The sequence below is a fragment of the Pinus tabuliformis genome, chromosome 6, assembly GCF_031772625.1.
Source record: "Pinus tabuliformis cultivar Carrire ecotype Pingquan chromosome 6, CPIR1, whole genome shotgun sequence".
Lineage (NCBI taxonomy): Eukaryota > Viridiplantae > Streptophyta > Pinopsida > Pinales > Pinaceae > Pinus > Pinus tabuliformis.
Genome location: NC_142292.1, coordinates 1015107648 through 1015396005, shown reverse-complemented (window position 1 = coordinate 1015396005; position 288358 = coordinate 1015107648). Strand labels below are relative to the sequence as shown.

At 39.2% G+C, this 288358-nt stretch overlaps 1 protein-coding gene across 1 annotated transcript; it reads left to right on the top strand.

Annotated features, from left to right (window-relative positions):
* Positions 1 to 66278: 66278 nt before the first annotated feature.
* On the top strand, positions 66279 to 231178 carry LOC149262434 (Radical SAM superfamily protein). The gene is made up of 8 exons (XM_089424563.1): positions 66279 to 66508; positions 66610 to 66760; positions 147075 to 147185; positions 147368 to 147502; positions 149769 to 149873; positions 228384 to 228553; positions 230532 to 230631; positions 230760 to 231178. The coding sequence occupies exons 1-8, from the start codon at positions 66408 to 66410 to the stop codon at positions 231027 to 231029; spliced, it is 1143 nt and encodes a 380-aa protein (XP_089280689.1). The 5' UTR covers positions 66279 to 66407; the 3' UTR covers positions 231030 to 231178.
* The last annotated feature ends 57180 nt before the right edge of the window (positions 231179 to 288358 follow it).

Below are 288358 nucleotides of genomic sequence, written 5' to 3'. Positions count from 1 at the left end.
TCATAGTTGCACAATCATACTCTCCCTGTGAATGGGTTGTAATGTGAATTTTTCCCCATGCGAAAATGATTTTTTCTTTCCTTATGCTTGTATGATGTGCCAATATATATCAAATTAATTTTTATCCACTACATCTAAGCAGCCCTTGTCAAGAATGTGACCAATTGTTTTGGCATGCATCGTTATTTCTTCTGTTATGTTTTTGAGGATTACCCCCCTACGCCTAGGCTTCCTTTAGTCTGTAACACAATTACAACATAATTCTTCTTGATAACAACATCATCATTTGATTAGTAATATGATCATGTTATAGTCAACAAGCATAATTTATGTAACCATGATAAACCTTTTACTAGTTTCATTAATGAACTACTCTCCTCATATGACTACTTGCTCTTTTTTGTGCAACATTCTTTTGACTGTAAGTGCTCCCCCTTAAATTATGCTCCAATCTAATGTCGAGTGCGGAATATTACCTCCATGGCTCAAAACATTATATGAGCTAATGATATGTAACCAACTTCATTGTTGTAATTAGATCCATGATTCCTTTTATATATAAGGGAGTGACTTAATTCCTCTGAAACATCCTTCTGAAAACTACTAGTTAAGGCCTCAATATTGTTATTCCTTATCTTTAACCTCACTAGATCAAATTTGTTCCAATTTTTTCATAAACTTTATCACGAGTGCAAATCTCTCCCCTTGAGCACATGTTGCATTTGTTGATCTTGTAGCTGCCCCTGAGTTGATGTTATATCCTGATTTTGAACTTCTATTATATAACTATCCTTGTCACAAGTGAATGTTACACAGTATTTTGTCACACTTCCCGTCCCGTATCCTAGAGCGTCAAAATGACGAAAGTTGTCACTATATTCACCATGAAACACATATAGAAGCTTCCCTGAAGAATAGAAGAAAACTTGCCCTGAAAGAGTTCCTGAGAAAACTTGTCAAAAACCTAGTTTTCAGGGTCAACGTGTTTTGCACCACAGGTGACATGTGCTGGTAACTTGTTGCACTCTTCTAACCTAGCGCTTCCAGTGCGACTTTTTATAGGAAAACCCACATTGAACCTCTTCAGACAGTTTTTCCTAAAGTGGAGGAGATTCTTCTCTTACTAGAAGCCTTGAGAATGACGAGCTAGTTACACGTGAATAAGGATTAGAGCGATATCTCACATTCTTGGTCCTTGATCCTACTCTAATGGATCTTCCCCTTGAGTTGTGGAACCTCTCCCTCCTTTTATGGATCCTTAACTCCCTCTCCCTCCCTATAAATGAAATTCTTATTATCCACAACTAGTTGGTCATTGCTTGGTTGCATTCCTATGCTGAAACTATGCCTAAATGTTGCTCAATTTGCTAAGGAGAAGGAGTGCTTGAAGGTCTTGGATAGGACTTGGAAACTCATCCAAAGGAAGCTTCCAACATCAAGTCTTAAGTGGTTGTATGCTTCCCTCATTTTCTATTAATAAATACATCATGTGTTTACTTTCCATAAGTGTGTAAATCATTATTCATTTAGTATGATACTCCTTGATCCGTCATATAGTTTATGTTAGAATGAATTATGTCATGTATGCATTTGTCATTTCTGTGTGATCTTCCTTGTAGGTACTCATCCACAAGAGTGTAAATAGGATTGAACTTGGAAGCAAGAAGATCGAGGACGAAATCAACGAGTGTTAGCATCAGAGTGAGGTAGGCCATCTATCTTACTTTGCATTTTCTAATATAAACTAGGAAAGTTTGCACATGTTTGTCTAGTTTGTTGCTAGATCCTCTTATAGGACTAGAGAGATCGCTTCTATACGCAAAAGGGATTGTTTGCACAACAAAATGGTGACTCCATTGGGGAGCCTATAGCCCTTCCAACCTCCTTTTTGTGTTTGGTCTTTTTTATCAGTTTGGCCAACCTCTTAGTAATCTGTAATTTAGATTCAATATGGGTCTGCATTTTGAGTAGTCAGTCCTTTGGAGTGTTAAGTCTAGACTTCTCTTTGAAATTATTTTTATTTTTCCAAGTCTTTCTTGTCCAACACATTTTATCCTGTAACAGTCGCGCTACCAGCATGTTTTTTCAAATTACAATTGTGTTGAAAGCCTTGTCAGCACGGATCTTGACTGATACAGTCGCGTTGATCCTTGAAACTTGAGAATTTTTAGGGTTTCTGTCAGAAAGGTCTAGTGTGTCTTGACCTCTGAGGTATCCTCCTACTTTGTGTGCTTTGGATCTGTCATTATTTTGGTTTATTTTCTTATTGATTTGTAAAATTCATCCCATTACTTTAAAGTAGTGGAAGTGAAGTCTGATTGAGTCCTTAGGCTTTTAGGTTAATTGGATTTACTGCTTGTGTGTGTGAAAGGAATAATGATTTCGTTGTTGTTTAAGAATTATTAGTTATTTTGGAAATCATAAAGAAACAACATTTGCATTTGTTTTAGCATTTATCTCAAGAGTTATGTTTTGAAATTGCATTAGGTTAAATTGCATTGGAAAGTCATTTTGGGATTATAATTGAATCTCATTTTACTTTTGTTGGGTGCATTGAAGTAGTGAAGGTGAAATATCTAGTTAGGAGGATTTGTTTGTTGCATACTTGATTGTTGTATCAGTGTGTGAACTTCTTCTCTATGTTATATAGCTTTCATTGAATTGAGAAGAATCATTTTTTCATGCCAGTTGCATCATAGGTGTTCAGGTGACATCGATCTTTGAACCTTAAAACCAAAACTTACTTGAATATCAACTTAAAATTTACCTCAATTAACCAAAGGATCATTTGTCATTAATGAAAACATTTAGAGGTCTAGGCTAGAGATGTGTTCCAGCATTGTTAAATGTAGGAGTTGTCATTATTTTCAAGCATTGTATCTCGGGGGTGAAATCTCGTTCCACGTACGGAAGTGTATAGGACTGTTCTCCAGTACTTTTGGGTATATCGGAGGCACTCCACGTGTGTTAAGTATATGGGAACGCTCTCATCGAACAGTTACGCATTAAAAAACACTACTATGGAGTTCACTCCCACGTATCGTCGTGTATATTTTGGGAGTCCCCAATAGGTTGATATCCATCCACAGGTAACCAAGTCTGTTACACCAAACACAACATTTGGGGAGATTGGTTGCTATACATTAAGTCCTTGGTTTTTCCAAGGTGTATATAGCAGTTCATGGTTGCTTGGTAAACCCTCATGCCTAGTTTACCCCTTTTTTATTTATTTATTTTTTGTTAATAAAATCAATCGACCACAGAATCACAAATTACCCATGAAATGAAAACTCCTTTTGTCCTCAATGTTAATGTTTAAGTGTAAAATTGGATTTAAGCCCAAAGCATTCACCAACACACATTTCTGTTTCATTTTCGGAAAAGACATCGTGGCAAAACCACCAAGAGTCCCAAATGAGACCCCAAATATCTATGGAGATATTGATGCACCTGATTCACCTAGAGTTGTAGGTTATGATACTATTGAGCCTGAATCCCTTGAAAACCAAGGAGTTGAACTTGGTCTTGTCCTAAGCATCCAACCCCTTGCTTCCCAACCACCTCCAGAGTTGGTAGGCTCATCCCAGGACTCTCCTCCGGCTAGTCCTCAACCTATTTCAGATTTCTTTGCTTTTTCCTCCTAATCCACTCTTTGAATCAAATTATCCTATGTATTTATCGCCTCCACATTCGTATAGTCCTTTTGATACTCCCAATATACCTTTGAGTCCTTCTCCCATAACGACTTGGGTTCCCAATCGAGAGTTGTTCCCAATCATGGCAACAGAAGGTGATAATCCACCTATAGGGTCAACACCCCAAGGTATTCCAGTGGAAACTTCTGGAACTCATATTCCCAGTACGGAGATTGATCCTTTGTTACTTCTTCCTCCTGAAGGCTTTCCTTATGTTTCTGCTCCCTACATGACGACGGGGCCAAGTACACCTCCTACTTATAGTACACCCTTGGTTCCACTGGGTTATAACTCTCTCAACGATGCTTTTTCAAACAATTATGGTGCAACTTCACTGTTTCACAATCCCATTTGGTCCTTTGGTGTCACTCCTACTACCAGCTCATTTGTTCCAAACATGTCGGTAACTGCACAAACCCCTACCCAACCTATAATGTCGGTAAGTGAAACACATGTTCCTCTTAATCTTTCTTCTCCTCCTACTGTAGCCATGGTAACTACGGTCCCCAATGTGAGTGGACAACCTACAAATTCATCTATTCCAATGTTTAGGGGGGAACTTCCTCCGCCCTACATACCTCCTGCTTCTAGTGGAAACTATCCACCCCCTCCTCCCATATCAAGGGAAAGTCAACCTATTGGTGTTGTTTCTAACCCAAGTGGAATGTTAATTCCATCTGTATCAGGTAACGTCATAGGGACCCCTTTACAAGGTCATCAAGTCCCTTTGACTCAACCTTCCTACTAGCAGCCTTATACTCCTATAGGCTCTCAACAGCTCCAAACTCCTTATTAGCAGGCAGGTCCTCAAACGCAATATGGTCTTCAAATGCAATAGACTTATGAGATTGGTAATCCTCCTCTGTGGCCACAAATTCCTATTCAACCACAATAGGGACCCTACCCGTAGCCATAGCCACAAGTTTTGCAGCCGCAGGTTTCCTACCAATCCCAATAGGGACCTTACCAACAACCACAACAACAAGTTCCTATTCAACCCCAGCAGGGACCTTACTCACAGCCACAACAACATATTTGCTACCAATCCCAATAGGGACCTTACCAACAATCGTTGTCACAGTCGCAGCAAATGCAACAGGGACCTTACCAACAGTAGTATGGTCAGTTTTCTTCGCAAACTCCATACGTCCAATATGGTCACTAGACTCAGTATGGTTAACCTCTTTATGGTCAACCTCCATATAGTCAACCTCCATATGGTCAACCTCCTTATGGTCAACCTCCATATGGTCAATCTCCATATGGTCAACCACCTTATGGACAAAACCCACCACAATGGGGGCAAACCCAAACTCAGCAAGGTTGGAATACTCAGTTTGGTACATACCAGAGACCTTATACTCCATACAATCCACAACTGCCATTTTTGGCAATGTTGGAATTGCCAGATGTGTCAAGGCTTACGAATGACCTAATACTTCACTCACTGTATTGGCCTCTGGTACCAACTAAAATACCTAGTGATTGCCCCAAATTCAAAGTTAAATTTGGAGAAGACCCCCAAGCGCACGTTATGACTTACCACCTTTGGTGTTCCTCTAACTCTTGGGTTGATGATTCTATCCCATTACATCTTTTCCAACGCACTCTAACGGGTGCTACCGGTAATTGGTACATTGAGTTCCCTCATGGTGCTTTCCAAGATTTCAATACTTTGGCCATGGCTTTCCTCACCCATTTCCAATTGCATGTCTGGTATGAGACTGGAACCCATCTCTTAATGTCTTTACAACAAATGACTTCTACTCATATCTCTGATCATATCCATGAATGGAGGCATAGGCGTCGTCTCATCAAATTTGATATCCCGGATCATCTTTTGACTGAATGGTTTACTAAATCATTCATCCCTCCTATTGCTAAAGACATAGCCATGGGTGGTTGTGTAACTGAGGAACAAGCCATCGCCCATGCCCAGTATTTGGATTTGGTTTATTCATAATCTGGCACATTATATGAACTCTTACCTAGTGCCTAATGACCTTCGATTGGCCCTGCATCTTCCAAACCCGAAGATTCACCATCTATCGATGGCATCATTGGATTTGTGGTTTAGCAGTCTAGTAGTACTCCGGCTACTTTGAAACCTAAATCTACTCTGGTCGTTGCAACTTCCAATATTGTTGATAATCTTAAGAATCATGGTAAAGCCTCAAAGGTAAATATTGTCCATTCTACCGCAGCAAAAAAATCTTCAAAAGGCGAGAAGAAGGGTAAAGGAAAATCTAAACAAGATACCCCTAAATAGGAATCCCCAAAATCGTCAACTGATGATTCTTTTAAGCGGAAGCCTAAGTATCGTTTCCTTATTTGTGATGAAGATCATGGGTTTCCCTTGATATTCCGAAGTCAGTCATCTTCTAAAAGGCACCACAAGGATGCCAGTTGTGCTGGAGGAACCTTTCCCATCTCAGCAGACACAATTGGTAGACCAACTTGATGCTCAAACCTTTGGAAGCTCTCAAGTGTTCATGAGTGGCTCAAAACAGATTTTCGTAGCCACGAGGTCAAAACATTATCCGCCTCCTGAGAAACCTATAGTCGAGAAAGAAATCGCTAATGTATCATCTTCCTCCACTTTACCCAATTTTGTTCCTTTCCATATTGAGAAACCTAGCACCTATTCCATAATCCGACCACCCACTAAAGGTGTTCGTCCGAAATCGTCCTATAATCTGAATGTGTGAGCTGCCCAACACTATAGTATTGTAGAAGACTTGGCTCAAGCACCCTTAGCGGCGTCGGCCTTGAAAGTCCTTCAAACGTGTCCATCACAACATAAGGCTTTGTTATCCGCTATTGGAGGAATTCATCCTACAGATTCCAGTTTGATTACTTTTCAACTTGAAAACCATGTTCCTCACCCACCACCTCAACTTGTGTTTCTCATACAAGTTGTTGTTATGGGAAAGATTATCCGCTTGACTGTTGTTGATGAAGGAGCCTCCACATGCATCATGTCCATATCATGTTGGAAAGCCATTGGTTCCCCTCCTCTCAACCAATCCACGAACACTTTAAAAGCTTTCGATGGTCAACGTTTCCGCCCATATGGTATTCTCAACTCCTTACCCATTCAGTTGGAAGGAAAGATGGTAAATTTATAAATAGAGGTTGTTGATTCTAATCTCTATTACAACCTTCTACTTGGTTGGATATGGACTCATGCAATGTTTTGTGTGGTTTCTTCCCTTTTATGTGTTCTTTGTTTTCCCCACCAAGGGAAAATTGTCACAGTTGATCAATTGGCCTTCTTTTCCTCTGACTCTTCAATAGGTAATGTGCCTTATGTTGGGAAAACCAACATTCCTTATGAAAATGTTGATGCAGGTCTTTTCAAAGACTCTGCCTTAATGGGAACTTTTTCCCTTCCTCCTCCCTCCAATGTTGCCTCAATTAACATGATCTCGTCTAATAATGACCCATGGATCATCCCTAGTCCTGACTAGATCGATAATTTTGGCGACACCATGCTGCTTAGCCCAGTTGAACAATATTATCAAATTGCCCTTTTGGCTTCCGCAGATGCATCTGAAACTCATGATCGATTGAGATTTGTTCTAGACTCGTATCTACAAACTCCTTGGCTTGGTTCTTCTGATTCTGAAGATCCTTTGAATGAGATGTTCCTTACTGATGAAAGCATCATTGAAGTCATGTCTCTTGAAGAAACCCCTTGGAATGATATTCATCATCGTTCCTCTTTTCTTCCTAGCCTTGGATCAATTCCTACTTGTCTAGGTACTTTACTTTCCCCTGAAACGACTACTCTGTTTCAGACACCCATCTTGGTTCACGAGGTGTTTTCTGAAGGAAATTTGGGGAACATTTCGGCAACCATGCCCATCGACATCTCGGTCAAACCTAGGATTGTCGAAAACATTCACATAGGGGCTTCTTGTTCTCCTGATGAGATTAAGATCTATACAACCCTATTCAAAGAATTTTGTGATGTCTTCGCCTGGACTTACAAAGAGATGCCTGGCATCGATCCAAGTATTGTGGTACATGAGATCCCTACCTACCTGGAGGCAAAACCTGTGCGACAACGTCTTCATTTGGTGCACCCAAGGAAGGCAGTTGCCATTAAGGCTGAAGTTGAAAAACTTCTCAAAGTTGGCTTTATTTACCCTATACCACTGACAAATTGGGTTTCCAATATTGTTCTAGTAACTAAAAAATAAGGAACCATACGAGTCTGTGTTGACTATCAAGATATTAATTGAGAATGTCCTAAGGATAATTACCCTACTCCTTTTATCGACAAGATTATTGACGAATGTGCAAGGAGTGAAATTTCTCCTTTATGGATGGATTCCCTGGATATAATCAGATTAATATCTTTCTCGTTGATCAACGCAAGACTGCCTTTATCTGTCCTTGGGGACTTTCGCCTCCAAAAATATTTCTTTTGGCCTGAAAAAAACATTGGTGCAACCTTCCGACGGGCCACGTCTTATGCTTTCCACGATATCAAAAATATTGTTCAACCATATCTTGACGATTTACCCGCACACTCGCTTAAACGTCAAGATCATCCATCTCGCCTTTGGGCGATTTTTCTTCATTGTTGTCACTACAATATCTAGTTGAATCCTCATAAATGTGTATTTTGCGTTGAATATGGTCGCCTCTTAGGCTTTATAGTCTCAAAAGAATGCATCTGCATTGATCCTATCAGAGTGGAGGCCATTGTCAATTTTCCATCTCCATCTTCCTTGCATCAACTTCAGAGTTTGCAAGGAAAGGCAAACTTTATTCATCGCTTCATCCCAAATTATGTTGAGCTTGCCAAGGGTTTTACTTGCCTTCTGAAGAAAGGAGTCTCATTCATTTGGGATGACATTTCTCATAAGTCCTTTGATGCTTTAAAGGCTGCACTCATTAGTGCACCTTTGTTGCATCCTCTGAATTACCATCGCGATTATCTCTTGTACTTGGCCACCGCTGACAATACCATTGGCGTGGTGTTGGTTCAAGATGATGACAACAAAGTGAGCATGTTATATACTACTTGAGCCGTAACCTCTTCGATATTGAAACTTTGTATGCTCATGTAGAGAAGTTGGCATTGGTAGTAGTTCATGCTATCCAATGTTTTCGTCACTATATTCTTTTACGCAAAACTGTAGTGATATACAATTGCAACCCCATGACTTATATTTTGTCTCGTCAGTTGCTTGGGGGAGAATACTCCAAATGGATTGTCATCTTGCAGGAGTTTGACTTAGATTTCACTAAAGCTAAGTCAAAGAAATCACTTGCTTTTTTCTGAATTAATTTCCCTCTGCAAACACCATTGTTGTATCAGATGAGTTGATTCCTGATTAATCTCTCTTCCCTATTAGCACACATGATCCATCGTAGAGATATCATCATATATATCCAAACTCAAACCTTTAGATCAGATCTATCTCGCTCTGAGCGACACCGAATCCGGTACCAGTCCTAACTCTATCGCATTATTAGGGATACCTTATATCGCCTTGGTGTGGATTCAATCCTTCGACAGTATTTGACACATGAGGAAGCTAAGAAAGATTTAAATGACTGCCACTCAGGAGCCTGTGGTGGTCATATGTCAGGATATTCCACCACTCAAAAGATCCTTCGCACTGGTTATTTTTGGCCCTATTGCATTCTTGCAGTTCAAAGTATCATGCTTGCCAGATCTATAACCGGAAACAATGACTCCACCTACTCTTTTACACCTAATTATCATCGTTGGTCCATTTTCCAAATGGGGCATTGCTTTTATGACTTTTAACCCTCACTCGGCGCAGGGGCATGGATACATCATCATAGTTGTAGATTATTCACAAAATGGGCAGAGGCGATGCCTACTTACAATGCTGACGGCGAAACTGTGGCTTTGTTTCTATTCAACCATGTTATAGATTGGTTCAGTGTATCGCAAGCCATAGTCACTGACCATGGATCACATTTCTGAAATCACATGATGATAGAACTCACTACTTAGTTGGGCTTATGTCACGATAGCTCAACTCTGTATTACCCACAAGCCAATGGCCAAGTTGAAGTTGTTAACAAATTTTTGGTCACGATGCTTCAACAAACCATTGGGATGCACAAAAAGAACTGGCATCTCATGCTTTTTTTGGCATTATGGTCATATCAAACCGCTGCTAAAACAACAACCAGATTCACAACTTTTCAATTGATTTATGGTCTGGAAGCCACCCTGCCTATCAAATGCGAAATCCCATCTTTAAAACTAGTTTTAGAATTACTTCATGGTATTTCACCCAAGGAAGAATGATTACTTTATTTAGAACATCTTGACAAGACTCGTTGAATTTCTGCATTGGTAACTGAGACTCAGAAAAGACAAGTTAAAGCTCAGTATGACAAAACTGTGACCCCTCGTGCATATGCAGAAGGTGACTTAGTCTTGTTATATGATCAAGCTAATGACAAATTAGGAGCCGAGAACCTATGTGGCATGGACCCTATATCATTAAACGTGTATTAAAAAAGGGTGCATACGAGTTAGTTGACTATGATGGAAATCAGTTGTCTGAGCCCTGCAATGGGCTCTACCTCAAAAAATATTATGCCTAGATTTTGCATAGATACCTTGTACATTAGTGTGTGTTTCATTAGTGTACAGTGTGAATTTTGCATTTTTGTGAACATGTTTTCCCTACCTACCGCGTGTTCCACTTGGTTTGCAGATGTTTACGAAGCTTCTTCCTCATGTCAGTTTCGCTGATGACACTTGCCGTAGTACACAGAATCTCTCTTCCGCAACGTGGGCACTCTATGCTTCCAATGGTGAGTTGGTGAGTTTACAGGGCATATCTCTAGATCATACAACTAACAATATTACTGAATATAGTGCATTTGTCGAACTATTGTCGAGAGTTATTACTCTTGGTATTAGGGCATTAGTTGTTAAACTTGACTCACAACTCATTGTATTACAGTTAAACGGGCATTGTTCCGTCAGAAACTCTAATATTTTAAGGATGTACTTGCATGTTCATCTCTTGGAAATAAATTTTAATTACATTACCTATCAACATATTTCGAGACATCTAAATACATTAATAGGCACATTAGAAAATCATGTTTTAGATAGACATTTTCGACGCATGTAAAAAGAAAATCATCACATAGTAGGAATAGTAGATACAATAGGTAAAACATATATATATATATATATATATATATATATAGATATATATATATATATATAGAGAGAGAGAGAGAGAGAGAGAGAGAGAGAGAGAGAATTTCCAAAATGTTTGTTACATCAAAAAATTAAAATCTGTGTTATGAGACACATGGCTTCTCGAGCCTACATAAGAGCAGAAAATAAAACTAGAGATATGGCTATCCGTCGACATGGTGCTCATGATAGCACGAAACAACTCTAATAACTCAGTTCAATAACCAACGTAGTCTGGCTGATACTCCTATGGTATGCCTCTGATACCGTAGTGGCACCTCATCAATAGTTGCATACTCTAGAATGCCTCTTGTTAAGGCTTCCAAGTTGTATTCCACCTCTACTATGGTATCAGCTCCATCCTCATAGGGTGCATCCTTAATATGTCGTGTCACCCTCCTAGCTATTGGAGAAACCCCTGTAGGTCTCTCTGGTCCAACATCTGCAAAAATCATAAGTCTCAATCTCAGTTCACATAAAACAAAAACATCAAAAAACTTTAAAAATAGTTTTTTACCTGAATCAGTCCACTATGTGCCAGGTGGAAGTGGGAGGTCAAGATCTCCCTAGAAATCTGTACTGGCATAGGCCCAATCATCTACCATGATGAGCTATTGTCCCAACCATCCAAAGAACACTGGAGGAAAAGACAAGGCATCAGCGCACCCCACCTCAGCAGTCATCGATCCCTAGGTCCTAGATCCTCTACCCATTGATACCTTAATAATGGTACACATTCTAGGAAGAACTTCACCAAGATTGATCCATAGCCAAATTGTTTCAATCTTCCTATCTTGCATTTAGTGAGTTGGTCTTTCATGTTGACCAACAACCCTTCGCACCAGTTAAATACTATGGGACTAAGACAGTCTACTACATACTGGAAGTGAGACTTGCTCACTTCGTGCAGGGCTTGAGCTCTAGTTATTCAAGCCATGGTATGAAGAATCGTTCTCAGCGATAGATTTGTGATAGTTTTTATATCTATTTTCCCACTCTTTGTTTTTCGAGTACTTGGGAAATGTCTAGCTATCAACATATATGTACTCTCTCCCCCAGTATGAGAACTAGACAACTGAACTTGTTGTCCCCTTCTGGACAAACCTATGATGAAATAGATGTCTGCAATATCTATCTCAAGTTCTTGGTCTCCTATGATAAACAGTTGGCAGTCTACATCCCACCATCCAACCAAATGTTGCAGTAATTCCATCTGGGTCCTAATCCTAGGGATATGGAAGAATTTGAGTAGTCCACATGCCCGAAGAGCCCTTATGCAATTTGGATCTTGTGCTGCTTGATGGTATTTTGTTTCATGACCTATTTCCTTCCACTCTATCACCATTTTTTTAGTGAATAACCTGTGAAACATCCATAAACAGAGTTTTTATTAGCTTCTATGGAAGAAAATTTGAAAAACAATCATTAATCTTAGAGGTTTTTTGAAAAAAATTATGTCATGGCATCAGCGCAACCGTTTCTAAATTTTTTCGCGCTTCCAGTGCGATGGTGATGTTGAGCTCAAGGAGAGCAGCGCGAGTCCAATGGGTAAAACCCGCACTGATCGCCCTCGACATAAAAAAAAATTCAAGCCCTCCTCACTATCTACTCCATGGATGAAATCACTTAAAAACACAATCAAAATGCAGAGGAAGGACAGATCTCTTACCTGCAACAAACAGATCGTCGAATGGTGTCCTAGATTGGTCACACTCCTCGCCTGAAGATCAAGGGAATTTGGGGTAAAAAGTGCTCTCCAAATTACCAAATGACAAATGGTAAATTTGTTTTTACTTTTTAAGTTTATATAAACTTTTAAAATATTTTTACCATTTAGGGCACATTTTTACTTATATTTTAATATTTTTCTCGAAACAGGTAACATGTGTTCACTTGTGCAGTGACAGGTCATAGATAAATGGTGATGGTGATTGATTTTGACTGAACTAGCGAGTTTTATTTTATCACTTTTTCGGACTCATAAAAAATAAACGCAAAAAGGAACCCCCCTGGAGTCATATTTTAGCTCTTTTTTTACTCTCGAAATATGAAAATATTGTTGAGTACTTGTCACTTCGAACTTGTTAAAGTAAATGAAATGACATCTACTCAGTATCAGTTTAACACTTTTATGGACTATCATAGACTATTGTACGAAAAAGGAATACTTTGGTCACAGGTGGCTAAGAGGTTCTCTTAAATATTGTTTTCTACCTTTTCAGATTCGAGAGACTATCTACGAAAAGGGACCTCTGGAGTTTCCTTTTTACCTCTTTTTCAAACTCTCTAAACATGAAAAAGATGTTGAGTTACCCCTTCGTCAGACTCATAAAACTTAAACGACGAAGGACTTGTCACCATGATGAGACCAAGCTACTCCTTCCTAGGGCTCATTAAACTTACTAGGATGGATTCATCTGGAAGATGAACTTATACGAAGAGAATATGTTACCCTCTTCAAGATTGCGATAAAAAATAATGAGGTACTCGCTAGAAATCGCGGGGTAAAATTGAAGTAAACATGTCTTGTATTTTGTGTAAAAGCAGCATGTCACTCTTGAACATGACATGTATCTATCGCACGTGTCGAGTTTGGGTTATCCTCACTTCATCACTTGCCTTCCTGCATTTTGGGAATCCATTTGCCTTTCATCTGGTTATACCCTATTGTCATCATGTCCTCTGATCTTATGATTGAGTCAAATGCTGCCAAACTCCAGAGTCGTGTTGTCGATATGTTCAAGAGAAGTCCCATCTGCAATTCTAACCTCTTATACCCTGTCTGACCTTTCTACAACAATCCTAAATCACTCTTACCAACTCTGATAAATCCTATGTTTCGTATTAATGATGTGGGAAACATTATGGCCCTCCTTCGAAGGATCATTTCCTGTCGACTTCAGCTCATTATCCAGGAATATGATCTAGAAACTCCCTTTCAATACCTTGAAGCATGCATGCCTCAATGGCAGGTTATTCACATTCGATGACAAGTTCACATCATTGGCCTTTGATTGGATGATTCTGCGAGTGTTCGACTTCAACTTCTTTGTTCAGAATTATGGATTGTGTTGTTGTACCTTGAGAACCATTGTCATTATTGGTGATTTCTCTCGTGCTTGTTAATGGTTTACATCATCGACCAGTAATCAAGTGGTTTCCTTGCCATGTTCGACTCTGACACGTCTATTCACATGGTAGGATTTGTACTTTGGGTGGGTCGCGACAGAGATGAAGACCTTGGGTTTCGTGTAATAAATCTAGGTTGTGTGGAGTTATTAGCTATTCATGATTGTACACATGATTCCTTGTATATAGATGGTTGTGTCCATGTCGTGGATCCATACACATGATCCCTTGTATTCGTATGGTTGTGTCCATGCCATGGATTCATGTATTAATAGATGCCTCCTCAGAGATGTATTATTATGCATACTTACATCAAAGATGTTAGATATTTTGTATCATGCTTGATTTGCAGGTCTCCTAAAGGTGTTTCTCAGGGTCCTTGCCTTGACCTATAAAGCAAACAATGTAAACCTTGAAACATGAACTGATATGATTACTCGTTTCGTTGAAGTAGCAAAAAATTCAACCGATTTTGAAAAGTGGTGATGTAGAATACTCTCATTTTTTTCTGAGCATATTTTTGACACTTTAGATTTTCTTATGTATCAAATATAGATATTTGTTTCCAAATGTTAGTGATTTTCATGTTGATTTTGAAACGTGTTGATGCAGTATCAACCCTTTTTTCTAGAGGGCTTATTTTTTACACTTTAAATTTTCCAATGTATTAAGTGTGGATATATTTTTTTTAAATGTTACATTTTTTTACACTTTAAATTTTTTTATGTCCAATTGTTTTTTAAATCATGATTACTTAACAAATTTTCTAGTTGTTTTATTTCTCTTTTTTTTTTTTAATTTTGATTACTTAAAAAAACCAATATAAAAATATATATAAAAAAGACAAAAAAAGAACAATCTTCTAAGACATTCTGTAAGGAAAGGAAACTACGCTACTAGGGTTTGTGCGAGCTTCACGACCTCCCCTCAATGCCTCTGGCTCTGGCCTTCGGGGCCCTGCCAACCATGGTGGATCCACTACAGCATCCTGGCACTCACTCCTTCAAGGATATGGTCTCTGGTCGGCAGCCAGACCACGCTTCATTCTTCACAAAGTTTGCCTCCAGCTCTACCTTTTGCACGCCACCAGGAGGAAGCTCTGACAAAGAAGAAATTACTCATCCACAACAAAATGAGCTGCCAAAAAGGAATGAAGACACAGTGAAAAGGTCAACCAAGGATACTCGAGCAGACAAGAGCAAGGCTGCAGACTTGCCCTTCCCTGCTAATTTCAATCCTTCAAAATCTCAGGAGCAGCCACAGGATCAGTCAAAAAAGACTAAGAATAACTATAACCCTAAAGCCAAGAAAATCCCAGAATTGGAAATCCAGGACCTCGGGGTAGCTGAATATAGAGAATACATGCAAAAATACGCAGTTATATGCAAGTTCATGGGAATATGGCCAACTGAAGGAGCCCTGAACTGGTGGATTCAGAGCAAATGGACACCTAAAGGGGAGATTAGACTTCAGTTGGGATCCAAAGTATTTTTCACGGTCATCTTTGACCTCCTAGAAGATAGAGACAAAATTTTGAAGGAGGACCCTATTTCTACAACTCAATTGGTTTATACATGAAATTCTAGAGGGACAACTTCACACCGGAAAAAGAGGATTTCACTAGGATTCCAGTCTGGGTACGCCTCTACTCATTACCAACTGATTATTGGGCTCCTTCAGTCTTAAAAAGAATAGGAGACCAGTTGGGGGAGTACATTAAAATGTCTGAAGGCACCATAACATGTCACTATGTTTCCTATGCCCGAATTTCATCTCTTGGAATATTAGGGGACTTAACAGCCCTGGGAAGAAATGCATCTTAAAAACCAAAATCTTGTCTTATCACCCTGACATCCTTCTTATTCAAGAAACTAAACTTGACTCGACTCACCCTCCCCTCCTTCTCAACTTGTGCTTCAAGCCTTACATCTCCTTGGCTAATACGGCTTCAGGTACGGTAGGGGGCTTAATGACTTTTTGGAAAAACTCTAAATTTGACCTTATTTCCTCTCTAGCCACTCACCATTCCATAACTGTAATCCTGAGAATCATAGGCACCAACGAGACCATTTTCATAACCAATATTTATGCCCCGCACAAGGTGACAGACCGTATCAAAATGCTCCAAACCTTATCCAATCTCCTTGACCCTCTGCACCATCCCCTCAAAATCATAGCTGGTGATTTTAATATGATAACTAACTTATCTAAAAAGAAAGGAGGAATCAGGAAGTTAGATAAAGACTCTGAGGCTTTCCTCACCACCATTGAAAACCTCAACCTCATTGACATTCCCACTAGCAATGGCTTATTCACCTGGAATAATAGAAGAGGAGGAGACTGTCAAATAGCCTCTCGTTTAGACCACTTCCTTCTATCTGAGGCCACTTATCTTACCTCCTGGGAAATGGAGGCGAGAATCCTTCTGCAAGCAGGCTCTGATCACTGGCCTATCTCTCTCAAGTTTCAAATTTCCAATGGTCCGAAAAATAAGCCTTTTAGATTCGAGGCCTTCTGGTTGGATCACCAGGATTTCATGGAAAAAATGAAACAATGGTGGACTTACTCTCCTATCAGAACTGGAAACAAAATGTATACTTTCCAACAAAAGTTAAAACACATCAAAGAGGAAATCAAAAAATGGAACAGAAATACATTTGGCAACATCATCATGGATAAAAAGAACTTGGAACACCAATTGGAACTTCTCCAAAAAAATATAATTGAAGAAGGGCTAAAAGAGGATAGTAAACAAGAGGAACAACAACTACAGCAAAGTTGGGATGAAAGAGCCATTCAGGAAGAAAAGTTGTGACATCAAAAATCTAGAATAAATTGGCTGAAATGTGGGGAAAGGAGCACAACTTTTTTCCATTAAAAAATGATACAACACAGGAGGAACAATAGAATTTTGGCTCTGAAGAATCAATAGGGTCATCTCACTCACTCTCAAGAGGAGTTGGAAACATAGCTCAACCACTATTTCAAATCTCTTCTCAAAGAGACAAGGAATGTTCAGGATCATGACATCAAAAAGATCACCAAGAATATCCCCAAAATACTCACGGAGGACCATAACAAAATGCTCCTAAGGAAATTCTCCCTCCATGAAGTGAGGGATGTGGTCATGGGAATGCCCAATGGAAAATCTCCAGGTCCGGATGGGTTCACCATTGATTTCTACAAAGCTTGCTGGCCTATCATAAAATTGGAAGTTCATTCCTTGGTTGAGGAATCTCGTATTCAGAAATATGTCCTTAAAGCCCTTAACTCTACTTTCCTAACTCTGATACCCAAGGGAATCTTTGCGAATTCCCCAGACAAATTTAGGCCCATATCCCTTTGCAATGTCATATACAAAATAATCTCCAAATTTTGGCCAATCAAATTAAATTTATCCTCCCTCTCCTCATCTCCCACCAACAGTCTGGCTATGTGGAAGGAAGACAAATCATGGATAGTATCATCCTCTCTCATGAGCTTATTCATTCTCTCAAATCACAAAAAAAACCAGGTATGATGATTCAGCTAGACATGTCCAAAGCCTTTGACAAAATTAGTTGGAACTATATGAGACAAGTCTTGGATGTGTTTGGGTTCCAGAAAGAAAGCATCAAGTGGATCATGGCTATGGTGTCGGGATCTTTCTTCTCCATCCTCATGAATGGATCACCTTCGCAACCCTTCAATCCTTCAAGGGGTATCAGGCAAGGGGATCCAATCACTCTTCCTCTTTGTTATAATGGCAGAAGGGCTAGGTCGCTCTATCTCTGCTGCCTTGCATGAAAATAAGCTCTCTGGTCTCCAGCCCCATGCCTCGCCCCCCCTACAACTCACCAGCAATTTGTAGATGATACCCTTCTCATGGGCCTCCCAACTATCAAAGAGGTTGCCTCTTTCACGTCCATCCTGACGGACTTCTCTGCTGCTTCTGGTACCTCCATCAACCCCTGAAATCCAAGTTGTTCTTCTTTAACACTTCACTGCCCATTTGTAGGAACATCACCAGACTCCTGACTATTCCCATTAGTACTCTACCCTCCACTTACCTTGGGGTTCCCCTAACAGATAGGCCTCTCTCCTGGGCCACTTGGGAGAACCTGATTAACAAAATGGAGAAAAGAATTGCCAACTGGACCTTTAGATCTCTCAATTTGGTTGGTCGTCTTATCCTAGTTAAATTTGTCCTTCAGGCCATCCCGCTTTACTTGTACTCGGCTCTGGCAGCCCCAAAAGTGATTTCCAACAAAATCATAAACCTTCAAAGGAACTTCTTATGGAGAGGTGCAGAGGTCAAATAAAAATGGGCTTTGGTAGCATGGGAAAAAATCTGCAAGCCCAAAAAATATGGTGGCCTTGGTCTTAGAGATATAGACCTCCTGGGAAAGGCCCTAGGAGCCAAAAACTTATACAGATGGTTTGCAAACCCCAACTCCCCTTGGGGAATCCTTTAGAAATCAAAGTACACCCCCTCCTTAACAGAAGAGCAAATCATCAAGCTCAATGGAAACATCAAAGGTTCAATCATCTGGAATCAAGCTTGGGAGAACAGGGACATCATTCAAAGACATAGCTTCTGGGAAATAAGCAGCGGGAACAAGGCTCTTTTCTGGGAGGATGCCTGATAGCAAAGGCCTGAACTTGATCAAGATCACTATCACCAAATCAAGGCTAAAATGAAAAACAGAGGGAAGATCAAAGTCAACCAGTACTGGGGAAAAAGTGAAGAAAATGACAGATGGAGAAATTGGATGAAACAAGAGGAATGGACTCCCCATATGGACCCTCAAATCTGGTCAGACCTTTCTTCAGAATTACAAAAAATACAAATTCTCCTTGAATTTGTTGAGGATAAACTCAGATGGGGGAAAAACTCAGCAAGACACTTCATATTAAGAGAAGCCTACAGATACATTGCAAAGCATGATCAACTCCAACCAGATCCGAAGTGGAATGCAATCTGGGACAGGAAGCACTGGCCGAAAATTTCTATCTTTCTTTGGTTAGTCATGCACAGAAAAGTTTTAACGTGGGACAATCTAAGAAGGAAAGGCTTTATTGGCCCTTCGAGATGCCCCCTCTGCCAACAAGAAGAAGAAACCCCCAATCATCTGTTAAATGTCTGCCCTTTCACTTCCAATTTATGGAATTGGATTTCTTTGGTCTTCAAAAGATCTGATCAGGACCCCTCTTCTATTCAAAATACCATCGCGAACTGGAGAACGGTCTTTTCCCCACATCCTCTGGTTAACCGCACATGGAATCTAATTCCTGGTTTGATCTACTGGGCTCTGTGGAAGGAACACAATGCAAGAATCTTTCGTGGCTTCTCCACCCAGGAGGAATTCATTATCTCGAAGATCAAAAGCGCGCTCCGGGAAACTATGACCTCTCTACCCACTCAGACTGTCAAAGCCCCTCCCACCTTCCTCGAAGTGAGCATTCTCTCAATGTTGGATCTCCTTCAAATCAAGGTCCGCGAAGTCACTCCCCTCCCCAGGCATGAAAATAAAAATAACACTTGGCGGTCGCCAAAGCAGGGGACCTTCAAGCTAAATTACGATGGCGCAATATGGATTTATGAGGGCAATATAGGTTCAGCCACAAACAATGTCGCAGAACTTCGTGCCCTGGAACATGGCATCACCATAGCACGCGACCTAAACCTCAATCCTCTGATAGTTGAAGAAACTCCACATTGGCCACTCAAATAGGCAAAAAACTTTAGCAGGGAATTGACGTGGACAAAATCTTGTAAAATTAGCGCCTAAACAAAATAATACGTCGAATCAAGCAGGGAATTGACAGCATGGCTCGCCTCCACTTTCAAGCAATCAGAACGAAGGGAAATAAACTCACGGACAGACTTGCGAATGAGGGTATGGTTGGTACCCTACACCTGAAGTCCTGAGCGTAGCAGGAATTGGAGGAAGGGGAACTTCGTCAACAATGTGCAACAATCAATGACGAAGACAACAACTCTACCGAAGATTAATTGTTTACATACCTTCCATCATTACAATGTCGATTCTCTGCTCAGTTGGAAGGACAGGTGGATGGCGTTTGAGTATGGTATCATCCTTGGCTCGCCTGATTCTAGTGCCCGCGATGCCACCTCCCCTCTCCCTTGTGTGACCACCACCTCTCAGTCACATCCTCTCAGCCCTGTCATTCCTCTACCACCCTCATCAGATCTTCACATGCTTCCCCTTCCCAACCCCTCTCCCCCATTTAGACCTCCCTCCTTCTCTCGAATTCTATAAATTCGCCCCTCCCCCTTCTCCCCCTCATTCAGCTCTCTGTCTTTTTCCCCCTCTCAGTTGGTCCCTTTCTCTCTGGTTCCCCCCGCTCTCCATTCCTTTTGCTTCTATCATGGCTGCAAGGAATTACTACACCCCCAGTCCTAGTTAGGGAGGTGCGCGTAGCCTCTCGCTAGAATTCCCTGGGCCCGCCCCCTACCACTCGCACGAAGACATCTGCTAGGCGCGCAACTCCGTGCTACGCGGCAGTTGTTAATCTGGAAACTCAGCAGCGAATTTTAGACTTAGAAGCCCAAGCAAATGTTCTCCGTAAAGAGGTCACCATTGAGGAGGTCGACATCGAATTTACCTATATTCTGGACCCTGCGTTCACCCGAGCATGCGAAAACCTCTACGCGCGTTCTATTGAAACATGGTGGCAAATGAAGACCATCATGGAGCTAGCTATGTAGGAACAAGACGAGTGCACCAAGGTTCTGGAAACAAAGATTGACCTGCTCATAGAGAAGTTTGTAATGTATGTCGAAGCTATCCACCACTACAGATTCATCACTCGGGACGCTCTGAATTATACTATCATCAAGAAAAAGTCGACAACGAAGGTCCATTCAATTCTTGAAGGATCCTCGAGCATTAAGAAAGAGGACGTTGGGGCCTCCACGAGTCGTCGGATCACCACCGCGCAGCAGGAGGGAAGCTCTCAGGAGAATCCCATTTGTCTAGAAGAGGACTGGGTCACCACCAACCCGGAGTGATGTCGTCAGTTTCTTTCCCTGTTCTTCTCTCTGTGTATGTTTTTCTTCCTCCGCGAAAGGATTTCTGTCGCGGAGGAAAACAAAATTTGTGTGGTCAGCCGCGATAAAGCTTCCTTCTCCTCTCTCGGCTTATAGACTCTCAATTTTGAGAATGTTGTAAAGAGGGCTCCGCGGTTCCCACTTTTGTACTCAGAACCCGCTTTTGCTATGACCAGCTCTAGTATTTTGGTTGGGTCTTGTGCCAGGTTCTCTTTCCCACACAACCCAAATTTTGTAATCTCTCAGTTTACCAAGTAATATATTTTATCTTATTTACCAAAAAAAATAAAAATAAAAATAAAAATTATCCGTAAACGATAAAAGAAATTGGGAAAAAAAAGAAAACAAACAAAAAAATTTTAAAGAAACTATAAAATTAAGTAAATAAAAATACAAAAATTTTAAAAAACCATTAACAAGAAACTAAAAAAAAATAATTAAAAGAAACTAGATTTAAAAAAAAAACAACAACAACAACTAGAAAATTAACCAAAAAAAAAAAATTAAACGTCTAGAATAATTTATAAACAAAATAAAAAAACAAACTCAAAAAAAAAAAAAACAAACAAACAAATAAATAAATTGTGCCCCCATGCAGCTCGGCCCAAAGCACGTGGGGGTGCAATTTTTTTTTTTTTATAAGTTTGAAAATTTATTTATTTTTTCATAATTTTTTGTGTTTTTCTAAATGTTTTTAATTTAATTTCAGTAGTTTTTTAATTTTTGTTTTTCGTTTTTTAATTTTGTTTATAAATTATTTAAGACATTTAATTTTTTTGGTTAGTTAATTTTCTAGTTTTTTTTTTTTTTTAAATCTAGGTGTTTTTTTTTTTTTAAGAAAATTGTATTTTTAGTTTTTTGTTAATGGTTTTTTAAATTTTTGTATTTTTATTTACTTGCTTCTATAGTTTTTTTTTTTTTTTTTGTTTCCAAATTTTTTAATCTATAAACTATTTTTTTTTACATTTTTTATGTTTTTTTTTGAAAATATGTTTTTGTATTATTTATTTCTTTATTTTTTTTAGTCTTTTAATTCTTATAGGTTAATGTTGTTTTTCTTTTTTTTAATTTTTAGGATTGATTTTTTTTTTCTTTATTTTTTATTTTTGTCGTCTTTTTTATATATTTGATTTTTTGTCTTTTTTTAATTTTATGTTTTGTTTTTAATATGTATTTTTATTTACGTTTTGTTAATTTATTTTTTTTTTACGTTTTTTTCATTGTTTTTATTTTTAAGTTTGTGTTTTCATTATCCGTTTGAAATTTTAATGTTTTTCGGAGTCATGATAAGATCTTTTACGCCATTATTTCAAAATGTTGAAAATCTATCTTGAAAAAAAAACAAACCTTATTTCATCAACACATGTTGAAAATTTACCCTAGAAAAAAAAGTGTTATTTCAGCATCAACACTTTTCGTTTTAGAGTGTTTTTTGCACAATTGTTACACAAAAAATTGGTTTTCACTGCCATTTTTAAAACATTTTGAAAATTTACCCTAGAAAAAAAGTGTTATTCCAGCATCAACATTTTTCGTTTTTAGCATTGTTTTTTATGTTATTTTAGGGTTTTTTTGCTAGATTTCTCGTTTTGAGTTTATAGTTCCTGTTTCAAAGTTTACATTGTTAGCATTTCACCCATCACTCATTGTTCTACCTTCATGCTTTAGGGGACATCTGCTACACAATTTTTTGTCACATTTCCCATCCCGTATCCTGGAGCGTCAAAATGATGAAAGTTGTCACTATATTCACCATGAAACATATATAGAAGCTTCCCTGAAGAATAGAAGAAAAGTTTCCCTGAAAGAGTTCCTGAGAAAACTTGTCAAAAACCTAGTTTTCAGGATCAATGCGTTTTGCACCACTGGTGACCCGTGCTAGTAACTTGTTGCACTCTTTTGACTTAGCGCTTCCAGCATGTCTTTTTATAGGAAAACCCACGCTAAACCTCTTCAGGCAGTTTTTCCTAAAGTGGAGGAGAAGCTTCTCTTACTAGAAGCCTCGAGAATGATGAGCTGGTCACAGGTGAATAAGGATTAGAGTGATATCTCCCATTCTTGGTCCTTGATCCTACTCTCATGGATCTTCCCATTGAGTCATGGAACCTCTTCCTCCTTTATTGATCCTTAACTCCCTCTCCTTCCCTATAAATGAAATCCCTACTGTCCACAACTCGTTGGTAATTGTTTGGTTGCATTCCTATGCTAAAACTATGCATAAATGTTTCCATTTTGCTAAGGAGAAGGAGTGCTTGAAGGTCTTGGCTAGGACTTGGAAACTCATCCAAAGGAGGCTTCCAACATCAAGGCTTAAGTGGTTGTATGCTTCCCTCATTTTCTATTAATAAATACATCATGTGTTTACTTTCCATAAGTGTGTAAATCATTATTCATTTATTATGATGCTCCTTGATCTATCATATAGTTTATGTTAGAATGAATTATGCCATGTATGCCTTCGACGTTTCTGTGTGATCTTCCTTGTAGGTACTCATCCACAACAGCGTAAAGAGGATTGCACTTGGAAGCAGAAGATCGAGGATGACATCAACGGGTGTTAGTATCAGAGTGAGGTAAGTCATCTATCTTACTTCATATTTTCTGATATAAACTAGGAAAGTTTGCACATGTTGGTCTAATTTGTTACTAGATCCTCTTATAAGACTAGAGAGATCGCTTTTGTCCGTAGAAGGGATTGTCTACACAACAGTGAACAACTACTCTCTTTCCTATTTAAGAAATCTAAGGAAGAGATGAGAAAGATATCATTCACAATATTTGTCTAAGAGATTCAAAAGGCTCTCTTGGAAGAGGCTTATTAAAGACGTTTGCAATCTGATACTTAATAGGTACATATTCCAACTTCACTATGTGACCAAATAATTGTTCTCTGAGAAAATAATATTTAATAAGAATGTGTTTGGTCTTGGAGTGCATTACAAGATTCTTTGATATATCAATTGCACTTGTGTTATCACAAAATATAAATATAGGTTGAGTGCAATCTACCTAGATGTCTTTAAGATTTTTCATCATCCATAACAATTGTGTACAACATGATGCAACTGAAATGTATTATGCTTCAACAATATAAGTTATTTTTCTTGTTGAGCTAGGAGACAAGACAATGTTCCAGAAAGAAAGCTCCACCACTGGTGCTTTTCCTGTCGTCAATACTACTTACCCAATCAACATCAGTAAAATATTGTAAAGTTTGTATCCTTTGGATACCACAAACCAAAGTCTAAAGTTCATTGTAGATATTTAAATATCCTCTTAACTGCCTTGAGATGAGTTTCCTTGTGATTTGACTAAAAACGTCCCACCAATCCAACTTCATGCATAATAGGTCTTGTAGTTGTGAGATAGAGTAGACTTCCAATCATTGATCTATAGACAAATTGATTGACTTCTGGGGATTTGTCATCCTTGTTGAGGTTGTAGCTTATTACCATGGGTGTACTTACAGGTTTACAGTCTTCCATCCCTAACTTAGAATTTCCTTGAGATACTTAGTTTAGAAAGAAAATTTCCTTTCCCTATTTGCTTAACTTGTATTCCAAGAAAGAAGGATAGTTCTCAAGGCATAGACATTTCAAATTCTTGTTACATCGTTACAGCAAATATTTGACTCATCAATTCAATATTACTGCCAAAAATTATATCATAAACATATACTACAACTAATAGCAAATTATTTCCTTCAACCTTGATGTAAATGTTGTTCTCAGATGTTCCTTTCTTAAAGCCTTATTGCTGCAAATATTTGTCTAACCTGTAATACTAAGCCTATGGTTCTTGCTTTAATCCATATAGAGGTTTCTTGAGTTTACATGCATAACCTTTGTTGTTTCTCAATAGAAAGCCTTGTGGTTGTGTTGTCACTACTACAACACCCTCCAAAAATTTCACTACATTCAAATTTTGGAGCCTACTTCATCGTCATATCAAGTCTTGCTTGTTTCATGTTTCTTTATATGTTATAATTGTTCTTGAATGTTCTCAATTGTCGTTGTATTAATTAGAACATCTCTGGATGCAGTTCACAATTGCAACATCTTTGTGCTATCAAACAACACTTTTGGGTCGCAGTCACACACACTTCACCAGTGGTACTTGGGGAACGTGTAAAAAGTTGCGTTTTATGTATATTCATTGTTGATCAATATTTTCTAAGTGTTATCGATGATTTAGTGTGTGTCACGCTTGGTTCTATGTCTAAACGCATCATATTTTCCCCTTACCTTATCACCCAGACTTAGACAATTTTTTGTTGCAAAGCGAGCCCATAAAGGCCAGGAGTGCACAAGCGCACTCTGAATCCTTGATGGGAGACCCTTCATTGTTTGGAAGTGTTCCTTGCGCCCTCCTTGAGAGTTGAGCACACTCCCAAAGCATGAATCCCCTTCCTTGTTCCTAACTATGCCCTCTAAAATGACTAAGTCTTCCTTGAGCGCACTCCTTCAACTTGAAGAAGTGTACCCTCCTTGAGCGCACTAGTGCACCTTGAAGACCCAAGGATCAATCCTTCGACCTTCCCCATTGCACCATGCACCCTCCTAAACTTCTTGAGTGCACCATGTGCCCTTCTTGGGGCCTCTTGAGCACATGAGTGCACCTCGAAGGCACCAAACCTCAACCTTCAGCTTTCAGTAGTGTGCCCTGCCTCTCTCCCTTGAGCGCACACAACACTTAGGAAGCCCGATGCCTTCCCCTTCACCCTTCGAAATTGTGACACACACTCTACTTTGATTGGTTTCTTCCCTTGAGCGGATGAGCGCATGTTGAAGCCCCGAAACTCCTCCTCTTCAGCCCTTTAGCCTTTCATAGTGCAACCATGTGTCCTGAATCACCTTTAACCCTTTTGAGTGTATAAAACATGGTAGAATAGGAGATTTTCAGGCTAATAGTTGCTCGTCATGAGTGATTGTAGAATGGTGTTCCAGGGACCTCACGGAAAGCATAGACAAGGAAGATCTAGTAATGAGGATAAAGGAAGGAAGCATGGAAAGAACTAAGAACACACCTGAAATTTGATGATCAACTCACCCCAAAGACTTCAAGGTCAAAGATCCTTTGGAAGGTGAAAGCGCCATGATCAGAAGATGGAAGAAGAGCAAATACAATAGCAACCATGTCAACGCTAGGGAAGCACCACGTCATCAGTAGCTATTGGCCCCGATCATCAAATATAGTGACATGTCAAGTATCATCATATGATGATGTGGAAGTCAATATGTATTATTGTAATCATTATGAAAGACAAATAAGTGGAAGGCCAAGTGTCATGGAACTCCAAAAGATATGTAATAACATTAGTCATATGTAATTCCAAAAGTCATTTGAAATTCCAAAGGTTGTATAAATCCAAAAGTCACTAGAAGTTAGAAAGTCAAGAGTCGTGAGGATGTGAAAGGTCATTCCTCAACTTATAAATAGATCCTCATTTCTCATGTAAATTACTTTTAACCTTGGCTTCTCCCATGAGGCATTAGAGAGACAGATTTAGTACTTTTGGGGAGCAAGTAGTGCCTCTAATGCTCCACTATTGGAGCTGGTGGTGATCATTGGATTTATGTATCTTGGGACATTCTCTTAATATTGAAGCCTTCCAAGGCCAACACGTTTTCACACTGGATTGTGAACATTTATAAGACTATTATTTGAATGTTTATGGTTCATGTTTGCTTTCATTAAGTACTGGATAAATTGAACTATTTTGATTAATTTGGTGTTCCTTGTTGGAAATGTGTTGATATGTTTATAACGACTGTCGCAACCTTGTGAACTGTTTCACTTGATGTTAGATGAACCTTTCTCTTTCATGTGTGTCTCCATTAGGGTAGTACTACTACTTCTCTCTTAGAGGATCACTTAATTTCCCTCCTACATTAGAAGAACTTGGATACATCGGCAATCAAACATACACAAGGCATACTAGCTTGCTCATTTGAAAGGACAATTGCACTTCTCTCTCATGCTGACAGCTAAAGCCAAGGCATATCTTTATATAAACGGCAGTCAGGTCGTATTCCGGATGGGACTCCTACACCAAACAGTGTGAGGTCTAGTTGGGACCTTATATTGGGGAGATCCCCTATATGTTGGCGGTATCCAACATCATCAACATGTTGCTCCACATAGACTTCCTCCTCTAGGTCACCATTTGAAAATGTTGAATTAACATCCATTTGATACACTTTGAATTTTCGATGGTAGGAAAATGCTAAAAGCATTCTAATGGCTTCTATTATTATAATAGGGTCAAATGTTTCTTCAAAATTTATTCCTTATTTTTAAGCATAACCCTTATAGAAAAGTCTTGCCTTGTTTCTAACAACATGTCCATCTCCATTTAACTTACTCTTGAAAACCCATTTAGTTCCTATCACATTTTTATTCTTGGGTCTTGGCACAAGGATCCATGTTTTATTTTTTTCTATTTGATCTGGTTCTTCATCCATTGCCTTAATCCATTATTCATCTTGGCTTGCTTATGCAAAATTGTGAGGTTCTGTCACAGAAACGATGCTAGGTTTGCATGACTAGATGTGCCCATAAAATTTCTTCTATATTGTGCCCCTATTTCTTTATCTCTAAGAATCTAACTCTTGAGATGATGTTTATGTACATACCTCGATGTAGTTTTTTTGTTGTAGAGATTCTTTTATATCTTCTTCCTCTAATTCTTTGCAGTCCTCTAGTTCCCGATAATCCTTAACCTCATTATTTGGTGGTTCATAGTTGATGGATTCATCGTATTGTGGTAGTATTCTAGTGAAAACATGTCCTTCATCAAATTTTACATCTATGCTTTCAACAATATTGCAGAGTCTCTTATTGTAACACTTGTAGCCTTTGTCTCTGGAAGAATAAACGAGCAGGATCCCTTCATCTACTCTTGACTCAAATTTGTTGAGATTATCCTCATTCCTTTTGATGAAACATTTCCTGCCAAAGACCCTAAAATGATTTACAAAGGTATATCTTCCATACCATAGTTCATAAGGTGTTTTATCACTATTTACTCTAACATGAGCCTTGCTAAGAATGTTAACACCTGTTTGAACAACTTCTCCATTGAAAGTGCGTGTCACTTTTGATTCATCGAGCATGGCTCGGGCCATTTCTTGGACTTTCTTGTTCATTCTTTCAACCACCTCATTCTGTTGAGGATTTTAAGTTATTGAGAATTGTCTCTTGATCCCATGTTGTTCACAAAACTAATAAAACTCATTAGATGTGTATTCTCCTTCTTTACTAAAGAAGATATTAACCACGAAAGTCTTAAATCCAGTGTATTCTCCTCCTTAGTATGATCTCATACACTTAACTTCAAGATCCACTTTGTTTTCCACTAGTGCTTTGAATATTTTTAATTTTTCAAAAGTTTCATCTTTAAATTTCAACAGACTAACCCAACACATCCTTGTGTAATCATCAATCAACAACATAAAATAATGCTTACCTCATGGATATCTCATTCTTGTGGCCCCACATATGTTTGTATCAATCAATTCCAGAGGCCTTTTTGTAGAATATTCCTTTGCTTTGAACTGAACTCTTGATTGTTTTCCAAATTGACATGACTTGTAGACATCATTTTCAAGTTTGGTGATTTTGGGCATGTCTCAGACATCACCATTTTTACCTAATTTAACTAACTGATGAAAACTGAGGTGCCCTAATATCCTATGCCACAACCAACTCTCATCAGTTTTTCCCAGATAATTGCTTTCTTTGTCTCCTTCTAGCACATATACATTACTTGAAGTTTTAACTACTTTAATTATAGTTTCTCATGTCCAACTCTTTGGCCACACAATCATTTGACCTAAAAGTTACCTCATGTCATTGGTCACACATTTGACTAACACTTAGAAGGTTATGCTTAAGACTGTCTACATACAACACATTTTGAGCTTTGGTTTTTCCATTTTCCAAGACAATTGTCCCATTACCCATTATTCTTGTTGGCACATTATTACCAATGATAAAATCTACTTTTGTCACTTGTCATGTGTTTTGAACATCCAAAAATTAATGTGCCATTGATTTATGTGATTCTTACCATATAAAACCAATCCACACTCTTTTGGATGTAGGGTCTTCTTCTTTTTCTAGATTTTGATAAATTCTTCCTTTCTGTCTTGCTAATAGGTAGACACCAACTTTCTTATGAATTCATTGTCCTTATGCCCAAATTTGTTGCAAATGGAACACTCAATTTCATCCATAAGTGGAGAAAATGCATTGTTGAATGATTTTCTAGTTCTTTTCATTTTCATGCAAATTTGGCTTAACCTTTGCATTTCTAGTGTTGATAGCTTTGTTTGTTGTGAAATGTATTGCTTTATCAACAAAATTATGAAATATAAAACAATGACCATAGAAAATGTATGGTACTTGGGAATGAAAAATCTTCTTGACAAGATTGGCCCTTGGTTGTTGATTGGATGGAACTTTGATTTGTGTTGCTTTCTTACTCCTCTGTTACTTGTGTGGCTAGATTGATTCTATTTCTATTGATCATCACTTCATCTGTTGGATTTTTTGGGTTGGCTACTTATTCCCTTAAGAGGGTTGACATATCCTTTTGAATCCTCAAATTTTGATGCTTTGGGGCTTGAATCTTCTTTGACTTGTTCTAGTGTTTCCTTGTACTCAAGTCCTATCTTAATTGACGAAGGTTGTTGAGTGTTAATAATATTAGCTAAAGTTTTTATCCCTTTACAAATTTTAAGTTTAGATCGAGTTGTGTGTTAGTCTTTTTGAGGTTTTCCTTCAAAGACATAATTTATAATTCCAATTTATCACAATATTTCTCCTTTTCTTAAACTTCTTCCGCTCATTTGGATTCTTATAATTGGACTCTTAAGAGTACCATTTCCTCACCTACATTCTTCTCTTATTCTTTGTAAGATTGGAACTCTTTTTTCTATTTTTTGTTTATTGTTTTGAGCCTATATATCTCCTCCAGTGCTCTTAGAAGTTTACTTTCCAAGTCAACAATTACTTCACATTCTTCTGAATCACTTTCCTCCAAACTAGACATTTGACTTTCAAGTTCCATAAGGAGCTTCTCATCAAGGTTTGTGTCAAATTCATAATCTACTTCATCTTCTAATGAACTGTAATTGTCTTCTTTTCAATATAAACTTTTCCTTTTAGCAAACTTCTTCTTGACATTTTTCTTAGATGTTTTCTTTCCTTTTTCTTCCTTTTCAACATTATCATTTTCTTTGTAAAGAGATTTGGAAGAAAAGTGCCTATTCTACCACATTGAAAGCATTTGAATGGTAGCATACCTTTATATTTTCCAATGCCTTTTTGTAGTCATTTGACAAAATTTGCTTCCTCTTTGTTTGAAATGTGGTTGGAGTAGTCTTGGTACTGATATTATTTTGACTTGCTCGATACTTTAAAAGTAGCTTTTTTGAGTTTTGTTTGATCCTTCTTTGTCCTCATATCATAGGAAGTAAGTATTCCATGAAGCTTCTCCATGGTTAGTTGATCTAATTCATGAATTTCTTCTATTTTTGAGATTTTAGCATCAAATACAGGGGTAAGTGATCTCAACACCTTTTGGACTATTATAACATCATCAATTTTATCATCTAGTCCTTTAATAGCATTTTCAATCTCATCTATTATGAGGGAGAAACTACCTATGCTTTCATCCTCATTCATTTCCAATTTTTGGTATTGTATCTCGTAGGTTTGTAGTTTTATATTTTTTACTTTCGTGTCCCCTTCATAATTATCTACTATTTTATCCCACATTTCCTTGGTTGTCTTGTATTGCATTACTTTAACAAATTCTAATGGTGCAGGTCCACCCAAAATTGCATTCATAGCATTAGCATTACTTTCAAACATTTTCTTACCAACCTCGTTAGTTGAAGTAGTTGCTTGTTTATGATAACCACTCACTACAATTTGCGAAATGTTTATGCCAAGTCACATCAAATAAGTCTTCATCCTAATTTCCCAAAAGGTAAAGTTTGTCTCAATGAATAGTGGAGGTCTTCTTGAGAAAACATCATCTTCACTTGTCATTTTGTGTAAGATCTCCCTTCCAACCATTAGGCTACTACTTAAGGAACTTGGCTCTGATACCAATTATTGAATACTAAAAGGGTGGGGAGGAGCGAATTAGTATTCTTGTTGCCAAAATAAACTTTCGATTAAATATTTATTCTTTATTTATTTATGAAATCAATAGAAAACCATCACATAATCAAATGAACGCAAAGGAAACCAAAGATTTAACATGGAACCCACAAAGGGACAAAACCACAAATAGTTCTTCTTTTCTTTAAATGATCATTATGGGCACCCACCTATAGTTACATAATTTTGAAAGCACCCACTTGCAGGAGATGTTATCCCCTTTCTAACTTTGTTGACTTCTACCAACCGAAGACACCTATCCCCTTTCTAATTTTGTAGGCTTTGACCCACTGGAGATGCCTATCCCCTCTCTATCTTTGATTTGAATGAAGTTTATGACAATCTGATGTGTTCTCTAATATGCTCCTTCTTTGTCTTACCATGTGTTCATTTCTGTAGTTATTGTTACTTGACAATCACCTTTGTTGCATACATATCATTCTTATTGTTTGTCGTACACATTCACAAATGTCTGACTATATGCATATGCTCAATCACTCTTCTTCTCTTTGTCTTCTGATCCCTCAGCCACCTTGTCTTTCTTTTCTTCAACAAATATATCTACCATTATTTTTTTGTTTTTATATCTTGATCCCTCTCATTAACATGGGTATAGGTCCATGGTTTTAACCATGGAAATCCTCCTTTAAATGTATCAACGCATAACGAATTTTCACCTCGAGCTCCTTTTCTTTTGGTTTTTTCTTAATCAGGCCCACTGCTTGTCGCTTTGGCTATGCACTAATGGCTTATGGTCAATGGTGCCACTTGTCATGCCACACCATCGGCACATCATTGCCACGTTACTGCCATGTGTCACTCGAAAAAGGGCAACTTGGCCACCCAATAGGGCCAAATCCACCTGCCACGTGTCGTCACTTTATTGTCCCACGTCATTGGCCCGCCACCTATCTCTTTGAAGTCACCCTGCCATGTCATCGAGGGTCCACCTAACCCATCGAAACCATGCCTCAACTCCATCACTTCAACCTTAGGTTTCTCTTCATTCCTAGAGAGTTAGGCTAAGTGCCATATACCACTGGAAAACTCTGTGAGATGGCTATCCGACCAAATACTTTTCATGTGTGTTTTGAACAAGTTACCTATGTATAAAATGCCTTCAAAGGTAGGCTACTATACAAACAACCAATTCATCATAAGCTTAGCACATTGTTAGTAGAAACAACCAAGTCATCAATAACATCAAAAGCATCATGCATGAAAACTCAACAAGATCCCCTTGATCTTGACAGTGTTTGACATCAATGACCACAATTGCCAACATACACAACAATGAGGCCTTAATTCAAATTTCATGGCCCTTTAGAGTGTAAGAAAAAGTAGGCGAGGTAGCTTATGCATTAGATACTCCCATAACATGTAGACTCCATGATGTCTTCTATGTCTCATTTTTAAAATAGAAGAAAGGAATCGAAATGATCACTAGAAATCTCCCTCATAGATGTGAGGGGCAAGCTAACAAGGGAACACGAGGACTTCCTCGAGGTGAATATTGAATTTTTTTTATGGAAGATAAATCATAAATTACATGATTAAATGTTGGGTGTCAACCTAAAGAAGAAGTGACTTGGGAGTCTACATTTCTATTGCAACACTTGAATTTGTGGATGTTGTAAGGTACCTCTTGGGTGGTCAATGAGTAAAAGACAAGAATCTTCCTTCTCTTTTCTTGTTTTAGACACAATAATATCTTTAGTAAAATTAATTAGACCTAATAATTTTTTTAAATAAATGGATTTTTGGTTCAAATCTTATTCTCTATTCTTTAAGTAACTTAGTTAGATTGCACTCATATTTTCTTTGCACACACTCCTACAAATCACTTAAAAGGCCAAAGGTGGGTTTTGTTATCAAATTTGAGAAATTTGATGCTTTATACAAAGGCATATTTTTATATCTTTCATTCTATTTTTTCATAATAATAAGAAGATTTTGTGTTAGAAAAGGCTACAGTTGAACTATGCAGTGGTTTAATGCAAAAGAGGAAAAAGGTGGTCATAATTAACTGACTGAAAAAGCATAATTCTTCACCCAAAATTTCCTAGTATAACCTATTGTTACCCAATATGAATATTCTTGGTGGATATACTACCATGCAAGTTGAAATAACAAACTATTACTCAACAAAATATTATAGCTATTAAGAGAGAAAGTTAAAACTAGACAATTTCCCCTTCCAAGTTTATTCAAGTCTCCATTTTTTAATTGTCCATGCACATTCAAACTTTAAATTTACCTATAGGGTTGAAAATTATTATTGAATCCTCCATGGCTAGGTCGGAAGGGCACTCTACATGTAGATCTTCATTATGAACATGGGAGAAACCACTGTGTGAGGGGTCCTCGATTGATGTAGAGGTCATGGAAGGAGGAGAGTGGACTACTTCCCAATGAATGTGTAGATATGCCACTATTCTATTTATTATAGATTTCAAGGATCCCAATTAAGCATATAATTATAGGTATGACAAATAAGTGACAAGCACGAAAGTAGATAAATCTTTCTATGTTTTGCTAAGCTTCAACAATTATGACATTGTCTCCATAGCACATTTATATCTAGCTTTGTTTTTGGCCCTTAAATTTTGGTCACATTCCTCTTGCTAGTTGTTGCATCTAATGATGGGATTCATAACATGATAATGTGCCTTGTTGAACTTTTTTCTAACATCTTTGGAGGCCATGTTGAATCTCCTACAAATCACACATAACATAAAATCTATGCTTGTAATGGTAGTGCCTTATTTTGGTAGGAGGAGGAGGCGAGCACTAAACCAAAGGAATTACCTCAAAGAACCACCAATATCTGACCATGACTGCATTGACCGAGGTTGCCCATACATATGTGCCTCTAATATACTATAGAAGCTAGGAGCGAAGAAAATATCCACATCAAAATGCTCTTCCAAAACTATTGACAAGATTAACCCACACACATTTTCCAATGGGCCTAGAGTATGACTCATTAATTCTAATGCTACTGCAAGAATAGTATTAGGTGATGTAGGCTACATATCTAACTCTCCTTAATTCCCAAAATACATGTTGAGACACTTATGATGAGATGATTCTTTGCTACTAATGCAGGTTATTTCATTTGAGGGGTTTAAAGGTGAACAACCCGCATTTACCATGACAAACCCTCACTTCATTACACTCTTAAGTTGGCATGGGCATTAACCGTTCTAATCTGTGATCTCAAAACCTATAAGAAGCATATTTTTTTCCAAAATATAGACCTAAAGAAATATTTCACTGCATCATGGGAGATAACTTATGGTTTTGCAATGGAAGCTATTGAAACAAGGATAAGATAATGATCAAGGAGTTGTCAATAGGTATCACCTAAGTCATGCCTTTCTTCATGAGCATGGTGATACCTTGAAAAACTACTAAATCCTTTACTGCGCTATTGGATGTTGTCCCTATTCCCCATGCATACTTTAATTCTTTTTGTCCTTTAAGGTTATAAATAATTCAAATTGTTGCCATAACTATAAGATCTAGTGTCCAATATTGATGATGATAAGAGTGTGGGATTTGATCCAATCATGTGTGCATGGTGAGTGCAACGCAAGTCTCACATGTTTGACAACTACCTATGGGTAAGCCCATGGAAAATTAGGGGCCTAGCGCTCATGAGAATTAAGCCTCGATCACTGATGAAAAAATCCTCATTTTGTAGTAGTGGATCCAACCTCTGTGGGCTTATCTTCTGAACTATTATCTAATTGGTTTTACAACATTATCATTTATTATTTGATTTTTTAACCTGAAGGATGAGGTGTTTAAAAGGGGGAGGGCATGTTGTTTTCTTAAAGCATTTTTACTAGGTATTAGACTCTATGTATGTGATATCTTTTATGTATGTTGATGATCTTGTAATAGTATTATTGTCCAAGGTCTTTATAATAATATAATATTTTAATAATTTACAAATGGTCACCTTCGTTTAATAATGGCCTTATCTTTTTTATTAATGACTTAAGCTCCTAGGTAGAGTTTTATCCTCCTATTAGTATCAATTGTTTCTATCTCCCATTTATACTCCAGGTACACTATAATTACAATCAATGAGTTTATTAATGTTAATTTGAGAAGTCTTCCTCCATTACTTGGATTAGCATGTGTAGTATGCCTCTTGGGTGTGTAGGTTCCCCACTATTTACTTTTCTTTTGGCTAATTATTTGTAATGCTCTAAGTTTTATGTTTCAATCACATAAATAACTATAATAAAAGCTACATTTTAATCATGAACACTACAATTATGTTGATAAAACTTAATCTTGCACCTGCATATATATAGTTATACCATGTGATTAGTAGACATATGTAGACATCCATTCACACAAGCATAAGCCATATTTAAAAATTAATAATAAATTAGTCTAGGTGGATACCAATGGCCACCACCTCTTCCATTGACTCATAATGGACATAAATGGTTCCCCGTCTTGGTAATTTTTCTCTTGTTTTTAGGTCCCAAATTTTCAACGCATTTTTAAGGACTTAAGCAACGTTTGTTAGCCCTATGACAAATAAGGGTTCTAATGGCACCCTCAAATCTTAGTCAATCTTTTCTCATTGTGATATTTACAATAGGCTATAGCATACCCCAATGGAGTTTGTAACCGGAAGTTGTGGCCTTGAAAAGTTGACGTATCAACTAAACTCCTTTAGGTGGGCATTCTTTCTTGCCACTTCATCTCTTAGATCAAGGTTTTGGATATTTAGTGTTTTGCCTCTTAAGTTTTAGTACTTTATGTTTAAAGGCAATCAGGGCTTCTTGCAGTGAGCAACTTGCAAATGAGCATAACTATCACCTCTCTCTTAAGAGATAAGTTACCACTGGTCTAGCTAGTTTGTATTACTTTTCACTTCATATTCTTTTATTATTTAATTTATTAACAGAATTTGGTTCCCACTATATTATTATGCCCTCTAAAATATTTTTATGTGCATATTCCCATTCATATTTTTGTCTTTCATTCACTCTATATGATTTGAAGTAGTAGTATCAAAGGAAGCTACTCTTTATTACTTCTTAGTGCATGTTCTTGATAAGGTCAAGGTATGAAGAGTTGGGTTTCAAACTAATTTTGCTTAGGGAAGAGCACTCTTGCCGCCATAAGTGACCTCCCATGTTGGATGAAAAGAGAGATGATAGAGCAAGAGATCCTATCAAGGTGTTACTCAAGGAAATCCTGATGTGAAAAATGAATAAGATGATGGAGGGGATTTCTTGTGAGATTGACCTCTTCCTTCTTTGCTTGAGTGAGCTCCTTCTTCACTTGAGTGAGAGGCCTTATATGCCTAATTATCTAGCCCAAACAATGAATTTTATGTGACTATGATATATGGATGTTATGACAGTAGGGAGACCCTCTCCTTTTCGCATGTGTGAGTGTGTTTAGCCCTAGAACAAACTTCCAAGGCTTGGTATTTCTTCCTCCTTCTTCGCTGCACTAGAGGCTCATTTTCTTCGCTTTCTCTTCACCCTTAACTCATCTTCCTTGCTCACTGATTTCAGAGGAGTGAATGCTTGACATTAGAGGAGTGGACAACCTCTATATATAAAGGTTTGTCCCTCCTTTAGGCTAAGTTGCTGATTGTGGGCTGACTTGTCTTCTTTGCTACAGATGGGTTCTTTCGATGGCGCCTTTTCTTGGAGGAGACTTGAATTTGCTTGGAGGTGTCTTATTTGACTCTAATACATAATTATACCTAGTGTAACATGCCCTTAAGGTCTTCAACATAATTCTTTTGAATCTTTGACTCACCTATAACTCTTTAACATGTGCTAGACTTATTTCAATGAGCAAAAACTCATTGACATATATAATAAAAATAATATTTATTTTCTTGAATAAATACAAATATCAAAAGTACATTTATGAAGACCGAACCTAGTTACATTTCCTTCAACACTCCCTCTTAACTAGGGAGGTATTCATACAACATTACAATGTGTTTGGCTATGTTTCAATCTTGAAGAATTCACATAAGAGAACTAGATCAACAATCCATCTTTTATAGCATCATAGTATCCAACATTGTTTCCACAGCAAGGCCTTGACTAACAACTCTATCTCTCAATAGATCAAAGCACAATGTTGGCGAGACCAATGACTTATAGACACCTTAGTCATTGTCTCTCAAGCTATATACCCACTCGGGTGTTCACTGAGTATGACCTTCAAGGACTATTCTTATCTTGGGTTCCCAACCCCCAAAGAATATCGGTCATGTTGCCTACTCTTGTCTTGAATGCCCTACACATCCTCAAAGAGTATCGAATACCAAATGATTACCCAATCCTCGAATTCTTTCTTCCCAAGTGAAGACAAGAAGATTGTGTGTATATCTTCCTCTCAATTGAGGAATACATGCCCAAGTATCCTGTGACAAGGTACTTGTCCAAGTTCCTTTGTAATTGGAAACTTTTTATAACTCCCTCTTAGCTAGGGACTTATCCATTCATCAAAAACTTCTTCTTCATGGGTCCTCCAGCTGCTTCATCTCCTTCTTTCCTTTGATGTCATGAAGTCTTTGTTCGAACTTCTTCTTGGTAAGGCACCATCCATCGATCACTTTCCTTCCTGGTTTGTCATGTTATTGCTTCCTTTGTGGAAAGTGGCCTTTTTTATATATATCAGGTTCTCTTGTCATCTGGCTACTCCTTGTCATCTTGTCTATGCTTCAAACTACTCTTCACATGGATGCTTCGTTGTACTTGCTTGTTTCCATACTTCGATCTAGTAGCCCCTCATGACTTCATCCTAATATTGCATCAACATTAAATGATACTTTTGTTGGATGACATCTTTGTAGAGTAGAATCAATTATTTGCACTTTTCATATCTCCAAGCCCTTCACAGGTGTCAAGGGCCCTTTGATATTTTTCTTCCACTGCCAGAGTTGTCCTGCCTTCTTTCGAGAGAGTATTCAATGGATCTTTTTCTGATAGTGATTCTTTGTGACGATGGTGTTCTTCTCATGCTTGATCTCTTTTTTCATTTGCTTCTTCTTGGATAGGTTGGTCAACTACTTTCTACTCCTTGTGGGAGCACTTCTTCATTGCCTGCTTCTTGGACTAGTCAACATTTCTTCTTGCTTCTTAGTCAACAATTTTATACTCCTTATGTGAGTATTTCCTTTTGTTTACCTTCATTGCATAGTAGTACATTCCTTCGAGCATGTCATTGGTGAAAGATATTTTCTCATACGTGATCATGCCATAGAACTATTCCCATGACTCAATAATATACATGACTTAACTTTGATGCATACATACCTCATATTGGTTCTCCTTTGATCATCTTAGCTTCATTTGTTTGTCCTTGGTGTGGCCCTTCTTGCTTCATCTTAGCTTGCTTGCATATCATCCTTTTCTTGAATCCCATGAATGGGACTCCCAATGAGACATATGTTTTTGTTTATGAATATTCTTTGGATATTCCATCAAAGGATCTTGAAGACCCTTACCCTGCAAATGTTTCTTTCTTTTTGATGATGGGGGTCTTCTAAGATTCTTAATCATGATCATTTTTCTTTTATTGTGGATGAGGTCCTATAATAAGCATGCTCCTTCTATATGAATATCTTGAGCTATATGTACACTATGCTCCTATATTCTGGAAGATATTTCTAACCATGCATTTTGTTCTATTTCTAAATGCTCCTTCTACATTAGTATTTTGAACTCTATGTACACCATGCTTCTAGATTCTAGAAGATGTTTCTAGCCATGCATTTTTATTCTATTCCTACTAACTCCTATATTACTCAAAACTTTGAAAGAAGAATTTAAGTAAAGAAATATACTTAGTCATAATAGAGATCTGGAGGATCTTCCTTCTTTTGCTTCTTTTCTTATTCTTTCACCTCTTGAGTCATGTGAGCTTCTTCCCTTTTTTATTTTTTTGTCATTGTCCTTCTTAAGTTTTGGACAATTCCTTTTGTAGTGTCCATATTCTTGGAATCCAAAGCATTGGATTTTGGACATATCTCTATTATTTGTTCTTCGTGGACCAAATTTGCCAAATTTTCCCTTTCTCTTAGCCATGGTAGCAAATGCTTGTTCTTTGATCCCACATCTTCATTTGCTTTGAGTCATGTTTCCTCTATCTTGCATAGAGACCACATTTCACTTAGTGGGGTGGCTTCCTTCTTGGCATATATGCTTGATGTGAAGTTGCCCCAATCCTCAAGTAGAGCATTAGGTACTACAATCATCATTTCTCTGTCAGACATGACTTCTCCTAGCTCTTGAAGTTGATCCCTCATCTCAGAGATCTTCATGAAGTATGGAGTTATTCCTTCCTTTGATATCTACCATTTCTAAGAGATATCACTTCTCCAACTGTGCTTATCGAGAATAACTCTATTAGCTTTTCATAGATTTCTTTTGATGTTTCAAGTTTGGAGACATAAGGGATAAGAGAGTCTTTGATGGATTCTATTAGAATCCTTTGAGCTCTTGTCTCATTCTTATTGTACTTGGCTAAGGCTTGACTTTGTTCCTTAGTAGGGATAGTGATATTCCCTTTGATGTGTTCTTGAAGTTCATTCTCCTTGAGAAGTAAATCAATCCTCTTCTTCCATGCAAGAAAGTTATTGGTCCCTTCCAATTTGTTGCTTTCCTTACAAAAAGACATTGATGCATATTTAGAAGGGGACATATACTTACTTGATATATTTTGAGATGTAGTGGACTTGCTTTCACCTTGAAGACTTGATGGCTTGCCTTCCTTAGATCTTGATGTTCTTCAAGTTGCTTTCTCCAAGTGGACTTGCTTGAGGATGAGATGTGCTTGATGGATTGTATATGATGTTGGTCCTTCTTTGATTTTCACTTCTTGTAGGTGCCTTTATATAAGGATCTTCTTCTTGCTTTGTAGTCTTCCTTGATGAATGATAGATGGTAGACCTTCTTGTCCTTGAAGTGATTGAGACTTCTTGGCTTGATGCTTTAACTTTGTAGATGTCCTTCCTTGATGAGTGTTATTGAGATGCCCTTTCCTTGATGTGTCACCTTAGCTCTGATACAATGTTGAAGAATATATGTCAATTAGGTGTAGTGTGATTCTTCTTGTTGTGATAACAATTTGTGAAGCTCTTTTTCAATTTATATTGTTAGCTTAATCTTCTTCTTTCTCCTTATGAATTCATGCGTGTTTACTTCATCAAAATGCTACCAAAAACATAAGAACAAGAACACAAAATATTGGCTCTTTGCCAGGGCCAAAACCTCTCTTCTCTTGAGAGGAAAACCCTTCGGTAAATTTCTCTTATTGATCAATGCCAAACCTAGACCCTTGACAAGAATATCCTGCAACCACAAGTCAAGTCCTTCCTCCTTTCTACACTTTGTTTCCCGACACTTCGTCTTCCTTCTTACGGCACTTCGTTCCCCGACGCTTTGTCCTCCTTCCTCTTCTGGAAACTGATGATTAACCTTGTTATGTGAGCTCTAGAAGAGATGTTTTATCCTTGATCCTTAGTACACATAAGGATACCTTTCTCTCTTGCCCAACCGAGCTCTTTATTGAGATATAGTTGCAAACTTGTTATTACAGTAATGCAGCCCTATTTCTTTGCACGTGTGAGGGGATTTCTTGTAAGATTGACCTCTTCCTTCTTCGCTTAAGTGAGAGGCCTTATAGGACTAATTATCTAGAACAAACAATGAAGTTTATGTGACTATGATAGAGGGCTGCTATGACAACAGGGAGACCCTCTCCTTTTCGCATGTGTCAGTGTATTTAGCCCTAGAACAAAATTCCAAGGTTCGATATTTCTTCCTCCTTCTTCATTGCACTAGAGGCTCCTTTTCTTCACTTTCTCTTCATCCTTAACTCGTCTTCCTTGCTCACTGATTTCATAGGAATGAATGCTTGACGTTAGAGGAGTGGACAATCTCTATATATAGAGGTTTGTCCCTCCTCTAGGCCGACTTGCTGACTATGGGGCGACTTGTCTTCTTTGCTACATATGGGTTATTTTGATGGTGCCTTTGCTTGGAGGAGACTTGACTTTGCTTGAAGGTGTCTTCTTTGACTCTAATACATAAGTATACCTAGTGTAACATGCCCGTAAGGTATTCAACATAATTCTTTTGACTCTTTGACTCACTTATAGCACTTTAACATGTGCTAGACCTATTTCAATGAGAAAGAAACTCATTGACATAAATAACAAAAATAATATTTCTTTTCTTGAATAAATAAAAATATAAAAATTACATTTATGAAGACTGAACCTAGTTACATTTCCTTCAACACCCCCAACTATACACCATACATTGGTTTGAGACATCTATGTCAACCACCAATGCCACTTGTCCTATGGCATAAAATCCTTCAAAGATGAAGTATTGTGTGATGTTTCCCCCCTTAAAGTTTGTGATGTTCTTTTAGGGAAACTCTATATGTGAAAACTCACACTATTTACAAGTCTAGGCCTCATAGAATCATTTTTATTTAGGAGGCCAACTCCACAAGGTACTGGAGGTAGTTTCAACTACTTCAGTTTCCTTGATCTTGGCAAAGTAATATCGAAAGTTAATCTCTCAGACTATAAAATATGTCCTCTTCATGGCTCGAATGGAAGGGGAACGTAAGGTCATGGCAACCACCATTGGCTCAACATGGAGCCTCTTTACACAACAGAAGCAAGTTGACACAATTGTAGAGGAATATAAAGATATCTTTGCTTAACATACAAGATTGCCTCTACACCAGCAAGTCAAACATTGAATTGATTCGATACATCGTTATCCTTTACCTAATGACCCAATATATAGATGCTTTCTTATGGAGAATGAGGAAATAAAACACCAATTTTGTGAGCTCATCTAGAAGGGCCACATTCAACCAAGGTCGTCACCTTGTGGGAGGCCAATAATATCGATACATAAGAAGGATAGAACATGGAAAATTTATATTGATTATGGAGCCCTAAACAAAATCACTATAAAAATAATGATACTTGATCCCTTAGAGTGATTATATTCTAGATCAACTTAAGGGTGTCAAGTTCTTTAGTGAGATTGAATTGAAGTCAGGCTACACTAGGTCTTGATTAATCAAACTAATGTATGAAAGATCATCTTCAATTCTAAAGGGGACCTTTTTTAGTGATTGGTCATACTTTTTAACTTGACTAATGCTTCAACAACATTGATGGGGATAATGGATGATATCTTTCGTCCTTTTGTAAACTTTTTCATGGTTATATATTTGGATGACAACCTTATCTTTACTAGAACTTGGACCTAATATTTGCAACACATTCAACAAATCCAAAGCATTCCACGACAACACAATTTATATACCAATATAGAGAAATGCTCATTTCGGTTGTAAAGGATTCAATATCTAAGAGATATTGTGGATGAACATGGAATGCATGCAGATCCAACCAAGATCAAAGTTATTTTCAATTGTCTAGCCCCAATGAATCTAACAGATCTCTATAGCTTCTTAGACATTGCCAATTTCTACTATAGGTTTGTATTGATGTTCTCTCACATTTCTTGTCCCTTAAGCCAAGGGACCAATGACAAAGCTTTAGTCAAGTGAAGAAGGATGGAGTTAAATCCATGATTTCCCGGTCTGAGTCACAATAACATTCTAGGATTTGGAATGTTGCCTCTGCTTGGCACTAGTCCTCACTTTGTCAGAGTTGTAATAGTTATTCAAGATTGGGAAAAATGCCTCCAACTATGCTATCAATATAGTCCTCACTCAACATGGACCTTCAATGGCCTATCACAATGAGACACTCTCTGGTGTTGTTCACAAGTATCCCACCTATGAGAAGGAGATTTACTCCATTGTGCATGCATGTTGATATTGGGAGCATTATATTTTGGGAAAGAAAACGATCATCCATGCTTATCACAAGTCCCTACAATTCATGCAAACATAGGGAAATATACAAAATGACTAACATCAAAAGAGGTCCACATACTTCCAAAAATTCCACTTAAACATTAAGTACAGGATGGGAAACTCGAGCCATGTTATATATTGCCTTAGTAAACCCTTGGTTGTGGTCTTAACCACAATGCTTAGGTCTTATGGGGACAATACCTTTAGGTGGCCCAATTGTATGAAAATGACCTTGATTTTGCTGCTATATATCAGACACTAGACTTATGGTAAACAAGTTCTAAACTTTCACTTGCAAAATGCACTTTTGTGCTATCTAAGCCATCTTTTTGTTCCTTCAAGCAAACATGCAAAACTAATTTGGAGGCACATTATAGTTGGCAAGTGGGGCACTCCAATTTGAAGAAGATAGTAGTAGTACTCCAAAAGTATTTATACTAGACAAAACTTCAACAAGATGTTAACATATATATCAAACCATTTATTTCTTGTGCCATCACTAAGCTTGCAATTAAGAGGCATGGGTTGTACACTCCTTTGCCTACCCTAGTGTTGTAGTGGCTACAACCACCCTCCAAAATTTTGCCTTAGCTTCATTTTGGAGCCTCCCTACCAACCATCCTTAGCAGCATGTCTTGCACTATCCAAGTACATAGGCTTCAGCTGAGTTTCAGTGGCTTACCAGCCTGTGTTGGTCAACTTGTTTGCCTCCCACCCGCAGGCTGACATTCTGGACTTAATCATTTTCTGGCTGAGGTGCTCACCTAGAAAATTGTGCAATTCTAGAGGGGAACCAGCCTTCCCTCCAGAAATTGTGTAATCCAGCTGGGCTGCCTGTTGGGCTCCAGAAATGCGCAATCCAGCTAGGCAACCTTCCCTCTGGAAAATGCGCAATTTAGCCCAACACTAGGCTTCAGCTCAGAAATTGTGCAATTCTGACTGACAGCCAAGGCTTCAGTCCAGAAATTGCGTAATGCATGAGGGACAACCAATCTTGCTCAGCCCAGAAATTGTGCAAATTTCATCCCCAGGCTTGCAGGTTGTTGCATGTGCTCCCAGGTTGACCAGTTCCCTCCAGAACTGAGCAATCTTGATTTGCATGCATAGGTTGCTTTTCCTAAAAAAAAAAAAAAAAAAAAACATCCCTATAATTTAGGGATATTTTTTTAGCAGCTGGAGGTTACATGCAAAAGACGTTTTAGAACCCTCTTGCCAAGTGTCGTTTTTTCCTAGATTTGTAGCATGTGCATCATAAGCCTCATCCTTATCAAACTTATTTATTCGACGCTGTAGATCTCATTCCTCACATCGATCATGGAGCTCTGACATCCCATATCGCATCTAGAAGCATTCGACACATTCAACTAAGCTTTTTCCGAGTAAGTCTACTTTTCATATCTTTTGCTGCTTTTCTGTCGCTTTTTGTATTTCACTTTGTGTGAATGTTGTTTGCTATGTTTCGTTGAATGCCTATTGTCATTTTAATGCATGTTAGCTTTTAGAAGCATTGTTTCAAGTTTTTCATTGCATCTCACCATTGCCGCATGCATGACACAGTTTCTGTAATAACGGTCGTTGTTGCGACGACTCACTTCACACACATCCTTGTTTTCCCGTTTTCTGAATCCTGCACTCATTGTTTTCATGCATGAACATTCACTCTTGTGTACACTTAGCTTCACCATGCATTCAAAACTTTTCATGTTTTCAGTCACCCATCGATAGGTCTAGGTTGCGTTGGCTCGGACCTTGCCTTGCCCGGCTAGCAATGTGCATTTTTTAGAGTGAAAGCTTAACTTTCCCTCCAGAAACTATGCAAAGCTGGTTCAGCACTAGCCTCTAGGTTTGCTTTGCACAATTCTGGGAGGCAGTGCCCTCCTGGCCCCAGAAATTGTGCAACGTAGTTTGTTGGGTTTGTATGTCATTGCTGAATGAAACTGCGCATTACGCAGTTTCAGTCCTCAGCAGGCCAAGCTGAACTGTGCATTGCACAATTTCAACAATCAGATAACCTCTTGACAACCCATACTGTGCCTTGTGTAGTTTTGGCAATCAGTCTCCCAGCCTCCCGGTGAAAATTACGCAATCTTCCCAGTCAGTCACCCGGGTATGTTGCATAATAGTCCTCAAAGTTGTTTTGGTTTTCAACTGACACACTTCTTGCCATGAGTGTTGCTATGTCTCCAAGTAGCATAGGTGTTCGTCCGTCTCTCAACACTCCGGGTACAATGGCTTCCAAGAGAGTAGGGTCAAAGGACACCATCAAGAGCACAACTCGAGATGCAACTGAAAAAGTGTCTATGAGCTTGCTTATCTACGAAGACACCAAGTTGTTCATAAACAAAGATATCAAGATGAAATCGCAGGACATCAATGATACATTCTTAGGAACATTTGAAGAAAATCTAGAAGACCATAGGGTCTATGTCAACATTCACAAGTCTGGATTGTACCAAATTGCATGCAAGTATCTCGTATTTCCATGCACGAACATGATCCACTAGATTGTCTCACATACTGATCTCGAGACAATGGTGTTGAGCAGTGCCAGTGGAACACATCTTGCTACCTTCAGGGCAAAGGACTTTCAGGAGATGTATCACTTGCTATAGTCGGTGATCACAATGGAGAAACCCTTTAGCAGACCCAACAACAATGCAAATTCAAGAGATGTTTTAAAGAGCTGGGCAAAAGAGCCAGCCAAGTTCAGGACAACACCTAGCCAGGTTTACAAGACAAAGATATTGCGAAAGGCATATCAGTACTTGGTCACCTTTGCATTCTTCTTATACGACCAAGAGAGCACAAAGACCTTCCCGTAGAGTAGGGTGATTGTGTTGGACCAACTAGCCAGCGAAGGAAAACCTTGCAACTGGTCCGACGTGTTGGCTCTCGGGTTGAAGGAATAGGTGACAGAAGCCCGACATCTGCCTAAGGGTCAGCAAGCAGAGATATACATGTTCACTTACATACTGGATGCAGTGTTTGCCCGTCAGTGGTTCCCAAGCTTGGGTTGGGTATGGAAACCTTCATAAACCTCTGTGCACACTTATTGCAGATTGTTCTCCGAATGCAGCTTCTGTGGAGTTAACATATAGTTGTTAGGACACTTTGTCACCTTGGTGTACAAAATGATATTTGAGCAGGATCCACCTTGCATGTCGCAGGCAACGATAGAGGCATTGATCGACATAGCAGATTGGTATGCCTCACCTCGTGGCACCTTCATACAGATGTAAAACGCGAGGAAGGCTTTGCATCTATTACCAAAGTTTGCAACAGACAAGCTCATCATGCAAGAGGTGTCATATCACATCTTGACAGGATTGTCACCGAGACTCCACAGGAAGAAGAAACCACCTTGGCTCACTCTTCCTTTACGGATCAGGTCGTATGAGATTCAAAATCTCAAGCATGCTGAGGTCGAGACGGAGGGTTCAAGAGATTCACCTTCAACACTAGAAGTTTCAATCAGTATGACCCGCATTGCTTGATAAAGGACCACTGGGCGAGAGTGCAATTTCCTTGGATCCACGGGGCGTGTCATTGGCTTGAGGAAGACCCATGTGGATCCTTTTATCACTTCTCCATGCTCAATGAACCAGTTGGCATAGTTATAGGGTGGTTAGCAAAGCAGAGTGAAGCAACATATCAGAGAGTAAAATCATCAGCAACAAGAGAGGGTAACAGACTTGCGTGTGACAAAGGCAAAAAGAAGGTTGTTGACAATATAGAGGCAAAACAAAGCTACAAGTTCAAAGTAGATCCACTGGTGTTGAAAGAAACTTTGGAGATTGAGGCTAAGAGGCGGCGACGCGATAAGAGGATTACGCAAAGTCTAAGAGAGAAACAAAGGGTGGAGGAAACATAAAAAGAGTTGTAGGAGTTGAAGCGACAACTCAGGGAAGAACAAGAGTTGCACAGCAAAGAGAAGGAAGCGCAACAGGAACATGTACAACAGGAGGTGAAACATGCACAGATTGATCAAACTGCGCCCATACAAGTTATAGACTCATCCGAGCAACTGACACAGAGCAGACAGGGTGAGCAGTCGCAAGAGCATGACTTGGCTCAAGAGATCGAACAGATGTTAGAGCAGATGGACATGGATATGGCCCAACCAGAGTCAGATCAAGATATTGACCTCATACCTCAGAACCAAGAGGTCACCCCACCGGCTTCACCAAATCCAGAAGCGGTGTAAGTCCCAAGTGATCAAGGAGACACATAATTCCTTGAAGACAATCCGGAGGCGGAGATGCAAAACATATCTTTCGACGAGTCACAACTCAGAGTTGTGCAGTCACGTAGAGTGCCTACTCCGGATATTGATCCGGATCTTGGGAGGAGGCCCCCAAGATCTAAAAGATTTAAATGGATCTTAGGGTAGAGAGATCCCCAAGACCTGAAAACTTGAAATGCTAGAAGAAAAAGAGGAGAATGCCCAAAAAGCAACACCACAAAGAAACTTTTTATTAAAACCGACTGATCTGGATTTAAACATGAATGCAACAAAATCCACAGGTAACCATAGAGACAGATATGCAGCGGAAATAATACTTCCTTTAATTAATGGAAAATATTAAAATATGCTTACAACTAGAAATGGAAATAAACCAGCTAGGGCGATGGTAGCTTATCTCTGAGAAGAGATGTGTGGCTACATGCCTCTGAACTGTAAAGGCTACATTGTGGCGGACAATCTATCCTTTTACAAAATGTGACTTGTTACTTATAGTATTTTTCTGTTACAATACCACGAGTCAATTCCATGGGTGAATGAATACCATGGGTGGATTTTACAATACCACGGGCGGATGCCATTTACAATACCATGGGTAAATTCCATGGGTCGATGAATAATATGGGTGGATAAGTACCATGGGTTGATGCCATTTTCCATTCAGATCATTCCTCCCTCCTTAAGAAGCAATGGTCCCCATTGCATAAAGTTCCCTCCAACAAAGCCTTTGTTGAATATGAAGAACCACTGAAGATAAGGGTTTTATGTGGTTAACCCAAAACCCTGATAAACGAAGATCCGAGGATAGAGATACCCTGTAATGCTTGTGACCAACTGTGATTCTGACAATGTGAGGCCTAGCAAATGGACTTCGATGACAAGGATTTTATGCAGTTGACCCATAACCATGATGTTGGTTGCTGATGAAGTAGCAGGTGCCTACATACCCTGGGGTGGGAGGGCACATCTCCAAATAACCCAAGTCGAATGCCGCTATGTTGAAACTGATGAATGTGAAGCAGGTGCCTACTAAAGTGGGGTGGGAGGGCACGTCTCCAATGGAAACCCACTCCGAATGCTGCTCCAAAGTTAAAATGGACATAACTCGGCCAATATAACTCAGAATATTTATTATAACTTGTTTTTAGAAGCAGAAGGATTATTTTACATCTTCCCACGAGTTGGAAATCCTTATCTGGACACTCTGAGATCTCAGATTCACGCTGCAACAGTTCCGTCGTCACAAAAATTCTGATAAAATAGCTGATTTTAAATCAGCGATATCTCCCACATCCAAACTCCAATTCGACCCATTTTTTTTTGAAATTGGGTGATTTTTCGAGAGGAGTCTAGATTTGGTATTTGTTTTTGTAAATTTTGTACCAAATGTTTCAGATATGATCTGCAAAGTCGCCGCCCAAAAAAATTCCTGCAAAAAAAATTGAGACTGAAATATGCATGAAACCCTCATTCCCATGGAATCGTAACCTGCTCCGATACCACTGATCCGGATCTTGGGAGGAGGCCCCCAAGATCTAAAAGATTTAAATGGATCTTGGGGTAGAGAGATCCCCAAGATCTGAAAACTTGAACTGCTAGAAGAAAAAGAGGAGAATGCCCAAAAAGCAACACCACAAAGAAACTTTTTATTAAAACTGACTGATCTGGATTTAAACATGAATGCAACAAAATCCAGAGGTAACCATAGAGACAGATATGCAGCGGAAATAATACTTCTTTTAATTAATGGAAAATATAAAAATATGCTTACAACCAGAAATGGAAATAAACCAGATAGGGCGATGGTAGCTTATCTCTGAGAAGAGATGTGTGGCTACATGCCTCTAAACTGTAAAGGCTACATTGTGGCAGACAATCTATCCTTTTACAAAATGTGACTTGTTACTTATAGTATTTTTCCGTTACAATACCACGAGTCAATTCCATGGGTGAATGAATACCATGGGTGGATTTTACAATACCACGGGCGGATGCCATTTACAGTACCATGGGTAAATTCCATGGGTCGATGAATAATATGGGTGGATAAGTACCATGGGTTGATGCCATTTTCCATTCAGATCAAATATCCACATATCTCCTACGTAGTTTAAAGAATGAGTGATAGTATCTGATGTGTGCAAGCATCCAACAACATTGGCCGATGCTACCAGAGGATATGCCAAAGCCACCAGCTTGAGTGTTCAATTCTTGATAGTTGAGAACGAGTGTATAGCTAAGGAGTTACAAGTAGCCAAGTAGGGAGGAGAACAAGTTACAACATCCGCTAGAGCAGAGTTGAAGAGAGTGATACTGGATGAAGTATCGTCTCTCAAGATAGTCATGCAAACGTTGTATTCCAGATTCGTCACTGTGCATAAGTCAGTTGTCCATCTCAATGGTTGGCAGCAGCGCTATGCTAGGAGAGCACGCATCTTGTCAAATCTGCATACTGTTTTCGATCGCATGCAAACATGGATAATGAGGTACAAAGGAGCCTCATTACACTTGCTAAATATTATGAAGCCAAAGGCGGTAGAGTTGAAGGCACGCATCCAAAGTCAGATCCAAAACTATGAGGAACTCTTGCAACTCATCACCAGTTTGCAGGCTTCACATGCACAGGTGTTCAGAAGCATGGATGTCATTATGCGCACACACGTGATCCCATCCATTGGCACACTCACTGAGGCAAAGTCAAAGAACCAAGTCTGACTAGAGCTGGACATGTACTTTGATGAGTTGATGCGCGTAGCCACCAGCACAAACTTGGAGATCAATGCAAACACTATGCATCAGTATGTTGCTGGTCTGGCTGCACTCAAGACTATGATGCGCATGTTATCAGACGAGTTGGACAGAGGTGCCAAATCAGTGTACCTGGATGCAACAGAGGCAAGAGTTCGCTTTCAACAGGATGTCACCATTGAGCACGCGGACACCATAACGGACTACCAAGCTTGGCATCAGTTCGCCACTGTCGATCATCGCGAGGATGTCGAAGAGTTGGTCTTCCCATAACTGTCTGAGTCTTAGTGATATCTTGCATGGCTTGCTCAAGCCTATTTTGTCTCACATGGGTACATGTGCAAATTGTAATGTAACATCTTGTAAAAGTGAAAGACCAAGTGTCGATAGTAGAATGTAACAATCATGTAGTAGTTGAAGAGTCATGAGGGTAGGTGAAGAGTCACAAAGGGGAATGTCAAGGGTCACCCCACCCTTTGCTATTTATAGAACCTCATAACTCATTGTACAAGATTTTGGGAGCCAAGCTTCTTATAGGTGTATCTTAGAGAAAGCTTGGAGTGTATTGTAACGAGCCTTGACTTCTCCATAGTGCAGAGCTAGTATATCTCTTTAGAGGAGCAGGGGGCAGTGACTGTAACGTTTTTTTGTCGGGACCAGTGGTTGGGCATAGTTGTATCTATGATTGGATCTTTCACTTTCTTAATATAACAGAGCCGACACATTTCATGCATATGTTGTTATTGTAGTTCAATTGTCTTGGTTACTCTACTGATATATGTAGTTGTTATTTACGCATGTATGTATGGAATTTTCTATATATGTTTGTATGAATCTTATCGAAGTGTGCTATTGGTATAACCATTAGTTTGGATTGTTGGCTAACCTGCTTTCCAGCTTGTGATGTTTTGTTGTTCGTGTGTTCCCTCGCAAGCTGCATGCTACTACAGGTTTCCAAGGGGCACACTCATTCCCTTGTTCTATGTGTTAGAGCCATTCATGCACCTTCATTGACTTGCTACACATGTCACACCCTTGCTACCAACAAGGACATCTTACTCACCTCTGCGCGCAACCGCGGTTAAGGTGATACTGTACGACCCCACTGTTGGGACTCCTACACCAAAGGGTTTGAGGTCTAGTTGGGACTTCTTACTGGGGAGATCCCCTGACATGTTGGCGGGTCCAACACTGTCAACATTTATGGCACTAGAAGGAGGGCTAGATGACAAGCTGAGTCCTCGCATCTTGTTTTGAATCTTCACACGTCTGTCATGGATATCGTTAGACTCCTCCCTCCTCGGTGTCTGTCCAATGCTGAACCTGTTGACATCATGAGGGATTTTTATGATCTCTTGTCGAAATTCACATACAATGGTGAAGGCGAAGTGCCCTCGCATGAGTACTTACACAAATTCCTTGCATTCCTTGAGGATGTAGATGAGTTCGATGAAGTCTAGGTCAACTTGTTGCGTTCACGCACACTTTGTGAATCCCCACAACGATGGTACCACAACCTGCCTCATGGTTGCGTGCACTCACTTAAGCAGTTATGTGATCTAATTGAATCTACTTTCCATCATTTTGATCCTAAACCTCTTGATCAAAAATTGTTAAAACAACAGAAGACTCTGCATGAATCGCTTATGGATTTTTGGCAGCGCTTCCGTGTACTTCAGTTTGAAGCTCCGAAAAACCAGATGAAATTCCAATATCTTTGGGACAGATTCGAATATTGCCTTCACAAATCATTCTATCCCAAGATGAAGTTGAAGTTCAAACCCCGCTCAGCATACTTCGGTGATGGATCTGCACAATCACAAGTGGACACAGTCACTGTCACAGGTGACTGTCTACCTTCCCCTCATCAAATAGCTCCACCACTGCAAAGTGATGTGGGAGAACACGCGCACACATATGTTCAACTATCATATCCTCCCAACATCACTTCTCTCAATTTTCGCGCAGATTTGGTTGCGAAGCCCATGGGTTGTCACATGCATTTGTTACCTCAACCTCCGTCTTCGCGTTTTGTTGATCTTCCGGATTGCACTATCTTGTGTTATTATGTTCTGGACTCTACACCTGTTGTGAACGAGGATCAAGCCACCGACGAAGTTGGTGTTGCACAACTAACCTACGCCGTCATTTATGATCAGTATGACTGGGAACCTAAACATCAACCTGCGGTGAAGGATGATCTCCTTCTGTCGCGCCTCCTCCACTTTTGCCTGACATCTTTGGTGATTTTTCTATCTATGATTTTCCTTTATGTAAATCCATCCACGAATGCATCCATTGTTGATCATTTGTAGAACACACCTGATGTTAGCCCATCATTCGACTGCGGAGAGGAAAAATTATTCATTGAAAATTCACTTGATTTTTCATCTGCATTTTTCGAAAACACAAACGGTGAACATTCTTGCTTCTCATCTACCCCTCTGTTTGACTTATCTAATCATGAGGATGTCGATGAAATCATTAATTAATTTTTTTATTTTTTTTTTAATCGTAGTTGTCGTGATCCTTTTACTCCCATATTAGATCACGATGATGATTCTATTGTTGTTGATTTTTCAAAGCCACCTGTTTATGATGATCTATCTGTCGACAAAGTCAAAACCCCACGGACTGTTGAGGCACTTCAGCGCGAGATGATGGTTATGTCAGGCCCTCGTTGTCCTAAGGTTGGTTTCACTTCCGATCAAGAAATTGTTGAAACACCCAAGGCTCCTCATCACTCATCTGTATGCATTGAAGATCAATCCCACACACAGATTTTGCTTCCTCCACTTGAACTACATGATCCCATCACTCATGCATTGGAGGAATCTTACACAACAAGCACACTTGCGCAACACAAGTTATCTATGTTCCTCGCATTTGCTTGCATGTCACAATCAAGAGAGTGCATATGCTTAACATCTGCACATAGTGTAGCACAACACCATGGCAAGTCTACAAAGTGCATGTCATGCGCTTTCACTTTTTTCTTTTTTGTGGACACATTTAAACTCGGAGTGTGTTTGTCTTGATTGTTATATCTTTCATGTTTCCCGGTTCTCCTGACTGTGATGTTCGCGAAATATGCCTTCACCAACATGGGTTGACCAATGTGCCGGTGGCTACATCAAAAATATCACTTCACGTGATCAGGCCCATGCATCGTTAGCTTAGGAGTAGGAGTAGTGTTTGCTCTTGTCTTGTTTGCTTGCATGCATGTTTGCTTCTTGCTTTGTGTGTTTGTTTGCTTGCTTGCTTGTTTTTCTTACTTGCTTTGCATTCACATTTGCTTTTGCTCTTTGTTTTGTTTGTTTGTTTGCCTGTTTACGTTCGCAGGTTAGTTTTGCATGAAGCCATGCGCGACTCTTGAAACAAGCAAGGTGAAACACAAGAGGACTTGTGTAGTTATAAATACTTGGTTATTTGTTGTCTGGTCTCTTTATGTAGAACTTGTTGTCTTCAGTCAATGATACACCAACGGAAAATACGTTTTGTTCAAAGTGAACCTCGATGGAAACACAACGCTTGCACACTAACTAGTATCATCTACTCTAGTCGGTTGTATTTGGGTTAACCCTTGTCAGCTCAGTCAAGTAGAGTAAGGTGAGGGGGAAAACCTTAACAAGTAAGTCAGAGGTATATAAAAAATACTTCTCTGAAGGAACAACCTCTTCTACTTTCAATAAGTCGTGATCCCTCTTCCGCCTCTGAAATAAATAAGTGCTATGCATAGTTATGAAAAATGAAAAAATGAAAATGTTTTTTTTTTTTTAAATAAATAAGGCAAAAGAAGAGAAAGGCTTCCTACGTAGAGAGGTGATGCAAGTAACTCCGCCGGGGTACTGACCAGGCTCACTGGCAGCAGAGCAATTCTTGTGTTCCTGCGTGACTCCGTCGGGGTATTGTCGAAGCTTGCTGGTAGCAAAGCAACACCAGAGATGAAACTTAAACTCTGACTATCATATTGCTTGTGTACCAATATACCCCTCATCCCCAATTGAAACAACTGTGTTTACTTGGCTTGAAATGTGTGTTGACTAACTAAGAGCATGGCAGGTGCTACATCTTTCAATCAAGCTAGTGTGGAAACCAAGATGATCTACGAATCGAACAATACTTTCGGAGGATTTAGACTTGCTTTTCACAAAACAAGTTCCATTCAAAGATTATGGAGTTCTACCAGTGTGTTGCTAAGTGTTGTAGTGGCTACAACCACCCTCCAAAATTTTGCCTTAGCCTCGTTTTGGAGCCTCCCTACCAACCATCCTTAGCAACATGTCTTGCACTATCCAAGTACATAGGCTTCAACTGAGTTTCAGTGGCTTACCGGCCTGTGTTAGTCAACTTGTTTGCCTCCCACCTGTAGGCTGATGTTCTGGACTTAACCATATTCTGGTTGAGGTGCTCGCCTAGGAAATTGCGCAATTCTGTAGGGGAACCAACCTTCCCTCCAGAAATTGTGCAATCCAACTGGGCTCCAAAAATGCACAATCCAGCTAGGGAACCTTCCCTCTAGAAAATGCACAATTTAGCACAACACTGGGCTTCAGCTTAGAAATTGCGCAATTCTGACTGACAGCCAAGGCTTTAGTCCAAAAATTGCGCAATGCATGAGGGACAACCAGTCTTGTTCAGCCCAGAAATTGCGTGAATTTCATCCCCAGGCTTGCAGACTGTTGCATGTGCTTCCAGGTTGACCAGTTCCCTCAAGGACTAAGTAATCTTGATTTGTATGCATAGGCTGCTTTTCCTGAAAAGCAAAAAAAACATCCCTAGATTTTAGGGATCTATTTTTAGCAGCTAGAGGTTACATGCAAAAGTCGTTTTAGAAACCTCCCGCCAAGTGTTGCTTTTTCCTAGATTTGTGGCATGCGCATCATAAGCCTCATCCTTATCAAGCTTATTTATTCGATGCTACAGAGCTCATTCCTCACATCAATCTTGGAGCTCTGACATCCCACATTGCATCTAGGAGCATCTGGCACATTCAACTTAGCTTTTTCTGGGTAAGTCTGCTTTTCATGTCTTTTGTTGCTTTTCTGTCGCTTTTTGTATTTCACTTTGTGTGAATTCTATTTGCTTAGTTTTGTTGAATGACTGTTGTCGTTTTAATGCATGTTAGCTGGAAGCATTGTTTCAAGTTTTTCATTGCATCTCACTGCTGTCGCATGCATGACATTGTTTCTGCACTAACGGTCGTCGTTGCAGTGACTCGCTTCACACACATGCTTGTTTTCCCGTTTTCTAAATCCTGCACTCACTATTTGCATGCATGATCATTCACTCTTGTTTACACTTAGCTTCACCATGCATTCAGAACTTTTCATGTTTTCAGTCGCCTGTCGGCGGGTCTGGGCTGCCTTGGCCTGGACCTTGCCTTGCCCAGCTAACAATGCACATTTCTTAGAGTGAAGGCTCAACCTTCCCTCCATACATTATGCAAATATGGCCCAGAACTGGCCTCCAGGCTTGCTTTGCACAATTTTGGGAGGCAATGCCCGACCGGCCCTAGAAATTGCGCAATGCAGTTCGCTGGGTTTGCATGTCATTGCTGACTGAAACTGCACAATGCACAGTTTCAGTCCTAGCAGGCCAAGCTGGACTGTGCATTGTGCAATTTCAGCAGTCAGTCAGCCTCTTGACGGCCTGGGCTGTGCCTTGCGCAATTTTGGCAGTCAGTCTCGCAGCCTCTCAGTGAAAATTGTGCAATCTTCTCAATCGGTCACCCGGGTATGTTGCATGACAATCCTCAAAGTTGTTTTGGTCTTCAATTGACAAAATTCTTGCCATGAGTGTTGCTATGTTTCCAGGTAGTGCAGGTGTTCGTTCGTCTCTCAGCACTTTGGGTACAATGGCCTCCAAGAGAGTAGGGTCAAAGGACACCGTCGAGAGCACAACTAGAGATGCAGTTGAACAAGTGTCTATGAGCTTGCCTATCTACGAAGACACCAAGCTATTCATAGACAAAGATATCAAGATGAAATGGAAGGACATCAATGATACATTCTCAGGCACATTTGAGGAAAATCTAGAAGACCGTAGGGTCTATGTCAACATTCACAAGTCTGGCTTGTACCGGATTGCATGCAGGTATCCCGCGTTTCCATGCGCGGACATGATCCACTGGATTGTCTCGCATACTGATCTCAAGACAATGGTGTTGAGCAGTGCCAGTGGAACACAACTTGCTACCTTCAGGGTGAAGGAATTTTAGGAGATGTATCACTTGCCACAGTCGGTTATCACAATGGAGAAACCTTTTAGTAGACCCAACAACAATGCAAACTCAAGAGATATCTTGAAGAGCTGGGCGAAAGAGCCATCCAAGTTCAAGAAAACACCTAGCTAGGTTTACAAGACGAAGATACTGCAGAAGGCATATCAGTACTTGGTCATCTTTGCATGCCGCTTATACAACCAAGAGAGTGCAGAGACCTTCCCACAGACTTGGGTGATCGCATTGGACCAACTGGCCAATGAAGGAAAACCTTGCAACTGGTCCGACATTTTGGCTCTCAGGTTGAAGGAACAGGTGACAAAAGCCTGACATCTACCCAAGGGTCAGCAAGCGAAGATATACATGTTCACTTACATACTGGATGCAGTCTTTGCCCGTCAGCGGTTCCTAAGCTTGGGTTGGGCATGGAAACCTTCAAGAACCTCTGTGCACACTTATTGCAAATTATTCTCCGAATGCAACTTCTATGGAGTTAACATATAGTTGTCAGACCACTTTGTCACCCCAGTGTACAAAATGATATTTGAGCAGGATCCACCTTGCATGTCACAAGCAGTGATGGAGGCATTGATCGACATAGTAGATTGGTATGCCTCACCCCTTGGCACCTTCATACAGATGTACAACTCAGAGAAGTTTTCGCATGTTTCACCAAAGTTTGCCATGGACAAGCTGGTTATGCAAGAGGTGTCATATCACATCTCGACAGGGTTGTCAACGAGACTGCATAGGAAGAAGAAGGCACCTTGGCCCACACTTCCTTTGCAGATTAGGTTGTATGAGATTCATAATCTCAAGCATGTTGAGGCCGAGGCGGAGGATTTCAAGAGATTCACCTTCGACACCAGAAGTTTCAATTCGTATGATCCGCATTGCCTGATAAATGACCATTGTGCGAGAGTGAAATTTCCTTGGATCCACGGGGCATGTCATTGGCTTGAGGAAGACCCATGGAGATACTACTATCACTTCTCTAAGCTTAATGAACCAGTCGACATAGCTATAGAGTGGTTAGCAAAGCAAAGGGATGCAACATCTCAGAGAGAAACATCATCAACAACAGCAAAGGGTAGCAGACCTGCGCGTGACAAAGGCAAGAGGAAGGTTGTTGGTAGCGCAGAGGCATAACAACGCTGCAAGTTCAATGCAGATTCACTGGTGTTGAAATCAGCTTTGGAGATTGAGGCTAAGAGGTGACAAGAGGATTGCGCAAAGGCTAAGAGAGAAATAAAGGATGGAGGAAACAAAAAAAGAGTTGCAGGAGTTGAAGCGACAACTCAGGGAAGAACATGAGCTACACAGAAGAGAGAAGGAAGCACAACAAGAACAGGTACAACAAGAGGTGCAACATGCATAGATTGATGAAACTGCGCCCATACAGGTTATAGACTCATCCGAGCAGCTGGCATAGAGCAGACAGGGTGAGCAGTCGCAGGAGCATGACTTAGCTCAAGAGATCGAATATATGCTAGAGCAGATGGACACGAATATGGTCTAGCCAGAGTGAGATCAGGATATTGACCTCATGCCTTAGAACCAAGAGGTCACCCCATTGACTTCACCAGATTCGGAAGCAGAGCAAGTCCCAAGCGATCAAGGAGACACATAAATCCTTGAAGACAATCCGGAGGCGAATATGCACAACATATCTTTTGACGAGCCACAACATAGAGTTGTGTAGTTGCGCAAAGTGCATACTCTGGATGTCCACATATCTCCTGCGCAGTTCGAAGAATGAGTGATCATATCCGATGTACGCAAGCATCCAACATCATTGACCGATGGTACTAGAGCATATGTCGAAGCCACCAGCTCGAGTGTTCTGTAGGTTTTAACCCCGTACAGAAATTACCTGCATACGAATTCTAAAACACATAAAATAAACAATGTGAGAGCATAACACATAAAACATATATACAAATATTTCCCCTGGATCCCAAAACCAGGACTACCAGCTTGATTTTTCATTATGTTCCTTTCAATGTTATAATACATATTTATACATGCCGAAGCATCCAATACCATGGACCAAAAACCATCGCGTCCAAAAACATGTGCGAAAATCATGCACAAAACCATAGGTGGGTCCGCCCAACCTAACATAGGGTCCAAAACCAAAATTTTCCGTAAAGTGGGGTTACGGGTACACCTCAAACCCCCTGTGACCCCCCCCGCTACACAATTAGGCAACGAAGGGGGGCTCCCCCCCCGCCAACCCCCCAGTTAACTACGTGGGCTAGTCGTGGAAAGAATATAACACAACCCAACATTCTCCCACTTGTTGTTTTCTTTCCACAGGGGGCCACAAGAGAGATTAGTCATTTTTCCAGCCCTGAAATGCCCATTGTCTCTCTACACCAAGAGAACTTCTTAGAGCTCATAGATTTTGTCAATGCATCTGCATTATTCTTTAAAGTGTCCACCTTTACCAGCAACACCTTTTTGTCTTCTATCATATCCCTCACAAAGTGATACTGAACATCAATGTGCTTTGTCTTTGAATGATATGCAGGGTTCTTTGCCAAGAAAATTGCACTTTGGCTGTCACAGTCTATCCTTATAGCTTCCTGTACTAACCCCATACTTGAACACAATCTCTGCAAACAAACTGCTTCCTTGCTTGCATGAGTGGCTGCCATGTATTCTACCTCTGTAGTTGATAGTGCCATTACAGACTGTTTCTTACTCATCCAACTGACTGCACCTCCAAATAGGTTAAACACATACCCACTTGTAGATCTTCTCTGATCTAGATCTCCAGCCCAGTCTGCATCAACAAAGCCACGAATATCCAACACTCTGTCCAATCCTGGTCTTCCTTGGTAGCACAAACCATAATCACTAGTGCCACGCAAATACCTGAAAACCCACTTCACTGCTGTCCAATGCTCCTTTCCTGGTTTTGACATAAACCTGCTCAATACTCCCACTGCATGTGCAATGTTTGGTCTAGTACAGACCATTGCATACATCAGGCTACCGACTGCACTTGCATATGGAACACGGGACATGTCCTCTTCCTCTTCTTGTGTCTTGGGACACTGTTCAATAGATAACCTCACACCTACAGGAATAGGAACCTTCACTGGTTTACTATCCTGCATATTAAACCTCTGCAGTATTGTCTCGACATACTTCCTCTAGTTTAACCAGAGCTTCCTCTTTGCCCGATCTCTTTTAATTTCCATGCCCAAAGTATAGCTTGCAGCACCAAGATCTTTCATGTCAAATTTGGAGGACAATTGGGTCTTCAAATCCTGGATAATTTCTTTGTCATTTCCAACCAACAACATATCATCCACGTACAAGACTAGATAAATAACACGGTCACCAATTAATTTAAAATACATAGAGTGATCTGCTTTGCTTCTGGTGAAGCCAAGTCCCCGTATAAATGTATCAAATTTCTGATACCACATCCTTGGTGATTGTTTTAACCCATACAAAGACTTCTTTAACTTGCATACCAGTTCTTTCTTACCCTTCACCGCAAAGCCTTCAGGTTGCTTCATGTAGATTTCCTCTTCTAGATCCCCGTGAAGAAATGTTGTCTTCACATCCATCTGTTCTACCTCAAAATCAAAAGTAGCAGCAACAGATAAAAGTAATCTAATGGAAGTTACCTTGGCAACAGGAGAAAATATATCACCAAAATCAATTCCCGGCACCTGGGAATAACCTTTTGCTACCAACTGAGCTTTGTATTTCTCCACCTTTCCTTCTGCATTTGTCTTCTTCTTGAACACCCATTTGCTGCCAATGGGTTTCCTTCCAGCCGACAACTCCACCAGATCCCAAGCCTCATTTATGTGCAAAGATGCCATTTCATCAACCATGGCCTCCTTCTAGAGTTTTCCATCCTCTGAATCTACTACTTCCTTCACAGTTCTGGGATCATCAGGAATAGATAAACTAAAATTTGACCAGAAAGTAGATGGACTATACCTTTCTGGCTGCCTTCTTTCTCGAACTGATCTTCTCACACCTGGAGTTTGTGGCTCTTCATCTTTTGATTCCTCCTCTACTGTAGAGTCTGATTCTTCCTCCTTTATCTCAAACTCTATCTTCTCAGGTTCCTTTGGTTGGACTTCATGTTTAATAACATCTTTCACCTCTCTGAACACCACATCTCGACTGTACACAACCTTCCTTGTGACTGGGTTCCAAATCTTATAACCCTTTAAACCATCCTTATACCCAATAAAGATGCACTTTTCAGATTTACTATCCAACTTGGTTCGTTTCTCCTTTGTAACATGTACATATGCATCACATCCAAATACCCTCAGATGTGAAAGAGAGGGTTTCTTACCAGTCCATACCTCTTGTGGAGTCTTATCCTCCAACGCTGATGAAGGTGATCTGTTGACCAAGTAACATGATGTCTCCACTGCCTCTGCCCATAATTCCTGTCCTAACCCAGCACCACTGAGCATGCTTCTTGCCCTTTCCATCAACGTCTTATTCATTCTTTCCGCAACTCCATTTTGCTGAGGTGTACATGGAGTAGTCTTCTACCGTGCTATACTACACTTCTTACAGAATTCTTCAAATTCCTTACTGCAAAACTCTCCACCGTTATCTATCCTCAACACCTTTATCTTCTTCTCTGTCTGGTTTTCCAGTAGAGCCCTAAATTCTTTAAACCTGTCGAAGACTTCAGATTTCTTCTTAAGGAAATATATCCATGTATTCCTTGAGAAGTCATCTATAAATGACACATAATACACAAACTTACACAGTGATGGAACCTTCACAGGTCCAAAAACATCACTATGCACAAGCTCTAATATTTGTTTCGCCCTCTTACTACTAGAGGGGAAACTCACCCGATTTTGCTTCCTGTATACACAATTTTCACAGAAATCAAAATCCAGAGAGCTATTACTCATACCTTCTACCATACCTTTACCATGAAGTATTCGAAGGCCCTTCTCTCCAATATGTCCAAGTCTTTGATGCCACAACATGGTCTTCTCTCCAGAGACCACTAGATTTTCAACTCCACTTTCAAGAACCACAGAACTGTTGCACCCATCAACAACAGTGCTACCTTGCAGCTTGTACAGAGTTCCAATCCGAACTCCCCGCATCAATGCCAGTGCTCCCCGAACCATTTTGCAGGTATCCTTCTCGAACACTGTTTTTACACCTGCATCATCCAACTTGCTTACACAAATTAGATTTATGGCCAATGCAGGAATATGCAGAACACCCAAAAGCGTTCTAACCCTTCCACCTTGCAACTTCAACTTTACTTTTCCGCGACCAACAATTCTAGCCTTTCTATCATCCTCTAAGAAGACATCACCACCATCGTATTTCTCATACTCGCAAAACCACTCTCTATGGGGAGTGAAGTGAAAGGATGCACCTGAGTCAATCAACCATGCCTCATGATCTACATGTGTACTTGAAGAAGCTAAGTACACATCCCCACCTTCATCTGAGGTGGTTTTCGCCTTTGCAGAAGGAGCATTATCAGATCCCTTTTCTTTATCAGGAGCTTTAGATTTACAGTCCCTTTTGTAGTGCCCTTCCTTTCCGCATTTCCAGCACACCACCTTTACAGGTTTTCCTGGAGATTTAGATCTCCCACTCGATGACTTATTTTTGTTTCTATTATGGGACCGTCCTTGTACAAACAAGGCATCACCATTCTGGCTCTCCATATTTTTCCGTCTCATCTCCTCCGTTAGCAAGGATGAGACTATTTCATCAAACTGCAAGGCAGTTGCATTGCTACCTATTGCAATAACCATACTATCCCACGAATCTGGTAGAGAACACAACAACCTGATGCACTTATCTTCGTCTGAAATTTTAATATCAACAAATGTTGACTTACCACAGTATTAAATGCATTTAGATGCTTTGTCACCGAGTCTCCATCTTTCATCCTCAAGTTATACAGCTTTTTCCACAGGAACAATTTATTCACCAGAGACTTAGATTGGTACAAAGTCCCTAACTTGTCCCACAAAGCCTTCGCCGTAGCTTCCCCTGATACATTCAACAATACTGAATCTGAGACACACAATCGTATTGTGATCTTTGCCTTCCGATCCAGCTTCTTCCATTCTTCATCGGACACTCCCGTTGGTTTAGTACCCAGATCTATCGCGATCCACTGATCTTTATCCACCAACAAATCCTCCATCTTGAGTTTCCACAACTCAAAACTCTGACCATTAAATTTCTCGATCTCTATCTTTCCACTGTTCGCCATCTTCTTTCACCACCAGAATCGATCTCCCACTGAACAGGGTCTACCACAGGCCCGAGCAAAACCCCTCAGCAAAAAAGGCATCCCCTTGAAGCCAAAAACAACTCCGATACCAAATGTAGGTTTTAACCCCGTACAAAAATTACTTGCATACGAATTCTAAAACACATAAAATAAACAATGCGAGAGCATAACACATAAAACACATATACACAGAGATTTTCCCCTGGATCCCAAAACTGGGACTACCAGCCTGATTTTTCATTATGTTCCTTTCAATGTTATAATACATATTTATACATGCCAAAGCATCCAATACCATGGACCAAAAACCATCGTGTCCAAAAACATGTGCAAAAATCATGCACAAAACCATAGGTGGGTTCGCCCAACCTAACATAGGGTCCAAAACCAAAATTTTCCATAAAGTGGGGTTATGGGTACACCTCAAACCCCCTGTGCCCCCCCCCCCCCCCCCCTCTCACCCCTCGGTTAACTACGTGGGCTAGTCGTGGAAAGAATATAACACAACCCAACATGTTCGATTCTTGATCGCTGAGAACAAGCATATGGCTAAGGAGTTACAAGCGGCTAAGCAGGGAGGAGAACATGTTACAACATCCTCCAGGGCAGAGTTGAAGAGAGCGATACTAGATGAAGTATCGTCTCTGGAGACAGTCATGCAGATGTTATATTCCAGATTCATCACCATGCATAAGTTAGCTGTCCATCTCAACGTTGGCAGCAACGCTGTGCTAGGAGAGCATGCATCTTGTCAAATCTGCATACTGCTGTCGATCACATGCAAACATGGACAATGAGGTACAAAGGAGCCCCATTGCACTTGCCAAAGATGATGAAGCCAAAGGCGGTAGAGTTGAAGGTATGCATCCAGAGTCATATCCGAAAATATGAGGAACTCTCGTAGCTCATCACCAGTTTGCAAGCTTCACATGCACGGGTGTTCAAAATCATGGATGTCATGGTGTGCACGCAAGCGATCCCATCCATTGGCACATTCACCGAGGTGAAGTCAAAGGACTAATTCCGACTGGAGCTTGACATGTACTTTGATGAGTTGATGCGCATAGCCACCAATGAAGACTTGGAGGTCAATGCAAACCCTATGCATTAGTATGTTGTTGGTCTGGCTACACTCAAGACTATGATGCACATGTTATCAGATGAGTTGGACAGAGGTGCCAAATCAGTGTACCCGGATGCAACGGAGGCAAGAGTTTGCTTTCAACAGGATGTCACCATTGAGCATGCGTCACCATAACAGAGTACGAAGCTTGGCATCAGTTCGCCACCTTCGATCATCGCGACGATGTCGAAGAGTTGGTCTTTTCGCAACTGTCCGAGTCTTAGGGATATCTTGCATGGCTTGCTGAAACCTATTTTGTCTCACATGGGTACTTGTGCAAATTGTAATGTAACATATTGTAAAAATGAAAGACCAAGTGTCGATAGTAGAATGTAACAATCATGTAGTAGTTGAAGAGTCATGAGGGTAGGTGAGGAGTCACAAAGGGGAATGTCAAGGGTCACCCCACCCTTTTCTATTTATAGAACCTCATAACTCATTATACAAGCTTTTGGGAGCCAAGCTTCCCATAGGTGTATCTTAGAGAAAGCTTGGAGTGTATTGTAATGAGCCTTGGCTTTGTCCACAGTGCAGAGCTAGTATATCTCTTTGGAGGAGCAGGTGACAATGACTGTAACGTTCTGTCATCGGGACTAGTGGTTAGCCATAGTTGTATGTATGATTGGATCTTTCACTTTCTTAATATAACAAAGCCAACACATTTCATGCATATGTTGTTATTGTAGTTCAACTGTCTTGGTTACTCTAATGATATATGTAGTTGTTGTTTACGCATGTATGTATGGAATTTTCTGTATATGTTTGTATGAATCTTATCGAAGTGTGTTGTTGGTATAACCATCACTTTGGATCATTAGCTAACCTGCTTTCCACCTTGTGATGTTTTGTTGTTTGTGTGTTCCCTCGCAAGTTGCGTGCTACCATAGGTTTCCAAGGGGTGCACTCATACCCTCGTTTCGTGTGTTAGAGCCATTCACACACCTTCCTTGACTTGTTGCACATGTCACACCCTTGCTACCGACAAGGACATCTTATTCACCTCTATGCGCAACCGCAGTCAAGGCGATACCATACTACCCCATTGCTGGGACTCCTACACCAAACGGTCTGAGGTCTAGTTGGGACTTCTTACCAGGGAGATCCCTTGACATGTTGGCGGGTCCAACACCGTCAACACCTAGACAAGTCCCGAGGGTCAGTTTCCATGGATTACATGTTAGGTTTCCCTTCACTAAGCATGGTAACAGTTTCATCTTTATGGTTGTTGGTTGATTCTCTAAGATGGTAATTTTGGCACTATGTAAGATGATTATCACAACAAAAGCCACTACTAAGGTTTCTTTTTAGCGTGTTTGGGTTCAATTTGGGCCACCACAGACTATTATTTTAAGTAGGGATAGTAAGTTTCTTAGTACATTATGGACCAACCCGTGGTCTTTGGTGGACACCAAGTTGATCGAATTGTCTGCCTTCCACCTCTAAACTATTGGCAAACAAAGGTGGTAAATGAGATGATTGTTCATATCTTGCATAATACGAATCTAAGCATCCATGTACAGGGGGTGAGAGCCTTCCATATGTTCAACATAACTACAATAAAGCTCTCCACAACTCTATTGGCCACAACCCTTTTCAAGTGTGCTTGGGGTTCCAACGATTGCCTCCCATTGATGTAGCTCTATCCATTGCATCTACACATGAAGAGCCCCTCATGCTTAAATCATGACAAATGAAATAGCCAAATTTGTTGAGTGGCTCCAAGAATCCAACAACATGTTCATGATATCTTGCAGAAAGCCAATGTCGAGTACAAGCAATGACATGACTAGCATCGATTTCCACTCAATTTTAAAGTTGGTGATAAGATGTAGTTGCATTTGCAAAAAGAAAGCCTCGTAGACACCCACACGAAGCTCATACCACTTAGATATGAGCCTTACACCATCACAAAGGTTGCGAGTGAGAATACTTTTGAATCGAGTATTCCCCCTCTCCTTGGTTGACACTAGGTATTTAATGCATAGTTGTTTTGACTATATTTTCCACCACTATTGGATACCTTAGAGGTAGTTGAACATTTGCCCCCTACAAAACTTAATCTTGATTGAATTGAGTAGGTCACGGTGGACCAGATTATGGACACCATGATGAAGGGCACCCGCTAGTAGAACACAAACTTTGTCAAATTATCATAGCGAAACAACTTTTTCACCCAAGTAAGTGACTCACTAAGTTCAATAAAACTAGAAACACTTAATGCAATAGAGACTATTGCTTCTTTAAAAAACATAAATAATTTGAATAACCATCCATAATCATCCACTCTTTCACCCCCTTCGGAAAACAATTTTGTTTCCATCATGATAATTTGCCCGTCCTAAGCTTTTCTAGACCCTAAACAACATTTTAAAATGCTATGAATAAAATTAATTTTAAGAAATTATCCGTAACTTATTGTCGAAATATTGCATTAAATTATACATTTTTTTCATAATCCTTTATAAGGATTACACTTTCTTTGAACTTACCACTGATGCACTTTAACGTATCATTTTAATTTATAATCCTTAACAGATTGACTACACTTTGTTTGATTTCCCAATGAAGGGTTAAACGTATTCTGAAGAGGAAAGGTTTGCGCGAAGAGCTGGGAAATCCATGGCTTCTTCGGCTCTTAACTCTGTATTCGACGAAGTAGCTCTGCATAACGAGTTTAAGACGCGAGGAATCAACATTCGTTTCATTCCCGTCATATGGAAGTAAGTTCAGCACACCATTCCTCAATATTTATATATATTTGAGACTCCGGGGTTTGATCGACCTATATACTTACCATTAACGGATGCGCATTCACATTCAGGTATTTACTATTAAACGAAGATGCAGAAGCAATTGAGGTCCCTGGGTTATCTAATGCAGCTTACCATGTGCTGCGTACAAAGTTCACAGCCATTACATCCACTGTTCAATCCCCGGATCAATCCACCACTAAATTGCTCATTCAGCTTAAGGTTTTAATCCAAGTTTTACAATTATTTATTGAGTTGCTTCCTCGAGTTAATTATCATGCCAAAACATTCTTGTTGGAATCTAATTTAAGCAATAACTCAGTGCCCTGCACCGATGTGGTAAAAGGATATCATAAATTATGCGACCATACCTGCATTGTCGAACTTACAACAATTTCCCTGCATAGTAGAAGATAGCCGACAACAGCCATGCATTGCCGCAAATACTCGCGGAGATAATTTTATCGAAGCAGAAAATTGTCCAAGAAAGAATCCTAGATGGGGTATGTATTCTGCCAAATTCGCCAAGGACTTACACCTGGCCCCAACTACTTGCATGGATGAAACAGCCTACGAGGGGGGAACATGTGTCAAGGGATTTAAACCTTGGCGGGGATATTGCCCCCCTACCCCACCCCCGAACTGACGATCGAACCAAAACCTAGTTGACGACATTGTTTATTTTTCCTTTGATTGAAACTGGGCATAGGTTGATATTCTAGAAAATCACAAAATCCACCAGCGTTGTAGATGTTTCTATGATCAGTTACAGTAAACATATAGGCTTGATTCCTATGATAGACAAAGAGTATAGAATTGAGATTAAGTATCGAATACATCCGTGGGTCAGTGCCGTGTCCTTTTGTGCCTCCAAACATATGAATTGGCTCAAAATGACAACATCCCGCGTCCATGTGATTCCTAGAAAAAGCTGTCCACTTTAGTGCCAGGGAATCCTTTCTAACAACATTTAGGTTAGAAATCATTTATGCTCATAATATTATCCAAATATTAAGTGTTGCAGCGTAGCCATGTAATCTTTAGGGACAACTCGATCCTAGGTAATGTCTGATGTTTAGCGTGTCCAACTAAATTTATAGCTCCTACTCAGTAATTAAAGTAGTACCATCTGAAAAATTAGGTAGTTACATAAGGTGTCAAATGTATGGAAGGGGTCCTTTCTCTATTTAAAGGTCCTCATTTCTCATGCAAAAGGCATGTCGGAATTGATTTGGAAATTGTGTTTCACTTCTTATGTAAAGGATATGCAGGGATCACATGTGAGTTTTTTTAAGTACTCATGTAAAGGACATTCTGGGATTGATCTGTAAGCTGGGATTTCTTCGTTTTATTTTTCCTTCTTCTGCCTCTTCTTATGTTTTAATGTGTTTCTAGAGAGCAAATCCCACTTCTTTTGCAACGAAGATAATATCTACTCATCTTTGGCCACCTCGATAGATGTTTGAGCAAGTTCTATGTCTGCCTGTTTGCTTGAAATCTTGCCACAACCCCATGTCATATAATTTTTGGTATAGTATCTAGATTGTCTTTTTCACCTACGCCACTACAATTGTTACAACTCTTATCTATATATCCCCTACATTAATTGTTCAACGATCGTTGTGATAGAATCAAGTTATTCCTTCTATAGTAATACTTCAACAACCCACTTTTCACCTTTATAACAAAATAGGCAGTTCAGATTTTAGTGGCACTTGATAAACTTGATGCCTAGCCATGGCATCTTGAGTCTTTCTTCTAGACCCAACAACTAATAGATGCACAAAACAGGACTGAGCCCGTACCTAGTGGTAATCACTTATTTGTAACCTAGTATCCAATAATCAACAAATAAGCTCACATTAGACTAATTTAAGACAATCAACAGAGAACACTTCTGCCTTCTTGGCTTCCATGAGAAGCTCACCAACAATAGTTGCTCTTTTTGTTAAACAATTGACCAATCTGTCTAACAATGCATCGATGAATTTAAGTAGAAATCTATTAACCCTGTACTCATCGATCCAAATGTGACGTTGAATATAAAGTGCATCCAGGGACTCTTATCCGCTATACAATGGAAAATGGACCTTGTGCAGATCATGTATGTTTTACAGAAAAATCAGTGTCACAGGAATCACAAATCAAACTCGCTGAACTGTATGTTTGACTTGGATTGGGCTAGAAATTTTTTTCCCGGCTTGGCCCAAGTCAAACTCAGGGCTGACCAAGTTTGAATTGCGATTAATCACAAGTTTAACTCTGCTTGCCCTTTTTTCCTGATTTGCCCCCCCTCTCCCCTCCTCTGTCGATTTTTACCAACTGGGTTTTGGTAATTTCATATTTCTTTATATTTTTGTATGTGTTTCTTTATATATTTGTACCTGCCGAGGTTTCCTTGAGTTTTTCTCGTTCTCAGTCAAACTCTTGGCTCTTCTGCCTCAGCGAGTTTTTCCCAATTTTGTGTTTGGTAATTTTGGTGTGGACCTTCTATTTTGTCTTGAAGTTTGAAAGAGGGTTGCAGAACGCATCACCAAAATCACATAATTTGATTTCTCTGGAACAGTCAAAGTTCTATAATTTGTCTTCATTTGCTCTGCTCTTGAAACACAACTTCGACTAAGTTTCTTTATAGAAATGTAATAAGCCAAATTACCTCTACTGCTGATTTCAATGGTTTAGTGGTGTTGACGACTTTCGTCAAACACTTTTTGTGAATCCTATGTGGAAGTATTTTTGCTTAGAACCTGCTCGCTGGCCTGTTGTACAAGTGCTCTTAAACCGCGAAAATAATCAGTCTACTCATCCCTCCGAATTGCATGTCAATTAACAGATTTTGTTTGAAATTTTGAGTTTGGCATTTTGTCAAACATTTTGTGGGTTTGCTGGTTTATGCTTGATTCGGTGGTTTTCTGGGATATAATCTCTTTATTTTGAACTTGAAGTGGAAAATGATTGCCTAGTACACCAAATGCAGCAATAACTCGATATCCAAGCAATTTAAGAGGAAGTAATACTGAATATCTTATTCAAAAACAATTATAATGATCTGATCTCTATTTAATCTTTACAAGCTTGCTGTAGATGCACATTTAGAATGTAAATGCACCCAGAGCTTGGAATGAAACTTAGTTTGACTTTCTGGAGTATTTTCCAGCCTCTATACAATTGTGGGTCACCTCTACAAGGAATACTTAACCAACGTCTGCACTCAGCAGTGAGGAAATGAGCTGAACCTGTAGCTTACTGTTAGCCACAACCTCAGGAATATGCTTGTAATCTCCAACTTTAAGAAAATTATGAGTTCTTAGTGTTGATTTTTGTAGCTTGGGAGGTACTCCAAGCCTGAAGGATCGAGGGTTTGGAAGAAGGAGCTCCACAAATGGCCTTGTGGGCTTGAAACCCAAGCTTGGGGTTTTGCACCCATCGATGTTGGGGACAAAACCATGCAGAGATGTCGACATGTGATGGATGAGGATGATAGTGCTCGTCGAGACAAATCCGACGCATCAATAATCATCCGATTCCGAGTTGTCGTTGAAGAGTTATGAATTTTTGAAGTTTGTGTGTGGGCTTATGGCCATAGTTTTAAAAACCGGCTGGTATGAACTCGAAACCGGTCAAACGGGCCGGTTCATTAGGCAACTGGGTCGAACTAGGGAAAAAACCTGGTTTAAGGGCTGACTTCGCCAAAAAATCACAAAAACTGGACCAAACCAGCCGGTTTAGGTAAAACTGGCTGGTTCCATCATAAACCAGCGAGTTTATTGCCAAAACAACTACAGACCCCAAAGAATGCAATTTTGTGAGTTTTGTAGCTGTTTTGAGGGAAATTTGGGGTTGTTTTCCTACAAAAATAACCTCTCCAAGAAAAGCATGCCTACCCTCTCATTTGCCTGACACATCTCAACCCTAGCAATGTTGGCAATTAATGGTAATGTTAAATTCTTAAAGTAAAATGATGAAAATAAAAAATAAAGGAAATGTCACATGAAAATGAAAAATAAAGGAAATGTCACTTTTACTTAAATTTGTAACATTACCATGAAATGACTCAGGATGTTTGAGAGTGGTTTCGACCTCATTGGATTTCATATGGAGAAACTAGAATTTTAGATTTCACTCAGAATTCAGCAGACTTAATGGTTTTTAGGATTTCATGGTTTGTGGGTTTGCAATGTTTCCATTTGATTCTATCATGCGTGAGGGTACGAGATTCACATTTGATCAAGAGCATGAATCCCTTTGAGAACCTTGATGTTGGTGGCATTGATTGTTGAACTTTGTTGATATTGGTGGTATTGATTGTTGAACTCCTCTACCGTGGCCTCAGCAAGAATGTACCCTTCACTCAAAGGAAAACAACTGGTTAGGCATGCTAATCTTTTTCTACCACATTATAAAGTTGAGGAGATGAACCCTTCACTCAAACCAAAATCATTGGTTAGTCATGTTAAACTTTTTCAATTTCCATCATGTTATAAAGTTGAGCAATCCAAGTCTGAAGACTTTGACCTAGATGATGTTTATGTATCTCTTGTTGATGATCCTATTTCTAGTAGCGCTAAATCAATGATGAGTTTCATGAGTGACCATGTTGATCAATGATTTGTAGTTTTGATGTCTATTTTTGCTGCTACTACTACTACTAAAGTTGTAGAGGAGTTTTAGGAGTCCTCAAACTCTGAGCCATATTACCTATGTAGCTCATGTTGATGATCCCTTGTCTAGTAGTGGTGATGAGTTTGATCATGATGATGAGTGATCATGTTGTTTATCATTGGTATGTAGACTTGTAGTAGGTCAGTGGTCCCATAGCTTAGAGCATTGTTTCCGGACTCTAGAGGCCATTTAGAGCCTCATTGGTTATGTATTTTGTTGCTGATATGTATTGCCCTTGGTGCAATTTTGACATATTCACCTTTACATGGTATATAGATGAGCAAACCTTGCATATTTTGCCTCTATTGGTTTGGAATCATGGTTTTAAATCTTAAAAATAGTTTTTTAATTAAAAACTAACTATTTCATTTATTTTTTTAAAGACGGTTCATTGAGATCTGACCAGTCTCGGTTTGAAACCCGGTTTATTAGGTGGACTAGTTTGGTCATTGGTTCCAGTTTTTAAAACTGTGCTTATGGAACAAGGTTAAGGTCAGCTTAGTGGTTAAGTGACCTTATGACAACCCACATAGTTAATTTGTTGGAGCCACTTGATGCCTATAAATATAGGTCAAGTGTGAGGGATTTAGACACATCTCAAGTGCATTGATCATCATAGAAGAGCTCTGAAATTGGCAGCGGTTGTGAGGCAAGGAAGAAGAAGGCAAGGATCCGAGTTTGGAGAAGTTTTATCTTTGTGATTAGGGTGCGAATTCCGTGAGAGAAAGCCGCAGGTCTGAGGCAACTCATGTGGAGGCCAGGAAGATTGTTTTGGGTATCCTTTCTCTTGTTTTTGGGTACGTCCTACTTGCCAGATAAGGCCGCAGGAGCGGAGGTAAGTGAGGTGAATTCTGTGCATGATTTGATGAGGTTTTAGTCTCTGTTTTGGGCCGCAGGTGTAGCTATAGCTACAACAAGTGTGAGAGGTCTGTCTTGTGGGCTGAGTGGGCTAGGAAGGCTCCTCTACCCTATCTGCAACCTCTCCAAGCACATCGCAGTTGGAACAGGGGTGTTAACCCTTGCTAGGAGGCAGTGACCCTAGTTGTAACAAGTATGTGGATTGCATGTAGCCTTGAGGAGGAGTCTCAAGCTCTACAACAGTGTATTGGATGCCTGGTGGGACAGCGAAGGTGGCAACAATATTGAGCAAGGTAACACAATGAGTTGGAGCAGGGTTAAGGGCTGTGAAGTGTGCCCTAACTAGAGCTCTAGGTTGCACAAAACACTAGAGCAAGAGATCAACAGTTGTATGCAGCCGATGGTCTTTTGGTGATGAGGATGCTAGGTGGATGGCAGTCCTAGTTTAGGACAGTTGGAGGACATCCTATGAGCAAATTATATCAGCAGTTGTTTGGGTGTCATGTCAAGAGGAGCCACAAAAGGTTGCAGGTATGTATGTCCTCTTGAGTTTATGGATGTCCTAGGAGAAGTTTGTTGGCAACCAAGAGGAGGGGCTTCCTAGATGATTGGATGCCTTAAGTTAACTGTTGAAAAGTGTAACTAGGTTCGGTCTTCATAATGACATGTAATTGTGACTTTTGTAAAATGATGTAAAGAAGAAAATGAAATTATTCTGTAATGCTTGCTTCATGGGTTTCATGAGCAAGAGATTTTATTTAGATGGCTCCCACTGAGAGCCTTAGGATTTGTCAGTAAAGTCAAAGAGTCAATGTCATGTATGAAAAACCCTTCTTGGGGATATGAAAAATGTATATGAGTCTATAAGTTTGTCTAGAAGCCCTCCAATGACAAGCGCAAGTCCTCCTCTTCGTGTTGGCTTCAAGATGTAGTAACAAACTCATGGCGGCTCACCATTTTGGAGACACACCTATTCATATATTCATGTCGGCTTAATATGACGGACATACTACTATATATAGGGATCTCAACCTATTCCACAGTTAGAGAATTTCAAGCATCTCTTTGAGGTTTTCGGTGGACAGAATAGAGATAAGTTTAGATCCCTAGCACAAAGGCTACAGTTCGGATCTCCTTGAAGGACGAGTGAGATTACAGTCAAGGAAACTCAGATCATTTTGAAATTCGGATGGACTATTGCAAGTCAATAGTTTGGATGGAATGCAGAAGACTATCTCAGTAACAGGGTTCGGTCAAGGGTACAAGCTGACAGAGATAAGCTCGGTCTAGTGAAGAGTCTCTCTGTCGTGGTGTCACATCAAGTGTAGAAAGATAGTATTGGTGACATAACAATTTGTTGCAACCACAATTTGTTGATGATACTATTATATTGAGGTACCATCTTAGTGATAAGGGCTCGCTGAAGGAAACAATGTTGTCAAGGATGAAGATCTTGGTATCAAGGCAGTGATGAAGATTTCAACGACAACAAGGTCTCGTTGCTAAGAAGGTCGAAGTGGAAGAGGAGTCAAGAAGAGGATTGGTTGTCAAGAGAACTTGTGTCTCGGCCTTGAAGTGGCTAATAGGTCAATGGTCTTGGTCTTGGCATTCGTCAATGGGAATCTCTATAAGAAGAATTTGTGCGAGTTTTCCTCAAAGAGTGAGAGGTTTTGGCCTTGGTTGATAGCCTACATTTTGTATCTCTTGTCTATTTATGTTCATGCATTGGTTACTGTTTGATGAAGAAGAACACCAATAATCTACGAAGAAGAAGATTCTATTCTAAAGAAGTAAAAAGCATTCACAAGCAATTACCAATAAAAAAGAAATCACCTAATTCATGATGCCCTAGATTTCTCAACATGGTATTAGAGGTAAGGTGACAGTTGAGGAAGGGCATCTAAGTGAAGAGACATTCAAGGATCGAGTTTCAAGAATAACATCAAAGCAAGTTGAAGGATATCAAAGTGAAGTCGAGATCTACATCGAAGTATCAAACCTTAGATCGAAGAAGAAGTATACTCCAACAAAACTTTTGGATCCTCTAATCATCATCAAAAGACGACAAAGACCCTCATCAAGTTGAAGAGATCTACAAAGCAAGGTAACCCAAAGCATACACATCTAAGAAAAGCAAAAAGATCACATCATCTTGAAGAAAGTCGGAACCTTAGAAGCATTTATGATTTGCACTCATTCACCACCAAAGAAGTCAAAGTATCTTGAAGGATAGTTATTCAAAGAAGGCTAAAGGCATTGTCATCATCTTCAAAAGGTTCCAAGGGATTCTCCCCTCATTGAAGCAAGGATCTCCTCCTTATCCTTAAAGAAGATCATCCAAGGAAGCATCAAGAGATCCTCATCAAATCAACATCATCAAAGGAGAGCTAGATCAAAGGTGTTGTCATCATAAAAAGGGGCAATCTCCTTTTATTGAAGAAGGGAGTTCATTTGGAAGAAGATCATTCAAAAGGGGTACTAATACATCTTCGTCAACCACCATCAAAAGTGATCAAGTTGAAGATTTCATCTCCACTTGTCAAGTAAGTATATTTCATTCTATAATCTAATATAGTAAAATCACTTCGTTTTGCAAGGAGATCTATAAGCTAGTTGGGTCATCGAACTTCCTTGCATGGAAAAGGAGGATAGACATAGTCCTCGAAGAAAGTGAAGTCATTTCAATGGAAAAGTCTCCAAACCATCTAAAGGTCAAACATTATCTGAATACATGGAAAGGGATCAAAAGGCTCAAGGGATTGTTATGAAATCAGTCAAAGGTCCCCTCATCCCTATATAGTAGGATTGGAGACATCAAAGGAGATATATGATAAGCTGGTAAAATTATTCTCTGAAGATGCTATAAAGAAGGTCACATCACTTAGATCTGATCTACACAAATTGAAGGTATCAAAGGATAAAGGGTTATCTTCATAAGATCTCAATTGCAAGATCTGGGAGAGATAATCCTCATTGTTCTAAATGCACTAACTGATGAACAAGGTAACAAATGTCTATAAGGAAAAGAAGGCTATCCCATTCAACAACTTGTGGTTTCTATGCAAGATAGAAGAAGATTGGTTGAGGGAAAAAAGTATTCAGACATTTGTCAAAAGGAGAGAAGATCATAGCTAAGACTCGATGCTATGAGCATTACAGGAAAGATTGTCCTAAGCTCAAAAGGGCAATAACAAGGAAGATAGAGAAGAAGTCCATTTCATCGAAGAAGTGGAGGAAGCTGTAAGAGGAAAAGCATTAGAAGCAAGATTTCGTGACATCACCATAAAGAAACATGAAGGACAACTGGAACAAAATCTATGGCAGTCAAATATGAAGGATATAGCTCTTAGGAACCTCATTGGAAACTTAAGGAAAGGGAGAAGCCATCCAGGACAAGTCTCATCATACATCAAGTTGAAAGGAAACATCTGCTACATAGGGATATGAAAGATCCTCAAGATTCTTTGATGGAATCCTCATCGATCTAGAGAGGAAGCAAGTGATTCATTAGGAACTCCAACTTGTGGAATTCATAAGATGATGGTATGATGACATAAGAGATGAAAAAAATCAAGGGGTTGAAGATCTTTTCAATCAAGGAAGCTGTTGAAAGAAGCCTAGATGACCTAAAGGTAAATGAGGTATGTATGCTTGTATTCAATATTATAGAGTCATGTTATATGGTTGCAGGTAACATGGATCACTGCTCTATCATGAGAAGCATGATCAAAGGAAATGAATCTCCTCCTATGAAAGGATTCCCGAAGGCATGAGTCACACTAGATGAAATCAACACAATATGTCCTCATATAAAGTATGAGGTGGTTGACTACAATTGAGGAACATTGATTGGAAGCTCCTGGACATGAAATGAAATGTGTGAAGAAAGGAAGGAAGAGATCGTGAGATATGCAACCATGGTAAAGGCAATCAACATCTGGAAGACCAAGAAGATTTGACTAGGAAATCTCTCGGAAAGATATGAAGACTTTGATGGAAGTCTGGAAAAGATGGAGACCCTTGACAATGGATATCTTTGGGAGATATGTCAACATGTATGCAGGATGCTGATGCACACTGGAAGATGTCATGATAAAAGACCATCACAAAGGTAATTTTTGATTTAAGTGTTCATTTCTTATTTTTGAACAATATCTGGATGGGCTTATGCAGGGCTACCAAAGGGAAGAACTGTGGATATATTCCAAGATAACCATGTAGAAGGATGCAATCTACTTTTGAAGAAGAAAGCATGATGAAGATAGCATAACATGAAGCAATGCTAGATGTAGACTAATAGATCACTTTTCGATGAGAGGAATGATGACATGAATGTTTCATGGATGAAAGTGATGGATGGTTCGTGCCGTATGAAGAAGCCCCCAAAAGATGAAGACTCTGAGACAAAGAAAATTCATGACATCGAAGGAAGGAGTTCTTCTAGCAGCTGGTTGTCCCATCATCTCCACCTGAGAAGCTGCTGTAAGTCCCTAATTAAGAGGGAGTCTGGAAACAAGTTTCTTACTTGGAAGAAACTTGAAAATTCCTAGGCCAAGAGGGAGCTTAGGTACATTCCTTTTGTAGGAATGCGTACATTCCTTTATTGGAATAGATATGTCCTCTCTAATTGAGAGGGAGAGATATACACATTCTTGTCTTCTCTTGGGAAGACAGAATAGAGGATTGGGTAATCATTTGGCATCCGATACTCTTTGAGGATGAGATAGGGCATCCAAGATAAGAGGAGTCGTGGAGGACTGATATTCCTTGAGGGTTGGGGAGTCCAAGTTAAGAATAGTCCTCATGGAACACACCCTGAGAACTCGAGTGGGGTATGTTTCAAGAGAGACAATGATGAGAGTGTCTATAAAGTATTGGTCTCGCCAGCATTGAGCTCAGATCTTGCGGAGAGATAGAGCTGTTAGTCAAGGCCTTGCTATATAAAAATGTTGGTTGATATGATGCTAAACAAATGGGTTACCAATCCGGTTCTTCTTATGTGAAATTCTTCAAATTGAGAATGACCAAGTGCCATTATGAATACCTCCCTAGTTAAGAGGGAGTGTTGAAAAGGGTAACTAGGTTCGGTCTTCATAATGACATGTAACTGTGACTTTTGTAAAATGATGTAAAGAAGAAAATAAAATTATTTTGTATTGCTTGCTTCATGGGTTTCATGAGCAAGAGATTTTATTTAGATGGCTCCCATTGAGAGCCTTAAGATTCAACGTGTCAATGTCATGTATGAAAAACCCTTCTCGGGGATATGAAAAATGTATATGAGTCTATAAGTTTGTCTAGAAGCCCTCCAACGACAAACACAAGTCCTCCTCTTCATGTCGACTTCAAGATGGAGTAACAAACTCATGTCGGCTCACCATTTTGGAGACACCAATTCATATATTCATGTTGGCTTAATATGACGAACATACTACTATATATAGGGACCTCGACCTATTCCACAGTTAGAGAATTTCGGGCATCTCTTTGAGATTTTCGGTGGATAGAACAAATATAAGTTCGGATGCCTAGCATAGAGGCTACAGTTTGGATCTCCTTGAAGGACAAGTGAGATTATAGTCAAGAGAAACTCGATCATTCTGAAATTCAGATGGAATATTGCAAGTCAACAGTTTAGATGGAATGCAAAAGCCTATCTCAGTAACAGGGTTCGGTTAAGGGTACAAGCTGACAAAGATAAGCTCGGTCCAGTGAAGAGTCTCTCTGTCTCGGCGTCACATCAAGTGTAGAAAGACAATATTGGTGACGTAACAATTCGTTACAACCACAGTTTGTTGATGATACTATTGTATTGAGGTACCATCTCAGTGATAAGGGCTCGGTGAAGGAAACAGTGTTGTCAAGGATGAAGATCTCGGTATCAAGGCAATGATGAAGATCTTGGTGACAACAAGGTCTTGTTGCTAAGAAGGTTGAAGTGGAAGAGGAGTCAAGAAGAGCATTGACTGTCAAGAGAACTTGTGTCATGGTCTTGAAGTGGCTAGTAGGTGAAGGGTCTTGGTCTTGGCATTTGTCAATTGGAATCTCTATAAGAAGAATTTGTGTGGGTTTTCCTCTCAAAGAGTGAGAGGTTTTGGCCCTAGCTAATAGCCTACATTCTATGTCTCTTGTTTATTTATGTTCATGCATTGGTTACTGTTTGATGAAGAAAAACACTAATAATCTAAGAAGAAGAAGATTCTAATCTAAAGAAGTAAAGAGCATTCACAAGCAATTACTAATAAAAGAGAAATCACCTAATTCATGATGCCCTAGACTTCTCAACACTAACTAGGAGCAGATGCTACATCAAGGATTGGTTACTCATGGTCCGTTGGAGGGCAACGTGAGAGTGGACCAAATGTGGACGTGGATTGGGCATTTATGGTCTGCTAGAGGACAACGTGATAGTGTTCAAGTTGGAACCCATTGTGCACCATCTTCATGGACCTAGGTGGTTGCTAGAGTGGCAATTGTTCAGCTCAAGGGTTAATGAGCCAAAGGAGCAGTTAAGCAGCCCTAGACTTGTTTGTGGAGAAGGACTTCTACAAGAGATGATGGGCAGTCCTCCTAGCTCGTGTTCATTGTGGGAGATGGACATCTTGTAGTGATAGGTGGTGGGGTGCACCATCTTCATGGACCTAGGTGGTTGCTAGAGTGGCAGTTGTTGAGCTCAAGGGTTGATAAGCCAGAGGAGCAATTAAGTAGCCCTAGACGTGTTTGTGGAGAAGGACTTCTACAACAGATGATGGGCAGTCCTCCTGTGCCATGTTCATTGTGGGAGATGGACATCTTGCAGTGATAGGTGGCAACCCTCCGTGCCCTATGTTGGTCTTTATTGGAGCAACGCAGGAAGACCATGGTGGGCTGAAGTCCCTAAGTAGCTGAGGGGTAGTGGGCAGATTGAGAGTTGTTCACAAGTGGAGTTGTGAAAAACTCGATAGTAGTCTCGATGTGTTGTGCCCTTGATGGACTAAGGCACAACTAGTGAGTAGATTGGACAGTCGAGGTTCAGTGACCAGATGGACTTAGAGCATTGATAGAGGCAAGTGCTGCAGATCGAGCGCCAAAGGACAGGGAAGGTACATGGTACGATCGAGAGAAGTTGAGAGAGTGCACTATAGCCAGATGGTCAAAGTATCTTGTTGAGGGTAGATTGGTTGTTGATGGACTGACACCAAGCCCTAGTTTTGTATTCTTGTACTAGTGGATGTATGAGGGCCATTATCCCTGGTATGGGAGCCCTAGACTGTTGTATTATATGTTGATTAATATAACGAAGTTGGGTTGAAAATTGTAAAAAGTTGTCCATATTTTGTGCACTAGTAGATTTATTGTTGTTTATATTCTGCTGTGCAAAGTAGTATCATTGTGATTCTTGGTTTGGTAGCATCAGAGATATAAGATTCTATCCCAGACACCAAGGTCGTGGAAAGACAACATGGTATCAGAGCGTATTTGAGCTACTTTGAGGGACAATGAATCAAAGTGTGCACAACGAAGCACCTCAGAGGGAGTTGTGGGTGTTTAGATCATGGAGCAAAAGGGTTTAGCTGAAGATATGGAGATGTGGTCTTGACTGGCTTGGCAACGAGATTGGATGGGAGTTCTAGTGGATTGGTGGTGAGCCTGGTGAACAATAGTTTGTTGTAGGGCAAGTTGCTGATCATGGACTTCCTTTGACTTGCCATGGATGGTTGGGATAGATCGAGGCTCTCTTTGGCTGCGAGGAGATCAGGTTGATCGAAATTGGTTCATGTGATGGACTACAGATTGGCAAGCTAGAGTCTTCATCGGATTGTGATGTTGCATATCCGAGATTAGAGGGATTTGCTCGAGTAGTATTTGATCCAGGAGGATGAGTGCTTATAGGATTGAGCCAATGAAGATTGTGTAGGCTCAGAGGGAGCAACCTTATGGAGGTTTGGGATCTTCAGGTTTAGATATGATGAGGCAGAGGCACTATAGAGATTGTTGGGTTAATTCTATGGAGTATGTTGCAGTGATGGATGCCAGATGGGTTAGTGTCGTCGGATGATGATGGTTACTTCCTAGTCTTGGAAGTACCTCCCTCGCTAAGAGGGAGTGTTGACTTTTGTAGCTTGGGAAGTACTCCAAGCTTGGAGGATCAAGGGTTTGGAGGAAGGAGCTCCACAAATGGCCTTGTGGGCTTGAAACCCAAGCTTGGGGTTTTGCATCCATCAATGTTGGGGACAAAACCATGGAGAGATTTCGATATGTGTTGGATGAGGATGATATTGCTCGTTGAGACAAATTCGATGCATTGAAAATCATCCGATTCTGAATTGACGTTGAAGAGTTATGAATTTTTGAAGTTTGTGTGTGGGCTTATGGCACAAAGTTGAGGTCGGCTTAATGGTCAAGTGACCTTATGACAACCCACATAGTTAATTCGTTGGAACCACCTGATGCCTATAAATATAGGTCAAGTGTGAGGCATTTAGACATCTCGAGTGCATTGATCATCATAGAAGAGCTCTGAAATTGGAAGCCGTTCTAAGGCAAGGATCTGAGTTTGGAGAAGTTTTATCTCTGTGATTAGGCTGCAGATTCCTTGAGAGAAAGCCACAGGTCTCGGGCAGCTCGTGTGGAGGCCAAGAGAACTGTTTTGGGCAGCCTTTCTCTTGTTTTTGGGTACATCCTACTTGCTAGATAAGTCGCAGGAGCAGAGGTAAGTTAGGTGAATTCTGTGCATGATTTGATGAGTGTTTAGTCTCTGTTCTAGGTCGTAGGTGTAGCTGTAGCTACAACAAGTGTGAGAGGTTTGTCTTGTGGGCCGAGTGGGCTAGGAAGGCTCCTTTACCCTAGCTGCAACCTCTCCAAGCACAACGCAGTTGGAACATGGGTGTTAACCCTTGCTAGGGGGATGTGACCCTAATTGTAACAGGTCCATGGATTGCAAGTAGCCTTGAGGAGGAGTCTCAGGCCCTGCAACAGTGTATTGGATGCCTGATGGGACAACGAATGTGGCAACAATATTGAGAAAGGTAACACAGTGAGTTGGAGCAGAGATCAACAACAATATGCAACAAATGGTCTTTTGGTGATGGGGATGCTAGGTGGATGGCAGTCCTAGTTTAGGACAGTTGGAGGACATCTTATGAGCAAATTATAGCAGCAGTTGTTTGGGTGTCATGTCAAGAGGAGCAGTAAAAGGTTGTAGGTATGTATGTCCTCTTGAGTTGATGGGTGTCCTAAGAGAAGTTTGTTGGCATCCAAGAGGATGGGTTTCCTAGATGATTGGATGCCCTAACTAGGAGTAGATGCTACAACAAGGATTGGTCACTCGTGGTCTGTTGGAGGGCAGCGTGAGAGTGGAACAAGTGTGGACGTGGATTGGGCATTTATGGTTTGTTGGAGGACAACGTGATAGTGTCGAAGTTGGAGCCCAGTGTGCACCATCTTCATGGACCTATGTGGTCGCTAGAGTGGTAGTTGTTGAGCTCAAGGGTTGACGAGCTAGAGGACAGTTAAGCAACCCTAGACTTGTGTGTGGAGAAGGACTTCTATAGCAGATGATGGGCAGTCCTCCTAGCCCGTGTTCATCGTGGGAGATGGACATCTTGCAGTGATAGATGGCAACCCTCTGTGCCCTATGTTGTTCTTCATTGGAGTAGTGTAGGAAGACTAGTGAGCAGATTGGACAATCGAGGTTCAGTAACTAGATGGACTTGGAGCATTGATAGAGGTAGGTGTTGCAGATCAGGAGTTGAAGGACTGGGCAGGTACATGGTACGACCGAGAGGAGCTGAGAGAGCGCGCTACAGCTAGGTGGTCAGAGTATCTTGTTGAGGGTAGATTGGCTGTCGATGGACTGACACAAAGCCCCAATTTTGTATTCTTGTACTAGTGGATGTATGAGAGCCATTATCCTTGGTATGGGAGCCCTAGACTGTTGTATTATATGTTGATTAATATAATGAAGTTGAGTTAAAAATTGTAAAAAATTGCCCAAATTTTGTGCACTAGTAGATTCACTGATGTTTATATTCCGCTATGCGAAGTAGTATTGTTGTGATTCTTGGTTTGGTAGCATCAGAGATATAAGATTCTATCCCAGACACCAAGGTTGTGGAAAAACAACACTTAGTGCGCTCTCACTCCTCCATACTAAGATGCTCTTTTGTGCAGTAGTGGAACGTCCCAAAGTTTGATTATAATTTATTATTGATGCAGCTACAAGGATGGAAATCCTAGCCAAAGGAAATGTGCCTAATCTCAGCCACGACCTCTGAAAAACGCAATAGTCAATAGGCAGTAAATCGACCTTCCATATAACTCATAGGTGCCCCTGAAATATGGTGAAAATCAGCCCCAATAACAGTGATATAGCTTGGATTTCGTTAGATGTAGAAATCTATGGGTGCGTCCTTCTAAATTGCTTCCAATTCTCCCTTGCCTTCATAAATTCGACCCATACTTTATTCTATCAACAAAAAATCACTACATCCAAGGGTTTGCACCTCCTCTCCTGTCATTTGATCCTTTGAGACCTGTAAGGATTTATCTAAACCAAATGCTTCTCTTGTGATGCCCTTTTCTCACTAAAGAGATTTATTATATATCCCTGCAAAATTGATCCATTTTTCTTGCCATACAAAATATATCCAATAGCTCTATATTTAATGAAATAAACTCAGAGATTTTACCTCCATATTTATGCCAATCTATTTTTTTTCTAACCTTTTCCATATAAATTTCACTCTGATGGTACAAGGGTTTGCTACAGATTTGATTAAATAACCGCTCGAGCGGCTACAAATTAAATCTCTATTATCTCCTAAAGCTCAAGTAGATCTTTGCCCTAAGATTGTAACACTCGATCTATCCCAAGACATGGCGATTCAACTTGATATTATATTGAATTCGGCTATGAATTGGCCCTTGAAACCAACGAACTCTGCAACTACGAATCGACCAATGGAGACCATGCACTTAGTCCTTTTCAACCCGCGATTTCGACCCCCTTTAAATAACTGCGATCCCTGAAAGGTATCATCAATTCAGCATTAGCAAATACGAAGTTGTTCTTCTGGATCAACTTCTGTAACCTCCAGATCAGCTGACAATACCAGAGTCGGATAGGGAGTGTCTTTCAACTCCGAAACTAGTATTGAAGCTAGTAATTAACAGGGTTTCCCCTTTTAACTTAGCAACTCCTCGAGCTTCTTAACAATCTCTGAATAATTCTTCCTTCAACATCCCCTTCAATCATCCTTCTCCCTTTTATAGTAATTCCTTCCTTTGAATACCACGGGCAATACCATGGGTGACTTTTACCCCCTTTTGTTAATTATTATTTTATTTTATGTTGGCCCCTTATTCTTCCTGTTATTAACCTATGGGATCTAGATAGGCTAAGACTCAATCTCCCTTTGCTTCTAGAAAGGGACATTACAATAGAAATAACCCAAATGACAAAAGTTTTGAAAAATATTATAATTATCACAAATCCACTACTCTTTGTAATAAATAACTCCTCGAAGAAATGTGGGCAAAGGTTTCGTCAAATATTGCTCAACAAAAGAGCAAAGAAGGAGAAGATCAATCAATAATAGTAAACAATCCAACAATGCAAATTTCCCTATTATTTCTTTTATCAATTTTGTCATATGTTCTCTTGCCACATCAATTGTATAAGGTTTTCCATCATGCCTTTCGAATGATCTTATGGAATCTTTGATTTCAAGGTTCAATGCTCTATTTATTGATTCTTCACACAATGTTTGGTACATGGATTGCAAAATTTCCATGAACGATCTGGTTTGTAATTCATAGTGACTTTTATGCACATAATTTTTTTTTCCCACGTAACCAAGCACCTCCCCATTGAGCTCGTGGGCAAGGCTAAGATATTCTTTAGGGCTCAAGGCCATCCAACGACAAGGCTTGAAGCCATTACAACAATATACTCAATATGAGCTCAACATATTACTTGTGAGTTGAATTTGAGTAGGGAGGATGTCAATCATTCCTCCCAACCACTCTGAGATAAACCCAATTTATAATTGTGTCCATATTTTATAACAACTTTCAACATCCTTTTCTATAGGCTAACACTTTCTTTGTTATTTCGCTTTTGGCTGCATATTATGTCCATAACTTTGCTATCACATAACAACTTGAAATCTTCATTAAATGATTTCCAAGGAACTCTTTATGGTGCTCATACCTAGTGTTCTTGAGCCTTGCATGGAAAATCTTTAGTAGATATGCCTCTTTGTCCTATTTCTTAGATATCCAATTTTTTCACAAATGTCAAATGCTTCACTGGTTCTTCACTTCCAACATCATTATAGGTGGGAAAATTTCTCCATTCAATAATTGATCTGGTTTGGATCATATATTATTTCTAATCCATTTTGATGCTTTTAGAGTTGAAAAATTGGAGGAATTAGCTCATAGCACCATTTTTATTTTTATCGGCAGGTCCGAGTTTGACGAATTGTGGTTTTAAACCTTCCGGAGGTAGTTTGAGGTATTTCTTGAACTTTTTTGGGGTCTAAAAACTCTCTCTTGTGCTAGACCCCCTAGTACTATTCTACACTTAGATACTTTTATAATGATGCAAGAAAAACCTCAAACAGAGTCCGTATGCAAAAGTTATGTCACCCGAAAGTTGACCTTTCGATTTTGACCACCCTGATTTGAGAGGATGCCAGGTCAGCCCCATTACTCATGGAAAATGGGCTGGCCATGTGATCATGATGAAGAAGACTCTAGAGGTGTCAATATTGTAGCTGTAGTTAAGAGTTGAAGGAGTCAAACTTAACTACTTGTAGGCTATCGTGCTGTGTTATAAGTAGTTCACTAGGAGGAAAAGGGGTTCGATTCTATTCGAGTGCGTTTTGTTCTGTAGATAAGCAAAGTAGCTGAGAGTGGATGGAGAGAGAGCAAATAGAGAGGGTTTGTATTTTGTAGCAGCCCATGGGACACATCTTAGTTCTTTGTACTTGCATCCATTTCCATTGAGAAAAAGAGAGAGCAAAGTAACCTCACCCAGTGTTGCATGATCCTTCCCTCGCCAAGGATCCAAAATCGGAACCATGTTCCTTACAGATCCTTGGGCGATCCTCCGGCGAAATCGCAGATCCAAAAATCAGATTCGCGGTTATGCTGTTTTGAGGTGATTCCTAGAAATTTGGAATCGCATGAGCTCGATCCGTGGTTTTGGATTCCCGATCTGCGGATTTGGAAAATGATCCGCTGCGGATCCGTGGAGGTTTAGGCACGGATCAACGCAAATCACAAATGGATCCAGAGGGAGATGGGCGGTTCCGCAAGTTTTTTTTTTTAATTTTTTCTTTGACTTAAGTTGGGTTGAGGCTTCCTAAACACTCCCAAGTTGCTCCCTTGATGCTCCTTTATCTTTCATTTTCATCCTTTTACTTAAATTTTTAAGTTTTAACATTACCATGAAATGACTCAGGATGTTTGAGAGTGGTTCCAGCCTCATTAGACTTCATATGGAGAAAATAAAATTTCATATCCTATTCAAAATTCAGTAGACTTAACAGTTTTGAGGAATTCAAGATCAATGAGATTGTGGCATTTCATTAGATTATATCATGTATGAGGGTATGTGATTGTTTAGTCAAAAGCACCAAGCCCTATATGTGCTTATGTACCCTAGTGTTGGTGGTGTTAATTGTTAAACTCCTTTGTCATGGTCTTAGCAAGTCTTAGCAAAAAATTACCTTTCAATCAAGTCAAAATCATTTATCAAGCATGTTAAGCTTTTTCCACCATATTTTAAGGCTTGGATTAGGTAGTTTGATCAAAATTGGGCAATGTTGACTAATATCCCTAGACAGTCGTGGTAGAGGCAAAGGCGAGACAAGAGGAGAAGAATTTAGATTCTAGATGGTTGATGCTCAAATAAATAATCATTGATGTACAATGGATGCCATATCTATCTTGATTTATGTACAAATATGCATGTTTTCATATCTTCTGCAACTAATTTGGTATTTTGGATGTGTATATATATATAGTAGACGCTTCCGAGATGCTTCACTTCCTAGATTTTTGGGAAATGAGGCTTCCATGTATCCGCTTCCAAAAAATGTCTTTGCTTCGTTCCCACTCCGTGCAACATTGACCTCACCTTTCAGTTGGGTTTTCTCCCGAAAGGGTTTCCCAGGTCATATCTTGTGTTATTGTGGTTTTGTGAGTGGTTGTTCTATTTGTTCTCTATTTTCTGTATATTTATATTTTGCATGCATACATAGTAAACAGTAACTTAATAATTCCATAAACCTAACGAAAAAATAACCCTCATAGTATAGATTTTGGTGTTCAGTAAATTTCTCTATTAGATCTATGGTGACGAACTGTCTAGTGGAATACCTACGGTAGTTTTACAAATCATATTGGTATCAGAGCAGGTTTTTTTGGGTATATTATGGGGAGTTGCAGGGGATTCACATCAGTTTAAGCAAAAGGTCGTAAAACCCTAGTCATGGTTGACAAATCTATTAATAACCCTTGAAATTCGACAGAGGAGAGGTTCTCAAGGTTGGAAGAGAAAGTTGCATAAATCAACCACAATATGAACCTCCTTATGGCAAGTCTGGGGAACAAAAGTGGAATTGGAGAAGATGGAGGTTCCAATACAAAGGTCAGATTAGAAGGAAAATCTGGGGATCGGGAAGAATTAAAGGAGTCCAGGAAATAACCTGAAAGAGAACAACCTAGTTTGAGTGCTATGAACCATTCATAGTCCCTGTTCAAGGTGGAAGCAAAGGTCAACATCAAGCCATATCAAGGTGAAATTGACACTTTGAAATTAAATCACTGGTTGCAGTAGTTAGAAGTTTATTTTAGCATTCATCACATAGAGGAAGAATAGAAAAATTATTTTTCCTATTTGAAACTAGAGGATCATGCCTTGACTTGGTGGGAAGGCCATACAAAAATCTTGAGGCTAAAGGGGGATCCTCCAGTGAGTAAGTGGGAGGATTTCAAAACTTTCATAAAATTCCAGTTCTACCCTATTGGGTATGTAGAGGACCAGTGAATCCTATGGCATTACTTTAGATAGAGACAAGGGTAGAGTGTACAAGAGTACACCACAGAATTAAGGAAGATGGCAATAATGATGGGTATCTCTCCCAAGAACCCAAACGTACTCATCAAGTATCTTGGAGGTCCACACAACCATTTGCAGAAGCAAGTGATGCTGTTCAAACCTAGAATGGTGAATGAGGCTTGTGTACAGGCACAATACTTGGAAAACATAGGCTGTAAGAAACAGAAAACAAGTGGGTTGAAGCAGAAGGAACATTAGGAAGCTTCCAAAGAAGGGAAGAAGAAATGGAAAGTGGGGGAGGACAAAAAGATAACAACCACAACACACTAGTGCAAAGATCTCAACAACCATTGCAACCACCATAACATTGATGGTCATATAGAGGAGAAGTGTTGGAAACTACATCCAGAACTCAACCCCAAGAACCAGAAGAAGGATGGGAAGAAGAAAAATTTCATGGTCACATATTCGAGTAATTAGGGGGAAAAGTATCACGAACGTGGATGAGAAGATTGTCTACACATAAATGTAGAAGGGGTTGAATCTAAGTAGCCTTCAACAACAAGAAGAGGAGATGACCAAACTCTTCCATATAAAGATTTATGTTTAAATTCGGCCAGACCGTGTTAAAATCGGGTGAGACGATCGACCTGGACCCCTAGCCGGGCCGGCTTAGTACAAAAATTGGTTCGATGGCCTGTCTATTACCAAACCGGCCAAGCCGGTCACCGACTCGGTCGAGTTCGACATAAATCGGCAGAGTCGGTCAAACACGGTCAACGACACGTTTTGGAGGGAATGCGGACCCCAAGCTTAGTTATTTTTTGGTTTTAGGTTTTCCCTTTACCCATCTAACCTCTCCAAAGCCTACGAAAGCTACCCAACCCCCTCACATTTCCTCACAAATATCTCATTGCATTTGTGTGAGAATTTGTGAGGAGTTTGTGAAGAGTTGTGGGTTGGTTTTTGGAGCAGTAGTGAGGAGTCTTGGGTAATCATTGGAGCAGCAGTGAGGAGCTTCTTAGGTAGCCATTGGAGCAACATTGAGAAGTTAGTTTGTTGGAGCAACGTTGAGGAGGCTAGAGCCTAGAGTTTTTTTTTTCACTTCTAAAATCTGCCTTTGCTTGTGTTTTTTTTTTTTTGTTGCAAATCTGGAAATTGAAAAGAGTAATTTTTGTAAAAGAAATGAACATTGAAGAGTTGTTTTTTTTTTTTCTTTTCATTTTCAGATTTGTTTCCTTTCATTTCCAAGTCCAAATATTAGAAAATGGCTCCTAGAATGAAAGATGCTGCTTGGGCATATGTTGAGATGATTGATAATCAAATTCATTGCAAATTTTGTCATAGAAAAATTAAGGACGGTGGAGGGGGCTGAAACAACACTTGGTTGGTATTAGAGCCAAATTGCTCCATGTGCAGCACCAACAGATCAAATTGGGGAGATTAGGAAGGAGTTGATAGAAAAATTTGAGAAGTTTGAGGAAGAAAAAGCTAGGCAAAAAGAAATAGAGGTTGAAATTGGGAGGAAGAGTATAAAACACATGATGTTTGCCAACCCCAATTTTGATTATGAGGGCTCTTCATCTATCCCTTGCACTGATGCATCCAACCCATTTCACTATGTTCCTCCCTCTTTGGAGTCTATTCAAGAAAATGGTAAAGGTAAAATGAAAAAGAAGGGTGATATCAAAAGTTATTTCACACCCTCCTCTCCCTCTGATAGTGCACATGGTCCTCAAGCTAATAGAGGTCAAATGCAACCCACTTTAGATGACCATTGGAAGAAAGAATTGAGAGAAACTGCTTGTGATTACATAGCTAGATGGTATGATGCTGATATCCCCTTCAATGCTTCGTTCACCATATTATGAACCTACGTTTGATGCCATTTTTGCTGCTGGAAAGGGCTTCAAAGGCCCTACTATGTATGAGTTAAGGGGATCTCTTTTGGAAAAAGAGGTTTTGTCAATTGATGAATATTTGAAAGATTTCAAAAGCTCATGGGCAAAAACAAGATGTACCATCGTGTTAGATGGATGGACTGATGAAAGGAATCGTACCATCATAAACTTTCTTATCTTTTGCCCACATGGAACGATGTTTCTAAAATCAGTTGATGCATTTGATAGGGTGAAAGATGCACACTTGTTGTTTCAGCTTTTGGATGAGGTTGTTGAAGAGGTGGGGGTGGCTAATGTTGTTCAAATCATCATAGATAATGCCTCTAACTATGTTCTTGCTGGTAAATGTTAGAGGAAAAACACAAAACCATCTTTTGGACTCCATGTGCTACAATTTGCATAGACCTCATGCTTGAGGATATTGGTAAAATAGATTGGTTCAAGAACAATGTAGAGCATGCCAAAAGCATAACAAAATATATCTACAATCACTCATGGATTTTGAACCTGATGAGGAAACACACAGAGGGTAGGGATATTATTAGGCCTGCCATCACTAGATTTGCAACTCATTTTTTGACATTACAATCTATGCTTTCCCAACATAGAAACTTGCAAAGGGTCTTTTCCAGTGATGAATGGAATCAATATGAATGGTCTCGCAAACAAGATGGCAAAGATGTGAGAAAGAAAGTTAATGAAGAAATATTTTGGAAAAAGGTAGTAGAGATTGTGAAGTTGTTGAGCCACTGGTTAAGGTGTTGTAGTTGGTGGATGGGGAAAGATTGGCTACGGGCTTCATTTATGAGGCTATGGATCAAGCAAAAGAGAAAATAAAGGCAACACACAAGGATATAGTGGCTAAGTATGGGCCCATTTGGGAAATCATTGATCAAAGATGGAACAATCAACTCCATCGCCCTATATATGCAGTTGGGTTTTTTCTGAACCCAAGGTATCATTATAAAGCTTTGGAGGCAGAAGCTTTGACTGGGGAGGTTAGAGATGCACTGATTGACTGCATTGACCGTATGGTCCCTGTTGACCACTACGTGTCAACGACCCATAGCAGTACACTCCCTTTTTTCGCAAAAAGGATAGCACCTGATCGATGTATCCGTGCTGTTTAGCTATCATCATCAACCTGATCATCATGTTATAATGTAAAACCATTTTGCATGTATATGATGTAAATAATCTCAACAAATCCGTGTCATGTATGTAATTGCCTAGGTGAACCTAATTTTCTGGTGACGATCTACATTCTGGGAGGTTTTTTGTCTCACCGATCCATTCTCGGATGGTCGACAGAGTTTTCCTTCAGTTTCACCCGAAAGCCGGAATATATTTTGTCACTAGGATCTTAGGCAAGTCCTAGTGTTCTAGATCGACTCTATGTAAAAGTGATTTGGGAATAATCCTAACTATTTGGTTAGATTATTTTATTACAAATTGCTTGGTTTACTGGACTATATTTGTGTCACAGAAATGGGTTGTCTGTGAGGGTCTTTTACAAATGGGTTTCCCCCCTTGAGATGTAAAAAATATGAAAATCATGATGTAAAGTGTCTTGAGGGCTGGAAAAATAATTTATCCCCTCATAGGATAATTAATTAATTTTTTTGGCAAAAAATGAATTAAAATCCTAAGCCAAATATTTAATTAATTCTAAGTCCTAGGTAAGTTTTAATTCTCCGAAGGCAAAATTCGTCGGTTCTTAAAAATTAAATTTTAAGAGGTCCAGGGGCTAAGGTAAGTTAATTATTTTGATAAATTTTAAGCCTTTGATCTCTGGGGTTAAGTCAGAGTCAAAATATTGAGGAAATTAATTCAAAAATTTAATTTTTGAATTAATTAAAATGCATTTAATTGAAAAATTCGAATTTCCTCAAAAATTTAATATTTTGACAGATGAGATTAAAAGAATTTTTAATCCTCATCAACTGTCGAGATTGCTTTGACGAGGATCACTCGAACTAGTCATTGTAGGATTTATCTTTAAATAGGAAGTCATTCGTTAGTCAATTCATCTGACCTTTGAGTCGTTTGCTAAGCAAAAAACTCGTGTAATTTTTTTTGGATAATAAATGAAGACTTTGGGGTTAAGTTTTGCTGGTGTTACTCTTCATGGAAATACTGTAAAATGTGTCGTTTTCATGCATAATTTTTTTTAGCCATTGATGATAGCTTCTGAAGAGTGATTTGAGTACAGGTATCTTGCTCAGTCGTTGGGGTTTAAGTGATAATTTAAATTTTGAATGTAATAGCAGGTATTTCTATTTATTTCAATTTTATTATCTTTTTTTTTTCGCTCTATTTTAATGGCTGGTTTGAGTTTTGTAGGAAAATCTTGATTTTTAGATCCTCGTGCATTAGGGGAAGTATTCAGTTGGACCAGCTAACTCCCGATCCGTGTTTTCTGAGGAGCCAAACAAAATTAATCCTGAGCTTATCATAAGATTTTTATTGGTGATGCATGAAGGGTTTTGAGCTATAAGCACCTCCTTTAAAATTTTAAAATTTATTTTTTTATGTGCGAAATTGATAAATCTGGTTGTTGAGAGCTTTAGATTATCAAATCTAGGAGCGGAGTTGAACTCACATTCCTCAGATCTGATAGATCTACCATCCTTGTACATAGATCTGTAAATTATTTTTGATTTTCTAACTTTGGTTTTTCTGTGTTTTGGTTTTATCATTATATATATCGTTGGGTGTTTCTTGTTGTCTTGCAGTTACAGATCCGAGGAAGAAATCTGAGTAGAGTCCATATCTAAGCCTTGGAGAGTAAGATCTGGATCTGTGGGGTTCATCAGCATCATTTTGCAGGAATATTATTCAGTGTTTTGCAGTCCAAGGGTTTAATATTTTTTTCAATCTAGAATTTTTTTTTAAGGGTTTCATTGATAAATCTGATGCAAAAGTATAACATTTTAATCAAAGATTTCTGGACATTTTTCTTGGGTCCTTTGGCTACCATTTTCTCTTGTCTGCTGCCTCGGGTTTCTCCTCACTCCTGCGATTTTCCATTTGCTGCCATACTCTTTCTTCTGCGTTTTTCTGCTGCATTGTTACAGCTCCTCAAATCCGTAGCCATTCCACCTCCCATCGCTGCTCCATTCACCCTCGTGCAGCTCTCTTCCGCTCCCTCTGCAGCTCCATCACAGCAAATCCGCTGCCTGTTCGTAACCCTCCATACTCGCCCTCCTCCCCGTCTGTGTATTGCATTCTCCCTTCAATGCCAACCTGCAACAACTCCTTCCTCCGCGCGTTCTGCTTGCAGCCCTCGACCCTTGCCCTCGCTGTCCTCCATTCCTAAGTCTCCCCGCAGTCATCCCCACGTCCTGCACATCCAGCTCCCTCTAAATTTCTCCTTGCCTACGTGCGCATCCAGCTTCACCTTCCAGTTGACTCGCACTTGCTGCCATTCCCCTCGCATTCCTTTGCCTCCTCCTGCAGCATCGTTCCTCTCGTTCTCCTTTGGCAGCGCCGCCAACTCTTCGACCTGCAGGTAAACAAAACATTACATTTTCGTTTTCTTTTACTTTGTTTTAGATTACCTTAGGTTTAGGTTTTGTTTTTTTTTAAACAAATTCGATTTTTGTTTGTTTTATTGTTTAATGTATGCATTAGGGTTAGCTTAATATATATATATATATATATATATATATATATATTTGAAATTCGATTTGGTTTTATTTTTTATTTCCTCATTTGGATTTATTTTAATTGATTTTTTGATTTGGTTTCATTAGATTCAATTTTGTTTTACTTTTAATTTTTAATATTTTGATTTGATTTGATTTCACTTTTTTAATTTTTAATTTATGATTTTGATTTTGAAAATCATAAAAAATTTAAAAAATTTCTAAAATCTAAAAAATCCTAAAAATTAAAAATCTAAAAATTTTAAAAGTTTAAAATTTTTAAAAAAAATCTAAAACATTTAAAAAATCTATTTTTTTTTTTTTTAATTCTGATGACTAAGAAATTAAATTAAAGAGGATTTGTGCTTTCACATTAAAAATTTTAATGTGCCCTATGGCCCATTAAAATTTCAATTTATTAATCATTTTTGATTTACTTTATCATATTAAAAATTTAATTTCTTCATCTACAACATTAAATTAATTTCCTAAGGAACAATTGAATTGATTACATAAATTTCCTTGTGTCATTTTGTGGTAAGATTTCTCTATTGTCAAGTGCGATTAATGTTTTAAAAAATTGTATTGGCAATAGGAGAAAATTAATTCTAGATCTGGGACAATAATGAAAACTATTTTAAATCTAGAATCTCTTACATATTGTAGTTTTGTGCATTTATATTGATCATTCATGATTGTCACTATTCGTCACATATTGGAAAACTGTTTTGGATAACTTGTTTTTACTTAATCTACAGTTAATTGAACATAAAGTCACTGGTCTATAATCATTTCTATCTTGTGGTTGTGTCTTGGTCGTGTTAGTGTTTGATCTATTCATCTGAGTTAATCAAGACTAATTTACATTCGTCAAGTTGTCCATCTTTAAGTCTCCTAGAGCATGTGTATCACAGGCTATTCTCGTTCATTCACCTTAGGGACTACCCCCCTTGACTTGTCTAGAAGAGAGTTTAAGTGGAGTAAGGATTAAAATGACAGCCCTTACTCTGAGCGTTGTCGCGGTGCCTAGACATTCTGTGCGACAACAATCCATAAGGAGAGTGAGCAGTTGGAGATACACCGACAGATCACTTGTTTCAGCAGAGCCACATGTACCTTTGGCAAGAACCTAGCAAGGATTGCAAGGAAGTAGATGAGCCAGGTAAACAAACAATTTCAATTTTCAAATTTGTATTTTGTTAAATTGTTTATAATTTGAAAGTTGGATATAATTTGTTGAGCTAACCCATTACACAACTATGTTTTTTGCAGCACAATGGTGGGACGCATTTGGTAGCCGTTGTCCTCAATTGCAGAAGTTTGCAATCCGTATTTTGATTCAAACTTGTAGTGGTATTGGGTGTGAGCGCAATTGTTTTGTCTTTGAGAGGATTCACATGAAGAAGAAAAACTGTTCGGAAAAAAATGGTTAAATGATCTGGTCTATGTCCAATACAACCTCCGGCTAAGACGCAACCAATTGTTGAACAAAATACTTGATACAGATCCCATTGTGTTGGAAGATATTGATCCAACATTAGATTGGGTAGTGGAGAGTCATCCAACAGAGTTTGATTCTGATGAGGATATTGATCTTGATTTGGATTTACAGATGGAGGCATTAGTTGAACATAATGTTCAGTTGAATGCAGATCCACTAGTACCAGGCCCAACCCCAAGTCCTCCAGTTGCAGGCACTTCCTCTACTCAGCCACAACAGAAGCACATATCTCATCTATCTTAGCGTGCAACTGCTATGCCTGCTAGTGCTACTACTTCTACAGTTGCAGTTGGAGATGGTGACGAGGAGGAGGAGGAGCCATGGGTTTCTTTGTCTGACTTTGATTCAGAGTTTGAGCCAGATGATGTTGGCTTCTCTAGTAGTAGCCAGTAGTACTAGTGACTAGTGACTAGTAATGTTTTACTTTTGTTGTAGGGGGCTAGAGGCCATTTAGAGTCTCCTTGGTTATGTGTTTTTGTTTTGATCTCTATATCTTGTATGTATTGGACAGTGCATTGGGTGCCATTTTGATATAATGGATATATTCATGAGCCTACTTTGATCATATGTTGTCTTCTCTCTATATTCGAATGCTTTGTGTTTGGAACATGAATGAAAATCTTTAAAATTATGTTTTTTATAAAAAAGATATTTAATGTATTTTTTGCAACTCCCGAGTCATTGAAATCAAACCGGCCGAGTCGGAGTCGACCCTCTGCTGGTTCTGAACTTGAGTCGGAGTCGACCCTCTGTCGGTTTTGAACCCGAGTCAAAGTTTTAAAACACTGATAAAGATACAGGTCAAAAAGGTGAAAATATATTTTTTGTTGAACTCAGGATCACAGGCGAATTTCATTGTAGCAGAGTTGGTCAACAAATTGGGATTCAAAGTTCATGATCTTCCAAGCCCACATCCATTGATATGGTTAAATAAGGAAGTGGAAATAAAGCTAACCAAATAGTGCAAAATCAGATTTGCTATCGGTGTTGATTTTATTGATTAAGTAGCACTGGATGTAATTCCACTTGATGTATGTAGAGTGGTGTTTTGATGTCCCTAAATGTACATGTAGGATGTGATCTTCACGCAGGGAGCCAACCAATACCACCTAATCAAGGATGGAAAATCCTTCAGCATCAATGTGCATAAGGGAAAGTCCAAAATTTCACGGGTAAGCGCCAATCAAGCTAAGGAACTGATTAGTTCTAGCAAGAAGTATGTTTTACCATTTTAAAGAGAAAATTAGTCTGTAAAAGAGTCGGTGAGAGCAACGCCATCCTTGGAGGGGTGTACTAAGGAACAAAAACAACAACTGGAAGAGTTGCTACAGGTATAGAGGCGTGTGTTACAAGAGCCTAAATGGCTACCACCCAAGAGGGAAGTGGAGCACGAGATCCAACTATTGCTGAACTTTCCATTTCCAAACAATGGGTTATGTATGCAGTCTGTTGTAGAAGCAAACGAGGTGATGAATGCTAGAACAAGCTATCATTCGACCAAGTAACTCAGCATGCGGGTCAACAATCATAATTGTGCCAAAGAAGGATGGGACTTGGTGGATGTGTATTGATTACATGGCATTAAACAAAATTAAGCTTAAGAATAGGTACCCCCTTCCGAGGATAGATGATTTGTTGGACCAGTTGTAGCAAACAAAATACTTCACCAAGCTTGACTTAAAGTCAAGGTATCACTAGGTTCAAGTATGAGAAGAAGATACGTGGAAGACTGCCTCCAACACCAAACAAGGTTTGTATGAATGGTTAGTTATGCTGCTTGGCCTATGCAATGCACTAGCTACGTTTATGAGATTAATGAATGATATACTGTGCCCTTTTATAGATTCATTTGTTATTGTTTATTTGGATGATATATTGGTATATAATGTTGCTTGGGAGGAGCACATTTCAAATTTGATGCAGGTGCTAGAGACATTGAAGAAGCAACAACTGTTGGAAAATCTAAAAAAAGTGAGTTTGGACAACTTTTGGTGTATTTAGGATATTGTGACTAGTGGAGGAGAGTTGAAGATAGATCCCTACCAAGACGAAGGCCATCATGAAGTGGCCAATGCTTACCAATGTTTCAGAGGTTAGGGTTTTGATTAGGGTAGCTCAGTACCTGAGGAAATTCATAGAATTATTTTCAATAGTAATAACACCACTCCATGCCATAACAGTGAGTGAAAGTGTTTCTAGTGGGGGAAGGGTCAACATAAGGCATTTTGAGGAGTTAAAGAGGAAAATCAATCAAACATTGATTCTTGTATTATTGAACTTGCAATATCCCTTTGAAGTGGAGACAAATGCAAGTGGGTATGCTATGGGAGTGGGGTGTTGATGCAGGGAGGAAGGGCAATATATTACGATTATGAGGAATTTCATGGGGCGATTCTTAACTACCATACCTATGGCAAGGAGCTTTCTGAAGTTGTGAAAAAGTGGAAATACTATCTGATGGGAAAGGAGATAGTAATCTACATGGATCACTAACCACTATAATACTTGTAGGCTTAGAGTAACTGATAACAGATTGGGCATTACAAGTGGATGGGGTTTTTACAACAGTTTCATTTAATGATTAGGTACAAGAAGGGCAACACAAAAAAGTTGGCCAACATACTTTCAAGGCCACCCACATCAAAGGTCACGATTTTGGGGACTTTGATGCACATGGAACCTTTCACCCATGATGCATATAGAGAAGCATATATAGAGGATGAGGACTTCAAGGAGGTGTTTCAACAGTTACAAAGTCACAGTCATGTGCATGATGATGACAACATAGTTGACTATTATCTCCAAAGGTTACTATTCAGGGTGGATAAGTTATGTGTTCCTAAAGGTGCACGACTATAGCTAATTAGAGAGGTTCACACTCCAAGGTTGTAGGGCATTTTGGTGTAGGGAAGACATTAACCAACTTGCAGAGGGATGTGTATTGACCCAGGATGCAAGATGTAGCTAGGTTCATAAGAGGATGTATGCTTTACTATACCAACAACCTAGTAATAAGAAACATGTTCTATACCATCCTTACTTGTACCCACTCGTCCTTGGGAAAGCATTTCCATGGACTTTGTGGGAAGTTTACCAACAACCAGGACGGTACATGACTACTTGTTTGTGGTAGTTGACAGGTTCCATAATAATGTGCATTCTTATGTCTTGTAAAAAGACCATTGACGGGCAAGAAGCAACATACGTGTTCTTTGAACAAGTCTGGGTGCACTTTGGAATCCCAAGGAGCATCATTTCATACAGGGATGCAAGATTTCTCAGTGCATTTGGACTACATTGTGGGAGAAGATGGATACAAAGTTGAAGAGCTCTACAACATTCCATCCACAAACGAATGGGTAAATAGAAGTAGTCAATAGGACCTTGGTACAACTTTTGAGGTGTTACAATTAGGAGTATTCGAAGACTTGCTATGAAAATTTTGCATATATGCAACACTCTTATAACAAAGCATTCCACACTTCTACTAGTAAGTCCCCATTTGAAACTTGTTTTGGATGTTTGCTACTTTCACCTTTGGATATTGCATATAGGCAACAAGGAGTGAGGGAGGATTTTACAGGGGATGCCTTAAGGGCAAAAAAATTTGTTGAGAAGATCAAATAGATCCATCTATAGGTATAGGAGACACTGCACAAAAAATACAAGGCCAAGCATCATCAACACAACAGAGAAGTCGTTCAAAGTGGGATACAAACTATGGTTACAGTTGAACAAGGATAGGCTACAGGGTCCTAGTAAGACAATCAAGGCTTTGTGATATGGTCCTTTTGAGATACTGGAAAAAGTGGGAGATAATTCCTATAGACTAGGTGTACCCCCATACATGTGCTTTTACTTAGTGGTTGTTGATTTGGGGTAGCAACGAATGTGCTCTAGGCATGAAAATTGGTGGAGAGGCTAAAGCGCATGAGATCTCCAAGACCCAGAAATGGTTTGGACAGATTGTACCCGGTTTGGGAGATATTAAAATAATTAATATTTTTAATGCAGTTCCTAAGTCTAAACTTAGGAAAAATAAAATATTAATGGGTATTAATATAAAACTGGGTTAGAAGGTTCCAAAAGTCATTGATCAAGCCAAATCTAATATTAGTCGTTGATTAGAGATTTAATTTTGGCTGTTGAAGGACCAAGGAGAAAAGTATAAGAGGAGGCTTGAGGGTCAGTTGGAAGATATACCAGAGTGATCAGTCATTCGATTTGCTAGAGTGGGGTTGCTAAGCAAAGTTGAATCAGTGATCAGCAGCGAGGGGCAGTGAGTACTGGACAGAGAGGCAGAGACAGTGCCAAGAGACCAGCGCAGAAGCAGAGAGCGAGAGCAGCAGCCAGAGCAGGCCACGCAGAGCCCAGCAGAGACAGCGCAGAGGCCTGAGGGACTGCATCATCCATGCAGAGAGCAGCTTGAGTGATGCAGAGGGTCCCAGAAGCTGGGCAGGGCCATAGAGGCTGTGTAGTGCCTCAGAGGGCTGACACAGAGCAGTAGGAAGCTGACACAGAGGCAAGAAGGGCCAGCGCATAGCTTCAAAGTCACTGGAGAGGGTTTCATGGGACAGGTTTTCTGAATACCTGTTTCCGAATAGAGAGGTATTGCTGCCGTGTATTTTTTCTCTGTCGGGTGAGACGGTTGGGTACCTAGTTGTGCTCAAGGAAGTACTGCATAATAATAAACCCTCAGAATAGCTGCACTGGTTTTCCCGCATTGGGTTTTTCCGGGGACATTTGTCCAAAAATAACGGTGTCACTTGTGTGTTTGTTTTCTTTCAGCTGATGATCTGTAGATGTTGAGACTGTATTGTGTTTATTTCGTTATTTATATGTTTTAAATAAATTGTTTAGAATTTACAAGTAGAAGAAATAAACCAGCAAAATACAGATTAATTTTCTAATGGATAGACTTAGAAAATTCAACATGGTATCAGAGGGTGGTTGCAAATCATAGGAAAGTTGAAGGCATCAGCTAAGCAAAGTATTTTTAGCAGAATCAGCTGTCCTGAGTGACAGAAAGCTGATCCTTGCAAAAGCGACAGAGGAAGGGTTGACGCAGAGGGATTGCGTCATCAGTCCAGGCTAGAGAGAGGCCAGCACAAAGGCTGAGGAGGGTAAAGAGAGGCTCACGCAAAGCCACACAGAGACTAGGAGGGTTGACGTAGTGGCTGAGGGAGTTGTTTTTACTAGTGCCGGGATTGCGCAGAGCCTAGAGGCTCATTCCTTCAGTTGCTGGGGCATAGGAAGCTATGGGCAGTTTGCGGGAGCGAAGTTGGTGGGGTACTGTGGTCAGAAAAATACCTAATAGGGCAAAACCAAGGTAGAGGAGTTGCTGCTGAGGCAGATTTCTAGCCAAGGAATTCGGATCAGTGTTGCAGGTGCATAGACGATCAGAGAGGGGCAACTTAACAATTGGCAGAAGGATTTCTAGGAGGGAAATCGGGACTCAGAGGGAGTCCAGCAGAGAACTTCTAGGTGGGAAGTAGAGAATCAGCAGGAGTTGAAAGGAGAACTTCCAGAGGGAAGTAGAGAGACTCGGAGGAGTCGACAGAAGAATAGTGAGATGGCCGTGAATGGACTGAGAGATCAAGACAAGCTGGATAGGGCATCCAACTTTGTAGTCTGGAAGGCCAAGATCTTGTCCATTCTAGATAGATATCGCATCAAGGGCTTCGCCTTGAGAGTAATGGCTATCCCAGTTGACCCGATAGCTAATGAGAAGTACGAGGAGGCAATGGCCAAGGGGCATCAATCCTTGATGGGGTCAAGGATCATGTGGTCCAACATAATGCTGAGAAGGAAACGACAAAGGAGATGTGGGACACCTTGAATACATTGTACCAGTATACTTCCGTGCAAAGGAAGATGTTACTTGAGAATCAGCTAAGGTCATACCAGATGCAGAAGGGGGAGTAGATAGATCACTTCCTCGGTTGGTTGAAGGAGATTCGGGACCAGCTGACTTCCATAGGAGCCACACCGGATGAAGAGTTGATAGTAAGGACTGCACTTAACGCAGTCTTCGAGGAGTGGGAGACATTTGTCCAGGGGATAATGGGCAGGGCGGAGCTTCCAGATTGGGAAGAATTGTGGGCGGCTCTTCGTCAAGAGGAGATTAGTCGATTCAGCAAGGTGGGAAGTAGCAACAAAGGGGTTAGGATCAAGAAGGAAGAGGAAGAGGATGCGGCTCTGGCATCTGCGGGAAAGCAAGAGAAGATGAAGAAGAAGGACCTCTCCAAGGTTAAGTGCTTCCACTGTGGGGAACTGGGTCATTATGCGAACTAGTTTCCGAGGAAGAAGAACAAGGGAGAGGCGTCTGACTCTAAGGCAGCACCAACAAAGGTAGAGAAAGAAGTTGAGGAGGATGACGATTGTGCCATGAATGCTCATGTACCTCTAGAGAAGAGGTGGGGAGACATCGAGCTGTAGTCAGGAGGACTACAAGTGATGAGGGCAGGATCCTTGAGGTACCCAACCTCTTGGATTATACCTTGCTACGGGAGCCCTGAAGAGGAGTAGCAGGATTGGCGGATGTCGGTAGAGACGGATGCGGATGAAGTGGCAGAGAGTGCTACAATGCAGGAATCCCCGGGCAGCGCAAGGCTAGCATGCTGCAACAGTGCGAGAGGCACGAGAGTGTTGCAACGGTGCAGGATGGCACAAAGAGGTTTGCAACGATGCGAGATGTAGGGAGTTGTTGCAGCAACGCAGAGGTCAATAGAGGGAGCACTTGTTAGCGGCAGAGGGAGCTTCAACATCGAGAGTGTTTCTAGTCTGACATGGATGTCAGAAGTTGGGTGGATCAGTTACTTCTCAGTGACTGAGTTGCAGTGCAGTAGCACGATGTAGCATGATGAGAGGGGGTTGTAGTGCAGATGCAGTGTTGGGAGAAAGGACCAGCAGCAGCACAGATGCAAAGGGAGCTGCTGTAAGGATGCAGTAGTGGTAGTGGCAGGCCATGGGCAGCAGTGCAGGATGCAATAGTGCAGAGGATGTTGGGTGGGGAGGTCTAGCATCAGCACAGTTACAGTGCCCTCTAATCAGAGTGATGCTCAGTGAGGAGTATTACTAGAGCACAATCCTCGCTAAGAGGGAGTGTTGATTTGGGGTAGCATCAGATGTGCTCTAACCATGAAAATTGGTGGAGAGGCTAAAGCACATGAGATCTCTAAGACCCAGAAATGGTTTGGACAGATTGTACTTGGTTTCGAAGATATTAAAATAATTAATATTTTTAATGGAGTTCCTAAGTCTAAACTTAGGAAAAATAAAATATTAATGGGTATTAATATAAAACTATGTTAGAAGGTTCCAAAAGTCATGGATCAAGCCAAATCTAATCTTTAGCCGTTGATTAGAGATTTAATTTCGACCGTTGAAGGACCAATGAAAAAAGTATAAGAGGAGGCTTGAGGGTGACTTGGAAGATACACTAGAGTGATCAGTGATTCGATTTGCTAGAGCGGGGTTGCTAAGCAAAGTTGAATCAGTGATCAATAGTGAGGGGCAGTGAGTATTGGATGGAGAGGCAAAGACAATGCCAAGAGACCAACACAGAAGCAGAGAATGAGAGCAACAACTAGAGCAAGCCACGTAGAGCCTAGTAGAGACAGCGCAGAGGCCTCAGGGACTGCGTCATCCACGCAAAGAGCAGATGGAGTGACGCAAAGGGTCCCAGAGGTTGCGCAGTGCCTCAGAGGGCTGGCGCAGAGAGGTTTGAGGCTGACGTAGAGTAGAAGGAGGCTGATGCAGAGGCCATAAGGGTCAGTGCAGAGCTTCAGAATTGCTGGAGAGGGTTTCGTGGGACAAGTTTTTTGAATACCTGTTGCGAATAGAGAGGTATTGCTGCCATGTATTTTTTCTCTGTTGGGTGAGCAGGTTAGGTACCTAGTTGTACTCAAGGAAATATTGCATAATAATAAACCCTCAGAATAGCTGCACCGGTTTTCCCGCATTGGGTTTTTCCGGGGACATTTGTCCAAAAATAACGGTGTCACTTGTGTGTTTGTTTTCTTTCAGCTGATGATCTGTAGATGTTGAGACTGTATTATGTTTATTTCGTTATTTATATGTTCTAAATAACTTGTTTAGAATTTACAAGTAGAAGAAATAAACCAACAGAATACAAATTAATTTTCTAAGGGATAGACTTAGAAAATTCAACAGTGGTGAATGTAGAAAATTTGAAACTCTATGAACCTTCCATGCTGGTTCAAGAAGAGGAATATGTCCTACGTTTTACAGATGCTCAGGCAGAGTTGACAGAGGATACAATTTTGTAGAAGAGGTCCAAAACTGCAAGACAAGGGCAACATGACCTTTGGCAAATTGGGTTGTGTTGACCACACTTTGTCAACAGTCCAAGAAGCAAAGTACAAAGTAGTGGACAAATTTTTTCAAAGATCATTGTCATCATTCAACATCAGTGTTATCATTGTAAACCTAATTTTGTAAATTTTGAAACGAAACGCGAATCAATCATAAAGCATATATGATACATTCTAATTTATTACATTATGATAAAATTGTCAAGTCAATGCATAGACTATAAGTATCTAAATTTATATCACATTTACTCATGAATAATCACATAATGAAAATAGAAATATCCAAAATCAGCACGAGAAATTTCTAATTGTCTCGTGTTGATTGGGAGTCTCCTCCTACATAGTCGAATGACCTTAGTGCTCTTGATTAAATACAAGTTGTACCCTACATTCTCTTGATTATTGGGAGTCTCCCCTGCATAGAGGGCTTTGTTCTCTCGATTAAATACAAGTTCCATACCCTAGTACATGATAAAATCCAATGGAAACATTGAGTAAGTCTGCTGGATTTTGAGTAAGATCTAAAATTCTACTTTCTCCATATGAAATCCAATGACGGCGAAACCACTCTCAAACATCCTGAGTCATTTCATGGTCACTTTTACTTTAAGAATTTAACATTACCATGAACTGCATATCAACACTAGGGCAAACAAATGTAAGAGATCTACATTAGTCAAATGAAACGTGGCCCGTACGGCCTGGAAACGCGTTTCCGGCCGTACGGCCACGTTTCAAACGTGGCCGTACGTGTACGGTACGTTTCGTTTCGTTTCTGGAGTAGGGCACGTTTCCTGCAACTTAGTTGTAAACCCAATTTCTGCAAAAAATACTGTAAATGGTTCTAGTATGACTATTAAGCCATGTAATAACACCTAGGTAAGCTTATGATTCTTCTCAAATGGTTTAATCCTAGGGAGTTTTTAAACCTTCCCGAATAATGTGTGTTTCTAAACACGGATAATCAACAAAGTTTTTCTCCTGGCTATAACCCCAAAGCTAGGGTGAAATTCTTTAACGAGGTCTTAGGTGAGTCCTAGTGTTTATCGAGTCTATGTATTTTTCATACTAGATCATATTGTGTCGCAGAATTGGGTAATGTCTTGAGGGTCTATGCTTGAGTGTGTATTTCCCCTTGTTAAACACATATGTGGCGGCAACAGAATATTAAAGATAAGCATGAGAGTATATCTATTATTAACAAATGATATACTTTTATAGTACATTCATATGACCTTTGGTTTCATATTCGAAGGTCTCTTGGACTTCCTTAGACTATTCAGCTTCCACACCAACCCTTAGAGGATTAGGTGTCCAACATTCTCCCCCCTTAATCCGAAGGGTTATGTATGAGTCCAAGAAGAGAGCCGTAATACAAAATGTGCAAAAATGCATGGCAACACTAGGTTTAATGTGCTCTCTGAAATGTTGGTATAAGGGAGGTGGTTTAAGGATGACCACCAACACTGGAATGCATAGTGCAGTTCCTAGAACTCTTCCAAGTCTGGCATGAAGCTCAGGTCTTCTGCTAGAGGAAGTGCTCCTGATGTTTTGAAGAGGGAAACTTTCAACCATGAAAGGGAGGTCTCACCTCGCATAGAAAGGGAGAACCTCAACCTGAAAAGGGAGGTCTCAACCTGTAATGGTTTAAGGATGACCAACAACTCTGGAATGCTTAGTGCAATTCCTAGAACTCTTCCAAAATTGGCAAGAAGCTGAAGTCTTCTGCTAGAGGAAGTGTCTCCAATTCTTTGAAGAGGCATCATCGACTGAAGGCATGCTTAGGGGCATATTTGTCTCTGGCTACAACTCTGAATCTGGTATGGCAGGTTGTGGCTCAGGCTCGCTTGATGTGGCTTTGAAGCTTGTAGATGACCATCACTTCCCCCCTGTCAGATACAAGGTGAGATGATGGAGAAAACTCAACTGCAAGACTGTTCAATACTCTAGAACAAGTTCGGACATATGACTGAAATATCTTCTTGGCTGTTGATGCCCATTGCCAAGAAGTGATCCATCCAAGATGAATCTTTGTTCTTGCAGGAGGTTTGTTTTTGAAGCATCTGTTTGAAGAATGACTGGTTTTATGACAGTGCTTACATGGATGAAGATCAAAACAATGATCTTTCATATGGCCAACTCAGTCACAGTGTTGGCATTTCACAATTTGTTGTTGTTGTTGTGGAAGAGGAGCAGAATCTGAAACAGCTGAAGGTGAACTGTCATGAAGGAATCCAACACTCTGAAACTGGATGGGCTTTGAGTAATCTGGAATATGAAAGGACATGTCCTTGTCATATCCAAGACCAGTTCTGTGCTTGTTGTGGACAAGCTCTTCCCAAGGTCTGTGACTAGCTTGGGAAGTGCAGACTGAACTTCTGCATCTGCATGTACAACTGCTGCTTCATTGGGTACTAAATCTAAATGAACTGCAACATTATTGACTTGCTGTTGATGGGTTGTTGTTTCAATGTTCTGAACAAAAACAGGTTCAGAATGATGTCTATTCTATTGTAACTCCTCTTGCTATAGCTTTGTCTCAAGCTACAAAAACTCAATATTCTCTTGTGCATTTTGCAGACACATTTTAATATTGGAAAGAGAGGTTTTGTTGATCTTAACCATCTCATCAACAGTGGAATGTATCAGAGTATTTAACAACTCTAATGCATTATCAAGTTTGGTCATTTTCTTCATTATCAAACTTACACTTTAAAGAAACCGATCACAACTATTAGCCAATGAGGAAGAAGCAACAATCACTCACAATTCAATGTTATTGCAATATCCTCTGTTCTAGAAAGTCGCATAATAGTTCTTACTGCTTTTGTGCTCTTACATCGATAACCTACCTCTACCTTTGTTCAACTGGATGGAAGTTGACTTTGTAATATCCTTCTTAGCCAAGGATAGAATCAACCAGAACAATTTGCTGCCCTCATTCGAGATATTCCTCCTGTACTGAACTGGAATAACACCAAAGAACAAGTGGACTCTTTCTTCAGGAGGTTGTACTCGAAAACTTATGAAGGATCTGTGATTGTCACTGACATAGCAGAGGTATTTGAAATTTCAGACAATCTTATCCTTCTCATTGATGTTCTTGCTAACAGTTTTCAGAGAGGCCAGAAATTATTTTCCTACTGTGTTGTGTATGGTTGAATGAAATATACTTTTGTACATTAGTGAAGGGGTCCACAAAATGTTCGGTTGAGTCTGGCTATTCAGAGATCCACAAATAGTGACGGAAAGTGGCATCTTTAGGAGTATTTCGTTCTAATGGACAGATCATTGCTGCTGCGGAATAGCGGAGATAACCGGGCCGTATCTTTGCACATTATCGTAGAGCTCAAACAATGGAACAACGAGTAGGTTCAGAATGCAACCAATGTGGCGGTGAAATGTGGTTGTATGCAACTACGCAGGGTAGATAGTTGAAAGAAGAAATTCATTTGACTTGTATGACCAGAATTCAAATAAAATTTAATCCTCTTTGATAACATATCGGGTCACAACAGGTCCGTTAACCCACACACATGTTTATGCGCGATTATCGTCCGATCAATCAACCAACGAACAGTCTTGATGGCCGGAACTCAACGAGGTTTTAATCCCATTGTATAAAACCTTATCGCGTCCATTTCTAACATTAACCTGTGCACACTTTCGGAAGCGATATGCGTCCGATCACCCATTCAACGAATGGTCCGATCACTCTAAACCTTAAACTCTTTTTAATAACCACATCATGTCCATTTAAAATGTTAACTTGCTTGCATGTTCTGATGCGATATGCGTCGATCTCCTCTTATCGGACGATCACCGCTTCCCCGCAATTTCCGTCAATTTTAGCAGTCTGCCAAATTTCTTTCTCATCCGCCACTTTTACCTTGACTCTCGCACTCTGCGGCCACAATACTCCTCTAGGTAGGTGATATTGATGGGGCAAAGGCTGTCTTTGATGCTGCTGTAGAGTGGTGGAGCAAAACGCTATTGGGACTCAAATGCGTGGGCGTGAAGATATGTGGATTCAAACTCAATAGTTGTAAAACATTTTGTCATTACTATCTGCCATGATTATAATACCCATATCCAAAATGACACTCGGATGCTTTCCACAACAGAGAATGCTTTCAGCTGGAGACAAATCACCATACAATGTAACTTTTGACAATGATGCAGCCTAAGCCGCACATACCCACAGTATGCATATAAAATGCATGTCATATACATGTCCCAGGAATTTTAAAATTCCATACTTAGTAAAACCTTCACAAGTCAAGGTTTAATGCTCCTTCAATAAACTCTATGCGGAAACATTTGATTTAACTATCCAAAGTCTGGACCTTTATAAACCTTTGAGCAGAACCTTATAAATCCTTCATAATCTTTGGTTAATTCTTATTACCCGCACATATTAACCATACCATGGATTTTAAACTTTGGTTAAAACTCAACTTAAACCGTAATACATTAATCCTGCTTATTTCCCATATAATAGAAATATTTTATAAACAAACCTTTGCACATATATCGATGCTCTCCTTAGCACATTAAATCTTCGCCGTCGATCTCATTCCTCAATCCGACGGTTATCGTGCAATAACTCGCGCCAACTAGCTTGAGCCAATCTCCACCGTTTATTTCTCCTACCTCAATCCAACGGTGATTACTTAATCTTGCATGAAATCTTGCATGATGCATAACAAGTCAAGAGCACGCGAGAAAAGTGGTTTTCTCTTTCCATCGTGTGCTATGTGTCAACCTCTCAGGTTAATCGCGTGAAATTGTAGAATACCATTTACAGCTTTTAGGGTGCGCGAGATACTGCTTACCGCCTACGAAGATCGCTCCATTATTCTGCACGTTTTCCACCCTTCTGTTGACACGTGCCTTGATGTGATCCGTCCATTTCTTAACTTAATCTCATGCGATAAGATCTCTGTTGCTCATCTTCCGTTAACCCTGTCCATTGATTCGATTGATCCAACGGTTACTGTGTACTGTTGCGTGATTTGCTGGACCTCGAGTTGGAAGGATTTCCAGCCTCTAGCAAAGTATCAATTTCGCCTGTTCAACTTCCTGGCTTGCTTAGGGGTTTCGGTCTTGGCTTCGAGCTTCTTGGGAGGTCACCTGTGGACGAGAAAGTCGCAGTCCATAGATCCTCTAATGTCGCATCAGGGGCAATGTTCATATAACTAGAAGGTGTATATACTAATATGATTCAAGGCAACCACAGTCACTGTGTACATGCAAACACAATTTCACTGACAAGGAGGTATTATGGTGGGGAGTCAGGAGTATTAACTGTGTAGAAGGAGAGGTGTTAACCAAGAAACGATCATGGTAATGCAGTGTTATGAACACAATAATACCGCATGACAATCACTCCATGTCAAGCAACACAATGTTCATCCAAAACGCAATCAACACATTACCATTCAACGCAGAATACCATGCAATGCAGAATATTTATCAGATATTTATGGCTGCAATACATACTTACTTCACTCATGGCACTCACTATGGTCATCTCAATCTTCCACGCAACACAGACTTTAAAGGTCGTTTGATTTTCTATCAAACGCAGAGCGTTCAGGTGCAGAGTCCAGGCGGGTGCGTTTTTGTTATTTGAGGCAGTGGATAGAGAACCCAACACAAATCTAGCTGAGAGAGGTCAATTGGACAGTGTGAAGCATGAAATAGGCATGCACACAATAATAGCAGTTCTATCCGCAGGAATGCAGAACTGACATGCACAGAGAGGCCACAACACAAGTGGCTCAAATTGGAGCAGGGCAGGAGTACGCCCGCTCTGATACCATGTTAAACACATACATGGCGACAACAGAATATTAAAGATAAGCATGAGAGTATATCTATTATTAACAAATGATATACATTTATAGTACATTCATATGACCTTTGGTTTCGTATTCCAAGGTCTCTTGGACTTCCTTAGACTATTCAACTTCCACACCAACCCTTAGAGGATTAGGTGTCCAACACCCCTTATAAGGGTTAATATTGTAATAATTTGATGTAAAAAATATTTTAGTGCATGATTCCTCATAGTTAGACACCATGGCTAAAATATTTTGAGGGTGGAAAAATAATTAATCCCCTCTAGAGTCAATTAATTTTTTTGTTGTTGGTAAAATTAAATAAAAATCCTAAGCTAGAAAATTAATTAAAGATGTAAAAATTAAATAAAATAACCTACAAGTGGAAATTCAGCAAAAAATTTGTGGGTCAAGGAAAAGTCAAATTTTGGAGCCCACCCATCAAAGGAAAATCATTATTTAAGAAGAATCGACCCCTGGGACCATGGAGGTACTCATTGAAATTTTTTGGATGATGTAATCTGTAACGCATGTAATGAGCCTTGCTCAACTGGAATTGTATTTCTCATAAAAGAAAGAGTTTGGGGTTTCAATTCATGGTGTTCTTCTATTCGCTGATTTGTGGTATGTGCTAGTAATTTTTTATGCTCTATATTATATGTGCTTTATAAATTGTTATTTCATTTGCTGCAAGACGAAACATCTATTGGTATAGGTATCCTGCCTTAGGTGTTGGGTTTAGTTCTATACCCATAGATCTAAATCTCTCATGATCTAACAATTTATCTTTTAAGTTTGAATAAAGATCTAGATTCTACAAGTACGTTAGCTCTTTGTCTCCAATTTCACAGACTATGGAGAAAAATCGACCGTGTTTGGATTCTGAGCTTTCATTTTGCAGGGTACTTTGCAAGAGGGTTTTGGCCGGTGATATATTTGCATACATTATTTATTTTAAAATCCCTAAAAATTCTAATCTTTTTCTCTTGTGCTATAAAGATTTAATTTGCTAATGAGAGCAATAGTTTTATTTTGTAAATATTGTAGATATTTGTAAAATATTTTGAATCTAACTCTTTTATTTTAATATAACCCATTTTTTAATTTTTTTTTATGGCATTTAGGGTTTGGGGTTTTAAATTTGGAATTTTTGTATATATTGGGTATTTGGGCTTTCCATTTTTTCATTTGTGTAGGTGATAGCTCAAGGGTTTGAAGAAACAATTAATTTTTGGGCTATTCATTCAAGAGTAGAAGATTGATCTGGGACCTAGAGGGTAAGATCTAGCCCTTTCCAGCTCCCAGCAACTCAACGTCCAGCTGAAGAAGGAAGCCGCTACCCCTTTTGGGCCTTTTGCATTGATTTGTGGAGGTAAAATTGGTGTTTTCAGGGGGCTGAAGTCATTTTTTTGGGTGCCGTGAGGGTTTCTAACCTCTTGGAGGCTAGCCACAACCCTTGTGGGCCCCTTCTACCCTAGCGGAAACCTCTAAGGCCTGGTCGCAAGCCTTTTTGGCCTATTTTGGGTAGGATGCAACCCTTATAGGGCTTGCCTTGCTAGGCTGCAACCCTTCTAGGGCTTCCTCCTCCCTGCTACAGGCCTTTTCTGGGTAGAGACAACCCTTAGTGGGCTTGAAACCCTAGGCCACTGGCTTCTTTGGGCCTTCATCCCTTCATTTCAGTGATTTTTGGGCTATTTTTTGAGTTTGGCACTAATATTATTGGTTACAGACCTAGGGTAAGTTTTGCAATTGTTTGTAATTGATTTCCATTATTTTGAGCCATAAATCTTGGGTTTTCCTTGCTAACTATTTGTTTTACAGACTTGCTAGCCTTTTTGACAAGGGTTTCAAGGCCTAAAGTAGCTCAACAATCCGTCAAAGCCCTAACCATTATCACAAGGGGGCTGATCTATCCTATTTCAAGCTAACAAATTGTGTAACAGGTGTTTGAAGAAGTTCTAGCCCATTGGAAAGTCAACTAGTCATCAAGTAAGGCCATAAGACCTAATGGTTTGCTCTCTAACCTTGTCTCTTCCTCACTCTTTCATGAATCATGTTAAATTATGGTATGTTCTATGCTGAGAGCAGTTTACTTATTTTTCTTCTTATTACCCACAGATTAGCAATCACATATACATAAAGTAAAGTGCAGATATAACATTAAATGATCGACAGAAAACAAGCCAAGACAAGAGACACACGATGTCGCGGCTAGCTAGGGACAAACCCCAATGTGGGGAAACCCTTTGATCAAATCTTCTTTTATCTTCAATAGTTCAGTAGAGAGAAATAGTACAAAATCAGAATTCTGTAATTTTATATCAGCAGCAGCAAACCCTAGATCAGCAAAGTCAAACTTGGTCAAATGAGTGGAAATTGACCTCCAATATGTTTGGTCAATTTCTGGTCAGCTAACCCTCGAACAGCCTGAAGAAACAGCGCTTGAACAACCCTGAAAATGCAGTCAAACTGTAGTTGATTGAAGTCAACTTGCTGCCCCAAACTAGGGCAGTCAACACCAGTCAAACTAGAGGTCAAATTGCCACGATTTTCGTGCCAAAATCTGCGGCTTGCCTAGGAGAGGCAGCCACACCAAATCCACACTCCTAGATGGTCAACGCTGGTCAAAGAGATGACCTGCAGCGCCTGCGTCTGCCTTGCCCTACTGCGTCTTCTTTTCTAGCCACACATGTGAGAGAGAGAGAGGCTCCTTTGATGCGTAGGAGAGAGAGAAGATGAGTGATTGAATGAGTTCCAAATGACTCAACCTCTCTTCTATTTATATGAAATGCTGGGCATGTGTGCCACACACTTCGCTGCTGGCCGACCTTGACAATTTGTCAAGTAATTAGAAATAAATTCATATCTCCATAAATACTTGTCGGAATCAGATGATCTTTAGATCAATCCTACACCTCTCGATGAGAGGAATCTAGGAAAAATATCAGCAGCCATAAATAAGGTGACCCACATGGAGTTTGGCCCTAGTTGCCAATTTTAACGCTCCCTCTCAACTAGGGAGAACTCCATGTGCAATCCATCTGACCGTCGCTACTATACTTCCATCAAATGCACTGCCCTGCACAGCTTGACCCCTACTCTGTTCTGCTCTGCTCGAACTATGAAGAAGAAGAAATGATCGAGGATGTATCATACCATCCTCCATTGACCCGAAGTCAGTCTCAGAGTGTGTACCACTCTCACTGATCCCAGATCAATGGAGGTCATCCTAGCATAGGGAGTACGATAGATACAACGATGCGTCCATCGATAGTACTACTATGGCCCCTAACCTCATTTCCTTGCTCATTGATCAGATGAGAGGTACTTCCTATGAGTCCCAGACTGCATGGGTAGGATGCCTCGACAGGAGAACTAATCATCTTGTCCACAGGAGAACGAATCATCCTGGCCCATAGGAGAACTAATCATCATGTTCCATAGTGGCCACAGAGAACGAATCATCCTGGCCCACAGGAGAACTAATCATCCTGTTCCACAGTCGCCACGGAGAATGAATCATCCTGGGCCATAGGAGAACTAATCATCCTGTTTCACAGTCGCCATGGAGAACTAATCATCTTGTCCCACAGGAGAACTAATCATCCTGTTCCACAGTCGCCACGGGGTGTCACAGAGGAAGGTTGAATCTTTTACCCTGTACATAGTGCACCACCAGTGGATAATGAGTCGCCCTGTGGTCACATGTCGCTCCAAGAAGTACCCTGCACCCCTCTGGAGCTCCCAGAGCTCAATACATCATACTCGACCCTCATAAGAGGGTCTCTGAACGACACCAAGTCGTTCTCGGAAAGTCAAGAATTTGACCTCTCCTAGGGGCTTTGTCAAAATGTCGGCGCCCTGTTCATCTGTACCGATATGTTGGAGCCTTATTGCTCCTCGCTGCAAAATGTCGGCACCCTGTTCATCTGTACCTGATATCGATATGCTTGGAGCAATCATGAAATACAGGATTCTCTGATAAACGAATCTCGCTTTGGTTGTCACACAGGATCACGGTGGTATCCAATGTAAATCCAAACAGCGCACTGAAGAGATTTTGCAACCAGACTGCTTCACAGGAAGCCATACTAGCAGCAATGTACTCTACCTTGGCGGTGCTCAAAGCCACCGACTTCTGCTTCCTGCTCATCCAGGATATCGAGGCAGATCCCAAAGAGAAACAACACCTTGAAGTGCTCTTTCAGTCCACCACATTGCCTGCCCAGTTAGCATCGGTATATCCAAGTAGTCTCACATCTCCGACAATGTATCTCAACCCATGAGTGATCGTGCCACAAAGATATCTCAACAGATTCTTGGCACCAATCCAATGAGGCTCAACCAAATATGAGATCACCATGCTAACTGCAAAACATATGTCCGGATGGAAGTTCACCAAGAACATCAACGCGAATGAGTTTATGAAACTCAGAGGCATTTCCCAATTCTGGTTCGACATCACTAATATATAACTTCTTAAAGTTAAGATCCTCGAGGTAGTCACAGGCTTGCAGTTTATCATTCCACATCCGGAATCCAACTCCCTCCTACTTCTGCAAATGAGAGGGTGTGCACTTGTCAGAAATAGGTCGTCCTCATAAGGTGCTGGTATGAGAGGTCTATCATCCACAACCTTCAAACAATGGTTTGGATTGGCTTCACTCTTAGTGAATCTCAGCTTCATTTGAAAGCTATCAATCCTCTCATACTACGCCCGAGGAGTTTTGCTTCAAGCCATACAGGGCTTTCTTCCACCTGCATACTTGAGATTCCTGATCATCAATCTCAAACCCCTCGGGTTGTTCCAAACCTGTGGACCTGCTACATGAGGGGAATGGTCCCCTTGTAAGATTTTCCTTCAGTACATCTCAGACATGTACTTTCATGCTCTTTTTGAATTTAGGCATCCCTGTCACCATTTGACTCACAGACCTCCGGTGCTATGTGTCAATGGACATGGTCCCCAATGGACTTCCTGCAACTTGATACAACCTTGAACTCAAAAACATTTTTGAAAATTCTATTTTCAAACACGTACCTTTCCATCAATGAGTGCCACCTCGTAACCTTTGACTTCCATTGCTGAAATGGACACCAGGTTCTTCTTGCGATCAGGGACATAAAAGAGATTCTGTAAATGAATCGAGTTACCCTCATCCAATTGAGGGGTAACATTCCCTACACCCTTTCCGGGATAGGTGGCATCGGCTCCAAGTATAATCCCACGATTGTTTCCATCTCCACCAAATTAGAGAGTGCACCCTTCTATCTGATGAAGTGCCTTGAAGCACTACAATCAATAAGCCAGATTCCTAAAGAATCTGAAGGAGAGGGCCAATACAAGATAACGCTTCTTTATCTTATCAAAAACAAAATTTGATTCTTCATACCTGGGGTTCCTTGCTTTCTTTGAAGAGTCGGCCATTTCCTTGATGATCTGCATTACCTGTCATTCCTTTGATCATTGAAGATGTCCCTGGAATGATTGTTATATTCATCAAGAGATGTGTCTCTGCCATTCGGACACTCCTTCGCATAATGGTCGAACTTATTACAACCAAGGCATTTGCCTTTCCTTCCACTCTTAGATTCGGACTTCCCATTGAAGTGATCTTTAGGTAGGCCATCATAAACTTTTGTGGCACCATTCCGATAATATTCTCTGCTTCAACTTCACCCTTGGTGAATTTGAAGAGGGATGAGGAATCCACTGATCCTTTTGTCCTTTCCCAACTGTCTTCGGTGATTGCTCTTTCACTCTTGCTTGGGCATTGTCTTCACCTTAGCTCTGGTACCATGTTAATTTTAGGTATGTTCTATGCTTAGAGCAGTTTACTTATTTTTCTCCTTATTACCCACAGATTAGCAATCACGTATACATAAAGTAAAATGCAGATAAAACATTAAATGATCGACAGAAAACAAACCAAGACAAGAGACACAAGATGTGGCGGCTAGCCAGGGACAAACAACAATGCGGGGAAACCCTTTGATCAAATCTTCTTTTATCTTCAATAGTTCAGTAGAGAGAAATAGTACAAAATCAGAATTCTGTAATTTTATATCAGTAGCAGCAAACCCTAGATCAGCGAAGTCAAACTTGGTCAAATGAGTGGAAATTGACCTCTAATATGTTTGGTCAATTTCTGGTCAGCTAACCCTCGAACAGCCTGAAGAAACAACCCTTGAACAACCCTGAAAATGCAGTCAAACTGTAGTTGACTGAAGTGAACTTGCTGCCCCAAACTAGGGCAGTCAACACCGATCAAACCAGAGGTCAGATTGCCTCGGTTTTCGTGCAAAAATCTGCAGCCTGCCTTGGAGAGGTAACCACACCAAATCTGCACTCCTAGATGGTCAACGCTGGTCAAAGAGATGACCTGCAGCCCCTGCGTCCTTCTTCCTGCGTCTGCCTTGCCCTACTGCGTCTTCTTTTCCAGCCACACGTGTGTGAGAGAGAGAGGCTCCTTTGATGCGTAGAAGAGAGAGATGAGTGATTGAATGAGTTCCAAATGACTCAACCTCTCTTCCATTTATATGAAATGCTGGGCATGTGTGCCACACACTTAGCTGCTGGCCGACCTTGACAATTTGTCAAGTAATTAGAAATAAATTCATATCTCCATAAATACTTGTTGGAATCGGATGATCTTTAGATCAATCCTACACCTCTCGATGAGAGGAATCTAGGAAAAATATCAGCAACCATACATAAGGTGACCCACATGGAGTTTGGCCCTAGTTGCCAATTTTAACAAATCAAGTCTGAAGTATGTTGTTTACAGTGGTATAAATCTGATCTAAACATCCTAAAGAAGCCCTAAATCATTCTCACTTGAGCTTATAACAACTGCACATTAATATCAATAGAATAATTAACTCATAGGTTTATCTTTTGTGCCTTTCTTAAGTGATTTTGAGGGTTTGGTATCTCTAATACAAGGTCTGATGTAAGCACTTTATATTCTGATCAGAAGCATGACAGTTATAAAGAAGACATTCAAAAGGATCCTAAACTGATAAGGACTCATTCCTAGCTCCTAAATCATTGTCATTATTGTCTAATGCTGTTGGAAATGTGAATGAAGTAGGCTGCTTCTAACTGTGATCTCTAAATATCCATATTGTCTTGCTGGTCATTTAATTGCATTTCCATTGTCTTTTGCATTGGAACATTGGAATAGCTTTGATTTGCATCTTAAAGACTTGCACATAACTCGTTGGTGTTTGCATTGCAATCTCATCTAATGTGCTTGTAAGAAATTGTTAATGTTCTAAAGTGGCCAATTGTGAATGCTATTGATATCACTTGTTTGCTAATGCTCTTGTAAAGTAATTATAATAGTTTTGTAACCTATTGCTTCTAATTGATAAGTGACATAAGAAATTGGTTGCTAATTGGATAAGAGCATTATCTTGTTTCATGGTTTAACAACATTTGTGATATTGTAATAATCTTGTGATATCAACTCCTTTGAGCATTAGTCATAAGCAATATTGTGATCTCAATTGAATAATCCTATTGCTAATCTTGAAGTGATTTGTATTGGGCATTCTAGTAATTTTATTTATTTGCACATTGCCTTAGTTGAGATTGTTTCTATAATTGCTCTCTTTTAAGTACTTATATATGCTCTTGTGTTGAACATCATAAGCATCGAAATTCAACTTAAAGTACTTAAGAGTCATCTAATAATCTCACTTAAGGCATTCACTCATAACTTTCACTTTCATCCTAGGATTAGTTGTGCATTAATTAATTTACCTCCAAGCATAAGCTTGGTTGAAAGAAGATAGGACCACCTTTCTCACCCAACTTGTGAAGTTTAGACCCTCACTTGTGGTTAACACAGTGACCTTGCAATCATTAGGGCCATAGTCCCTGCAACGTCGAAGGCATTCGGGTGGCTAGAACCCCAAGGTAGGTATCGTTAATAAAGCCATAGCTTTCTTCCCCTAGGTTTTTCTCCACAACCTACATTTGAGACTAACTTCAAAACAATTGAGAGAAAGGATTCACTTAGAATAGACATTTAACGTAAAATTAACCAAGAGTTTGCATTTCTCTTAGTTTTAGGTGTTGCATCTCATATAGGATAGTTTCTCATCCTAGTAGTCACTGTTCATCAGGTAACTTGGTTTCTTTTAGTTCATATTCCGTAAGTAAATTTGGCTCCTAAGGCATTGGTCTTTAATTAATAAATTCCATAAATTTAATCAATTTGTGCTTAAATAATTAAACTTTCCAGTCATCCTTAACCAGGATGCTAGGCCATTCAATTGTGTCTCTCGAACCCATCGTTTCATCCATAGGGACTACCCCCCTTAGCCCGCTGTAGGGAGACAACTTAAATGGAGAGGGTCGGGATTAGAGTGACAACCCCTGCCTTGAGCACTGTCACATTCACGTGTACAATTTGAGCGACAACATTTTTTGGTGACTTTGACGGGGAACAAACTCGGGTCACCCGCGTGACAGGCGAAAATACTCACCACTATACTATAATGACATTTTTTGGTGCCGTTGCTGGGGACCAACCTTGTGGTCCTTGGTTCTCACGATATCTTTTCACTCTATCATCTTCTCATTCTAATCTTCTTTAGCCCGTCAATCGACACATTTTTTGGCTCTTCGACATCTTCTCTCTTTTTCATCATCATTCTTGACCTGACATCGTCACAACATTTTCTGGCACCGGGGTATAATCTTTTCATCCTTAGTCTCACTCATATTTTTCATCTTCATCTATCTGCACATTCCTAGCAGTTGGACATTTGGGTTAGTTTCCTGTTTGGGTGGCGACTCCACTTATTCATCCTCTCATAAGAGCTTATACTAGAAGAAATCCTAGTAGCTTGGTTAACCCCACTCCTGATCCTAAAAAGGCTCTCAGAGCTTGGTTAAACAAATTACATTCTAGTAAGCAATAGCATCCATATTTTCTCGCACAGAAAGCCCTCCCTGATATTCATCTACTTTTCCCTAACCCATGGATAGAGATTTTTTGTTCCTGATTCTTAACTAACTTTTCGGTTTTTTCCTTTTGGATTTTGGAACTAGATTTATGTTCAAGTGGCAACTCCATTTCTTTAATTTCTTATAAGAATTTTTGCTAGAAGCCCCGTTCTTGTAGACTTTTTGTTTTTCTTGAACAAAGATCTCTCTCTACCATCCATTAGCTCCTTTTCCCTTTAAGCAAGTCATCATGAATGAATTGTTTACTCCTTGTTGTTTTACTAACATTTGATCATTTTCCTGTGTTTCAAGGTAATAATGCAATTAATGTTATTCATCATCTCAAGAAACTTAGCCTTTGTATGTTCAAATGGTGTAGCTCTGCATGTTATAACCATGAAGACATCAAAATGAGACTCTTTGTTCTTTCTTTAAAAGGTGATGCTATGGATTGGTTTCATGATTTTCCTAGCAATTCTTTTGATTCTCTGCAAGCTATCTTCAATGCTTTCAATAATAGATATGGAGATCAAAGGGATTCATCTTGTGCCATTTACAATGCAAAGAAAGATGAAATTGATCTTGTAAAAGACCTAACTATCGTAGAAAGGTTTCAAGAGAATGCGCCACATCATTCTTTGCCATATTGCAGACCTTGTGAGAATTTTCATGACGAATCCACTTGTACAGTTGCAAAAAGAATCCTCGAGTGGAAATGCAGGGAAGAATGATCAAAAGGAAAGTGATAAACAACTTATCAATGAATTGACTCAAATGATTAAAGACATGCAATTCAGTCAAGCATAGTTGATGAAAACCATGGAACTTAATCAAGAGAGATTAATAGCAGATCATGCTAAGGATATGAGATCCATGCATACCAGATTGTTAACCATAGAAGAAAAACATGTGGAGGAGTTGGAAACCATGGAAGCGAATCATGAGAAAGAGATGAGTTCTATTCAAGAAAATCATAACAAAATAATAAAGGACATGGAAGTCGGTCAGATCTCTCTTCGAGACAGGTTGTTGGCCATGGAGCAAAACCAAACACGATTAATAAAGACCATGGAAGAAAATCATGCCAGAGAAATCACTGCTATGAAGGTTGAGCATTTTAATCAGATGACTGCTATTCAGGATACACTGGATAAAATGGAAAGATCACAAGTACAAGCACTCCCATTCAGGCCAGAAGATGTAGGGGACAAGCATAAAGAGATTTTAATAGATTGCAAGCCTCCTAGTTCATTGAAGCAATTCCCATCTCATTGCAAGGAAGTCACTCATCCCATTGAGAAGGGCTTAGCTAGAAGAGGCATAATTGGAGAAGAGAAAAATCGGGTTATCGATGTCAATCTTAGTACTTGTGGGACTTATGTGTCACCTTTGACATAATATATTTGAAATAAAATTGGGCATGCTTCGTACTTCAAAATTTTCATCTGAGTATTTTCAAGATCAAGACAAAAATTCTACATTGGTCGTGTTATTAGCATCACACCCTACTGGGAAGAAAATTAGAAAGCAAAAAAGAAGGAAGAAGTTTGTTGCATTTGAAGGTCAGGAACAACATGATATTCAGATAAGTCAAAGTCCTCGCACTGCAGATGCTCAGTATGCACTTCGTCGAAGACATCTAATGCCATAGGGCGTCATCTGTATTGTATCTCTAACACTACTCTCTTAGATTTTATTTCCGTCATTAGATAGAATTTTATTTTTTGTTATTAGATAGTTTTCATTTCAACATTTATGTTTTATGTTTCATTGTTAGAATATGATTTCTATTCCAGAAGATGATTTCATGTTTGATGATGTATACATGATGATTTTGATCTAGAGCGGATAACTACCTGATGTTACTTTGTTTTCTTGGATACAGGATTCTGGATTCTTACATTCCTTCAATGAAGCAACGTGTCCCCAAGTAGAGCCAGATATTGACCACACTTTGTCAACAATCCCAGAAGCAAAGTACAAAGTAGTGGACAATTTTTTTCAAAGATCATTGCCATCATTCAACACCAGTTTTATCATTGTAAACCCAATTTCTGCAAAAATTATTGTAAATGATTCTAGTATGATTATTAAGCCATGTAATACCTAGGTAAGATTATGATTCTTCTCAAAGGGCTTCATCCTAGGGAGTTTTTTAACCTCCCCGAATTATGTGTGTTTCTAAACATGTATAATCGACAGAGTTTTTCTCCCAGCTATAACCCCAAAGCTAGGGTGAATTTTTTTGACGAGGTCTTAGGTGAGTCTTATTGTTTATCAAGTCTATGTATTTTTCATACTAGATCATATTGTGTCGCAAAATTGGGTAATGTCTTGAGGGTCTATGTCTGATTGTGTATTTCCCCTTCTAAGGGTTAATATTGCAATAATTTGATGTAAAAAATATTTTAGTGGATGGTCCCTCATAGTTAGACACCATGGCTAAAATATTTTGAGGGTGGAAAATAATTAATTCCCTCTAGAGTCAATTAATTAATTTTTTCTGGCAAAATTAAATAAAAATCCTAAGCCAAATAATTAATTAAAGGTGTCAAAATTAAATTAAATACCCTCAAAGTGTAAATTCATCAAAAAATTCGTGGGTTAAGGAAATGCCAAATTTTGGAGCTCACCCATCAAAGGAAAATTGATTTTTTAAGAAGAATCAACCCCTAGGACCATGGAGGTACTTATTGAAAATCTTTGGATGATGTAATCTATAATGCATGTATTGAGCCTTGCTCTGCTGGAATTGTATTTCTCATAATAGAAAGACTTTGGGGTTTCAATTCATGGTGTTCTTCTATCTGCTGATCTGTGGTATGTGCTAGTAATTTTTCATGCTCTATATTATATGCGCTTTATAAATTGTTATTTCATTTGCTGCAAGACAAAACATCTATTGGTATAGGTATCTTGCCTTAGGTGTTGGGTTTAGATCTATACCCGTAGATCTAAATCTCTCATGATCTAACAATTTATCTTTTAAGTTTGAATAGAGATCTACAAGTACGTTAGCCCTTGGTCTCCAAGTTCACAGACTGTGGAGAAGAATCGACTATGTTTGGATTCTGAGCTTTCATTTTGTAGGGTACTTTGCATGAGGATTTTGGCCAGTGATCCATTTACATACATCATTTATTTTAAAATCTCTCAAAAATTTAATTTCTTTCTCTTGTGCTATAAAGATTTAATTTGCTAATGAGAGCAATAATTGTATTTTGTAAATATTGTAGATATTTGTAAAATAATTTTGAATCTAACTCTTGTATTTTAAATCTAACCCATTTTTAAAATTTTGTATAGCATTTGGGGTTTTTAAATTTGGAATTTTTGTATATATTGGGTATTTGGGCTTTCTATTTTTTCATTTGTGTAGGTGATAGCTCAAAGGTTTGAAGCAACAATTAATTTATGGGCTATTCATTCAAGAGTAGAAGGCTGATCTAGGCTCGAGAGGGTAAGATCTAGCCCTTTCCAGCTCCCAACAATGTCCAGCTGAAGAAGGAAGTTGCTACCCCTTTTGGGCCTTTTGTAGTGATTTTTTGAGGTAAAATTAGTGTTTGTAGGGACCTGAAGTCATTTTTTTGGGTGTTGTGAGGGTTTCTAGCCTCTTGGAGGCTAGCTGTAGCGCTTGTGGGCCCCTTCTACCCTAGCGGCGCCCTCTAAGGCCTGGTTGCAGGCCTTTTTGGCCTATTTTGGGCAGGCCACAGCCATTTTAGGGCTTCCTCCCCCCTGTCGCAGGCATAGAAGGCCTTTCCTTGCTATTGACAACCCTTAGTGGGCTTGAAACCCTAGGCCGCAGGCCTTAGAGGGCCATTTGCCCTAGCTACTGGCCTCTTTGGGCCTTCATCACTTCATTTCGGTGATTTTTGGGCTATTTTCTGAGTTTGGCACTAATATTTGGAGTTGCAGGGGTAGGGTAAGTTTTGCAATTGATTTCTATCATTTTGAGCCATAAATCTTGGGTTTTCCTTGCTAACTATTTGTTTTGCAGACTTGCTAGCTTCTTTGACAAGGGTTTCAAGGCCTAAAGTAACTCAACAACCCATCAAAGCCTTAACCATTATCATAAGGTGGCCGATCTATCCTATTTCAAGCAAACAAATTGTGTTACAGGTGTTTGAAGAAGTTCTAACCCATTTGAAAGTCAACTAGTCATCAAGTAAGGCCATAAGGCCTAGGGGTTTGCTCTCTAACCTTGTTTCTTCCTTACTGTTTCATGAATCAGATCTGAAGTATGTTGTTTACGGTGGTATAAATCTGCTCTAAACATCCTAAGGAAGCCCTAAATCATTCTCACTTGAGCTTATAACAATTGCACATTATTCTTAAGAGAATAATTAACTCGTATGTTTATCTTTTGTGCCTTTCTTAAGTGATTTTGAGGGTCTGATATCTCTGATACAAGGTCTGATATAAGCACTTTATAGTCTGATCATAAGCATAACAGTGGTAAAGAAGACATTTAAAAGGATCCTAAACTCATAAGGACTCATTCCTAGCTCCTAAATCACTGTCATTATTGTCTAATGCTATTGGAAATGTGAATGAAGTGGGCTGCTCCTAACTCTGATCCCTAAATATCCATATTGTCTTGCTGGTCATTTAATTGCATTTCCATTGTCTTTTGCATTGTATCATTGACATAGCTTTGATTTGCATCTTAAAGACTTGAACATAACTCATTGGTGCTTGCATTGCGATCTCATCTAATGTGCTTGTAAGAAATTGCTAATGTTCTAAAGTGGCCAATTGTGAATACTATTGGTATCACTTGTTTGCTAATGCTCCTATAAAGTAATAGAATAGTTTTGTAACCTATTGCTTCTAATTGATAAGTGACATTAGAAATTGGTTGCTAATTGGATAAGAGCATTATCTTGTTTCATGATTTAACAACATTTGTGATATTGTAATAATCTTGTGATATGAACTCCTTTGAGCATCAGTCATAAGCCATATTGTGATCTCAATTGAATAATCCTATTGCTAAGCTTGCTTCATTGATATTGTTTCCTTTTGTTTGTAATTTGCATATCAAGTGTAAAGGATTCATTAATGTGGTGCTCTCTGCTTCCCATTAGTTATTCATTAATTTGAACACATGTCATTTTGAGATTGCTAATCTCGAAGTGATTTGTATTGGGCACTCTAGTAATTTTATTTATTTGCACGTTGCCTTAGTTGAGATTGTTTCTATAATTGCTCTCTTTAAGTACTTATTTATGCTTTTGTGTTGAACATCATAAGCGTTGAAATTCAACTTAAAGTACTTAAGAATCATCTAATAATCTCATCCTAGGATTAGTTGTGCATTGATTAATTTACCTCCAAGCATAAACTTGGTTGAAAGAAGATAGGACCACTTTTCTTACCCAGCTTGGGAAGTTTAGACTCTCACTTGTGGTTAACACGATGACCTTGTAGTCGCCAGGGTCACAGTCCTTGCAGCGCCAAAGGCATTCAGGTGGTTAGAACCCCAGGGTAGGTATCGTTAATAAAACCATAGCTTTCTTCGCTTGGGTTTCTCTCCACAACCTACATTTGAGACTAACTTCAAAACAATTGAGAGAAATGATTCACTTAGAATAAGCATTTGATCTAAAATTAACCAAGAGTTTGCATTTCACTTAGTTTTAGGTGTTGCATCTCATATAGGATAGTTTCTCATCCTAGGAGCGACTGTTCATCCGGTAACTTGGTTCATTTTATTCCATATTCCACAAGTAAATTTGACTCCTAAGGCATTGGTCTTTAATTAATACATTTCATAAATTTAATCAATTGGGGCTTAAATAATTAAACTTGTCAGTCATCCTTAGCCAAGTTGCTAGGCCATTTAGTTGTGTCTCCTAAACCCATCGCTTCATCCTAGGGACTACTCCCCTTGGCCAGCTGTAGGGAGACAAATTAAACGAAGAGGGCCAAGATCAGGGTGACAACTCTTGCCTTGAACGTTGCCGCATTCATGTGTACAATTTGAGCGACAATAGGTTGAAAGGATAACTTCCAAGCAAGGTGTAATGGTACTCTAGGGAGAAGGTAGAGGAAAAATTTCCTTGCCTCATTTAGTAAAAGATTTTGGGGATCAATCCCAAAATGGGGAGGTATGATAAGGATTGGATCATTATATTATTTGTCATCCATCTTGTTGCTTTTAGAGTGGAAAAATTGGAGGGATTAGTTTACAGGATCATTTTTACCAATTGGTCCATTTAGAAAATTAGGGTTTTAAACCCTTCCAGAGGCAGTTTGAGGCATTTTGTGAGGTTTTTTGGGGTCTGAAAACACTCACTTGTGCTAGACCCCCTTTGTCTACTGCTAGATGCATTTCCAACAATGGAGGAAAGACCTCAAATGAAGTCTGTTTGCTAAAGTTATGCTACCTAGAAGTTGACCATCCTATTTTGACCACCATGATTCAAAAGAATGGCACATTAGCCTCATTACTCATGGAAAACGGGCTAGCGATGTGAAAATGATGAATAAGACTCTATAATGGTCAATATTGTAACTCTAGTTAAGAGTTGAAGGAGTGAAACTTAACCAATGGTAGGCTATCATGTTGTGTTAGAATTGGGCCACTAGGAGGAAAAGGGGTTCCATTCTATTCGAGTGCATTTTGTTCCTTAGACGAGCATAGTAGCTGAGAGTGAATAGAGAGAGCAAACAAAGAGAGTTTGTGTGTTTTGTAGCAGCCCACGAGCGACAAGTCTCACTTGCATCCATTTCCATTTAGAGAAAGAGAGAGCAGAGCAACCTCACCTTGTTACTGGATTTTCTCTCAAAAGGGTTTCCCAAGTCATATATTGTTTTATTGTGGTTTTGTGAGTGATTGTTCTATTTGTTCTCTATTTTCTACAAATTTATATTTTGCATGCATATGTAGTAAAAAATAACTTAATAATTCCATAAATCTAAGGAAAAAAATAACCCTCATAGTATATATTTTGGATTTTAATAAATTTCTTTATCATATCTATTGTGATGAATTGTTCAGTGGAATATCCATGACAACTTAAGGAGAAATAATTGGGGCCATGCTACTTATCATTTAGGACCATCTTCTAACTTTCTCTCCTTGCTCTCAAACCTCCTCTCCGTTGCTTTTAGGTAAGAATGCACACCATTTAATCTCCACTTTTAGTAGATTTCGCCAAATGGAGCTACCTCCATCTTTGTGAGATCTTAGTCATTGGACTCAACGAACTCCAAGGTTAAAATTCAAAATTTGTCAAATTTCAAGAGAAATTGAACTAAATTATTTAGATTTGGTGAACTTGAAAACAAATGTTAAGGTGAATTCAACTTTGAATTAATTCAACACAAAATTTTGTGGAGTTTGAGTTGGAGTTCATTTTGGAGGGTTAAAAACTTATAAAAAAATGAACCATGTAGACTTTCACCTTATTTGGTGCCCCACTCCAAAGTCCAATCCTCAAGGCGAACAAGCAATATCATTTTGAAAGGCCGAAATTTGAGTTTTGAGTCCACATGGGATACATGGATAGGGTTAAGGATGAATGTTCATTTAGTGATAGAGTGCACTCAATTCCACGGGTTACCACTGAGAGCCCTGTTGCTCCAAAATCTAGTAGGCCTAGTGCAAATACCCACTTGGTAGAACTAGGCCTTAGTGCAACAAGTGAAACAATTGCCACTGTCACCACAACAACCTTTCACTTGTTCTTTAGTGGTGTTTGACCATAAGGGAGCCTTCCCTAAAGGCTCACTCAAAGATATTCAGTGCAAATGGCTCAAGGTGACTAATATAAGGTCTATAAATTGGGATATAGTACCGATGGAGCCTAGAGGGCCTAAATATTCTATGCCAAAACTCAAGTACTCTATTCCTAGACCAATTATAGGGTTGTTATAAGTTAGAATTTTGTAGATTTCCAATGATAAGGCATGTGATCTCATATACCAATCTAAAGAAAAGGTCTTTCAATGGTTAATCAACAAAGAGGGCAATACCTTCAAATAAATACCAATGATATAGGGTTTTTATTGGAGTTTTATGGCTGAAATCATGCATAAACAACAAATAATGGTGTCAACGAGAAGGCAGGGTTTAACATGCAACAATGCTAGATTTTGCTTTTATATAACTATTAAGTGCACTTCCTACTTTAAGAACCATAAAACATCAAACATAAGTCTACTTTTTAGCAATTTTCACATAAAACCCTACCCCTAACCATAGATATCTAGGAAAAGGAAAGAAGAAAGAGGAATTTAATAATATAGATGGTTGATCAAGACAACTATGACTAGTTCCTTGTCCTAAATGGGCTTAATTGAGTCTTCCAGGGTAAAGCTCAATGAGAACGATCTAGTTGTTGTAAGGGGGGATGATTAGAACATCCACTTCAAACCCTAGCAATTTCCTTGTGAAGGGAGATTTTATATTCAAGGGATGCACACTTGGAGTTCCCTTAAAGGTTTCTAGGAAAACAATTTTATGTACCATAGAGGAGTAAGATATCAAGATAGATTTAGCAATTATATGATGGCACAAAATAGAAATTTTACGACACAAATACACCATGCAAAATATAGAAAATATGCATTAAATTTACAAAATTTTCCAAGAGAAAAACTTCAATCAATCCGAGGAAAACATCTCCAAGCCAAAAACTATCTCAAAGGAAATTCACACCGTAAAAAGATTACATTTTTCCCAAGTGAAATAAAGCTACCTCTATTTATATGAGGTCTAACAAGTCTTATTTTCACTAATTTTACAAGCAAAGTGTCGAAGAGTGTAACTAGGTTCGGTCTTCATAATGACATGTGTAATCATGATTTTATGTAATTGATGTAAAGAAGAAAAATAAAATTATTTTTGTAATGCTTGAGTAATGGGTTTCATGCTCAAGGAATTTTATTTTTAGTTAAGGCTCCCATTGTGAGCCTTTAGGATTAGTCATCATGTCATAAAGTCTATAGAGTCAATGTCAAAGATGAAAGACCCATTTGGACATGTGATTTATTGTAAAAGAAAATTTGTGAACCCTCCAGGACCAAGTCACAAGGTCACCTTTGAAGTTGACCTTAAGATAATTCTAGAAAGGCATGTCGGCCCTGTCACTGGGAGATGTCGGCTCTTTTTTGATGATCAAACCACTATATATAGGCAACTCGACCTTCATTTGAGGACAAAATTTCGGTCAAGGATAAAAAGGCAAAAGGAAGTGTGAAGTTCATGAAGAAGGAAGCCTATAACCAAGTGAAGGAAGGAGGAACATAACCAAGGATATTTTCTAATCTGTTTTGGGTTGATCCACTCCACACGTTTGAGGAATAGATGCTGTCCACTACAAAAGAAGCCAAGGTATGACAATCGAACTTGAAGGTTTGATCAAGGTAAAAGATAAGGTGGATCTCAAGCCGAGTTGCCAAAGAAGAAGTCTCCATCTAGAGCGAAGATGAATCAAGGTTCAAAGTTGGTCAACCACACGTGCTAGGGTTTCTGAAGTAGGGTGAAAAGTTGTAGATCTGAAACAAGGGACCGAAATCTGAAGGATAACCGAGCTTATGAGAGGAGGAGGAAGTTTTACTATCGTTGACTCAAAGAGGAAAATGATAAATCAAGAAGGCTTGTGACTGGGTCTTGGAGAGGTTGTTGTGTCAAGGGTCTTTGTTGTGGTCTTGGTATTCGTCAATTGAAGTCTCTATAAGAAGAAGATTTCGTTTTTGGGTTTTCCTCTCAAGTGGGAGAGGTTTTGGCCCTGGCTGATTGCCTACATTTTGTGTCTCTTGTCTCTTTATTGTTTATACTATGGTAGTTGTTTGATGAAGAAGAACACTATAATAAATCTAAGTAAAGAAAAGATCTTAATTTAAAGAAGTAAAAAGCATTCACAAGCAGTTATCATTCAAGAAAAATCTCCTATCCCTATGCCTTAGATTTCTCAACATGGTATCAGAGCTAAGGTGACAAATCAAGGAAAGGGCATCTCATCAAGGGACACACAAGCACTCAAGGATCAAATTTCAAAGGACATCAAAGCAAAGTCAAGATCTACAAAGAAGTGTCAAAACCCTAGATCGAAGAAGAAGTCTACACCAAAAGAAGTCTTGGGATCCTCAAAAGACCACAAAGACCCTACTCAAGTTGCGGAGACCTACAAATCAAACTATCTTGAAGACTATTCATCCAAAAGAAGCAAGATCAAGGATGTTGTCATCATCTTCAAAGGAAATCTCCCTTTCGTTGAAGCAAGGTCCTTACCATTGAAGAAGATCATCCAAGAAGCATCAAGACATCATCAAGAAGTCATCATTGATCATCATCAACAAGGACATCGCCATCAAAGGATCTAAATTGATCTTCCTCTTTGTGGATTCAAGGATTGTTCGTGAAGAGAACAATCTTCATCAAGGAGAAGTTCTTTATTATCTATATCATCATCAAATTCGAGGAGGCAACAAGTGGAAGAAATATCTTCACAAGTAAGTATATTTATCTCTATATCTGAATCTGTCAAAATGTCTTTTTGCAAGGAAAGCAACAAATTGGTTGGGGCTTCAAACTTTCTTGCATGGAAGAAGAGGACAAATCTGAATCTCATTGAAAATGAGGTCATGGAACATGTCAAAGGCTCAATCACCAAACCATCGAAAGAAGATGCTCAAGCACTTGCAAATTTTATGAAAGGGGAAGTAAGGGCTTAAAGGATTCTCATAGAATTTATCAAGGATCCCCTCATCCCATATGTATCTAAACTCGAAACTTCAAAATAAATATATGACAAACTAGTAGAGTTGTTTTCCGTAAGCACTGCAAGAGAAGTTATCTCATTAAGGCAAGAACTCTACAAGCTAAGGATATCAAAAGAAGAAGGAATAGCCTCATACTTTATGAGGATATCTGAAATAAGGGATCAACTTCAAGATCTGGGAGAAATAATGTCTGACAAGGAGATGACCACCGTAGTACTAAATGCACTACCAGAGGAGTGGGGTAACTTTACTTCAAGCATTTATGGGAAGAAAGAAGCTACTCCATTCCAGGATCTATGGTCACTATGCAAGATTGAAGAAACCAAGCTGAAGGCAAAAACTGATGTAGGATCAAATGAGCAAACTCAAGCATATGCTGCTATGGCAAAGAGAAAAGGGAAGTTTGGGAAATTTGGTCCTCAGAAAAGAAAGAAGAACATGGCAAAGGTTCAATGCTATGGATGTCAAGAATATGGGCATTACAAGAGAGATTGTCCTAAGCTCAAGAAGGACAATAACAAAAGAGTAGAGAAGAAGCCCATATCACCGAAGAAGTGGAGGAAGCTGAAAGAAAGAAATCCAAGAAAGAGGAAGTAAAAGATCTCTACTATGACTAAAATAGTCTTCCTCACCTAGTTCTTTTCAAGTTTTTGTGTTGTAAGATATGGCTATCATGAGTCACTTAGAAAGAATGATAGGATGCATCATGGCATCATAGAAGCATTAAGAGCAAGAGCTCGTGACATCATCATAGAGAAGCATATAAGATAGCGGAAGTCTATGGCAGTCACTTATGGAAGGATATAGCTCTTGTTAACCTCATTAGAAGCATAAGTGGTACTTATGGAAAAAGAAAAGGTCATCTAGTACAAAGCTCATCATACATCAGTTAAGAGGAAACATTTGCTAGATGAGGATACTCAAGATCCTCTGTTGGAATCCTCATCGGAAGGTTCACCAATAAAAGGAAGCAAGTTGTTCATCAAGAATTCCAACTTGTAGGAACTCATGGAAGGATGGTATGATGACAAAAGAAGTGACGCAGATCAAGGAATTGAAGATCTTTCAATCAAGGAAGTTGCTAAAGGAAGTCTAGATGACTTAAAGGAAAAACAAAATGAGGTATATATGCTTGTATTTGATAATGTAGAGTCATGTCATATGGTTGTGGGTAACATGGGTAAATGTTCTATCTCGAGAGCATGATCAAAAGAAAGGATCTCCTCCTTTGAAAGGATGCAGAAAGGCATGGGTCAGACATTGACTAGATGAAATCAACATAATATGTCGTCATATGAACTATGAGGTGGTTGACAAAAATTGGAGGAAATTTGATTAGAAGTCGCTGGAAAAGAAATGTGTGAAGAGAGAAAGGAAGAGATCATGAAATATGCAACTATGGGAGGCAATCAACATCCAAGAACTGTAATATTTGACTATGATATCTCCATGAAAGTTATGAAGACTCTGATGAAGTTTGGAAAAGAAAGAGACCCTTAACAATATATATATTTTGGAGATGTGTCAATATGTATGTCGGATGCCGATGCTAATAGAAAGATGTCACAATGAAATACCATCACAAAGGTAATTTTGATTTAATGTTCATTTCTTATTTTTGAATGATATCTGGATGGGCTTATCCAGGGCTGCTAAGGGAAGAACTATGGAAGTCTTCTACAACTGAAAATCATGTGACAGGATGAAAGGTCGTTAAGGAAACATGATATGAAGAAGGCAACATGGCATGAAGGAAGACCAGATATGTACTAATGGATCACTTTTCAATGAAAGGAATAATGACATGACTGACTCATGGATGGCAGTGATGGATGGTCTATGCCCTACGAAGAAGTCCCAAAAGATGTAGACTCTATGACAAAGAAGAATTCATGACATCGAAGGAATGAGTTCTACAAGCAGCTAGTTGTCCCATGATCTCCACCTAAAGAGCTGCTGAAAGCAAGTCCTTGATCAAGCGGGAGCTTGGGTAAATTCCTTTATGGAATGTGTTGGTCATCCCTGGTTAAGAGGGAGTGACAGTTATGGTTCTCTACCTCATGTGTCATGCACTAGACCGAGACTAACAACCGTAAGTCTTAGTGAAGGCCATGAGGAGAGAGATAGACACATCATTCTTTTCTTCACTTGGGAAGACAAATGGAGGATTGGGTAAACATCTGGCATCCAATACTCTGAGGATGAGTTAGGGCATCCAAGATAAGAGTAGTCGCGAAGCACTGATATTCTTTGAGGGCTGGGAATCCAAGATAAGAATAGTCCTGGTGGAACACACTCTGAGAACCTGGGTAGGGTATGTTCCGAGAGAGACAATGATGAGGGTGTTTATACATCATTGGTCTCGCCAACATTGAGCTCTAATCTTGTGGAGAGATAGAGCTGTTAGTCAAGGCCTTGCTATGTGTCAATGTTGGTTGATATGATGCTAAACAGATGGGTTACCAATCTAACTCTTATGAGAATTCTTCAGATTGAGAATGTCAAAGTACCTTGTATGGCTTATGAATACCTCCCTAGTTAAGGAGTGTTGAAAAGTGTAACTAGGTTTGGTCTTCATAATGACATGTGTAATCATGACTTTATGTAATTGATGTAAAGAAGAAAAATAAAATTATTTTTGTAATGCTTGAGTCATGGGTTTCATGCTCAAGGAATTTTATTTTTAGTTAAGGCTCCCATTGCGAGTCTTTAGGATTAGTCATCATGTCATAAAGTCTATAGAGTCAATGTCAAAGATGAAGGACCCATTTGGGCATGTAATTTATTGTAAAAGAAAATTTGTGAACCCTCCAGGACCATGTCACAAGGTCACCTTGAAGTCGACCTTAAGATAATTCTTGGAAGGCATGTCGGCCCTGTCACTGGGAGATGTCGACTCTTTTTTGATGAGCAAACCACTATATATAGGCAGCTCAACCTTCATTCGAGGACAAAAATTTGGTCAAGGATAAAAACGCAGAAAAAAGTGCGAAGTTCATGAAGAAGGAAGCCTATAACCAAGCGAAGGAAGGAGGAACATAATCAAGGATATTTTCTGATTTGTTTTGGGTTGATCCACTCCACACGTGCGAGGAATAGATGTTGTCCACTGCAGAAGAAGCCGAGGTATGACAGTCAAACTTGAAGGTTAGATCAAGGTAAAAGATAAGGTGGATCTCAAGCCGAGTTGCCAAAGAAGAAGTCTCCATCTAGAGTGAAGATAAATCAAGGTTCAAAGTTGGTCAACCACACGTGCTAGGGTTTCTGAAGTAGGGCTAAAAGTTGCAGATCTGAAACAAGGGACCGAAATTTGAAGGATAGCCGAGCTTATGAGAGAAGGAAGAAGTTTGACTATCGTTGACTCAAGGAGGAAAAAGTTAAATCAAGAAGGCTTGTGACTTGGTCTTGGAGAGGTTGTTGTGTCAAGGGTCTTGGTCGTGGTCTTGGTATTCGTCAATTGAAGTCTCTATAAGAAGAAGAATTCGTTTTTGGGTTTTCCTCTCAAGTGGGAGAGGTTTTGGCCTTGGCTGATCGCCTACATTCTATGTCTCTTGTCTCTTTATTGTTCATACTATGCTAACTGTTGGATGAAGAAGAACACTATAATAATCTAAGTGAAGAAAATATCCTAATCTAAAGAAGTAAAAATCATTCACAAACAATTATCATTCAAGAGAAATCTCCTATCCCTATGCCCTAGATTTCTCAACACAAAGCCCTAAACCAAGTTTGCTTAAGAAGTGAGAGGTTGCAAGCTGACCTCAATATAACTCAAAAACTTAACAATAAATGCCAAAATAGTCCACATGTTGATGTCATCCTCCATAAATGCTCAATAAGCCACAAGTGACAAATGGATTATAAGTGCTCCATACTCCAAGCAAGACTCCAAGCGCAATGGTTATGCCTCCAAAACGACGATGTCATCACCGATGTGCCCTATGTCACCCTTCCATGGGAAAAAAGGAATGATGTGGCGCTCTCATGCTTAAGTCAAGTGATGTGCAAGCCCTCCCATGTCATCTCAAGGATAACTAATGATCATTTGGGCTTCAAAACAACCAATGGCCATCAAATAGTGTGAAGGTTAGCCTGGGGGTGTCCTGGGTGCATCTGGGCACATCGTCAATAAGTCCAACAACAAACCATTAGTGGCTCAACGTTTAACATTCAGGGGTGGACATGAGAGTCAAGTACCATGCATAACCATCTCATAGCCCAACGTTCATCTCTGGAGGGGCAATGTTGCATCATCAAAGTCAAAACTGCTCCTTGAATGGGGTTCAACGACCTCTGGGAGTGCTGCTGAATGGAATGAAGATCAACTCTCAAGGGGTTTCTACTTTTGTTATAACACCACCTGACAAACACCTCTCAAGATCAAGCGAAATCAACAATCATTAGAGACAATAACCATTAATGCATCATAGTGGACCGTATCTAATGCTAGGGGCACAAGAATACTTCACACAAAGCTCACCTTGAAATGTCTAACTAGATCAGGACGTGTAAATAAGTTGCCTCACTTATATTAAGGGTAGTAAAGTCAACAACCCTATTAGGTGTTTCTAGCCCCCAAGGAGAGTGACATGTCCCAAGTTAGCCCATCAATCCATAAGTGTGTGTCATAATGATCGTTGTAAAGTGGAAAAGACTTCAGGGTAGGTGCCATAGCCATGTGACCAGCTAATGGGGGTCCCACTTGCTGAGTGTATAAATGTGAGGAGGGAACAATCATGGAGGCATGAGTTACCCCTTTCCTTATCCTGCTTTTTCCACCTCTTTGGTGTGCTTTTTACTTTTTATGATTTGTTTTTATTAGATGCATAGCTTAGGATCCCAAACTTGCTTTTGAGATTTTTCATTACCCCTTTAGGATGAGGTAGTTTCTCATTCATTAGGTTTGGGACCTACAAGAGTTCCTTTCTTTAGATGAAGCGTTAAATGCTTGAGGAACTAGGTGATGGCTAATGCGGGTGGTAGAGCTTATGCTAGGCTTTTGCTTATGCACTAAATAATGTTCCAACCATCTTTTGCATTTTACATTTTTCTTTCATTGTGACTTTCTATGTTTTTATCTTTCTTTTAGTTGCATTAACCCTCAAGGCCAAAGTTGTTAGGCCCAAAGTCAAGGATGAGGATGAAGGGTGCCAATCCCAATGACCACTAGCTTGAAGAAAGGAGATGGATAAGGAGGGATAGATGGAAAATGGCATGTATGGATTACCTTAGACACATTACATCAATCAATGCTTCTTCAGGAGTGCCCTTTTTAGAATCTTATGGCCTCATAGGAGGACCCACTAGCCTAGAGTCAAAGACTAACTTCCTGTGTGAAGTAAGGGAACAAGAATACAATCAAGATCGATCAATTATCCAATTCCCCCCCATTATTCATATTAGTATTGCCATAACATTAAGTGAAAGCACATGATTGCAAAACTGGTTAAAGTATGTGCCAATGGATGACCCACCTTCCTTCAAGAGGGAATGCCAGACAGGAGAGAAGTTTGACTGGAGCAATGAGTGGAGAAGCATGCATAGTGTTATGTGCTGATCTTATAGGTTTGTTGGCTTGTTGGCTATCCAAAGTGGAGAATTATTTTCTCCTAGGAGTTACTCGCTTTTTGGTGGGTAACATCTAGTTCCAAGTTGGGGACATTTGTTCACCGTAGAGTGCATGATCCACGTGCTTGAACAAGGAGTGCATGAGAACCCCAACAATCCTTGGTGGTCTTAGACCTATTTCTTGTACACTTAGAACAACTTGTTGATAGCAACTGAGTAGGGTACTGATCGCCACCGTTTCAATATAGGATAAAATAATACTAAAATAGAATGTTAGCTAAAATATACATCATATCTAACTACCATGCATACACAACAATATGAACAATATCAAAAGAAGGATGCAAAAACACAAGTGCAACTCTAACCTGAGCTACCATGTAGTGCATCAACTAAGTATCGTCATATGGCCAATGAAGCCAACATGTTATTAGATCAATACCACACTTCTCACCCCTATACTTAATCATGAGATAGAACAAGGCGATATCATAATCAACAACAATTATCTCATAATAAGACCGAATCAGAGTAATAAGGGCGAGTGGTGGGAGAAATGCAATATGTTAACCATGGATGATCCTTGGTATCATGAAAAGGGATTGAGGATGAAAGGGATTTTTTTTTTTGCATTGCTTCAGCCTATCTTGCAACTTGTAGATGGAGTAATCAATGATAAATTTTAAGCATTCTTCCCAATAGCTATCTAATGCATACAATTCTCATTGATGTCACTAGGGTCATGCTAACAGTGACATGAGAGAGATGGTTGAAGGACAAGGTCTCGACAAACAAATTGCTCATCGCGAAAATCAAATTTAAAAGGGGCAACTAGAGTTGGTTGATCACGCTCATAATCCATGGAACCTAAATATGATTGAGGAATGATATAAAAAAGAAGTGAAGATGGCTTAAATAAATCAGTAATCATGCCTTTCTAATCATTATATGATGTGCAGGGCTCATTGTTAAGAAGACTCTCTTCATCACTACCATGATTTTCTTCATAGATAAAAAGATCATGATTTTCCTCAGGATTTTCTTTAATATTCTCTGCTTGATAATCAAGAAGGGTCTCCTCTTCTTGATCATTGTGATCTTGTCCATTAGCTTTCTCTTCAACATCTTTAGATGGATCTAAAAGGCCCTCCTTTTGGAGGGCCTCAACCAAATCTCGAAGGGTATCTCCATAGCTTTGAAATATTGTCCCCTAATACTCAGATTTTTTTTAGTAAACACATTAATAGAGGGTATGCTTTTTGGTTCCCAAGAATATTTAACCTACTTTGATCTTTCCCAAGAGAATTAATGAACAATCTCATGAGAGCCATCGTCATGAACCATATTGATCCCTGAAGCATACTTTAGGAATTTTACCACATGATCAATGATCGAAGAAGGTTCACCATCAAATTTGGAATGCCTATCATGCAACTTGTACCACAATGATTAGGATATCCAGAAATATCCTTAACATCTAGAGCATGGTACATTTCATGCAAATCCCAAGGAGCCACTGCTTTGAATTTTGCATAACAACTAACTGGGCAGTTGCTAGAGTGAACTTAAACATCGTAAAAGATGCTCGCTTCACCCTACAAGCATTGGGATCATTAAAGATTAATGAAGAACTAGAACTTCATTCTTCAAATGAAGTTTCTAGTTGAAAAGTTCTAATTTTGGCTTTGGGATATTCTCATCAATGGATCTTGAAGCATAGACTTCAGATTATGAGAAGGTTGATTCATCTCCTCCCCACAATGTCGCCAAAAATGTTGTCGCAAAATCTAGCAGGCCTAGTGTAAAGCTACACTAGGTAAAACCAGACTTCAGGGCACAAGAGAAACGGTTGCCACAATCACCTCGACAACCTTTCTCCTTCTCTTTAGTGGTGCTTTGTTAATTTTCTTGAAACTCTGCAACTATTTAGATGAATTACTTAAAACCAATGTCTTAAAACTCTGACTCGGGTTCGGAACCAGCCAAGGGTTGGCTTCGACTTCGACTCCAACTCCGACTCAGTGTTGACTCGCCTTGTTTGATTTCAATGATCCGGTCGTTGTAAAAAAGACATTAAATTTTTATTTATTTATGAAAAAACATAATTTTAAAGATTTTCATTCATGTTTCCAAACACAAAGCATTAGAATATAGAGAGAAGACAACATATGATCAAAGTAGGCTCATGAATATATCCATTATATCAAAATGGCACCCAGTGCACTGTCCAATACATACATGATATAGAGATCAAAACAAAAACACATAACCAAGGAGGCTCTAAATGGCCTCTACAACAAAAGTAAACTGTAAAACATCACTAGTCACCAATACTACTGGCTACTTCTAGAGAAGCCAACATCATCTGGCTTAGACTCTGAATCAGAGTTAGACACGGAAACCCATGGCTCCTCCTCCTCTCATCACCATCTCCAAGTGCAACTGTAGAAGTAGTAGTGCTAGCAGGCGCAACAGCTGCATGCTGAGATAGACGAGATATGCACTTTCGTCGTCGCTGAGTAGAGGAAGTACCTGCAACTGGAGGACATGGGGCTGGGCCTGGTACAAGTGGATGTGCATTCAACTGAACATTATGTTCAATTAATGCTTCCATCTATAAATCCAAATCAAGTCCAATATCCTCATCAGAATCAAACTCTGCTAGATGACTCTCCACTACCCAATCTGATGCTGGATCAATATCTTCCAACACAATGGGATCTGTATCAGGTCTTTTGTTCAACAATTGGTTGCGTCTTAGTCAGAGGTTGTATTGGACATAGACTAGATCATTTAACCGTTTTTGTTCCAAACGGTTTCTCTTCTTCGTGTGAATCCTCTCAAAGACAGACCAATTGTGCTCACACCCAGTAGCACTGCAAGTTTGACTCAAAATACGGATTGCAAACTTCTGCAATTGAGGACAATGGCTACCAAAAGCCTCCCACCATTGTGCTGCAAAAAACATAGTTGTGTAATGAGTTAGCTCAACAAATTATATCCAACTTTCAAATTATAAACAATTTAACAAAATAAGAATTTGAAAATTGAAATTTTTGTTTACCTGGCTCATCTGCTTCCCTTGCAATCCTTGCTAGGTTCTTGCCAAAGGTACCTGTGGCTCTGCTGAAACAAGTGATCTGTCGATGTATCTCCAGTTGATCACTCTCCTTAGGGACCATGCAGTCAATCTATCCATCTCTAACCTACCCAGTCAAAGCTTCTGCCTCCAAAGCTTTATAATGATACCTTGGGTTAAAAAAAACCCAACTGCATGTATAGGGTGATGGAGTTGATTGTTCCATCTTTGATCAATGATTTCCCAAATGGGCCCATACTTAGCCACTCTATCCTTGTATACTGCCTTTATTTGCTCCTTTGCTTGATCCATAGCCTCATAAATGAAGCCCATAGCCAATCTTTCCCCATCCACCAACCGCAACACCTTAACCAGTGGCTCAACAACCTTCACAATCTCTGCTGCCTTTTTCCAAAATATTTATTCATTAACTTTCTTTCTCACATCTTTGCCATCCTGTTTGTGAGACCATTGACATTCATTCCATTCATCATTGGAAAACAACCTTTGCAAGTTTCTATGTTGGGAAAACATAGATTGTAATGTCAAAAATTGAGTTGCAAATCTAGTGATGGCAGGCTTAATAATATCCCTGCCCCTTGTGTGTTTCCTCATCAGGCTCAAAATCCATGAGTGATTGCAGATATATTTTGTTATGCTTTTGGCATGCTCTACATTGTTCTAAAGTCAATCTATTTTGCCAATATCCTCAAGCATGAGGTCTATGTAATGTGCAACACATGGGGTCCAAAAGATGGTTTTGTGTTTTTCCTTTACCAGCAAGCACATAGCTAGAGGCATTATCTGTGATGATTTGAACAACATTAGCCACCCCCACCTCTTCAACAACCTCATCCAAAAATTGAAACAACAAGTGTGCATCTTTCACCCTATCAGATGCATCAACTGATTTTAGAAACATGGTTCCCTATGGTCAAAAGATAAGAAAGTTTATGATGGTACGGTTCCTTTGATCAGTCCATCCATCTGACATGATGGTACATCTTGTTTTTTCCCATGAGCTTTTGAAATCTTTCAAATATTCATCAATGGAGGAAACTTCTTTTTGCAAAAGAGATCCCCTTAACTCATGCATAGTAGGGCCTTTGAAGCCCTTTCCAACAACAAATATGGCATCAAACATAGGTTCATAATATGGTGAATGAGAAGCATTGAAGGGGATATTAGCATCATACCACCATCTAGCTATGTAATCACAGGTAGTCTCTCTCAATTCTTTCTTCCAATGGTCATCTAAAGTGGGTTGCATTTGACCTCTATTAGCTTGAGGACCATGTGCACTATCAGAGGGAGAGGAGGGTGTGAAATAACTTTTGATATCACCCTTCTTTTTCATTTTACCCTTACCTTTTCTTGAATAGACTCCAAAGAGGGAGGAACATAGTGAAATGGGTTGGATGCATCAGTGCAAGGGATAGATGAAGAGCCCTCATAATCAAAATTGGGGTTGGCAACCATCATTTGTTTTATACTCCTCTTCCTCCCAATTTCAGCCTCTATTTCTTTTTGCCTAGCTTTTTCTTCCTCAAACTTCTCAAATTTATCTAGCAACTCCTTCCTAATCTCCCCAATTTGTGCTGATGGTGCTTCACATGGAGTAATTTGGCCTCTAACACTAGCCAAGTGTTGTTTCAGCCTATGGATGCCCCCTCCACCCCCCTTAATTCTTATATGACAAAGTTTTCAATGCGTTTGATTATCAATCACTTCAGCATATGGCCAAGCAACATCTTTCATTCTAGGAGCCATTTTTTGATATTTGGACTTGGAAATGAAAGGAAAATTTGAAAATGAAAACAAAACAAAAAAGCAATGCTTCAATGTTCATTTCTTTTACAAAAATTACTCTTTTCAATTTCCAGATTTGCACAAAAAAGAAGCAAAAACAGATTTTAGAAGTGAAAAAAAATACCTCTAGGCACAAACCGCCTCCTCAATGCTGCTCCAACAAACCAACTCCTCAATGCTACTCCAATGGCTGCCCAAGAAGCTCCTCATTGCTGCTCCAATGATTGCCCAAGACTCTTCACTGCTGCTCCAAAAACAAACTCCACAACTCTTCACAAACTCCTCACAAATTCTCACACAAATGCAATGAGATAGCTGTGAGGAAATGTGAGGGGGTTGGGTAGCTTTTATAGGCTTGGGAGAGGTAGATGGCCTTAAAGAAAACCTAAAACCAAATTAGAATTATGTTTGGGGTCTGTTTTTCCCTCCAAAACATTTTGCTAGGCGTCTTTGGGTGTCACTGGCTGGTTCGGTCGGTTTAACTCAGACTCGGACTCGGCCCAGCCGACCGATTTGTTATTGAATCGGCCAAGTCGGTGACTGGCTCAAGTGGTTTGGTAACAAACTGGCCACTAGACTAGTTTTTCTGCTGAGCCAGATCGACTGGGGTATGGCTCGGTCAGCTTGGCCGAATTCGCGCCGGCTCGACCGTTTTTTAAAACAGTGCTTAAAACAAGGCACTTGAAAATTGAAACCAAATTTACTTTCACAATGATACAAAGTTTCTTAACAAACTATAAGTAGCGGAAAAACACCAGAGATAAAAACACATTCACACAAATTGACATGCTTGATTTACCCAAGAAACCCAAAAGGGAAAACGTGCTTTCTTTGTTGTGGTATTTTATTGATTTTTCCATAACAATTGGATCTATTACAATTCACGCTGCGTTTTGCGGCCAACAATCTGTCTCTGAGAACACAATTGTTCTCTTGCTAAATAGTCTTGACTTGCCCTGAGAATCCCTGATCCCTGCTCCTATTTCCTTGTGCACTGGAGCCCCTATTTCCTTGCACACTTCTCCTTTTTCCTAGCGCACAATTTGGCTTGTATTTTCTTGCACAAATCTCTTATTTCCTTGCGCACTTGTGGCCTCCTATTTTCTAGCACGCAAGCTTCTTAATTTTGCGCACCCGACACCCAAAGAATGATCTCACAAGAATAATAATCGATCTTGTGCCTTCGTCCTCCTCTTTATAGATAGAATTCAAGCATGCAAGAAGGCCTAGCTCAATTTAGAAGTTCGAGTTGTGATTGCGAGTTAATTGAGAGTTCTACTTGTTCTCTCTCCAATCAACACTGGAGTCTTAACTCGTTCTCTCTCCAATCAACACTGAAGACTTAACTCGTTCTAACTGAACTTGTAACTACCACCTCGTCCTGTAGTCAAACTGAAGAAGACTCCACATAACTGAAGCTCCAACACTACACATGCAACCTTGATGATCATTATAGTAAACTAGAAATAAACTCACCATAACTGAAGTCTACCTCATGAACTCGTACTTATGCTAGAGAAAGACAAATTCATGGTCTTCACTGGCTAAGGCACAAGCCAAAAGACCTTCCATCACTACATTTTCAACATGCTTGACCACAACGGAAGCTTCCTTAAAGGCTCCCCTAAAGATATTCAATGTAAATGGCCCAAGATGATTAATATTAGGTCTATAAATTGGGATATAGTATAGGCGGAGGTTAGAAGGCATAAAAATTGTATGATAAAGTTTAGGTACTCTATTTCTAAACCAATTATAGGGATGTTATAAGTTAGGGTTTTGAAGATTTTCAATGATAAGGCATGCGATGCCATATAACAGCCTAATGAAAAGGTGTTTCAATGGTTAATCAACAAAGGAGGCAAGACCTCCAAATAAATACCAAGGATTTAGGGTTTTAATTAGAGTTTTATGGCTGAGATCATATATAAAAAAACAAATATTTGGTGACGTCAACTGTAGAAGGTAGGGTTTAACATGCAACAATGCTAGATTTTGCTTTTATATAATCATTAAGTGCACTTCCTACTTTAAGAACCATAATACATCAAACATAAATTTACTTTTTATCAATTTTCACATAAAACCCTAGCCCTAAACCTAGGTATCTAGGAAGAAGAAAGAAGAAAGAGAAATTTAATATTAAAGATGGTTGATCAACACAACTATGAGTAGTGCCTTATCCTAAATGGGCTTCATGTAGTCTTCTAGGGTAAAGCTCAATGAGAATGACCTAGTTTTAGTAAGGGGGATGATTAGAACATCCACTTCAAACTCTAACGATTTCCTTGTGAGGGGAGATTTTAAATTCAAGCGATGCACACTCAGAGTTCCCTTAAAGGTTTATAGGAAAACAATTTTACATATCATAGAGGAGCAACATTTCAAGATAGATTTAGCAATTATATTATGGTAGAAAATAGAAACCCTACTACATAAATACAATATTCAAAATATAGAAAATATGCATTAAACTTACAAAATTTTCCAAGAGAAACACTTGAATCAATCCTAGGAAAACATCTCCAAGTCAAAAACCATCTCCAAAGGAAGTTCACACCATAAAAAGATCACATTTTTCCCAAGTCGAAACAAGGAGACTAATTTGTATTCTTTTGGAAGAGAAGAGCAGTGAAACACGACCCTTATAAGACCCTTCAAGACTCGTGGGTCTTGACAAGTTGTATGCCGAAATGAGCCACTCTCATAGAACCCGCACATAAGACCCTTAACCGCGCTGAGTCGCATAAGACAACGCATTGACTTGTTGACTCGCATACGACTCATATAAAACTTGTACGGACCTGTATAAGATGCTTCCCTGGCAGCAAAATTCGATTTTTTTTTTTTGTGAGATCAGGTGGAGGGAGAGGGAAAATTTATTTTGCCAAGTCTTATATGGGTCGTTCTCGATTCTTATGAGTCGCCGAGTCAATAGCCAGACGCGTCTTATACGAGTAGAAGTCATGCAACATTGGAGAAGAGTGATGAATGTGTGATGATGGAAGGTGAAATAAGGCTACCTCCATTTATATGAGGTCTAACGAGCCTTATTTTCACTAATTTACAAGCAAAGCCCTAAAACAAGTTTGCTTAAGTGTTCAACAAGCGAGAGATCGCATGCCAACCTCAATATAGCTCAAAAACATAGCAATAAATGCCAAAATAGCCCACACCTGTGGGAAATGACTTTGATGTCATCCTCCATAAATGCGCAATATGCCCCAAGTAAGTGTCAAATAGATTATGGGTACTCCATACTCCATGTAAAGCTCTAAGTGCAATGGGTATGCCTCAAAAAGTGCCTCCAAAACCATGATGTCATCACCAATGTGCCCTACATCACCCATCTATGGGAAAAAAGGAATGATGTGGCACCCTCATGCTCAAGCGTTGGGGTGTACAAGTGATGCACAAACCCTCCAATGTCATCTCAACGATAACAAATCATCATTTAGGGTTCGAAACAAGCAACACCCATCAAATAGTGTCAAGGCTAGCCTGGGGGCTTCTTGGGTCCATTTGGGCACTTCATCAATAAGTCCAACAACAAACCATCAATGACTCAACATTTCAACATTTGTGGGTACATTAGAGTCAAGTACCACGTGGAACCATCTCATAACCCAACACTCATCTCCGAAGGGGTACAAAGACCTACATCATTAAGGTCATAATTGCTCTTTGGATGGGGCACAACAACATTGGGAGTGTCGCTGAATGGGATGAAGATCAACTCTCAAACGGTTTATGCCGTTGTGATAACACCGCCTGACAAAACCTCTCAAGATCAAATGAAATCAACAGTCATTAGGGACAATAACCATTAATGCATCATAGTGGACCATACTTAATGTTAGGGGCACAAGAATACTTCACACAAAACTTACCTTTAAATGTCTAACTAGATCAGGACATGTAAACAAGTTACCTCACTTCTATTAGGGATGGTTAGGCCAACATTGCTATTAGGTTTTTCCAACGCCCAAGGGGAGTGACATGTACTAGGTTAGCCCATCAATCCATAAGCGTGGATGATAATGATGGTTGTGGAGTGGGAAAGACTTCAAGGCAGGTGTCAAAGTTAAGTGACTAGATAATGGGGATCCAACATCTTGAAAGTTGAGAGTATAAATGTAAGGAGAGAGCAATCGTGGAGGCATGAATTACCCCTTTCCTGGGCCAACTTTTTCCACCTCTCTGTTGTGCCTTTTACTTTTTATGATTTGTCTTTATTAGAGCATAGCTTAGGAACCCAAGCTTGCTTTTGAGATTTTTCATTACCCATTTAAGATGCGGCAGTGTCTCGCTCATCAGGGTTGGGACTTCTAAGAGTTCCTTTGTGTAGATGAAGCATTAAATTCTTGAGGAATTGGGTGATGGCTAATGAGGGGAGTAGAGCTCATGCTAGGCTTTTGCCCACGTGCTAAAGAATGTCCCAACCATCTTTTGCATTTTACAGTTTTCTTTCATTTTGGCTTTCTATGCTTTTATCTTTCTTTAACTACACCAACCTCCAAGGCCATAGTTTCCGGGCCCAGACTCAAGGATGATGTGGTTGAAGGGTGCCTATCCCTATGATTCATGACCACCAGCCCAAAGAATGGAGATGGATGGGAGGGAGAGATGGAAAATGGTATATGTTGAATACCTTAGACTTGCTATATCAATGAGTGCTTCCCTAGTAGTGCCCTTCCTAGAAACCTAATGCCTTAAAGGAAGTCCCACTTTACTAGAGTCAAAGACTAACCTCTCAAGTGAAGCAAGGGAACAAGAACACAGTCGAGTTTGATCAGTTATCCAACTTTGCCCGTGATTCATATTAGTATGCCTGTAACATTAAGTGAAAGCACATTATTGCAAAAATGGTTAAAGTACCTGTTGATAGATGACCCACCTTCTTTCAAAAGGGAATGTTGGATGGAAGAGAAATCTGACCAGAGTAATAGGTGGAGAAGCATGGCATAATGTTATGTGCTGATCATGTAGGGTTGCCGCTGGCTGGCTATCTAAAGAGGAGAGAAATTTTCTCCTAGGGGTTACTCACTTTTTGGTGGGTAACAAGCCTAGGGTTAAGGTTTGGTGGCAATCACGGCTCATTGGTTTCATTTGTATTTTATTCCTTTCATTGTCTAATTTCAAATTAGGAATATTTTATAATTTCGTCACATATTATTGACATTAAAATGTTTATATTTTATATTAGTAATGTATAATTTTATTACGTATATTAATATGTTTATATTTTATATCTTATTATTGGGTATATTTTATATTTATTTCCACATATATATCTTTTAATTTTTCAGTTACTTATATTTTTGAATTTTATTTTACTTTCAATTAATTTCCTAATTTCATTTCTATTTTCCTCTTATTGACATATTAGTTTCATATCTATCATATATGCATGTAATGTGTATTAAATTTTATGATATATATTTTTTTAATTTTCAAATTTTATAGCTTGTGGAACTTAATGTTGAATTTTATCATTAAATTATTTCCTGTCAATTTTTTTGTCGAATTTGAACTTGAACTCGAACCAGGTGACTTTGGGTGAGATCATGTCATTGATGCACTCCCCTTTTGTGCATGCTTTGAGGTTCAATCCAGAATATAAGTGTGTTGATGTTTGTAGCTCAAGCAGGTACTTTTGCATGGGTTTAAGTGTCTAGATGTGTGGAAGTCGCGTAGTTAACCAGTAACCTTAACAATTACTTTAAATATTAAAACAATTTTTTTATTATGAGAAAAGTGATTTTAATTTAATGAAATGCAAAGGTTATTTGCTTTAGTGAATTAGATGAATCTCAACCGTTGATCTCAAGTGAAGTTGAGATCTAATCGCAACCATCAATCACTTTGGAGATTAGGTTTTTGGATTGGGTCAACAACTCAACTTATAAAAAGGCCTCACCAACAGTGAGATCTCAGTGATTGGGTGGAGAAGGACATTCACTCAAGTGTGCAGCAGCCAGAGGAAGAAAACAAGGAGCAGCAAGAGAGAAATATTCAACAAGTGATTTTGTAGCAGAGGGGGGCACACATGTGTTCTGTAGATTGATCCCAGGAGGCTGTACAGTGCAGCAAGGGGCAAGAATTAGCGTGGGCAGGTCTCCAGCGACAGGAAATGTGTGATATGGAACACACATGTGCATCAGGGAGGCTGTACGAGTTTGTACAGACTCACATGTGCATGGACAGGCAGAGAAAACCGCTTAGAAATTCCCACACGTGCAGGGCAGGCTGTAACAGCACGCGGGCAGGTAGAAACAGGCTCAGGCAGCAGATTGTATAGTTGTGGGATTGAGGGCTGAAGAGAAATTTCTCAGCTGGAAGTTTCCAGGTTTTGCTGTGTGTGATTTTTCCTCAGTGGCCATTTATATTCCCTGTTGGAAAGGCATTTGTATGATGAAGAATTTACTTAATGAAACAACAGACTTGAAAGCCAATTTTTTATGTGTGTTTGTGCACAAAATTGGTTGTTTTGCTTCTGCTGAAAGCTAGTTTTAATTACCAGTTCAAATCTCAGTAGTGCATTTTGTTCAGCAAGCTGAAAACTTAATTAAAATCAGCAAGGAAATTTGCTAGGAAATAATTTGTCATTTCTTGGGGTTAGAAAATTAATAGTAGTTGCCAAGCTCATCAACTACTTATCACTCAGATTTCCCAATACATTCTCTACCACACTTGGTCTTCAACAACAATGGGTTGAGGTTGTAATTGTATCTATTGTGATGTCCTAACATCAACTTTGTGATCTTGGCATATGAAATATTATCATAACAAGAAAGGCAATAATCAAATTAAAATTAGATATGGAAACTCTTCAAGTTTGAAGTGCTGAGCACTAACCACCTATTGTGGGGAGGGCGCTTCCATACACTTCTTATAGGGGCGTGTGACAAATCGACTCAACTCAACAGCCATCATGATTTGATCCCATCGTGGTGGTGCCCCTGCCTACGATGGGAAAACATGCCACCTTTTCAAGGAATTGAACCCTAGTGGGGACAATTGCTGCTCCTCGCTTTCACCAATGTGGCTTGCCTATTGTGGCATTCAAACTAACAACAAAAAAATTATCACCATAACTCTTGAATGATCGATAGCATAGTTTTAAAACCAGGCTGGTCCAAATCGGATTCGGCCTAGGAGACAGAGCCAAACCTCCGCCTGGGTCGGCTCGGTAGAAAAACTGGTCTGATGGCCGGTTCATTACCGAACTAGCAGGTTCGGCCGCTGGGAAAAAAGACGGCAACTCAGACTTCAAACTCATATTTGTTTTGGTTTTTTTCTTTTTCTTAATGCCTCTACCCCTCTTCCAAGCCTATAAAAGTGACTCAACCCCCTCACATTTCCCCACAACTATCTCATTGCATTTGTGTGAGCATTTGTGAGGAGTTTGTGAAGAGTTGGAGTTGGTTTTTGGAGCAGCAGTGAGGAGGAGCCATGGGTTTCACTGCCTGACTCTGATTCAGAGTCTGAGCCAGATGATCTTGCCTTGTCTAGCAGTGGTGACTAGTGATGTTTTGTTGTAGAGGCCATTTAGAGCCTCCTTGGTTATGTGTTTTTGTTATGATCTCTATATATTACATGTATTGGACAGTGCATTGGGTGCCATTTTGATATAATAGATATATTCATGAGCATACTTTGATCATATGTTGTCTTCTTTCTATATTCTAATGCTTTGAGTTTGGAAACATGAATGAAAATCTTTAAAAATATGTGTTTTCATAAAAAAAATTATTTAATGTATTTTTTACAATGACCGAGTCATTGAAATCAACTAGGCCGAGTTGATACAGAGTTGGAGTCGGAATCGGAGTCAGAGTCGGAGTTGACCCTAGGCTGGTTCCGACTCCGAGCTCGAGTTTTAAAACTATGATTCATAGTCTCTAAGCCATGTCTAGTGTTTGTCAATCACGTTAAATTGACATGCAGCTAGTGTTGGATTAGGTAAGTGGATGTCTTGTCCTCTCAAATTGTTCGCCTCCTCAAGTCAAAGGGCCATCAAACAAACATTCTCACATCTCTACTTTGACACACTTTGCCTCTAGTCTCGAATCTTGTCCTCTCAAATTGTTCACCACCTCAAGTCAAAGAGCCATCAAACAGATATTCTCACATCTCTACTTTGACGCACTTTACCTCTGCCTGGCTGCTGTCTCCAATCAGGCAGGGTCATTCATGATCACTGAGAATGTTGTCACTAGCCAAAGAGGAAATTTGCTTTTGTCATATTCCAATCTCAACAATGGTACCTGTTGAGTAGGCAATCTAGCTGATGTTATGAAGTTGGATAATAGTAAGGTGGAGTTAATCAAGAAATAATGTCGGAACATGACTTCAATAAATAAGAGAAAGGAAAGAATCATCTTGAAGCTGTTATTATGTTATATAACTTGTAGTCTATTTACGTGAAGATGTACACATGCTCAATTGAAATGGAGGTGACATGTTATATACAATAAGAATGCTTCCACTCCTCATAACTCATACCTAGGGCCAATGATGAAATTGCCTAAGTTACTGAAGTATATATTATATATCTGGCCTTAATGAAATTTTCTGTTGATATCAGAATGGATCTTTTATTGAAGCTGTGATCATGAGCTATGATACAAGATTGGGAACCTATGCTGGACGTCCTAGGCCTGGAGGTCCAAGGGCAACTTTGTGCGTATCTTCACAGGTAATTTCGTGTTATCAATTGTGCATGATGTTATATGCTCTTAGTTACATACACCTTATGGGAACATAGTGTTTTAGATATTCATCTCACATAGTTAAAAGATTTCAGCTATATTCAAAAACATATTTAAATTGATTCTGCCTCAGATTGAAAATGTCACTCTATTATGATTGAAATGTCAGGTAGGCTGCAAAATGGGTTGCACTTTTTGTGCCACTGGAAGTATGGGATTTAAGAGCAATCTCTCAGCAGGAGAAATAGTGGAGCAGCTGGTTCATGCATCTCGCATATCACAAATTCGCAATGTTGTTTTTATGGTAAGGTTGTCTTTTAGTTTACTTTTCTTATGAAATAGTAAAATATTCAGATACTAGAAACAACCTGCCTGGTTATAACCTTAAAAAATATGAATTCTCCAGCAGTTCATCAGAACTAGTTCAAGCTTCAACCATGGCCTATATGCCAGTGGAAAATAGGTCAAAGAAGCTATGATTAAATAGTACCTCTAAAGTGACATATGAGATTCCTGCTTGTTACATCAACTTCAGCAATAATCACATACAGGAATCAATATCTCTATTCCATGCCTCTATTTTGCTCCAAACTAGCGTGCAGGGCACTGGCATAATGCCCATTTCTCAATTTAGACAAATAGCAAGTTAGCCTGATATGGAATATTGAACATGTGCAAGAGCGTAAAACAGTTGTGTGCTTGTAATGGCCTGAGGGAAATGATCTTGTCCTGCATAGCATGATCTCTTAACTCACACTCTTTTGGATATTGATGGATGCAATATAATATGATATAACTATCTACGAGAGTTAGCTCCCCCAGGGGAGCTCACTTGGCAAGCCTGTGAAAATGTAAATTAAATGTGAGTACAAGGTCCCATGTTCAAATCTCCCGGATCCTTACCTGCGGCTATGTGCTGGGGGCTGTGTGGATCCACCTAGGAGTTATAGTGGTAGTGGTTGGAATCGACCTCGTGTCATGTGAGTACGAAACTTGCTCAATTGTCAATTTCTCTAGTAGAAAAAATAAAAATCTATGAGAGTTTTATATTGAATAGAGCAAAGATAAAATATCAAAGTATAACGTATATATCTATTATCAACATAGATCAAAATTGCCATGGAACATGACATCAAGTTATGAACTGAATGGACAAAGTTCAATCTGTTCAATGCCAAGAGTCAAGTCTGAAAACATATGACAAAATATTATAATGCATATTAAATACAACAGCCTAGGAATGAGTGCCAACAGAAGGCCCTCCTGTCCCTTGCCCTAGGCCCCTACCTCAGCATTTTACTCTAAAAACCTTAATTCACCCTTTGAAAACAATGGCTCTTGTGAATCACAAATCCTGTCCTTGCTCAGCAGTCAACTTGAAGGTTGCATCAGCATTGGCCATGCCAATGGCAGTAAAATCAGTGCCGCCTAATATGTGAAACGAGTTATGACCTAGTTTTGACCCATCAAACCTAGCTAAGTAACTTGAAGGTTGCATCATCATTGTCCATGCCAATGGCAGTAAAATCAGTGCCACCTAATATGTGAAACGAGTTATGACCTGGCTTTGAACTTTGACCCATCAAATCTAGCTAAGTATTTTTAGAACTCATTGGATCAACCCAGGTCTGACCAGTTTGATTCGCCTGGTCCAGGTCTGGCTGATTTTGGACCAAACTGAGTTTCCTGATTAAACTGACTTGGTTTATAACTTTATTGATCTAGTCTAGTCAAACTTGGCAATTTCTAGTGAACTTGGCCTAGACTGGTAACTATGATTTGAACATGGTTGTGTTGCTGCTATTGTTATCTCAACAACATAGTGCCACTTTTCCAAAATATTATACTTGACAAGGACAATTGTCAACAATGACACACCAGCACAACAGGAAATGGTTTCAACAGTAATCTGATGAATCTTTATATTCAAAACGAATATCTTGACACCAAAATTGTGAAAAGCTTTCTTTGGATATAATAACACTGAGAAAAATTACTCTACAGAATGATTTCTTGTCTTCTTGGGTGCCCATTTATTCATGAGCTGAACACTACATCAGTTATATATGTAATTCAATCTAGGAATTTGCAGAATCATAAAATCTTTGGAGAAGAGCATTTGGCTTAGGGAGAATACTCTGGAACCTGATGTTATGCCCATTTATGAACTGGAGCTATGAAATTGTTCTGATTACAGGATACTGCACTTAGTGCAAGGTCCAAGGATGTGCTTTGTTTTTAGATGCCATTTCCAGCGTAACAAAGTCCAAGGATACTGCACTTAGTGCAAGGTCCAAGGATGTGCTTTGTTTTTAGATGCCGTTTCCAGTGTAACAAAGTCTAACAAATAGCTCTGGTTTCCTGCAGTTTCTGGTGTTTTCTTTATGAAATTTTCCAGTATAAGATAATTTTCAAATAATTTTATTCTTCTTGAGATGTAGAAAAGGGGCATTTGAGGGGTTTATATTACTTTCCCAGTTCTTCTTGTGATTGCTTTTTGTTAAATTGCAATGTTAGCTGTGCTAAAGTTCCATCAGTTGGTTATAGCTTTCTTGCTTTTGGTTGTACAGGGAATGGGAGAACCTCTAAATAATTACAAGTCAGTTGTAGAAGCTGTTCGGTCTATGACGGGACACTGTTTCCAGCTAGCCCCACGGCATATCACTATCTCAACAGTAGGTGTCGCTTACCTTTTGCAATGCAAATGGTGTTATTTTTAAAAATTTACCAACACCTTTTTTCTTAAGTGGCTGAAATATTATGTCCAGTTTTTTATTAGAACTGTTCATCTCATAATTGGTATGTGATGCACTTACAATCTGATGATTTGGTACGTCTGACATAAAGGAATATGCAAAGCTGGGTCAAAGCAAATGTAAAAACTTTCTGTTGCTGCTAAGGAGATTGCCAGTGTTAAAACTGAAAACATATAGTAGTGGACTTTATATAGGTTTCATCATTTCCATCTCATAGTTAATGAACTGTAAACATAATGTGCTTTTAGAAAAAATGCAAATGAGTTGTTTGACATCAGCGATATATGAGAAATGATGGAAGAATCTAACCAAGACGAACATTTGTGAATAGCCTGCAGGCTGCTTGTTTACATGTGATGTTGATCATTAGTGATACCAAATTTAGTTAGTGGCTCTTCAGGTGTATGGTTCCTAGAACACCAATGCCTAGTTTGATTTGCATGTGAATTGCAACAGAATCATTCACCACAGAAATTCAAGAGATAAGTGGAACTGGAGACAAATACTTCTGTTATTTTTTTTTTTTTTTTGGTAGATAAGCACCCATGGGGGATTTGAACCAGTGACCTATCGCAAGGAGTGCCTTAACAGTGCACCCATTCACCGTCAATCCAAAGCCCCATGGGCAACATTTTGTTAAAATTTTAATCCTGCATATATATATATATATATGTGAGTTGTAACTATTGATTTTTTGTAGAATTGGGAGGTATTCCCTCTGCTAAAGTGTCTCCAAGTCAGCCTAGAAAATTTATGTAAAGTTTAATTTTTGAAAAGTCAAGTCAGCCTAGGAAAGTCAAGTTGTCCTGCTCAGTGAAGGGTTGTGTCCCTTGGGGTGTCACACCCATTTCAATAAGTATAAGTAGAAGATATGATGTCTCATTTTTCTCCACCAACAAAGAAGCAAGTCTGATCTGATTTTTCTGAGGTTTATCTTCTCTCTTGGGCGCACATGTGAGGAAAAGAGGACGAGTTGACCAGTGTTGAACGGACTATTTGATCTCTGTTTTGACTGGTTTTGACTAGAGCAGACTGAGTTTGACTGGGCCGCACTGGACCACAGGGCCACAGGGCATTGACTGCAGAGATGCAGGTCGTTGACAGCAGGGATGCAGGTTGTTGACTGCAGAATTTGACCAGTTTAACGGGAGAATTCAGAAGTGATTTCTGACAGAATTGACCAGGGTTGACTAGTATGAGTTTTACCAGGTTTGACTAAGATTTGAATTGGATTATTGGCACAGATTTCTAGAAAAAATTGCTGATTTTGTAAACCTTGCTGAAGAATAATTTCTCCTAAAGAAAAGTTGCTGGGTTTTCTCCCAAGGTTGGGTTTCCCAGGGTAATAATATTGTCTTTATTGTGCATGGTTGTTTTTTAATGATCTTCACTGTTTCTGCTGCATTTACTATTGATATTTTGTGAAGTGTAATTGCTCAATGATATTAGTGGCATAAGAATATTGTGTGAAAATTATTAGGAAGTAATTATCTGACAAAAAATAGTGTTCTAGTATGCATCTTGTAGAAAAATTCAACATGGTATCAGAACTTTGTTGAAAGAACAGCCATTGAAGTCAGTGTAAGAGACAAGTGTTCAACAACTTGATTGGTTTTTGGATCTCTTGTCAAAATGGCACCAAGTCTCAGAGTTGAAGATAGGTTAGATGGTGCCATCAACTTCAGATCTTGGAAGATCAGGATACTCTTTATGTTGGAAGAGAATGAGCTTCAGGATCATGTGGAGAAAGTTATTTCAAAGCTAGGAGCTGAGGAGAAAGCCAAGTATAAGAAGAATGAAGCCAATGCTAAGAGAATCTTGGTAGATTCCATAAAGGACCACTTGATTCCTCATGTTGCAACTTGCTGCATTGAAGATTGCCAAGGAGGTATATGATGCTTTGGTAGGATTGTATGAGAGCAACAATAATAGTAGAAAGTTAACCTTGGGAAGTCACCTCCGTAGTGTCCTGATGACTAGATCAGATTTTGTTGTCTCGTATCTTATGAGTGTCTCCAAGATCAGAGATGAGCTTGTAGCCATTGTAGATACCATTGATGATGCATAATTTGGTACAGTGACTCTCAATGGATTCCCTTCCTCATGGGAGCTGTTTATTCAAGGAATTTGTGCACGAGAAAAACTGCCCAAGTTTGATAAGCTATGGATTGATTGTGTCCAAGAGGAGGTTAGGGTGTTGTTCAGGAATAACTTGCAGAATCCACAGGATGAAGAAACTCAAGCCCTTGCAGCTCATACAAGGAAAGGAAAAGGAAGAAGGAAATTTGGAAAGTTTGGTAAGAAGAATACAGGTAGAAGACCCATTCCTATTCAAGGTTAGAAGACGAAGGATATGTCAGAGGACAAGTGCTTCATTTGTCATGATTTTGGACACTATGCCTCCCAGTGTTTTGAGAAGAAGTCAAAGGATTTTTTCCTTTAGGAACTATTACTAGATGTAGTGATGATTGGACTGTTGTGCCTCTAGGCACATGACAGGTTTCCAAATTTCTCTTAAACAGATCTATTAGAGAGGGAGTTGACAATTTCCTACAACCTTCAACACTTTCTTCCTAAATCAAGAGATAAGTACTTCCAATCATATCTTTGTCCCTTGATTATTATTATTATTTTTATTTTTGGTCAGCATCTTGTCCTTGTATTTTTTGCTTGGTTATAATTTTTCTTCCATGGCCTCCTAAATGGAGTTTGTAGAAAGGAAGAATAGGTCCATTTTGGAGATTGACAAGGACATTCACACAGCAAATGGTAGCATAGAAGCGAGTTTTGTGGCAAGAGGGTTCTCCCAGAAAGAGGGAGTGGACTACGAGAAGATATTTTTTTTCCAATCACCAGATGGTTAGGTTCTTGTATGGCCAACAGGCTTAAGCATAGACTCAGCAAGAGTGATTGGTATTTGAGAGGGAAAATTGTACAGATTGTTAGGACATCTAGGATTGTGCCAAACAACTAGAAGAGCTTCCAGTTCTGTGGGAGAAGATAGTCAGGCATAGTGGAAGCAACAACCTTCCAAGAGGATGTCATGGGTTGAGTTTGTCAGATAAGATGCTCAAAGATAGGAGGTCTCTAGGAGCTTTATGCCTTCTATGAAAGGACCATGCCAGACAACCAAGTATGCTAGAGTGACAGAGGGAGCAACAATGGATGGAGGATTTGTTTCCGTGACAAAGGGAGCAGCTCAGATTGCCGCAAGAGGATTTGCTTGAGTGTCAGAGGGAGAAACTTGTCAAGGTAACCAGAAAGCAACTGTGGGGATGGATCCAGTGAAGGAAGTTGGTCAGTTTATGGTTGAGCTGGCATGCGACAAAACATGTGTTAAGGTACCTATTGTCGCACAGAATGTCTAGGCACCGCGACAATGACTCAGATCGGGGGCTATCACCCTGATCCCCAATCTCTCTGTTTAAATTGTCTCCCTACAACACACTAAGGGGGGTGGACCCTACAAAAATGGAATGAAGGAGGACTAGTTGGGAACCAACCAGTCTGGGAGACACAGTTGGGCGACCAAATACTTGTTTAGATCTAATAAGAAGACTTAAATGATCCGATTTATATAATTGATACCAGTGCTTTGTGGAGTCAACTATCTTGCTACGAAATTTAGGACAACTGCTGCTAAGAAAAATGTTATTATGACGAAAAGAGATGCAAGATGCAATTAGCAAGGGGATGAGTGAGTAGTCTTGAGGTAAGATTGTTTAAGACTCAAGTACTTAATATTGATTAACTTTATGATAAGAGTATTTAATGAAATGAAGAGACAATCTTATACAAGACAAAGTGCCAAATATCGCGAGTGCCAATAAGAAACACAAGATATATGCTCTTAAAGAAATATCACTAATACGTCAAATAATTATAATAGCCACAAGCCAATAATGATATTAATGTCAAGAAAGAGAACTAGAGCATTTATCCAATTTATGCTTCAATGACAATTACTTGAAAATTCCAAAATTGCTTGAGAGATATTCAGATAGCCCAAGTTTTCTATTAGATCCAAATTGAATGCAAGCCTTTTCAATGATACTTAGCTCAATAGATTTCAAAATATTTACCATTCACCAAACATGAAAACCTTTGGGAAATTTAAAATATTAGACTTCTCTATTCCAAGTGTGTGAAATGAATTTCCTTTAGGCAATGAGCTTGTGTGTATGTGATTCAAAAACTCAGAAAAAAGGCATTTAAACTTGGATTTTATTGCCAATAATTGTACCAAAAATTTGTTGACCTGAACTTATGCAAATAGTCATCCAAAAGCACTTATTTTCAAAGATTAGATTTAGGACAGCAGCAAATTCTCTAATGACAACAGTAAAATTAAAATGCCAAACTAAGCCAAACATGTCAAACAAATTCTGAATTGTGTTATGAACTCAAATCACTTGAAATTTCAGAATTTGATCTATGGCAGCCAATATGTTTCAGTGATAAAAAAGAGCAGCAAAAAAGACTTTATGACAGTAGGGAAATGCTTGCTGCAATCAAGAAGATCACCCTTCTAGATTCTTATGACAATTACTTCCACAACGATATTAAAACTCCTAACTTTCAGAGAATTGTTTTTTAGGACAGCAGTGAATTGTTTAGGACAACAACAAACAAATGTTATGACAACAACAATATGACAATGAAAACAGTAAGCTATCAATGCTATCTTTATACGAAAAATTTTCCAAAAATTTTTCAGACTTGCCCAAATGAATTATCAAAAAATTTCAGCTTGTTATGATGTGATTTCCAGAATTATATCAGATCTGATATACTTATTACAATCAACAATTAAAATATGAAATAGTCTTAATGGTGGATTCCCAACTCAAGAAATTAATTCCTTAAAGTATTAGACAACTTAGGAACTGATTTTAGGCTAACCCACATGAAATTTTGCCATCATTAGAAAGGTATATGATCGCTGTAGCAAACAGTGAGGAAAAGGAGGGTTTAAAGATCAAATCCTTAGGCTCTAGGCCTTGAAGATCACTTGCCCAAGTTGCCAAAAAAACTCCAATACCTGAAACACAAATTTTTACCAATATTTCTGCAAAAAATACCAATGATCAGCTTCAGAAAATTAAATATTCAGATCATAAATGGACCAAGGGGAATCTAGGGTCAATGAGGGCTAGCACTAGGCCCAATAGGGCTAGAGTTGGGCTAGGAGAAGGCAGATCTGGGCTTAAGAGCCCCAAAACTTGAAACTCTTTTTCTGAAAAAATTATTTTGCTTCAGATCTTCAAATTTGTTACAAAATCTTTAATGGCTTGCCCTGCAAAAATATTTGGACAAGATCTTGCCCTCCAGGGCCTAGATCTGTCTCAAAACCCCCAGATCTCCTTGAAAAAATCTCAGATCTGAAAATTTCCTTGGATGATTTCTCAGATTTATTCCTGCAAACAATCTTTGAGCCCAGATCTTGCCCCCCAAGGTCTAGATCTGGTTCAGATTTGAAGATTTCCTTGGCTGATTTCTCAAATCTATTCATGCACAAGTGAAAAGAAAAAAAACCCAATACCCAATATGTACAAAAATAGAGAAAATCCCAAAAACTCAAGTGTTAAAATTAAAAATTATGTTATAAAATTTCAGATCTACACAAGTAAATAACAAATCTATACAAATAATTTACAGATCTATACAAATAATTTACAGATCTATCAAATCTGAGGATTATGAGTCCAACTCCGCTCCCAGATATGATAATCTAAGGCTCCTAATAGCAAGATCTATCAAATTTTCCACATTTTTTTTTTTAAGGAGGTGCTAACTCGAAACCCTCTGTGTATCACTAACAAAATCTTATGATAAGCCCGAAGCTAATTTAGCTGGGCTCTTTAGAAAACACAGATCGAGAGTTGACTAGTCTAACTGAAAAATTCCCCTAACGTCCGAGGATCTAAAATCAAGATTTCCTTGCAAAACTCGATTTAGCCATAAAAAATAGAGCGAGAAAATAATAATAAAATTCAGACAAATAGAGATACCCGCTATTACGTTCAAAATTTAAATTATTATTCAAATCCCAACGACTGAGCAAGATACCTATACTCAAATCACTCTTCAGAAGCTATCATCAATGGCTTTAGAAAAAAACATGCATGAAATAAAAAGCATCTTACAGTATTCCCATGAAGAGTAACACCAGTAGAAATTAACCCCAAAGTCTTTCTTTATTATCCAGAAAAAAGATTACACTATCAAAGATCGGATGGATCAACTGACAAATGACTTCCTATTTAAAGATAAATCCTCCAACGACTAGTTCGAGTGATCCTTGTCAAAGCAATCTCGATCGTTGATGAAGATTAAAATTTCTTTTAATCTCATCCGTCAAAATATTTAAATATTTGGGGAAATTCGAAATTTTTAATTAAATGCATTTTAATTAACTCAAAAATAGAATTTTTGAGTTAATTTCCCCAAAAAATTGACTTTGACTTAATCCCCAGGGATCAAAGGTTTAAAATTTAGCAAAATAATTAATTTATCTTAGTTTCGGGACCTTTTAAATTTAATTTTTTAGGACCGACAGATTTTGCTTTTGGAGAATTTAAATTTATCTAGGACTTAGAATTAATTAAATTTTTGGCTTAGGATTTTAATTAGTTTTTGGTTAGAAAATTTAATTAATTAACCTATGAGGGGATAAATTATTTTTCCAACCTTCAAGACACTTTACATCATGATTTTCATATTTTTACATTATAAGGGGGAAAACCCATTTGTAATAGACCCTCACAGACCACCCATTTCTACGACACAAATATAATTCAGCAGACCAAACAATTTGTAATAAAATAACCTAACCAAATAGTTAGGATTATCCCGAAATCACTTTTACATAGACTCAATCTAGAACAGTGGGGCTCGCCTAAGATCCTAACGACAAAATCCATTCCAACTTTGGGGTAAGAGTGGAGGGGAAAACTCCGTGACCATCCGAGAATGCATTGGTGAGACAAAAAACCTCCCAGAATGGAGATCATCACTAGAATGGTAGGTTTACCTAGGTTGTTACATACATGACACTGTTTGCTGAGATTATTTACATCATATTTATGCAAAATGGGTTTACATTATAACATGATGATCATGCTGATGATAATAGCTGGACGACACAGACACATTGATCACGTGCTATCCCTTTTGCGAAAAAAGGGGATGTACTATTATGGGTCGTTGACATGTAGTGGTCAACATTTGGCTCTACTTGGGATACGTTGTTGCACCAGAGGAATGTGAGAATCTAGAATCTGCATCCACGCAACACACAATATAACATAACTAGCGTCCATCCAAAAATCATCATATAACATTACGTACATGAAAGATATAAGCTCTTCATTTATTAACTATTCTAATAACATGAAAAACATAAATCTAACTACAAAATGAAACACTGAAATAACTGGTTATAAGGTTAGAAATACAATACAAAGTTGCCCCATGGCATCAGATGTGTTCAATATAGTGCATACTGAGCATTTGCCTGCTTTCAGGCAAATCTGTTGGCTGTTTCTTAGATGTGCCATGTCCAATCCTGCACACGGTAGGACTTTTTCCTATTCGAAAATCAAGCTGCTTGCGGGCATCAGATGCATCAAACCGCTTTCTCATTCCCTTTGTCTTGCGTTTTTTCTGTGGCAGGCTGTATCACTGTTGATGTGGAACTCTCAGATGAAGTATGTAATATATGCATGACATGTCTTTCTTCATTCTGCATTTGCTCTGTCAAGAATGATGGATCCGTCTCACAGGTGTCATGAGTTATAACTTGATCTTTTTTAATTGCTTCTTTGATCATGTCATTCTTAGTTAAATCTTCGTTAATGGAGTTAGCCTCTTTCTTGGGATATTCACAACAATACAGGACCTGTGATTTCCTCTCTTCCAACCTCTTATGTAATGAACTCATTTCTATGGCATTTCTTATTATTAACTTCGCTTGATTGAGTTCAGTTTTCATGAATCTTTCTTGCAGAGTCACATGATTAGCTTGCATAGCCTTTATTAGATTCTAAATAATGGACGTCTAATTAGAATGATTAACTTCCATTATTTTTAATCTGTTTTCGATGATATCTATTCTCTTTGTATTTATGACACATGGTACCTGCTTTTCCTCTATGGCCAATAATCTATTCTGAAGAGATATTTGACCAACTTCTATGTCCTTTATAATTTTATCATTCTTTGTTTTCATGTCCATGAAGCAGTTTTGCACATAGTTTATCTGTTTCTTATGATTTGTTTGCATAGTAGCTAACTGATTATTATAATCGAATCTCATGATCGTCATTTCTTCATCCATAGTTGACATTCTGTTTTGAATCGAACTTATTTCTTCTTGATAACTTGCTTCCATGGCAGTCACTTGATTTGAATGATTGAATTCCATGATCGTCATCTTTTCTTCTAGGGCTAATAACTTGCTTTGCATAGAATTAATTTCCCTGGCATGATCAGCTGTTAATCTTGCTTGATTAAGTTCGATATCTTTAACAAGTTGAGCCTGATTAACTTCTACATTCTTGATTACTTGAGCCTGATTTAACTGTATGTCTTTAACCATTTGAATTAACTCCTTGAAATTATTTTCAACTTCTAAAGTTTCTTTTACTTCAGCTTTCGCTTTGACCTTTTCTTTATCTCCATATCTATCTTCAAAAGCATCAATGATTGATTGTAGAGAATCAAAAGTATTATTAGGGAACTTAATAAACCAATCTAAAGCATCTTCGGATAAGGTGAGAACGGAAATCTTCATCTTCACATCTTCATATCTTCATATTTAGAATGTGGGAGACACTTGCTTATATAGAGGCTGACATTCTGAAGGTGAGTTTCGACAATAAAAGCATTGTTACCTTGAAAAGGAGGAAATTCATCGATGGTTTCACCCATAACATAAGAATAACCATGCGGAGCTCCCTGAATGTTAGTAAAATCACAAGGAGCAACCAAGTCAAAATTCATGATGACCTGCTTAACAGGAAAAATATGGGCCAAATGGATATCAGAGAGAGAGAGATCCCTGCTCAAGAAAATCAAAACATCTACAAGAAGCAAGCTTCTAGCATAAATTCTTCTAAGAAATGGAAGAGGTGGAGTCGCCACTTGGGCAAGAATCTCTCACAAAGATTCGAAAGGCGAAACTGAAAATTTAGTGGATGGAGGCAGATGGATATTTAGGGAAGGTTCCTTGTCTGTGATTAAATGAATGAATAAGTGGAGTCTCCACCCAAACAGGAAACCAACCAGAATGTCGAGGTGCAAAAAGTGAAGATGAAAGGATTAGATGAGAGAGATGACGAGAGTTAGGATGGTGAGAAATGAAGAGACGAAATGACGCCAGAAAAATGAGATGAAATGCCATAAAGCCAAGGTCCAATAAATTGGTCCTTGGTGGCAATGCCAAGAAGTGTTGGCTTTGCTGACTCGAATGAGAGATGAGAAATGAGAAGAATGACGAGGAAATGTCTTTGAAATGCCGAGAATAAAATGTCCGCAGCAACGGCGCCAAAAAATGTTGTCGCACAGAATTTCCAGGCACTGCGACAACGGCTTAGATCGGGGGTTGTCACCCTGATCCGCAATCTCTTTGTCTAAATTGTCTCCCTACAATAGACTAAAGGGGGTGGACTCTACGAAAATGGAATGAAGGAGGACTAGTTGGGAACCAACCAGTGCGGGAGACACAGTTGAGCGACCAAATACTTGTTTAGATTTAACAAGACTTAAATGATTCGATTTATACAATTGATACCAGTGCTTTGTGGAGTCAACTATCTTGCTAAGAAATTTAGGACCAAGTACACGATGGACAATTGCTGTTAAGAAAAATGTTATTATGATGAAAAGAGTGTTAGGATATTCCGACACATAGGAAATAGTTAAGTACAACTTGGTCTAGTATAGAGTTAGGTAAAGTGTGTTTCTTTACTATGTACATTTTGTAACTTACAATCCGACGGTCACGATATGTAGTGATCCGACGGTTCTCCTCGGTATTACCGACACTTGATCCGTGGCTTAACACCCGATTGGTCCATGATCTCTATTTAAAGAGCATGGAGGGTCATTTGTAGGGTAATCCGTCTATGAGAGAAGCATATGTAAATTTTCATTCTTTTATTAATAAATTGCCTGAAGTGGCCGCGTTGGCTCAGGCCGTGGACTGTTTCCCTCTTTGAGGGTTTTAACCACGTCAAAATACTGGTGTATTGATCTGTGATCTTTTTGTGAGCGGTGTCCTTTGGTGTTCTGTCTGAGGAACTTACCCTGTAAATTCCTACATGGTATCAGAGCTATTTGAGGGCCGCGTCCGTTGGTGATCCAAATCTGAAGCCGGTAGAACTGCATCCGACTGCCGTTTCCTAGATCTACTGTTTCTGACTGCTTTCGGGCCGAGAGGACTGCTCTGTTGTGTTGGGAGCATCTGTTCTAGTGAGGAACCCCTTTCGTTTCACGCGAAAAGGTTTTCGGTAGCCCTAGCTGCGTCATTTTTAAGATCTGGAGGTATACAGTGTTTATTTGCAGTTTACAGTTATTTTCTCTTTGTTTATTTCGGTTTCGATTTATTTAGCTTTTTTTTATTACCGGATCTATACCTTTCATTTCTGCGTATGCTCTTTGCCCTGCGACTCTGTGCGATCTGGGCAAATCAGAAACAGAAAGGAAGGATTTTTCTCATGCGTATGCTCTTTTCCGCTGCGCCTTAGTGTGATTTCGGAAAATCAGAAACATTGAGGAAAATATTTAGTTTCTGGCTAAAGCTAACCTCGAGCCGTAAGGTTCGTTTTTGAAAATATTTAGTTTCCGGCTAAAGCTAACTTCGAGCTGCAAGGTTCGTTTTTTTTTGTATGTTCGTGTTGGGTTTTGTGTTTTTTGTTTTGTAGGGAAAAAGAGCTTTCTTAAAGCAAGCACGCAACCCAAAGCATCAACCCCCCCTCTCTCTCTCTCAAACTTTTTGTATCGCTCACTTGGTGCAAAGCTAATTTATGAGAGTAGAGGTCTTGGGTTCAAGTCTCCATTTTGTGGGGGCGGATTCATTTCCGCACATTCTCGCACTTCGTCGGCGACTTCGTTAATTTTTTTCAAAAAGCCATATCCGGAAGTCGTTTTTAGAACCTTTTTTTTTGAAACGGCCTAATTTTTCGAGATCTTTCCATTGGTACACTTAGTTTCAGCATTTACAGCTTCAGTTTCTGTTAAAAATGGAAAGTCCATGCCAAGTCATTCTTGATAGCACTAACTACTTCCAATGGTGGTCCTACATTGTGGATTTACTTAGAAGTAAAGGTCTTTACAGAATAGCCACAGGCCAAGAGACCAAACCGAAAGATGAAGGTAAGGCAGCTAAATGGGAAAATAGGCAAGACCAAGCACATGGGTTGATAGGGATGTCTATTTCTCCAGATCTTAGATTCCATATTGGAGAACTTGATACTCCTGATGAAGCACTACAACAAATTACTAAAGTTTTTGGAATTAAAAATGAACTTAAAGCCCATCAACTTGAAAATGAATTGCTTACATTGGACCCCAATAATTTTTCTTGCATTGAAGAGTTTTTGTCCAAGTTCAAGACCCTTAGACTTCTCTTGGAAGGTGTTAAGGTTAAGAAAGAAGATAGTAGCCTTATCTACTCCATTCTTACTAAGTTGGGACTAGCCTATTCTGTGTTTGTTTCCACCTTCCATTCTACAAGAGAAGCCTTCATTTCTCAAGGACAAACCTACAAGTCCCCTTCCTTTGATTCTTTTTGTGATTCTTTAATAAGAGAACAAGAAAAACTCTTACACCTTGGTCTTCTTCATCTTGGAAACTTTTCTAAGAAAGCGTTAGCCGCCCAGCAACAACCAAATCCAAAGAATCCTAAGAAGTTGTATCCTAAAAAGAATGGTCCTAAACCAAACAAGGGTCCTAAGCAATTTCAGCCTCAAAATGAAAAATCATTTCAACAAAATGATAAGACAAATAAAAACAAAGGGAAGAAGACTGATAGACATTGCAACTTTTGTAATTGAGATGGCCACTTAGAATCCAAATGCTTTAAGAAGATGGAAGCCTTGGAAGCAGCAATGAAGAAGCATAACATCCATTTGGAGCAATCTTCAACTTCAACTTCATCTTCAGGAATGACACTTTCTGCATGTGGTTGTCAAGCATCTCGGTTTGGCTATGCACTAAATGTATCTTCTTCTTCTCATTCTCATGAGTGGCTCATTGATTCTGGAGCTTCTTATCACATGGCCAAAAACAAAGCCATGTTTTCTTCTTTAAATGATTGTAACACCAAAAATATATATGTTGGTGATGATAGATCTCTTAGTGTTGTAGGGACTGGCACTGTTCATCTAGACAATGGTCAGTTTAATGATATATTATGTGTTCCAACCTTATCCTGCAACTTTCTATCTGTATATCAGATAACCCATTCAGGTGAAGGTAAAATCGTTGAATTTTCACCTCACGATGTTGTAATTAAGGACCTAAGAGATCCTAGACAGATTTTAGCTACTGGCATTGCAGAAGCTTCAGGCCATCCAGATTGGGAAGCAGCTATGAATGAAGAATATCATTCATTATTGGCAAATGATACATGGGATCTTGTTCCTCTACCAAAGGGACGAAAACTTGTTAGATGCAAATGGGTTTACAGAACCAAGTATGGACCAGATGGGAAAGTTGATAAACATAAAGCTCGTCTTGTTGCTAAGGGTTTTTCACAAGTTGAAGGCATTGACTATACTGAAACCTTCTCCCCTGTTGCCAAAATGAACTCTATCCGCCTTGTTCTTTCCCTTGCTGCCTCTTTCAAATGGGAAGTCCATCAGATGGATGTTAAATCCGCCTTCTTGCATGAAGAAATCTATATGGAACAACCTATTGGCTTTATACAAACAGACTCCAGCCTTGTATGTCGGCTTAAGAAATCCCTTTATGGTCTCAAGCAAGCTCCTCGAGCTTGGTATGCCAAAATGGATAACTTTCTTTTAGAATCTGGCTTCTCTAGGTGTCATTATGACAATACTGTCTATACCAAGAAAGTGGGCAAGTCTCTTATCATTCTTGTTCTTTATGTTGATGATCTTATCCTGACTGGTAGTGATCCCAACCTTATAAACCATGTGAAGTCTAGCCTTAAAAGGAAGTTTGAAATGATAGACTTAGGACACTTACATTGTTTTCTCGGTCTTCAAGTCTTGCAATCCAAGGAAGGTATTTCCGTTTCTCAGTCCAAGTATGCCTGTGATATTCTACGCCACTTTCACATGGAAGACTGTAAGCCAGCCCCTTCTCCCTTTCAGTCTGGAGTCAAACTTTCAGTCACTTGTACTTCTCCTGAAGTTGATGCTACCTTATACCGTCAACTTGTAGGAAAACTTTTGTATCTAACCCATACTCGTCTTGACCTTTCCTTTGTTGTTGGCCTTGTTGCTCGATTTATGCAAAACCCACGTGAAAGTCATTGGAAAGCAGCTAAAAGAATACTTCGTTATGTTCGAGGTACAGTTCAGTTTGGGATTCATTACAGTGCCGAAGCATATCCTCTATTGGTTGGTTTCACTGATTTCGATTGGGCTGGTGACCCTGATGATCGGAAGTCTACTGCAGGTTATGTGTTCACTCTTGGTTCAGGACCTATTACATGGGCTTGAAAGAAACAAGGTGCCATTTCTCTTTCTTCAGCAGAAGCAGAATATCGTGGTGCCGTAGAAGCTAGTAAGGAAGCCTTGTGGCTTCGTCAGATCCTGTCAGAGTTTGGCTTTCAGCAGCAGCATCCAACTACACTTTGGTGTGATAATCAAAGTGCCATTCAACTATGCAAAGATCCAGTCCAACATCAGCGCAACAAACACATTGAACTGCACATGCACTTCATCAGAAAGCTCATTCACGACCATTTTCTTGAAGTGCAATATTGTTCAACAGATGATCAAGTTGCAGACATCTTTACAAAGGCTCTCACAGAGGCGAAGTTCACTAAACTTCGATTTATGGTTGGAGTTCAGGAAGTTGTCACTAAGGGGGGATATGCACTAGTGTCTCCTTCCTTCTCCTATTGTGTCATATTTGTAAATCCTTCAATCCTATCCCAAGTTGTTCTTAAGGGGGGATGTTAGGATATTCCGACACACAGGAAATAGTTAAGTACAACTTGGTCTAGTATAGAGTTAGGTAAAGTGTGTTTCTTTACTATGTACATTTTGTAACTTACAATCCGACGGTCATGATATGTAGTGATCCGACGATTCATTCTCTCCTCGGTATTACCGACACTTGATCCGTGGCTTAACACCCGATTGGTCCATGATCTCTATTTAAAGAGCATGGAGGGTCATTTGTAGGGTAATCCGTCTATGAGAGAAGCATATGTAAAATTTCATTCTTTTATTAATAAATTGCCTGAAGTGGCCGCGTTGGCTCAGGCCGTGGACTGTTTCCCTCTTTGAGGGTTTTAACCACGTCAAAATACTGGTGTATTGATCTGTGATCTGTTTGTTAGCGGTGTCCTTTGGTGTTCTGTCTGAGGAACTTACCCTGTAAATTCCTACAAAGAGATGCAAGATGCGATTAGCAAAGGGACGAGTGAGTAGTCTTGAGGTAAGATCGTTTAAGACTTAAGTACTTAGTATTGATTAAATTTATGACAAGAGTACTTAATGAAATGAAAAGACAATATTCTACAAGACAAAGTGCTAAATATCTCGAGTGCCAATAAGATACACAAGATATATGCTCTTGAAGCAAGATCACTAATAAGGCAAAAAATTATAATAACCACAAGCCAATAATGATATTAATGTCAAGAAAAAGAACTAGAGCATTTATCCAATTTATGCTTCAGTGACAATTACTTGAAAATTCCAAAACTACTTAAGAGATATTCAGATAGCCCAAGTTTTCTATTAGATCCAAATCGAATAAGCCTTTTCAAAGATACTTAGCTCAATAGATTTCAAAATATTTACCATTCACCAAACAAGAAAACCTTTGGGCAATTTTAAATATTAGACTTATCTGTTCCAAGTATGTGAAATGAATTTCCTTTAGGCAATGAGTTGTGTGTATGTGATTCAGAAACTCAGAAAATAACTGTTTAAACTTGGATTTTATTGCCAATAATTGTACCAAAAATTTGTTGCCCTGAGCTTATGCCATCCAAAAGCACTTATTTTCAAATATTAGATTTAGGACAACAACAAATTTTCTAATGACAACAATAAAATTAAAATGCCAAACTAAGCCAAACATGTCAAACAAATTCTGAATTGTGTTATGAACTCAAATCACTTGAAATTTCAGAATTTGATCTATGGCACAGCCAATATGTTTCAGTGATCAAAAAGAGCAGCAAAAAAGACTTTATGACAATAGGGAAATGCTTGCTTCAATCAAGAAGATCACCTTTCTAGATTCTTATGGCAGTTACTTCCACAACGATATTAAAACTCCTAGCTTTCAGAGAATTGTTTTTTAGGACAACAATGAATTGTTTAGGACAGTAGCAAACAAATGTTATGATAGCAACAATATGAAAATGAAAACAATAGGCTATCAATGCTATCTTTATACCAAAAGTTTTCCGAAAATTTTCCAAACTTGCCCACATGAATTATCAAAAAATTTCAGCCTGTTGTGATGTGATTTTCAGAAATATATCAGATCTGATATACTTATTATAGTCAGCAATTAAAATATGAAATAGGCTTAATGATGGATTCCCAACTCAAGAAATTAATTCCTTTAATGTATTAGACAACTTAGGAACTGATTTTAGGCTAACTCACATGAAATTTTGCGACCATTAGAAAGGAATATGATTGCCGTAGCAAACAGTGAGGAAAACAAGGGTTTAGAGATCAACCCCTTAGGCCCTAAGCCTTGAACATCACTTACCCAAGTTGCCAAAAAAAATTCCAATACCTGAAACACACATTTTTACCAATTTTTATGCAAAAAATCAGCAAGGCCAACTTCAGAAAATTAAATATTCAGATCATAAATAGAGCAAGGGGAATCTAGTGCCAATGAGGGCTAGCACTAGGCCCAATAGGGCTAGAGTTGGGCTAGGAGAAGGCAAATCTGCGCTTAGGAGTCCCAAAACTTGAAATTCTTTTTCTGAAAAAAATATTTTGCTTCATATCTTCAAATTTGTTGCAAAATCTTTAATGGCTGGCCTTGCAAAAATATTTGGGACAAGATCTTTCTCTCGAAGGCCTAGATCTGTCTCAAAACCCCCAAATCTTCTTGAAAGAATCTCAAATCTGAAAATTTCCTTGGATGATCACTCAGATCTATTCATGCAAACAATCTTTGAGCCCAGATCTTGCCCCCCAAGGTTTAGATCTGGCTCAGATCTGAAGATTTCCTTGGCTGATTTCTCAGATCTATTCCTGCACAAGTGAAAAGAAAAAAAACCCAATACCAAATATGTACAAAAATAGAGAAAATCCCAAAAACTCAAGTGTTAAAATTAAAAATTATGTTATAAAATTTCAGATCTACACAAGTAAATAACGGATCTATACAAATAATTTAAGATCTATACAAATAACTTACAGATCTATCAGATCTGAGGAGTATGAGTCCAACTCCACTTCCAGATCTGATAATCTAAGGCTTTTAATACCCAAATCTATCAAATTTTCCACAAAAAAATAATTTTTTGAAATTTTAAAAGGAGGTGCTAACTCGAAACCTTCTATGTATCACCAACAAAATCTTATGATAAGCTCGGAGCTAATTTAGCTGGGCTCTTCAGAAAGCATAGATCAGGAGTTGGATGGTCCAACTGAAAACTTCTCTTGACACCTAAGAATCTAAAATCAAGATTTCACTGCAAAACTCGATCCAGCCATAAAAATAGAGCGAGAAAATACTAATAAAATTCAGACAATTAGAGATACTTGTTGTTACGTTCAAAATTTAAATTATTATTCAAACCCCAACGACTAAGCAAGATACCTGTACTCAAATCACTCTTCAAAAGCTATCATCAATGGCTTTAGAAAAAATATGCATGAAATAAAAAACATTTTACAGTATTCCCTTGAAGAGTAACACCAACAGAAATTAACTCCAAAGTCTTTCTTTATTATCCAGAAAAAGGATTACACCAGAGCTTCTTGCTAAGCACGTGATCAAATGTTCGGATGGATCAACTGACAAATGACTTCCTGTTTAAAGATAAATCCTCCAACGGCTAGTTCGAGTGATCCTTGTCAAAGCAATCTCGATCGTTGATGAAGATTAAAATTTCTTTTAATCTCATCCGTCGAAATATTTAAATATTTGGGGAAATTCAAAATTTTTAATTAAATGCATTTTAATTAACTCAAATAGAACTTTTGAGTTAATTTCCCCAAAAATTTGAGTTTGACTTAATTCCTAGGGATCAAAAGTTTAAAATTTAGCAAAATAATTAATTTACCTTAGTCCTAAGACTTTTTAAAATTTAATTTTTTAGGACCGACGAATTGTACCTTCGGAGAATTTAAATTTACCTAGGACTTAAAATTAATTAAATTTTTGGCTTAGAATTTTAATTAGTTTTTGGCCAGAAAATTTAATTAATTAACCTATGAGGGGATAAATGATTTTTCCAACACTCAAGAGACTTTACATCATGATTTTCATATTTTTTACATTATAAGGGGGAAAACCCATTTGTAATAGATCCTCACAGACCACCCATTTCTGCGACACAAATATAATCTAGCAGACCAAACAATTTGTAATAAAATAACCTAACCAAATAGCTAAGATTATTCCCAAATCACTTTTACATAGACTCGATCTAGAACACTAGGACTTGTTTAAGATCCTAGCGACAAAATCCGAGTGGAGGAGAAAACTCTGCGGACCATATGAGAATGGATCAGTGAGACAAAAAACCTCTCAGAATGGAGATCGTCACTAGAAAGGTAGGTTTACCTAGGTTGTTACATACATGACACGGTTTTGCTGAGATTATTTACATCATATACATGCAGAATGGGTTTACATTATAACATGATTATCAGGTTGATGATGATAGTTGGACGACACAGACACATTGATCAAGCACCATCCCTTTTGCAGAAAATAGGGGTGTACTGCTATGGGTTGTTGACACGTGGTGGTCAACAATACCAACATGGTACAGTTGGATATGGTTTGGGATATGTCTGTGGCGGTGAAGTGAGGCTGCAAGGATATAAAGATTTAGATTGAGCAGGGAGTGCAGAGGACAGAAAGAACATCTCAGTGTGCTGCTTCAGCTTGGGATCAACTATGATATTCTGGTTTAGTAGGAAGCAAACTTTTGTTGCACTTAGTACAACAGAGGATATCGCAGCCAGTGTCACAAGTCTTGAAGCAGTGTGGCTTTAATAACTTCTTGCAGGACTATTTGATCAAGTCACTTCATTTTAGACATGGTGTAACATGGAGCAGTGAAGCTCCAGTACATATCCACAGACGAGCAGGTTGCAAACATTCTCACCAAGCCTTCGTTTAGAGCGAAGTTTGTATACTTAAAAGACAAGCTTAGCATTATGTAGAATATCTCCCTTGTTGAGAGGGAGTGATGATGTCTTTGCAGGATTAGGCAGACCATCTCCTGAGAATCCATGAAGGACTTTGGCTAGGTCATGCTGATATGACTAGAGGAGATGGATACATTCACCTAAGAAGCCATAAAGGACTTTAGCTAGATCATGCTGATTTGACCTGGGGTGAATGGTCCAGGGCAATTGTAGGATTGGACAAATCTTCTATTGAGAAGACATGAAGGACTTTGGCTGGGTCATGCTGATTTGAGCTGAGGAGATTGTTGTAATTCACCTGAGAAGCCGTGAAGGACTTTGGCTAGGCTATGCTGATTTCGCCAAGGGTGAATGGTCCAGGGGTAAATACTCTCCTGAGAAGCCATTTTGATTTGGTTGGGTCATGTTGATTTGACTAGAGGAGATTGATACTTTTTCCTGAGAAGCCATGTTGATTTGGCCGGGCCATATTGATTTGGCCAGGGGTAAAGGGCCTAGGATACTCACAAAGCCTACTCTAGGATGGAGTGATTTATAGACGTGCATGTGAGGAATCACATTGCCTACTCCAAGATGGAGTGATCTATAGACAAGCATGTGAAAAGATACTACATCAACATAGAAAGCTCATGAACTTTTCTTGTAGAAGGGGAAATTTCAGCTAAGGAGAAATTTGTTTGTAGCTAAGGAGAATACCTCCCTCGCTAAGAGGGAGTGTTGATTTTTTGTAGCATCGGGACTAAAGGGCCTCCAAGTTTACTTAGAAAATTTAGGCAAAATTTAATTTTTGAAAAGTCAAGCTGGCCCAGGAAAGTCAAGTTGGCCTACTCAGTGAAGGGAAGTGTCCCTTGGGGTGTCACATCCATTTCGACAAGTATAAATAGAAGATATGATGTCTCATTTTCTCCTCTAATGAAGAAGCAAGTCTGATGCGATTTTTTCTGAGGTTTATCTTCTCTTGTGGGTGCACGTGTGAGGAGAAAGAGGAGTTGACCAGTGTTGACCGAACTATTTGATCTCTATTTTGATTGGTTTTGGCCAGAGCAGAACGAGTTTGACTGGGCCATAACAAACCGCACGGCGTTGGCCGCAGGCTTCGATTGCAGAATTTGACTAGTTTGACCGCATAATATAGAAGTGATTTTTGGCAGAATTGACCAGGGTTGACTAGTATGAGTTTGATTAGGTTTGACTAGTATTTGACTTGGATTATTGGCACATATTTCTAAACAAAATTGTTGATTTTGTAAACCTTGCTGAAGAATAATTTCTCCTAAAGAAAAATTGTTGGGTTTTCTCCCAAGGTTGCGTTTCCCAGGGTAAAAATATTGTCTCTATTGTGCATGTTTGTCTTTCTACGATCTTTACTGTTTTAGTTGCATTTACTAATTGATATTTTCCCAAGTGTAATTGCTCAATGATATCAGTGACATAAGAATACTGTGTGAAAATCATTACGAAGTAATCATCTGGTAGAAAAATGTATTCTCCTATGCATCTTCTAGAAAAATTCAATATTAACATCTCATAACTTAAAGATTTGGAATTTCAGCTTTCAGAGGGCTTGGCCTCTTATTTCTTTTGTCATTATTCTTGTACTCCTGAAGTGGATACTTCTATATCTCAAACATGGTTTGGTTCTCCCCTTGCCACTAATTAAGGTGGTCATCTTCTCCAGCCCCAATTGGATCAGGTCTTTCCTCTTTGAGGATGATGGTCCTCAACATCCTACCTATGAAATGAGGAATCTCATTTTGGACTTTCTTAATTGTACACCATTTTTTGCTGGTCATATCTGCCCATGTTATATCGTGATATTAATCATGCAAACTTTTCCTTGTTTTCTTTCTAGTTGCAAAATAATATCCTCATTAGGAGCTTTGTCGCTCTCTGAAATCAACTGTGAAATGGGATGCAATTTCACTTGGCCGTATCCATTATTGTAAGGATCAACCAAGACTCACAAGGCTTGTTGAGTCAACTTTGAAACAAGTACTTGCAGTGAAACTCGACATGCCTTGAATCTTGGTGATACTTGTCTGAAACTTGGCAAACTCATTGAACTTGTTGTAGACTTGCCCAAACTCATGAGTTTGATTGCAACATGGAAAATGTGGACCCCACACACTGCTTAAGTGGACAAAAGCAATGAAACATGAACAAGGTTTTGGGAAGAAAGAAAAAGGTCAAAAGACAATCCTAAAGCCATAACACATCTGATTTTCCTCTCATTGTCATTTTGGATTGGATTCTAGTGCCATGGGTGCTTGATGATTTAGATAGTGACTAGACTAAATTGATTAGGGTGTGTTTGAGGCTTTTGAGCCTCGAGGGTTTGCAACTTTACTTATGTTGGCACATTGTTTGAGCGTTTGAGGGTTTTCTTATTCTTTATCTTGTAGGCTCTAAGTGAATAACAATCATCACTGTTGGTGATTTTCTGTTTGTTAGAGATACTTGTTGTTTGACTTTAGAGATTATCTGTTGTTGGTGTACTTATATGCTGGAGACCGATTACAAGCCTTAAGGTGGAGAAGCAATCAATCAATGTGTTGGATCTTTGTTGTTCTGTTTCCAATATCCATTGCATTAGGACTTTGTAGAAGCTATGTTGATTTTAATCCTAATAAGATTTTTGATTTTTCGTTTACATTTTTTAATTTCAGGGATTATTTTTATCTATGTTCTAAGTTCCACCTAGATTTTGGTGAATGGCTTCTAAAGCCTCGAAAGTCTCTCGATTAAGCATAGGAACATATTGTTTGGGTGGATCCTATTGATGGCAAGAAAGCTATGTGAAAATACGGTGCAACAATTATTTTTGGAGGCACAAAGAGAGTGAAACACCACATAGCATGAATCCCATGCAAAGATGTTAGAAACACCTCCATGGGAATATATCTAGGACGAATTGTGACTTGTAGATAAGATATAAATTTATTAATGTCCAAAACATCACTGTAAAGTAGGTCAATGTGACCGTTGAACAATAATGAAACAAAGGGATCTGGAACAATAATGATATTGGGGTCTGTGGGAAGTAGGGATTGGCCCTTGGGCCCACACTAATCTACAATTGATAGCCACACAACTAATAGTTTGTCTCATGGTACCCTTAGCAGAGGGGAGCACTTGAAAGAAGGAAGTGGTTATTTGAGTGCATGCAGGACTAGAGAACGACCAAAGAGTTTGAGATTGGAGTCTTAGGGCCTCTTCTATGTATAAAGCCAGGTAGCGGTGATTGGAATGTTCATGACTCCCTAAATAGACAATGGACTTCCCTTGACTCCCATTATTGATGGGGCAAGGAAAGATGAAATGCTCCTCAATCTCAACCTATCGAAGATGACATGGCTAGTAGACCTTGCTTGATTGGCCGAGTTCATGCTTTGCTTCCACTTAAAGTTTATGTGCATCCACTTTGAACTGGACAAGGGAATGTAGAGAGCATGCATGTAGTGATGGCATATGTATGGGGGCCAAATAATGAGTCCTTTCCTCAACTTCTATAAAAGAGTGGTGGACTTGTTCACTTGTAGGTCAAAGAAGTTGAAGGGCATTGATGATAATGCACACATAATTTTTAAATATATATTTTTGTTTAAATATCTGTTTTGATAGTTAAGGAGATCAGTCTTTGGACATGCATTTTAGTGGATGATATTGGTAGATATTTGAAGAAGTTTGCTTAGTTTGTATACAATTTTTGTTTGCGAAATTTCCAAAAACAAAGTGGTAGGTCTATAAGGTATGTCAAGTGTGAGTCTTAGAAAGAGAGAGAGAAATAACCCCTATTAAAGCTCTAATTGATGTACTTAGAAAACAATTTTTTTATCCCATATTATGATGGAAGTTAATCAAAGGTTTAATGCTAAAAATATTACCACACGGCAATAGAGAATGTTTGTGATTTTGAATACAAGTGCACAAACAAAATTATCTTGGGAAAGGCGCTACAAAGTACAACAAATGAGGATGCTAAAACTGAGTATGATGCAATAAATTGGTAGGTTGTGATGTCGATCAAGCTCTTTGTGATTGACGATAAGTTGCATGAAGTGCAAAATGGTGATGACGTCTTCAAAATTTGGGATGTTTGAAAAGCATGTATGAGATCTCAGATATAGATAGAGCTCTTTCGTTGAACAATTTGTTATTGTTGAGAATTATAGCTTAGATGGGAACTTCTGCACATGTTCATTGTCAACATGTGAGAAGTAGTTCGAAATGTAATTCTAATTTTGGATAAATAATTCTATTTTGTAATTCACTTTAGTAAACAAAAGTGGGTCTTATTTTTAGCAGTTGAGTTTAAAATTGTACTTAGAGTAGGAGTAATCCTAAAAATAGATTCTCCACTAAAGATATAAAGGCAAGTAAAGGTATAGGGAAAAGACACATTGGTTCTTCACAAAAACAATTTCATCCAAAAGTGAAGAAAAAAGCAGAGGAAAGGAGAAAATAATGCATTAGTGAGAAGAGAAGGCCGACAATGGTTGCAGGTTGCAGATTTGTCCGCGCAGTGAAGTCCATACAATCTTACGGACAAAGTCGTACTTGTTGCCTCAAAATCTAATAGGTCTTATGACGGGAACTCACATGGTAAGAGCTAGACCTTGGGACACTAATATGGTGTGGCCCACTGTCACGACAACCATTACCTCATGCTCTTTTGTGGACTTTCACCACTAGGGAGGCTTCCCTATATTAGGTCACTTAAAGGATCTATCAAGTGCAAGGAATAAGGTGACAAGATAGGCTCTAAAAGGGATACCTTCTTAAGGACAAGGCTTAGCTACCATGATAAAGTAATGAACATACTCCAATAGGCCTAATTAGGGCATAGCCTGACCTAGGGCTTGAGAAATAGCAAGGTAAACAGATCAACCTAGGATCACAAGGCTAAGAAAAGGCTTCCAACAAATGTATACCTTCAATTTATGGAGCAAAAAGCCTTCAATAAGCCCCAAGTTGAAACATAGGGCAAACTAGGGCTTTTCTAGAGACTAGGGCTTCAATTTGAAACATAGGGCAAACTAGGGCTTTTCTAGAGCAAAATCTACCTAGGGCAAAGGACGTTTGCCCTAAAATGGAGAAATTAGCCACAAGGATGACTTGATTTTGAGGCAAATACCCCACCTCCACGTGTTGAATCCCTCTACCTAGGAATATGTTAAACCCTAGTTGAGGAAAGAGCCCAAGCCCTAACTAGTGACTTATGCTAATAGGCCGAAAATGAGGTTAAAGAAGGGAAAATTAGAATTTAAGGTAAGTTTTATAGATGATCAACCATGTAACAAAGCCTAGTTCCTTGACCTTGGGTGACAGAGTCTAGGGGATGGTTAAAGATTGCAAAACCTTGGCAAAGGAGTAAGGGAATGAGAAACCCTGGGTTTCAAACCCTAATTATCACTTTTGTGAGGGGGCAAGGTCAATGGGGAGAGCTAGTTTAAAGGTTCACCTATGAGATTGTCATTCATATTCTATAAGTGGGTAATGCATGCAATACTATCATCAAGAGTTCATAGAATGATTTCCAACCATATACTTGCACATAGAAACCCTAGATAATCAACCATTCCATACAATAATCACAAATATTTTTTTATTATCAAATACAAGGTACACTTACGAAATAGAATGCATGGACAAGTTCTTTATTGCTCCAAAATGACATCTCTAAAGCCAAGAAATAACTCCATTAGCAAAAATCCACCATGGATCACATCTCCACAAGATTCAAGTACACAATTTAGCGAGACCGAGTTTTTATATGAGGACCGAAAATGTCACAAGTGATGATGAGAAATGAGACAAGTCTATCCTCTATTTCTATGATGATTAGCACAACTAATTATGCCTACAAAGTCCCTAGAAACAAGTATGATCACTAAATGACCTTGGGTTACAAGCCAAACCATTAGCTAACATCAAAATAAGCCTAATTTTCCCACACGTGAGCTGTAGCCTCTAAAAAATTAACGTTATCCATCATAAGTGCTCCAAATGCCGTGTCCAAGGGTGATGAGGTGTCCAAGAAGGTGTAGATGCCTGGAAGACCCAAAATTTGAGGATTAGCCCTCAAATATACCTCAATATCTCATGTGGGGTCGCCAGATCTAGCTAGGGTGCCATAAAGTGGTCTCCATGGGTCTCCAACTACTAAATGAGGCCCCCTTTCCTCTAACATTAGGGCTTCCTTTGGTGCAAAAAGCTCTTCCTAATCTCTCAATGTGAGACCATCCTCATCTAGGCTATGAATTAGCTCCTTCCCTTCAAGTTATGTCAAGGCCAGCCTAGGGGCATACTAGGTCCAGTGCTGTCATCCCGAAGAATCCCCAAAACTAGGTCAATGGTGACCAACATCCTGGGCCCTGGAAGTGTTGTGGGACATGTGTCATTTGCTGGTGTTGCTAAGAGGCTCTAGTCTCTCAACGTTGCACTTTGACCAATGTACTTCTCTAAAGGGCTTGGGTTACTTGTGGAGTGGGTGCCCAAGTCCTGGGTTGTTGAACCACCTGACAAGAACACCATGGATTCTAGTGAAAGAAACCATTTATCAAAGACTAAGATCAATAATGCATCTAAGTGAACCAAACTTGAATGTTAAGGCCAATTTAATACTTGAAACAAGGATCCCTTTCCAAAATCAGGACCAATAAGGGGTCGCTGAAGGTTAACCCTATTTGATGCTTCCATCTCATAAGGGGAAGGAACAATTCCATGGTCCACCCTTCAATTGATAGGTATTGATAGGTGTTAGTGAATAATAATGTGGTAATGGAGGGGGAAATACTTCATGGTCAAGCCCCATGGTCAAAGGGACCAGCTGATGGGTGCATCCACATCATGAGTGTATAGATGTTGTGCAAATTCGGCCAAACCTGAATCCTATTGCAGCAACTGATGTTATTTCTTCTATTTGCTAATTTAATTAAACAATTATTTGCTGTGTGTTACGACAAATATCGAAACAAATACATTGCAACCTTCACAAAACAAATACCGCAGAAGAAATAAAACGCTGGAAGAAAGAGATGCACAAACAAATACACCTTTATTTTTGGACTAAGTCCCAGGAAAAACCCAACTCGGGAAAACCGAAGCAGCAGCTGAGGGTTTTAATATTATGCAGTAGTGAAAATTTGAGTACAAACTATGGATGCTTAAACTAGCAATCCAAATAGATAAATAATTGGCAATAATAATTAGTGAGAAAAATTTCTCACTCCACAAGCCATCCCACACTGACCTTAGCTTGAATTGAGCTGCTCCTTGCTCCCTCTGCGTAGTCACTGCGTCAGCCTACGCAGTTACTGTGTCCCACAAGCTCGGAACTGCGTCTCCTCTCACTGTCTCGTTAGCTGTTGTCTGGGAAACTGATACTCTTTGCCTCCGGACCCTCTGCCCAGCTTCTGGCTCAGAATCTCGACGTCTCCCCAGTAAAACGAAAATCTTGTCTAAACTACCTAGAAATTTAGGTGATATGATAATGAAAGACTTAGAAGTCCAAGGCAAAAAGATTCATCAAACTTACTGGATAGATCTCTTGTTTAGGTGTCAAGAAAAAGTCAAATATCTTTGTTGGCAGAAGAAAGCCCAAGATTTTTCTCCTGGTTTGAATATTTGTCGTTCTGTGTTACCATGGACACCTTTTAAAAAGAGAAAATCCAAGAGATACGGTAAGTTCCGACCCATGAGAGTTGCTAACCCCAGAAGACCTTTCAGAAAGTTCAAATATTTGAAAAAACGTCGACAACCAAAGAGAGACAATGCATGTTTTATATGCAAGCAGGAAGGTCACTTTACTCGAAAATGTCACAAAAGTTATTCAAACAAATTGAAAGCATGTATCGAAATTGAAGATTTTGTAGATAACTGGTCTATTGTTGATTCCCAAGATGAAGTGTCAGATGTATATATCTTAACTGATGCTTCCCTGTCCGATACTGAGTCTGTCCTAGATGTGAGTCAGAAAATGAATATTTGCTATTACAATAAAGATGTTTATAAATTGCTACTGATGTTTATAAATTTCCTCTGACTTCTGTTCTTAAACGCAAGTCTTTTTTGAAAGAGGTGGAAGTTACCATAAAAATTTCTGGTCCTTCTGTTCAAATCATTGCTCTGAATTTATTTTCTGATGATGAGATTAAGAAGTTTCGACAGTACGTTAAGGATAAAAAGTATTCCTATCTCCATTTTGGTGGAATAAGAATTGGTCTTGCTCCGTTATTCCGACATGGGATAAACACTCCTTGTATTGCTGAATTATTTGATACCCGTCATCAAACATATGATAGTGCACGAATAGGAACTATCATGGGAAATTTGTCCACTGGATGTCAATATGGAACCATATTTCCTGATTATTCTATCAGTTTGAATGATGCCCATCTAAAAGATTGTTGGAAACTTTTAACTGGAGTTCAAGGTCTCAATATGATAGAAGACAGTGAATACCTTTCTACTATAGTTCAAGCTTCTTTCCAATTAACAAATACTGCTCATCCAAAGTTGAAACAACCTGTTTTGAAAGATTGTGTTACAGTTGGTTTGTCAAATGCTCAAGTTGAAGGCGTTCTGTATGATCCTTCTGAATTACCAAACAACTGGTATTTCCAATATAAGTCACTGGCTGACGAAAAATCGCCTGAGTCTAAGCTTAAACGAGTATCTATTGATAATGGTCAAGTAAAGCTTATTCCTGCTAAACCCAGAATTCCTAAACCAATTACCAGGCCTCGTCGCTATGTGTTTCCAATAGCTCCAAATGAAGCTTCTTCTAGTAATAATGGTCTATCTACCGTTGAAGAAATTAATCCTGCAGAACCACAGTTGTCTCCAACTGATTTGTATATACCTGAGTCCAAGCCTTTTTTACCTGTAAATAAAATGCATCGTGTTCCTCATACTAGATATCCTCCTGTTGAAGAATGGCAATATGCCAACCATCGCTTTGTCAAAGGTGGTAAATGGCCTCCTAAAACCAAGTTCTGTACAACTTCTTCATCTTCCAAGCAGCCAGCCACACGAGCTGATTGTGCCCCTCTCATAGAGCATAATGCACAAAACACCACAGATTTAGATCAGACTTACCAAATTGGTAACTATCTTACAACATGGTGTGCACATGCAGAAGAAGTTCTAGATGATTTAGGTTGCCAGAGTGAGTTGATTTTGGCTAATCTCCAGCTGTTGCATGATGAACAGCAAGCAGATAAACATAGAAGAGAAGCCAAAGAAAAAAGAAAATGAGAAAAGAAAAGGAGAGAATCCCAAGCACCCAAATTTTCTAAATCAATGGATTGTCCAAACTATTGGGATAGAGATGAAGGAAGTGAAGCTGAGTCAAGTGCTCAAGCCGAACAGAGAATAGAACCAACCAAGCCAAATAAATTCCAAAAGGCTAAAAGTGAAATAGCCACTCTAGAGAATGCTGCTTCTAAATTTCCTTCATTTATATTACCGTCTCTCTAGAAAGCTAATGTTTTTAGTGAAGTAAAAAAATACCCAAGGGTAGAAGAAGATTTGTTTGCTGCAAACTCATCCGGATATGTGCTTGATTTAGACAAATCTACAGATCCAGCAGAATCCATTAGAATCTGGATTGGTGCCCTTTATCAGATGCAAGTTGTCTCAAAATTGGACAATATGTCTATATTTCTTTTAGCAGAAAAAAGAATGGCCGGAATTGTTCATGACTGGTGGATGGGGCCATCAGAAGAAGAAAGGTTAAATGTAGCTGCAGCAGGTCTAGCCACATTAGAATTGCTACTCCTAACTCAGTTTGTTCCTGAACCAGCTGATGAGAAAAAACAACTAATCACTGATCTAGCAAGAATGGAACTAAAAGATCTAAAGTTTTTAGATCAATTTGGAAATGAGTATATGGCAAAGGTCTACAAGGCTAATCTTACCAATGATGCAACTCAAAAGATTTCCTTTTTGTCTAAACTACCTGGAAATTTAGGTGATATGATAATGAAAGACTTAGAAGTCCAAGGCAAAAAGATTGATCAGACTTATTGGATAGATCTCTTGTTTACGTGTCAAGAAAAAGTCAAATATCTTTGTTGGCAGAAGAAAGCCCAAGATTTTTCTCCTGGTTTGAATATTTGTCGTTCTGTGTTACCATGGACACCTTTTAAAAAGAGAAAATCCAAGAGATACGGTAAGTTCCGACCCAAGAGAGTTGCTAACCCCAGAAGACCTTTCAGAAAGTTCAAATATTTGAAAAACGTCAACAACTAAAGAGAGCCAATGCATGTTTCATATGCAAGCAGGAAGGTCACTTTGCTCGAAAATGTCCCAAAAGTTCTTCAAACAAATTGAAAGCATGTATCGAAATTGAAGATTTTGTAGATAACTGGTCTATTGTTGATTCCCAAGATGAAGTGTCAGATGTATATATCTTAACTGATGCTTCCCTGTCCGATACTGAGTCTGTCCTAGATGTGAGTCAGAAAATGAATATTTGCTATTACAATTGTTTTGAATCAGAAGATGAACATGATCTGCACTATAGTGATGAATATAGCTCAGATGAATACACTGAAGAGACATCAGAAGAGTGCTCAGATGATACTGTCCCCTCTACAAGTCAAGGACCTGAGAATTCAAGCTCCGTTTTTATTTCCCAGCCTCCACAGTCCACTTTGAATTCTTTTTGTCCTTACCCAAAGACAGTTGCTTCTTCATCTTCACCTTTGTCCATCTCTTCCACTATTAGCCCTGATGAAAGCTCTTTCCTTAAAAAGATTGTCAAATCTAATAATCTCCTCTACATTCCTGTAGAAGTTCTTGTTAAAGGAGATTGGATCTCTGTTGATGCTTTCATTGATACAGGTGGTTCCAATAATTTGGCTCGACCGTCATTATTTAAAGGTTTGTGGAAACCTTTGCAGAATATTTTAGTTTCTGAGACCATTGGTGGCTCTGTCAATCTCACCCATTATGTTGATAATGTTTCTTTAAAAATTGGGGGGAGTATTGTAAAAATGTCAGTGATTCAACATTATGATGCCTCTGCAAGCTTGTTCCTTGGAATGCCATTTATCAATTCTGTATTGCCTGTGACTATTAGTGAAGATAAGATAATTTGTAATATCAAGAAAAAGGCAATAGCAGTCCCAAGATTGACTCTAGCTAATTCTGAAGCTAGAAAAGAAAATAGTCAAAAGAAAGCAGGCATCAATAAAAACAAAAATGAATCTCATGACTGGCAAGAAGTTTTGCAGATATATGAAAAAAGGAGTCAGCCAAAACAAAAAGCCAATAGAAATCCTGATTGGTCTCCCGAACAAATGAATCTTTGTGATGAATTGTTAAAATGTTGTTCTGAAAATCCTAAAGCATTCTGGAGTATAGAGAGTCCTCAACAAGATATAATTACTCTCCATGACAACGGGGTAACTGGAAAACTAATACCCTGTACTCCAGCAGATGAAAAAGAAATTAGAAAACAGATTGAAGAATTGTTGCATCTCCAGTTGATTGAACCCAGTGCTTCGCATTATTCTTGTTCTGCCTTTTTGGTCAGAAATCATTCTGAAATTGTCAGAGGAAAAGATAGAATGGTCATAAATTATAAACCTCTCAATGCTATAACTAAAGGTTTTAATTATCCTCTGCCCAGACAAGAAACAATAATGCAGAAAATTCAGAACAACAAGATTTTTAGAAAGTTCGACATGAAATTTGGTTATTATCAGATTCAAATCAAAGAAGAAGATCGCCATAAGACCGCGTTCACATGTCCCGCCGGTTTTTATCAATGGAGAGTTGTTCCATTTGGATTGAAGAATGCTCCCGCCTTCTTCCAGAGACGAATGGATCATATCTTTGGTAAATATGATTTCATTGTTGTATATATTGATGATATTTTGGTTCATAGTCCTGATCTTGAAACAAATTTGAAACACTTACAGATCTTTCTTGAGGAAGCAAAACAACATGGTCTTGTTTTGTCAGAAAAAAAAGATGATTCTATTTCAAGATAGTATTGATTTTTTAGGTATTCATGTTAGTAATGGGAAAATTCAGATGCAGCGCCATGTTCTAACCAAGTTGTCTGAATTCCCTGATCAATTGCATGATGTTAAAATGATTCAGCGTTTTCTAGGAATCTTGAACTATGTACATAAATATATTCCTAGACTCTCTGAAAAAACTGCCCCGATTCGTAAACATTTACATTCTGGTTGGTCACCTGAGGCCACAAAGGCAGTTCAATCGTTAAAAGTTGAATGTCATAATCTACCTGAGCTCAAACCACCAGGTAATGGCTTTCTCATCTTACAGACTGATGCCTCTGATAATTTTTGGGCAGCGGTCGTTTTTGAAAGAAAGGGAGAAGGAGAAGAAAAATAAGAGGTGTTATGTGCATATGCATCTGGCGAAATTTTAATTCACCAGAAGAATTATTTTCCAGCAGAAAAAGAAACCCTTGCCATATTCAATGGTATACAGAAATTCGAGCTTTACTTAGCTCCAACAAGATTTTTAATTAGAACAGATTCTATGAATTTTAAATACTTCTTGACAGCCAAGATTTCTAAACAGCTTGCACGAGGACGACTCTTGGCTTGGCAAATGTGGTTTCAGATGTATGATTTTGATGTTGAATGGGTTCCCGGTAACTCCAATTATTTAGCTGATGCTCTCACTAGAGAAATGAACAAAGCTCATGTTCATAGATATATTTTTGATCTTCTAGGTAAGACTCCTTCTGATGATAGCTTTGAGACCTTTGTTAAAAGATTCGAGATCCTTGATTTTGTCCTTAATGATGTTGTTAAAGAAATCAAAAAGGTCGTTGGTCTGAGACTTAGAAGAAATCAATGGATACAAAAATGCCAAGCATGGCAATCTAAAAATGTTGGTATTCTTTTAGGCTTAGATGAAGAATTAGAAAAGGTATATCCTTTACCCAATATGAAAGTAAAGCTGTATTTCAAGACTCTTGATGATTACTGGACCAAAAGCTATACTGATGACATGATCAGAGTTTTGCAGATTTTAAATTATTATCAGATAATTGGAGGAGTTGATTTTGCTTTTGCTGTATATACTACTGCCAAGATGTTAGATTTAGAAGAAATTAATATGAATGAGAAGGTTGAAAGATTCTTGAAATCTTTGAGAATTCCTGATCTTTTTGAAGAATTAGAAGCTACGTTTCTCCAAAGAAACGATGAGAACTTTGCAGGTACAGATTCCTTTCCCCAGTATGAGCTTTTTGCACCATTCGCAGATTGGGAAATCAGAAATGGGCAATGTCAGAAAAAGATGCAAACCAGAGCTTCTCAATGTGTTGAAAGATCGCTATAATACTTGAGAACTTTCTCTGCACCATGGGATTACCAAAGTATGGATTTCAGAACCCCTATAGTGCCAAATCCTTTTGCACAAGTATATGGTCCATGCAAAGTTGATGCATCCAAGATTGCCAATAATCAAGAAGAAATCCAGAAAATTACGCTATGGCTTAAAGAATTTCACACCCTGAAGCTACCAGAAAAATTATCGATGATTAGAACTTTGGATACGCTTCAAGGAAGATTTGGCATAATTAAATTGTTACTTAATCAAAAGACCTTCATTACGATTAGTGTAATGTCTGGAAATTGGACTGATGATGTAATTTCCCTGATAAATTTGCTATTATCAACCTCAGTTTGCTCCTCTATGATTTTTGAACTAGGGTGGCAACAACAAGAAAATATCAGTCACAACTGTAAGTTATGGGTCCAATATGCCATCGAATGATCAGTCAGTATGTTCTAGATCTTCAAGTGGGAACTATTAGATGGAGTGGAGTTGTCAGTTCAAACAATGCCCGAGTTCTGTAAAAGTAAAAAGGATTCTTTCCTTAACATAGAAATCGATCCCCTTGCCTATGTTAACAGATGGACTAAAGCTGACAATGAATATGTTTTTCCTCAAAAGAATCTTTATGTCACAACAGATACAATAAAGTTTGACACCGGACAAACTTCACGGACACCACTCAAAGGCGAATCTTCTACAGTAATAGCCAGCTCAAAAGGAAAAGAGAAGGAAACAATGTTCGTAGACATGTACCAAGATGCTCAAGAACAGCATGACCCACATGGGAGGACGAATATTTGAAGTGGCTGAACACCTCTTGGTTAAAGCAAAAGCTTCCGTGTCAATCATCCGAAGATCATGACCCCGGATCAGATTTTGATAGTGACCATAGTCCGAAAGGACCTTGGTAGCATCTTTTTAGTGCATTTTCTTTAAATTGTACTCGAGAATATTGGGTAAACACCGTCATGACTAAGTAATGTCAGACACGGACCCTCAATAATTCTCTTAGGTTATAAATAGAGGTTTCGTGTGTGTGTGTAATCATCGAGTGCGAGTGTGAGTGTGTGAGTGTAAGAGTGTTGTATTCTGAAGCTCTAAGAGACCAGAGACTAGAAAAGCTCTTCTCTTGAGGCTTAACTTGGTATGTAATATTTTGCTTGAATTGATACTGAAGCCTGCTGGGCCACCTGTCTGAGGACAGTTTGTTCCAAGATCATCTCAGAGTAGGAGATAGTAAAGCGTGTTGAAGAAGCGAAAGGGTCGCGTATGTCCGCGGATATCTCAGATTGATGTGAGGAAGTTCAGCTACAACATACTCTTCAGAGGTTCAAGTAAGTTACAGAGTCCATCATCTTTATTGGTATCGGAACCCTGTTCTAGTCCTGAGTTTACAAACTACAGACAAAGTCTAAAGAAAGCCAGGCAGCCTTCGAAAAGCTTTTGTTTTTGCAACTGCTGATTAGATAAACGCTTCTTTAGTCGATCTCTGGTCTAGTTTGTAAAACATGGCCAATCTCTTACGTTCTTTCTCTACTATTGATCGTAAAGTCATAACTGAAGTTTCTGCTCGTTCTCATGAATCTGAAGTTGAGAACACTGAAAGTCATGAAGTCATAGAAACTCCTGAAAATTGGAATCCTCCTGCCCTTCATGCTACTGATGTTTATAAATTGCCTCTGACTTTTGTTCTTAAACGCAAGTCTTTTTTGAAAGAGGTGGAAGTTACCATAAAAATTTCTGGTCCTTCTGTTCAAATCATTGCTCTGAATTTATTTTCTGATGATGAGATTAAGAAGTTTCGGCAGTACGTTAAGGATAAAAAGTATTCCTATCTCCATTTTGGTGGAATAAGAATTGGTCTTGCTCCGTTATTCCGACATGGGATAAACACTCCTTGTATTGCTGAATTATTTGATACCCGTCATCAAACATATGATAGTGCACGAATAGGAACTATTATGGGAAATTTGTCCACTCGATGTCAATATGGAACCATATTTCCTGATTATTCTATCAGTTTGAATGATGCCCATCTAAAAGATTGTTGGAAACTTTTAATTGGAGTTCAAGGTCTCAATATGATAGAAGACAGTGAATACATTTCTACTATAGTTCAAGCTTCTTTCCAATTAACAAACACTGCTCATCCAAAGTTGAAACAGCCTGTTTTGAAAGATTGTGTTACAGTTGGTTTGTCAAATGCTCAAGTTGAAGGCGTTCTGTATGATATTGGCATTATGATTCTGGTATGGCTCTATGTTACAGGTGTTGTACTTGATGGCGACTCTCTTAAGTGGCAATGCTCTATTCAGGCTCTCAAAATATGTTGGAAAATAAGAGGTACGCAGGTACACCGTACAAAAGCTGCGGACCCGCACGAATATCATAGATAAAGTGCGTACATACCCGCAGGTTACCCATTCATGAGGTGCGGACCCCCAGTTCACTCACTTCAAGGCAGAGAAGCGCGCTCACATGGGGTTTCTTATGTTTGGCCCGTGGTATTTAGCCCACCGTTCTTGATTCTATGGTTTTGGCCCGTGGTATAGGATCTAATTTAGCCCCGGTTTGGATCCCTTGTATTGGTTATTGATGGTTTTGTCCCATGGTGTGGATAAGGGCTTGACTATAAATAGGGAAGGAGATCACTTGGCCAAAGTATCTTTGCAAATTGTATATCTTAAGATCTGAAATATTGGGTTATCGGTTTAAAAGCTTGATCTATATAAAAGGGAAGTTGAAAGTGAATCTATGAAGTGTGATCTCTCGGGCGCATGATCAGATCTGGGCATTTGACTATCTGTGGCACACTGGTGGACTGCCAATTCGGCCCTAATCAGAGGTTCGCAGGTGATTAACGGTGCAAGTGCGGGGGTACGCACAGCAGAAGAAGGCGCAGTGCGTGGGTACGCACAGCAGAAGAAGAAACAGTGCGTGGGTACGCAGCGCGATAGAGGTTCAGGTGCGGAAGAACAGTAAAGGTACGCGGCGTGGCAGAGGTTCAGGTGCGGAGGCACAGTGAAAGTACGCGGCGCTACAGAAGCCGCAGGTGCGTAGATACGCTGCGCGATAACATCTGAGGGTGCGTGGCCACAGTAGTAGTACGCGGCGTGATTGAAGAAACAGTGCGTGGGTATGCGGTGCAGTGGAAGGCTCTCTGCGGGGATACGCAGAGACGCAGAAGGTGAAGTGCGAAGCCACGCAGTCCAAATAAAGAAAAATTGCGTATCTGTCCTAAAACATTTGTTGATCATCTTCTATTTATTGTTGCAGAGTTCTGGGTTTATATTTCTGGTACTATCTTTCTGTTTACAACATTCTGAGAAGTTGGGTAATTCTTGGTTGATTGTATAAGGAGTTTGGGTAATTTGCATGTACTTGATGTTTATTTGATATTCTTGGATCCAGTTTGAAAATTTATGAAGAGTGGTCCTTGAAAGAAAAGAAGTAGGGGGTTGTAACTCCCTTCCAGGAGAGACTGGAAAACGAGAGAGAGAGTTGTAGCTCTCTGTAGGTTGCAACCTGCGTACTGGTAAAAGACTGCACCAGTACAAAATCATTGTAAAAGGAGTTTCTAATTGAAAGAAGATAGAGACATATTGCAGCAGGTGGTTTTCACCCACATTGGGTTTCCATCTTATATCTGGTGTTCCTTGATGTGACTATCTGTTTTTCTTGTTCATGCTCATTGTTTTATGGTACTGATATACAAGAATAATTCAAAGTATAAATAAGGAAGATTTATTAAAAAGAACTTGATAACACTGATTCACCCCCCCTCTCAGTATTATTTCCAACAATTGGTATCAGAGCAGGTCCTTCAGAGAAGCTTGATCGCTTGAAGGAAGATCATTCATCATGAGCAACTACGAGAGGGAAGCATCAATCAGGCCACCAATTTTTGATGGGACAAACTTCAATTATTGGAAGGTAAGAGTTACTGCCTATCTTCAATTTCTTGGTACAGAAGTTTGGGATATCATAGATACAGGCTACACTTTTCCTTCAGCTACTCCTACAGATCCGGCTGAGAAGAAGAAATATGAAACAAATGCTAAAGCAGTCAATACTCTGCTGGGATGCTTATCTTAAACAGAATTCGTGAAGGTTATGCAATATAAATCCGCAAAGGAAATATGGGACAAGATTGTCTTGAGCTACGAAGGAGATGAACAGGTAAAGCGTGCTAAACTTCAAACCCTCAGGATTCAGTATGAGAATCTCAGAATGTATAATGATGAAAGTGTGGCTAACTATTTCCTTCGGGTAGACGAGATTGTTAATTGCATGAAAAACTTGGGTGAAGAAATAAAAGAGGCTATTGTGGTTGAAAAAGTTTTAAGATCATTGTCCCCCAAGTTTGAATCTAAAGTGTCTGCAATAGAAGAAAAGGAAAATCTACGAACTCTTACTATGTCTCAGCTACACGGAATTCTAACTGCTTATGAAATGAGAAAAGGAGGTCCATCAGACAGGAGAGAAGCTGCTTTCAAGGCTTCAGGGAAAGGAGACTACTATGAAGCAAGTCACGCGCCAGAAGAAGAAGAAGAATCAAATTTTGTCAGAAATCTTCAACGGGGTACTGGAAGGTTCAGAGGTAAGTTACCTTTTAAATGTTTTGCTTGTGGAAGAGTAGGTCATTATGCTGCGAAATGTCCTCATAAGGATAAGATTGACAAAGGAAAGGAACCTGCTAGATGGAACAAGAAACAGAATGCAAAAAGCTACTACACTCATGAAGATAGTGATGGTCTATCAAATAGTGATGAAGATGAACGAGGTAATGACTATAAACTTTTAATGGCATTTGAAGATGATGATTACATGGATGCTATAGATGTGGATAGCCTTTATGAAGAAATTTCTAGACTCAAGAGATGTATAGAAGAAAAGAATATGATCATTGATACTCTACAATTTCAAATTGATGAAAAGGAAAAATATCTTGAAAAATTAGAAGGTGAAATTATTGGTTTTAGAAAAGAGATTGAGAAAACAAAGGCTATTAATCTTAAGTTTGTCAAAGGATCTGAAACTCTAGATGAGATCATCAATGTACAGTGTTCTCCACTAAACAAGACAGGTCTGGGGTACAATGGAGAAACTTCTCAAGCATCCACCTCAAAGAGTTATCTTGATGCAGCAAGAAGGAATGAGCAAAAGCACAATGGAGATCACCAGGTAAAGCAGGGACGAATTACATCAAGAACAAACAAAGATTATTAGGTAAACCAGGGGCAATCCATCCTAAGGATGAACAAAAGCTACAACCAGCCACAGGTAAAATCCTCTCAATTTGCTTCAAGAATGGATGACAATAGAAATTACAATCATTTGGCCGGAAGATTTGATAACCGCAGAAGTTTCTTCAATGGACAATGCTTCTCTTGCCATAACTTTGGTCACAAAGCAGCTCAATGTGTTGCATATAAAACAATCATGACTAGAGAAGCTCAAAAACAAAGAAGTATGACCGGGATTATAAAAGGGACCTATAACAACTTTTCGGCTCTTGAAAATGAAGTTGAATGTTCTATTTGCAATAACTTTGGTCATGAAGATTCTGAATGCAGGAGCAGGTTTCAGCAGACAAAGGAACAAGCCTCAAGCACCAAAACATGGAGAATAAAGGAACCGCAAACAGAAAGATGTGGGATAGCATTTTATGCAGAGGGACATGAAAATCTATGGTACATTGACAGTGGATGTTCGAAGCATACGACAGGTGATAAAGAAAAACTTGAATCATATTCTGCTTTAGAAAAGGGAAAGAAAGTTTCTTTTGGAAATGATACTCCTGCAGCTATAAAAGGAAAAGGCACTGCTCAGTTAAAAGAAAAGGTCAAAGCTGGAAATGTTTTGTATGTTGATGGATTGAAGCATAATCTTCTGAGTGTCAGCCAGATGTGTGATCAAGGAACCGAGGTGATATTTAGATCAAATGGATGTCTTGTTCGTGATCTTGATACAGGTAAAACAATGATCAAAGGTGAAAGAACTCCAAATAATCTATACATATTTGAAGAAGGACAACAACAATGCTATCTAAGCAAGGATGATGAACACTGGTTATGGCACCGGAGGTTGGGGCATCTAAGCTTTTCACAAATAAGGAAAGCATGCAAATATCAGGCAGTTCGCGGTCTTCCAGATATCAAAATTCCAGACAACACCATATGCAAATCATGTCAGTTTGGAAAGCAAACCAGAACTAACTTTCCGGAGAAGGAAGGATCAGCTAGCATGCCTCTTGAGCTAGTACATACAGATGTATGTGGTTCATTCAGGAAAAGGACACCTCGAGGAGAAGAATACTTGATATTATTCATTGACGATTTCTCCAGGTTTGTCTGGTTAGGACTTAAGAAGCACAAAGATGAAGCAATCGAAAAATTCAAATCCTTTAAAGCCTTGGTTGAAAATGAATCAGGATACAAAATTAAGTGCTTCAGATCCGACAGAGGTGGGGAGTTTACCTCAAATGAATTTTTCGATTTCTGTGAAGAACATGGGATAAGAAGAGAATTCTCTACAGCTAGAACTCCTCAGCAAAATGGAGTGGTGGAAAGAATGAACAGAACAGTCCTACAAATGGCTCGTGCTATGCTTGATGAGTCTGGAACTCCCGCAACTTTCTGGGGTGAAGCTGCATATGCTGCGGTTGTTATTCTCAACAAAACAAATGTCCGGGTGAACAACACTCAAACCCCTCATGAGCTCTGGTATGGTGAGACTCCTTCGGTAAAGCACTTCAAAATCTTTGGGAGCAAATGCTATATTAAGAATACTGATGAGCAACTTGGCAAACTTGAACCTAGAGCAGATGAAGGCATTCTTCTTGGTTATTCTCCACACAGCAAAGCATACAAGTGCTACAATAAAAGACTTGGAAGAATTGTTGACAGCATTGATGTAGTGGTTGATGAGAAGGGATACATTCCTAGGCAAGTAAATCATGAAGATATCGAAGAAGATGAAGACTACCCTCAAAGACAGAATGATGAAGAAGAAGAACCTCAAGAAGAACCAGAGGAGCAGAGAAGGATAGAAGAGAAGACTCCATCCAGATATGTTCAGAAGAATCATCCAGAATCTCAGATTTTGGGGCAGAAAGAAGCAGGTGTACAAACAAGAAGAACAATTGCAGAAGCTTCAAGCTATTTGGCATTACTCTCTTCCACTGAACCACAAAATGTGAAAGAGGCATGCAAAGATGAATGTTGGGTCAAAGCAATGGATGAAGAACTTGAGCAGATCGAAAAGAACAACACTTGGGAGTTGGTTCCTAGACCAAAGGATAAGAATGTTATAGGGACAAAATGGGTCTTCAAAAATAAATTGAATGAAAATGGAGAAGTAATTAGAAACAAGGCCAGACTTGTTTGTAAAGGGTATGCGCAGCAAGAAGGAATAGATTTTGAAGAAACTTTTGCTCCTGTTGCAAGACTTGAGGCCATCCGAATGTTCCTTGCTCTCTCAAGCTTTCAAAACTTCAAAGTATTTCAAATGGACGTGAAATCAACCTTTCTGAATGGAGACTTGGAAGAAGAAGTATACATTGAGCAGCCAGATGGTTTCATTCTTGGAAATGATCCAAATCTTGTATGCAGATTGAAAAAGGCTCTCTATGGTCTCAAACAAGCTCCAAGGGCTTGGTACTATCGTTTGGACAAATATCTTCATCAACAAGGTTTTTCAAAAGGATCAGCGGATAGCAATCTTTATATAAAAGTTGAAAACGACAAATTGCTAATACTTGTTGTGTATGTAGATGACATTATCTTTGGCAGCAATGAAGAAGCTATGAGTCAAAGCTTTGCCTTGGTAATGCAGAAAGAATTCGAAATGTCCTTGCTGGGAGAACTGACATATTTTCTTGGTTTGCAAATCCAACAAAAAGGAGGAGGGATCTTTTTGTCTCAAACCAAGTATCTCAAGCAGATTTTGAAGAAATATGGCATGGAAGATGCAAAACCAGTATGTACACCCATGGTCACAGGATGTAGCCTCAGTGCAAATGATGAATCAGCAGCAGTGTATCAACCAACCTACAGATCTATGATTCGAAGTCTACTTTATTTGACAGGTACCCGACCAGACATAATGCATGCAGTAGGAATAGTTGGAAGATTTCTTGCAAATCCAAAGGAAACTCATCTTCAGGCAGTAAAGAGAATCTTCAAATATCTTCAAGGAACTCAAAACTATGGCTTATGGTATCCTAGAGATACAGATCTCACACTTCATGCTTATACAGATGCAGATTGGGCCGGAAGCGTGGATGACAGGAAGAGCACAAGTGGTGGTGCATTCTTTATGGGTTCCAGATTAGTATCTTGGTTCAGCAAGAAACAGAGTTCGATTGCCTTGTCTACAGCTGAAGCGGAATATGTTGCTGCTGCATCTTGCTGCACTCAACTCCTTTGGATGATGCAGACCTTGCAGGATTTTCAAATCACTTGTATACCACCCATCTCCATCTTATGTGATAATACAAGTGCAATCAGCATTTCAAAGAACCCAGTCATGCATTCAAAGACCAAGCACATACCGATCAAGTATCATTTTCTCCGGGAACAAGTACTTGAACAAAAGGTCAAGTTGGAGTATGTTCCTTCTAAGGAACAAGTTGCTGATATACTCACCAAACCATTGCCCAGGGAGACCTTTGAATACCTCAGGCAAAAGCTGGGGGTTGTTGATGCATCATCTTGTTGTTGAATCTCTTCTGATGGTTGGTTGTACGCAAGGCTCATCTGGGGTATATGCGTACATGTGCTGGGTTGCGGATTGATCGAAGATCGAATGGCACAGGTTTAGGGGGAGCATATAATGCATTGTTGGCATTATGGAGGAAGTACAGAAGGAGATCATGGATGCTGGTCTGAATATTGCTGCAATATGTCTCTATCTCTTTCATGGTCATTTATGGTGTTTGGTGGATTATGGTTCTTCTTTGCAGATCTGGTTTATAGTCAGGGGGAGCATGTTCTTAGGGGGAGCATAACCCTTTGCCCTTGATGTCAAAGGGGGAGAATGACGTTGAAGATCTTGAAGTTGCCATCAAGTCCAAAGGGGGAGATTGTTGGCATTATGATTCTGGTATGGCTCTATGTTACAGGTGTTGTACTTGATGGCAACTCTCTTAAGTGGCAATGCTCTGTTCAGGCTCTCAAAATATGTTGGAAAATAAGAGGTACGCAGGTACACCGTACAAAAGCTGCGGACCCGCAGGAATATCATAGATAAAGTGCGTACATACCCGCAGGTTACCCGTTCATGAGGTGCGGACCCCCAGTTCACTCACTTCAAGGCAGAGAAGCGCGCTCACGTGGGGTTTCTTATGTTTGGCCCGTGGTATTTAGCCCGCCGTTCTTGATTCTATGGTTTTGGCCCGTGGTATAGGATCTAATTTAGCCCCGGTTTGGATCCCTTGTATTGGTTATTGATGGTTTTGTCCCATGGTGTGGATAAGGGCTTGACTATAAATAGAGAAGGAGATCACTTGGCCAAAGTATCTTTGCAAATTGTATATCTTAAGATCTGAAATATTGGGTTATCAGTTTAAAAGCTTGATCTATATAAAAGGGAAGTTGAAAGTGAATCTATGAAGTGTGATCTCTCGGGCGCATGATCAGATCTGGGCATCTGACTATCTGTGGCACACTGGTGGACTGCCAATTCGGCCCTAATCAGAGGTTCGCAGGTGATTAACGGTGCAAGTGCGGGGGTACGCACAGCAGAAGAAGGCGCAGTGCGTGGGTACGCACAACAGAAGAAGAAACAGTGCGCGGGTACGCAGCGCGATAGAGGTTCAGGTGTGGAAGAACAGTAAAGGTACGCGGCGTGGCAGAGGTTCAGGTGCGGAGGCACAGTGAAAGTACGTGGCGCTACAGAAGCCGCGGGTGCGTAGATATGCAGCGCGATAGCATCTGAGGGTGCGTGGCCACAGTAGTAGTACGCAACGTGATTGAAGAAACAGTGCGTGGGTATGCGGTGCAGTGGAAGGCTCTCTGCGGGGATACGCAGAGACGCAGAAGGTGAAGTGCGAAGCCACGCAGTCCAGATAAAGAAAAATTGCGTATCTGTCCTAAAACATTTGTTGATCATCTTCTATTTATTGCTGCAGAGTTCTGGGTTTATATTTCTGGTACTATCTTTCTGTTTACAGCATTCTGAGAAGTTGGGTAATTCTTGGTTGATTGTATAAGGAGTTTGGGTAATTTGCATGTACTTGATGTTTATTTGATATTCTTGGATCCAGTTTGAAAATTTATGAAGAGTGGTCCTTGAAAGAAAAGAAGTAGGGGGTTGTAGCTCCCTTGCAGGAGAGACTGGAAAACGAGAGAGAGTCGTAGCTCTCTGCAGGTTGCAGCTTGCGTACTGGTAAAGGACTGCACCAGTACAAAATCATTGTAAAAGGAGTTTCTAATTGAAAGAAGATAGAGACATATTGCAGCAGGTGGTTTTCACCCACATTGGGTTTCCACCTTATATCTGGTGTTCCTTGATGTGACTATCTGTTTTTCTTGTTCATGCTCATTGTTTTATGGTACTGACATATAAGAATAATTCAAAGTATAAATAAGGAAGATTTATTAAAAAGAACTTGATAATACTGATTCACTCCCCCTTTCAGTATTATTTCCAACATATGATCCTTCTGAATTACCAAACAACTGGTATTTCCAATATAAGTCATTGGCTGACGAAAAATCGCCTGAGTCTAAGCTTAAACGAGTATCTATTGATAATGGTCAGGTAAAGCTTATTCCTGCTAAAACCAGAATTCCTAAACCAATTACCAGGCCTCGTCGCTATGTGTTTCCAATAGCTCCAAATGAAGCTTCTTCTAGTAATAATGGTCTATCTACCGTTGAAGAAATTAATTCTACAGAACCACAGTTGTCTTCGACTGATTTGTATATACCTGAGTCCAAGCCTTTTTTACCTGTAAATAAAATGCATCGTGTTCGTCATACTAGATATCCTCCTGTTGAAGAATGGCAATATGCCAACCATTGCTTTGTCAAAGGTAGTAAATGGCCTCCTAAAACCAAGTTCTGTACAACTTCTTCATCTTCCAAGCAGCCAGTCACACGAGCTGATTGTGCCCCTCTCATAGAGCATAATGCACAAAACACCACAGATTTAGATCAGACTTACGAAATTGGTAACTATCTTACAACATGGTGTGCACATGCAGAATAAGTTCTAGATGATTTAGGTTGCCAGAGTGAGTTGATTTTGGCTAATCTCCAGCTGTTGCATGATGAACAGCAAGCAGATAAACATAGAAGAGAAGCCAAAGAAAAAAGAAAACGAGAAAAGAAAAGGAGAGAATCCCAAGCACCCAAATTTTCTAAATCAATGGATAGTCCAAACTATTGGGATAGAGATGAAACCCAAGAAGGAAGTGAAGCTGAGTCAAGTGCTCAAGCTGAACAAAGAATAGAACCAACCAAGCCAATTAAATTCCAAAAGGCTAAAAGTGAAATAGCCACTCTAGAGAATGCTGCTTCTAAATTCCCTTCATTTATATTACCGTCTCTCCAGAAAGCTAATGTTTTTAGTGAAGTCAAAAAATACCCAAGGGTAGAAGAAGATTTGTTTGCTGCAAACTCATCCGGATATGTGCTTGATTTAGACAAATCTACAAATCCAGCAGAATCCATTAGAATCTGGATTGGTGCCCTTTATCAGATGCAAGTTGTCTCAAAATTGGACAATATGTCTATATTTCTTTTAGCAGAAAAAAGAATGGCCGGAATTGTTCATGACTGATGGATGGGGCCATCAGAAGAAGAAAGGTTAAATGTAGCTGCAGCAGGTCTAGCCACATTAGAATTGCTACTCCTAACTCATTTTGTTCCTGAACCAGCTGATGAGAAAAAACAACTCATCACTGATCTAGCAAGAATGGAACTAAAAGATCTAAAGTTTTTAGATCAATTTGGAAATGAGTATATGGCAAAGATCTACAAGGCTAATCTTACCAATGATGCAACTCAAAAGATTTCCTTTTTGTTTAAACTACCTGGAAATTTAGGTGATATGATAATGAAAGACTTAGAAGTCCAAGGCAAAAATATTGATCAAACTTACTGGATAGATCTCTTGTTTAGGTGTCAAGTAAAAGTCAAATATCTTTGTTGGCAGAAGAAAGCCCAAGATTTTTCTCCTGGTTTGAATATTTGTCGTTCTGTGTTACCATGGACACCTTTTAAAAAGAGAAAATCCAAGAGATACGGTAAGTTCCGACCCAAGAGAGTTGCTAACCCCAGAAGACCTTTCAGAAAGTTCAAATATTTGAAAAAACGTCGACAACCAAAGAGAGACAATGCATGTTTTATATGCAAGCAAGAAGGTCACTTTGCTCGAAAATGTCCCAAAAGTTCTTCAAACAAATTGAAAGCATGTATCGAAATTGAAGATTTTGTAGATAACTGGTCTATTGTTGATTCCCAAGATGAAGTGTCAGATGTATATATCTTAACTGATGCTTCCCTGTCTGATACTGAGTCTGTCCTAGATGTGAGTCAGAAAATGAATATTTGCTATTACAATTGTTTTGAATCAGAAGATGAACATGATTTGCAATATAGTGATGAATATAGCTCAGATGAAGACACTGAAGAGACATCAAAAGATTGCTCAGATGATACTGTCCCCTCTACAAGTCAAGGACCTGAGAATTCAAGCTCCGTTTCTATTTCCCAACCTCCAGAGTCCACTTTGAATTCTTTTTGTCCTTACCCAAAGACAGTTGCTTCTTCATCTTCACCTTTGTCCATCTCTTCCACTATTAGCCCTGATGAAAGCTCTTTCCTTAAAAAGGTTGTCAAATCTAATAATCTCCTCTACATTCCTGTAGAAGTTCTTGGTAAAGGAGATTGGATCTCTGTTGATGCTTTCATTGATACAGGTGGTTCCAATAATTTGGCTCGACCGTCCTTATTTAAAGGTTTGAGGAAACCTTTGCAAAATATTTTAGTTTCTGAGACCATTGGTGGCTCTGTCAATCTCACCCATTATGTTGATAATGTTTCTTTAAAAATTGGGGGGAGTATTATAAAAATGTCAGTGATTCAACATTATGATGCCTCTGCAAGCTTGTTCCTTGGAATCCCATTTATCAATTCTGTATTGCCTGTGACTATTAGTGAAGATAAGATAATTTGTAATATCAAGAAAAAGGCAATAGCAGTCCCAAGATTGACTCTAGCTAATTCTGAAGCTGGAAAAGAAAATAGTCAAAAGAAAGCAGGCATCAATAAAAACAAAAATGAATCTCATGACTGGCAATAAGTTTTGCAGATATATGAAAAAAGGAGTCAGCGAAACAAAAAGCCAATTGAAATCCTGATTGGTCTCCCGTACAAATGAATCTTTGTGATGAATTGTTAAAATGTTGTTCTGAAAATCCTAAAGCATTCTGGAGTATAGAGAGTCCTCAACAAGATATAATTACTCTCGATGACAACGGGGTAACTGGAAAACTAATACCCTGTACTCCAGCAGATGAAAAAGAAATTAGAAAACAGATTGAAGAATTGTTGATCTCCAGTTGATTGAACCCAGTGCTTCGCATTATTCTTGTTCTGCCTTTTTGGTCAGAAATCATTCTGAAATTGTCAGAGGAAAAGATAGAATGGTCATAAATTATAAACCTCTGAATGCTATAACTAAAGGTTTTAATTATCCCCTGCCCAGACAAGAAACAATAATGCAGAAAATTCAGAACAGCAAGATTTTTAGCAAGTTCGAAATGAAATCTGGTTATTATCAGATTCAAATCAAAGAAGAAGATCGCCATAAGACCGCGTTCACATGTCTCGCCGATTTTTATCAATGGAGAGTTGTTCCATTTGGATTGAAGAATGCTCCCTCCTTCTTCCAGAGACGAATGGATCATATCTTTGGTAAATATGATTTCATTGTTGTATATATTGATGATATTTTGGTTCATAGTCCTGATCTTGAAACACATTTGAAGCACTTACAGATCTTTCTTGAGGAAGCAAAACAACATGGTCTTGTTTTGTCAGAAAAAAGATGCTTCTATTTCAAGATAGTATTGATTTTTTAGGTATTCATGTTAGCAATGGGAAAATTCAGATGCAGCCCCATGTTCTAACCAAGTTGTCTGAATTCCCTGATCAATTGCATGATGTTAAAATGATTCAGCGTTTTCTAGGAATCTTGAACTATGTACATAAATATATTCCTAGACTCTCTGAAAAAACTGCCCCGATTCGTAAACATTTACATTCTGGTTGGTCACCTGAGGCCACAAAGGCAGTTCAATCGTTAAAAGCTGAATGTCAGAATCTCCCTGAGCTCAAACCACCAGGTAATGGTTTTCTCATCTTACAGACTGATGCCTCTGATAATTTTTGGGCAGCAGTCCTTTTTGAAAGAAAGGGAGAAGGAGAAGAAAAAGAAGAAGTGTTATGTGCATATGCATCTGGCGAATTTTTAATTCACCAGAAGAATTATTTTCCAGCAGAAAAAGAAACCCTTGCCATATTCAATGGTATACAGAAATTCGAGCTTTACTTAGCTCCAACAAGATTTTTAATCAGAACAGATTCTATGAATTTTAAATACTTCTTGACAGCCAAGATTTCTAAACAGCTTGCACGAGGACGACTCTTGGCATGGCAAATGTGGTTTCAGATGTATGATTTTGATGTTGAATGGGTTCCTGGTAACTCCAATTATTTAGCTGATGCTCTCACCAGAGAAATGAACAAAGCTCATGTTCATAGAGATATTTTTGATCTTCCAGGTAAGACTCCTTCTGATGACAGCTTTGAGACCTTTGTTAAAAGATTCCAGATCCTTGATTTTGTCCTTAATGATGTTGTTAAAGAAATCAAAAAGGTCGTTGGTCTGAGACTTAGAAGAAACCAATGGATACAGAAATGCCAAGCATGGCAATCTAAAAATGTTGGTATTCTTTTAGGCTTAGATGAAGAATTGGTGAAGGTATATCCTTTACCCAATATGAAAGTAAAGCTGTATTTCAAGACTCTTGATGATTACTGGACCAAAAGCTATACTGATGACATGATCAGAGTTTTGCAGATTTTAAATTATTATCAAATAATTGGAGGAGTTGATTTTGCTTTTGCTGTATATACTACTGCCAAGATGTTAGATTTAGAAGAAATTAATATGAATGAGAAGGTTGAAAGATTCTTGAAATCTTTGAGAATTCCTGATCTTTTTGAAGAATTAGAAGCTGCGTTTCTCCAAAGAAACGATGAGAACTTTGTAGGTACAGATTCCTTTCCCCAGTATGAGCTTTTTGCACCATTTGCAGATTGGGAAATCAGAAATGGGCAATGTCAGAAAAAGATGCAAACCAGAGCTTCTCAATGTGTTGAAAGATCGCTACAATACTTGAGAACTTTCTCTGCACCATGGGATTACCAAAGTATGGAATTCAGAACCTCTATAGTGCCAAATCCTTTTGCACAAGTATATGGTCCATGCAAAGTTGATGCATCCAAGATTGCCAATAATCAAGAAGAAATCAAGAAAATTACGCTATGGCTTAAAGAATTTCACACCCTGAAGCTACCAGAAAAATTGTCAATGATCAGAACTTTGGAGACGCTTCAAGGAAGATTTGGCGTAATTAAATTGTTAATTAATCAAAAGACCTTCATTACGATTAGTGTAATGTCTGGAAATTGGACTGATGATGTAATTTCCCTGATAAATTTGCTATTATCAACCTCAGTTTGCTCCTCTATGATTTTTGAACTAGGGTGGCAACAGCAAGAAAATATCAGTCACAACTGTAAGCTATGGGTCCAATATGCCATCGAACGATCGGTCAGTATGTTCCAGATCTTCAAGTGGGAACTATTAGATGGAGTGGAGTTGTCAGTTCAAACAATGCCCGAGTTTCGTAAAAGTAAAAAGGATTCTTTCCTTAACATAGAAATCGATCCCCTTGCCTATGTTAACAGGTGGACTAAAGCTGACAATGAATATGTTTTTCCTCAAAAGAATCTTTATGTCACAACAGATACAATAAAGTTTGACACCGGACAAACTTCACGGACACCACTCAAAGGCGAATCTTCTACAGTAATAGCCAGCTCAAAAGGAAAAGAGAAGGAAACAGTGTTCGTAGACATGTACCAAGATGCTCAAGAACAGCATGACCCCACATGGGAGGACGAATATTTGAAGTGGCTGAACACCTCTTGGTTAAAGCAAAAGCTTCCGTCTCAATCATCCAAAGATCATGACCCCGAATCAGATTTTGATAGTGACCATAGTCCGAAAGGACCTTGGTAGCATCTTTTTAGTGCATTTTCTTTAAATTGTACTCGAGAATATTGGGTAGACACCGTCATGACTAAGTAATGTAAGACAAGGACCCTCAATAATTCTTTTAGGTTATAAATAGAGGTTTCGTGTGTGTGTATAATCATCGAGTGCGAGTGTGAGTGTGTGAGTGTAAGAGTGTTGTATTCTGAAGCTTTAAGAGACCAGAGACTAGAAAAGCTCTTCTCTTGAGGCTTAACTTGGTATGTAATATTTTGCTTGAATTAATACTGAATCCTGCTGGGCCGCCTGTCTGAGGACAGTTTGTTCCAAGATCATCTCAGAGTAGGAGATAGTAAAGAACGTTGAAGAAGCGAATGGGTCGCGTATGTCCGCGGATATCTCAGATTGATGTGAGGAAGTTTTGCTACAGCATACTCTTCAGAGGTTCAAGTAAGTTACGGAGTCCAACATCTTTATTGGTATCAGAGCCCTGTTCTAGTCCTGAGTTTATAAACTACAGACAAATGTCAAATAAATACAAATGTCAAAATTCCATTTATGAAGACCGAACCTAGTTACACTTTCTTCAACATTTGGAAACCCTTTCCCAAGGATGGAGTGAAGAATGGAACTTGCTTGGTCTTTAAGTAAGGGACTTGGTCCTCCATGGGTAAGGGTTGAGGATTGTGGGGTTGAGGGAGAAGGAATAGGCTTATAGACGAGGTTCTCGATCCTTATAATCCTTGGGAAACTTGGATTCCCAAATGGTCCTTGACAAATAATCTTTATTGAGAAGTGGGACCCCAAGGGGCCAAGTCGACCCAGTCCAGGTTCAGGGATGGAATGTAGCAACCAATGATGTTCTTATCCTGGACAAGGTGAAAGGAACGAACCAAACAAGAATATTTACTTGAAAAGTTTGAATTGATCCTGTTTAGGTCTAGCCTTGGGGATGCGTAGGGAAAATTCGATCCTAGAGCCAGGGCTTGGGATTCTTGGAGGTTCCACCATTAGAATTGCTTCAAATTTGGAGGAGACGGTGGGGACCCACCAGCGCAGTAGCCTGTAGGAGATAAAAAAAATTTCCTTTTGTCAATTCCTGGGAAATTGATGCCTTAAGTGACCTAATGGCGCTAGACCTAGGGAAAAAGGGGAAAAAGGGTAAAAAGAGGGTTAAAATGATCACCTTTTTGAGGGACCAGTGCCTAATTCACTTGGGGATATGGAGTCAAGGATGATGATGAGTATGAACTTGGTTTCTTGATCAAGGAGGCCTGGAAAGTCAGCTTCATCCAATGTTGATAGAAAGAAAGGAAAAGTGACCTTCAAGCATTTATACTTCAAAGCAAATGATGCAGGATTATCGAGACAAATAATCTCTAGGACATTTCATTCATATAACATTGGCCCGTACATTAAATTAGCTAAAACATGCTTAATTCCACCTTTCAATTATGTAGCAACTGGCCCTACTTTTAGCAGTATATAGCAACAAGAATAATAATGTCAAAATTTACTTACAACATTATAAAATATATCCAACCAGTGTTTTGTTTGCAAGACAAAGCTCCAAGACAAGAAAAATAGTCCAAATCCATACGTCAAAATTCATCCATCTCCAAAAAATATCCTCCAAGGAAAAAATGTGAAGTTCTCTATGATTAGAGAGATCCCAAGTCAAGTGATGATCCAAATGAATGTATTCAACATCAATATATAGCCTCCTAAGGAATTCGAATTAGCCTATGGGCCTACATTAACCCCTAATGATAAAATAATGTGCAAATAAAACCTCTATTTGTGACAAGCCCACCAAACTAGCTTACAAGTGTAAAAATAAGCTTCACAAGGGGCCAAATAATAATATGTACATGTTGTGGGACCCTCCAAAGGACTAATAATGTCCTGAAGTGCCATACTGAGGAATAAATTCCTCGGAATATGATGGACAAGGGAGTGGCTCCTTGTTCTCCAAGTAGTAGCCCCGTGGTGCTCCCAATGGGTTTGAGGGCACATAAATGACCCCATGGGTCTCCCTATGAATTAAAGATGCTTGTAGATTCTCTGCAAGGGTCCGAGTGGTGGAATGAATGCTGCCAATACATTGTACAAGTCCTGGGACACCTGCCAAGAGTGTGGGGCTCCTGTGGGGGCCTATTGGGCATAATATACCAAGCATATCACCGTCATCCCAAAAGTGGATCACTAGTAGTCTTTGAGCGTCGATGAAGATCTGTGGAGGCCAATGGCTCTCTATGCACATCCTATATGTGCCAATGTAGGCCTCTGGGGTTAGGATCTCGTATATGGAAACGAAACCCAAATGGAAACCACCTGTAATCCTGCATAAGATCCAATGCATCCCCTAGGTTTCCAGTACAACCAATCATTAAAATAATCAGGTAAAAGTGTTTTCAAATCATAGATAACAAAGTGGGCACTTCATAATGGCATGCCCTTAAGTAGTGGGCTTTGGCATGTACTAGTGTTTCCAAGCTCCAAAGGTGGTTAACCAAGTACCTTATTAGGTGGTTTCAACCCTTAAAGGGGATAGTATGTCCAAGCTACATCCCTCTAATGGGGGTGGCAGGTGATGAATAAGTGGAATGGAATTGGGAATGAGAGGGGCAACCCTGGGCCACATATTGGGGCATAGGGGTAGTTGGATAAGGGGAAGCCCACTCCTTGATATATAATGTGTAGGAGGGAGCAATCGTGGTACGCGAGGTGCCCCGACCTTGATTTTTCCACCCTTCTTTATATGCCTTTTGCCTTTTATGAATTTTCTTTCATTAATTGCTTGGGGCTCAAAGGACAAGAGCATGATGTGTAAGATATAGCAGTGATTACCCCCTTTTAGGTAGGGCAGTTCATTGCCCTCTAGGGGTTGGGACAATCATGGGTTCCTAAATGATAAAGGAGGCTCATCTAGGGCCTATGGAACCAGGGTGATGACCATGGATTGGGGTAGAGCTCATGTATTGGCTTTTGCCCACGTGCTAATTATTTTTGCCCTGACCATCTTTTGCATTTTGTGATACAATTTCCTGTTAAATGTGGCCAATTATGCTTTTTTCTTTTTCTTTTAGCTTCTTCAGCCTCCGGGGCATCATTCTAGACTTGACCCAAGGTGGGGGCAAGGGGATACGGAGGTTGGCCCTATGTGGACCCAGGTGGGAGAAATGATGAATGGGTGGTATAGTGAGTGGAAAGGGAGTAATACATGCGGATAAAGGAGGGGGACCACGCACCCAAAGTCGGGTTTTCCCAAGTAGTACTACTGTTAAATTATGGTATGTTCTATGCTTAGAGCAATTTACTTCAATTTCTTCTTATTAGCCCAATGACAATTTACAGTTTAGCAATTACATTAACGTAAAGTAAAATGTTGATAGAACATAAATAAATCGACAGAAGACAAGCCAAGACAAGAAACACTAGATGTGGTGGCTAGCCAGGGACAAACCCTAATGTGGGAAAACCCTTTGATCAATTCTTCTATATTCTTCAATAATTCAGCAAAGAGAGAGAGATAGTACAATATCACAAATCTGTGATTTTATATCAGCAATAATATAACAGCAACTAGCAAAGTCAAAGCTAGTCAAATAGCTCCAATTTGACCTCAAGTCAACCTTGAAGAACCCGACCCTCAACAACAAACATCAGCAGCCCAAAACAATCCTCGGTCAATGGTCAAAACAGTAGTCAACAAATTAGCAGCCTGCGGTTAGCCCTAATCAGTCAACGCTGGTCAATGTTTTGGTCAACGCAGCACTCAAACAACAATTTGCAGATTAGATATGGTCACGCATTCCCCAACAACCCTGCACCTTGGTCAACGCAGCTCATAAAAGTCAATGTTGCCCAGAAAAATCAACTTTGCCCTAAAACAAAAAATTCGTCCTCCTAGCACGTGTGAGAGAAATTGCTCCTACGCTGGCCCAATAAGATCAGGAGAGAGAAGATGAAGAGATGAGTGATGGTGAAATGAGGCACAATGTCTCCTTCCTTTATATGCAAAGTTGAGGTTAAGTTGGGGGTGTGCCACACACTTTATCTTGCTGGCCGACCTTGACAAATTGTCAAGAAGTACAAATAAATTCATATCTCCATGCATACATGTCGGAATCAGATGATTGTTAGATCAATCCTACACCTCTGAACGAGAGGAATCCAAGAAAGATATCAGTTGCCATAAATAAGATGACCCACATGGAGTTTGGCCCTAGTTGCCAGTTTTGACACTCCCTCTCAACTAGGGAGAACTCCATTTGCTAATCCATTTGTTTGTCGGTACTATTTTTGCCATCAAATGCACTGCCCTGCACTGCTTGGTTCTGCTGAACTATGAAGAAGAAGAAATGATCGAGGATGTATCATACCATCCTCTACTGACCCGAAGTCAGTCCTAGATAAAAGAGAGTGCTCAATAGCGCTCTTACTGACTCGAAGTCAGTCCCAGATAAAAGAGAGTGCTCAATAGCGCTCTTACTGACACGAAGTCAGTCCCAGAGAGTGTCTCATACCACTCTTACTGATCCCAGATCTGTTCCAAAAGAGAGTGAGTTACATCACTCTTACTGATCCCAGATCAGTTCCAAAAGAGAGTGAGTTATATCACTCTTACTGACCTGAAGTCAGTTCTAATTGATCCCAGATCAATGTCATCCTATCATAGGGAGCACGGTAGATACGCGATGCATCCATCGGTACTACTATGGTCCCTATTCTCATTTCCCTTCTCGTTGGCCAAATGAGAGGTACTTCCCATGAGTCCTAGACTGCATGGGTAGGATGCCTCGGCAGGAGAAGGATGAACCACTCATCCTGCCTACAAGTTGCCACTGGGTATCACAGGGGAAGGCTGAACTATTCACCCTGTACACAGCGCACCACTAGGGGAGGGTGAGTCGCCCTATGGTCGCTCGTCGCTCCAAGAAGTACCCCAAGCCCCCCCGGAGCTCTTAGAGCTCAATGCATGCATCATACAGGACCCTCATAAGAGGGTCTCTCAACGACTCCTAGTTGCTCTCCGAAAGTCAAGAATTTGACCTTTCCCAGGGGCTTCGTTAGAATGTCAGCGACTTGCTCATTTGTACCGATATGATGGAGCCTTATTGCTCCTCGCTGTACCATACCCTGGATAAAGTGGTACCTAATATTGATATGCTTGGAACGATCATGAAATACGGGATTCTCGGATAAATGAATCCCACTCTGGTTGTTAGAAAGGATCACGGTAGTATTCAATGTATGTCCAAACAACACACTGAAGAGCTTCCTCAACCAGACAGCGTCACAGGAGGCCATACTTGTAGCAATGTACTTTGCCTCAACAGTGCTCAAGGCAACCGACTTCTGCTTCCTGCTCATCCAGGATATTGAGGTAGAACCCAAAGAGAAACATCACTCGGAAGTGCTCTTTCGATCCACCACATTGACTGCCCAATCAACATCGGAATATCCATGTAGCCTCACATCTCTAGCAGTATATCTCAACCTATGAGTGATTGTGCCCCGAAGATATCTCAGAAGATTCTTGTTACCAATCCAATGTGAGTGATGAGGCTCAACCATATATTGGCTCAACGTGTTGACTGCAAAACATATATCCCGATGGGAGTTCACCAAGAACATCAATGCTCCTATGAGTTGACGATACTCAGTGGCATTTCCCAAAGTAGGTCCGACAACACTACTGCATAACTTCTTGAAGTTAAGCTCCATCGGGGTAGTCACGGGCTTGCAGTCCACCATACCGAATTTCTCCAATATCTTCACCATGTATTTTCCTTGAGATAGGAAAATCTCTCCTGGCTTCTGCCAGACCTCCAGCCCTAGGAAATAGTGCATCAGTCCTAGGTCCTTCATCTCAAATTCAGAAGCCAACTCCCTCTTACTTTTGTGAATGAGAGGGTCTGCACCTTTCAGAAAGAGTTCGTCAACATACAACACCAGTATGAGAGGCTTATCATCATCAACTTTAAAGTAAAGGTTTGGATCGGCTTCACTCCTAGTGAATCCCAGCTTCATCAAGTAGCTATCGATCCTGTCATACCAAGCTCAGGGTGCTTGCTTCAACCCATAGAGGGATTTCTTCAACCTGCATACGTGAGATTCCCGATTATGAATCTCAAACCCCTCGGGTTGTTCCACATAGACTTCTTCTTTAATCGAATCATGCAAAAACGTGGTCTTGACATCCATCTGATGTAAGGTTCCATACTTACGAAGCAACAAGGGCATGATCGAGCGAATGGTGGTGTTTCGGGCAACAAGTGCAAATATTTCGTCATAATCTACACCTTCCTTTTGAGAGAAGCCTCGAGCAACAAAGTGAGCCTTATATTTTTCAGCACTCCCATCAGCTCCATGCTTTATTTTGTAAAGCCACTTTGCGGTGACAACTTTTTTGTCCTGGGGTCTGAGGACCACATCCCAGACATCATTCTTCATGATGGACTCGTATTCCTCATTCATAGCATCCTTCCATACTTGATGCTTCACGACTTCTTCGAACGGTGAAGGCTCATTTTGAATGATGGTGCTCATAATGGTCAAATATCCCTAACACTTGGTCGGCTTCTTACTTTCACGGAAAGTCCCTCTAGGTGCAATGTGTCCTTCAACATCATCAAGTGTCCCCCTAAGCCATGAGGGCCTCTTCCTAGAAGAGTAAGCCTCTTGCGAAGGGGGATCAATAGGATCCATAGGTTCTTCCACATCCGACATTGTCTCATCTTCCTTCTCATCTGGTTTCCTGGTGTTAACTTCTTTCGTTTTCCTTAGAATAGGAAGATTGTCAACCTTGCTAAGAACCATATCTTCGTCAAAGGTGACATCATGACTAATCTCGATTTCCCTTTGACCAACCACATAGATTCTATAGCACTTAGAATTTTTGCTATAGCCCACGAAGATTCCCTTCTTTCCAGATGCACCCTATTTACTCCTTTTCTCTTTCTGCACATGAAAATATACGAGACTTCCAAAAATTCTAAAATGAGAGACATTATGTTTCTTACCAGTGAACATCTCTTCGGGAGTTCTGGAATCCAATGCTTGATGAGGGCATCGGTTTTGAACATATACGGTGGTATTCGCAGCTTTAGCCCATAGAAACTTCGGAAGTCTTTGATCATGGAGCATAACACAAACAACTTCCACAATCGTACGATTCTTCCTTTCCGCCACAACATTCTGTTCAGGAGTGTATGGTGTTGTGGTCTCCTTCTTAATGCCATCCTCTTTTCAAAAGTCATGGAACTCATTGGATTCATACTCAGTCCCATTATCAGTGTTTAAGATCTTGATCTTCTTCTCGGTTTGATTCTCGATCAAGGTTTTGAAGTGACGGAACCAGGAGAACACTCCATCCTTCTTCTTCAAGAAGTATATCCAAGTCTTGCGAGAATAGTCATCTGTAAAAGTGAGATAATATAAATATCCTTCCAAAGAGTTTACAGCATCATACCTGATATGTCAGAGTGAACCAACGACAAAATGTCGGAGGTCTTGCTATGGCTTGAGGGGAACATTAGATTCATACCTGGAGTTCCTTGCCTTCTTGGAGGGTTGACCACTTCCTTGATTTCCGACATTCCTCTTTCCTTTGCCATTGAACCTGCCAATGTTACTTGGGAGCGGGAGCGAAAGCGAGGAGCGGGAGCGAAAACGGGAGCGGGAGCGACATTTTCAGAAGCTCCCGGTTTGGGAGCGAATCCCGGAGCATTTTTTATATAATATATATATTTTTTATATTTTGATACATATATGTCAACAAAAACATGTAGAATAATGAATTAGATATAAAAAACATAAAAAAACATAGATTGAACCATACAACAACAATCGTCTAGAAGTTATAATCTTCATCAACCACGTCCACAAGTTAGTAACATAGTAACATACAACATATTGAGTCTCATGATTCATCAATATTAAAGTTTCAAAATTCAATATATAACATTTATCATCATTGATCACCAAAGTTGTACTTGTAAGCTAAGTGTAACCATTACAACAAATAATATCTAACATGAAATGAAATGTTATAAAATGAAATGAAATGAAACAACTTTCAACTTTCATGAAGCATCATATTTATAATTCATTACTAATGAGTTATAATTGCCAACTTCAAACTTAAATTGTCATATATTGTTTAAAAAAATATCATAATAAATATGAAAGAGTCAATAGTTATAAAAGCTACTAGAAACTAGAAAAGAGAAGTAAATCTATTATCTATTTCTTATGCTTGGGCCTCTTGCCACCACGAGAAATGTCTAATTTTTTAGTCTTGTTGGAAAATCAGGATCTTTGTCATTAATATCACCCTCTAAGCATTAATATCCAGAGGTATCTTTGTCATTACCTCTGTATCTGTAGGGATCTTTGTCATTAATATCACCCTCTAAGCATTAACATAAGATAGAACAAGCATAGCATGTCAAGTCAAGATTTTGTTCGAGTGATGTGCACATTTTTAGGAGCGTCATGATAGAGGAGTTCGAAAAACAATGTCACTAACATCAAGGTACATAGAGGGATTGGTGTTCTTGATTAAATACGAGTTCCATACCCTAATACATGACAAAAGTCAATGGAAACATTGCAATCCCCCAATCCTGAAATCCTGAAAAAACTGATAAGTCTGCTTGATTTTGAATGAAATATAAAATTCTACTTTCTCCATATGAAACCCAATGAGGTCGAAACCACTCTCAAACATCTTGAGTCATTTCATGGTAATGTTAAAAATTTAAGTAAAAGTGACATTCTCCTTAATATTCATTTTCATCCTTTTACCCTTTTACTTTAAGAATTTAACATTACCATGAATAGCATATCAATACTAGGGCCTAGACTTGATCATTAAGCTGCCCCACTCACAAATTATTTGTTTCTTTAAAAAAGAAATTGCATTTCAAACATTACTACAAAAAAAAAATTGCAAAAAAGGCAAAATGCTCCGAAAAGGTAGGGAGCAATTTTTTTTTTAGGGAGCGTGCTCCCAACCCGCTCCCGAGTCGCTCCCGCCCGCAGCGCGGATTGGAAGCGGGATCTTGGGGGGGGGGGGGGGCGCTCCCCCGCAACATAGGAACCTGCTATTCCTTTGATTGTGGTTGGAATTGCCCCGGGAGTGATTTTGATCATCGTCATGAGATGTGTCCTTCCTATTTGGACATTCCCTCGCATAGTGGCCAAATTTATTGCGAGTGAAGCATCTTCCCTTCCTTCTACCTTTCGATCTGGCCTTTCATTTGAATTTAGACCCATAATTATTTCTCCTTTTAGCATGAGAGGAGAAAGCAGTGGGGTTGCTTTTAAATGAAGGCATTTCCTGCTCTTCCATCCTCGTCTCTTCTTGAATGCATCTCGCCATCAATTCCTCAAATCCCGAAATTCGATTATTATTGAGAAGAGTGGTACTAAATACATACCATTTGGATGGGAGCACTCCAAGAGTAGTGATAGTCAGTTCCCTGTTAGCAATGACTTCTCCAATTGATAGGAGGTCATTCTTGATCTCAGTGATCCTTGAGAAGTAGGATTGCATATCCTCGTCTTTGCCCTTCTTAATTTCCTTCACCTTATTCTTGAGGAACAAAACTTGATTTGCATCATTAACTTTAAACAAGCTTACCAGTCTATTGTAGATCTCCTTGGAGGTGTTCAGCTCGGAAACGTAGGCCACCAGGGGCTTGTCAATAGTGTCCCGGATGATTTTCTTCGTTTTGACTTCACCCTTAGTGTACTTGTTCCTTGTAGCAGCCGATGCATTTGATGGAGGCTTCGTAATTCTGCCTCTCACATAGTCCAACACTTTCTGCTCTTCCAATGTCAGAGCAAGAGACATCTTCCATCTGTGATAGTCAGACTTCTCACGGAGCTTGTCTTCGGGGGGCAAGTGTGATGAGGAACCCATAAGTCTTAAGACTTTTTCCAACAGTCTTTGATGATTGCTCTTGCTCTTGCTCTTGCTTGGGCTTTGTCTTCACCTCAGCTCTGATACCATGTTAAATTATGGTATGTTCTATATGCTTAGAGCAATTAACTTCAATTTCTTCTTATTAGCCCAATGACAATTCACAGTTTAGCAATCACATAAACATTAAGTAAAATGCTTGATAGAACATAAATAAATCGACAAAAGACAAGCCAAGACAAGAGACACCAGATGTGGTGGCTAGCTAGGGAAAAACCCCAGTGTGGGGAAACCCTTTGATCAATTCTTCTATATTCTTCAATAATTCAGTAGAGAGAGAGAGAGATAGTACAATATCACAAATCTGTGATTTTATATCAGCAATAATATAACAACAACTAGCAAAGTCAAAGCTAGTCAAACAACTCCAATTTGACCTCAAGTCAACCTTGAAGAACTTGGTCTTCAACAACAAACATCAATAGCCCGAAACAACCCTCAGCCAATGGTCAAAACAGCAGTCAACAAATCAGCAGCCTGCGGTCAGCCCTAACTAGTCAACGTTGGTCAACGCAACACCCAAATAGCAATGTGTAGATCAACGCTTGGTCAACACATTCCCTAGCAGCCCTGCACCTTGGTCAATGCAGCCCAGAAAAGTCAACGCTGCCCTAAAACAGAAAATGTTGCCCTACCAACAGTGCCACTCGTGTCCCTGCCAACGGTGCCAGAAATGTTGCCACTCAAACCAATAGGGGACCTAAAAGTGGTTCTTAAGAGGGCAACTGCTAGGTTAAGGGCAACGATGGAGGCTTTAGTCCACTGTCACCACAGATAAGTCTCCCTGCTCTTTACGGACTTTCACCGAAAGGAGGAGTCCCGGTGCTGTAGGGATCACTTGTAAAGTATATGTGAATGGATAGGTTGAAAGTGACCTTGGAAACCCTTTCCCAAGGATGGAGTGAAGAATGGAGCTTGCTTGCTCTTTAAGTAAGTGACTTGGTCCTCCAGGGGTAAGGGGTGAGGATTGTAGGGTTGAGAGAGAAGGAATAGGCTTATAGACGAGGTTCTCAATCCCTATAATCCTTGGGAAACTTGGATTCCCAAATGGTCCTTGACAAATAATCCTTATTGGGAAGTGGGACCACACAGGTCCAAGTGGACCCAGTCCAGGTTCGGGGATGGAATGTAGCAACCAATGATGTTCCTATGTTGGACAAGGTGAAAGGAAAGGACCAAACAAGAATATTTACTTGAAAAGGTTGAATTGATCCTGTTGAGGTCTACCCTTAGGGATGCCTAGGCAAAATTCGATCCTAGAGCTAGGGCTTGGGATTCCTGGAGATTCCACTGTTAGAATTGCCTCAAATTTGGAGGAGAGGGAGGGGACCCACCAACGCAGTAGCCTGTAGGAGATAAACAATTTTCCTTTGGCCAATTCCTTGGAAATTGATGCCCTAGGTGACCTAATGGTGCTAGACCTAGGGAAAAAGGGGAAAAGGTTAAAAAGAGGGTTAAAATGATCATCTTTTTGAGGGATCAGTGTCTAATTCACTTGGGGATATGGAGTCAAGTATGATGTTGAGTAAGAACTTGGTTTCTTGATCAAGGAGGCCCAGAAATTCAACTTCATCGAATGTGGAGAGAAAGAAAAGAAAAGTGACCTTCAAGCATTTATACTTCAAAGCAAATGATGCAAGATTATCGAGACAAATAATCTCTAGGACATTTCATTCATATAACATTGGACCATACATTAAATTAGCTAAAATATGCTTAATTCCACATTTCAATTATGCAGCAACAAGAATAGCAACATCAAAATTTACTTACAGCGTTATAGAATATATCCAACCAACATTTCGTTTGCAAGACAAAGCTCCAAGACAAGAAAAATAGCCCAAATCCATACATCAAAATTCATCCATCTCCAAAAAATATCCTCCAAGCTAAAAATGCGAAGTTCTCTATGATTAAAGAGATCCCAAGTCAAGTGATCATCCAAATGAATGTCTCTAACATCAATATATAGCCTCGTAAGGAGTTCAAATTTGCGTATGGGCATACATTAACCCTTAATGATAAAATAATGTGCAAATAAAACCCCTATTGGTGACAAGCCCACCAAACTAGCTTACAAGTGTAAAAATAAGCCTCACAAGGGGCCAAATAATAATATGTACATGTCATGGGGCCCTCCAAAGGCCTAATAATGTCTTGAAGTGCCATACTAAGGAATAAATGCCTCTAAATGTGATGGACAAGGGGGTGGCCCCTTGTTCTCCAAGTAGTAGACTTGTGGTGCTCCCAGTGGCTCTGAGGGCACATAAATGATCCCATGGGTCTCCTTATGAATCAAAGATGCCTGTAGATCCTCTGCAATGGTCTGAGTGGTGGAATGAATGCTTCTTATACATCGTACCAGTCCTGCGACACCTACCAAGAATGTGGGGCTCCTGTGGGGGCCTGCTGGGCATAATGTACCAAGCATATCACCATCATCCCAAAAGTAGATCACTAGTAGTCTCTGAGCATTGATGAAGATTCGTGGAGTGTTGTCTGCTATTGTGGAGGCCAATAGCTCTCTATGCACACCCTATATGTGCCAATGTAGACCTTTGGGGGGTTAGGATCCCGTATAGGGAGACCAAACCCAAATGGAAAACCACCTGTAATTTTGCATAAGATCCAATGCGTCCCCTAGGCTTCCAGTACAACCAGTCATTAAAATAATCGGGTAGAAGTGTTTACAAATCATGCATAACAAAGTGGGCACTTCATAATGGCATGGCCTTTCGTAGTGGGCTTTGGCATGTGCTAGTGTCTCCAAGCTCCAAAGGGGGTTAACCAAATACCTTATTAGGTGGTTTAAGCCCATAAAGGGGATAGTATGTCCAAGGTACATCCCTTTAATGGGGGTGGCTAGTGATAGATAAGTGGAATGGAATTGGGAATGAGAGGGGCAACCCTGGGCCACATATTGGGGCATAGGGGTAGTTGGATAAAGGGAAGCCCACACCTGGGTATGTAATGTGTAGGAGGGAGCAATTGTGGTACACGAGGTGCCCCGACCTTGATTTTTCCACCCTTCTTTATATGCCTTTTGCCTTTTATGAATTTTCTTTCATTAACTGCTTGGGGCTCAAAGGACAAGAGCATGATGTGTAAGATATAATAGTAATTACCCCCTTTTAGGTAGGGCGGTTCATTTCCTTCTAGGGGTTGGGACAATCATGGGTTCCTGAATGATAAAGGAGGCTCATCTAGGGCCTATGGAACCAGGGTGATGACCATGGATTGGGGTAGAGCTCATGTATTGACTTTTGCCCATGTGCTAATTATTTTTGCCCCGACCATCTTTTGCATTTTGTGGTACAATTTCTTGTTAAATGTGGCCAATTATGCTTTTTTCTTTTTCTTTTAGCTGCTTCAACCTCTGGGGCATCATTCTAGGCCTAACCCAAGGTGGGGGCAAGGGGATAGGGAGGCTTGCCCTATGTGGATCCAGAATGGAAATGTGGACCTAGGTGGGAGAAATGATGAATGGGGTTATAGTGAGTGGAAAGGGAGTAATATATGCCGATAAATGAGCGGGACCACTTACCCAAAGTCGGGTTTTCCCAAGTAGTACACCCTAGAACCAAATGGTTGATAAAGGAGATCTCACGGGACTAAGATCCAAGGGTAACATCCGAAAGAGATCAAGGGGACAAGAGCACAAACTAAGCCCACCCTTTCTGCCACATCGCCCCATCAATCCATACGCAAAAGTATCCATGAGAAGTAAACCCAATACTCAATTACCAAATGACAATACATACCTATAGATTCAGGAGGCCCACCTTCAAACATACAATCAATACAAGTGGGTGAGGGACCACATGGCTGGCTCTGGTGGCAGAGAAATGACACAACGAGCTTACAGGAGGCTGTTGGCCGTCGACTGAGGTCCATCATGGAGAAAACTTTCTCCTGGGGATATCACCCGCGGAGTGGTGGGTAACATCTGGGTTCAACTGGGACATGATCTCTCTCGAAGTGGACGAGGTTGCTCGAAAGGGAGGTCAGAAGAACTCCAACAATCTCTTGGTCACCGTAGACCTGTTATTTGCACATGTCAAAGATCAAAGCCATGGGGCAACATGTTTTTCACGGTGTCTTATGATCACCCATGCTTAATGTTAGCCCATAAACCAACAAGAAATAAAATATGCAATTTTTTTTTTTAAACCTAAATCTAATCTATCATGAGAAACATCATATGCGGTTAGTTCTAATGAGGAAAATCAGCATGCAATGCATCCTACCCTAACATGCATATAGTAATGTTAATACTAAGTGTAATCATAAAGCCAGTGCAACCAACATATCATCACATCAATATACATGTCTGCCAGTATGATTACTCATGTAGCAACCCCCAAATCGAATGAGGACATAGTCACATGGCGGATGAGGCGGGTGGGAGGTAGGAAAATATGATCTCCATTCGAGGTAGAGGGAGGTCCTAGGAGAAAGAAAACTGGTCATTCTAGAGGTCCAGGGCTCCCCTTTTAGGTACAAAATGGAGGAATGAATGCTCACTCTCGAGAACTCCTCATCACAATCACTGCTTGTAATATCATGCTTTGAGGATGTCACATGGTTGTGATGAGAGGGGAACGAAGGGTGAGAGAAAGGAGTGCAACAAATAGGTCTCTCAATGTGATGGTCACAACGGGGAGGGGAGGTCGCGGAGTGATCATAATCCTGATGATGGGTCAAAGGGGATAAAGTATATTCAATGAAGGGTTCCTCCTTGACACCATATTCAGAAAGGGGAAAGGGGCATTGTCACTGAAGGTCATATCAAAAGAGACGAGGAAATTACTTGAGGGAGACTCAAGGTGATGAACAAGAGGGGAAGGCAAAGGGGAGGGCGAAGTGTCATATTTGATGGGATTTCCTTCTCCACAATTTAGAGGCTCAAGTGATTTGAATACATAGCCATGAGGTGGGTAGGTGGGAGCCTCATTGCTTTCCTCATTATAAGCATCAAAGATTGGGCTTTCATTAAAAGGAGAATCAATCATTTCCAACTGTCCTTCTTCATGCAAGGGAAAATAATAATACTCTTTCCCAAAGGTATCGATGGATATGTCATTGCAAGTAATGTTCGGGATAAAGGAAGAACCAATCTCAATCTCATCTTCCCTGTCAGTATCATAAATTGGAGCACAATCAAATTGGGGCCCAACAATTTCCCACTTCTCCTTTTTAATGAGGAAATAATCTCCAATGTCACTTTCCAAGGAGCTTATGGGATCACCTTCCTCAAGGTTTTCAAAAGGGGATTCATCAAGAGTGATATCCTTGAGAAAGGTAAAGTCAGTCTCAACCCTACTTTCCGTAACTTCATTCTCCTCAACAAATGTACTCTCAAAATCATCCTGTCCATCCTGCAGCCCCGATGAGGACTCATCTTCCTGCTCATCACCGAGATCCTCAAGGTCATCTTCATCTTGGTTGGTCGATAAGCGGGACCTCTCTTCTTCTCTCTTCTCTTGAAGAACAATGGCTAAGGTATTTGTTACATGATTTTGGTAGTGTGCTTCTAGGAGGAGAGTGTTAGTAGGGTTCTCCTTATATTCACATTTCATCATATGAAGCTTTACTTCTTCATAATATAAGCAAGAGAAAACTTCATTAGAATTATATTCCCTTGCTACGTCCCTGCATGATCGACTATATTCATCCATTCTTTCTTGCATGACTTGGAGGCTCTTAGGATCCACCTCTTTGTCATCCCATAGGAGGTATTCCTGTTCATATTAATGAGGTTATCCAAAATATTCACGACACAAATTATGTGAGCAAGGTCAAGGAGATGACTAGGATCCTCTTCGTACGCACACCTTACTATGTCAAGTTGTACTTGTGACCTATAAAACCTGAGCATGAATTCCATATCCATGCTCTCCAACATATTTTGAAAAGTTCGTGCATGTTTGACAACTTTCTTTTGCAACTCTTGAATCTCTTGGTTATTGAGTTTTTCAAATATAGGACCAAGAGAAATCTCCATCCTCTATGATTTTTCATATTAAGATTATAATGGAGTCGCCAGGGTGAATTGAGGTGCCTTGATAGATGCTTGCTTCACCCTACAAGCATTAACTTCAAAACTCAATGAAGAACTAGGGCTTCGTTCTTCCAGTGGAGTTACCAATAATGATATGTCAATATGTCGTACGAGGAACAAAACACACGTATCATGTTCCTGACAACGATGCCAGAAATGTTACCACTCAAACCAGCAGGGGACCGAAAAGGGGTTCCTAAGGGGGCAACGGTGGAGGTTTAGCCCACTGTCACCATAGATAAGTCTCCCTGCTCTTTATGGACTTTCACCGATGGGAGGAGTCCCGGTAGTGTAGGGATCACTTGTAAAGTATATGTGAATGGATAGGTGGAAAGTGACCCTGGAAACCCTTTCCCAAGGATGGCGTAAAGAGTGGAACTTGCTTGCTCTTTAAGCAAGGGACTTGGTCCTCCAGGGGTAAGGGGTGAGGATTGGAGGGTTGAGGGAGAAGGAATATGCTTATAGACGAGGTTCTCAATCCCTATAATCCTTGGGAAACTTGGATTCACAAATGGTCCTTGACAAATAATCTTTATTGAGAAGTGGGACCACAGAGGGCCAAGTGAACCCAGTCCAGGTCCGGGGATGGAATGTAGCAACCAATGATGTTCCTATCCTGGACAAGGTGAAAGGAAAGGACCAGACAAGAATATTTACTTGAAAAGGTTGAATTGATCATGTTGAGGTCTAGCCTTGGGGATGCCTAGGCAAAATTCGATCGTAGAGCTAGGGTTTGGGATTCTCGGAGATTCCACAGTTAGAATTGCCTTAGTTTTGGAGGAGAGGGAGGGGACCCACCAACGCAGTAGCCTGTAGGAGATCGAAAATTTTCCTTGGGTCAATTCCCGGGAAATTGATGCCCTAGGTGACCTAATGGGGCTAGACCTAGGGAAAACGCTGAACAAGGTAAAAAGAGTGTTAAAATGATGACCTTTTTGAGTGATCAGTGCCTAATTCACTTGGGGATATGGAGTCAAGGATGATGGTGAGTAAGAACTTGGTTTCTTGATCAAGGAGGCCCAGAAAGTGAACTTCATCGAATGTGGAGAGAAAGGAAAAAAAGTGACGTTCAAACATTTATACTTCAAAGCAAATGATGCAAGATTATCGAGACAAATAATCTCTAGGACATTCCATTCATATAACATTGGCCCATACATTAAATTAGCTAAAACATGCTTAATTCCACATTTCAATTATGCAACAACTAGCCCTAATTTTAGTAGTATGCAGCAACAAGAATAGTAATGTCAAAATTTACTTACAACGTTATAGAATATATCCAACCAACATTTCGTTTGCAAGACAAAGCTCCAAGACAAGAAAAATAGCCCAAATCCATACGTCCAAATTCATCCATCTCCAAAAAATATCCTCCAAGGAAAAAAATTGAAGTTCTCTATGATTAGAGAGATCCCAAGTCAAGTGATCATCCAAATGAATGTATCTAACATCAATATATAGCCTCCTAAGTAGTTCGAATTAGCCTATGGGCCTACATTAGCCCCCAGTGATAAAATAATGTGCAAATAAAACCCCTATTGGTGACAAGCCCACCAAACTAGCTTACGAGTGTAAAAATAAGCCTCATAAGGGGCCAAATAATAATATGTACATGTCGTGAGGCCCTCCAAAGGCCTAATAATGTCCTGAAGTGCTATATTGAGGAATAAATTCGTCAGAATATGATCTACAAGGGGGTGGCTCCTTGTTCTCCAAGTAGTAGACCTGTGGTGCTCTTAGTGGGTTTGAGGGCACATAAATGACCCCATGGGTCTCCCTATGAATTAGAGATGCCTGTAGATCCTCTGCAAGGGTTCGAGTGGCGGAATGAATGCTGCCAATACATTGTACAAGTCCTGGGACACTTGCCAAGAGTATGGGGCTCTTGTGGGGACTTACTGGGCATAATGTACCAATCATATCACCATCATCCCAAAAGTGGATCGCTAGTAGTCTCTGAGCATCTATGAAGATCCGTGAAGTGTTGTCTGCTGCTGTGGAGGCCAATGACTCTCTATGCGCATCGTATATGTGCCAATGTAGACCTCTGGGGTTTAGGATCCTGTATAGGGAGACCAAACCCAAATGGAAACCACCTGTAATCCTGCATAAGATCCAATGCGTTCCCGAGGCTTCTAGTACAACCAATCATTAAAATAATCGGGTAAAAGAGTTTACAAATCATGGATAACAAAGTGGGCACTTCATAATGGCATGCCCTTCCGTAGTGGGCTTTGGCATGTGCTAGTGTTTCCAAGCTCCAAAGGGGGTTAACCAAGTACCTTGTTAGGTGGCTTCAGCCCTTTAAGGGGACAGTATGTCCAAGGTACATCCCTCTAATGGGGGCGACAAGCGATAAATAAGTGGAATGGAATAGGGAATAAGAGGGGCAACCCGGGGCCACATATTGGGGCATAGGGGTAGTTGGATAAGGGGAAGCCCACACCTGCGTATGTAATGTGTAGGAGGGAGCAATCGTGGTACACGAGGTGCCCCAACCTTGATTTTTCCACCCTTCTTTATATGCCTTTTGTCTTCTATGAATTTTCTTTCATTAATTGCTCGGGGCTCAAAGGACTAGAGCATGATGTGTGAGATATAGCAGTGGTTACCCCCTTTTAGGTAGGGCAGTTCATTGCTCTCCAAGGGTTGGGACAATCATGGGTTCTTGAATGATAAAGGAGGCTCATCTAGGCCCTATGGAACTAGGGTGATGACCATGGATTGGGGTAGGTTTCATGTATTGGCTTTTGCCCACATGCTAATTATTTTTGCCCCGACCATATTTTGCTTTTTGTGGTACAATTTCTTGTTAAATGTGGCCAATTATGCTTTTTTCTTATTCTTTTAGCTGCATCAACCTCCGGGGCATCATTTTAGGCCTGACCCAAGTGGGGGCAAGGGGATAGGGAGGTTGGCCCTATGTGGACCCAGGTGGGAGAAATGATGAATGAGGGTATAGTGAGTGGAAAGGGAGTAATATATGCAGATAAAGGAGCGGGACCACGCATTCAAAATTGAGTTTTACCAAGTAGTACCACCCTAGAACCCAATGGTCAATAAAGGAGATCCCACAGGACTAAGATCCAAGTGTAACATCCAAAAGAGATCAAGGGGACAATAGCACAAACTAAGCCCACCCTTTCCGCCAAATCCCCCCATCAATCCATACCCAGAAGTATCCATGAGAAGTAAATCCAATACTCAATTACCAAATGATAGGACATACCTTTAGATTCAGGAGGCCCACCTTCTAACATACAATCAATACAGGTGGGTGAGGGACCACATGGTTGGCTCAGATGGCAAAGAAATGGCACAACCAGCTAGCAAGAGAATGCTGGCTGCCGGTTGAGGTCCATCATGGAGAAAAATTTCTCCTTTGGATATCACCCTCAAAGTGGTGGGTAACAGGCCCAAAGAATAAAAAAATAATTTAAAACACCCCAAGGATAGCAAATGGAAAGGAAAACTTCAATTTGACTTCAAGGAAAGGAGCCATACTTAAAACTATTTTCTAAGCCCAAAAAATCAAAAACAAAAATTTAATTCCTAATTTTTTATTTTTGTTATTTTTTTAGAACTTAGAAAAAAAGTTAACACCCTTCAAAAACATTTTAGATTATCTTTTTTTTTAACTAAATTACTAAAATTGATCTTTTACTATAATCTTAGTTTCTTATTTGAATTAGTTTTGCTTAGCTTTTAAGTTAAATATCTCTAGATTTTAAGAAATTAGCTTGGAATTTTTTAAAGAATTTTGATAAACTTAGTGTTGTAATTTCACATGCTTTAATCTATTTTTTTTACATTGCATTTTGAGGACTTAGTTTATTTTGAATTTCACATTTGGGCTTGTCATTGAATTCAATTTAAGTGAAATGTCCCCAATTTTTGGATTGCCTTATGGTTAGATTAGGATGGATTTCCAAAGCTTATTTTAGCCAGGTTACCAGAGCAGGATTATATTATTGGTGGGCTTGAAGGGTTTTGAGGAGTTTTGTGGGGGCAGACTGGGACCTCTTGTCATGTTTCATCATCGGGATCAATGTCGCACAATTCGATCTTGGTTCAGCTGCATTCTGACGATTTCTGTAAAACAATGTTATTAACGGGCATATTTGAATAAATTACGCTTAAGGTGTTGTTTCGGGTTGATTACCTGGAGAAACACCTTACAATAATAGCTCATTGAAATTAGGGCAAAAAAATCTATAGGGCAAGATGATGGAAAGGAGCTTTGGGTGGCCAGTGTGATCATGGAGGTGAATTAAGCATTTTCCGAGGTTAAAAGTGGCTTTAATTAGTTAATAAAAGTCACTTTATTAAATGAATGAAGGAAAATGTTTTTATTATTTAATTAGAGGGAAAGATAAAACGAGTGGCAAAAGAGTCAAGTGAGTTATAAAAAAGGGAAATGAGGGGGGTCTCTCCTAATTCTTGGATTTGCTCACTTGAGGAAAAGAAATTTGAAGAACTCTCGAGGAAGAGTCTAGGGTTTATGAAAACTCTTAGTCTGGTTTACTACTTTTGGTGTTGAAACTATACACCCTAGCTAGTTTGGGAGCGGAATCACTTAGATTTTGCCATTGTGATTCAAAGAAGAAAAGATGGTAGAGCTGAAGTAAGTGTTTAAAGTGTTATTAGTGGATATCAAACTCTGATTTTGTGTATTCGATAAATCTTCTTTTAGGTGGAGTTACCAAACCAAATATGGGGCCTAGTTGTTGAGGAAAGGGGGACGACTTACCATTGTTAAAGTGGCCAAGTTATATTGAGTTTTGCTGTTTGAGTTACTTGATATTTGTGCCAAATTTCCCACTACTGAAGAGGCTGAATTGCTACTGTTAGACAGGCCGAGTTTCTCTTTATTTTCTGAGCTGGGACTATCATTTCAAGGGCTGAACGTGAGTCCTTGTTGAAGAATGTAACTAGTGTCGGTTTTCATAATTGAATTCGAGTCATGTATCTATCAAAAGAAAAGAAAAATTATTTTTTATTGACTTATTAAAGCATGGGTTTCATGCTTGGGTCAATGGTCAATAGGTCATAGCACCCATTGAGTGCTCTAGGATTTTTTGTCGAGTCAAAGTCAAATTTATATGTAAGAAACCCTTCTTGGTTTCATGATGTCAAAGAAAGAAATTTATTTTGTCATGTCAAACCTTCTATCTATTAAGTTGGGCGGCCTCAAGCTCTCCTCTAAATCTGCTACAACTTCATTTTTATAAGTCGGCTCAAAGTACAGTGGAAAACCAATATATATACCCAAGTAAACTCGACCAAATGGAAAAGTAGTAAAGAAGTTCAGACAAAATTGCAGGACAGCGAAGTTAGGAAATTTGGATCATCTACATGACTGAAATATTGGGCGACTACAGGACCGAGGTATCATAATACATATTATTGCAGGACAAAATTGCTATTGCAGAGTAGAGGTCGAATTGCAGAGAGGACTGTATTCATACTTGGTCAGCTTGATGGATGGAGGGGTAAAACTCTGTGTCAAAGGTCTTGGTTGTCTTACTTTGATATGAATCTACTAAGGAAGAGTTTGACTGGGTTTTCCCCTCCATAGGGCTTTTGCCCTCGCTGAGTGCCTACATTTGGTGTCTCTTTGTTTTTATGGTTTTGATAGCTGTTTGATGAACAAAGAAATAATAACTATAAGAAGAAGAAGAAGAATTTAATTAAGAAATCACAAGCATCTATCAAAATTAAAGAGAAATCAATATAATAGAAGACTTGATCTCATTGCCCTAGATTTCTCAACAGTCCTTTTGCTGGCCAAGTACATCTCTTCTTGCTGGCAGAGAGCTGATAACCAAGAGGAGGGTCAAGTACTGTTATTTCAGAGGGTCGAGCCCATTCTTACATGCTGGACGAGTGCTGGGGGATACCATGAACCTGTGACTGAGTTTCCCCACTAAATGTGCAGAGATTACCACTGTTGAAGAGACCACGAACTACCCAACTTGCTGGCTGAGTGAAGCCAAGTGCATTTACAGTCAATCTGGAGGCTGCATATGAAAGAGGAGGTCGATTTGTAGCTGGTTTAGAGGTTGGTACAAACAGTCTTTGCATGCATTGATATTTCTATGTGAAAGCGGATGAGCTACAGTCATCTTGAAGCCTATTTCTCTTAATATTGTATTGCTGGAACCACATCATAAAGCCCTTAATGTATTGAAGTTCACATTGCTAAGTTATTACCAGGTTCCTCTATTCCTTTTGGTTACTGTGTATTCTGGTGCCATGTTAGTGAAATGACAGTTTATGTTCAAGTTATGGTTATGCAGACTTGTATGGGCAATATATGAATTTATGGGTTTAGTTTTAAGCACATAATATTGTCCCAAAGAATTTCTTTGGCATGTGTTAGCCATTGTGTATGTCTATTTGAATTTAAAACCAAGAAAGTGCACCTACAACCAAGTACACACAAATTGTTTGACAAAATGCCACACTGAAAAACTTAGAATATGCTCAGAAAATTAAAGGGAAAATTTGAGATATTCCCAAGGGGTATCCTACAGTGGTATCAGAGCATTGTTTTGGACAACTGTGTGGTTTAAAGGGCATATTATAACAAGGAAAAATGCTTCCAATTCAAGTCTGTTTGCCCAAAATTTTGAAGATTATGACAAAACCTTCGCAAAGATTATAGAGCACATGGAAGCATGGGTATCATCAAAGGCAGCAAATGAAAAAAGGAGTAGCAGTTCCAAAGATGAAAAATTAGCTAAGGACCAGGAAGCAAGGATTGAAGGGAGCACAAAGGAGAATAATAGTTCAAATAAAGAATAAGAGAAGGGTATTAACTCATACAGAGGAGGAAACTCTTGTAGTTGAAGGTGAAGACCATGACCAAACCTCTCAGGATGAATTGGGAACAATCATACTTGTTGAAGGTGAAGCTCGCACAGATTCACTCCAACAGGTTGGTACAAGGGTTTGGGATGAAGGAGAGTAAAAAATTGCTACAGAATGTATGTCATCACTGAGTGAAATTTTGAGTTAGATGATGAATAGAAACAAAATCATGAGGCTACGACAATTGATGATGATTCCCAAGAGGTGTGCAAAGATGATAACACACAAGTAGTCAACGGTGCAAACCCAAACCCATTAGTAACTTCTTTTATGAAATAGATGTTGCTCATAAGCCTACTTGTGCCCACAACTTGGAAAACCAATTGAAGATTATGGCAGCCACGAGGCATTATGATGATACACAAGTATTGGTGGCAGATTATTGTTGGAGAAGTGCAGTGACACATGACAGTTTGGGAGGAGAGCCTTCACTTGCAGATTTTCAGACTCTCAGAAAGGCATTGGTAGAGATGAAATCTAACTACCTACACCTCCTTTCAGACAGAAATCACCTACTCATGCTTGTTGAGATATATCATGATGCGCTAGTAGGGAAAGACAAGGAAGTTGACAGGCTTACTCATGAGCTTGCGATTTCCTAGGAGTCCCTGAAGAGCACTTAGATGACACTTTAAGAAGCATAGTTGCAGGTTGAGCAGCGTTGTATGGAGTTGAGTTATGTGCGTTCTTCATCCTCCATAGTAGATAGTCAGTTAACTATGGCAACCATCACACAAGAGGATGTTAGGGGCACTCATGATTTGATAGAGTTGCCTTCTATGATAGTTGAGCACGAGGAGCACCCAAATGCACTGACACTTGTAGATAGGTATGTCCCAGAGGTTTATGATTATGCACCCATGGGATGTGGAGATAGGTATATTTCAGACAAGGATACATCCATCTGGGATCTAGGTTTAGTTGACACGATTGGAGTGGGTACTGCAAGCCGAAGTTAGCATTGGGATCCAGGTGGGGTTTTCCATCATATACCAGAGGTGCAGGATGACTATGGCATTGGTGGGATGGTTGACCTAGTGACCAAGCACACACATTCTTTAGGACAGTTCCAATCAACACTAGTGGCTAATTAGTTTATGAGTAGACTTAGGGAGACGTCTTGGCAGATTGTCTATGTGCAGGGTTGTAGGCAGGAGTCATTCAGATGGGAGGGCATTGGTATGCCACCAAGCAGGGCATTGTATGGAGATGATGCTCTTCCATTGATGTATTGGGCACAGGAGTCATCGAGGATCAACACAACGGTGAGATCTCCCTTAGCATGTGAGGAGTTATGTCGCTCAGGTCTACCGAGATAGATGAGGAGATACAACTCACATCATAATGGGTTCACTAGCAGAGTGGCAGATACATTAGCACATGTGGGATACCAGATGATACAAGGTGGTACGATAGTAGGCATTAGTATCTAGTGGTGCACAAAGATATGGTGCAGAGTACAGTGTTATGCAGAGGAGTGTGGGGATATGTGGCTATATGCAGTAGTGTATGCTATTGCACAATAGGAATTTGGAGTGTTGCCTCCAGAGAAATCTCTTGATAGAGACGTCAGGCATACCATTGGGTTTAGCTTATCCAGTATTGATGAGGGCACAAATGAGCATCTTTTGATCATACCCCTGGGGAATCACATGCCTATCTCTCCTCCTTATTTCTTACAGTCACAGAGGATTTGGTTGTTGTCCCTTGATGCTTTCGTCATTAGTAGCGGGACGCGGGACACAATGCATCAAGAGAGATATTGTTAAATAATGAATCCATACAGGTGAGGATAGTTTTAAATAGAGGAGGAATGACCTGTTATAGAGTTTTATGAACCCAACGTTTCAGACTACCAAGTGAGTCCATCATCAGGGGATGCGACAATAGATATTCTAGAGATATTCATCAAGAGAGATACTTCCTAGCTGTGGCATATGGTTAGGGCGTGAGTTGGCAGATGCAGGCTTGGGGATGGCCCAATCTACCGCAGAGATAGCATATGTTTTGACCCTGAGCTCACACATAGGGAGATGCATGACACATTTTTGGCAGGACATTCTGAGGTATTACATGAGCATGTGCAACCGGTAGTAGACCTCTCTTATAGGAGGGTGTTTAGACTCCATACAATATCGGGGTGCATCATCAGGAGATGGGATAATAGATTTATCTGCGTGATTTGGCAGGAGCAGGGAGGTTTAGCATGCACCTAGTTGATTATTGATACATGGCACTCATGTATTGGTTGCATACATGGATTAGAGATGAGGCATCGATGGGTTCCAACATCTCTCCGTACTACACAGCAACAACCAGTAGGTGTAGGGAGTTGTGAACACTCGATTTGGTTAGGGGATCTAGGGATCTAATTGATTGATGGATCAGTCCTCTTCTTGATGAGTAGGGTTATGATAGTGGGTGGTTTAGTTCATTCTTGGGTTGACACATTGAGGATTACAGAGGTCTTCAGTATGTGACAATACAAATTTTCCCTGTTGTTGCTCAGGATTAGGTCGAGTTATACATTGGTAGACTCTAACCTCGTTGAGATGCATTGGCAGGATGTGCTTCATGGTTGTGGTTTTGGACCTTCAGATGTTTTGTCACAAGGTTCTAGGTGAGGAGGATTCAATGTGAGTGCAGTGGGCAGTTATTTATGATCAAAGTGGTGTAGCAAAAACATGGCAGTCCCTTTTCAAGATTAGCATGGGACCCTATCATTACAGGCCTTGGCAGTTCAACCATTGTTATGGATGAGCTAGTTTTTGTAGGGGGACTTCACTCATATCTTCTATTGGGCCTCAGTTTTGCAGAAAGCATTTCACTTACTGATTCGTTGATATTTTGGAGCGCCTCACTAGTATGGTAGAGTGATCAACAGGAGGAGGTCATGGTTAGTTCATGTGGAGGAGGACCCTTCTCAGTAGGAGTTGGATTGTATCTTATCGAGTTCACTCTTGAGGTATATGAAATTGGTTTTCCGATAAAGCAACTTCTTGAGGAGATGGCTGGGATTTTGCATTTTCGAGGTGCTTTACTCATTGGTAGTATGCAGAGGGTCTCTTGTGTCCATGCCTTGTTGGGGAGTGAGTGGAGCGAGGAATGCTTCACGATGATCAAGATGGTTTGGGACCCTGGTATTAGTTTGGACTAGCTTGTGGAGTGGAAACATCCAATGACATTGCTTGAGGACAAGCAATTTTGGGGAGGGTAGACTGTAATGTCCCCAATTTTTGGATTGCATTATGGTGAGATTACGAGGGATTTCCAGAGCTTATGTTAGCCAAGTCGCAGGACCAGGATTATATTATTAGTGGGCCCGAAGAGTTTTGAGAAGTTTTATAGGGGGCGACTGGGATCGCTTGCCATTTTTCATCACCAAGATCAGTTTTACACATTTCGATTTTGGTTCCGCTGCATTCCAACAATTTCTGTAAAATGGATTTATTAATGGGCATATTTTAATTAATTACGCTTAAGGTGTTGTTTCGGGCTGATTACTTGGAGAAACACCTTAGTGTAATAGCTTGTTGGAATCGGGGTGAAAATATCTATAGGGTAGGATGATGAAAAGGGGCTTTGGGTGGCTGGTGTGATCATGGAGGTGAATTAAGCATTTTTCGGGGTTAAAAGTGGCTTTAATTAGTTAATAAAAGTCACTTTATTAAATAAAGGAAAAAAAAGTGCTTTTATTATTTAATTGGAGGGAAAAGGTAAAAAGGGTGGCAAAAGAGTCAAGTGAGTTATAAAAAATGGAAATGAGGGGGTCTCTCCTCATTCTTGCATTTGCTCACTTGAGAAAAAGAAATTTGGAGAACTCTTGAGGAAGAGTCTAGGGTTTTTGGAAACCCTCAATCTGGTTTGCTAGTTTCGGTGTTGAAACAATACACCCTAGCCAGTTTGGGAGAAGGATCACTCAAATTTCGCCATTGTGCTTCAAAAGAGAAAATATGGCAGAGTTGGAGTAAGACTGTAAGTCTTCAAAGTGTTATCAATTGATTTCAAGTTTTGATTTTGTGTATTACTGTATTCTAAATATCTTCTTTCAGGTGGAGTTGCCAAGCCAAATTTGGGGCTGAGTTGTTGAGCAAAGGGGTCTAAGTTACCATTATTAAAGTGGCCCAGTTATCCTGCGTTTTGCTGGCCGAGTTGCTTGATATTTGTGCCGAATTCCCCATTACTGAAGAGGTTGTGTTGCTACTGTTAGACAGGGCGAGTTTCTCTTTATTTTCCGAGCTAGGAGTGTCATTTCAAGGGCTGAACGTGAGTCCTCTTTCTGGCCGAGTACATATCTTCTTGCTGGCAGAGAGCTGATAACAAAAAGGAGGGTCAAGTATTGTGGTTTCAGAGGGCTGAGCCCATTCTTACATGCTGGACGAGTGCTGGGAGATACCACGAGCCTGTGACTGAGTTTGCCCACTGAATGTGCAGAGATTACCACTGTTGAAGAGACCACGAACTGCCCAACTTGCCGGCTGACTGAAAGCCAAGTGTGTTTACAGTCAATCTGGAGGCTGAATATGAAAGAGGAGGTCAATTTGTAGCTAGTTTAGAGGCTGCTACATACAGTCTTTGCATGGGCTGATATTTCTATGTGAAAGGGGATGAGCTACAGTCATCTTGAAGCCTATTTATCTTAATATTGTATTGTTGGAACCACGTCATAATTCCCTCAATGTGTTGAAGTTCACATTGCTGAGTTATTACCAGGTTCCTCTACTCCTTTTGCTCACTGTGTATTCTTGTGCCATGTTAATAAAATGACAATTTATGTTCAAGTTATGGGTATGCAGACTTGTATGGGTGATATATGAATTTCTTGGTTTAGTTCTAAGCACATAATATTGTTCTGAAGTATTTCTTTGGCATGTGTTACCCACTGTGCATGTTCATTTAAATTTAAAACCAAGAAAATGCACCTACAGCCAAGTACACACAAACTGTTTGACAAAATGCCACACTGAAAAACTCAGAATATACTCAGAAAATTAAAGGGAAAATTTGAGATATTCCTAATGGGTATCTTACACTAAATAATATATTTACTTCTCATGGATTAAATGGAATTTCATGTCATATAGCTTAGCATAATCTTATTCAAATATTTTGCATTTTATATGCTTGTTGTCCATTATTTTAATGAGTACTTTTTTGAATTTTATTATGGCTGAAATATGTTACTAAATGTTTTCTTTAGCATTTTTATAATTCTGATTTTATTGCAAAAATTTACTTTATTTTAGCATTAAAACAAATGAAAATCTGAAGTGTATATCTCTCTATTGCAATTTTCTTTCATGCACTTTAATTTCTGATTATTTATCTTTGCACATTTATTTACAATGCAAGTTGTGATGGATATGAATATTTCCCTGGGCAAGACTATTAGACAATTTTAGGCTAGAAGACGTTTTCTAACATCTCTAAATAAAATTGCTATCTGTCGTTGGGCATTTAAAACTGTGGTTTTGGAAACATACACGCAGGGATACTTGAGACTCAGGATGCTACTCATTGAACTTAAGGCTCAACTTGGGTTTCCAGGTAACCCCCTATTGGTACCCATCCAAACAATATTGCACTGAACAGACCTGAACATGGGCTTTACTTCCACATACTTTGAGTATATCAGAATTCCCCCTAGGTAACCTGAAACCATCCATTTGGCCATCGGGCTATTACAGTGCACTGAAAACAACGTTAGGGAAGATTAACTCTCTGGTATTGTGGTGATCGGGTAGTATGGCCAAGGCTATGGTCTATCCTCTTTGGTTGATGCTTTAAGAGATTGGACCAACTACTATTGTTTGAACCATGTCAGTGTTTTTGAGAGCTGTAGCACAAAGCACACCTTTCGATTGAAAGCCATTTTTTCCTGTTTTGTGTCTTGGCCAAGACACTTTCATTATACAAGTACTTGCATATGCATGACCTTGGAAACAATGCTTAAGGGTTAATATTTTTACTCATACATATTGAACTTTACCATTTGAGGCATTTGAATCAATGAATCTTTTGGTTAACCCCATTCATATAATCAAATCCTGGCCTCCTTCAATCACTTGTATTAAAGCATAGGCTTAGGATTTAGTTTAGGGAGTCCCCCCCCAAGTAGGAAGCCATCTTCCGAGACCTAGAAGTGAGAGGTAGGGCTGTCAAGGAGAGAGTAGGCAGCTTTCCTGCTGTGCCCTTAGGTCTTCCCCTTGAAGAGGTTGGGGCTTTTCCTCTAAGTGGAATCCAAGAGATAACACCTTGTAAAAGGCTTCAACTCTGCAAGATATACTTGCAAATTCAGTGCTAATAATTACAAAACCAAAAGAATTGGGAGAATAATAGAGGTTAATCACATTTGGGCTACATCTGTTATGTATATAACATAACATCATTTAATAAATATAATAAACCTAGAGGATAGAGCCTAGGACATTAGATTTAGATGTTATTATTATAAGGTGCAACAACTTTATGTTGTTGCCATGGGGCATATAAATGCCCAATTCATTCATGCTTGTAACCATCAATCATTCCTATTCATATATTTAATTCATATTGGAAAATTTCCTTTACATGCTCAATGTCTTTTCTTAGCTTCCGCTAAATTTCTAATTAGATTTAACTTTTTAAGATGATTCATATATTGCTGGACAATGTGTGAAACTACACAAGTAGGATGAAAATTAATTGAAAAGTACTTAAGAATCGAAGGGTTATTATCTATGTTTTGGCTGCCAAAAGAATTTATAGTTGGATGACTGTTTTCAGTCTCTTCAGTGTTTGTAGATGATGCACAGAGATTGATTGACTTTTAGGAGTGCATTGCATTTTATGCAAAGTGAAATTTTATTATAGATTTCTAAAAGCTGAGGAAGGTATCCTCTCTCTTGCGGGCATCTCTCCGGCTATTCTTTGGAAGGCTACTGTTGCTGGAAAACTTGTAACCGTAAAGACCTTTACTTTTGGTTGGTTGTAAACTATGGAATTATTTCTTTACCTCACATCTCTCATTAATATTTCCACGTTCTGCCTCTCTGACTTATCAAAGATTTAAGCTTTGGACAGATCACGGGAATTTGAACTTTTCTATTCACTTTGTACATTTTTTGGTTATTGCCCAGTTTCTTTTAAAGGCTCATCTCATAGTTTACTTGGATAGAAGTTTCTTGAATTTAATTGTGTGACAAGAGGGAAATATAACTAATACACTGTGTGTTGTTATCCTAAGATATCAATATCATCTTATCTTTAATGCTTCTGAAGGGAGTACCCTGATAGTTCTATAACCAAATTGAAAATATGTTTCCATGCAGGTGGGGGTTATTCACTGCATTAATAACTTAAAGAATGATTTGCCAAATGTAAATCTTGCGGTATCGCTTCATGCACCATTGCAAGAGGTCCGTTGTCAGATAATGCCAGCGGCACGTGCTTTTCCTCTTGGAAAGCTAATGGATGCACTACGTGCTTATCAAGAACACAGGTGAGTTTCATTTCAGTTTTGGGTATGTTAAAGACTGTCAAAATTTATCTTATCTATAGTGGTGGAGGGCACTGGCATGGGTCATCTGATTGATTGCTGTGATTCCTATTATTTTAGTTGTCCACATTCACATGAAACAGTAGAATGTTAAAGGTCTCTAGAATTCACTTTTCCACAGTTGAACCTGATTGCTTTGCATATTCCCTCATTCTGTAAGTATAAAACTGTAATGAGAGAAATTAGCAAGTACACAGTTTATTAGACTCTGCGATCTGAAAAAATTCATGATAAAATTTAGACTGCAAGAAACACACGATAAAACCTGAAATTTTGTACTAGGTACTATTTTTGTCAAAATTGTAACTAGGTTCGGTCTTCATAATTATGTTTTTGAGTCAAAATAAAATTTATTTTATGATTTATCATGTCCCATTTGGACATTTAAAAGAAAGAAAATTGAATTTTAAAAATTTGCTTTTATGTCTCCAAGTTGACCAAGTCAGCCCTCCAGAAGTCAAGTTAGCCTGCCCAAGAGACGTGCCCCTTCGCATAAACAAACAACTATAAATAGAGCCAATTCATCTCCATCAAACATAGACTTCGGATGATCTGATACGAGGCAGAAGTACAAGGATCCTGAGGCAGAAAGTGTGAGATTCCTGAGGCACTATTCTTCAAGGAAGAGCGAAGTTCTTGAGGCACATTTTCTGTGATTAAGCGAGCTATCAAGAGTACTATTCTTCTGTGGAAAGCAAAGTTCCTGAAGCACATTCTCTGTGGTAGAGCGAGCTACCTGAAGCACTATTCTTCTGTGATTATGCGAGCTCCCTGAGGCTATAATCTTCTATGTTTATGTGAGTTTCTGGAGCATATTCTTCTGTGGTTAAACAAGTTCCCGAGGCACTTTATTTCAGTGGTATATGGCATCCTAAGGACAGATTTATGGACAGTTTTGTGAACAATATTATGGGCAGTCTTGATGGAGGGCTGACTTGGCACTTGGGTAATTGGTCCACTGATCAGTTTGTCTATGCCTTGGATTCCTCTCTTGTTGACAAAGATTCTATAAGGAAAGGATTGCTGGGTTTTCCCCTTGTGGGTTTTGCCCTGCCCACTGGCCTAATTTCCGGTGTTTCTTGTCTCTTTGTGCACTGTGATCTCTACTCTCTTGAATAATTAAGTGTATAATTGCTTGATGAGATAATTGAATGAAGTAAATGCTAAAAGTAAACATATATAACAGTCACAAGTGATTATCTTGATTAGAAATTCTAGCTTGCAAACTAATTTCAACAATTTTGACTGATCAGTTTTTATGCCCTTGGCCTGCACATGGTATGGGATTGGACGTTGCCATTATTTATTTTTGTTAAACTTTAACCGAGTTCTTTTATTGCCATGTAAATAGGTGAGACATACAAAAGCTTTACATCCAAGGCATTTCTGTTGTTGAGAAGCATTGTAAACTCGTAACTGTAAAGTGGCTACTTGGGAAAATCACAACAAATTAACACCATGCCATAAAATAACAAGAAATGGCTGAATACGAGTTTTTATTAGTGACGTTCTTTTTGAATCAATGTTACATAGAAGGTATGCCCATGGGGCATAGAATAGACAGTGACAGGGTGTTCTGTTGAGACACTTTGTTGTGTAAAGGTCACTGGTTCGAAACTCTGTGGGCAAAAATCCAGTGATGCTGAGGGCTGGTGTGGTCCAGGCTGGGTGTGATCCCTTGGTGATTTTGATGGCTTAAATGCCCTTAGGTCACAGCTACTCAAACCACAGGTTAGATGTGCCAGTCATCTCAGAACTGACATAACCTAGTAAACAAAACAAAATATGTTACATAGAAGATATGAATGCTTGGAATATAAATTTAAATTTCCATGCATTTGCTTAGCAAGGAGAGGCAGATTATATATCTTGGAGTTCATATCTAACCAAGATTAATTTCCATATGCACTGTCTTTTGCAGTAAACGCAAAATTTTTATAGAGTACATTATGCTGGATGGAATTAATGATCAAGAACAACAAGCACATTTGTTAGGAAAGTTGCTAGAAGAGTATGACGTTGTGAGTATCCTTCTAAGAACTTTTTTCTCCTGTTTATATTTTACGTAGACTTTGATTTATGTCTTTAGTTATAAGTTATAACCGTTTTGGGGGTTCTTCATTTCTATTTTTGATCTGGTACTGTGCAGGTGGTAAATTTGATACCCTTTAATCCTATTGGCAGTATCAGCAAATATAGGACAAGTAAGAAGGAAAATGTAGAATTATTTCAAAAGATTCTTAGGGGTGTCTACAACATCAGGACAACAGTTCGTCAGGAAATGGGCCAGGACATTAGTGGTGCATGTGGTCAACTTGTCGTAAATCTTTCAGACAAGAAATTGCCTGTAAAGATGGAGTATAGTGAAAAGTCAGATGGAATCCCTGATATTGAAGATCTTTCCATTCTGAGGAGTTAACATGCTATGTGTCAATCTCATGGAGATGGAGCTCATCTTCTTGTGCTTTGCTCCTTTTTTCTGTTGTGGATTAATATTTGTTAATTGTTCTAATTTTATTTTGGTTACAATAAATGACATTGCTATTCTGTTTGCCCTCTTTTGCTCAATTTTTATATCACATGCAAGATGCATTCTATATTGTTTATCCTCGGACCTCAGTAGAGTCAACAAATATAATTTTTTCCAAGGGTCAGATAATAGAACAGAGAGCTATATGCACCAGGTAAAACTAATAAAGTCGTTTATTTTGAAGTTAAATTTCTTGCCAATGTGTGATGATATCATGTTAGGGATGGAGGTCTCCTGAAGCTGAAGTGAGAAAACTATGAATGATGAATGTTTAGAGAGTGGAATAAATCTATCGAGGGGTTTTTGTAACCCCCATCATTATGTCTAGTGTAAACGTTGAAGTTTTGATTGTAATAAATGATAGATGTTGATGGGAACCCAAGGCCAAAGTCATGTATGAGGGAAAGATAGGACAGACTTCGAGATGTAAACTCCACCGTGGGAAAATCTCAAGATTTTGAATGATGATTGTAAATAAATAATAAAAGTTATTGGATGTGGTGGTCCAAGTCCTGGGATACACATGTTCATGTGTCGGATCCAGATCTGGCCTGTGTCGGGGCCAGGTATGGCAGGGCATGGATCTGTATCTGGGAATGGTTAGATGAAGGTATCCAAATCTGAAATGATGGATAAGGACATGATGTATCCAACCAAAAAAGTGAAAAGAAGAGTAGTTAAAAAATTTCATGTGTATAAAGAAACCCTTGTGATTCATAACTAGACCAAAACACAACTGTTCCAGTTTCCTAGCTTTCCCTGGTTTAGCTTGTCAAGTTTTCAGATTTTCATAACAACATTAGTATTTTCTAGTTTTTGACTATAATTTGGTTCTCAGGATTCCTCATTTCAATTTGGTTTTCAAACACCAACACACACTACTTTCTAGGTTTAGTATACAAATCTGATCTGTACATATAATCTCTAGGAGGGAATTATATATGTGTGTAGGGCAACCTAAAAATTGGAGACATCTTCACCAAACAAAACTGGGTTTAGGAAACAAATCTGATCTGTACATATTTTTATCATATAAACTTTAGGGCATATTTTTTTTTTTTAATGCATTTGTGGCAAATTTTAATAGATTAGATACATCTTCATCAACCAAAACATGGCTGAGCAACCCACACTTAATGGATGTCTAGTGCATATTTGGCGAGGTCTCCTCAAGTCCAAAGCATCCATGCCTCATATTCAGTGGTGTCCTTTGGACAAGTGTTAAGTGATTCGTGGATTTGTAGCCTTTCCTCAAACAATCTCCAAGAAACCCATTCGTGGATTTGTAGCCTTTCCTCAAACAATCTCCAAGAAACAAGGGTTTCAGTCCTAAAACAATCACAAACAAGAGTATGAAGTGTTACATACAGTTTCCTATAGTGTTATATTTTTTTAATGAAGTGTCACATTTTTATATAACTTCCTTGTCTAGCACCACCCTTCAACCCTCTAACATAAAAAACAAAATAAAAACTTCTTGGGCTCTCGTACCAAGGACAATTACCCAATTACAATACCCAACAATCTCAACAAAGATATTGAGATTGAGATTGTTGGGTATTGTAATTGGGTAATTGTCCTTGGTACGAGAGCCCAAGAAGTTTTTATTTTGGTTTTTATGTTAGAGGGTTGCAAGGTGGTGCTAGACAAGGAAGTTGTCACTTCTTTCAGGAAGTTGTTGCCTCTTCCTAGTGGATGCTCGTAAACCAGGGGTTGTAGCTCCTCCCAGTAGCGGTTGGTAAATATCTTGGGGTTGTAGCTGGTAAACTGGAAGTTGTAGGTTCCCTTGTAATATAAATAAATTGTTCATATAATTCTTATGTACTTCTTGATGTAATGTTATTGGTTAATGCTTTTGATACTAAATTGTAAAGAAAAAGGAAATATTGATTCACCCTCCCCCCCTAGTATTTCCAACAACTTCTTGTATTTTAATGGTCCATGAAAATGCATATTTGGTTGAACCTACTAAATTACCACAAATAGGTAGTCATATCCTTTCTTGGTTATTGGCAAATGTCCCACAAAATCAATGGAAATGTTTTTCCAAGGATGAGTGGGTACATGTAATGTATGGTATAGACCTTTCTTCCTGTCACTATGTTTGTTGGTACAACAAAGTTTACTTACTCTAATATACTGTAGTGTGTTACATCTTTTTGCATCCTAGGGCAGTACACATGCCTTTGTAAGTTGCCAATTGTCTTCCCAATGCCAAAATGTCCTACAACCTTGGAGGTGCGAACCTCTTTGATAAATTGTGATTGTTTAGCCTTAGGAACAAAAAGATTGTCCAACTTGTAGAGTAACCCATTTGGAGACAATAGTCAAATTTGTTGTTGCCATCTTCCACATGTTTTTAGCCTTGTAGTTGCTAAAACACCTCCTTAAAGTCCTAATTTTTTTGTGTATGCCTCTTTATATGCATCATAGGTGAAAGGCTCCATGTGCATTAGAGTTAATAAAATAATTTTGGATGTGAGTGGCCTTGAAAGAATGTTTGTCAACCTATTTGTGCTACCCTTATTGTATTTGATGACTAGATGGAATTTCTTTAAAACACCCATCCAGTTGTAATAGGTTTGTTGTAGCTTACTCTGGCCCATCCAGTTGTAATAGGTTTGTTGTAGCTTACTCTGGCCTTGTAGGTATTGTAGCAGTTGGTGACCTGTGTGGATGATGATCTCCTCACCCATCAGATAATGCTTCCACTTTTTAATAGCATGTACTAGGGCATAGGGTTCTTTGTCATATGTAGGATAGTTGAGACCCACCCCATTATAACATACAAAGTTTTCTCCTTGCATTAAAACCACTCCCATGACATGCTCACTTGCAATTCATCAACTTCAAAAAAGTAGTTGGTGCATTACATAAACCAAATGGCATAACCAACCATCCATATAAACCTTTCCTTGTTGTTTTCAAGGCAATCTTCAAGGTGTCTTCTTCGTTGATGAGTACTTGGTGGTACTTCGATTTGAGGTCCAAGTTGGTGAATTGTTTTTCATGCTAAAATTGATATAACAAATTGATCCTAGATAGAGGGTATTGATTTTTGAATGTAATCTTGTTTAATGCTCTATAATTGATGCATATTTGCCAAGTCCCACCCTTCTTTGGTACAATTATGATGGGTGACCCACAAGGTAAGGTGCTTGCGAATCACACCTTGCTCCAACAATTTTTGCAACTCTTTTTCCACTTCATTTGACTCTAGAATGGTTTGTCTATACAACCCAATATTTAGCAATGGAGAGTTTGACAATAATTGTACTTAGTGCTCCACTTCCCTCTTGGGTGATAGTCATTTAAGAACCTGGAACAATAATTTGTATCTAGTAGTAACTCTTCCAACTGATGTTTATACTCTTTATTACACCCCTCCAAGGATCCCTTTACATTTAATGACTCATAATCTAATTGATTCTCTTCAAATAAAAGTAAAACATATTTCTTACTGGGACTAATTAACATCTTTGCTTGGTTGGCAATTACCAGTGAGATCTTCAACTTACATTGGTGTGCATTGATGACGTAGAATTTCCCATCCTTGACCAGGTGGTATTGATTGGCTCTTTACATGAATATTGCATCCTTCACATACACACAAGTGCTTTCAAATACTACTACACAAGCATCAAGGGGTACTACATTCAATTCTAGTTCCTTAATAAAATCAACACTTGCAGTAAATTTAATATTTTGTCGTTTCATTGTGTTGGTCATTGCATCCTTGTTACCCATCCCAATGGAATTGGATATGATGATTGTGAACCTCCATTCCAAGCTTGGTAACATGATATGTTAGTATGATATTAACATGTGAATCGAAGTTGAAAAGAGTGCCAATATTGCTCTTCTTGACTTGGATCTTTGTGGAAGAGTTTGGTCATCTCCTTTTCTTCTTGGTGATGAAGGATACTTAGATTTCCCTTCTTCACTGATGTGCAAACAATCTTCTCATCCATATTGGAGTTGCTTTCAACTTGATTACTAGTATATGTGGCTAAAAGATTTTTTTTCCTTTGAATCCATCTTGTAGTTCTTCAGGTTCAACTTCAGATGTAGTTTCCAACACTTGTCCTTATTATGACCATCAATATTACAATGATTACAATGCTTTCTAGGATCCTTAAACTAATGTGTAGTGGTTTTAATCTTCTTATCATTTTCCCCTTTCCACTTCTTCCTCTCCTTGAAAGCTTCCCGCTGCTCTTTTTTCTTAGAACCACCTGGCTACTCTTTTTTACGACCTTTGATTTCTAGATATTGTGCATGTGATAAGTTTTAAACCGTATATAGTAAGGACATGCATACACAAATTATTAACAAGCATAAAAGTAAAATAATGACAATCACATATTACACAATGATTTACCTCAGAAACCGAAAGTGGAAAAACCAACAAACTATTCAGAGCCACACCTCTAATTTTATCATCAATCAACTTCATTGTTTACAATACAATATATACGATCTCGTGGTATCCAAAACCATTAATCCATTAACCCAAATTAGATTACAACATTAATTCCTTAACTAGAATTAGAAACCATGGGGCACAAAACTGCGAAATTTGAAAACCAGGTGTCAAGAACCACAAAAAGTAAATTAAAAAACAATCCATTTTTTTCAATCACTTGGAATTCACTGTGATGCCCTTGGTATCCTTGAAACATAAGAATTTTGTGTGGCACTAGTTGTGCAAAGAATATAACACATACCCAACATTCTCCCACTTGTTTTCTTTGCATACAAGGGGTCACAAGAGTATATGATCAATAATTCAAGGTAGCAACGCCAATTGTTTCTCTACATCAAGATAACTTCATCGTGCTTATAGGATTTGTTAATGAATCCGCAACAATATTCATAGTGTCCACCTTTACTAGAATTACCTTCTTATCATCAACCATGTCTCTCACAAAGTGATACTGAACATCAATATACTTTGTCTTAAAATGATAAGCTAAATTCTTTGTTAGAAAGATTGCACTCTATCACAATCTAACCCTATAGCTTCCTGAATAATCCCATTACCTGAACACAATCTTTGTAACCATATAGCTTCCTTACTTGGATGAATGCTTGCCATGTATTCAAATTTTGTAGTTAAGTGTCACCACAAATTGTTTTTTGCTCATCCAACTGATTTCTCCTCCAAAAAGGTTAGACACATAACAACTTGCAGATATTCTATGATCCAAGTCAACATCAACAAAACAATGTATATCCAAAACTCTATTTTCTCTAATTATTCCTTGGTAAAAAATTCCATAATTTATAGTCCCACACATACTTGAAAACTCTCTTTACAACTATCCACTGATCCTTTCCTAGTTTTGACACATGCTCAAAACTCCCACTGCATGTGCAATGCCCAATTTAGTACAAACCATTGCATACACCACATTATCAACAAGAATGACATATGGAACACGAGGCATGTCCACTTCTTCTTATATATTGGGACACTAATCCGTTGATAGATTACACCTAGAGGAATAGGGAGCTTGATTGGTCTACATTCCTACATATTGAACATCTACAATATTGTCTCAGGATACTTCCTCCAATTCAACCAAATTTTCCTATTTTCTTGATCTCTTTTACTTTCCATGCCCAAAATAAGATTCGTAGCACCAATATCTTTACTGGCAAATTTAAAGGGCAATTGAGTTTTCACTTCCCTGACGATTTCCATATTTTTCCATGATCAACATATCATCCACATGCAATACCACATAAATCAAATGATCACGTACTAATTTGAAATACACATAGTGATCAACTTTGATCCCTATGAAACCAAGAATCAATATATATATCAAATTTTTGATACACATCCTTGGAGATTGCTTTAATCCATATAGTGAATTTTTCAACTTGCAAACCATCTCCTTATTAGCTTTCATTTTAAAACCTTCTAGCTATTTCATGTAGATTTATTCTTTTAGATCCCCGTTTAATAATGTTGTCTTCACATCCTTCTATTCTACTTCAATATCGAGAGCAACAACAATGGATAAAAGAAATATAACAAAATTTAACTTAGCAGAAAGAGAAATAAAATCTTCAAAACCAATTCCCTCTATTAATGAATAAGCTTTTGCTATTAACCAATATTTGTATACCTCCACTTTACCTTATACATTCAAATCCTTAAGCACCCATTTGCTACCAATTGATTCAAGCTGGATCATTATATTATTTATCATTTATCTTGATGCTTTCAAAGTGGAAAAATTAGAGGAACCATCTTGGTTGGTCTTTTTTATTGAAAAGTCTTAGTTTGGAGAATTGGAGTCTAAAATCCTTTGGGGACATTTTGAGGCATTAAACAAAGTCCTTTTGAGGTCCAAAATTTATTTCTTGTGCTTTATCCCTTGTTTTACAATGATGCAAGAAACACATCAATCATAGTTTATATATAAAACATATGCCTCCTCAAAGTTTACCTTCCAATTTGACAACCATGGTTCATGAGGATGCCACGTCAGCTCCTATTGCTCATGTAAAAAGGTTTAACCATGTATGGAATATGAAGAAGACTCTAGAAGGGTCAAAGTCGTAACTCTAGTTGAGAGTTGAGGGAGTAAAAGTTGATCCTTGGTTGTCTATCGGGCTATGTTAAAACCAATCTACTAGTAGGGGTTCCATTTTATGTTATTATATCTTGTTTCATAGTAAAACAAAGTAACTGGAACTGGGATTTAGAGGGAATAATAGAGAGGGTAAGTGTTGTGTAGCAACTTAACGTACCACAGGTTTAAGGTATCTCCACAGAGAGTTCCTTCTCCTTTGTTTTGTGTTATTTCCATACCAGAGAAAGAGAGAGTGGAGGAACCTCACCTTCCAGTTGGGTTTTCCCTTGTAAGAGTTTCCTGAAGCAAATATTTTTCTTCATTGTGGATGTTGTGCGGTTGTATTTTTTGTTATATATTTTTTGCATTTTATCTATTTCATGCATAAGCATAAAATCAATAATTAACAAATATGGAATCTCGAAGGATTTAATCTTGATAGAATATTTTCTAATTTATTTTGTTAGCTTTGTTGTGACAAACTATCTAGTGGAATATGAAAAACAATTTATAGATCATATTAGTATAAGGGAAAGCTTCTTTGAGGAATCTCGTGGGTAGTTGCAAGGGAAGCTTAGATAGAAAGTAGTAGAACCCTAGCCATGGATGATGAGTTTGTTCACAATAACGTTGATATAGTAGAAGAGAGATTAACAAGGCTAGAAGTGTAGGTCACTGACATCAGCTGCAATATGAACTTCCTCATGGTGGCCCTAACAAAAAAGCTTGGAATCAAAGAATATGGAGGATCTAACTTAGAGTTCAGATTAGAGGATCATGAAGACCTAAAAAATGAGTCAAGGAAGGAACCCAAGAAAGAGCAGTCAAGTTTGAGTCCCATTACCATTCATAATCACTATTAAATATGGAAGTGAAGGTTGACATATAGTCATAACAAGGTGAGATCAATGACTTAAAACTAAATCATTGGTTGTAGCAATTATTAGTGTATTTAGTGTAGATTTTCCTGTAGATTCAAAACTCATGTAATGTACTAAAACACAAGACAAGAATCTATTCTACTCACAACGGAAACCAATGATCGATGAAAACAATAATCGACAAGGGGAAGATAATCAAAGACACATAACAAAATTGTTTCTCTGGGGAAAGCCACTGCTCAAAACCCCGACTATCTATTGCATTAATCAGAAATCTGAGTGATAATACAAAGCTTGTTCTCACAAGAACAATTCCACACAAGTATGATCAACTCTCTGCCTCACAAGCCTGCACTAACCAACACTTAGCCAATTTTTGCTGCTTGCTGAGCCCCTGTTTCCTTGCGCAATTCTTGTGAGGATCAACCCATATTTAATTGGTAAATCCTTCCTCCATAACTGTGCAATCCAAATGTAGATCCTCTTCTGATTACATGCATGATCTGTACAACTCAGATCATTCTACAACTGATAGTACACTGTCCATGCACTCTAGTCTCATTTGAATCTTTCTCTGAATCGACATGTATGAGTTTCTCATGAGGGAATCTTCAGTTAGCTGGAGTAGCACTGAGGATGCACCACTGCACCAGCTCACTACTAGACCTCTACTAGTTCCACAAACAGTTAGAACTAGTTTAACTGTCCATCTCATTCAAACTGAGTTATCTAATTACAACTCAAATAAACTCATCTTGGACCCCTAAAATTTAGGAAGAACATATACATGACTACAGAAAGACTTCCAACTCGAAATTCCTAAGCTAATTAAGTTAATTAAACTTAAGTAACTATTTACAAGTTGCTATGAGAATAAAATTCGATTTTAATTTACATTTTAATTCAAGGACAAATTAAACTGAAATTTCTTGTTGCCATTTCTCAACACTCCTTCTCATCAAGAAAGGGATTATCATCTACCCCGATCATGTCTCTGTGAAACTCGAATTTACATCTTGACAATGCCTTTGTCAATATGTCAGCATTTTGCTCCTCTGTGGGAATGTACTCCAACAACATAATTTGCCTTAATATACAATCTCTAAAATACTGATATCGGATATCAATATGCTTGGACTGATCATGAAAAAATAGATTTTCAGAGAGTTTGATACAACTAAGAATCTCTGATGATAGCTACCTTGAACAAGAGAAATCTCATCTTCTCGAGGTTTTTAGAAAGAATGGTATAGCAAATCTCAAAGCCTCAAGGCCTTTCATAAGGCGTGCAAGGTGCCAAGAGTTAAACCTACTAGTATTGATCCTGTCTCTAAGGTTCATCTCCCGTATATCCAAGGAACCACGGATAGGATTGCCCATATCCTTAGGAGGATTAATGTCGCTTCCTTATTCAGACCTCTCCATACCATTAAGAATTCACTAGGATTTGTTAAAGACCCTATTGACCCTAAAGACATGAAGGGCGTCTACCTTGTTCCCTGCTCCTGTGGTATTCCCTATATTGGGGAAATAGGTAGGTCTATTAAGCAAAGAATCCATGAGCATGTTGCTGATATTAGACACAATCGATCCCGCTCATCAGCCCTAGCCAAGCATGTAGAGAAAACAAATCACCATGTCTGCATTGAAGAGTCCAAAGTCATTGCCAGGGTGGATCACTTCCACCATAGGAAGCTTAGGGAAGAAATTGAGATTGAAAGGCATGCCAAAAATCTTAATAGGGATGAAGATTGGAAATTAAGCAAGAGTTGGACTCCAGCCCTCACTTCTTGATTCCTCCCACTCCTCTCCTTGGTTATTTTATTTCTAGCTCTTCATTTTATTTGTTTTATTGTTTTCATGAATCTTTTTCTTTTTTCTTGTTTCCTCCTTTTCATTCATTTTATGTTTCTACCTTGTTTCCCCTCTTAATTTTCTGAATTTTATAAATTTTGAGTCTTTCTCTTACTTTTATTTTGAGCATTATTATTATTAGGTCTCTTAATATATCTAAGAAATGTATATAATTTTTATATTTAATTTTAATTAGTAAACCCTCCTCCCCCCCTTTTCATTTTTATATTTTGATCTCTTTAACTTGGGTTCTCTTCCTTGATCTTGGGTATATATTTGATTAAGGTAGCCCTGTAGATTGTTATAAACTAGTAATATCTAATTAATTACTAAAACATTAAAATAGAATATTGACTCAAGAGTAGATTTAAAGACTTTGATATGATGAATAAAGTATTTAAAACATTTGTAAATAAATATATATTAATTTAACACCTTAATTAATGTTTAAAATCAATATAATATTTATTTAGTCCTAACTGCTAGTTTTTAAACCAATATATAATATTTTAATTATTTATTTTTATTTTTATTCCTAACAACTAGTTTTTAGCCAAATATATTTTATTATTACCTTTTTAACTAATTTAACTAATTTACCAATAGCTAGTTTTCAAACAGCTAATTTTGGGCAATGATGCATCCATACTATTTATTCCTTAAGATCCACTGATTCTTCACCTTGTCCTGAGGATGGACCACATTAGTTGGTTCGAAACGTCGACCAAATCTTGATTATGTGATTAATTCGAAAGACATCTATCTACAACTCTGATTATCGCAATAAATCACAATTGGATCCATCTGCTGACCAAATAAACCAACCAGAATCTTCCTCATCCAGATGGCCTCACATGCTGCCTAACTTGCTGTTGTGTACTCTACCTTTGCCGAACTGAGTGTAACCAATCTTTGTTTCCTGATGTACCAAGAAACTGTTGTTGACCCAATACTAAAGATCCCTCCTGATGTGCTCTTCTTATCAGATGGACTCACTGCCCAATTTGCGTCAGTGAAGCCTTAAAGCTTCACTCCCTCTGTCTGTCTGTACCACAATCCATATTGAGTAGTGCCCTTGAGGTATCTCAACACATGCTTTGTTGCCTTCCAATACAACTTGGTAGGCCTAACCATCGCTTGACTAAGTTGGTTAACTACATAGCACATATCTGGTCGTGTGTTCACCAAATACATGAGTGAACCCACAAGCTTCCTATAAACAATAGCTTCCACTACTTCCCCTGAAGTAGCATCTTCCTTCCTCCAGTTACCTGCTAGAGGAGTCTCCATGGGTTTTCTTCTCTCCATGCAGAACCTCCTGAGTATCTCATTGGCATACTTGCCCTGAGACAAACAATTCCCCATCACCCTACCATACTTCCATGCCAAAAAAGTAATGCATGAGCCCCATGTCCTTCATCTCAAACTCTCTTGCAAGGTCCTCCTTGCAAGACTTGATCAGTTGATCATCACCTATCAAAATCAAATCATCGACATATAACACAATGATCAACAATTTACCTTCCACCACTATGTGGTATAGGTTTGCATCCGCTTCACTCTTGGTGAAGCCCAACCTGGTGAAGTAGCTATCGATCCTGGTGTATTAAGCACATGGTGCTTGTTTCAGCCCATACAACGCTCTCTTGAGTCGGCACACATGTGAGTCACATCAATTTGAGACACAAACAATGGTTTACTCAATGAGACAACCTTCCTTAATGGCTGCTCCACATCAATCTGAGGTTCCTCAAACTTAGGAGCTAAAAGCTCCTCAATTGCATGTAGCTCAAGAAATCGCATGGCCTTCTCCTCATCGAATCTGACATCCCTGCTAACCACTGTCATCTTGATAGTCGGCAAGTACACCCGATAGTTGTGAGGTGTATCAATGTACCCCACAAATGTCCCCAACTCTGTTGTCGGTTCAAGCTTCTTCCGTGCATCTTTGTTCACATGGAAATATACCAATGACCCAAAAATCCTGAAGTGACCAGAATTTGGCCTATTACCGGAATAAGCCTTCTCTAGTGTCTTAATCCCAAGTATTCGATGTGGGATACGGTTTTGCAAATAAACCGTTGTGTCACATGCCTTAGCCCGCAAGTGTAGTGGTAGGCTATGATTGTGCAACATCGCTCATGCTGTCCCTACAATGATTATGTTCTTCCTCTCAACCACCCCATTATATTGTGGGTTATGGGGTGTCGTCAAGTCCCTTTTAATCCCTTCTATTTCACAAAAGTTCTTAAACACATTTGAGGCACTCTCACCATCGTTATCACTCCTCAGAGCTTTAACCTTCTTGCCAAACTCTTTCTCAACCAATGCTTTAAATTCACGAAACTTTGTGAAAGTTTGATCCTTCTTCTACATGAAAATTATCCAGCATTTACGAGAAAAGTCGTCAACAAATATAAAATAATACTTGTGTTTGGTCGTGGATCCTGTCAAGAATGGTCCACACACATTTGAATGGACTCGCTCTAGAATTGCCTCTGCATCTCTATCTCTGTCCTAAAAGGAAGTCTTGCCATTTTTCCCAAAGTACACCCTTTGCATGTATCAACTTGCTCTAGTGTACCTTTGGGAAGACCAATATATATCTGTTGCATGATTTTCAAATCCCCATGATGCAAGTGGCCCAATCGCCTGTGCCACAACTCGCCAACGTCTCGGCTCTACACCTTCTCTGCTTTTGTGCTCAAAGCAACACAATCCTCTACCTTCTTCTTATAGAGATTCTTAACTCGAATCCTTATCTTCTTTACTTGACCCGTGCCTATGTGTCGAAGGAACGCCTTTCCTTTCGAGAAGATCACATCATAGCCTCTATCCTCAAGCATGGCAATCGATACTAAGTTCTTCTTCAACCCGAGCAAATACATAACATCCCGCAAGGTGAGAGGAGAACCCTACTCCCTCTGAAAAGTAACCGTGCCCAATCTAGTCGAACTATACCTCTCGTCGTTAACCATCTCAATGCATTTGGAGATATTTCTCCTCTAGGTCACTGAACAATTCCTTATCACCAATCATGTAGAATGAAGCTCCATTGTCCAGGGACCATACACTACCCATCATTGATGACACCATGCATGCAATGGGAGTAAAGTCCAATTCGAGTTGAGAGGCCAAGGCCTCACCCACCGCTCCCCGTGAGGACTTCTTCGTAGAATTCTTGAGTGAACAATTTATAGCAAATTGGCTCAACTCATGACAATGCAACTACTTAACTTTCGTCATGTCTTTCTTCTTATCTCCATGGCAAGAATCTGATTTGGAATGAGACACCTTCCTTTTCCATTTCCTTGCCTTACTCACTAAGTCATAGTTTTCCTCATCATTAGTCTTTGATGAGGAACCATCTTTGGTGTTCCTTATGATTTCCTCCAGCGTCAAATCCGACCACAGTTGTTCCCAATCTGGCATCTTTTCCCTCCCATTGAGTGAGTCTTGATAGCTGTTCCAACTCTTGGGAAGGCCTAGGAGAGCTAGGCTCACCATATCATCCTCAACAACGGTTATTCCAACACTTCCAAGCTCATCATGACAGTCAGTGAACTTGGTCAAGTATTTTGGAAAGGTCTCACCTTTCTCCATCTTGATTTTTCAAAGTTTGTCTTTCAGTGCCAACTTCCTATGGTCAATGTTGTTCTGGAATAGGTCCGTCAATGCTTTCCAAATAGCATATGTAGTTTCCTTCCCATGAAGTTTCAAGACAATGTGGTATCGAACTCCCTCAAGGATTATCCGCCTCACCTTTGCCACACACTTATTCCATTCGACTAGATTCTGTGCATTCGATGCTGCTAGCTTAGGAATATCTTGATCAACGAATTCCTTCAAGCCATTATCCTCTAGCACAACCTCCATTCTTTCCTTCCAGGTTATATAATTCAAGTTGCCTTCCAAGGCATACTCAAGCCACAAACCGTAGAATGCCATCTGCCAATCCTGAAGTATGTATTGCAAATTCGAATTTCACCTGTAACCCAAAAACTCAAAACTTCGAAATCTCCTCTAGCATACTGTCTTCAACTCCGATACCATGTAGATTTCCCTGTATATTCACAATTCACAACTCATGTAATGTACTAAAACACAAGGCAATAATCTACTCTACTCTTTAAACAACAGAAACTAATGATCGATGAAAACAATAATCTGCAAGAGGAAGATAATCAAAGACACATAACACAATTTTTTCTCTGGGGAAAGCCACTCCTGAAAACCCCAAATATCTATTGCATTAATAAGAAATTTAAGTGATAATACAAAGCTTGTTCTCACAAGAACAATTCCGCACAAGTATGATAAACTCTCTGCCTCATAAGCCCGCACTGACCAACACCTAACCAATTTCTGTTGCCTGTTGAGCCCCTATTTCCTTGCGCAATTCCTGTGAGGATAATCCCATATTTAATTAGGAAATCCTTCCTCCATAACTGTGCAATCCAAATCTAGGTCCTCTTCTGATTGCATGCATGATATGTACAACTCAAATCATTCTACAACTGATAGTACATTTTCCCTGCACTCTAGTCTCAACTGTGTCTTTCTCTGAATTGACATGCATGAGTTTCTCATGAGGGATTCTTTAGTTAGCTAGAGAAGCACCGAGGATGCACCAGTGCACCAACTCACTGCCAGACCTCTGTTAGTTCCATAAATAGTTAGAACTAGTTTAATTGTCTATAACTTAGTCAAACTGAGTTATCTAATTACAACTCAAATAAACTCATCCTGAACCTCTAAAATTTAGGAAGAACATATACATGACTACAAAAAGACTTCCAACTCGAAATTCCTAAGCTAATTAAGTTAATTAAACTTAATTAACTATTTACAAGTTGCTATGAGAATAGAATTCGATTTTAATTCACAGTTTAATTCAAGGAAAAATTAAACTGGAATTTCTTGTTTCCATTTCTCAACATTTAGTGTTCACCATATAGATGAGGAGCAAAAAATATCGTTTTCTAGATTAAAGTTAGAGGGCCATGCTCTAACCTGGTGGGAAAACCATATGGAGAAACTTAAGCTGGAGGGTGATCCCTAATAACTAAGTGGAGGAATTTACAACTCTCATAAAGTCCCAATTCTACCCCGTTTGGTATGTAGAGGACCAATGGATTCGATGACACTACTTTAGGCATAAGAAGGAGCAAAGTGTACATGATTACATCAGTGAGTTGAAGTAGATAGCCATCATGCTGGGTACCTCTCCCAGGAGCCCACACGTACTCCTCAAGTATAATGGGGGTATACAAAGCCATCTATGAAAGCAAGTGATGTTTTTCAAGCCAAGATCATGAACGCGGCTTGTTTATAGGTACAAAATTTGGAAAGCATAAGACAAAACAAAGGGAAACCAAGTGTTTGGAAGTAGAATTAACACTAAGAAGCTTCCAAGGAAGGGAAGAAGAAGTGGGAAGGGGTAAAGGATAAGAAGTAAACAACCACTACACATCAATGCATCCTAGTAATCATTGTAACCATTACAACATTGATGGTCACACAAAGGAGAAGTGATAGAAGTTGCATCTAGAGTATAACTTGGAAGAATTGAAACAACGATAGCAAGAAAAAGAATATTTTAGTCACATATTTGAGGAATCAAGTGGAAAGTAACTCTAGTGTGGACAAGAATATTATCAATACATAAGGAGGTGAATCTTAGTAGCCTTCATCACTAGGAATAGAAGGAGATGACCAAACTCTTCCATATAAATATCTAGGTCAATAAGACCAATATTGATGCCGAGTTCAACTTAGGTTCATATGTGAATCTCATATTAATGGATTTGGTCAACAAAATTCGATTGGAGGTTCATAATCATCTAAGCCCATATTGACTGGGATGGGTAAATAAGGATGCAAAGATCAAGGTAACAAAACAATGTAGAATAATATTTGTTGTAAAGTGATGATTATATTGATGAAGTGGAATTAGATGTAGTTCCACGTGATGCATGTGGAGTCATGCTTGGGAGTTCCTACATTTATATGTGGTATGCAATCTTCATGCAGAGAGCCATCTTTATGCAGAGAGCCAACCAATATTGCCTCATTAATGACATGAAATCATTCATAATAAGCAAGCACAAAGGCAAGTCCAAGATTTCACTAGTTAGTGCCAAGTTGCCAACCATGCCAAGAAGCTAACTAGTTCCAGTAAAAGGTATGATTTACTTATTTTAAGAGAAAATAACTCTAGTGATGAGTCTATAAGGGAAAAGGCATCCTTGGAGGGGTGTAACAAAGAACAAAAAAACCAACTCAAGAGGGAAGTGCATCATGAAATTCAATTATTTCCAAACTCTCCATGCCAAATGTTGGGTTATATAGACTGTCCATTTTGGAAGGAAATGAAGTGAAGAATTAGTTGCAATAGTTGTTGGAGCGAGGTGTGATTCAACTAGGTATCTCACTTTGTGGGTCACCCATCATAATTATGCTAAGGAAGGATGGGATTTGATGAATGCTCATCGATTATACAACATTAAAAAAGATTACAATCAAGAATAGGTTCCCCTACCTAAGATTGATGATCTACTAGATCAGTTGTGACATGCAATATATTTCACCAAGTTGGATTTAAAATCAGGGTATCACTAGGTTCAACTCGAAGAAGAAGACACTTAGAAAACTACCTTCAAAACTAGACAAGGTTTGTATGAATGGTTATTCATGATATTTGTTTTATGCAATGCGATGACTATGTTTCCGAGATGAATGCATGATGTACTTCACCCTTATCTAGATTTATTTGTTATTGTTTATTTGGATGAAATACTAGTTTAAAATACTACTTGGGAGGAACACATATCACAATTGATGTTGGTGTTAGATTTTTTGAAGAAGCACCAACTACTAGAAAATATCAAGAAATGTGTTTGCATAATAGTATTTGGTGTATTTAGACTATGTGAATCACAGAGGAGAACTTAAGATAGATCTTACAAATATGGATTTCATTATGAAGTGGCGGGTGCCTACAAATGTATTTAAAGCTAGGAGTTATTTTTTGGAAGCATAATACCTAAAAAATTTCAGATCTTCATTTTCAATACTAGATGCACCACTCCATGCCATAACAATGAGAGACAAGATTTTCTAGTGGGGAAGATTGAAAAAGAAGATCAATTAAACACAAGTTCTTGCATTATCAAACTTGTATAAGCCCTTTGAAGTGGAGAAGGGTGCAAATAGATATGCCATGCAAGTAGTATTAATAGAAGGAGGAAAGCATACATGCTACCATTATGAAGTGGATCATGGAGCATTTCTCAATTATCCTTCCTATGACAAGGAACTCTATGCCCTAGTACAAGCTGTCGAAAAGTGGGAACACTAATTGATGGGAAAAGGGACCATCATCTACATAGAACACCAACCACTACAATATTTGCAAGCCTTGAGTAAGCTACACTAGGCCAGAAAACAAGTGGATGGGGTTCTTACAAACATTTAATTTAGTCATTAAGTATAAGAAGGGTAGCACAAAGAAGTTGGCTAACATGCTTTTAACACCCAAACATAAAAAATACAGCTTGGGAACTCTGATGCACATGGGGTCTTTCACCCATGATGCATACAAAGAGGTAAATACAGAAGTTGGGGACTTCAAGGAGTTGTTTCAACAACTATAGGGCTAGAGTCATGTAGACAACAGTGACGACACAACTAACTATCATCTCTAGAATGGGTTACTCTACAAGATGGACAAGCTTTGTGTTCACAAAGGTGAACAACTTCAACTTATCATAGAAGCACACACCTCTAAGGTTGTAGGGAATCTTAGTTATGGGAAGAAATTTTCCAACTTATAGAGGTATGTGCTCTAGCCCATAATGGAAGAATATGCGGTAAGGTTGATTAGAGGATGTAAACTCAAATTGTAGGGTTCTATCTAAATATCATTGCATTCTGTTTCTAGAAGACCACAACCCAAAACAACATTACATTCAAGCCAATTTTTCACTACTGTCCAACAAACCTCCTTACCTTTATTAAGAGCCAATAGATATATACATGGAGCCAAAGCATGAACCATGGTGATTGAGTTGTATTATGTGCCCAAGATGACAGTTGAGTTGACGATACTTGTTTAATTTATATGAGATAGTCTATTAGTTCCCTAATTTTTAGATTGAGATATTTTAAAAGTTATGGCGTTAAAAATAGAGTGGTTTTATAAAAGTAGATATGCATTTGTCAAAAAACCTCCCCTAGTGCAAGGGAGTTCCTTTCATTATGTCTATGCCCAAACCAATTGTCTTGTTACTGACGGTGCTGAACCCACCAACATTCAGGGGATCTCCCCGGTATGAAGTCCCAACTAGACCTCACACTATTTGGTGTAGAAGTCCCTGTCAGACCAGGAGGTAACTCCTCAAATCAAATCATGATATTCATTTAGGTTGTTCATTATTATATACAAGAGGGAGTGACTGTTCAGTTCACCTCCAGATGACTCTCCATCTTCTCAATTATTTATTTACATTAATTACAGTTGTTCACCCAATCCCTATGATTAGGTGTCAACATTCCCCCCTTAATCTGAAGGGATGTTGGTGAGTCCAAGCATCGTTCTAAATCTTTCAATCTTTTCTCTTCCAAGTGCTTTGGTGAAGATGTTTGCAATTTTCTCATTAGTGGAACAATGGCGGAGATGGATTGTTTTGGCCTCAACATGATGTCGAATAAGATGATATTTAGTATTGATGTGCTTCATTTGATCATGGAACTTTGGGTTCTTGGCCAATTTTATTGCCGAGGTATTGTCAATCATGAGTGGAGTCAATTGTACTTGTTTTACCTGCAAATATTTAAGAATTTTCCTGAGCCACACAATTTCTTTTGTTGCCTCAACTGCTACCACATATTCTGCTTCTGTTGTGGAATCTGCTGGAACTGATTGTTTGCGTGATCTCCAAGACTCATAGCATAACCTGAAGTAGATACCCCAGTTTCTTTATCTCCATTGAAGTTTGAATCATAGTATCCAATCACGCTGAAGTCGCCCACCTGTGTATACTTGATTCCAAAGTCTTGAGTTCCCTTCAAGTACTTTAGAACTCTTTTTGCAGTAGACCAATGTCCTTCACAAGGCTTTTGCATAAACTTGGAGAGGATTCCAACAACAAACGAAATGTCTGGTCTGGTAGTAGTTAGGTAGTTGAGACTTCCTACGAGTTGTCTATACTTTGTTGCATCCTCAAATTCTTTTCCTTCAATGGATGTGAGCTTTAAGTTTTGTTCCATTGGAGTAGTCACATGATTGCATTTAGTCATGCCAAACCTGTTCAACAGATCTCCAATGTACTTCTTTTGAGAAAGGAATATGGACTTCGGATGTTGAGTTACTTCAATACCAAGATAGTAATGAGCATAGCCCAAATCAGTCATTTCAAAACCTTTCCTCAATTCCTTCTTTATGGATGCAATGTCGCTGTCATTGTTCGCTGTCATCAAAAGATCATCTACATATACAACAAGATATACAACTGTTTTGCCAACCTTCTTGACAAACAAAGTTGCATCATCAAGATCATAATGTTTGAAATTGAGTTTCAGAAGATGCTCAGTTAGTTTTTCATACCAGGCTCGCGGTGCTTGTTTGAGGCCATACAAGGATTTCACAAGTTTGGATACTTTATGTTCATGTCCTTTCACAAAAAATCCTTCAGGCTGGGACATAAAAACATTCTCTTTTAGATCTCCATTCAAGAAAGCAGTTTTTACATCCATTTGATGGACTTTCCAACCGTTCTGAGTTGCTAGGGCAAAGAGTGTCTGGATGGTAGCCCATTTTTCCGTGGGGGCAAAAGTATCCTCATAATCGACCCCTTCCTTCTGTGCAAAACCTTTTTCCACAAGCCTAGCTTTGTGCTTGTCAAGTTAGCCATCAACTTTATACTTGTTCTTGTATACCCACTTGTAGCCAATTGGTTTGGTTCCCAATGGAAGATCAACCAGCTTCCAAGTGCCATTCTTTATCAGGGCATCATACTCCTTTTACATCGCTTCTTTCCATTCATCATGAGAAGCATCTTCTTTGAAGGAAGTTGGTCCAAAATCTGTAGACAAATTCAATTCACAATCATAAGAAACATCCATATCAACCGGTGAATTAGAGTCATCTACATCACCTCCATTTTGCTGGTTTGAATTTCTAGTTCCTATCTTTCAAACCTCATTAGGATGAACACTTTCAAGTGTCTTTGTCAGCTACTTTGGGGGACCTGTCTGATTGAGTTGGGATTGAATCAAGATTGAGTCTCCCAATTCTATCAATCACATCACTCAAAGTATCATCTGTTGTTGGAGTTTCATGTAGGGGAGAGAGTGCTTCAGAAGAAGATTCCACAGGTTGATCTAGTATAGGAATCCCCCCTTCAAGATGTGGAATCTGATTATCAAATTATTGAAATGATTTTTCATTTGTGAATCTATCCAAGTGATCAAGTTTCCGCTCAACAACATTGTCAGTTTTGGATGATTCAAGAAAGATTACATCTCTAGATACAACAAAATTTTTATTGACTTCATCATAGAGACGGTATGCTTTGGAGGTGTTTGAATACCCCAGGAAGATACACTTACGACTTCTTGCACCTAGTTTGTTTCTATGTACCTTTGGTATTAAGGCATAACATGTGGAACCAAAGACCTGAGATGCTTTACCGAAGGAATGTGCCCATACCACATTTCATAAGAAGTCTTGTTTCTAATAGCATTAGATGGACATATATTCTTTACATATACAACACATAGAACTGCATCAGCCCAAAACATCAATTTTACATTTTTGAAAAATATCATGGAGCGTACCATATTTAAGATTGTCCTATTCATTCTTTCAGCTACTCCATTCTGTTGGGGATTATAAGGCACAGTTGTTTGATGTTTGATCCCATGTTGGCGAAGATAGTTTTCAAATTCATTTGAAGTGTATTCTTTTCCATTATCTGTGTGAAAAGAGCCAATATGAGATTGTGCACAATTGTCAATCCATGTGTGAAAGTTCTTGAATGTTTGAAATGCATTAGATTTGTTCTTCAATAAATAAACCGAACACATTTTGGTGTAGTCATAAATAAATGTCATCATATATTTATTTCCATTTGCAGAAGGAACAGACATTGGACCACATAAATTTGAATGAATGAGTTCAAGTTTTCTATGTGCTCTTGAATGTGAATCATGAAAAGACTATTTGCTATGCTTTCCTAGAATGCAAGCATCACATTGCTCAAGTTCCTAGGAATTGTAGGCAAACCAGTAACACCATTTTTCTTCAACAAGCGGAGGCTGTCATAGTTCAAGTGTCCAAATCTAGCATGCCATAATAAACTTGATGGAAATGTACCTTCTTCATAATGAGAATTGTATGAGAAGTTTTGTGCACGAGCAAAGGTACCTTGCAGCTTGAGAAGCCTTTCTTCTTCTATCCCCATCATGACAAGTGAGTGGTCTGAAGCTTTTCTCACCTCAAGCTTGCCATCAAACATATGAATGGAGTGTCCTTGCTGGCGGATGTGGACCAAGGACAACAAGTTTCTCCTCAGCTGTGGGAGATATAGAACATGATGCAGAAGAAAGTCTGGAAGACCAGGAAATTTAAACCTGATTGTGCTAGGCCTTGATGGCTTGAGTTTTGATTTGTCTGTAGAGTATATTGCTCCATCAACATTGTCAGTAAATTCTTCAAAAAAATCTCTTCTAAAAGTCATGTGGCAAGTTGCTCCTAAATCAAGCAACCAGTCATTTTTCCAAGAAGCAAGTGAAGCATTAAATAAGTCTTCATTTACTCCAATATTACAGTGTGCCACAACATACGGAGCAGATTCAGGTGCTTTACCTTTGTCTTTGTCATTAGTTCTACCTTTGGGTTGGTTTTTTTCCTGCTCAATTCTGTCCCAAGGTAACTTGCATGTGGATGCATCATGTGATCCATCTCTTTTGCAACGTATTCAGTGCAAATTTGAATTTTCTCCTTGAGAATGTCTGCCCCCCTGCCTCTGAAATTTCTTCCTCTTCCTCTTCAACCACCTCTTCCTCTAGAAGAATCTTGAGCAAGGCACACAACCTCTTTAGAAGACTCAGGAGCTATCTTCTTCCCAAAAGCTTTCTCTCTTTCAACAAAGTTTTTTACAAGGGAGTCAAAGGTAATATCTTTGAGGTTTCCATTTGCTTGCAATGACTCAAGATAATTTCAGTAAGTGGGATAAAGTGCCTTGAGAAAACCTATTAGAGGAATATCCAGTTCAACATTAGTGACTTTGAGATCATGCATTATAGATTTTACTTCTGATGCAAGAGCAAGAGGATCATTATTTTGTAATTCAAGGGTGAAGAGTTTAATCATGAGTTGAACAAATTCAAATGCAGAGTGCGAGTCATAGAGTTCCTTCAGTTTTTTTAAGCCTTTGAAAGCATTTGAAAATGGAGAAATATGTCGACTCACCTCTTCACTTACTGATGATGCAACCAATGCATAGGCCGTGCTGTTCTTATTTTCCCAAACGGCGAATTCCTTGTCTGAGGTAGGCTGTTTTGGCTCTTTGTCTCCGTTTCCAACACACACTGCTTTCCATAGCTCATTAAAAATGAGAGTGTGTTTGATTTCCATGACCATTCAGGATAATTCTCCTTCCCATTGAGAACCACTCCCACAATAGATATTATTGAATGCATTGTAAAATCTGTGTACTGTGGAAAAAAATACTTCTGCTGGAAAAAATTTGCACTTGCTGTGTAGATAAAAATGTAAAAATATTATTATGATATGTAAATATCAGAGGTATATATGGGAGAGGTATATATAGAGGAGAGGTGAACCGAGTTGTATGGCGGCCGACGCATGTATTAAAAGTGATGTATTAAAAAAAAACACAGTAGGGTATTAAAACGATAGTGGGAGCGGTGTATTAAAACACACAGATGTTAATCTATGGCGAGACTGTTACCTATTAAAATCACCTGACAACGCAGATGCATACCTTGCTCCAATTCTTCTAGTCTATAGACCAAAAGCTTTTATTCTACATGCTATACTCAGAGGGCTAGAAGATCGTTACTAGTACTGATTCACTGAAATATAGAGATACAATGTCGAACCTACAACTTGTTCTTGAAACGCAGGCTTTGAAGAATATTACCCCGCAACGGGTGGATATGAGAGTACCACTGTATTCTGCTAGCTGCGAGCGAAAGATCCGAAATGCTCTCTCCCATATAAAAGGGCTATACTCAATAGATGCAGACTTGGCAAATCAGAAGGTGACTGTTATTGGAATCATAAATTGGGAGGAAGTGCTTGCAGCAATCAGAACAAAAAGAAAAGATGCCCATTTCTTAAACGAAGAACTCTGCAGAATCGACAAAGTGTCTGATCCTTCACCTCAATATGTCAAGACCAGAACTAGCAATGGTACTTTACCGATTGAAGTCTCTAATTTAAGAGCTGCAACTACAAGTGCAATGAAATTTATCAAATGTTCGATTGTTAAGAAAATCTCTTTTAGGGGCCGCAGTTAAATTTTCGAAACTCACCGCTTGATTTGAGAGTAACGAAATTCTCTATTGGAAGAAATAAAGGACAAAAATGTAGGCTGCTGCAACGATCACATGGGTCGGAGGGCCGACTATTAGGAGGGAAGAGATATATCATTTCAGGCGAGGAGCAGGGCCAGATGTGTCAGTGCTACAAAGTAGGCAGAACGTAGGCAAAAAAATGAGTTACAAGGGCAGGAAAACTAAAAATAGAGCTGGCTCTCATACCATGTCAGACTAGGAGGTAGCTCCTCAAATCAAATCATGATATTCATTCAGGTTGTTCATTATTATATACAAGAGGGAGTGACTATTCAATTCATCTCCTGATGTCTCTCCATCTTCTCTATTATTTATTTACATTAATTACAGTTGTTCACCCAATCCATATGATTAGGTGTCAACAGTCGCATCCGGTACGATGGCCCGGTTTCCATTAGCTTAAAGATATGCCTTAGCTCTTGCTTGTTAGCACGTGCGAGTGGTTTGATTTGTCTTCGAACAACGAGGTTCGTGACCCTGGTGAGTGCTTAGTGCCGCTTGTGTCAAAGTTCTTTCACTGCAAAGGGAGAGGGTGGAAGTGAGTCTCAGGTTGAAAGGGAATAGTCCCAACTCTGCTAGAGACACACAACACAACATGACATGCGCAGCTTCCAATAGAATAGTCCACACGGATGCGGCAACCACAAATACAAAGTGAACAAATAGCACACACAACACCCAACAGAATAGTCCACATGAGTGCGATGAACGTTATAACAAGTTTATGAGAATGAATCTGTCGAGTGTCCGGTGGGACAACCCACACGGGTGAGACAACCTTAGCAAATGATACAACACATTTCCAACAACATATGTACTAAAACAATCGAAATAGTTCAACTGTCTTAATACAGGTTAAAGCAACATGCATTACAAGCGTCCAAAGAATAGTCTTACAAACGAATACTATACATGTGTGAAAACGTGTTGGCCTGTCGAGGGTGGCCTGGTCGACAGAGTTTCAACAAAATGACTAATTATGTGAACAAGTGACTTCGTACATGCATGACCTTGTGAACACACACTCACCATGACTTGGTGACAATGCACCTCGAACCATCAAGACAACATGCACTCAGTGTGACTGACCGATGGGCGCGAGCGATAAGCGCGACACTAGTGATAGATCATTGAACGACCGACGACACTTGCGCAACAATGCTTACATCATTGTGTGTGAGTGCGATAGATGTTCACATAGTGAGCACAACTCAAACATAACCTTCAACATCACCAAAATGAGGTTGCAAGCATGACATAGCAATTAACATGCCAGAGACGACAGTTGGTCGAACAAGTGAAAAGGAAGCAAGGCTTGTAGAAGAAACACATAAAATGACTTTTCGTGTTTGCGCACATGCATGTTACTGAGGACATGATTATATGATAATGACAAGAAGTCCTGCAAACTCAACGAAGAGGTGTACTTTGAAAGGTGTTCTTTACTTACCCTCAAGATGATCATGCATCCGACGAAGTTTGCATGTGGTCTTGATATTTTCCATTACTTGGTCCCTTGGTCCTTCTCCTCAACTCCTTGGAAGTGATTTCAGCATGTAACATTTTCTTGTAGTCACTGAGATGTAGATATGCGCAATTTCAACGGACAATGACTGCTGCTGGAATGAGGCCCTGGGAGGCTCATCTGAGCAGTTTTTGCGTGCAAGAAAGACAGGGCAGCTTGGACAACATTGCGCAGTTTTTAGGCACAGGACACTGCTACGGGATGGGGGTCCTGGGAGGACACCTCTATGCAATTTCTGAGTGCAGTGCAGCTGGAATGCTCTGTGCATTTCTGGAGAGCAATGCTCCCTGCTTGAGTGCTCTGTGCATTTTTGGAGAGCAGTGTTGGCTGGGGTCTCTGCGGGCTGTGAGGTTTCAGTAGGCAAGGGAGGTTGTGTCTCTGCACACTGTAGGGTTTCAGTGGGCAAGGGAGGAAGCTTGATGGTTGCAGAATCAAAGCACACAGTCTCGGGAAGTCATTGAAACATATGTAAACATTGATAGGACTTGACTGTGATCGCACACAAACCCTTAGTGACACAACATAGACCATCCAGAATACATAAGACATACTTTGCTTGATGCAACAACCTTCATGACAAGAGTGCGTGAAGTGAAAAAAATATTCCCTTTGCATGACATGCTTTCCCTTGAAGCAAAAAAATATTCCCTTTGCATGACAAACAATAGCCCCTATGCCCAAAAATGACACATGTTGCATAAAGATGAGAACGCGGACAAATCTTAGGATCAAGGAGGGGAGCTTGAAATCATCAGCTTACAAATAAGTGACCAAGGATGATTGATCGCAGGATCTAAGCTAGGCTCTGAAATTTTCATGCAAGCCAAAATTTTGGAGGGTGGTTTTAGCTGCTACAACATTTGGCGACACACTAGTAGAACTCCAGCTCTCTGTATGGACCTTGTTTTGTGAAAAGCAAGTCTAACCCATACGGAAATATTGTTTGATTATTTGATCATCATGGTTTCCACACTAGTTTGGTTGAAAGATGTAGTCCCTACCATTATCTTAATCGATCAACACACATTCCAAGCCAAGTCAACTTCGTTATTTCGATTGGGGATGAGGGGTATATTGGTGCACAAGTAATATAACTGTCAGAGTTTAAGTTTCATCTCTAGTGTTGCTCCACTGTCAGCAGGCCTAGACAGTACCCCGACAGAGTCATGCAGGAACACAAGCATTGCTCCACTGCTAGCGAGCCTGGTTAGTACCTTGGTGGAGTTACTTGCATCACCTCTCTGCGCAGGAGGCCTTTCTCTTCTTTCACCTTATTCATTTTTATTTTTTTCAAAGAACTGTGCATAGACACTTATTTCTTTCAGAGGCGGAAGAGGGATCCCGACTTATTGAGAGCATAAGAGGTTTTTCCTTCAGAGAAGTATGTTATGTATACCTCTAACATACTTCTTAAGGTTTTCCTCCTCACCTTACTCTACTTGACTGAGTTGACAAGAGTTAACCCAAAAGAATCGACTAGAGTATGTGGTACTAGTTAGAGTGTAAGCATCATGTTTTCACCAAGTCTCACTCTGAACAGACCATATTTTCCATCAAGGCATCATCAAATGAATACAAAAAATTCTTCATAAAAAGAGAGGAAAATAGATAAATAGATCTTGATAGTTGTACAAGTCCTCTTAGATTTGACCCGCTTGTCTCGAGAGCCAAACATGGTTTCACAAGAGGCTAACCTACGGGTACAAGAAAGCAAAGAAATAAAAAAACAAAAAGCAGAAGTAAGCGAGAGTAAAACAAGTAAGCAAAGTAAGAAAGCAAGAAAACCAAACCAAGTAAGCAAACAAACAAACATGCAAACCAGGAATCAAAGCAAAGCAAGAATCAAAGACTACTCATACTCCTACGCTAAAGAGTGCATGGGCCTACTCACGTGAAGTGATATTTCCAATGTAGCCACTAGTGCATTGGCTGGACCATGGGCATGGTTAACAAGAAATATATGCATGTAAACCAACGAACAAGAAAGATAGATCAACGAAGACCAACACTCTCTGAGTTCTAAAGCATCCATAGAATAGAAAAGAGTGAATACACAAAACAAACATTCTGTAGACGTACCATGGTGTTGCAACACACTACGTGCAGACGGTAAACATACACACTCTTTGGACTGCGACATATGAGTGAACATGAGAAATACCAACAGCTTATGCTTTGCAAGCGCGCTCGTTGTGTAAGATTCCTCCAAAGCTTTAGCAATGGGATCATGTGATTTGAGTGGAAGAAGTGAAATCTATGTGCTGGGTTGATCTTCAATGCGAAGTAGAGAGTGATGAGGAGCCTTGGGTGTTTCGAAAATTTTTGATCTACAGTGGAAATAACCTTAGGACAACGAGGACCTGACATAACCATCATCCCAGGCTGAAGTTCCTCGACAACCTGCAGGGTTTCCACTCCATCATTAGATAATCATCAGAGACCAGTGGCTTAGACAGATTAACGGCGTGTGAATCAACATCGTGATCAAATGAAGAAGTACAGAGATCACGACAACCAGGATCATAAAATTCGGGATGTTCGTCGGCATCCTCATGATTTAATGAATCGTGTAGAGGGGTAAATGAGAAACAAGGATGTTCACCCTCTGTATTTTCAGAAATGACAGATGACATATGGGACAAATTTTTAGAGGAAGATGTGTCCTCTCCGCAATGTAATGACAGGTTGACATATGGTGTGTCATGTGAACGATTAGAAGTATAAACATCCAGAAATGAGTTTTCATGGGGAGAATCAAAAGTGGCAGAATCACAAGGGATGTCAGGATAGAGTGGATGAGGTGCAATGGAAGGGAGTCATCCTTCACTATGGGTTCTTCTTTAGATTCCCACACACACTCATCATGACTGATAGTGTAGGTTGGCTGCACAACACCAACTCCGTCAACACTTTGATCCTCGTTCACAACAAGAACGAAAGAACACAAGATAGTACAATCCGGAGGATCAATGGAACGTGGGCATGGAGGTTGAGGGAACGAATCCATGTGACAACCAGCAGGCTTGCAAGCCAAATCTGCACAAATATCAAGATTAGGTGGGGTAGGAGGATGTGACAGTTCAATAAATGTGCACGCACCTTCTCCCACCTCGCACTACGGAGCTAGAGCTATTTGATGAGAATAGGACAAACAGTCACTTGTAACAATGACCTCATATGTCTTAGATTTGGTAGCTCTAAAACTGAGGTATGTTGGGAGGTGTTTGAATGATTATAAGAATTGCAGGTTGTCGAATATATAAAGAAAATACTTAAATATTCCATTGAGAAATTCTTAATCAATTTCATCTTCAGGAAATCAGTATGCAAGATTACAAAAGCGTGTGTGAAATTTTTCAACGGATTCATCAGGTGCTTTCCATAATTTAAGAATTTCTTTATTGAGCACTTGGTGGTCAAAATGATGGAAAGCTTCGCTTATCTCTTCGATCAACTTAGTGAGAGAGTGAATAGAGTTCTTAGGCAGCATGGCACACCAATGAAGTGGATGCCCTCAAAACGTGTGTGTGAACAGTGCGCACCTCATGTAATCTTCATGGATTTTATACTTTTGATATATAACTACTACGACCATTCTATGTTTAAGCCAGGAAATTCTGCCTCCACCTTCATACGTGTATCGTGACAAGAGATTCCAGAGCTTCTCCGATATTTCAAATTCATTCCCATAAGACATACACTCTAGAAGAGAAATTATGTGTTTAGTCATGATAAGTATGCAGAGATTCAAAACAAATTGTGAGGACTCAACTTGTCATCTGACCCTCCTTCTAGCGCTAGAAATGTTAATGGTGCTGGACCCGCCAACATTCATGGGATCTCCGCGGTATGAAGTCCTAACTAGACCTCACACTTTTTGGTGTAGGAGTCCCATATAGTACGATGGCTTGGTTACCATTATCTTAAAGATATGCCTTAGCTCTTTCTTGTTAGCACATGAGAGTGGTTTTCTTTGTCTTCGAACAACGAGGTTCACGTGCTTGGTGAGTGCTTAGTGCTGCTTGTGTCAAAGTTATTTCACTGCAAAGGGAAAGGGTGGAAGTGAGTCTCAGGTTAAAAGAGAATAGTCCCAACTCTGCTATAGACACACAACACAATAGGACATGCACAACTTCTGACGAAGTAGTCCACATAGATGCAACAATTACAAACACAAAGTGAACAGATACCACACACAACACCCAACGGAATAGTCCACATGAGTGCAATAGGTGTTATGACAATTTTATGAGAATGAATTTGTCGAGTGTTCGACAAGATAGCCCACACGGGCAAGACAATGTTAGCAACTGATACAACACATTTCCAACAACATATATACTAAAACAACCAAAATAGTTCACATGTCTTAATACAGGTTAAAGAAACTTGTATTACAAGCGTCCAAATAATAGTCTTACAAATGAATACAATACATGTGTGAAAACATGCTGGCTTGTTAACAGGCTTCTGAATTAAGCAAAAGTTCCAAGACACATCCGTACACCATTACATCACTAAGCTCGATAGTGGGGCGTTGGAGCCACTGCTTTCTCCTCAAAGAAAAGATTACAAACTCTCAAGGCTATGTGCGAGGAGCCAAGGTGAAAAGTCTGTTGCATGTACAAATGAGGGGTATATATAACCAAGGGTGAAACTGGCCCTTGTGACTGTTCGACTTCCCTCATGACTATTTGACTTACATGACTCTTCATATTTACATGTGGGTCTCTTGGACTTCCACGTTACATTACATTGATTACAACAGTATGGTCCATAGTAGTGATGTGGCTGAGATGACTCATGACATGACTTGACACGACAGTGCTGGTATGTTCATGTTGCTGCTAGTGTCCATGTCGAGCTGTAGTGCTGTTGAGTGATGAATGTGCTCTTGGTGTATCATAGCTTCACCTCCACATGGCAAGGTGTGTGAAGTCTTCGATGGTCTTGGTGTTCGCTTGATTTTTGACGTGTATCTCTCTCCTTTGCTTGTACTTTGCATGTTCCATGTGTTCATCCGTTCACGAACAAGTCTTCTAGCATGTGCTCCTTGTTCATCACGTTTGTTGTCATGCCATGTCTCATCCATGTACTTGTATTTGCAATCACTCATGATGAAATGACATCAAATATAGAAATATCCTAGTCTACCATGATGCATCATCTTCACTTTCGGATGTAGGTGAATAGTAGAGAGGACAAGGCTTTGAAACTGCGCAAGGCACATTTCGAACCGGGATGTGGGCTCCAAGAATTATTCATGAAAATCACATAGAGGTCACTGGGAGGCTGAGATGGGCAATGTGGATCAGTAATGACTATCTGCGGGATTTGGCTCGACTGGAGGGCAGATTTGTGCAATTTTTTCAGGGAGACAGTGCAGGCAACAGGGGGAGACTAGCAGTAAAAAATACTTAATTTCTGTGGGGAGCTGGCAGCAGGTTGTGGGAGGTTGTTGGAAACAAATGCGCAATTTCTCTGGGGAGATGGCATTGGGCTGCAGGAGGCTATTAGAAAAAACTTCACAGAGCTGGGAAGCTGGCCTGCTGGACATCCCTGCACAGTTTCTGAGCTTAGCAGGATGTTGAATAATTAGGATACTGGTCATGAAAACTACGCAGTTTTCAGGAGGAGAAGCAAGTCAGCTGACAGGGTGATTGGCAGGAAAAGAATGTGCAATTTTTTAGGGTAGTGCAGTGACAGGAAGCGAGTGTCTGTCTAGCATGTCTGTGTAGTTTCTTCTATCAGTGGAAGCGGGCATGCTTGGCAGCTTTTGTGCAATTTTTTGTGTTGGGTTATTTTATATTCTTTCCACGACTAGCCCACGTAGTTAACCGAAGGTTAGAGGGGGGGAGGTCACAAGGGGTTTGAGGTGTACCCGTAACCCCAAAGTGAAATTTTCTTGGTAAAGAACCCTGCATATCATTCAAAGACAAAGCACATTGATGTTCAGTATCACTTTGTGAGGGATATGATAGAAGACAAAAAGATGTTGCTGGTAAAGGTGGACACTTTGAAGAATACTGCAGATGCATTGAAAAAATCTGTGAGCTCTGAGAAGTTCTCTTGGTGTAGAGAAACAATGGGCGTTTCAGGGCTGGATAAATGACTAAGCTCTCTTGTGGCCCCTTGTGGAAAGAAAACAACAAGTGGGAGAATGTTGGGTTGTGTTATATTCTTTCCACGACTAGCCCACATAGTTAACTGGGGGTTAGAGGGGGGGAGGTCACAAGGGGTTTGAGGTGTACCCGTAACCCCACTTTATGGGGTCCGGGGTAGCGCCCTGGAAAATTTTGGTTTTGGACCCTATGTTAGGTTGGGTGGACCCACCTATGGTTTTGTGCATGATTTTCGCACATGTTTTTTGGATGTGATGGTTTTCGCTCCATGGTTTTGGACACGATGGTTTTCATTCCATGGTATTGGATGCTTCGGCATGTATAAATATGTATTCTAACATTGAAAGGAACATAATGAAAAATCAAGCTAGTAGTCCCGGTTTTGGGATCTAGGGGAAAATCTATGTATATATGTGTTTTATGTGTTATGCTCTCGCATTGTTTATTTTCTGTGTTTTAGAATTCATATGCAGGTAATTTTTGTACAGGGTTAAAACCTACATTTGGTATCAGAGCAGTTTTGGCTTCAAGGGGACGCCTTTGTTGCTGAGGGGTTTTTCTCGGGCCTGTGGTAGACCCTGTTCAGTGGGAGATCTGCGAGATCGATTCTGTTGGTGAAAGAAGATGGCGAGCAATGGAAAGATAGAGATCGAGAAATTTAATGGTCAAAGTTTTGAGTTGTGGAAACTCAATATGGAGGATCTGTTGGTGGATTAAGATCAGTGGATCGTGGTAGATCCGGGTACTAAACCAACGGGAGTGTCCAATGAAGAATGGAAGAAGTTGGATTGGAAGGCAAAGAGCACAATATGATTATGTGTCTTAGATTCAGTATTGCTGAATGTATCAGGGGAAGCTACGGTGAAGGCTTTGTGGGACAAGTTAGGGACTTTGTACCAATCTAAGTCTTTGGTGAATAAAATGTTCCTACGGAAAAAGCTGTATAACTTGAGGATGAAAGATGGAGACTCAGTGACAGAGCATATAAATGCATTTAATACTATGATAAGTCAGTTAGCATCTATTGATATTAAAATTTCATATGAAGATAAGTGCATCAGTTTGTTGTGTTCTCTACTAGATTCGTGGGATAGTCTGGTTATTGCAATAGGTAGCAATGCAACTGCCTTGCAGTTTTATGAAATAGTCTCAGCCTTGCTAACGGAGGAGATCAGACGGAAAAATACGGAGAGCCAGAATGGTGATGCCTTGTCTGTACAAGGACGGTCCTAGAATAGAAACAAAAATAAGTCATCGAGTGGGAGATCTAAATCTAGAGGGAGATCTAAATCTCCAGGAAAACCTGTAAAGTTGGTGTGCTGGAAATGTGGAAAGGAAGGCCACTACAAAAAGGGACTGTAAATCTAAAGCTCCTGACAAAGGAAAGGGATCTGATGAGGCTCATTTTGCAGAGGTGAAAACCACCTTAGATGAAGGTGGGGATGTGTACATGGCTTTTTCAAGTACACATGTAGATCATGAGGCATAGTTGATTGACTTAGGTGCATCCTTTCACTTCATTCCCCATAGAGAGTGGTTCTGCGAGTATGAGAAATACGATGGTGGTGATGTTTTCTTAGGGGTTGATAGGAAGGCTAGAATCGCTGGTCACGGAAAAGTAAAATTGAAGTTGCAAGGTGGAAGGGTTAGAACACTTCCAGGTGTTCTACATATCCCTGCATTGACTATAAATCTGATTTCTGTAAGCAAGCTGGATGATGCAGGTGTAAAAACAATGTTCGAGAAGGATACCTGCAAAATGACTCGGGGAGCACTGGTATTGATGCGGGGAGTTCGGATTGGAACTTTGTACAAGATTCAAGGTAGCATTGTTGTTGATGGGTGCAACAGTTCTATGGTTCCTGAAAGTGGAGCAGAAAATCTGGTGGTCTCTGGAGAGAAGACCATACTGTGGCATCAAAAGCTTGGACATATTGGAGAGAAGGGCCTTCAAATACTTCATGGTAAAGGTATGAGTGATAGCTCTCTAGATTTTGATTTTTGTGAAAATTGTGTATATGGGAAGCAGAATCGGGTGAGTTTCCCCTCTGGTAGTAAGAGGGTGAAACATATATTAGAGCTTGTGCACAGTGATGTGTTTGGACCTGTGAAGGTTCCATCACTGGGTAAGTCTATGTACTATGTATCATTTATAGATGACTTCTCAAGGAATACATGGATCCTTAAGAAGAAATCTTAAGCCTTTGACAGGTTTAAAGAATTTAAGGCTTTTGTGGAAAATCAGACAGAGAAGAAGATAAAGGTGCTGAGGATAGATAATGGTGGAGAGTTTTGCAGCAAGGAATTTGAAGAATTCTGTAAGAAGTGTGGTATAGAATGACAGAAGACTACTCCATATACACCTCAACAAAATGGAGTTGCAGAAAGAATGAATAAGACATTGATGGAAAGGGCAAGAAGCATGCTCAGTGGTGCCGGGTTAGGACAGGAATTCTGGGCAGAGGTGGTGGACACTGCATGTTACCTAGTCAACAGGTCACCTTCATCAGAGTTGGAGGATAAGACTCCACAAGAGGTATGGACTGGTAAGAAACCCTCTCTTTCACATCTGAGGGTATTTGGATGTGATGCATATGTACATGTTCCAAAGGAGAAACGAACCAAGTTGGATAGTAAATCTGAAAAGTGCATCTTTATTGGGTATAAGGATGGTTTAAATGGTTATAAGCTTTGGAACTAGTAACAAGGAAGGTTGTGTACAACCGAGATGTGGTGTTCAGAGAGGTGAAAGATGTTATTAAACATGAAGTCCAACCAAAGGAACTTGAGAAGATAGAGTTTGAGCTAAAGGAGGAAGAATCAGACTCTACAGCAGAGGAGGAATCAGAATATGAAGAGCCACAAACTCCGGCTATGAGAATATCAGTTCGAGAAAGAAGGCAGCCAGAAAGGTATAGTCCATCTGCTTTCTATTCAAATTTTGCTTTATCCATCACTGATGATGATCCTAGAACTGTGAAAGAAGCAGTAGATTCAGAGGATGGAAAACTCTGGAAAGAGGCCATGGTTGATGAAATGGCATCTTTGCACAAAAATGAGGCTTGGGATCTGGTGGAGTTGCCGGCTGGAAGGAAACCCATTGGAAGCAAATGGGTGTTCGAGAAGAAGATAAATGCAGAAGGAAAAGTGGAGAAATACAAATCTCGGTTGGTAGCAAAAGGTTATTCCTACGTGCCGGGAATTGATTTTGGTGATATTTTTTCTCCTGTTGCCAAGGTAACCTCTATTAGATTACTTTTATATGTTGTAGCTGCTTTTGATTTTGAGGTAGAATAGATGGATGTGAAGATAACATTTCTTCACGGGGATCTGGAATAGGAGATCTACATGAAGCAACCTGAAGGTTTTGCGGTGAAGGGTAAGAAAGAATTGGTATGAAAGTTAAAGAAGTCTCTGTATGGGTTAAAACAGTCACCAAGGATGTGGTATCAGAAATTTGATACATTTATACGGGGACTTGGCTTCACCAGAAGCAAAGCAGATCACTGTGTGTATTTTAAATTAATTGGTGACCATGTTATTTATCTGGTCTTGTATGTGGATGATATGTTGTTGGTTGGAAATGACAAAGAAATTATCCAGGATTTGAAGATCCAATTGTCCTCCAAATTCAACATGAAAGATCTTGGTGCTGCAAACTATATTTTGGGCATGGAAATTAAAAGAGATCGAGCAAAGAGGAAGCTCTGGTTAAATCAGAGGAAGTATGTCGAGACAATACTGCAGAGGTTTAATATGCAAGATAGTAAACCGATGAAGGTTCCTATTCCTGTAGGTGTGAGGTTATCTGCTGAACAGTGTCCCAAGACAAAGCAAGAGAAAGAGGACATGTTCCGTGTTCCATATGCAAGTGCAGTAGGTAGCCTAATGTATGCAATGGTCTATACTAGACTAGACATTGCACATGCAGTGGGAGTATTGAGCAGGTTTATGTCAAAACCAGGGAAGGAGCAATGGACAATAGTGAAGCGGGTTTTCAGGTATTTGCATGGCACTAGTGATTATGGTTTGTGCTACCAAGGAAGACCAAGATTGGACAGAATTTTGGATATTCATGGCTTTGTTGATGAAAACTAGACTGGAGATCTGGATCAGAGAAGATCTACAAGTGGGTATGTGTTTAAACTTTTTGGAGGTGCAGTCAGTTGGATGAGTAAGAAACAATCTGTAGTGGCACTATCAACTACAGAGGCATAATACATGGCAGCCACTCATGCAAGCAAGGAAGCAGTTTGGCTGTAGAGATTGTGTTCAAGTATGGGGTTAGTACAGTGAGCTATAAGGATAGACTGTGATAGCCAAAGTGCAATATTCTTGGCAAAGAACCCTGCATATCATTCAAAGACAAAGCACATTGATGTTCAGTATAACTTTGTGAGGGATATGATAGAAGAAAAAAGGTGTTGCTGGTAAAGGTGGACACTTTGAAGAATATTGCAGATGCATTGACAAAATCTGTGAGCTCTGAGAAGTTCTCTTGGTGTAGAGAAACAATGGGCATTTCAGGGCTGAATAATTGATTAAGCTCTCTTGTGGCCCCCTGTGGAAAGAAAACAACAAGTGGGAGAATGTTGGGTTGTGTTATATTCTTTCCACGACTAGCCCACATAGTTAACCGGGAGTTAGAGGGGGGGAAGTCACAGGGGGTTTGAGGTGTACCCGTAACCCCACTTTATGGGGTCCAGGGCAGCACCCCGAAAATTTTTGGTTTTGGACCCTATGTTATGTTGGGTGGACCCACCTATGGTTTTGTGCATGATTTTCGCACATGTTTTTTAGACGTGATGGTTTTCGGTCCATGGTTTTCGACACGATGGTTTTCAGTCCATGGTATTGGATGCTTCGGCATGTATAAATATGTATTGTAACATTGAAAGGAACATAATGAAAAATCAAGCTGGTAGTCCCAGTTTTGGGATCCAGGGGAAAATCTCTGTGTATATGTGTTTTATGTGTTATGCTCTCGCATTGTTTATTTTCTGTGTTTTAGAATTCGTATGCAGGTAATTTTTGTACGAGGTTAAAACCTGCATTTTGGAGGAGTGAGATCTGACGTAGTTGTCTAGTCAAACTCTTCGATTGACCAGCTGGAGGCTTGATGACTTTTCTTGTGGGCAGCGCAGATTGAGATGACTTGTTGAGCATATTTTGTGATGTTCTGGGTGATAGTCAGGTGGGTTGATTCTAGGATTGCACAGTGCAAACTGCCTAGGAGACAACCTCAAGCTCTGCGTAATTCTGGGTAGTAGTACATAATCACTGAGGGCTGAGACTGCACTGTGCATCTCAGTGGAGGTCTGGTTGTTGGAGGGTGGCCCAATCGACTGAGTTTTAGCAAAATGACTAGGTGTGTGAACGAGTGATTTCATTCATGCATGAACTTGCGAACAAACGCTCACCATGACTTGACAACATACACTCAGTGTGACTGATCGATTAGTGCAAGCGAAAAGCGCGACACCTTGATAGATCATTGAACTACCGCGATGACACTTGAGAGACAGTTTTTACAACATCTTGTGTGAATGAGATAGTTGTTTACATGGTAAGCACAACTCAAACACAACCTTCAACATCACCAGAACAAGGTCACAAGCATGACATAACAATCAACATGCTGAAGATGACAGTTGGTCAAACAAGTGAAAAGGAAGCAAGACATGTAGAAGAAACACATAAAATGACTTTTCGTGTTTTCGCACATGCATGTTACTGAGGACAGGATGATATGACAATGACAAGAAGTCTTGTAAACTCAACTAAGAGGTGTACTTTGAAAGGTGTTCTTTACTTACCATACTTACCCTCAAGATGATCATGCATCTGACGGAGTTTGCATGCGGTCCTAATATTTTCCATTACTTGGTCCCTTGGTCCTTCTCCTCAACTCCTTGGAAGCGATTTCAACATGTCACCTTTTCCTGTAGTCACTGAGAGGTAGATTTGCACAATTTCAATGGATAGCGACTACTGCTAGAATGAGGCCCTGGGAGGCTCATCTGCGTAGTTTCTACATGCAAGACAGACAAGGAAGTTTGGAAGACATTGTGCAGTTTTTCGGCACATGACATTGCTGCAGGATGGGGGTCCTGGGAGGACTCCTCTGCGCAATTTCTGAGTGCAGTGCAATTGGATTGCTTTGCACATTTCTAGAGAGCAGTGTTGGTTTTCTGACTGCTCTCCGCATTTTTGGAGAGCAGTGTTGGTTGTGGTCTCTGCGGGCTGCGGGGTTTCAGCAAGCAAGGGAGATTGGTGTCTCTGTGCACTGCGAGGTTTCAACGGGCAAGGGAGGAAGCTTGATGGTCGCAGAAGCAAAGCATACAGTTCTGGGAAGTTGGATGAGGCTAGGTTGCTCAGGGAAATGGCTAAGTGTGAGATCAGTGAAACATATGTAAACATTGATAGGACTTGACTGTGATCGCACATGGACACGTAGTGACTCAATGTAGACCATCTAGAATACATAATACATACTTTTCTTGATACAACAACCTTCGTGACAGGAGTGCATGAAGTGAGTGTGAAACATGTCTATGTGATGACAACCACTCATTCACACATGCTTTCCCTTGAAGCAAAAAAGCGTTCCCTTTGCATGAAAAACAACAACCCCTATGCCCAAAAATGACACATGTTGCATAAAGATGAGAACACGGACAACTCTTAGGATCAAGGAGGGGAGCTTGAAATCATCAACTTACCAATAAGTGACCAAGGATGATCTATCGCAGGATCCAAGCTAGGCTCTGAAGTTTGCATGCGACCCAAAATTTTGGAGGGTGGTTGTAGCTACTACAACACTTGTCTTTATTCGTATTCTTTGTTTCTTGTCCAATTTATATGTCTTTATGCTAATTTTCTGGTGCTAATTTAGATAAGCACAATTTTCTGCCACTGATAGTTACTTCCAATTATATACAATCTTACTTTAGCATATTTCAAACATAATTAAGCAATTACACTCTGAAAATTTAACTGTAAATGCAACAGAACAATAAATATCACAGTAGAACATCCATGCACAATAGACACTAAATTTTTTCATCGAGGAAACCCAAAATCAGTTCTAGGAGAAAATGTTCAATTCAACAAAAGTACAATCTGATTTTTCTAGTGAAATTTGTTCAAACAAACCACAAAATCTAATGCATGTCAAACCTGGTCAAATTGGCCTAATTTTTGCCTCATACAATTGCCTACAAATTTAGTTAACCCTAAGTCAAATAGGTCAAATTTCGGCCTCTTGTTACTACCCAGAAGCTCAGTCAATTACCTCATAAATTTGGTCAAACTGCGTTAGATAATTCCAGTGAAACATATTATAATTTTGGTCAAACTGAGGTCAAACAAAGTGCTTTTATTCGTTCAAACTTCCCATAAAGTATCGATCAAAATTTTCCCAAAATTTTGTCAAACGAATCAGGTCAACGTTGGTCAACTAGCTCCAAACGAGCTCGGTCAAACTTCAGAAGACTTCGGTCTTCTCCTTGTACTTTGCATGAGTGAACATAAAACATATGTTTTCAATGATGATCCAAATTAATGCCAAATGAAGTGGGTCGAATGTGAATATATAATGGTCAAAGGAGGTGGGTTTTGACCAAGGGTCACACCCATTTGCATGGTGGGGACGACCTGACTTTCTGGAGCCTACATGAGTTTAAAAATAATAATTTTCTTTCTTTTAATTTGGCTGATTTGAAAATCAACCCCAAATACCAAAATCAACACTCCCTCTTAGCTGGGGAGGTATTCACTTTAACTCCCTCATATGTCCTCTTTGTTGAATAATTTCTCCATTCCAAGAAAATATTGAATGAGATTTCTTTGTTAATGTATCCATCCACTTCATGTTCTATCCTAGAACCATGTGGAAAGCATCCTGCATTAGCATCATGCAAAGGAATTAGTTACCCACTAGTCCAATACCCTTTTCAAATTTATCTCTTCACCCACCAGCCAAATACTCTTTGGCGAGATGGTCAGGTACTCGCTGGCCGGAGTAAACACAAGACTAGTTTGGGTTCACTAACTATCAAATTCGTCACTTCGAACCAGGCTAGTATCCCTAACTAGTGGTGAAACCCTGGGCCAATTTACCATTCTTCATGTCATCACATGATATTTGAATGGTAAAACACTTGCCTGATGGTATGGGGTAGTCACTCTATCCACTAGCCAAGTAACCCTTCACAATATGGTCAGAACTTTCTGACGAGGGGAGCATTGTAGGCCTTGATGCTCTATGGCCCATTATCCCTAGCCACATCACATGGCTCTTGGTCAATACCATTGACTTAGGGAGAATGACATCGCTTGATGATACAACATCAACACTCCCTTTCAATGAGGGAGGCATTCTCAACCACTCCAAGCTTGTCCTTGAAGTAGAGAAAATGCATATGGGACAGAGGCTTTGTGAGAATGTCAACAACTTTCTCATATATAAAAATATGTTGGAGGTTCACTGCTCCCTTCTATACCATGTCTTTGACCTATAGTGGTACTTGATCTCAATATGCTTTGACCTATCATGGAAAAATGGATTTTTTGAAAGCTTCACAGAACTTTGATTGTCACAATATATTTGGTTGTCTCCAACACCTGATCAAACCAATGAGTAGCTTTTGAAGCCACACTGATTGACAACTCGCTAAACTAGCTACAATATGTTGGAAATAATACTGAGAGGGGGGTGGATTAGTATTAGCAAGTCAATAATTTTTCATTTCCATAATCAGATTCATATACGCTACTTCAGTTAATGAAACTTGCGTGTATACACAATTGTGTTTAAGGAAACTAGCATATATCATGTAGACTTAAGATTCAGTTAATTCTTCATATGTTGATCTTTAATCAGTGCATAAGAACCATATAAACAGTAACCAGGTGCAGTAAAAACAGAACAGACAATCACACACACGAACACAAGATATAAGGTGGAAACCCAATGTGGGTGAAAACTACCTGCTGCAGACGTCTCTATCTTCTTTTTAAATTAGAAACTTCTTTTTACAATTTTTGTACTGGTGTAGTCTTATACCAGTACACATGCTTCTACCAACAGAAGGCTACACCCTTCTCTCGTTCTCCAACTTCTGCTGGAAGGGTGCTACAACCCCCTAGCTCTTGTACTAGCTGAAATGTTTACTAGTACGTAGGTGTCAGCCTACAGAAGGCTCCAACCTTCTCTTTTCTTCTAGGGACCACGTTTCATAAATTTTCAAACTGGATCCATCAATAGCATCATTCAATCATCTACATCAACCAATCTCCTTTTGCACCAACCAAAACTGAATCAACCAATCACTTTGACAAATCTTCATAATGCTGTAACCAGAATACAGTAACCAAAATACAGTAACCAGAACCCAAGCCAGAACCTAGAACACTGCAACAGCAAACAGAAGTAGCTAAAATATATTTTGTGAGATATATGCTACTTCCTTTTGTCGAACCTGCGTGTATACGCACTTTTCTCAAGGCGAACCTGCATATAGATTTGCAAATCAAAATTAAGATGTATACGCTGTTTTGATATGCCGAACCAGCGTGTATACGTGCCTTTTCTAAAGTGAACCTGCGTATAGATCTATAAATGATGATTTAAACTCTACAACAATTTCAGACTTCAATTATACCTAGATCATCATATATACAGACTACAACATGTGCCAATTATACATATAAATGATCAAAACCACATAAAGATACCTCACTTCAAGCCTTAAGATCTTGACCCATCATTAGATCTTATCCTTCATCAAGCGATAAGGTTCATCCTTGGTTCAGATCTAGCTATTCACCATAACCCAATAGACTGTATATTAGATCTTTCTTTTCATCAGTTATTCAATTCATGAGTGCCTTTGCCTAATGATCTTCTCCTCCTTTTATAGTCTTAGGCCTTACTCAATACCATGGACCAAAACCACTCAGAACCAATACTTTGGACCAAATACCTGGGGTCAACACTTCAGACAAGATACCTTGGACCAATACCATGAACCAAAATACCATGGACCAAATACCATGAACCAAAACTAAGTTTTCCAACATGTACGCACCTTTCCTTCCGTGAAAGTGCGTGTGTACGCCATAAGCGCCTTTTGGTCTGCGAACCCGCGTGTACACGCGGCTTGGTCAATGGGGAACTTGCGTATACCTCTATTTCTTCATTCTGTGAGTCTGAACTGTGATCTGTCATCTGAGTGAGTTGCCATCAAGGAAAACACCTGTGTCATAGTGCTTGTCTAGTCAATTTAACGTCTTAAATTGCTCTACATAAATTACCAATCCGGGTATCTTAAACTGATGAAGTGTGGTGCACCATATGTGCTTCGTTAACATTTTTCTTACTTCGTTGTTTTATAGTTTTTGTTTTGTTTTGGGGTTTTGTTCTTGTTGATCTCCTAAAGTGTCTAATGCAAATGGAAATCCTATTCCTAAGTCTCTAGAAGGCAAGTATGGATACAGATTTTAAGACAATTATGTCCTCTATAATGATTTCCAGAACTTAACACTTTAGAAGGTCTTAGAATGTACTAGTGATGACAGTAATGCTTGAACAAGAATGGAAAATGTGCTGCTATTTAAACAAGTAAATAATGAACTACTGGTCATGAAACTATTATCTCTGCTGTTGTCTAGATATATAAAAGCGATTTAAGCTACTGCACTCAAAGAAATAAAAAATTGCAAGGAAAGTAAAACTAGAATCAAATTACACATTCATAATTCGATCCCTCGCCAGTAGTCCAGCTATGGCTTTCGGAGGTAATCATCATTGATATCAGCAATTTAATATCTAATTGTAGAATAGTAAAACTAAAATGAAATTACACATTCATAATTCGATCCCTCGCCAGTAGTCTAGCTATGGATTTCGGAGGTAACCGTCAATGATATGAGCAATTTAATATCTAATTGCAGAAAAGTAAAACTAAAATCAAATTACACATTCATAATTTGATCTCTTGCCAGTAGTCTAGCTATGGCTTTCGAAGGTAACCGTCAATGATATGAACAATTTAATATCTAATTGCAGAAAAGTAAAACTAAAATCAAATTACACATTCATAATTCGATCCCTCGCCAGTAGTCTAGCTATGGCTTTCGGAGGTAACCGTCAATGATATGAGCAATTTAATATCTAATTGCATAAAAGTAAAACTAAAATCAAATTACACATTCATAATTCGACCCCTTGCCAGTAGTCCAACTATGGCTCTCGTAGGTAATCATCAATGACATGAGAAAGTTGATTTCTAAACTAACTAACAAAGCAAGTAAAGAAGACTGAAATCAAAATAGAACTGGAATTAAAAAAAAATAAAAAAAAATTGAACACACTTGCATGAATTAAAATTGCATGAATGAAAAATCTAATCTATCAAACTTGAAAGCAATCAAATGACATAATGAAATCAAAGAAAAATTACAAAATGAAATCTACTTTACCTTACATTCTAATATGCTCCATGACATCTACTTCACATCTCTTTCCATGTTGAGAACATCAAAGCTTTATTCAAATTCTTCAAAATTACAAAGTACAACAAAGCTCTCCAAAGCTTTCAAAAGCCATCTCACAAGCTAACAAGCTTAAGAACTAACAAACTAAGACTTAAGAACTAACAAATGAAGGAGAGAGATCTCCTATTTATACAAAAAGATGAGAAGCCATCTCATTAATGAGAGTCCATGAATCTCTCCCTCTACCTCTAGAGTCCTAATCAAAATAGGAACTGATAAGACACATGTCTTCTTAGAGTTACAATATAATTAGGAGATGTGACACATATCCTCATGATCCCATGATTCTTTCCACTCAAATTCGAATTTGGCCTTAGAGTGCCACATAAGGGTCTTCTAGAAGCCTCCTTTCAACCTACACATGTCAACAATCTCAACCCATTTGTTAGGTATAAGCATATGCACATTATTTTCTAATTTTTAACCACAAATTCACTTAAAAAGCTTAGAATTAATAAAGTTTGGAAAAACATAAATGTGGCCCAATGATAATGAAAGTTGGATGAATGTGGTGACATAGTAATGAAATGGAGGTGAAATGGAGGTGATATAATGGACATAATAGTGAAAGTGTAATGGAAATGAATGACATTTTCAAGACTCAACAGTGCCAAATCTGTGTCATAATGCCAACAATCTCCCCCTTTGGACTTGATGGCAACCCCAAGTCACTCTCCCCCTTTGTCATCAAGGGCAAACGGTTATGCTCCCCCTGAGTACATGCTGAATTCTCTGATATGCTGAAGTGTTCTGATTGAACTCCATGCTCGAGTCCATGCTCCCCCGGAATATAAGCAAGGTCTGGAAAAAGATGTTCTAAAAGAAGAACATGACTCTATACATACATCATAAATGACCTTCCTATCACCAATGACTCATACATACATCCATCTCCCAACCAAGTGGGGATATACCAAGTGTTTATACATGTTAAAACAAGAACATTACATCATCCATCCCATGCATAGTGGGGAAACAAAATAGGTCGTTTCATGACCTTGACATTAAAAGATATACATGACATAGAGACCAAATATAAGACCATGATAGTTATCAACAACTATCATTAGCAGCATCTGTCAATCACCATCCAGACCAGCAACCATGATCTCCCCCTGAACATGTTCCACCTGAATAAAAAACAACTGTGAATTTGTACCAAGATCTTCTAAGATAATGCCAACAATGCATTATTAGAAGTATATGCTCCCCCTATGCCAGATGATCATTGTCAGACCCATATCAGACTCCTTTCATCCTGAGTCTGGCCCACTGTTTTTCTTCAAACTAACATATACGCGATTGTATCCACAACAACTAGCGTATGTATGCGGATACAATGCCTGGAACTCGGGTATAACCACTTTTATCTGAAACAGATAAGTTTTAACAGCAAGATGATGCATCAAGTACTCCCAGCTTCTGTATGAGATATTCAAATGTCTCTCTGGGTAGTGGTTTGGTGAATATGTTAGCAACCCATTCTTTGGAGGGAACATACTCCAATTTTACCTTTTGTTCAAACACTTGTTCAGGTAGAAAATGATATTTGATGGGTATGTGCTTGGTCTTGGAATGCATGACCGGATTCTTTGAAATATTGATTTCACTTGTATTATCACATAAAATGGAGATGGGTGAAGTACATGTGATCTGAATGTCTTGTAATGTTTGCATCATCCAAAGGAGTTGTGTGCAGCAAGATGCAGCAGCCACATATTCTACTTCATCTGTAGATAATGCAATTAAACTTTGTTTCTTGCTGAACCAAGACACTAATCTGGAACCCATATAGAATGCACCACCACTGGTGCTTTTTCTGTCATCAATGCTTCCTGCCCAATATGCATCTGTATATGCACGAAGTGTAAGATCTGTATCTCCAACTATTCCTACTGCATGCATGATGTCCATTCGGGTACCTGTTAAATAAAGTAGACTACCAATCATGGATCTGTAAGTTGGTTGATGTACTGCTGCTAATTCATCATTTGAGCTGAGACTGCATCCTATTACCATTGGGGTACATACTGGTTTAGAATATTCCATGCCATACTTTTTCAAGATCTGTTTGAGATATTTGGTTTGTGACAAAAAAATACCATCTTTATGTTGTTGAACTTATAGACCAAGAAAATATTTAAGCTCACCAAGTAGGGACATTTCAAATTCTTGCTACATTACTGAAGAAAAATTCCGACTCATGGCTTCTTCATTGCTACCAAAAATGATATCATCAACATACACAACAAGTATTGGCAATTTATTATTGTCAATCTTTGTATATAGATTGCTATCAGCTGACCCTTTTAAAAAACCTTGTTGATGGAGATATTTGTCAAGACGGTAATACCAGGCCCTTGGAGCTTGTTTTAGACCATAGAGAGCTTTTCTGAGTCTGCATACAAGTTTTGCATCATTTCCAAGAATGAACCTGTCTGGTTGCTCAATATAGACTTCTTCTTCTAAGTCTCCATTAAGAAAGGTCGATTTTACATCCATTTGGTATACTTTGAATTTCTGAAAGCTAGAAAGAGCAAGGAACATTCTTATAGCTTCAAGTCTACCAACATGTGCAAAAGTTTCTTCAAAATCTATACCTTCTTGTTGAGCATATCCTTTACAAACAAGTCTGGCCTTGTTTCTAATAACTTCTCCATTTTCTTTCAGCTTGTTTTTGAATATCCATTTAGTTCCTATGATATTCTTATTATGAGGTCTAGGAACTAATTCCCAAGTATTATTCTTTTCCATTTGCTCAAGTTCTTCATTCATGGCTTTGACCCAACATTCATCTTTACATGCTTCACTTACATTTTGAGGTTCGATGGAGGATAGTAATTCTAGATAGTTTGAAGCTTCTGAAATAGTTCTTCTTGTCTACACCCCTGCCTCTTTCTGTCCCAAAATTTGAGTCTCTGGATGATTTTTCTCAACATACATGGACAAAGTCTTTTCTTCTACCATTATCTCTTCTTTTGGTGCTTCGTTGGTTTCTTCTTCAGAATTAGTTAGATTTGATGTGGAAGGATAATACTCCTCTTCTTCATGCTCTTCAGTTTTTATTTGCCTTGGATTTTTGCGTGTTTCATCAACCACAACATCAATACTTTCAATAATTTTCCCAAGTCTTTTATTATAGCATTTATATCCTTTACTTCGGGAAGAGTAACCAAGGAGAATACCTTCATTTGCTTTGGGTTCAAACTTACCAAGTTTTTCATCAGTCTTTTTGATGTAACATTTGCTTCCAAAAACTTTGAAGTATTTTATAGTAGGAGTCTTACCATACCAAAGTTCATGAGGAGTTTGAGTGTTGTTTACCCGAACGTTTGTTTTGTTGAGAATAGTGATGACAGCGAATGCAGCTTCACCCCAGAAGGTTGTAGGAGTTCCAGACTCATCTAGCATAGCATGAGCCATTTGTTGAACAGTTATGTTCATCCTTTCTACCACTCCATTTTGCTGAGGAGTCCTTGCAGTGGAGAATTCCCTTTTTATTCCATGTTCTTCACAAAAGTCAAAGAATTCATCCGAGGTAAATTCCCCTCCTCGATTAGATCTGAGGCATTTGATTTTACGATCTGATTCATTCTCAACCAAAGCTTTGAAGGCTTTGAATTTTTCAAATGCTTCATCTTTATGCTTTAGAAGTCCTATCCAACACATTCTGGAAAAATCATCAATGAACAATATAAAGTATTCTTCTCCACGAGGTGACTTTTTCCTTGATGGACCACATAAATCAGTATGAACAAGTTCAAGAGGCTTACTAGCTGATCCTTCCTTTTCAGGGAAATGTGACCTAGTTTGCTTACCAAATTGACATGATTTGCATATTGTATTTTCTGGAATGCTGATATCAGGAAGATCACGAACAACCTGGAATTTGCATGCTTTCCTTATTTCAGAGAAGCTTAGATGCCCCAATCTTCTGTGCCATAGCCAGTGTTCATCATTTTTGCTTAGATAACATTGTTGTTGTCCTCCCTTGAGTATGTATAAGTTATTTTGAGTTCTTATACCTTTGATCACAATTTCACCTGTATCAAGCTCACGAACAACACATCCATTTGATCGAAATACTACTTCATTTCCTTGATCACACATTTGGCTGACACTCAACAAGTTATGCTTTAGACCATCAACATACATAACATTTCCAGCTTTAACCTTTTCTTTTAAGAGAACAGAGCCTTTACCTTTTATGACAACAGGAGTGTCATTTCCAAATGAGACCTTCTTTTCCTTTTCTAAGGCATTATATGACTGAAGTTTTTCTTTGTCACTTGTCATGTGTTTTGAGCATCCACTGTTGATATACCACTGATTTTCTTGTCCTTCTACATACAAGGCTATACCACATATTTCTGGTTGCGGCTCTCTCTTTTTCCATATTTTGGGACTCAATGAAGTTTGTTCCTTCTGAGATGTTTGCCGAAATTTACTCATGCATTCAGATTCTTCATGACCGAAGTTGTTGCAGATAGAGCATTCTATTTCATTTTCAAGCAGAGAAAAGTTATTGTAAGTCTGTTTCATGATCCCTGTCACATTCCTTTGATTTCGTGCTTCTCTAGTCATGATGGTCTTGTAAGCAACACATTGAGTAGCTTTGTGTCCAAAGTTATGACATGAAAAACATTGGCCATTAAAGAAGTTCCTGTGATTATCGAATCTACTGACCTGGTGATTGTAGTTTCTATTGATATTCATTCTTGAAGCAGATTGAGTATGATTTACCTAAGGTTTGTAGCTTATATTCATCCTTGAAGTAAATTGAGCCTGATTTACCTGGTGATCTTCTTTATGCCTTTGTTGACGATTGTCAAACTATTCACTGCTCTTTGCTGCATCAAGATAGCTTTTAGTGGAGGTTGACGACTTCTGTGATTGAGATGCTTCTTCAGTATATCCAAGACCTGTCTTTATCAGAGGAGAATGCTGCACTTTGATAATTTCATTTAATGTTTCTGATCCTTTAGCAAATCTAAGATTGAGAGCTTTTGTTTTCTCAATATCCTTTCTTAGACCCACAATTTCACATTCCAGTTTTTCATTGTGTTTTTCTCTTTCAGCAAGTTGGAATGTCAAAGTATCTATAATCATATTCTTTTATTCTAAACAAATTTTGATTTTAGAGATTTCTTCATAAAGATCATCTTCATCTAAAGCATCCAAGAAATTATCATCTTCAAAAGCCATCAAAAGTCTATAGTCATTACTATTTTCATCTTCATCACTATTAGATAGACCATCGCTATCTTCATGCATATAGTAGCTTTTCTTACTTACACTTTGTTTTCTATTCCATTTTGCTGATTCTTTACCTTTATCAAGCTTATCTTTATGAGGACATTTGGCAGCATAATGACCGACTCTTCCACAAGCAAAACATTTGAAAGGTAGTTTACCTTTGAATCTTTTGGAACCCCGTTGAAGGTTTTTGACAAAGTTTGCTTCTTCCTCTCCTTCTAAAATATGTCCTAATTCATTGAGTTCTTCTCTTCCTGAAGCTTTGAATGCAGCTTCTCTCATATCTGATGGACCTCCTTTTCTCATTTCGAAAGCAGTTAAGATTTCGTGCAGCTGTGTCATAGTAATAGTCTGAAGATCCTGCTTTTCTTCTATGGCAGATACTTTTGATTCAAACTTAGTAGACAAGGATCTTAAAACCTTTTCAACTAAAGTGACTTCTTTTATCTCTTCACCCAAATTCTTCATGCAATTAACAATCTCATCTATACGTAAGAAGTAACTAGCTATACTTTCATCATTGTGCATTTTGAGAGTTTCATATTGAATTATGAGAGTTTGTAGTTTTGCACGTTTTACCTGAGTGTCTCCTTCATAGCTTAGAACGATCTTGTCCCATATTTCTTTGGCAGATTTGAGCTGCATAAATTTGACAAATTCTGATTGTGACAGACTTACCAATAATGTATTGACAGCCTTGGCATTGGTTTCATATTGCTTTTTACCTGCCGCATCTATAGGAATTGCCGATGGAAATGTATATCCTCCTTCCACAATTTCCCAGACATTTGTTCCAAGAGATTGAAGATAGGCTGTGGTTCTTACCTTCCAATAAACGAAGTTTCTCCCATCAAAGATTGGTGGTCTGATGGATCCCTCTTTTTCGTGGTTATTCATGATGATGGGTCTTCCTTCAAGCGATCAAGCTTCTTCTGAAGGACCTGCTTTGATACCAATTGTTGGAAATAATACTGAGAGGGGGGGTGAATCAGTATTAGCAGGTCAATAATTTTTCATTTCCATAATCAGACTCATATATGCTACTTTAGTTAATGAAACTTGCGTGTATACGCAACTGTGTTGATCTTTAATCAGTGCATCAAAACCATATAAACAGTAACTAGGTGCAGTAAAAACAGAACAAACAATCACACACATGAACAAAAGATATAAGGTGGAAACCCAATGTGGGTGAAAACCACCTGCTGCAATCATCTCTATCTTATTTTTAAATTAGAAACTTCTTTTTACAATTTTTGTACTGGTGCAGTCTTATACCAGTACGCAGGCTTCTACCTGCAAAAGGCTACAACCTTCTCTTGTTCTCCAGCTTCTCTTGGAAGGGAGCTAAAACCCCCTAACTCTTGTACTAGCTGAAATGCTTACTAGTACATAGGTGTCAGCCTACAGAAGGCTCCAACCTTCTCTTTTCTTCCAGGGACCACATTGCATAAATTTTCAGACTGGATCCATCAATAGCATCATTCAATCATCTACATCAACCAATCTCCTTTTGCACCAACCAAAACTAAATCAACCAATCACTTTGAAAAATCTTCAGAATACAGTAACCAGAACCCAAGCTAGAACCCAGAACACTACAACAACAAACAAAAGTAGCTAAAATATATTTTGTGAGATATACGCTACTTCCTTTTGACGAACCTGCGTGTATACGCACTTTTCTCAAGGCGAACCTACGTACAGATCTGCAAATCAAAATTAAGATGTATACGCTGTTTTGATATGCCGAACCAGCGTGTATACACGCCTTTTCTAAAGTGAACCTGCGTATAGATCTGTAAATGATGATTTAAACTCTACAACAATTTCAGACTTCAGTTATGCCCAAATCATCATATTTACAGACTACAACATGCCCCAGTTATACAAATAAGTGATCAAAACCACATAAAGATACTTCACTTCAAGCCTTAAGATCTTGACCCATCATTAGATCTTATCCTTCATCAAGCGATAAGGTTCATCCTTAGTTCAGATCCAGCTATGCACCATAACCCAATAGCCTGTATATTATATCTTGCTCTTCATCAAATATTCAATTCATGAGTGCCTTTTCCTAATGATCTTCTCCCCCTTTTATAGTATTAGGCCTTACTCAATACCATGGACCAAAACCACTTAGAACCAATACCTTGGACCAAATACCTGGGGTCAACACTTCGGACAAGATACCTTGGACCAATACCATGAATCAAAAACTAAGTTTTCCAACATGTATGTGCCTTTCCTTCCGTGAAAGTGCGTGTGTACGCCATACGCGCCTTTTGATATGTGAACCCGCGTCTACACGCGGCTTAGTCAATGGGGAACCTGCGTATACCTCTATTTCTTCATTTTGTGAGTCTGAACTGTGATCTGTCATATGAGTGAGTTTCCATCAAGGACAACACCTGTGTCATAGAGCCAAATTGTGTCATAATGCCAACACAATATACTCAACCTCTGCTGTGTTGAGTGCGGCAAATGTTTGCTTCTTGCTCATCCAGGATATCATAGCAGAACCCAAACTGAAGCAACATCTTGATGTGATCTTCCTGTCTTCAACACTCCTTGCCCAATTGAAATTTGTGTATCCCTACAATTGTACTTCACCATTTGAGACATATCTTAATCCATGACTGGCTGTACCACGGAGATATCTCAACACAAACTTTGTTGCAATCCATTTTACATGCCTTGGTTCCACCATGAATTGGCTTAGAGTGTTTACTACAAAGCAAATATCAGGTTTGGTATTAACTAGATACATCATTGAACCGATCAATCATCAATATATAGAGGGATCCACTAAATTTGAATCATAGTCTCTCAACTTCTTCATATTGGTCACCATGAGAGTGACCATGTACTTAGAGTCCATCATCCCAAATCTTTGAAGTTTCATAATGATATACTTCCCTTAACCAAGGAAGATCTCACCTAGCTTCTGCCATACTTCTAATCCCAAGGAGTAATGCATCAAACATAGATCCTTCATCTTGAACTCAGAGGTCAACTCCCTTTACACTGATCAATAAAAAAATTTGCTCTTATCAGAAACAAGCCATCAACATATAACAACAAGATCACATTCTCATCTTTAACAACCTCGTAGTAAAGGTTGGGATCGACTACACTCTCAGTAAAACCAAGAATCATTAGGTATCCATCAATCTGAGAATACCAAGCCAGAGGTGTCTATTTGAGTATGTACAAAGAATTATTTAGTCTGCAAACATGAGATTCCCTCTCATGTACCTCAAAGCCCTAAGGTTGTTCTATGTACACTTATTCCTCAATCACTCTACTAAGAAAGGTGGTCTTTACATCCATTTGATGTGATTTCCAACCCATAATAGAAGCAATAGAAATCACAGTTCTAATAGAAGTGTACTTGGAAACTAGAGAAAATGTCTCTTCATTGTCCTCTCCATCTTTCTTGGAGAACCCTCTTGCCATGAATATCACTTTGTAATTCTCTATGTTTCCATATACTTCATGCTTGATCTTGTAGATCCACTTGGAAGTCGCCACTGACTTCCCCTCAGGTCTCGACACAATTTCCCACACATCATTCTTCATAATGGATTGATATTCCTCCATCATGGCATCCTTCCAAACTTGTTGGCATCCTACCTCCTCATAGTTAAATTGATCATAATCAATGATGCGACTCATCAGTGCTACATATCCTCATTAGTTCTTAGGACGTTTGTCTTCCTTGAAAGTTCCATGGGGAGCTACATGTCCCTCTATATCCTACAATTTAATTTGAATCCATATTGATCTCTTCTTGAATTCTAAAACCAAAACCCCAAGTGGGTCCGCTGGCTCAATGGGCCCTTCTGGCTCTTCTTAATGATCTAAAGGACATTCCACAAGTGCATAAGGTCCTGAGCCTACATCCTTGGGAGCCCCCTTCTCCTCATCATCAATATCCATGTGAGATCCTTTTAATCTATAGAAAGATGCATCCTCATCAAAGGTAACGTCTTGGATGATCTCAACATGTCGTTGTCATGGAACATAAATCCTATAAGCCTTTGATGTCTCATTGTATCCAACAAGTGTTGCCTTCTTCCTAGAAGGATCCAACTTTGTCCTCTTCTCCTTGGGTACATGGATGTAGACTAGACAACGAAAGATCCTCAAATGCTCGACCTCTGGTTTCTCACCTGTGAAAGCTTCTTCAGGAGTCTTATTCCCAAAAATCTAGTGAGTACTTTTGTTTTGAACATAAACTATTTTTTTGGTTTGCTATCCCCATAATAACTTGGGTAAATCATGATCATGAATCATAGCCTTAGTAGCCTCGACGATGGACCTGTTATTCCTTTCAACAACCCCATTTTGTTGAGGGTTGTAAGATACTATCAATTCCCTTTTAATCCCTACTTCCTTGCAGAAGGAAATGAGGTCCTTGTAAGTATACTCTCCTCCATTTTTGACCTCATAACCTTGATCTTCTTCCCTGTTAAGTTCTCTACTTTAACCTTAAACTCTTGGAACTTACTGAAGATCTCATCCTTGGTCTTCATGAAGTAGATCCATCTTTCCCAAGAGAAATCATCAATGAATGTTACTTAGTATGAAAATCCACCCAATGGTGATAAGATCATTGGTCCACATACATCTCAATGTATTAGATCTAAGATCCCCTTGAACCTACTATCACTTCTCGAAAAAATATCCCTTGACATTCTTGCTAAGTGCATAATCCTTGAAAACTCCTTCATGCTCTAGCTAGATCACAAGAAGACCTGTAACCATATTCATCAATGTTGGCAAAGCTTTGTAATGAATGTGAGCAAGTATTCAATGACATAAATCACATAGATTGGTGTTCTCATGTACCAATGCTTGAGTCGATTGTCCCAGGATTTTGTACAAACCTCCCTCTTGAACACCAATCACCTTTGTAGAATCTATGCTTGAGCCCATTTTCCATACAAGGACTTGTCCATGAACAAATGAAATTATATATCCTTTATCTTCCCAAGATGAAGTAGAGATTAATTTCCTTTTTAAACCTTGTACATACAACACATCATTTATATGAAGATTTCCTCTTGACTCCATCTGAAAAGATGTTGACCCAACACCTTTAAATGCATACTTGGTATTGTCACCAAGTTCCAATTTCTATGTTGAATTCCTTTCTTCCAATTCTATGAGATCGTCACAGTTACCTATCATATGTTTGGAGGCACCACTGTCCACTAACCAAATGTCACTATGATCTATAATAGTGCTTGTAAGGGTAGAAAATAAAATATAATTTGTACTTTCATTAGGCTTGATAGAGGTATCCATTTGGTCAAAGATCTTGATCAAGCAGCCAGATTGCAAGACTAGGTGTCTTCAAGGGGCAATCTTAATGTCCTTTCTTCACCAAGGCTCTCGTGCCATGTCGATTTTCTAGTGCTAACTTAGACAAGCACAATTTTCTGCCACTAATAATTACTTCCAATGATATATAATCTCACTTTATCATATTTCAGAACACCATTAAGAAATTTACACTGAGAAAATAAAACTGTAAATGTAATAGAACAATAAAGATCATAGTAGAACAAACATGCACAGTGGACACCAAAATTTTTCACCTCGGAAACCCAAACTAGCGATAAAACTTGATAATCTTTTCTAGGATAAATTATTCAATTTAGAAAAAGTACAATATGATTTTTCCAGTAAAATTTTGGTCAAAGAAACCACAAAATATAATGCAAGTCAAACCTGGTCAAACTAACCTAAATTTGGCCTCCAACTACTACCTACAAATTTGATCAACCCTGAGTCAAACAGGGTGAATTTCGAACTCCTGTTCTTTCCCAAAAGCTCGGTCAATTTCCTCATAAATTTAGTCAAAATGTCCAGTTAAACTACATTTAAAATGCCTAAGATAATTTCAGTCAAACATATCAGAATTTCAGTAACACTGAAGTCAAACAAATTGCTCTAAATTTTGGACAAACTTCCAAAAAATTATTAGTCAAACTCTATCCAAAACTTAGTAAAACAAATTAGGTAAGTGCTAGTGAACATACTCCAAATGAGCTCAATCAAACTTCAGAATACTTCAATCTTCTTCTCCTTCTCCTTCACACATGTGAACAGAAAACACATGTTTTTTTATGATTTGAATTGATTCCAAATGAAGGAGGTCGAATGTGAATATATAGTGGTCAAAGGAGGTGGGTTTTGACCAAGGGTCACACCCATTGGCATGGTGGGGCCGACCTAACTTTCTGGAGCCTACATGAGATTATAAATAATAATTTTATTTCTTTAAATTTAGCTGACTTGAATATTGACTGTAACTACCAAAAATCAACAAACTTCCCAAGTGATATTTTGGTGGAACTTGATGGAGCATGGAGCACTTCCCTAGTCTATTAACATATGCAAATCGAAGGACATACCATCATACATTAAGGCCATATAAAATGGTTTTTTTCATGTTTAATGGGAACATTCTCTCCAACTTGAGATCCACAACTTATGCTTCCAAGGTTTGAGTTGATATATATAGGATTCCTCAACCATCATTGAATGTCAGCATGTTTAAAATTTAAATTTTATAGGTGTTTCAAATGAATCCACTTTGAAGAGACAAAGGCATCATTTATATTAGGGGCATAAAAAGCACCTCGAGCATTGGAATTTCATTTTGTAAGCTTTGACAAGTGTATTTGTGATCCAGATTTAAATAGGAATGCAACAAATTATAGATATAGCCATAAATAAAGAGATGCAGTAGAGATAACACTTCATTTCATTAATATCAAATATTGAAATATGCTTACAAATAGAATGGAAATAAGACTAGCTCGGGCGATGGTAGCTTATCTCTGAGAAGAGATGTGGCGGATACATGCCTCTGAATTGTGTTACAAGGAGGCTCAAAGGCCTATTTATTATTGAGAAACAATTTAAAACCCTAAACATCCAAAAACCTAACCCTAGGGGATGAAGCGCCAAACTATGGGCCCTGTTTGGGTAAATTGGTACATCAACTTCACGGGGTCGTATCTTTGGTATACGATCTTGGTTTGACACGCACAATACCTCGTTAGAAATATGTATCTGAGGACTACAACTTTTGAATGGACAACATCAGTCAATGCCCCATGTTGGCCTCGTTTTTTGAAAAAAACACCGTATAGGGCCTCAAAATGACTCTGGAAGTTCAAGACCTGAAAAACTACCAAAAATAGTAAATTATGCTATAAATAAGGAAACTGAAAAACTGAAAGAAATAATGGTGGGAGTCCAAGTGTCATAGGCGAGTTGCCACCAATATCCACCTGGATCATTCCTCACCCCTTAGGAAGCAATGGTCCCTATTGCATTGAGTTCCTCCATGAGATGAGGAAACTTCTGCTGAACTTGGTCCCTAGTGAGATGTTCTGCAATTTCTGATGTGTTGAGTAATGGTGGGAATCATGGTCGAGGGCGGTCCACATTGAACACTCAGTGCAAGCCAAGGAATGGGGGAATGTTGTGCTCCAAAGCATTTTTTCCCACAACTTTGGTAATGGTGTAAGGACCATATCAGAGTGGTTTGAGCTTCTGATGGGATCTTGTAAGGAATTCTTTCTACAAATGCAACCAAACTTTGTCGCCCACATGAAACTTGTGTGGCACCCGATGTTGATCATGTTGCTACTTGTACTTGGCATTTTCCACAATGCAGTGATGATATATCAGCTTGTTGGGTAGGGGTGCTCCAAGAGTCACATCGAACGAATGCTTGACTTGACAGTGCAACGGTACCCCTGTGGGTGAGGAGAAGATGTCACTATATTATTTCATGATCGTATCCACCTGCTTCTGCTGCATGGAGGAACCCTTCCTGGGGCCCATGTATGTGGCTACGATATTCCCCTTATTTTGAGAGAGAACCAGAAAGAAAATAAATTTCCTAGTCTGGGAGATGATCTTGTTGCATTTCTTAGTAGAGATCGAAGAGGTGGCAGTAGGTGGGGCTACCTCTGGTATCATGTATAACATATTACCCAGAGAAATAATCACAGGGTGAGGTCTAGACTCATATACAACATGTTGCATCCACTAGTATGGTTGTCCTAATAATACATCACAAATGTCGAGAGGAGCAACATCACACAATACCTCATCTGTGAAGGGCTTGATGTTGTAGGGAAGGCGACACTGCTGGCTGACTCGAAGATCTCGTCCTTGGTGAAGTTACCTGATGTTGTACAGTTTCGGGTGTGGTATGGTCAGTAGGCCCACCTGCTTCATGACCTCTGCTAAAATGAGGTTCTTTTGGCTCCCGCTATCGACAATTGTAGCGAGGAACCCTTTACCCACATTTGTGAGTGGAAGAGACACTCCCCCTCCTCTGGATCTTCGAGCTCATTCTTTTGGATCTTGGTGGTGGCAATTGTGACACTGGGCTCCACATTAATAATATGCTTCCCTTTGTCATTCCTCTTGTTAGGTTCTGACTCAGGTTCAAAACATGCATCTAATTCTAGAGCCTTCAACTCGGCCACCAGCGACTGCTTGGCCCGACACTCACTTGTGTTGTGTGTGGGGCCCTTATGGAAATCACATCACTTTCCTGTGTCCTTCTTTGACGTCATGGTGGTGTCCTTTTCTTACAGCTTCAATTGCTTTTCTTGGGTCACCCCGCCTTTGCTTTGTCCTTTGTTCTTCGGATTTGCAGATCCAAAGTCTCGCTTCTTTTGTTCAAAATTATGCTCGATCTTGACAGCGTATCGGTACACCGTGCCAAGCGAGGAGATGTCTAGGAACTCGATCTCATCCTGGATGTACCTGTGTAGGCATTTGTGGTTTTTGAGTGCTAAATGCCGCTCAGATTCCTTGATACCCAACTTTGTGCAAAGGGTATGAAAAATATTGGTAAACTCGGCACGTCTTGGTCCCTTCCCTATCGCAGTGTGGTCCACTCTATGTATTTATCCTCATAGCTTCTGACAAGGTAGTACTTCTCCTTGATGGCATCCTGGAATGAGTTCTAAGTGGATGAGGCTAAAAACAGTGAGGTCGTACTTTCATCCTTCTGTTTGCAGTAGGTTTCCCACTAGTCCTTGACATGGGGGGCGGATTTGAGAAGTACACAAGTGATCTTTTCCCGGATGGAAAAATCATGAGCAGAAAAATATCCTTCTAGCAGATTTAAACATTTATCTACGACATCTGCATATATTTGACCCTCAAATATGGGAATGTCAAAGTTAACTTGTACCTTAAAGGGTGTGGCGCTTCCAGAGTTGATGCTGGAAGTAAATGCGTCGCCCCTGGGTAGCTGCTTAAGGATCAGGGCAAAGTTGTCCATCATCACGTTCCTTTGTCGTTCAAGGGCTTCTTCGAGCAAGATTTTGATAGGATCTCATGCCCCCTCATCTTTCTTTTCATCTGCCATGGGAGGCCGTCAGGATTTGCGAGGCTGGTCTTGCAAAGGTTCGACCAGTTCAAGCCCTAATTCCTTATATCCCGACCTCGTTGGGGACATGCAAAGAAGAAAAAAGAAACACAACAAATTATAGATATAACCATAAATACAGAGATGCAGTAGAAATAACACTTCATTTCATTAATATCAAATGCTGAAATATGTTTACAAACAGAATGGAAATAATACTAGCTCGGGCGATGGTAGCTTATCTCTGAGAAGAGATGTGGCTGCTACATGCCTCTGAAATGTGTTACAATGAGGCTCAAAGGCCTATTTTTTATTGAGAAACAATGGAAAACCCTAAACATCGAAAAACCTAACCCTACGAGATGAAACGCCAAACTATGGGCCCCGTTTGGGTAAATTGGTACATCAACT

What these genes read in the sequence shown, in the direction of transcription:
- LOC149262434 (XM_089424563.1), top strand. Translation starts at nt 66,408, where the DNA reads ATGGCTTCTTCGGCTCTTAACTCTGTATTCGACGAAGTAGCTCTGCAT. An exon ending in AATTGCTCATTCAGCTTAAG is followed by an intron (nt 66,761 to 147,074) that starts GTTTTAATCCAA and finishes TGTTGATATCAG; the next exon opens with AATGGATCTTTTATTGAAGC. An exon ending in CTTTGTGCGTATCTTCACAG is followed by an intron (nt 147,186 to 147,367) that starts GTAATTTCGTGT and finishes TTGAAATGTCAG; the next exon opens with GTAGGCTGCAAAATGGGTTG.